Here is a 279,772-nt window from a genome sequence, read left to right on the forward strand (position 1 = left end):
AGGATTCAACCAGAAGCATCTATTTCTATATTCAACATTTGTGAGATACACTTACACTCATTCTCATTCTCTCTCTTTCTCTCTCTTACACACACACACACACACACACACACTGATTAGAGTGAGCACTATTCTTTTGTCAAACAACAATTATGCCTTTAATAAGGTAAGAACAAGTGATACATTATCTTAATCGTGTTAAGAATTTCAACTCTGACACAAGAAACAAGTTATTGTCTGTGTCTTATTTAAATTCTGCTTCGCCTGCACATACTACTTGAAAAACTAGAGGAATGTCGTTTGTTAAATGCTGGCGTCCTGAAATTTCATAATCCATTAGAAAATGATTAAAAAATTGTTTCTAATTTAGGTAATGATAGATGTTGTAATTGTGTGTTCCCATTGTGCCACTTTTTTAAAAAATAAATAAGGTGGTGATTAACGAAGTGAAGTTCTGTGGATCTTTCATGAAAAGAAAAAGAGGGAAATGGGAAGAAGAGCTTTTTCCAAGTGGGATCCATTCAACCTTTTTCAAGATTTCTTGAAAAATGATGCTTTAGAGTCAACATAGTAATGGGCTGGGCCACCTTCTCACCATCTTCCTTTGGTAATTTCTAAGTTTAAAGAGTAATTTCAGAGTTTTAGAAGTCAATAAAGCTGGAAGAAAGTATTTTACCAATAGAATGGTTCCTCCCCCCCCTCCTCTTCCTTGTCCCCTTGCTCTGCTAATAGAAAAAATTTCCTCCACTCACAATAGAATTCCCTATGTCTCCAGGCTCAAAATGTTGGGCAATCTAGAACTGCATTGCCTGTGGTCTGATATAAGCATAGTTCACAAAATTGCCCGCTATAATATCTTGCCTGTCATTGACTTCTTCAGCCTCAACCACAATAATACACAGGCCAACAATCGATGCAGACTCAAGGTGAACCTCTTCAAACTCGATTGCAGAAAATACCACAGCAGCAACAGAGTGGTCAACACCTGGAACGCCCTACACAACTCCATTGTTACAGCCTCAACCCCTCACAGCTTCAACCTCAAACTGTCTACCATGGACCTCACCCCATTCCTAAGAGGTCCTTAAAGGGGATGTGCATAAACACGACCAGCGTGCCTACCGTCCCTGTCTTGCTGTCCCCATTTATCTGTATTTATTCCCTTTGTTCTTGTTTATGTTCATACTTACACTTGTTATCTTGTACATGTCTGACAAATAAATAAATAAATAAATAAATAATAGGTCTTGATCTGGATTCACTATGATCAGTAGTGATCATAAAATCAAGATGAGCATAAAAACTACTGCTGAAGTTCTAAGAAATTGAAACTTACCCTATCTGAAAGGCATCAACTTGCAGATTGTTCTACAGAACTTTGGAAGATACGGAAATTGTGGGCCCCAAATCCAGGACAGGAATATCTGTATTCCTGTATTCCCAAGTAAGCAGATAAGCAACAAAAAAGTCTAACTTACGTCATGGGAAGCAAGGATTTTAATAATCCAACCCTAACATGTTGTCTCAGAAGATCTCATTCTAAGAAATACTCAAGAGTTTTCTTATTTATTTATTCTTTTGTTTGTTCATTTATACTATGCCTTTCCAATAAGGATAAGACATAAAAATACCTTACAATAAAGTTTTCGTTTAAAAAAAAAAAAAGAAATTAGAAAAGAGGAGTGGAAAGAGCAGCCAACTAAAAAATAAACAATGAAAAGCATAATGAAAACATCATTAAAAACACATTAATAAAACAAACAGCCCAACTCATCCAGCAATGCGGCATCTAGATATTAAGGTACTATCAAAATAATAACTGGGAGAGGGGCGATCTCATGACTGCAAAATGAGTGAGAGGGAGCCATCTTAAAACCACCCATTTTTCCTTGATCTGATTTTAAGAGAAGGACCCAAATAAACATTCACCACATAATAGACTTCAAGTCCATGTCTCAGATCAGAGTAAAACACCAGGTAAGAACATCTTAACTCTGAGAGAAAAGAAATACGGGTAGTCCTTAACTTGCCACCTCAACGGAGCTCAAAAATTTTGTTGCTAAGCAAGACGCTTGTTAAGTGAATTTTGACCCCCTCCTTACGACCCTTTTCTTGCCACTGCTGTTCAGTGAATATGGCTTCCCTGTTGACTTTGCTTGTCACAAAAGGGGATCGCATGACTCTGGGATGTTGCAACCGTCATACATGTGAGTCAGTTGCCAAGCAACATCTGAATTCTTTTAAAAAAAATTTTTTTATAAAATTTTATTTAGTTTACAAAATTTAAAAACATAAAATAAAACTTTATACATCATTATACCAACATCAAGACATCTTTTATATTTCCTTATCATCTTTCTATATACATGTTTCTTTCATTATACAATTTCAAGTCAATATATAAATAAATATAGATAGATATGAATATAGATATAAGTATTTATATTGTTTATTATTCTTTACCTAATTGTCATTTTGATTTCTATTTATTCTTAAACCATTCATACCAGGCATACCAGGCATTATAATATATCGACTCTTCTTTGTCTCTTAATTTCATTGTTAGTCTGTCCATCTCTGCAGTCTAAATTTTTTTTTATAACAACACCCTCTGATGGTACATTTTCCTGCTTCCAAAATTGTGCGTAGGAAATCCTAGCAACTGTTAAGATATGTAACATAATGTATTTATCTTTTTTATTATATTTTTCTGTTATTATGCCTAATAGAAATAGTTCTGGTTTGGGTTCAATTTTCTGTTTTGTTATTTCTTCTAGCCACAATCGAATTATATTCCAATATTTCTTGACCTTTAGACAGCTCCACCACATATGAAAATATGTACCTATTTCCTTTTTACACTTCCAACAGCTTGGGCTTAGGTTGAACATTTTTGCTAGTCTAGCAGGAGGGAGATGCCACCTGTAAAACATTTTATATAGAATTCTTGATCACGTGACCATGGGGATGCTACAGTATAGTGGGCATAAGTGTGAAAAATGATCATAAGCCCCTTTTCTCAGTGCCGTTGTAACTTTGAATGGTCCCTAAATGAACTAAGTCGAGGTGTATTGTAAAAGTGACTTCAGTTATGATCATTTAGAAAACCAAATAGAAAGAATGTTTTCTTATTGGGTTGAAAGATTGTTTCCTAATTTCCTTATTTTGCAAAACTATGCACAGAAGGCTTATATTATATGCCATCCTAGAAATGTTAAATCAGCCTCCACCAATGTTCAAAACAAGTGCAATTCATATGCAGGAAGGTGTTGTGTGCTTCTTTGATGCCTCTCAACTCTCATAGCATATGCACACCTTTGCTGTGCCCACACACGCTTGATGTGGGACTCCTATAAAACCCAGACACACACACACACACATTATGTATATGTGCATACATGCACAGGCATATATTTAATCACCGGCCTCTTGCTTTGCTCACTTTATATCTTCGCAACACTAATTGGCTCTGTGTAAATGAAACAACCCACAAATTGCTGTGGCGCCAATAAATATTAATAAGTTATTGTTTGTTTTCTTTACCTTGCTTATGAATTCATACAAAGGCTAGGCAAAGACATTAACTCCAGTCTATTAATTGCCACCTGATAATTGCCACCTGATACTTTTCTCCTGCATAATTAGGTACCCATTAGTTCTAATCAAGTAGTTACTTAATTATTGCAGTAATTAGTCTAATGGACTAGCAAATTGAAGCTTTATCACTTTTGGAGACTTAATGTTCCTGACAGACTACTGTGAAAGTGTCAAAGTTCTTGATTCGAAAAACCTGCCCTTGGTGAACTTCAACTCTCATCTCCGCTCTGCCCTATCATCGCCCGCAGATGCTGGTGGAGGTAAATTTGACAGTTCAACTGTGACAGAACATAAATCTCAGCCTCCCTCTCCCGCTCTCCTCCTTATCAGTTTCTCGGTTTCTCATTGCCCTCCATCCAAGCAAAAATATTGCTAAGAAATGGAATATCACAGCTTCCAAATCATACGTGACTTCTCGGCAGCTTCCCTTTCCTAGAGTTTCCCGGCGAGTCCTTCCTTGGCTCACCAATTTTTTATTATTATTATTTTGGGCCCCCGATTCAAAAAATGTCCATGCTGCCTTACGTTGCCTTACAATTTATCCCACACTGTCCTCTGCTAAAAAAGGCCCACTCAAGGTTTGCTTAGGAAAGCAGTATAAATAGGATCCAACCCTAAACCAATAACCGTAACATCGGCAGAGACAGATAACCGGCCAACCCACAGACGTGACAGACTTCATCAACAAAAGCTGACCGAGCGATGTTATCTGTAATAAGCTAAATAATGATGTTGCCCCCAAGGGTAGTAACTCTTGTAAAGTTTTATAGGAAGATTAGACATTGCCCTCCATGGTTAACAAGGTGTCTAGTGAGAAGTGAGGGTTTGTCAGGCTGTCCGTTCAGTTTCCCCAAATTATTATTTATTGGCATTTAGTGATCTGCTTCACTCACTTCCAAATGGAAGGTTGCTAGATATAGAGAATGTGGGAAATGAAAACGGTGCTCTGAAGCAGACTCCTCACCCCGATAAAACCCCTTTTATTTAGGTTAAAGTGAAGCAAAGTCCTGCCAAACAGTCTTTCATGAGATTTCACAAACAACAGACCTTTATCAGGCTAGGAGAGTTGCCAGGCTGATATCTTCCAAACACCAGGCTGTAGCAGAATTTACTCGGCAAGAAATCAGGAACAGATCTTCACCCTAATGAATTGAACTAATTGTCTCCTGCAAACCACACTCCCCTTTTGCTCCTCTTTATTCCCTATGGGAGGTGCCATTCACCATCCACCTGTGCCTTTACTCCTGAGTTGACCCTTGTTCCTTAACTGTTCCCTTCTCCTGGCAGCTCTGTGCATGCGCACTCTGGGAACAGGCTCCAGCTGTTCTTCTGCCCCACTGATCTCTGACTCTGAAGGCAGCTGATAACTGTCAAATGGCCCTGGCCCCGTCTCTTCCTCTGATGCAGAGCATTCATTACAGCCTTCCCCAGACTCCAGGACTGGCCCATGTTCCTCCCCAAGCTCCTCACTGTCTGAGTCGGCTGCCAGCTTCACCGGCCACTGGCGGGCCACAACAAATGGCAACCATAACCCAAACAACCTTATGGTTATTTGTGGGGGAGTCTAAGGAACATCAATGTAAGAAGTATCACAATTAAGGAGGTAATATTTATAGGGTCTCATTTCGGGGTTGAAATGAAGGGTCCTTGATGCTCTCTGAGCTTGGTTGTAGTCTTGCAGACGTTTCATTTCCTAACTAGGTAACATTGTCAGTGCTAGAGTGTTCACTGATGAAGTTACCTTGTTTGGGTAATGAAACGTTTTCAAGAAAACAACCAAGCTCAGAGAGCACCAAACCCCTTCCCCCCAAAAGCAATTTCCGGAACCTAACAAAAACCTTCCTTTCCTCCCAGAATGTGCAACAACTCAACAGAATAATGGAAATAGCCATTTTAAAATATCTTTGGGACCTTGGAGGCATCAGAGACAGTGTCAGCTGTTCATGTACTTATGCTATTTCTGCCTTAATTAGTGAGACATGCTATTCGAAAATTTAAAAGCCACTAATCTTTATCTATACTGTTGAATTAACTGCAAATTAAGACAGCTGTTCCACCCTCATCCCACACGGAAATCTGCATTTTAGACTATCTCTGGTAGACAGATGAAACAATACTTCCTTTGGTATCGTCTGTCCTTCCTACTACAACCAAGAACTAGTAAAAGTAAGTTAGAACTTCAAAACTAGATGAGCTACCACATTCGCTGGTGGGCTGCTGATTTGATTGTCGATATGTGCTTATGTCCTAAAAGGAATTCTACTAATGAGAGAAAGAATGAGGCTAAATGCCATCGATAAATCTGGCACCATTTTTGGTCATCTTCATCCAATTTGCTTTCAAAATGTATTTCAAAGGAATGAGGTATGGCATTCTTAGACTAACTTCATTTTGAAGTGGCTGGGATGATAAGAGTCTATATCTACAATCATCTCGGCATCTCAGAGCTGAAGAAGCTTCTTGGATGAGAAGCAAAATGTCTTCAAAAAAAAAAACAAAGTCCAGTTACCTCCTGAAAAAGTACCTTTTGGGACAACCATGATTTGGATGACTAAGAAGCTCCATTAAACAATCATCTCTACAGCAATGTCCAGTCATCCCCCTGCTGAGTCTTCCCACACTTTTAGTTATATCCCAAAAGATGTCCATTCTATTGATGAGGTCATCTGGGCAACAGTACACATGGTTTTTTTTAAAGATTGGGAAGTGTGAGCAGCTGAGAGGAGGTCTCAATAGGTCTCTACAAACAAGCTTTTCACTCTATTGCCTGAATCTCCAATCGTGTTGGTTCTAGTATTCTAAAAGAAGAAAACACTTCGGTTGTGTAAGAACACAACCACTGCATTTTGCTAACATGGTCTCAGGTTTTCACCTGTTGAGTAAACCCAGCCTGTGATTCAAATGATGGTTCTATCTAGTTCCACATTATCAGGTTTGGCCACCATCCATTGACTAGGTTTCGGATCAGCACTCTTCCCAGACTTATCTGGAAAAATGAAGAATTGAAGTCTCCGAGGCATTTGCCCAAGCTACTGAATCATAATGTCTTCTGAAATTTTTATTTCTTCCAAGATGTGAAGAGAAAGACACAGGCTCGTGGATAAAGATCTGCTGAAACCTCTTTTGCAATTCCAGTAACAGAATAACAGAGTTGGAAGGGACCGTGGAGGTCTTCTAGTCCAAACCCCTGCTCAAGCAGGAGACCTTGGCCTCAACCATTCCAGACAAGAGACTGGCTGTCTGGTCTCTTTTAAAAGCCTTCAGTGATGGAGCATCCACAACTTCTGGAGGCAAGATGTTCCACTGGTTACCTGTTCTCACTTAAGTTTCTCCTTCATTCCAGGTTGCTTCTCTCCTTGTTTAGTTTCCACCCGTTGTTTCTTGTCTTGCTTCCTGGTGCTTTGGGAAAATGGTTGACCCTCTCTTCTTTGTTGGCAAGTTCTCCAAAGTTATCTTGCCCCACAGTACAGGTTTCATTTTTCTACATCATCTGAAGGGGGTTTGAGAGTTTCTTTCAACTTAGGCTGGGTTCTAAGCTGGCTTCAGTAGTGGAAAAGGCATGGGAGGCTAATGCTGGCGCTGCTTCCTATGACTCATCATTGCATTGTTCTGAAGCCAAAGTGATTACTTCCATTTCCCTGAATGTGAATCTGAAATTGAAATCTGAAAAACCCAGGGGTGGACCTCCCTCTTGATGTCTTCCTTTGGGATTAACTAGAAGCATGGAAAAGCAGAGAAACTTCAGAAGGGCGTAGAAGTGACTGTGCCAAGAAAGACTGCACCCCGAACCCACAACTGTGTAACGAAGTGTAAGAAAGCTATACTTCTGCCATAAGAATCACTCCCAAAATTCCCTCTGCAGTGAAAGCAATTTGGGAACCAAATTCTCTTTCATCAAACAGAATTAAAACTCTGTGCGACACGAAACACGGTCATTAAGCATCTCCAGCCAACCAGAATGACCAATTTTCTTCTCCTCCGCTACTCTCCCATCTTGATCAATTTCTGAGACTAAGATAAAAAGTGTAGCTGCACTTTCACATTAAACCTTGACGTTATCTCCGGCGTTGATCTGAGCTGGAGATGTTTTCTACCCCTTTCTTCCAAGCCTCCGCATGTCAGATTAGTATCTCGATTGATCATTAAGCCTTTTGACAAGCGTCAGTAGCCAAACTTATTGTGATTCATAACATTCAAAGGACTTTTGACTGGGGAAGGTGATGGGGGCCGGAGAAAGAGAGCCACCTTTATCCCATAAGTATCAGAAAAAAAACATAAATATCAGTCAGTTGCCAAGCATCTGAATTTCGATCGTGTGTCCAAAGGGATGCTGCAATTGTCGTAAGTGTGAAAACTGGTCCTAAGTCACTTTTTTCAGTGCCGCTGTAGCTTCAAGTGATCACTAAATGAATTGTTGTAAGTTGAGGGCTACTGTATGCAGTCTCAAGACACAACAATCTGAACACAACACCTTAAAAACAGAAACCAAAAAAGGAGAAGGGCATTCTAATATTAAGATGTGGGGTTCAGAATGCTGATTTCTAAAAGTTCCTTTCTGAATGCTCTTGTGGCATTTAACCTTACAGAAGATGCGCCATCTTTAAGGCTATTAAATGGTCAAGGAAATGGGTGCGGCGCTAACAGGGAGAGATGCTGAAATGCTGCGTTTTCTTCAAATACATGAGGGGCTGCCACAAAGAAAAGGGGGTCACCCGAAGGACGAACAAGAAATAATGGATGGAAACTAACCAAAGAGAGAAGCAACCTGGAATTAAGGAGAAACTTTCTAACAGAGAGAACAATGAACCAAAAGAACATCTGGCCTCCAGAAGTTGTGGGTGCTTCATCACTGAAGGCTTTTAAGAAGAGACTGGACAGACACTTGTCTGAGATGGTATAGGGTTCTCCTGCATCAGCAGGGGGCTGGACTAGAAGACCTCCAAGTTTAGTGCCAAATTTAGTGGCAAGCTACCAAGGAAAAAGGGGGAACTATCCTTTCTAAGAAATTTTGGGCACTTCTTTCATGTCACCATCTTACGGTTTCATCTTGTGAAGCCTTTGGTCACTCCCCAAAATCAGTGCAAAAGATTGATCAATCAATCAATCAATCAATCAATCAATAAAAGAGATAAATATTGATTTTATTGCTCCAAATCAATAAAGCCTGTTGCCTCTGACAATCTAGAGACACATAGTACAGATTATTACCACTAGCAATAGCACTCAGACTTACATACTGCTTTATAGTCATCTTTCAGCGGTTTACAGAGTCAGCATATTGCCCCCAACAATCTGGCTCCTCGTTTTAGAAGGATAGAAGGCTGAGTCAACCTTGAGCCAGTGAGATTCGACCTGCTGGCAGTCAGCAGAATTAGCCTGCAATACTGCATTCTAAACACTGCATCACCGTGGCTCTTAACAGAGTTGGAAGGTACCCTGGAGGTCTTCTAGTCAAATTCCCTGCTCAAGCAGGAGACCCTATAACATTTCAGACAAATGCTTGTCCAATCTCTTCTTTAAAAGTTCCAGTGTTGGAGCATCCACACCTTCTGGAGGCAAGTTGTTCCACTGATGAATTGTTCTACTGGTCAAGAAATGTCTCCTTAGTTCTAGGTTGCTTCTCTCCTCGATGAGTTTCCATCCATTGCCTCTTGTCCTGCCTTTCAGTGCTTTCAATGCTTTGGATTGAGTCTCTCTCCCCCGTCTTCTTTGTGGCAGCCCATGAGATATTGAAACTCTGCTATCGTGTCACCCCCTAGTCCTTCTTTTCATTAAACTGGAGACAGAGAAGAGGGACAGCCACAGAAGAGGCCCTCACGGCCAAGAGCCATGACAAGCAAAGCTGCCCAAGACAAAGATTGACTGATCTCACTACAGATCAGATGGATGGCTCTAAATGACCTGGAAAGTGGCTCCCTGAACTCTTCGGCTTCAGCCTTAAGAGCAGCTGCAACTTCTCGGACTTTTGAAGCAGTTATTAGCGGCTGAAGTAGCACTTGTCAAACAATGCTTCCGTTGCCAGTAATGATTTAACAGCGTCCTCAGGAGGAAAGGTGACTGCGCTTTCAGCACCTGGCTTGCCACTGACACTCAAAGGATGTAATTGGTGGATTCAGAGCAGAGGTAGGTGGCAGGGGAAGAGCAGGGGGAAGAGGTCAGTGGCAGGGAATAGAGGCTCCCGTATGAAGCCGAGGGCCTTGGGGAGCCAGGCTGAAATCAGTGGCGCGATGTGCAAAGAACCTGCATTGCAATCAGTTGCAAAACATCCAGCTACTCCTTCTACTTTACTGGTCCGTCTCTAAAGTTGACAGTTTGTGTAAAATAGGAAAGAGGACAAGAAACGTGTGTTATGGTTATAAGCAGGGCTGGGCTGCTGGGGGTTCGCAGGCATTAGGGAGAGCCCCTAGTTAAGATTCTGTGCAATTCGGAGAACCCCTAAATCTCACTCCCGGCTGGCCACACCCACCTTGCCCCTCCCCTCCCAGGAGTCCCCACGTGGCCTGTTTTGGATGCAGGTAAGGGCAGGGCGTGCACGGACGCTCGGGGAGGGTGAAAAATGGGCCTCTTGGAAGTTCGGGAAGGCCGGAAATGGGCCCGTTTCCAGCTTCCAGAGACCCTCTGGAGCAGAGGTGGGATTCAAATTATTTTACTACCAGTTCTGTGGGCGTGGCTTGGTGGGCGTGGCAGGGGAAGGATACTGTAAAATCTCCAGTCAGAGGTGGGATTTGCCAGTTCTTCAAACTACTCAAAATTTCCACTACTGGTTCTCCAGGAATTGTCAGAACTTGCTGAATACCACCTCTGCTCTGGAGCATGGGGAGGCAGTTTTCATCCTCCTGGAGGCTCCACCCTTTTCACCCTCCAACTAGGCCATACCCACCATGACCACACCCACCCAGCAACCAGGCAGAGAACCCTTTGCTAAAAATTTTGTAGCCCAACCCTGGTTATAAGTTGGCAATAAGGAAGTCTTCTCCCACCCTCGGCCCTTTTGGGGGATAAAATGCATTGCAGTGAGGTCTCCCTTGGGCCATCCTCTGTTGTTAAATCAAAGCCAACAATGGCACAAAATGGAAAGCTATGTTCGTATTACCTGTTGTCCGGTTGTGTGACCTCTGAGCAGCCAACTTAGTGCATTCGTTCAGCTGCCAGTGAGCTGTCAGTGCTCTCCAATTAACCGTGTTTAATCTGGGTGGGCATGGAGGAATCATGTCAGCAGGCAAAGTGAATTCTCTAAAAGCAGTTTTGACTACAACAGCGAGGAAGGAAGAACAGGTGAACTGTGTTTGTTGGGCTTTTGCTTCCGGAGAGACTGTCTTGAAAATAAAATGTAAAAAACAAAAACAAAAAAACAACCTTCTCTTTGGTTCAACAGATGACTTTTAAAAAAACACATAGCATTGTTAAAGAGTTTGGAATTGGAAAATACATACCCCTTGGGGCGAAATTCAGGAATATTGTAGGATGAATGTGGATATTCACCTGCTAAGCAAGTTCACATGGAAATCCAATTAAATGAATTGGTTTTCTGACCTTATGAATGTGGGAATCTCTCTCCCAGCATTTTGAATCATCATGGATTTGAAATTTATCTCATGCATGTTTCCACAATCTGTGGTCTTTCAAATATATTGGACTACAATTTTCAGAATTTGTCAGACATACCGGTAAGTTCAACTCAGCTGAAGAACACCAGAATTGGAAAACTTGATTCCTTTATATCAATATAAATTTTCAGGGAGCATCCTAATTCTTCAGCTGGATCTGGTCTTATTTCTTGGTTATCCCACGACAGAATAATACACTGATGATACCCCTTGATAATTCCTTAATTTTTTTTATTGATTATATGCCATCATGTCATTCTTAATGTCCACATAAGAATTCTCCATGACAAATTGTCCCTAATTTGATCTTTCAGATTCTCTCTTAATAGAGCAATCCTCTTATAAATTCCTTGGAATATTCCATTAAAATAAAGGAGGAAGTTTCCATTCTTTTTTTAAAAAAAATGTGTTTGGTTGCATATGTAGACTGCTTGAATTTTATACCTTAGTAAGTTAGGACAACTCCTTTAATAATGAAATTGAGTGAAATGTTTTCCCACTTCTCACAACTCGGACAATCCCAGCTGTTGCCTCAAGAATGACAACTAGTTGGCACTTAGAAGTTTATTTATTTCATTAATGCATGGAAGTATTTTATATCACATCGAAAGGTCTAACAAAACACCATCAAACCAAGGAAATTGGGCACATTGTATAAGAAGCACAATAAAAATACTTTCTGTGTCGGTCTACGCACCACCAAGGATGGATCATCTCCTTCAAAAGACAATTCATAACTGTCAGTTGGGTCCATTCTACTGTCCTAATATCCAACAAGCTTCCTCTAGAAGTTGTGGTTGCTCCATCACTGGAGGTTTTTAAGAAGAGATTAGACAGCTATTTGTCTGGAATGGTGTAAGGTTTCCTGCTTGAGTAGAGGGTTAGACTAGAAGACCTCCAAGGTCCCTTCCAACTCTGTAAGTCTATATTCTAACCACTTCTGATACAGTTGTCACCCAATACAGTAGGAAGATTAAGGACTTGATTTATCAGATCTCAATTTAGGAGAAAAAAATGGATCTGGACATCCACCTGAAATAAGAAATAAATCCATTGATTCTGAAGTAGATGTAGCACTTTATCCATAGTATTTGCATCAATATACATCATCTGTGTAATGATATAATGATACAGTTTGTTATTTGCTTGGTGATGCTATTATGCAAATGACACAAATGGATACAAATGAGATAAATTGACGTATATTATGAAAATTGCTATGACTTATATACTTTCAGATTTAATGAATATTTAAGAATAATAAGCACCCCCTTCCCTCTCAATGGTCTATTAAGTCAATGTTTTATTGACTATTCATATCAGAGGGATACATTTATGGCTTCCCAATGGTGACTTTACAAGTATTCTGACACACTGTGTTAGTTGGGTGATCCTAGGGAGGAGTGTATTTCTGGTAAGACAACCCAAGGTGTAAAAACATATCTTAGCTGCCCAGCTAAAGTCAAGGATCCATGTGTTTAGGGCCGCAGTTATTCAAACATATAGAATAGATGATACCTGGCTCAATAGTAGCAACTGTAAAAGGGATCTTGGACTCCTAGTGGACAATCACTTAAATATGAGCCAGCAGTGTGCTGCAGCTGCCAAAAAACCCCAATGTAATCCTAGGTTGCGTTGACAGAGAAATAGAATCAGGATCCTGTGGAGTATTAGTAATGCTTTATAAAGCCTTAGAATATTGCATCTACTTTTGGTCGTCATATTATAGAAAAGTTGTTGAGACTCTGGAAAGAATGCAGAAAAGAGCAACAAAGATGATTGGGGCACTGCAGGATAAAAGATATGAAGAATGGTTGGAGGAATTGGGTGTGTCTAGTTTAATGAAAGGAAGGACTAGGGGTGATATGATAGCAGCGTTCCAATATCTAAGGTGCTGCTACAAAGAAGAACGGCTCAACCTATCCTCCAAAGCACCAGAAGGCAGGACAAGAAGCAATGGGTGGAAATGAAACAAGGACAGAACCAGCCTAGAACTAAGGAGAAATTTCCATACAGTTAAAACAATTAATCAGTGGAACAGCTTATCTCCAGAAATTGTGAGCACTCCAACACTGGAGGTTTTTAAGAAGAGACTGGACAACCATTTGTCTGAAATGCTATAGGGTCTCCTGCCTGAGCAGGACTAGAAGACCTCCAAGGTCCCTTCCAATCAGTGGTGGGATTGTTGTTGTTTTTTACTACTGGTTCTGTGGGCATGGCTTGGTGGGCATGGCAGGGGAAGGTTACTACAAAATCCCCATTCCCTCCCCACCCCACTAACCTGCTTTCCAGCTCCATTCTCTTGTGCAGGGCAACAAAAGAAGGCACAGCCAATCAGCTGGGACTCAATGGGTGGCAGAGAATAGATGGGGTTGATTGGGCCAGTCAGAGGTGGGATTGGCCAGTTCTCCGAACTACTCAGAATTTCCACTACCGGTTCTCCAGAATTGGTCAGAACCGGCTGAATCCCACCTCTGCTTCCAACTCTGTTATACCGTATATAAAAGACAAGATCAAAGCCTAAAACACAAATAAAGTGTCTCAAATCCATCACTGGCTGCAATGCCCGAATACTTTCTCAAGGTAGCCCCAACGAGAAAATATTCCAGCCACCACCTGGGAGGTGCCTGTATACCTGCAGCACACCTTTTCCTAATGGTTCAACCAACGGTTAGCAAAGGTCACTCCTGGCCACGACAGCCAAAGAAGGGCAAAAATAAAAATGCAAGACCCAGCACTTTCCTTGACAAAAGAAAAAGGAAAGAAAAAAAAACCTTTCCTTCCTACAAAAGAGAATTCCAGCTTGCTAAAAAGGACACGCCGTGTAGCTGATCCTCCTGAGAGATGCATTCAGTCAGAGCAAACGCTCCTGGCATGGCTCCCAGATATCTCCGTCTGAAGTCTAAATACACCGTTCCCCTAAGACGCTTCTCCAGGGTGAAGGATTGGTGGAATCACAGCATCTTCCAGCTGCTCTGTAGGATAAAGGAGATCACAGGTGATTTTTCTCTAGGGGGAAATTCCTGCGGTTGGATCATTCATCTAGGAAAGGATGGATATCTGTTTCAAAAAAACAACCCCATCCCTTTACACGCTTGGTAAATAGGCTCACGCTAGACTCCATTCAGGCATTCTATAAGCCGTACAACCTACCTCGGGCTACGGCGTGCACTTACTCTCCTCCTTCTGCTTCTCCTTCTGAAAACCAGCAGTTTTGTTAGATCAAAGCCAAGTTCCTTTGATTGGATGGGGTGGCAGCAGTGCTTGTGCCTTGGGTGAAGAAAATTGCCTTAAAAATAAAGCACTGCTTTGGAAGAAATTAAGCCAGTCTAGAGTCAAGATGGTGGCACTTCTGGTTTGTCTGCCCAGTTTGTGCTTGAGTTAAGAGTATTTATGGGAATTGTTGCCATATCATTTTTTTTTAGTACTGCCTGGCTTTTCTCCTTCTCCTCCTCCTCCTCCTGCTCCTGCTCCTCCTCCTCCTCCTGCTCCTCCTCCTCCTCCTCCTCCTCCTCCTTCTGTTTTGTATTAACTATCAAGAGAAAGATCATAACATGCTGGTTTGTCCACCCCAATAGAAAAAGAAAATGGGGGCTGTTTAGGTTGTTGCTTATTGTAAAAATAATAAAGGTGGGATATAAACACTTTCTTGAGCATCGTGAACTCTGATTCTTCCTTGATGTAGAGCAATTCATCCATCACCTCCCCACATCAAAGAAGGACAAGGCAGTGGCCCACAATAACGCATCTCAGAAAAGCATACTCATCCATACATTCTTATTATTGAAATTGATTCCTAGCCCTTCTCAAACTGATAGAAAATATTTGCAACTCAGGTGGTAGATATTGGTGGTAGTTTGTTCTCCAGGCTTGTTGTTTAGCTTGTGAACATTTCATCACCAGGCTAGGTGACATCCTCAGCTGGACTTCTGTTGGAGCGTCTTGTTTTGGTTCTTCTCCAGTTTTATTGATCTTGTGTGGTCATGTGGTTGGTGGGTTGGGTGGCCAACTGGTCAGGCTGTGGGACATGCCATGTGTCTCACAGATTTGGAGCTAGCCTTCAAACCCATAAGGAGCCGTATCCATTGAGTGGTCAACCCAATGACGGCACCAACCACCTCTTCACTTGGTGACCTTCACATGACCTCACCAGTCAATCACACGACCACAGGACCACATGAGATCAATAAAAGTGGAGAAGAACTGGAAGAAGACGCTTCAACCCAAGTCCTGCTGAGAATGTCACCCAGCCTGGTAACAAAATGTTTGGAAGCTAAACAGCAAGCCCAGAGATCAAACCACCACCAGTGGTGCTATTCTACCGGTTCGGCCTGGTTCTGGTGTACCTGTAGCACCGAAAATCAGCCAAGACCAAACCGGTTCTCTCTGATGAGCTGCTGTTGGGCCCGCCTGCCCACCTGGGCTCCCAAAATGACCTTAATTCCCTGCTTTGGAAGCGCAGCTGCTTTGCATTGCACAGCCGATTGCCACGTGGCAGCTGTTGAAGCTACAGGGATTGCAGGAGCTGCGTCGGAAAGCCTCTGTGCATGCGTAAAGTGTACGTTTGGCTGGCACATCCATGCGCAAAGTGCGTGTGCATGTACAAAGCACGCCCACCAAGCCATGCCCACCGAACCGGTGGTAAACCTTCTTTGAAACCCACCCCTGACCGCCACCAACACTTCCCCAAACTTCTTAGTAGCTAAGTAGCTATTTTAGTGAACCATGTTGGTCCTGTAAAGTACATCAGAGAAGCTGAGTCAAATTTGGGGGCAGTAAGAAAAAAAAAAAATTTCTGGGTTTCTGCCAGAAATTGGAACAAGGATTGTTTTTAAAAAAAAATGCAAATTGGATCTAAAGTAATTTTCTGCTAGTGCTATAATTTCTAAATGCAATTCCCTGAATTCTCAGGCTGTAAGGGCAAGACGCTAAAAATAGTAGAACCTGCTAAAACCGGTTTGCTGCAGAACTGTAGGAATTCCTTACACAAATTTGCGATGGGGTAGAAACACTCTTAAGACACCAAAAAGAATAACTGAAAATAGAATATAGAATAGATAACCCGGTATATTCCTTCATCCCAAATTTTCTTTGACCTCTAGCTCTGTCCAGCGACATTACATTCTACCTAGCTAAATTGCTCTGATGATAATGCAGCCGGATAGACAATCCTTATTTAGATGATTATTTATTTAAGGGATGGCATTTGTTATCCCAGATGTGGGGACAGTCACCAGTTTGGATGAGTCAAACCCTAATTCTATACAGGTAGTCCTCAACTTGCAACGGTTCACTTAGTGACAGTTTAAAGTTGTAACAGCACTAAAAAAAGAGAGACTTGTGACTGTTTTTCACAGTATTGACCATTGCAGCATCCCCCTGGTCAGGTGATTTACATTTGGATGCTCAACAACTGACTCACAGTTACGACGGTTGCAGTGTCCTGGGATCAGGTCATCCCCTTTTGCAACCTACTGACAAGCAAAGTCAACAGGGAAACCCGATTCACAGCAATTTGTTTAACAAATGTGGCAAGAAAAATTATAAAATGGGGCAAAATGTCTCGCTTGGCAACGTCAATTTTGGGCTCAGTGGTGGTCATAAGTTGAGCACCACCTGTATTTTAGCACCCTGGCATGAAATACCAGATTTTGGGGGTGCAAAATAATGCTGACATTATAACCCTCCCCACCCCCCAAGAGTGGCATAAAGCTGTATAGGGTGTTAAGGTAAAGGTTCCCCCTCGCACATCCATGCTAGTTGTTTCTGGCGCTAGGGGGCGGTGCTTGTCTCCACTACAAAGCTGAAGAGCAAGCACTGTCCAAAGACGTCTCCATGGTCATGTGGCCGGCAGGACTAAACACCCAAAGGCGCATGGAACACTGTTACCTTCCCACCAAAGTGGTCCCTATTTTTCTACTTGCATTTTTACATGCGGTTGGCAGAAGCCGGGACAAGTCATGGGAGCTCACTCCGTTACATGGCGCTAGGGATTCGAACCGCTGAACTGTCGACCTTTCCGATCGACAAGCTCAGCGTCTTAGCCACTGAGCCACCGCGTCCCTATATAGGGTGGTATATGTGCCTAAATGCTATTTCTATGGCTTATATGAAGAACGGAAATGGACTAGATAAACTATCAGGAAGTTTAGTTGATTTTGGCAAGGATGCAGTGGCACCATCCCAAAGCACAGGTGACACCAACAATTGTGCTGCTCCTATGGATTGTTTCAGGGGGCTCCAGAGAGGCAGTTGGTGGCACAGGAATGAACTCACCAGCTCCAGGGAATTCTGCTGGATAGGTTTGGCCCCAGTAGTTTTCCAAGTCTATCTGGATCTATCCCCTGAGATTCCTTTCTCAGGTCTACAGAATCCCTCCTCTTTCTTTCCTTCCTTCCTTCCTTTAGCTTTTATGGAAAGATCGCTGCCTGAAGAGACATGGCACCAAGCCAGCAGTTTGTGTGTTTCGACAAGCCTTCTGAGAATAACTTTAGTTAAACATTGTTGTGCTACAGTAGATAGTTGCCAGTGATCTCGGCAGGAAAGCGATGGAGAATACTGGCTGATCTCCATGAGGCACAGCGGTGCACTCGTCTCATTCATTTCCCATGTTCACATCGAAGAGGGATAACAATTATGATAAAGCTATCGCATCTCGGGACTGCACACAAAATCAAAGGAGAGTGGTCCCAGTTAGCTATTTGTTATGTGCAGCTGTACAAATTTCAGTCGAGAGAGAGACAGAGAGACAGAAAGACAGAGAGAGAGACACACAGAGAAAAAGACAGAGAGACAGAGAGACAGAGACAGAGAGAGACAGAGAGAGACAGAGAGAGAGAGAGAGAGACAGAGAGACAGAAAGACAGAGAGAGAGACACACAGAGAAAAAGACAGAGAGACAGAGAGAGACAGAGAGACAGAGACAGAGAGAGACAGAGAGAGACAGAGAGAGAGAGAGAAAGACAGACAGAGAGAGAGAGAGACAGAAAGACAGAGAGAGAGACACACAGAGAAAAAGACAGAGAGACAGAGAGAGAGAGAGAGAGACAGAGAGAGAGAGAGAGAAAGACAGACAGAGAGAGAGAGAGAGAGACAGGGAGAGAGACAGGGAGAGAGACAGAGAGAGACACACACAGAGAGAAAGACAGAGACAGAGAGAGACAGAGAGAGACACACAGAGAGAGAGAGAGAGACAGAGAGACAGAGAGAGACACAGAGAGAGAGAGACACAGAGAGCGAAAGACAGAGACAGACAGACAGACACACACACACACACACACACACACACAGAGAGAAAGACAGAGAGAGGGACAGAGAGAGACAGAAAGAGAGACAGAGAGACAGACATAGAGAGACAGAGACAGAGAGACAGAGAGAGAGAGAGAGAGAGAGAAAGAGAGAGACATACAGAGAAAGACAGAGAAAGAGACACAGAGAGGGAGACACACAGAGAGAGACACAGAGAGAGAGAGAGACAGGAGAGAGACAGAGAGAGGGACAAAGAGAGACAGAGAGAGGGACAAAGAGTGACAGAGAGAGAGACAGAGAGAGACAGAGAGAGAGACACCCACAGAGAGAAAGACAGAGAAAGAGAGACACACAGAGACAGAGAGAGAGACAGAAAGACACACACAGAGAGAGAGAGAGACAGACAGAAAGAAAGACAGAGAGGGACAGAGAGAGACAGAGAGAGAAACAGAGAGACAGAGGCAGAGAGGGAGGAAGGGAGGGAGAGAGAGGGAGGGAGGCAGAAAAATATGTTTTTCAAAGCTCTAGATTATACCATGACAATTCTTTGCAATTCAGGGGAGATCTATTGCTTGTCAGACAATTAGAATTTGTCAACTTTTACATGCCCAAGCTGTGATTAACAAAGCATGCAAACTGACTGGATTCAGAAATTTAGCACCACCTTCTCCCAAAGGCTTCAAATTTCCCATTACAAGTTCCACTGACCTGTAAAATAAAGCTGTATGGTACCTTTAAAAAAAGAAGGAGGAGGAGGATTTAAAGATTTAAAAAAAAAAACCTCACTTCTATAATGGAATATATATTTTTTTGTTATTCAAGAAATAGGAATAAATATAAATTTCCAGAAAATTTAACATTTCTCAGAAGGATGGTTCTCTGATAGCTTTCCCTCCTTTGCAGCACCCACTTACAGTGGACATTAACTGGCAAGAGAAAATAAACTTCATTAACTCAACAATTAACTCAAGACTTTACTAAAGCTTCAAGCCTCTTCCATAGATGTAATGTTTAAAAGGTGTTAATTTGGATAGTTCTGTTGGTTCATAAAGGTCCGTCATTAAGGTCCACCTCAATATTACCATCCATGTCTTCTCCTGCAATTGGAAAGTGCATAAAAGTCAGTTCTCCAAATTAGAGTCCAGAAAGTCCCCTTTTAAGCTTGCAAATGTTACCCTATCTTCAATTTCTCCTCTTTTCCCCACCATGCCTTCTGCAATTACGCTTTTTATGAGATGCTAAGGACACTATGAAAATAGACTCCAGATTAACAAAATGGTTGCTTGCAAATACTAGGTAGAATTAGAACATTAACTAGATCGTGGAAATGGGATACTTCAGATATACATGTTCATCCTCGGATGACTGAAATATCAAGCATATATGAATGTACGCTCTCCTTATGAAAGTCTAGCAGACCACACCAACCCTTTCGACAAAATACATCAAACCTTCATCTGCCAATCCTCAAGTGCACACTAATGAAAAGAAAGTAGAAAAACTCAACAAACAGAGCATAGGTTTGTGAGCCTAATCTTCAGAAATGTTCTGCCTTAAATGGCACTGTCTTGTCCTTCCCAAAAAGAATTGACTTTGGGTCAACTGCTAGAACATAAATTATAGTCCTGCCTTAGGCATGAGAAATGGCTGAGTGACCTTGGGCCAATCACCAGGAAACAGTGAGTTCTAGTCCTGCCTTAAGTATGAAAGCTGGCTGGGTGACTTTGGGCCAATCACCAGGAGACAGTGAGTTCTAGTCTCTAGTCCTGCCTTAGGCATGAAAGTTGGGTGGGCGATTTTGAGTCAGTCATTCTCTTCAGCCCAACTCATCTCACAGAGCTGTTAGTTGGGGGTTGGGGGAGAAATAGGTAGAGAAAGGATATGTTTGCTGCCTTGGGTTATTGATTAGAATTAAAGGAAAAAATAAAATAAATAAATAGCACCAGGCTAGTGGGTCCACACTGGAAGAAAGGAAATGCAGAAAATCATCAATTTCCACAGTTCCCACCCAAACTTGCCATTGGTAGAATGCCCTCCAGAGGGTGAGGCCAGAAGGCAGTGATAGAGGCCCTTTTGGGCCCCAAGTACCCAAAGCATGCGTGTGCGCACATACCCAAAATGCAAGGTACTCCCCACACATGCACGCCCCCTGAACATGCCCCCTGCCCTTCGCATATACGTAGCAGAGAGCTGAAGGCCAGCTGGCTGGCAGGAGGCACGCATGCATGCATGATGGAGATGAGCTGGGTTGACAGTGCGCATGCCTACAGAGAGGGCTCTACATGCCCCCTGTGGCACACATGCCATAGGTTCACCACCATGGCCATAAGCAGGGGTGGGATTCTCCCGGTGTGACAACCAGTTTGCTAATCATGCGCACATGCACCTAACATACGCTTCTTGTGCATGCACAGCTATCGCAATTACTTGCCTTCAATGTTACTTCTGGGAGGTAACACAGCTGAGGTGTAGTCATCCGATCTGCTGCACAAATCAGCTGATATAGGTGAGCATAGCACAGGGGCATGTTCTGTCCCACCTGTATCCACAGATGAAACTTCAAGTTATAGAGTTCAAATACTTTACGTAAACAAAACTAGAGTCAGAAGATTGAATTGCTCTGTTATCACAGTCCTTTGGCAATCCTCCTAGAATCTGTCTGGCAATTTTGTAAAGTTCGTAAATCACAACACAGTAATCAGACGCAAGTCTTTCCAAGGCAAGATTCACTTTGTTTCCAGCAAAGATTTCAAAGCCGTGCGCTCCCTTATATCCTCTAAGAAAGGGCGTGTCAGTCTCATTAATTAATCCTTTGCTGGATGTCTCTTTTCTAATTGAGATTGACGTCTCAATCTTCTCCTAGTTCTGGCATCCAGCCAGCATCCGGCAGTTTCATCACAGCTTGAATCCTCTGATACACTTTCCTGATTAACAGTTAACACCTGAGGTGTAATTAGGGAAGTAGATTCAGTGGACTCTGAATCCTCCAATAAATCAGGTTCATCTCTCAAATCCAACTCCTCTCCCTCTACTTGACTCCCCTCTAAGTCACTTAATAATGCAGGCTCGAATCTCAGTGCCAGATCATCTTCCTCGGTCGAACCCACATCTGCTGATTGATCAGGTTCAAGTCTCGGAGTCACAACAGGGGCAGGTGGGACCACATGATCATCAGATCCAGTGGTGGGATTCTAATTTTGTTACTACTGGTTCTGTGGGTGTGGCTTGATGGGCGTGGCATGGCTTGGTGGGTGTGGCTTGGTGGGCATGGCAGGGGAACAGATACTGTAAAATCTACATTCCCTCCAAACAATGAATGGCATGGTGACCTCCTGGCGAAGAATCTTGGCTTCCACTTGAAAGGTTGAGAGTTCAGTCCTAGGTAGCAGCAGATGTTTCTTTCCTAAGGGGTAAAAAAAAAAAAGTATATTTGCTGCACACCCTGAGTGGCAACAGGAAGGGCATCCGGCCAGTAAATGCTCAACTCCATCCTGTCATCCCGACTCTATCCTGAATTAAAGGATAGAATACAAACAAAATACAAAGTCCACACAGAGCTTCAAAGTTTAATCCAAACAGAGCAAAGGTTTCCCTACCTTTGCACTTTCTTTATACCTTATGGGAAGGGCAATCACCTCCAAGCCTTACTCCCGAGTTGCCCCTTTTGTCTCAGCTGCTCTTGTCTTCTAGCAGCTCTGTGCACACGCGCACTGGGAACAGGCTCCCACTGTTCCTCTGCCTCACTGCTGCCAAACTCCAGAGGCTCCGAAGTCAGCACATAACTCCCGGATGGTCCTGGCCCCATCTCTGCATCGGACGCAGGACCATCGTCTGAGTCCTCCCCAGACTCCCGGGCTGGTCCCTGTTCTTCCCCATTGTCTGATTCTGCTGCCGTCTGTACAGGCTGCCAGCGAACCACAACAGTTATTTCTTATCTCTGCCACTTACTCACACCCGTGCTTACAGAACTCTGTATCCTGTCTACGGAGAGGACTGCAACAGATGCAAATTACAAAATTTGCAGGAGTCAATTAGCACAAAGAATATAATTTGTCTCATTTGCAGAGTGACACCGCGAGGCACCTGACATCATCAGATCTTCTCCTCGAGGCTTTTAAATACGACACACTTGGCTTCCAAAATGCTAAGCCGCAGCCCCCATGCTCCACCTGTTTCGAAAAGGGCCATCATGACCTGTCCAAAAACTGTTCATGTGGGAAGAAATTACTAAAAGGGGCAGCGAGATGCGCTAGCTGGCATTTAGCAAATTAGCTTGCATGATAAACAGTCGTTTTGGTGTGTTCAGTGGGAAAGAAAAAGAGGTTGAGTAGAGCCAGCCTTTCGGCATAAAAAGATTTCACATGAGAATTCTGTCAGCAGACAAATTGGGCTGATAGTTCTTTTTTCTTTCCCTGAGATGTAACAGGAACATTAAAAACAAATAAAAATCCAGGTCTGAGTGAAGTTACATTTCTTAAATGCACATTGATTATGGATTGAATTTTGCTTTGTGAAAAGACAGATGCTTCTGTGCTGGCATATTGAGCGAGCATGCAGTTGGGTTGTGTATATACATCTTTCAAGGATTCTGGTAAAAATTTCCACCGTGTTCCCTGTATGACACTGATGTGTGAAAATTGACATGAAGATCTGAAAATTGAGATGGGGAGAGCCCAAGCATAAAATAACTTCAATTTTGTGCTCTCTTTAACTCTCCAAGGAATGGTCTGCTGGACTGACCAACACAACACAAATGAGTAAAAGCTAGATACAGAGAGAGAAAAAGAGGGAGAGAGGGAGGGAGGAGGAGAGAGAGAGAGAGAGGGAGAGAGAGAGAGAGGAGGGAGAGAGAGAGAGAGAGAAGGGAGAGAGGGGGGAAAAAACCTACCAAGAAGGATAGGAGTTATTAAACAGAAAAACCTCTCCTCATTCACAGAGAGAAAGGATGATCAATGGATTTAGTCAGTGAGAAATTCAAGCAGAAAATTGCTCCTGTTTTTTTTTTTTTATCTGAGCGGCTGAAAGTTTAACGGAGAATAAAAAGAATTTTCTTTCAAGTTTTCTTGAAAGCCTAAATAAATAAATACGTGTTAGAAGGAAAGGGGTAGCAGAAGAAGGCAACTTTTGAGACTCCGGTTTGAGGGCTCCCAACAGATGCAAGATAAATTTTAGATCATAGCAGGAAAGCTTCGTGGTGCAGAATGACTGGTGTTCGAGAGGGGCTCTTGGTTTTTTTTAAAATGAAAAACCAGAAAGACGTGGGGGATCAGACAGCGTGTTGCAACACTCGTTGCAAGAGCAAATAAAACTCCATCAGAAACATGAGAGGCCTCTGGTTGTATTGAATGTTTTTTCTGCAAAGATGGTGGGAAGTTGAATGGGATTTCATGGAGGAAGAGAAAGAGATGAGAAACCGACAGCAGACTTCAGCGCAATTTCAATCAATCAGAATAGAGCTGTAAGAGACCTTGGAGGTCTTCTAGTCCAACCCCCTGCTCAAGCAGGAGACTATACCATTTCAGACAGGTGGCTGGTCCAGTCTTTACTTTAAAACCTCCAGTGACAGAGCTGGACAATTTCCCTTAAATCCTGAACTCACCACAAACCCCGTTTTTTTTAATATACCAATTCATGTTTTATCATTTCTCCCATCCGCTTTTCTTCTGGGTGGCTGCCTGGACTACTCACCAAGTCCATGTGGTCACTGAGAGCTCATTTCATTCCCTCTGTTGTTACGGTTTTCTTTTCCCTGCCCCTTTTCATCTCAAATCTTGGTAAGATAAATTGAGCAACGACAATAATGAAGCTTTCAGGATGTTTGAAAGTAAACAGCTGGAAGAGGTCAGCCACAGTAGAAGTCAATAAAAGAAAAGGAAGAAGTTTGAGACGGAGGAACATCGCAATTTGTAATGATGTGGAATAACCAGATCAAAAGAGGACAAGGTGACAATGGGAAGGTTTACCTCCAAAACTCTGGGAAAGGTGATTCCACCCACGGGGAAGTGGCATAGCTTTTCCCTTGTTAAGACTGTGCACTAGCAATTTTTCATTCTTGCCCATTTCCTTGTGTAGTATCAACAGAAGAGAATATCTGTAGCTCAGGGTTGAACTGTGGGGTCCTTGGTGCTCTCTGAGCATTGTGGTTTTCTTACAGACACTTCATTTTCAAACTAGATAACATCATCAGTGCTAGAAGGGAGTAGGGTTGGCTCAGAGGTGGTATTCCGCACCTTTGTTCTGGAGAACCAGTAGCGGAAATTTTGAGTAGTTGGGAGAACCGGTAAATATCACTTCTGACTGGCCCCGCCTACATCTAGTCTCTGCCTCCCTTTGAGTCCCAGTTGATTGGCTGGGTCTTTTTTTGTGGCCCTGCACAGGAGAATGGAGCTGGAAAGCAGGTTAGTGGGGTGGGGAGGGAATGTGGATTTTACAGCCTCCTTCCCCTGCCATGCCCACCAAGCCAAGCCACACCCACCAAGCCACGCCCACAGAACCGGTAGTTAAAAAATTTGAATCCCATCACATTTGCTCTTTATTTGCATATAGGCTTCCCTTATCAGAGTGGGTGGGAGTGTTCTTGAGGGTTCCTTGATTAGACACAACACTCCCACCAACATTGACAGAGCAAGCTGCTACCGTATAAAATTAGAGAAAACTCCTTTCCCTGTTAGCATTGATGGTGTTGCCTAGTTTGGCAATGAAACGTCTGCAAGAAAATCACCAAGCTCAGAGACCACTAAAGACCCACATTTCCTGATGGCTGAACAGTAGGATTTGGCAGTCAACCTGAGAGGTCATTTCCATAACTTGAGCCTTACTGTTTTGTTTATAGGAGTAACCAGTTGGGCTGTATAAATATTCCAGATGTGCTTGCTTTCATCGAGGTCAACCTACTAGAGGTGACCTTCTACCGCTTCACCATAGAGAGCATTTTAACATACTGCACCTCTGTATGGTTTGCCAATTGCACAGTGGCAGATAGGACAGCGCAGAGAGGGTTAACATCGTTGCCCAGAAGATCATTGGTTGGCCTCTCCCCTCTTCGGAAGAGCTTTATAGCTCCTGTTGCCTTAAGAAAGTTCAAAACATCCTCTAAGATCCATCTCATCCTGGGAACCCTTTTTATGAACTATTACCATCTGGCAGACGATACAGGACAATAAAAATAAGGACAAATAGGCGGAAAAACAGCTTTTATCCCAGGGCAGTAACTCTCTTGAATTCTACTGTATAGAGCAGTGTTGGTGCGGTGTCGGAGGTTTTCAATTCAATGGGTGAAGGGTGAAGGGTGTGCGTTTGTGTTTATTTTCATGGTGCACTGAAGATGGTGCTTGATTTCATTGTACGAGGTGCAATGACAATGAAGTAAACTAAAAACAAAAAAAAAAACAACTGTCCTGTTTCATTCCCTTCCTTCACTTCTTCACTATTGGCAGAGTGGAACAGCCAATCAAGCTGGATCATACACCCTCAACCATTCATCATACAGTTTAGCCTCCAGATCATTAATCTCCTTTGTTAGTCTTCTCTGAACACGTTTCAGCATCCTTTTTTGTATTGTGGTGACCAGAACTGGACATTAGTACTTCAAGGGATACTTCTTCAGGCCAAACACGGATGTTTTGCAGTTCAGGGAAGTTTGTTTTTTTTTTTCGTGCTGCCACAACCCTACGGGAATCAAAATAAGACATTAATATTGATGGTATTTGCTTCAGTTATCTCTTTATTGTGTTGTTATGAATCCTATGCACATCTTTGAAATACCCTTTCCTGCATTCTCTGACTTCAGTTTCAATCCAAATCAGTTTGTCCACTTTTATATGCAATGCGTTCACTCTTGTGCAATAAATTCACCAAAAGTTTTTTTTTCCCATTTCCCAACTTTAAAAAAAAGACAATCCAAACCACTTTACATTTTATTTCTTCATCTTAAATGACTGATCCAAGTTCTCTTTGACTTCATCTCTTGCTACTGCATATATATTTTTTCTGTTTATAAAGAAATAAAGTTCCCTTATCCTTTGCAACCACCATTCTCCTTTGAAAATCTTCCCTCATCCACTTTTTTTCCCATTTAATCTTCCCACCAAGCATCCTTTTCATACTTCACATTAGACTAAAGACCACACAATTCTATGTCACTCTGTGCAATAATTGTTTTCCTTCTTGTTCACACACGTATCCTTATCTTGCTCCCACATAGTACATCCATTCTCTATCCATTCTCTTTGGAAATTAATACTTTCCTCATCAAGAATCGCATTTTCTCTTCCAGCAGAAATTCCACTTTTATTCTTGTCTCCTTACAGGTGGTCCTCGACTTAACAATAATTCGTTTACTGACCGTTCAAAATTACAGCGGCATTGAAAAAAGTGACTTATGACCGGGTTTTTTTTTTTCACATTTACAGTCCGAGCAGCGAGATCAAAATTCAGATGCTTGGCAACTGTCTCGTACTTATGATGGTTGCAATGTCCCCGGGTCATGTGATCCCCTTTGGCAACCTTCAGGCAAGCAAAGGCAACGGGGAAGGCAGATTCACTTAACAACTGTGTTACTGACTTAAGAACTGCAGGGATTCACTTAACAACAGTGGCAAGAAAGGTCGTGAAATAGCACAAAATTCACTTAACAAATTCCTCACTTAGCCATGTAAAGTTTGGACCCAATCATGGTTGTAAGTCGAGGACTACCTGTATTTTTCCCTTTTTTTTCTACTGCCATTTTTCCCCAAATTCCACCTTGACACTGTCAAATTATGATCTCCCATTCAAAACATCTCATCATCCTTGTATCTTTGACTAATTCCTTGTGTGTCCAATCACACTTGGCCAATGAAGTATTCTATTCTATTCTATTCTATTCTATTCTATTCTATTCTATTCTATTCTATTCTATTCTATTCTATTCTATTCTATTCTATTGCCAGAGGTCTATTGTGGAACAAGAAAACATCCCAGAAATATTTTTCAAACCTTAACTTTCTTTTAATTTGGATCCATCCCTCATTCCTCATTCCTCATTCCAATATTCCTATTCTATTCTATTCTATTCTATTCTATTCTGTTCTGTTCTGTTCTGTTCTGTTCTGTTCTATTCTATTCCATTCCATTCCATTCCATTCCATTCCATTCTATACATCTATTCTCTAATTCTATTCCATTCCATTCTGTAAGTCTATTCTGTAATTCTATTCTATTCCATTCCATTCTTATTTCTATTCCATTCCATTCTCTTAATTTTTCATCATAATCAAATGCATTTTTCCATTCATTCCTGTTCCATTCACTCCTTCTCCATGTTTAATGCACGAATAGGCTTTAACTACCTATTTGGGAGTGAGGAAAACACTTTTTCTTAGCAGATATTCACCACTCACTATTCTCATTCATTCTTGCATATCTAAATCACTAAATTGCTTTTTCTCTTTTCTGTTATATCATTCCCGCCCATCTGTTCTATAGACGTTTCCCTTGCATCCCATTCATTCAGACTGTGGAACGTATTTTTCCCCAAACTCATTCCTGGTTCTGCCATTATCAGCATTCACTGGAGCATAATAACATGCAACTATCAGCAACTATGAATTTCTATTTTCATAGGCACCCGTAATAACCTAGATGACACCAATGCATACTTTCAGTCAATTTATCTCTTTCATTCATAATTAAACCTTCTCTTCTCCTTTTATATTCATCAACTGCTCTCTACCAGATCATATAGATCTGTTACAACTTTCCTCTTTCTCAACTTGGCAGACACGTTGGTATATATTTTTCTTTGCTTGTTTCTTACTTTATAATTGGTTAATAGCACTTAGACTTATATTCTGCTCCATAGTGCCTTACAACTCTCTCCAAGTGGTTTACAGAGTCAGCCTTTTGCCCCCGACAATCTGGGTCCTCATTTTACCCACCTTGGAAGGACGGAAGGCTGAGTCCATGTTGACCCAGTGAGAATCGAACTGCTGAACTGCTGCAGTTAGCAGAAATAGCTGACAGTACCGCATTCTAATCACTGCACCACCACATCTCATATCCTTTACAAGTCATATCCTTTAGATTTGTTCCAAAGTTGCAGCCTTCCGTATACTCCAGATATAATTCTCAACAAATTAGGAGACTCTATGAATTGAGTTCCGCACCTCTGGAGAGCAACTACTGAACTAGGCAGGATTTATCCAGTCCTGGGAACTGCCTCAAGGTCTCTTTTCTTGGGCTGGGAACAACTCGCAGTGTCCATCTCACCACAGCCACCTCGCCATGGAACAACTCGCCACAGGACAATTCCGCACATGATAACTCAATGTGATGTTTTCTCCCACTGTTTCTTCAACATTGTTTCCATTGACAAAAGTTGTCCTGTAGTGAATTGGCCATGGTGACATGCAGTCATGGGATTCAATGTTTTTTTACTACCGGTTCTGTAGGCGTGGCTTGGTGGGCGTGGCAGGGGAAGGATACTGTAAAATATCCAGTCAGAGGTGGGATTTGCTGGTTCTCCGAACTACTCAAAATTTCCACTACCGGTTCTCCAGAACTGGTCAGAACCTGCTGAATACCACTTCTGGCGAGATGGCCATGACAAGTTGACTGCAGTGAGTTGCCCTAGACCCCCCTTTTCTGGCCAGTAGGACTCCAATCCCTGGAGTTTCTGGTTCAAGTGCAGAAGACCATCTTGGACAGCCTCCAGTATCTGAAAAGATGAAGCTTATAATGGGAACTTTCTGAATATTGGACTAAGGTAGAACATAGAGTAATAGGGTTGGAAGAGAATTTGGAGATCTCCTAGTCCAGGGGTCAGCAACCTATAGCTCTGGAGCCACATGTGGCTCTGCTGTGGCTCCCTGTCAGCTGATCCCACCACTGGCTGGCCCCTCCCCATCACTCCTCACCTGGCCTGAGAAGGTAAGGGGGATGGAGAATCACTCCATATTCCAGAGTAGGAGGTGACTGGGTGAGAGTGAGTGACGTCGAGTTGGCCATGCCCACCCAATCACACTGGTTGTTAAATTATTGTCTCCCGGTGTTTTCTTTTCTGTGGGAAATGGGTCCAAATGGCTCTTTGAGTGTTTAAGGTTGCCGACCCCTGTCCTAGTCCAACCCCCGTTGCTTGAGGAGGAGATCTTATACCATTCCAAACAAGTGGATGTCCAGTCTGTCTTGCTATGATAAGACAGTAGATATGACAGTGTTCTTCCAATAGTACTAATTGTCTCAGAAGTCCTATTGTGTCTCCATTAGTACCCAGCGCCCTATGCCAAGGAAACAACCACATAAGGGGATTGTGAAGAATAGACCTCATAAACAAGCTGCGTCCATTTCCTACATCCTGTTATAAATTGTAATCTGCGCTGTGAGTGTACTGTATACATGTCATTAATCTTTCCTACAACATCTCAGGCATTTGATCTGATTGCATTTAAATGCCTCTGAAAGTAATTACTGGATCGAGCCTAGCAGGTTTTTAAAGGAAAGAATCACAAGGAAAGACCTGAGTAGATGGTTGCCTCCCTCACTCAGGAGTTGTAGATGAGACTCGTGAGAGGACCTCCTGGGGCCAAAGGTCACATTGGGTCAGCATCGCCAAATATGCCGCTGAGTTTCCATTCTTCCAGATCTTCTCCTACCACACACGTACATTCCAAGGTATTTTGCATAGCAAAATTTTAAGTCGGTGGGAAAATGTGGGACAGCTTACCAATCCATTATTTCACTCTTTGCCTCCTCTGAGAAGAAAATCAGCTCAAAAAGAGAGATGGAAAATCTGTGGTTCTTGAGCACCCTGAAAATAAAGGAGAATTAGATACTGTAGAAAGATGACAGACAAATGATAGATAGATAGATAGATAGATAGATAGATAGATAGATAGATAGATAGATGACGGATGAGAGAGAGAGATTATAGATAGATGGTAGGTAGGTAGCTAGGTAGCTAGGTGGGTGAACGGATGGAAGAATGGATAGATGGATGGATAGATAGATAGATGACAGATGAGAGAGGAAGATTACAGATAGATGGTAGGTAGGTGGGTGAACAGATGGAAGGTTGGATGGATAGATAGATAGATAGACAGATAGACAGATAGATAAATAAACAGATGAGAGAGGGGGCGAGAAGAGAAAGAGAAAGGTAGAACGCAGAGAGAGGGGAGGAAAGAGAGAGAGATTTTCAGGGAACTAAAATGACTGTCCTTAAGAAAGGACCTTATTGGAACCTGATGCAACAGTACAAGAAAATTTACTTCTGGATATTTTATTAACTTTTTGAAGCTGAATTTTCAGTTTACATCATTGCATTATACATTAAACAAAACACAAACACCATTCAAATGAACTAGAGAACCTCTTTTCACAATCTCATCAACACTCACTTCATTGAGTCCGACTGACATACAGTCTGATGAAAAGTGCCAAGGTTTTAATTCCATTATTATTATTCATAATGATTTGATTTTAATTATAAGCACTTCCCCAAGAAAGAGCCCAGGATAGTGTATAAAAAAAGCAATAAACTAGTCAATCAACAATAAAGCCAAGCATTCTAAACCAAATCAATAATACAATAGCGCCAGATTTTTAAAGATAATGGTAAACAAAACTTTGGAAAATTTAAAATGGTATAATTAAGAACAAAAAGAAAAAGGAAGAGAAACTATTAAACTGCAAAACAACAGCACAGTATGGGAATATACTTAAATGTATTTGCAATGATCCATTTCATGATCGTGCTGTTGTACAATTCAAAATTATAATTGTAATTTTCAATATTCCTGTCCACAAAGACATCAGTCTAGACAGAGGCATTTGATTCAGAATTACTTAGTTAATTTAACATGGAGACAAGATGCAAGCAAAACAGTCTTTAACTAAAACATTTGTTGCGATTTCCTTCCTGCTCGGTTAATTATTCAGCAAACATTCTCTTATATTTTTGTATATCGTTGATCTAAGGAAAGAGGGTTATTTTTCTTCTTTGCTTCAGTATCTGAAACCTAATCTTAAAAATTAATCTAATGTTTTGCACTTGGCCATTTTAAGTCCTGAAGAAAACGCACAATAAACTCGGAAACCACAATTAATAAATTATATAATTTGGATCACCCCATCCTAGAACCAGGATGACAAACCTATGGCACGCATGCCAGAGGTGGCACACAGAGCCCTTTCTGTGGGCACATGAGCCATCATCCCAGTTCAGCTCTACTGCACATTCATACAGGCCTCCCGCTGGCCAGCTTGTCTTTAGGTCTCTATCGTGTATGCATGGGGGCGGGGCACATGTGGGGAACATCCATGCACGCATGTGCATCCCTACACATGCACCCTGCATGGGGATACAAATGCATGCGTGGGGTGGGACGCATGAATGGGGGCAAGGCACATGTGTGGGGATGTGCGTGCATTGTATTTTGGGGGTTTGCATGCGCTTTGGGCACTCGGTGCCGAAAAGGTTAGCCATCACTGTCCCAGAATATGGAAAACTGAAACTTTCCCATTAAAATGGGGGGGAAAGGGGGGAGGGTATTTTTGCTACCACCTTATGGAGTTGGTGGGAAACCCATCAATTTTTCCTGGTTCAAGGGAGAGGCCAATCTGCAAATTACAGATAGGCCTTGAGATATAACAGTTCATTTAGCGACTGTTTAATGGCACCAAAAAAGGGACTTATGACCATTTTTCATGCTTACGACCACTGCAGCATCCCTATGGTCGTCTGATCAAAACTCAGACGCTTGGCCACTGATTCATATTGTTCTGACCCAAACCCTTTTCCAATAAAACAAACATGAACCAAAGGGAACAGAAACCTTTGAATGAGTCTTACAAATCCCCGGTTAAATGGCTGCTGCAAACTAATTAACTTTGATAAGCACAAGCCTTGCCAAAACTGTGCGAGGATGCCAGGAATAACAGATAAGAAATATTTTACAACACAAGAGTCTTCAAATACCAACTTAAGATACTGCAATGTCCACGAGGCTCGAGTTTCAAAATGCCTTTGCTTCCTGCAAAGAACGTCCTATTCACAGCTGGCTTTTTTCTTCTTGAGGGAGGGGCCATTACCTTGCAGCCTTACTCTCAAGTCATCCATGCTGTTGTAACTGCTCTTTCCTATGAGCAATCCTGCATGCAGGCACACTTGGCACAAGCTCCGTGGGAATTTTCTCATCGTTGCTGCCAGCCCCCACAATCTCTGAAGGCAGCAGTCCACTCCCTGATGGTCCTGGCCCCTCACCTGAGTCCTTGCTCTCCTCAGCCATCCGCACCTGCTGCCGGTTAACCACAACACATATTTAAGACGGTTGCAGTATCATGCGATCCCCTTTTGTGACCCCCTGACAAGCAAAGCCAATGGGGGAAGCCAAATTCCCTTAAAACCGCGTCACTGAACATTAACAACAGCAGTTGTTTCACTTCACAGCTCTGCCACACAAGGTCGTAACCTGGGACCAAACGCACTTAACAAATGACTCGATTAGGAAGAGGAATTTGGGGCTCAATTGTCCGTTTAAGTCGAGGACTGCCGGCATTTCGTATAACTGAGGAGAAGGCCTTCCACCAAAAATGGAGCTAGGAAGATCTTCCCACAGAGCTCCAAAAACTCAAAACTAAGGGCGTAACCTCTGCCAGCGTCGAAAACGAGAAAGGTCCAAGATATTGTTAAAGGTTGTTTTGTTTTTTCTTCTTTTGATCCAGAAGACAAGAACGATTTGTGTAGAGTTTTCTTCCCTTTCTCAAGAAACGGTCAGCTTCCATCTTCCTCGAAACAGGGACCGACTCGGGAGAAAGGGAACAAGGCAGCTTTAATAAACGAGAGGGAGGGGGGATGAAAGGAAGGAGGAGAAAGGTGTCTCGGTTGTCTCAGCAGCTGATCAACAAAGGAGCAGTCGGGAGCTGTAACCTCTCGAAGCTGCAGCCTGGAACATGACACACGTCAGGCTATGATAAATGGTGCGGTACGCGTGCAATTTCAAGCGCAATGCCCTTGAGATGTGTGGGACCCCAATCGCAAATGTTATTGTTAAATTAAACCTTAAAGGAAGAATTGGAAAGAGGAGGCTTGGCATAGATATATAAAGAAATGGATGGAGGTGGGAGGGAGGAGAGAGGGAGAGAGACAGAGAGAGACAGAGAAGAGGCCAAGAAGGAAGAGAGAATATAAAATACAGGGGAGGGGGGAAGAGTCAATGTTTTCCGAAGGTTTCTCTTCCACTCAGCCACTTCGCTAATTAAACTGAAAATGTTTGGAACACCTGAAGAACTTGCCTCGAGGTTTTATTTACTGGCATGCAGATATATTCTGAGAGAGATAAATAGATGATCATAGGTAAGTAGGTACAGTCGATAGGTAGGCAGGTAGGAAGATAGATGGATGGATGGGTGAAAGATAGATAGATAGATAGATAGATAGATAGATAGATAGATAGATAGATAGATAGGATATAGAAAGGTAGACAGATAGACACAGAGGGGAAAAGGGGATGGATGGATGGATGGATGGATAGATAGATAGATAGATAGATAGATAGATAGATATGATATAGAAAGGTAGACAGATAGACACAGAGGGAAAAGGGGATGGATGGATGGATGGATGGATGGATAGATAGATAGATAGATAGATAGATAGATAGATAGATAGATAGATAGATAGATATGATATAGAAAGGTAGACAGATAGACACAGAGGGGAAAAGGGGATGGATGGATGGATGGATAGATAGATAGATAGATAGATAGATAGATAGATAGATAGATAGATAGATATGATATAGAAAGGTAGACAGATAGACACAGAGGGGAAAAGGGGATGGATGGATGGATGGATGGATGGATGGATAGATAGATAGATAGATAGATAGATAGATAGATATGATATAGAAAGGTAGACAGATAGACACAGAGGGGAAAAGGGGATGGATGGATGGATGGATGGATGGATGGATGGATAGATAGATAGATAGATAGATAGATAGATAGATAGATATGATATAGAAAGGTAGACAAATAGACACAGAGGGGAAAAGGGGATGGATGGATAGATAGATAGATAGATAGATAGATAGATAGATAGATAGATAGATAGATAGATAGATAGAGGCAGGCAGGCAGACATAGATAATGATAGAGAGAAAGCGAGAGGGTTGATATAGATATGTAGGTAGACAGACAGACACACACAGAGAAAGGGGGGATGGATGGATGGATGGATGGACGGACAGACAGGTAGATATAATAAATAGATAATGATAGATAGATTATGTAGATAAATGATAGATAGATAGATAGATAGATAGATAGATAGATAGAACAATGAAAGAGAACTAAATGTCATTAGGGTTGAAACTAAGGAACTGTTAAAAGAAGAATAGGGCAGAAAGAAAATAGGATGCAAGATTCAAAAGAAAGTAAGTTATTAGAAGAAAAAGAGAAAGGAGAGAGCTGCCACTTTTCACTCATTGCTAACCCTGGCTAATATAGTTCTGGTATGTGGCCACCACTAGCATACAGACAGCAAAGGAAGGAGCCCACACACACACACACACCTGAACATAAAGCTGGGACGATTCTTCAAAACATCTGCATCTTCTTATCACCATGAGTGGCTAGTTAGAAACAAAACTGGGGAAAACAAAATGGGAAAAGATTGTCTGTCATTCTCTGTTTCAACCACAGAGTCCAGGAGCAGAATGCTGATCTAATGATGCTAAACTGCCCTTATTCCCATAATACATTATCTTCTTCATTTTCTTTCCTTAAAGTGGAAGGAAAATGAAATTTTAGTTTTTTTTCCCCCCCCAAGATATGCAATTGTGCTGAGATAACCAAGCAGAAAAGGCCATTGTATGTAAAGCTACAAGGAACAGAAAAAAGAAGGAAATTGTGTAAAAATTAGATTAGAAATACATTTATTCCTGTTTAGGCAGAGTTTAGAACCAATTTCTGATTCATTTCTGACATTAAAAGGGAGGGCAAGAGAGAAATCCTACGGATTTCTGAACAATAATATAAATGAGATCGGGGGAAGAGAGAGAGGGAGAGAGAGATAGTTTTAGAAAAAGGCTGCAAATGGTAACGGCTCAGAACTTAACTCTAAATCTTCTTATGGAAAGTGGCAAGTCATTTCATTAGCTTGGTGCTTCATACTCAAAGCTTAGCATGATAACTTAATGCAATAATCTTTTGGTTACAAGGAGAGAGGGTGGTGTGTCGCTGTTATTGTTGTTGTTGCCTTTGATCTACAAGAAAGATGTTAAAATTGAATTAGAATTATTGAGTTAGTTACTGCACAAGTGTCTGCAGCACTGTGTAGGGTAGCAAATGTGTCAAGATCCAAAACAGTCTGCAAATCAACCCTTCTGGCCCAGAGACAGGTTATTTATTTTCACTGCCTTTCTATCACTATTTTTAATGAAAGCAATGTTATAATTATATACTGGTGTAGGCTTTCGATAATTACTTCTACAGCATTAGCGACAACACATAAACAGAGAGAAACGCAAGGAGATATGCAATTTCTCGCCCTCTTTCGGTAGAGGTTGAGGTACCATGTCAATAAAATTTGCTGAATTTTAAAACATGAGCCATTCTCCAGGGGTGTGTTAAACTGCTGGCGTACGATACTACCTCATAATGGTGTGGCATTGAAAAGAAATTTGCAGCAAAGAAGAGAGGCTCAACCTATTTTCCAAAGCTCCGGAAGGCAGGACAAGAAACAATGGATGGAAACTATCAAAGAGAGAAGCAACCTATACATAAGGATAAACTTCCTAACAGTGAGAACAAATAACCAGTGGAATGGCTTGCCTTCAGAAGTTGTGAGTGCTCCAACACCGGAAGCTTTTAAAGAAGGGACTGGACAGCCACTTGTCTGAAATAGTATAGAGAAGGGGTGTCAAACTCAAGGCCTGGGGGTCATATCCAACCCACAGGGTGCTTAGATCTGGAAACAGCCAAGGACCGGCCCGCAGTGCCTCTGCCAGTGAAAACGGAACTTGGGAGAGTCGCATGCAGCCCTCCTGAGCTCTGTTTTCGCTGGCAGGGTGTTTATTTATTTTATTTATTCATTTATTTTTGTCAAGCGATTATTAGATAACAGGTATAAGTATAAACATGGTTATGAATACATGAAATGGATACGAATAAGAAGAAAAAAAGAAACAACAGGACAGGGACGGTAGGCACATTGGTGGGCTTATGCACGCCCCCTACAGGTTGCAGGAGGCCACCGCAGCCAAAAACGGAGCTTAGGAGCCCATTTTCAATGGCAGGGTGTTCAGCCCATTACTGGCACCCCCGACACGAGTGACATTCAGCTGGCCATGCCCACCCTAGCCAAATCCCACCAAGGTCGAATACAACCCTGATGCCGCCCTCAATGAAATTGAGTTTAAACACCCCTGGCAGTGGTGGGTTTCCAACATTTTTCCTACTGGTTCTGAAAGAGCGTGCTTCACACTGAGGTACTTCCAGGTTGAAAGCATTAGCTGATGACATCACCATTGCCCAGTTGGGGACTCCTTCCATGTCCCTGGATGGAGTTGGAGGGAAGGGCGGGAGCTCACCTTGTCCCACATAAGCACTTGGGTCTCCAAACGTAGGAGGGCTGACTTTCAACCCGGGATCTTATCCACATGAGCCACCAGCCTCCTTCCACTCTGTTCTTCTCTTAAGTAGCCCTTGCAGCAACCAATTGGATCCCTTGACTTGATAATCTTGTGATTAGTGAAATAGTGAACACCCAGATTAACAGGCAGTTATGTAGATGACCCTACACCAAAGGTGCCAAGCTTTGATCTTCCTCACCAGCATTGGTCAATTCTGAACAGGATCCATACCCAACATGGTATCTGCCAGTACTCCTTGTTTAAGTGGGATCTTATCTCTACCCCTCAGTGTGACTGTGGTGCTCTTCAACAAAATATCCACCCCATTGTGTCTGAATGTCTATCAAGAGCTTAAAAGATAAAGCTTCCCCTCGCACATATGTGCCAGTCATTTCTGGCTCTAGGGGGCAATGCTCATCTCTGTTACAAAGCCGAAGAGCCAGCGCTGTCCAAAAAAGTCTCCATGGTCATGTGGCCGGCATGACTAAATGCCGAAGGTGCACGGAAGGCTGTTTCCTTCCCACCAAAGTGGTCCCTATTTTTCTACTTGTGTTTTTTTTTTTTACATGCTTTCAAACTGCTAGGTTGGCAGAAGCTGGGAGAAGTAACAGGAGCTCACTTCGTTACGTGGCGCTAGGTTTCGAACGGCTGAACTGCTGGCCTTTCTGATTGACAAGCTCAGCATCTTAGCCACTGAGCCACCATGTCAAGAGCTTACACCAGCCCAATATATGATTTTATTTTTCAACATAGACCACCCTGTCCTTGGATGTCTGGGTAGACTGGGCATTCACATTTGAACCAGTATAAGTCCACGTATTTGCCATACGCTAAATAAATAAGTGAAATAGGGTAACTGAAAGCATCATTGAAGCAAGCAGACCTTATTTTAATGTTGCAGAAACCCTCCCAACCTGCCCCTTAAATAAATGGGAGGAAGTGTGTGGATTGCCGTGTCGAAACAGTGAGGACATTCAATTCTATTTTCAGCAGCCCCATAGACCCGAAGATAGATGGCACCTCCTGGGCCACATTCCTTTTTTTTGTTTTGTTTTTTATTCGGTTCCATAATATATTGGCCTCTGGAAAATAAAGGGAGAGTAAACTCCCTTTTGCCTCCTCCTAGTCTGGGAACCTCTATTGTCTTTTCCTCCATAATAAATGATAATAATTAAAGGCAAATACACAATAATTAGTCACACTAGGGTTACCCATCTGGCATACCTCTATCACATCGTTGTGTCTTTGAAACAGATGACAAGCACCATATTGCAAAATTTCCTGCTAATGGATGTGGATGAAGAGTAGCAAAGTAACATGGGATCGCTGTGTATATGCATATATATTGCACTTATACACCTCCACTCCCGCTACCCCAAAAAAGAAAGAAAGAGGGAATTGGAGCATTACCCCCATTCTGAAATCTATCTATCTATCTATCTATCTATCTATCTATCTATCTATCTATCTATCTATCTATCTATCTATCTATCTACCTATCTATCTATCTATCTATCTGCCACCTGCGGAGGATAATCAGGTTTTTAAGCAGCAGATGTGTTTCTAATCTATCATTACGGAACAATGAACAAGCACAGGGGTGCAGCTGACCTTGCAGTTACTGTGTCTATTGTTCTTGGAGGAACCTACTTAGCATTCAGACCTACAGGTAGCCCTCGACTTATGACCACAATTGAACCCAAATTTTCTATTACCAAGTGGAACATTTGCTAAGTGAGCTTTGCCCCCTTCTTCGATCTTGTTTTTCGCCACAGCGGTTAAGTGAATCGCTTCAGTTCTTAAGTGAGTAACGCGGGGTTTTAGTGCTTGGCCTGGTTTCTCCATTGACTTTGCTCATCACAAAAGAGACCCACCTGTTCCCAGGATGCCACAATATGAATCAGTTGCTAAACATCTAAATTTTGATCACGTGACCATGGGGATTGCTGCAATGGTCATAAGCATAAAAAAAATGGTTATAAGTCACTTTTTTTCACTGATGTTCTAACTTCGAACGGTCACAGTTGTAAGTCAAGGACTACCTGTATAGGTGTCCAGCAGAAGTCATCTTGCATTTGATGTCCTTTGCATCTCTTGACCTCACTCCTACTCTATGGATGCCCATATTTGCACAGGGATCTTTCAAGTAATTTGCTTTTCTTCGGGATTCTGATTTAGATTCCCATCTGGAAAACTGGAGTTGATCCTGTCTGAGTTTTTGTTTTTTTAAATCCCTTTCATCCATGGAATTGGGGTGGAGTCAGCACGACTAAATGGATTTCAGCTCTTACTTGCCAGATGCCCTCTCTGACAGGGTTTGCAGCAAATATATTCTCTTTGTGCCCAGAGAGAAAAATACCTGCCTCTACCTAGGATCAAACCCACAGCCTTCTGATTGTGAGGCGAGAGCTCCACATTTAGGCCGCCACACTGCTTGGGCTGATCCTGTCTATTAGGTAAAGGTTTCCCTTGCACATAAGTGCTAGTCGTTTCTGGCTCTAGGGGGTGGTGCTCATCTCTGTTACAAAGCTGAAGAGCCAGTGCTGTCCGAAGATGTCTCTGTGGTCATGTGTCTGGCAGGACTAAACGCCGAAGGCGCACGGAACACTGTTACCTTCCCACTCAAGTGGTCCCTATTTTTCTACTTGCATTTTTTAATGTGTTTTCGAACTGCTAGGTTGGCAGAAGCTGGGACAAGTAACAGGAGCTCACTCCGTTACACGTGCTAGGGATTTGAACCGCCGAACTGGATCCTATCTATAGTTCAACACAATTGGAAAGCCATAAGGTTCTCCCAAACCTCCAGACCTGATGAGCATCATCTCTCACAATCACCCAACCATGTGATTTTTCTTTGGATCGGTGACTCAGATTGTTAGGTCAATATTTTTGAACCCGGGGGGAGGGGAGAGAGGTCCTCAATGACATCACTTGGTAGGGTTTGGATAAGTTCAAATCTAGCATCTGACACAAATTCAAGAGTTTGTGTTGCTAAGGGCCAAAGTCTAAGCGATGACCATCTCCAACTTTAATCCCAGAAACCAGGTGGATGGGCCATTGAATGGGACCTCCCCGTTAATAACAAGATAGGGTCCAAATCATCAGCTAAATTACAAATTACAGGAAAGATTACACAGCACAGAGGGGGACCTGACAGGAACCTGTCCAGAAGGCTACAAAGAAGCAATAGGGAAACTGTTGTTGCTGTTTCCCATCATAGGTTGTCCAAGATATAATCTCCCTCTACTTAGATGAGGGCTGGCCTTGACAATATGTCAGGTGCTCCTGCCAGATCTGGGGTAGATACACTCACAGCCACAATGTGACAGCATTCGTTCTTCTGATACCTTTTCAACTGAATGTGTCAAAAGCATATCGTTGTCTCTTTCAGTTTGCGAGGGAGAGGATGATGTCTCTCGTTCTCATATATACCACATTCGCCATCGCACATCCATTTATCCAGCAAGAAATTATTGACAAGCAGTTTTGACCTTCGGTGCTACTATACGCGAGAATCTTGGATTGGTGCATCTAGAATCTTGGGGTTCTAGATGGGAATGAGTGGGATACAGAATGGAATAGGGGCTGCCACCAGTAAGAGGGGATCAACCTATTCTCCAAAGCACCAGAAGGCAAGACAAGAAGCAATGGATGGAAACTAATCAAGGAGAGAAGCAACCCTAGTCTCCTTACAGTGAGAACAATTAGCCAATGGAACGGCTTGCCTTCAGAAGTTGACTGGAGTCTTTTAGGAAGAGACTCAACAGCCAAGCATCTAAAATAGTATAGCATCCCCGGCCTGAGCAGAGGTTGGATTAGAAGACCTCTAAGTTATAACCAACCACATAAAATATTTCCATTTTTCTTTAGGTATGTAGTATAAGGAAAAGGAGAAGGGGAGAGAGACCACACAACAGCCTGTTGTTTTGGCTGCTGATTGGATTGTGTCTCAAATCACTCACTAAAGTTGGACTCGTCCTGTAGTTTAAGTCCCAAAAGGATGAGGGATATGCCTAATTAACTACACCTGCTGAAGAGGCAGGACCATCATCCCAACTCCTCTCCCAGAATATGTGAACCGCTTTAAAACTCTAGGAAAGAATAATTAAAGGTATCCCTTAGTGATGAATGATAAGAAGAATGGCTCTCAGCCCAGGATTTAAGTCAGCAGATCTGAACAAAAATTTGCTCAAAGAGACTTGACAAAACAGAAATTGGGATTAAAACACCAGAAGGGTGTAAGAAGCCGGGGCTACAGGTAGATTAGGTTAATCTCTGGTTTTAATAATCATATTAAACATGATGTATCATATTGACATGGCATACATGTCAAAAGCTAAGCTAACACCCAAGCATACGTGTCTATGGAGATTCTCAGTCATCCAGGTCATGGTTGTCCCAAAGGTGCTTTTTTCAAGAGGCAACTGGACTTTGTGGTTTTTCTTTGAAGACATTTCACTTCTCATCCAAGAAGCTTCTTCAACTCTGACTGGGGGAGGGGGGAAATGGTAGGATTTATACTCCTTGCAGACATTTTGCATCCTTTTAGGGGGTCATTGAGGCCACTTGGAGGTATGTCTGTGTCCTCAGGGTCACCTGAATGACTGAGAATCTCCATAGACATCCAAACAAGGTTCTGCTTGAAGAGTGAATTGACAAAAAGGAAAAAAAAATGCAGAATTTCTATCCCTGCTGCATCTCAGTTTCCAAAAGCTGGTTTATAGCTGTATACAGAGACTCACAATTTCCACAATGACATTTATCCCTCTATTACAGAAATTAATGTAGGAATCTAGACAAGGGAACTGTTCTATTCCATTCCTTATTATAGGCCTGAACTTCTATGCACAAGCATAGAAAATTTAGGGGAATCCCTGGAGGTTTTTAAGAAGAGACTACTAGACTTATCTGAAATAGTATAGGTTCTCCTGCTTGAGCGGAGGGATGGACTAGAAGACCTCAAATGTCCCTTCCAGCTTATTCCATTCTATTCTGTTCTGTTCTGTTCTATTCTACTTTATTCCATTCCATTCCATTCCATTCTTTCATTATTCTATTCTATTCCATTCTTTCATTATTCTATTCTATTCTATTCTATTCTATTCTATTCTATTCTGTTCTATTCTATTCTATTCTATTCTATTCTATTCTATTCTATTCTATTCTATTCTATTCCATTCCATTCCCTTCCCTTCCCTTCCATTCCATTCCATTCCATTCCATTCTCTATTCTGTTCTATTCTGTTCTATTCCCTTCCCTTCCCTTCCCTTCTCTATTCTATTCTAATCTATTCTATTCTATTCTATTCTATTCTATTCTATTCTGTTCTGTTCTGTTCTGTTCTGTTCTGTTCTGTTCTGTTCTATTCTATTCTATTCTATTCTGTTCTATTCTATTCCATTCCATTCCTTGGAGTAACAGGAGATTCTTCATTGACTCCCAACATTAAAAGTGTTTTTGCAATGTCAACTTTCCCTGAAGTCCAGCCAATATTCTGCCATCTTAACACTATTTAGAACAAGAGAGAGAGATGGAAGCTTTTTCTAAAGAGTTTCCTGGTTCTCTTCCCACCCAACACCCACTTTCAGCTCCTTCCTTTCCGATCATTTCAATGAAGGGGAAAATTTCATCAAGCAAAATCAAAGGAATGAAATGTGTTTTGAAGACCTTTGTAAAAACCTCTTGATCCACAAGTGGGGACCCATCATGGCCCTTGAGATTCTTTGGAATCGGCCTCTCCAGATGTGTTGTCACTCTAACTCCTACAATTCTCAGCCTGCATATCCTCTGCCCATATCAGTCAGAAATTATTAGAAGACACCTGGACGGCAATCCGGTGGAATAGCTACAGAATCTATGACAGATGTTGTGACAGTGGCATCCTTGGACCACTTCCTAGTGAAGTGCTATGAGAAAGTCCCAATCAGAAAATAGTGATTAACAGATGCTATCTATTAAAAGCGGGGGGAGGGAAAATATTCTCATTTTTGCTCTATGTGATTGGCAAGGGAAAGGAGAGGCCACAAATTATTGGAAAAGAAGGGAGGAAGGTATTCCTACAGGTCCATAGAAACTTCATTTCCTGACTCCAGCTTATTTTTCAAATCAGTCTTTGAAGTCCACTCTTAGTTGGACCAACAGTAACCTTTGGGGCAAAGTTTACTTGGCATAAAAGTGGATTTCTCTGCTTTCCATATTATGTACGTAACATTATGCATATATAATGGAGTGGTGAGGTGGCCCAGAGGTGGAGCTCTCACCTCACAATCAGGAGGCTGTGAGTTCGATCCTAGGTCGAGGCAGATATTTATCTCTCTGGGCACACTGAGAATGTATCTGCTGAACAAAACTCCGCCTTGGTGACAGGAAGAGCATCTGGCCATTAAAACACTCTGCTAGCTCCATTGAGTTGCCCAGACTGCACATCGCAAGGGATTATAGGGTCATTAAAAGAAAATGATGATTATGATTATGTATATATAATATTCCACATTATGTACATATTATGTGTTTTATGTACACGGAAAGCTTATGCACCAGAGACAAATTCCTTGTGTGTCCAATCACACTTGGCCAATAAAGAATTCTATGCTTCTAAGCCATTCTGTGTACTTAAATAAAGAGAACCCTGCTTGGAACTCAAATAATGGTTCCAGACCTTCTTGTGGATCTACCCCTCGTTATTCATTTCAATAAAAATATAGACAGTCCTCGACTTACAACAGTTTGCTTAAGTGACTGTTTGAAGTGACGATGGCGCTGGAAAAAAATGCCTTATGGCCATTTTTCATACTTACGACCACTGCAGCATCCCCATGATCATGTGATTTACATTCAGATGCTTGACAACGAACTCAGATTTATGATGATGGCAATGTGATCCCCTTTGATGATTTTCTAACAAGCAAAGTCAATGGGGAAAGCCAGATTCATTTAACAACTGTGTGACTAATTTAACAACGGCTCTGATTCGCTTAACCAGTGTGGCAAGAAAAGTCGTAGAATGGAGCAAGACTCACTTAATGAATTTCTCACTAAGCCACATAAATTTTGGACTCAATTGTTATCGCAAGTCGAGGATTATCTATATGGTGCTATATTGAAACACCCATTAGGTGCACTTTCTTCTAGTATTCTACAAAGTCTTAAAAAGCTGAGCCTTCCCCCTCATCCTTTGGGAGAGCCTAATGATTGTGACTGTTTATATATTGGGGAGTGTTGGTTTGGGAATGTTGGTTTATATTGCTTCTTTTATACATTTTTTTTGCTGTCATTGTGAGCTGCTCAAAGTTCGTAAGATGGAAAGCCATGTAGTATTTCTTAAGTAAAGAAATAAATATAAAGTAGAGTTACTGAAAGTCTTCAGTAAATGAACTCTTATCAAACTCTTACCGAAGTAAATTCTTACCAAAGATAAAATCTTCGGTAAGTAAAGAGAAGGGTTGACATGATAGCAATATTCCAATATTTCAAGGACTGCCACAGAGAAGAGGAGGGGGTCAAGCTATTTTCCAAAGCACCTGAAGGCCAGGCAAGGAATAATGGAAACTGATCAAGGAGAGATTCATCCTGGAAAAAAGGAGAAATTTTCTGACAGTGAGAACAATCAACCAATGGAACAGCTTTTGTCTTCAGAAGTTGTGGGATCTTTATCACTGGAAACTTTCAAGAAGAGACTTGACTGCCATCTGTCAGAAATGGTGTAGGGCCATGATGGCACGCAGAGCCATTTGTGCTGGCATGCGAACTGCAGACAAACTTGCCTCACTGCGCATGTTCATGCCTCACAGTTGATTTTTGGCCAGTTTAAGACCTTTTTCAGCCTCCCAGAGGCTTGAGAAAGGCTACTGTAGGGTTCTGCAGGACGAAAACTAGGCCCGTTTCATCACTTCCTGTTTTTCCCAAAATACCGGAAGTAATGAAACGGGCTTAGTTTTTGGCCTGCAAAGCCTGCAGAAGCCTTCCTCAAACCTCTGGGAGGCCAAAAAAGGCCTCAAATCAGATGAAAACCAGCTGTGAGGTGCAGTGCAGGTAAGGGGGCGGTGGGGGTAGGTGTGGATTATGCATGCAGGCATAGAGGGCATGGGGTGCATTGCCTTCTGGGTGCTGGCACGTGAGCGCGAACATGCAAGCGCACGCACAATTTTTGGCACAGAAGATTAGCCACCACTGGTGTAGGGTCTCTGGCTTGGGTGGAAGGGTTGGACAAGATGATCTACAAGGTCCCTTCCAACTTTGTTAATCTGTTAAATCTTCTAGGAGCAGAAACAACAGATTGGTCCTATACTCATGTTCTCATGAGCCCCAACGTATTTCGTTGCAATCATTTTTTTTGAAGCAGGAATAGCCTTCATGAAAAGATCCCAGGATCAGCTTTCAGTACAGCTAAGAAGATCTGGGGAAAGATTATGTAACCTGTAATCCCCAGTTATTGCAGCTTTGCAACTCCCTATTTCTCCTAACCAACATGACTTCTCATGAATGATCATGTATGTTGCAACTGAATAATCAAGAGTCTGATCTGAGTGCAAGATCTGTTTTAGTTTTGAAGTTTTTTGTTTTTGCTTTCCACAAAAGCATTTTTTTAAAAAAAAAAATTAAAGTGATAAAAATGGGGTACCTAAGCAGCCCTGGTTTGATTGCTTGTTCGCTGATTGCCATTTCTTGAAATCTTGAGGAGATTTCCATTTATCTTCTTAATGCAAGAGAAGGATTCAAAGCAACTGAAAATGTATCACTGGAAGCAAAATATATATTTTTGTTATCGTGTAACCTAACTGCCCTCTACTGGAAAATGGTAAAAGTAACTGTAAAGGTTGCAAATCATTAAAACAAGGATGCAAGGAGATATTTTGCTTTTTTTAATCGACTGGGATCAGTCTACTTGCAGCAAAATTGCCCTATAGGTAAGTCATAATGGCGAGCAAACCCCACCGTCTATAATCAATATGACATGTTATCCTTTGGCAAAGCAGCCAACGCCGTTCTTTCATTCATTCTTCAGACAGTAACTTTTTCCCTGCCTAGTCTATTTTTAACTATGCTTAGAAAAGCAGGACTAACTCCAGCCAAAGGAGAAATATATTACTCTGGAAGTAATCAGTTTTATGGTGGCATTTAAGGACTGAAAGCAGCTGAGGCTCCATTCGCAAACAAACTGGCTAATCAACAGCAGCCATTAATGTGTAGTGTTTTTTTGGGGGTTGGGGGTTTAACAGCAGAAGGTAGTCACGTTCTTGTGCTTATTTTTAAAGTGACTAAAATAGTCTTAGTTGATGAATCCCAACAGATAATGGGAAAGAATACTTTAGGGAGTCAGCAGTTGAAGGCTTTGGGACAAAGCCTGCAAACTAAGGACACCTTTTTAAGACTAGTCCAATATTTCTCAACCTCTACTTGAAGATATCTGGACTTCAACTCCCACAATTCCTCAGTCATGCTGGCTGAGGAATTCTGGGTGTTGCCAGTCACACGTCTTCAAGTTGCTCCGGTTGAGAAACCCTAGACTTAGAGGACAAGAATGGGAATCAGGTGAGGACCTTTGCCCAACTACTATTCTTTTAGTGTGATCCTTCTACAAAAGTTGTCAACCTGCTGAGTGCACCCTTTGCAATCCTAAAATATGGAATGGTCCTATTAAGAACTCCAGATAACAATTACCACCTGTCTGGAATTTGGTAGTAATCTTAATTTTGCAAGGCAGGAAGTGATTAGTGGGTGACTTTCCACTCGGTTATCATTATCTTCATTTAAGATTGTCCTCTTCCACAAGTCTTCTCCAGCAACTGGTATTCTTCTATGATTGAGAAAATATCGAACTATCTGTCAAAATAGTAACTGATCCTCCATGATCTCAGTTGCTTAACACTGGTGTCTCCATTTCTGCTAGCAGAAGATCATCGTCATCTTTTAAAACCCCCACAATCCCTTGGGGGGGGGGTGGAGTCTGGGAAACTGAATGGAGCTAGCAGAGAGTTTTAATGGCCGGATGCTCTCCCTGTCACCAGTGCAAAATTTTGTTCAGCAGATATATTCTCAGTGTGCCCAGAGAAAGAAATATCTGCCTCTCCCTAGGATCGAACTCACAGCCTCCTGATTGTGAGGCAAGAGCTTCACCTCTCGGCCACCGCACCACTCCTGATTTTCTACTCAGTAATGTCACAAAATGTGGCTACAATTCCATTCATGGTCAACCTTCCTTCTTAACTTTTGTTCTTCTGTAAGCAAATTGCCTCTATTGACTTGCTGGAAACACCCTTGCTGAATGTAATTCTAGACCAGGGCTCTTCAAATTTGACAGCTTTAAGACTTGTGGACTTCAACTCCCAGAATTCCTCCTCCAGTCATGTTAGCTCAGGAATTCTGGGAGTTGAAGTCTACAAGTCTTTAACTTGCCAAGTTTGAAGACCCTTGTTTTAAACTCTCAAGAGGAACCAGTGAACATTCCTGAATGAGGGGTTTCATGACTGAGCCCAACAAAACAGTTAAACCTGGTTACCCAGTGGATGGCTGTGTCTCACAAAATGCACTGAATGACAGGGTAACAAATTAGATATGGGTTGACACAACATGCAAAGCTCCTTAAAATTAATTAGTGTTAATCCAAACTAAGCATCATGTTATTTGAATGTGTTTGGGGGTATTTACCTGATCTTAGTTAAGCTTGTAATGTGAACACACACAAAAAAGGGTTACTCTTGTCTTGAACCTATCTTGATGGCAAGATGATTTTTTCCACATTAGCAATATACATTGGCATCCAGCTATCACTGAAGCACTTTATCCTCTAAGAATAGCAAAATCCTCGGGATAACCGCTGGTAAGGAAATGTTTTCTGTCCTTCCAGGAGGGTTCAGTAACTTTTCCCAAACCAGAAAATAATGTGGGCAATTTTTTCTGCTAGGAAATATTTATAGTTCAGTGAGTATATATCCTTAACGCGGATATTAGAATACATTTTAATCTATACTTCAGTTGTCCAGGAAAAGTGGCTATTTTCACATCCCTTTCCCCCTCTTCTTCTTCCTCCTCCTTTCCTCTGCAATAGCACTTAGACTTAAATACCATTTCATAGTGCTTTTATAGCTCTCTCTAAGCAGTTTACAGAGTCAGTCCCAGACAATCTGGGTTGTCATTTCACTGACCTCAGAAGGATGGAAGGCTGAGTCAACCTTGAGCTGGTGAGGCTCGAACTCCTGGCAGTGGGCAGAATTAGCTTGCAATACTTCATTCTAACCATTGGGAAGGAAGGAAGGAAGGAAGGAAGGAAGGAAGGAAGGAAGGAAGGAAGGAAGGAAGGAGAAGGAAGGAAGGAAGGAAGGAAGGAAGGAAGGAAGGAAGGAAGGAAGGAAGGAAGGAAGGAAGGAAGGAAGATAGCAATAGCACTTAGACTTACTGTATATATCATTCACAGTGCTTTACAGTCCTCTCTAAGTGGTTTACAGAGTCAGCCTATTGCCTAAATAGTTGAATTTGTGTCCTCATTTTACTGACTTTGGAAGTATGGGAGGCTGAATCAACCTTGAGCCACTCAGGATCGGGTGGGCAGAGTTAGCCTGCAATACTGCATCACCACAGCTCTTAAATCATTGCAAACGAGGAAAAATATTTTCAAGTTCACGAAACAGACACAAAGTGTGCTTCTCTCATCTTCAAAAATGAATCAATATAACACTATACTATACAATAATGTTGGATATCCTCGATGATATCTTTGCAGCGATGGAGCTTGAAAGAAGTCCTAGTACAGATCAACATCATTAACAACTAAAAGTAGTACTATTGCACTTATTATTATTTTTTCCCCTCAAGACCTTAAATTATTTCAATTCCTAGCCTGAGGCAGAAGAAACTCATTTTGAAAAAGTGAACTAAAATCATGTATGAAGGATTTCCATAAACAAGTATCTACTCACACATTCCTTCTGGGCAAACGGGACAGTTTTGCAAGTTTTCAGAAATAGCATGGCAAATTGTCAAAGGCCTGAGAAGGATGCCTGACTGAAGAAAAATGTAAATCAGACTGACATAAGTGATGGAGAACTTCATCTTGGTGGAACCCAAGATTTTCTGCTAGGACAAGATACTGGGGAGAAAATCGATGCCATAAAATGAGTCAAGATGGACACATTGAGACAAATGTCCCAAAGTTACTTTTTCAAAAGCACCTTTTGAACAACCATGGGACTCGAACTCTGGGCAGCTCACCTTTGAGCCAACCATGACTAAGAATCTCCATGTCAACTCATAAAATACTTCTATGGTCTTTTTAGAGTTGCCAACAGAAAGGGAGGGAGGAGCAGTGCAGCAGCTTGCAAACAGAAAGTGCATTCCACTTCAAAAATAGTAACTAGGTGACTATTCAAAGATAGTAACAAGGTGACTGAAGTTTCTGCCACGCAAATATCTAACTGGAGAACATGATTGATGACTCTTGGCTATGGATGTGTCCCATTGGAGAATATGAATTATGATACACCCAGGGGGTGGGAAAAATTCAAGGTCAAGGGTGACAATGAATTATGTGACTCAGAGTCGGCTATACCCAGACAGTGCCAGACAGTTTAACTCCCAATAAATCCTTTTGAAGTTCTGGAAGCTTGACTCGAGACTCGTGATTTAAATGGGGGTAACTGCTGGGATCCTGACACCTCATAAACATCAAAACAAATGGATCTTTTTGGGAGCCATGATATCGCATTGGTTAGAATGCAGTATTGTAGCCTAATTCTGCTGACTGCGGTCTGCCAGCAGTTTGGCAGTTCGATTCTGACAGGCTCAAGGTTGACTCGTCCTTCCATCCTTCCAAGGTCGGTAAAATGTGGACTCATATTGTTGGGGGCAAGAGGATGACTCTGTAAACCCCTTAGAGAGGGCTGTAGAGCATTCTGAAGCGGTATATAAGCTTAAATGCTATTGCTAGTGCTATTAGGAGCCCTGGCGGTACAGCGGTTAGAATGACAGGCAAACTCTGCCCACATACCAGGAGTTCAATCCTGACCAGCTCAAGGTTGACTCAGCCTTGCATCCTTCCAAGGTCAATAAAATGAGGACCCATATTGTTGGGGGGAAATATGCTGACTCTACAAACCATTTAGAGAGGGCTGTAAAACACTGTGAAGTTGCATATAAGTTTAAATGCAATTGCTATTGTTAACTTCCAAAAGAGTCTCTCTTTTTTTTTTTGATACATAACAGTAGTGATTTTAAAAATCAGCAATGAACTTAGGGCACATTTGGTTTAGGTATATGGAGCATAGCAATGTGTATTTTTTAAAAGACAAAGGAATCTAGTTCTGCTAAGTGATAACATGAAAGAGTCCTGAAGATTATCTTCAGAGTAAGCAAGGAAGGAGTGCATCTATGTTCAGCTTAGGCAGGACGGTTAAATTTATGTTTTACTGACAAAGAAATAAAGGGAGACTATATAGATCTATTTCACTCTCGTCAGCTAGCCATACCCTTCTGGGATTCGAACCTGGGCTACTTGCATATTAGGTAAATGTATTAACTTCTAAGCCGGAAGGGTATGGCTAGCTGATGAAAGCTAAATAGTTTGAAATAGATCTATATAGTCTCCCTTTATTTCTTTGTCAGTAGGTGTAAGTTCAACACAAAAATAGTTTGTCATGAAAGCGACTACCAGCAAAGGCCCCTGGATTGGGCCTGAAGCTAAAAGTGGAAGCAGTATGCTCTATCCCATAATTGTGGAGACCAGGTTGCCCTGATAGACCGATCCCATGGGAGAAAAAAAACATTTATGCAGGACTGTCCAATATAAACCATATGATTAGGTGTTATTCTTTTTATTTGGTAGGGTCTCACGGAATATAAATTCAGACCATTTGAGCCGTTTTGGGTTCAGTGCATTGGGCAAAGCCACGTTTGTTGGTTAAGCAGAGTTGTGTGAAGAAAGCTCTGGGCCAGTCATTATCTCCCAACCTGATCATCTCTATGGAATTATTTTTGCACAGATAAACTTGGAGGAAGGAGTTGTCCGTGTTACTGCCTTGTTAAAAATGAGTTGTTGAAACAGGCACGCTGTTTTGGTTTCTGGTTAAATTTCCATTGACACAAATCTCCTTAATACCCGTTCAGACAAAATTATCTTCCCGTTGGAGTATTCTGTTTAAAATATATAAATGGAGCTGACAGATGAGCAAAGGATGAAAATAGAATGCAGTATCATGACAATAGCAGCCACAAGGTAATATGCATTCAGAAACAATAATATATGTGATGTATAAGTCCTTACATTAATAGCAAAGGACAAAAATTAAATGTAATTTATTAAGGGAGGCTGTAGGCATGTTAATAATCTTACTCAGCTCAAATAGTTTACACACACACACACACACACACAAAAGTCAGATTCATTGGTAGCATTTATCATTTTTGTGTAATTTATTAAGCTTAGCTAAGACTGGCTTACAATGCCCACTGACGTCATGAAAAATAAATCTGGAATAAGCAAATATCTGTCCCATCATTGTCTCTTGATGGGACAGTCTGAATCCTAAATGGAAGAAATTAATTTTATCCTGGTTTATCACTTGTTGTGTGCCACCTAGAATCACGGTATGAGATAGATAGCTGTATTTGTTTTGGAAAGGGAGGGAGGAAGGAAGGAAGGAAGGCTTAAAAAATAAACTTAAATACATGTATACAAACAGTGTAATAACCTCTCACAAATTGCTGCCTGCCCACATATATTGGCTAAGCTGGGACTTTTAGGAGTTGAAGCCCAAAACATATGGACAGCTCAAAGTTGAGAAAGCTAAGTTTATTGACATTCACCCAACATGGCTTATATATTTCCTGATTTGATGGTAAGCCTCTTGAGATTTACACCACAAAACCAGGTATAAACTAATAATCAAGCAAGGATCACAAAGCGACTGACCAGGGTTATATATTTAACTTTATTTAGCTACTTTACATAACTTGCATTAATGGGTTTGGGATTTAAAAAAAAGGGGGGGGATTACACTATGCTTGTACAGGACAAGTCAAAATGACCAAAACTGATTGGGTGCTATCTTTATCTACCTGTAGTGGGAGTGCAACTAAGATTAGCAAATTGATTTAAAATCTATGTGTTGTCTGTTTTACTAAGATAGATAAATAGCTAGCTAGCTAGCTAGCTAGCTAGACAGACAGACAGACAGACAGACAGATATCAGTCGATTGATCAAAGTTAGGATACATGGCAGAGAGCAATACCTGTCAACTTATCAAGTGTTACTAACAGCATAAGAAATATTACACTGTGAAAATAAGAAAAGCAAATAGTAAACAGTGTGAATTAACATAGAAAATGAAAGCAATGAAGACAGGTGTGTGTCTTTGAAATTAAGAAAAAGGGAAACTGTACATCAATATGAATGAAGGAAACCTGATCTTACGAATGAGAGTTGATGAATACATGTAGGAAATGACTTTATGAATGGAAGGGCTAAAATGTCATAAAGTATGAATTGGTATCCTCTAAGTTGAGGGGTCCTTGGTGCTCTCTGACCTTGGTTGTTTTCTTGCAGACATTTCATTACCAAACTAGGTAACGTCATCATCTGGGCTGATGGAATGAAACTCAAATGAGGGAATATACAGTATTTGAAAGGTGCAAATTGAAGAGTTGCAGTGTGATGGCTCAGTGGTTAAAGAGGTTGAGCTTGGAGAGCTGACAACTCCAGGGTTCAAGACCCGAGTGCCACGTGACAGGTGTTGCCCCGTTAGCAGTTCGACAGCATGCAAAATGTGAGTAGATTAATTGGAACCACTTCGGTGGGAAGGTAACATGACCCTGACCCTGGAAATTGTCTTCGGACAAAGATGGCTCTCTCAGCCATTAAATGGAGATGAGCACCATGCCCGAGAGTCAGACATGACTGACAAGGAAATCTTTATTTTTACCTTTTTCTTTACCTTTTTACACTGAAAACTGGACTTCGGAAAATAAAAATATCTATACTGCATAGTACACAGGGTGCGTAGACCAGGTGTTTGCTGTTCAGAGGGTCATTTTGAAATGAGCCAGTGTGAAAAAATAAAGTTTATTTTATGCATGGGGTGTATATGTCTTCGTTTTGCTTTGCTCGGGATAGAATACAGCGGAGAGGATATGATAAAGTGAGTGGAGTTCAATTATAAAATGTTTCAGGTGACAATATATTATTGGAAATGCTTTTTATGTTGCTTCGTTCAAGAAATGAAGCTATGAGGTTCAGGTTTGGTTGCTGGATTCAGTAGAAGAGGTATATCATGGGGGAAGGGAACCATAAATGGAAATAAATGCAATGTCAAGTAAATGGTTCAACCTTGACCTAGGAACAAGAGAAGGATGAGCGAGATGCCCTTGGTTATTTAATACAGTTATTCACAAATGTATAAGGAATACTTTGGTGATTTTATAGAAATGTTTGTTCATGGCATGAATACACAGGCATGTTTGGAGAACCCAAAGGATGCACTGTGAATTTCATCTATGTTATCCTCATTTTAAATAGGAGGAAAATGCCTCCCTCCCTCCCAGTTATGAAGACGCTTCTTGGATTAGAAGCAAAATGACTTCATGGGGCTGCTTCTTCTTCTTCTTCTTCTTCTTCTTCTTCTTCTTCTTCTTCTTCTTCTTCTTCTTCTTCTTCTTCTTCTTCTTCTTCTTCTTCTTCTTCTTCTTCTTCTTCTTCTTCTTCTTCTTCTTCTTCTTCTTCTTCTTCTTCTTCTTCCTCCTCCTCCTCCTCCTCCTCTCCCTCTTCTTTTTCCTCCTCTTCTTTTTCTCTTCCTCCTCCTCCTTTTCTCCTCTTCCTCTTCTTCCTCTTCCTCTTCTTTTTCTCTTCCTCCTCTTCTTCTTCCTCCTCCTCCTTTTCTCCTCCTCTTCTCCTCTTCCCTTTCTCCTCCTCTTCCTCCTCCTCTTCCCCATGAAGAATTTTTCCATCTGCTTCTGATATACCATGAGAATTGATCCGGCTCACCATTTCAGATGGATCGGTCAGAATGTCACCGGTGAACCAACCACACACACATATCCACTCTTTACTTGCTTGTCCAAGTTTTTAGCTCCGCTGAGACTTGTAAGCCAGTTCATTCTCCGCACCACTGCCCCTCGTGATCCTGCAAGCCCTCAAAGTAGGACAGAGGGTTTTAAGGGGATGGCACAAAATACTGTTCCGAGCAGAGTGTCTCCATAGTGAGTGCCGTTGATTCATCGAACATGCCTGGGATGCTGCCCCAGGTTTCATGCCTGGGTCTCCCGGGGTGATGGTCTGGCCTGCTACAGCAGCCTCCCACCTCCTGGTCAAAGGCCAAGCACATGCAGACAGAAAGCATGGCATTCTCCCTGTTTTTGCCAGAGCAAACCTACTGAGTTGTGACAGCTGGAAGTGCAGAAATCAATAACATGTAAAGGTGTTTTTTTCTTTCGTGCCTTTCTTTTCTTTTCTTTTAAACGACAGCAATCGCTATTTCTGATTCTTCCCAGAAATAACATCGGGCTCCTATGTCCCCCTTCTGATCCCACTCCCCGCCCTACAATTCATCTCATTCTAACTCTCTCTTCAAAATTCATGGCTGGTTATCATACCAGTAGCCTCCCTCCAAACTGAAAGTCAAATAAAGCCAAAAGATTTGCAATCACAATTACTCACATCTACTCCTTCTACCCATTATTTGCATTTCCCTTCATATTCTTCTTTTTTTTTTCTCTCCTCAAATTGGGTCCTGGGTGGTGAGCCATTAGTGGCGCAGTAGTTAGAGTGCAATACTGCAGGCTACTTCTGCTGACTTGCCGGCTGACTGCAATTTGGCAGATCGAATCTCACCAGGCTCAAGGTTGACTCAGCCTTCCATCTTTCCAAGGTGGATAAAATGAGGACCCAGATTGTGGGGGGCAAGAGGCTGATTCTGTAAATCACTTAGAGAGGGCTGTAAAGCATTGTGAAACAGTATCTAAATCTAAGTGCTATTGATATTGCTAATTCTATTCTATTCTATCGCAGTAGTAGTTAGAGTACAGCATTGCAGGCTAACTCTGCCCTTGCCAGGAGTTTGATTAAGGTTGACCCATCCTTCCATCCTTCCAAGGTCAGTTAAATGACTTCTTCTCTCCCCTTCTCTCCTCTCCTCTCCTCTTTATTCTTATTCGATCCCATCCCATCCCATCAATAATGTCAAATGTTTTCAATTGTCAGGGCTTCCACTGGGACGATTTTGGCATTTTGTTCCTAAAGTGCCCATGAAACCTAGTCACAAACAAAGTCTGGCCAACTTCTATACCTCCTGAAAATATGATAAAAAGTAATTGGGGTGATTGCACGATCCCATCGTCAGTCCAAGGAGTACTTCTCTCAGGGTGGAAGAGCTTGACAGCGCTGCCTGCGTGCAGAGAATTTTAAAAGTACGAAGAAGATGAATTGGTCACATTTCCCCCCTAAATCACATCCCTAAGTAGCAGTAAAGTTGGAAAATATTGTTGAAGTCAAGAAATAATAGGTTTTACTTCCGTTTAGTGCCACACATTTTAAACTCGGATATCCATCCATCCATCCTCGTTTGTAGATCTAACTTAAAAGAAAGCAGTGTTGTTTTACTCCCCCTCTCCTTATTTATTCTTTTTGTCTGTGTGTGTGGACGGATAGCCTGTTATCTTTGCTACTGAGTTATCTTCTTGACCAGGGTAGCAGTTGTACAATGAGAAAATTACCCAAGCGTTATTGCTTATTTTCTTATATATGATAGATTGGACAGCCCCTCTTGAGAATCACACAGGTTTCACAACACACAATCCCCAAGAAGTCATTCCTGGGTGAGTTATGCTTCCTATTTTATTTTGCCTCTTCACAGTGCCTTATATCTCCCCGATTTCTCATTTATTTCATAGACACTCCTGGCTCCACTCGCCGCTTACTTAAAGAAGCCATCTCGCACTGCTTTTGTTATATCCCTGGGATTTTGCTGGGTAGCTTATGTTTTCAGCACCTAGTGAAACTTTCATGGAATAAAAGCTTGCAGGAAATGTCTTCCACTGTAGACCTTAATTTGAACAGCGCTGGCCTTCGTTCCACTGAAGTACCTGCTTGAATGTTGGCACCAAGTTCAGAGACATTTAAGAAAGGGATATGAGTGCTTTTTCCATCTGGCATTTTCTGTCCATGACATTTTTACATACTGCTATTCCTGTGGCAGGCACAGAAAAGATCTAGTTGTCCACAGGGGACACCATCATCCAACCAGCTCATTCCTGATTTCAGCCAAGTGTCTCTGCAGTCCCAGGTTCTTCTACTGGTGGATGAAAACAATATTATTAAAGAACTGTGTGGCCAATGGCATAACTGATGAGAAAGGCACGCCCATATCTTGCAAGACAATGGAAGGAAAAACCCATAACTCTTAAAACAGGGAGCCATAACATTTTCGGGAGGGAGAAATCCATACTTTGCTTTTCAAGTGTCCTGACGGGTTGCATTCCAAGAGGTTTTGGCCAAAGAAGTGGGATAGGGGAGGGCTATAAAAGCAAGATATCATTTAGTGCACTGACTATTTACATTTGGGGCAGTTAAAACTCTGGACTTAATGGCTAGAAAGCCTGGGTTCGAGACTTAAACACCATGCAATAGTGTGAGCTCCCATTCTTTCCCCAATTCCTGCCAACCTTCAACAGATCATTGGGACTGCAGAAAAAAAAAACAATTGCAACCAGGCTGCCTTCCATTGAGGACCTGTATATTGCATGGGTCAGAAGGAGAAAAGTATCTACAGATACTTCTTGTCATGCTCCTGTCAGAGTCTGAGTCCGAGGAGGAAGATGAACAGCCCACAGGGAATGGGAGTGTGGCTCCCTTGGCTGTGGAGGAAACTGGGGAAGGGCAAAGTCCAGCTGGGCAGAGCAGGGGAGAGGTAGAACAAGGGAGAGGGAGTTCAGAGGAAGACCCAGGCCCACCCCCTCTTCATCCTAGGGCATGCAGGGAGAACCAGAGAAGGGAGCAATGAGAGTTGCATGGCTTACAGGGGAGGAAAGGGCCCTGATTCCCTTCATTAGCCACACCTGGGATGAAAGTTTCTAAGAACTGAATGCTGACTGTGGCAGCTTCTGGGAGCAAATGTGACCTAATCCTGTGCTGTTGTCGCTTATCTGTGTTCCTGGCATTTTCCCAACTGTGTGAGTTTTGCCGCCCCTTCATGTGTGGAATTTTTGTTCCTGCCCTGCCAAACTAATTACCTCAGTTTGGCTTGATTGGACTTAAAGTTACAGTTTGTGTTGACCATGTTTTGGACTTAATTCTCTGCAGTCAAAGGCTGTTCCTGGGAGTTTTTCTCCAGCCAGAAGGTAACCTGGACATTGGGGGCAAAGTTGGAGCTAATAAAGAGACTCTTATTGATTATGTGACTGTGTTACCTTTGTGCCACACCCTGGGTCATCACACTTCTCCTCTCAGGATGACAAAACATCAGCATTGCATACCAAAACAACTAGACACAGAGAGTTTTTTTCCCCTGTGCCATCACTGAATTCTCACAGCACTGTCTCATGCCTAAGGATCTCTAACCATGCCGTAGGACTGTATTACTATTACCCTTCTCATCTTTCCTATTATCTTCTCCTATTGGTATCTTGTGATACCACTTGGTATCTTGTGATACCACTTGGTATCTTGTGATACCACTTTGTTGGTGGCATCTTATGATTTATGATGGGGTTGTATGATTTCTGATTGTACCGTTTGATTGTTTATCTCTTTGTTGCTTGTCACGTATACTGAGAATTTATGCACCAGAGACAAATTCCTTGTGTGTCCAATCACAGTTGGCCAATAAAGAATATTCTATTCTGTTCTTTAAATTCTGTCTGAAAACTTGAAAAAGCGGGGGTGGGGTGGAATATGCCTCCTCTCCTGATGAAAATGAATGAATTTTGAGCTTTCAACAGCTGATGCATAGGTCAAAACTTGCATGCTGAATGGGCTTCAAATGATAGCTGCTTCTTCTTCAAAGGCTACCCAACTGTTTCCCCATTGTTCCAACAATTGAAGATTTTTGCTTTCTCTCATTAAACAATCAATAAGTGCAGCTGACAGCAAGAAGCATCTAGAAATTGGCTGGCTTTAGCACTGTATTACTTAACACTGAATAAATAGATGCACTTTGTCTGAATTGTAATCTTGAACCACTGAGGGAGAAAGGAAGGCCACGGGACAGAAAATGAGGTATTCATGTAGCCATTTCAGATCCAGCCCAGTGTTATATAGCTTCACGCATTTATCCGAACATACAGACATATTGGCTCTTCTCTAACGTGGTATGGTTGCTAGATCAGAACAAGTTTTCTTTCTGTGCCTAAAGATCCGCCGAAGCCCCACTTGCAGTTCTGAAAAGTTTTCTTCCCCTGAGAAATGGGATCTGGTTTTAATACATAGAATGTAGGTTCACAGAGCTGGAAGGGACCTTGGAGATCTTCTAGTCCGACCCCTGCAGGGGTGAGGAGTCCCTGGGGCTCTCTGAGCTTTGAGTGCTTTCTTGCAGACCTTTCATTACCCAAACTAGGTAACAACACCAGTGCACGGCAGGAGTCATCGGAGTCTATGTCTGCTATAACGTCTTGCCTGTCAACGACTTCTTCAGCTTCAACCACAATAACACGCAGGCAAACAACTGATACAAACTCAAGGTAAACCACTCCAAACTCGATTGCAGAAAGTACGGTTTCAGGAACAGAGTAGTCAACGCCTGGAACGCCCTACCTGACTCCATTGTTACAGCCTCAACCCCTCACTGCTTCCACCTCAAACCGTCTACCATGGACCTCACCCCATTCCTAAGAGGCCCTTAAAGGGGGCTTGCATAAGCGCACCAGTGTGCCTACCATCCCTGTCCTACTGTTCCCATTTATCTTTTCTTAGTTCCTTTGTTCTTGTTTATGTTCATATCTGTACTTGTTATCTTGTACATGTTTGGCAAACAAACAAATGGTTTTCTAGTCTCTTTGAAAACCTCTAAGTGATGGGACACTCACAACCTCAGCAAGTCAGCTATTCCATTGATTAATTGCTCTCACTGTCAGAACATTTACTGTCCCTCCAGTTCTTCTCTTTGATAGACTAGACCAGAGGTCTCCAAACTTGGCAACTTTAAGACTTGTGGACTTCAACACCCAGAATTCTCCAAACAGGTATGCTATGCTGGCTGGAGAATTCTGGGAGTTGAAGTCCAAAAGTCTTAAAGTTGCCGAAGTTGGTTACCCCTGGACTAGACATACTTAGCTCCCTCAACTACTCATCATACAATTTAGCCTCCAGGCTCTTCTCTGCACATTTTCCAAAGTCTCTACCTCTTTTTTTAGTATTGTGGTGACCAGAACTAGATTGTAGTATTCCAAGTGTGGTCTCACCAGTGTGAAGGAAATGGGCAAATCAGGAGTATGAAATATAAATAAATAAGTAGATAAGTACCACTTATCTGTATGCTATTCCTCTGTTGATGCAACCCAGGATTGCACTGAAATCATTTAGAATTAGAAATAGAATCATAGGGCTGGAAAGGACACCTAGTCCAACCCCCTGCTCAAGGCAGGAGACCTTATGCCACCTCAGACAAATGATGATCCAATCTTTTCTTGAGAATGGAGCACCTACGAACTTCTGAAGGCAAGCCGTTCCACTGATTAATTGTTGTCCCTGTCAGGAAATTTCTCCTTCATTCTAGATGCTCAATGTTACTCCCTTAAAATTAGCAACGTATTAAGAAAGAACCCGGTGCCAATACAGCATTGGCACTGAAAAAAGTGACATGATCATTTTTCACATGAACTTCGCAGCACCCCCCACACTCATGTGGTCAAAATTTGGACGCTTGGCCACTGGCTCATATTTATGATGGTTGCCTGGTTGCCATGTGAGTTGCCCCTTTTGTGACAAGCAAAATGAACAGGGAAGGCAGATTCACTTAACAATTACGTTACTAACTTAACAGTGGCAGTTGATTCAACAAGAGAGTGGTCAATGCCTAGAACTCCCTATCTGACTCTGTTGTCGCATCCTCAAAACCCCCAAACTTTAACCTTAAACTGTCTACCGTGGACCTCACCCTAGTCCTAAGAGGCCTGTAAGGGGGCTGCATGCATAAGCGCACCATCATGTCTACCATCCCTGTCCTACTGTTCACATTTATTCATACTCATTTACTACGTAGATACTTATACCTGTTTATTTGAATTGCCATCCTCAAGAGACGATGGTATCGTGCTATGAAACCAGTATAAACTGCCACTTCCCGTCTTGTTTCAATACTGTATGCAAAGCTGGAGCGTCCTCTCCAGAGCACAAGGGCTGGGTAATTTAATATGGAGGACAAACTGTTACCCAAGCAGCAGATTCCTCCCTCTCCACATCACTGAAACAGTCTAATGGAACGGCAGAGTTGATATGATTAGTTCCAGTTGCGTCGCAGGAGTTACCAGAACGTGATTGTACACAGTCACGAACTGCTTCCGGGACCTCGGCTCCGGATTTTGCCTCGAGGTTGAACTCCTGAAGCCTTTTCCGATCATGGATATAGCCACAAGGCAGTGAAGGTTTGAATTCAGGGTTTCCCTTCTCCTAGAAGACAGTAGTTTTATCTGCCATTGGGGCACAATGCCCTCTTTTGCCTTCAAAACTGTTGACCATCTTCTCCTGTAACCCTGGAAAGGGGCCCCTACGAGGTGCTACCAGCTGGACCAGCTGGACCAAGGTCTTTTTTTTTTTTTTTGAAAACAATTTTATTGATTTTTTAAAAACAAACAAAACAAACAAAACATAAAAAGACCAAGGTCTTTTTAAGGAGGTATTATTCCTCCGGCACTCCTACTCACTCCAGGACGCCCAGCTCGGTTCCATTTGCAGCGGCCATGACCGGTTTATGTTTATATGTTATGTTCATACTTATACTTGTTTTCTTATACGTGCTTGACAAACTAAATAAAACAAAAGTAAATAAATAAATAGATTTGCTTGGGAAGTGTGGCAAGAAAGGTCATAGAATGGGATAAAGCGTAACAACTGCCTCATTCAGCAACAGAAATTTGGGGTTATAAGTCCAAGGACTAGCTGTGAACCAAAACTAAGTTGCCCCTTTGCTTACTGTGAGAACTAGACCTTGGGTAGATTGAATTTAAGGAAGGCCTACAACTTTGCACCTTCTGAGAATCTGGTGACACTTGAGCCCACGCAGACAGCTTTAATAATATCCCTGCTAATGCAAAACTAAAAATATTCAAGATTTTCCTTCTTGCACAGACATCAACGCCCGCCAAAGGTTTAATTATATAATTGAATATATAATCCCACGTTAGTTCACTGATGTTTGGTGCATGCAAAAGCGGGGAAGAGGGAGGCCAAGAAGGAAAGGAGCATCACCTAGCAACCATTTCTAACAAATGGCAAGAGGGGGAGAGAAGGAAAAAAAATAAAATAAAGAGATTATATGCTACATCACTCCACCAAGTCAAAATTGATAGCAAATTGTGTTTGCCCTTTCATCTGGGGTGGAAAAATCCATTGTGTGCAGGCAGAAAGTAAATGGGGAAAAAAATATTCGGCTCAGAAAGGAATGTCTTTGTGATCTTCCTTTTTTCCTCCTCTTCCCCAAAGAGAATATAAAAGAAAGAAAGAGACGGGCAGTTGCGGTTGGCAAAAATGACATCTGGCCCTCCCGGGAAGAGCAGGAAGGTAAAAATTTGGAGGTGGTGTTAATTTAATAGCCATCGGCGTTTGGCTCAGGAAAAGGAGAAAGGACTGGAGATGGATGTTAATCGATGGGCCAGAAAGGTCCTCAGGGAACAGGTCAGAAAATCAAGATGGTGTCCAAAACCAGACAACTTACATAGAAACAAGAGCAGCACATGGATGTCCTCCACCTTGATTTTAATTTTGACACATACACACCCAGTGGAGAGCCAACTTAGCTTCTGATTCAGTCTGAAAGACCATCTTCAAGATAATGAAAGCAGCACTGCAGTGTTGTGCCTTTAGGGGGCAAGAAAAACCAAAAGGACACACATATAGACTGGGAGAAACCAGGCTAAATAGCAGTAACTGTGAGAGGGATTTGGGAGTCTTAGCGGACAACCAGCTAAATATGAGCCAGCAGTGTGCAGCAGTAGCCAAAAAAGCTAATGCAATACTAAATTGGATGCAATCAAGATCAAGGGAGATACTAATACCACTCTATAAAGCCTTAGTAAGGCCACACCTTGAGTACTGCATCCAGTTTTGGTCACCACACTATAAAAAAGATGTTGAGACTCTAGAAAGAGTGCAGAGAAGAGCAACAAAGAAGATTAGGGGACTGGAGACTAAAACATACGAAGAAAGGTTGCAGGAACTGGGCACGGCTAGTCTAGTGAACAGAAGGACCAGGGGAGACAGGATAGCAGTCTTCCAATACTTGAGGGGCTGCCACAGGGAGGAGGAGGGGGTCAAGCTATTTTCTAAAGCGCCTGAAGGCCAGACAAGGAACAATGGGTGGAAACTGAACAAGGAGAGATTCAACCAAGCCATGTAACCGTAACGGTTGTGAAGTGAATCTGGCTTCACCATTGGACTTTGCTTGTCGGAAGGTTGCAAAAGGGGATCCTGTGACCTTGGGACACAGCAACAGTCATAAGTATGAACCAAGCATTTGAATTTTGATCTCGTGATCACGGAGATGCTGCAAGGGCCGTGATGGTGAAAAATGGTCGTAAGTCACATTTTTCAGGGCTGTTGCAACGTTGAATGGTCACTAAATGAAGTGTTGTAAGTCGAGGGCTGCCTGTATTTAAAAGTAACCCTGGAGGTAATGCCAGAGTGAGCTAAAACTGGGGAAATGGATGCTTTTAATCTTTGCTTTGCTAGACCAAAGAAGAACAAGGAGAGAAAATCCAGGAGCTTCGTCCTTTTCCAGGCAACCTTAAAATTACAGTTTTGGTATTACATACAAAGCCAAGCCATTCCTAATCTCCTGCAAGTTGGCCAACTTGCTTGAGGCTTTGGGTGTCCCCTGTCAAATGTGGACCAGAGATAAGGAACACATCTGCTGAAACTCCCAATTCTTTGCATTAAGTGTAGCAGCAGCCAGGATTTTCAATCTGCAAAAGGCAAATATTTGTCACATAAGCTGTGAGGTTAGAGTTTTATCGTGTCGTACATTTAAAAAAGCGATTCTTCCCCTTCCCCGTCAAAATTATCTCCTCTCCACACTGCCCCCATGCTCATAATAATCAAATGCAGCCGGCTGATGTACCTTCATCACTTTGCAAAGCATGTGTTTATCACCAGTTTACACTCCACCAAATAGTTTTGACCCGAGGTTACAATGTGGGCTTTGAGAGAAGCAAGAGAGGTTAAGTGGGAGACAGGCAAACGTATCATTATGGGCACCTCGGCTTGTTCTGAAGATACTCAAATGTTCCAGAAGGATTTTCAGCACATTCCTTTCATGGCACAGCGCCCATGGGGCTGGGCTTCAACTGCTCATCCGTTTGAGCTAACATCTTCAACTTACTTTGATCCAGCTCTGGGAAAATCGGTACTTTGTGTGTATGGAGCCACACACAACTTCTTTAGAAGTTTGACTACTCCCTCTTCCCAGAGTCTCTGACACAGAGTGATTAGATGAGACAATCCAGGATATAGTATACTGGTTTGTATTTACATATAGTGGTTTTATCCCTACAAAAGCATATACACGTACAAGTACTTTGTTACAGGCCTTGAACAAAGAGCAATCAGTAATCAGCTACACCGTAGAAGCATACATGGAGAGAGAGAGATTTGCCCTCACAGAGCCTCTCTTATATTACAGCCTCTTAAAGCAGTAGCAGTCAAATAACCCTGCTGACTCATTGCTACCATTGCATCATCATTACATCATTACAGTACTACAGCATTACAATCTTACAGCAGCTGGTCAGCTATTAAATCATCATCACCCTGACAAAAGTATGTATTCCCTTCCTGGATGAAAGCAAATTTCATCTTACCCGCCAGTGGGAAAACAGCCAGAAAGGAATATGCAGAAAACCAATCTTTTCATTAGATGTTCTGACAATTATTTTTTTAATGGAGGAAAGTGACATTCAAGAAACATATTTCAAAGGAGAAGAGAATGTTGGTGAGGTCTTCTTGTACTTACTAAAAAGGCTAGAAAGTGATGGCTTGTGTAAATGTGCTCCCTTGCTTTCCACAGTGGCTTTTTAGAATCATAGAATCAAAGGGCTGGAAAGGACTTTGGAGGTCTTCTAGTCCAACCCCCTGCTTAAGACAGGAGGTCTTATACCATCTCATAAATGGTTGTCCAGTCTGTTTTGATAACCTCCAGTGATGGAGCACCATAACTCTGGAATGAAAGCTATTCCACTGATGGGTTGTTCTCATTGTCAGAAAATGTCTCCTTACTTCTAGGCTGGATTTCTCTTTAACAAGCTTCCACCCGTTACTTCTCGTCCTGCCTTCAGATGCCTTGGAGAATAAGTCAACCCTCCTCTTCTCTGAGAGAGCCCCTCAAGTACTGGAAGACCGCTATCTTCTCCCCACTGGTCTTTCTCTTTGATGGGTCAGTCATACCTAGTTCCGTCAACCAGTTCATCATACAGTTTAGCCTCCAGACCTCTTATCTTCTTTGTTGCTCTTTTTCAGGGGTTCTCCAGCAGTGGTGGTGTGCTACTGGTTTGGACCGGTTCAGCCAAACTGGTAGTAAAAAAAAGCCTCCCACGATCAGCTGAGAGGATAAAGAAAAGAAAAGTGCAAGATTGGACCTCCTACCTGCCGCTGTGCTTTTCTCTTCTTTATCCTCCCAGCTGATTAGCGATGCAGGGCTCAGCTGGTTTGGGGAAAGCTGCACACATGCCTTAGGTGCACGCATGATCACTGAACCAGTAGCAGAACAGGTAGGAACAGTGGAACACATCCCACTGCCGGTCTCCAGCCTCTGTGGTTTCCCACATTTCTATTAATTCCTAGGGGAATATATTAGGAAGAGTATTTTTGGACTGGAAACCCATGTCATGGAGAACAACATCTTCGGTGACTTCCTTCCTCAGTTCTGATCATAAAAGCAACATAGACATTTATAAAATAGAACCACTTGTAATTTTTATTGTTTTAATTGCTGTATTTATTATCTATCTTTTCCCTAGGAACTCTAGGAGACTTAAGCACTCTATGAAGAAGAATAAATTGAGAATGAATGGCTGGCTCAAAGTCATCCAGGAAATCTCCATGTCTGAAGGCATTGAAATGGATTTCCCCGGACCTAGTCCAAAATCTGCTTTGGAAGTTAGTTGTACATTAGCACCCAAAACTACCCGCCCCCACTTTTTAAAGACTCTTTAATCCCTTGTTTTGGGGTGGAGCAAAGGTAACTGAGAGGAGCAGAGCTGTTACTGACTGGATGCCCTTCCCAACTCCTATATGGAGTTCACAGCAGATATTTTCTCTTTGTACTCTGATAGAGGAACATCTGCCACTGCCTGAGATTGAACTCTCAACCTTCCAAGTGGGAGGCGAGCATCTTCACCTCTAGGCCACTGCGCCGTTCCACACCCAAAACTAAACTTTAATTGAACTTTAAAAAATCCAAGAGAGCCCAGCAGATTAGTCTAAGTCATTCTCTGTGTCAATAGAAATACATATAAATGCTTTAAAAGAAAAAATCCATAAAGCTGACCGGTGGAAAATAAATGGAATGAGAACTTGGAGGTACGGGTGGAAGCTCCCTCCGTGGATTTTATCCAAAATACGCTGGAAACTGCATTTGTGCAATAAGTGTGTTTTGGCAAGAGACACCTGGACCGGCCCTTCTTCTTTCTTTGTCTGTATGATTCCAGAGAGCAGAAATGGAATTACTTTCTGCTGGCAGGACATTCTGATTTTAAATGATTCTGAAGTCGATTTGCTCAGTGCCATATCCCCTGTTAAAAATAGAACCATCAGCACCTAATGGTTTTCTTTCTTCTTTCAGATCTCCACCTCTCCACGCTGTCTCTTAGTTCACCGGCAGAACCAATAAATGGTGCTCCTTCCATTAGAATGAGCAAGAAGAATTTGTCTCTTAATTTGACTGTTGCTTGCAATTTTCAGAGTCACAGGAAGGGAGATTTCTATGGATAGAGATGTATCTTGCAACGTGAAAAAGGAAGAGGTTACCCCTGAATGGGATGGGTTACAGCCAGCTAAATTAAAGCAGGTATCATCTTTGTGATCAGAAGTGAACAAGCCTAGTTTTTTAAACATTTCTGCAGGACTTTGAGTCAACTGTATATCAGAAAAGTGTTCGATGATGTTTGATATTATCTATGTTTAGAGGCAATTGAATTAAGAATGCTGCCTAAACTGACACCCTGATTATTTCAGTCTGTCATTTCTGCCTGTGGTATGTTGCATTAACACCTTCATGTTGGAGGGGGCTTATAGATTAATATCAAATTCCACCCTCCCTCCCTGCTCATCCTATTCCCTCCCTCCCTTTTAGCTATCATATTTTGTATTTTAACTTTTTTTTATTTTATAGGGTTTTTTTTTAGCATTCTATTTCTTTAGTTTTATTTTTAATATTGTAAGCTGCCCAGTTACCCTGTGGTAAGATGGGTGGCCAATACATTTGATAGATACTGTATTTCCCTGAAAATAAGACCCAACCAGAAAATAAGTCTTAGCATGATTTTTCAAGATGTCCATAATATAAGACCTACCCCCCAAAATAAACCCAAGTTAAGATCATCGGCGAGACAGGCACATTTAGTACCATATTTTCCCCAAAATAAGACCTAACAGGAAAATAAGCCCTAATTAATATAAGACCCAGACTTATTTTGGGTAAAACTAGAGGAGAGAGAGAGGAGAGAGAGAGGGAGGGAAGGAGGGAGAGAGAGACAGATCATGCATACAAGCAAATGTTATAGGGAAGGATTTTCATGGATCAGCTCATTTTACAGGTCTTTAATATGGCACTTTTCCCATTACTCTTGCACTGGACAGGTGGCTGGACCAGAAAAAGTCCCCCAAGATCCATTCTAGCCCTGTGATTCCACCAAGAACCCACCAACAACCAACAGGATCAGAACATTGCAATCTTCTCTAAACCACCATTTCTGTCAATCTCCAACAAACCCTTATGGTTAAAGTGATGTGTCTATGTTCCCAATCACAATAATAAACCATGTGCGATTAAAGGAGAATGTTTGTAGTTTGTAGTTGAAATGAGGGGATCTCTGGTACTATGTTAGCTTGGTTGTTTTCTTACAGATGTTTCATTACCCAATTAGGACCAGCATGGATGATATCCCCTAGGTTGGGTAATGAAACATCTGCAAGAAAACAGTCAAACTCAGAGAGCACCAAGGACCTCCTCAAATCATGTGCTTCCTTGATTTGCATTGCTCATTCAGATGATTATATAATCTAAGCCCAGCCTATTTATATTCATTGCAATCCATGTAAATTACAGGTGGGACACCTGTCCCATTCTTGATACCTCCATTAATTTTTTTAACAGATCACACACATATATTTTAAACATCATAAAGTCACAGCCACATCTAACTTTTTTAACACCTTTCTATGGGAACCCTAGCCACAGCTCAGTCAAAAGAGACAGCCAGTCTTGCTAGAAAACTAACCAACTCCTAAAAAGCCCAGTATATTATGTGGGTCATTCTTTGTCATAAACATAAATCAATTTCTGGTCCTTTAGTCATGCTACATAAAATAGTAAGAAAAGCCAAAAAAAAAAAAAAACAGAGCTGTCAGATCACACAATTTTCCATTTTTTGCTTCAGCCATGCAAAATCTGTTGTGTCAGGAGAATTTTGCTATGATAGTTCCCTGCTCAAGTTCTTAAAATTAATCTCTGGCTTTGGGTGTACGTGTGGATGTATGTGCAGTTTTATTTGTTTGTGTGTGTCTCCTCTGTTCTTGGCTTTAAAGGGGATCTGTGATTTTCCTCCTACTGCCAGAGACAGATTCTGCTAGCTTCTCTATCTGTGTGTCTGCTAAGATAGATAGATAGATAGATAGATAGATAGATAGATAGATAGATAGATAGATAGATAGATAGATGGATTGGATGGACGGACAGACATAGATAGATAGTAGGTGGGTAGATTGATAGATGATAGATAAATGGTAGATAGATAGATAGATAGATAGATAGATAGATAGATAGATAGATAGATAGATAGATAGATAGATAGATAGATAGATAGATAGATAGATACAGACACAGATAGAGATAGAGACAGACAGACACGGAGATGGAGAAACAGACATGGAGATGGAGACGGAGACAGGGAGACAGGGACAGAGAGACAGAGGCAGAGAGAGACAGAGAGATGGGAGGAGGGAGAGAGGGAGACGGGGGGGATGAATAACTGGGATATGAAATTGGGAGCATCATACATACAAAACTTTCTTATCCCTTGAAGTAGTCTAACTTTGGTGCTTACTGAGAAGTGTATATTTATGTTGTTTTCTTTAGCAAGAATAAACCAATTTGACTTGTTCCAAGTTTTTTTTTAACCTCCCCAATCTAGCCTAAGGCCCTGAGATTTTTGTTGAACCCAACAAGCAGTCAACTGACCAAACTGGTCATTGAGTTCACTGCATGATGTGATGGTGATGATGATGATGATGATGATGATGATAATGATTTATTACGTCTTTTATTCATTAAACATGAAACTCAGTCAACTGAACTTTTAAAAAGGAACACAAATATTATTGACTGGCACTGATGGCTGATACGGGTTGCTGCCAGCATCCTAGGTATCAACCAAGTATCTTCTTAAATTGTATGATGTTCTGAGTAGTAAAGGTGTTGTTGTAGTTGTTGTTATTGTTATTATTTCAAGTGGTCAAGAAGCTCAATAAATTCAAAAGTAGAAGGCCATGTGATAACTCCATCTGAACATCATTAACTTCAGGAAGTGTTAGGCCACCCATTCCTTTCACGGACATGACATTGTTAGAGAACTACATTACAGATAACCCTCAGCTTATGACCACAAAAGATCCCAAAATTTCTGTTGTTAAGTAAGACACTTGTTAAGTGAGCTTTGTTGCATTCTACTACTTTTCTTGACACCGTCGTTAAGAGAATAACAGCAGTTGTTAAATTAGTCACACAGTTGTTAAGTGAATTTGGCTTCCCCATTGAGTTCACTTGTCCATTCAAAGTGGTCCATTCAAAGTTACAAAATCTCTGAGAAACTGACTTGTGACTGTTATTCATACTTATGATGATTGCAGCATCGCCATGTTCACGGGATCAAAATTCAGATGCTTGGAAACTGACTTATATTTAATGATGGTTGCAGTGTCCCGGGGGTCACGTGATCCCTTTTTTGCAACCTTTTGACAAGCAGAGTCAAGGGGGGACGTGTTATGCCCCTATTGGAGGCTGACTCCAAGGGAGAGGAGGAACAGTCAACGGGGAGTGGAAGTGTGGCTCCGAAAGTTGTGGAGGAGGCTGGAGAAGGGCAGAGGCCGGCTGAGCAGTCAGAGGAGGACCCAGGCCCATCCCCTCTCCACCCTAGGGCACGCAGGGAGGAGAGGGTAAGGAAGAGACATGGTCTACTCGGGAGGAGAGGGCCTTGATCCTCTTCATGGGCTGCAGCTGTGAGAAATGGTTAAAAGGATGGACATGCATATGGGCCAATGCTGGAAACAAAGCGTGGAAATATCTCTAGTCTGTCGTTCCTCTCTGAGTTTGGTGTCCTTCCCAGTGTGTGTTCCGATATCTGTGAACTTTTTCAAGCCCTTATCTTGCCTGGTTCCCTTAATTGCTTCAGTGTGCTTGGTGTTATTTTTGCTCTTTATAATTTATAGGCATTCTTAGTTTAAACGGCATTTCCTCCTTTTCGTAACTGCTTGTGGAGGAGTTTTTTTTATCTCCAGTCAAGGATATTTGGAGCTTTAAAGCAAAGTGAAGGAATAAAAGGGGCTTCATCTGTTTTCATGACTGTGTTTATTTTGTATCCAACCCTGGGTCATCACAGGAAGCCAGATTTCCTTAACGACCGTGCTACTAATTTACTAATTGCAGTGATTCACTTAACAACTGTGGCAAGACAGTTGGTAAAAATAGGACAAATCTCACTTAATTAAATGTTTCACTTTTAGCTACCGAAATGTTAGGCTCAATTGTGGTCATAAGTTGAGGACTACCTGTAGTTGAGACATATGTCTATTTTTTTTTAAAAAAAAGAAAAGTTATAAGGGAGGAAAGAACTATTACTTTATGTCCAGCATTGTCAACAAATCCACAGCAGCCTCCAAAATTCTTTTAGAAATTGCATCCTTGTTGAGGCAATCTGTAAAATGCAAGGAGATAAAACAACCATGGACAGTTGCCTGGAGAACTTCTGAAATTATTCTGTCTCCGTTAATTGCATTCTTCTAAGTGGTTTGTTTCAACTGACATTATACAGCCAATTGGTCTGAGAGCTTCTCCAAAGCTATTAGATGCATTTTGATGGTGCTGCAGGTTATTTACTAACATTTTAACTGCTCAGGGTGAAGGCTTCATCAACACAAGAGGCCATAAGCAAAACATTGCTTGCTGCTTTTATTAATTTGCACTTTGGAACCAAGAGATAAACTGAAACAATTGTAGTTCAGTACATGCATTTCCCCAACTGTTTCTTATGCAGTTCTTTAATCAATTTTTTTTTAAAAAAAAACAAGTCCACAACAAAATCTGTCCATTACAGAAAATGGTTTTCATGGTATGGACAATCCCACCCCATCCAATCCAACGTCACTCAAAACTAGGCACGCACGCTCCTAACTACCTCTATTCCAACCACAACTGGCCTTAAATGCAAGCTACTTAATGCAAGAAGCCTTGCAAATAAAATACTTGAATTTCTCCTCTTACTAAATACAGCTAAATTCGACATTATATTTGTCTGTGAAGCATGGCTTAACGCATCTCTCCCTGACTCCATTACCACAGTAAAAGACTATCATGTTTACCGATCAGATCGTGAAATCCATAGAGGAGGTGGTATTGCTATCTTCTATAAAAAGTCCCTACATCTAAAAAACATCCAAGTTACCCAGGAGCTTGCTCTTCCTGAGACCATTGTCTGTGAACTGTCCTTAAATATCACATTTCGGTTCTTACTATGTTACAAAGCCCCTGACATCAAACATGCAAACAAGCTAAATACACTACTAACATGGGCAGCATCCTGCCCACACACTTTTATCTTTTTTGGTGACTTCAATCTATCTCACATTAACTGGACCCTTAATGAATGTACAACTGAACCTACACATGCAACCTTCTACAATGCAGTAACAAATCTGGGACTAGACCAACTAGTAACCAACAACACTAGACTTAACAACTGCCTCAATCTCATTTTCTGCAATAGTTTGAATTCAATTTACGGAATACAAATTAAAGAACCCTTTTCCAACAGTGACCACAACATGATTGACTTTTGTCTCAACATACGTCCACACAAAAATGATCACAAAGATGGAATCCCCAATTATAATTTCAAAAAAGGTAACTATGATCTTATAAACAATGATCTCTCATCCCTTGATTGGCAATTTCTATTCACTGGATGTAATCCTGTAGAAGACCATTACAACATATTTTTACTTGAAGTCAAAAGAGTCATCAAACTATATGTACCACTAACAACTCCAAAAACCAGAAAAAAAAGATTACCCATAACAATAAGGAAGCGTCAATCCAAAAAGAAATCATTTTGGTGGAAAAACAAATCTGGTCACATTGCCAACTTCAAAAGCCAATACAAAAATGTATGCCACCAGATAAAGACAGAATGCACCAATTATCATATTAAACAAGAGGAAAACCTTCTATGCACCAATTCCACCTGCACTTTCTACAATTTTGTAAACAACAAACTAAAAGACTCAAAGGCCATCCCATCCCTGAAAGGACCTAATGGTAAAGGCTGCAATGATGACACCATTAAAGCCAACCTCTTTAACACATTCTTTGGCTCAGTATTTGTAAACACCAATGGATCGTGCCCAGTATTTCCTAGTCGAAGCACAGACAACTACAGTGATCTAATACATATCGATTTGACAGAAGACAATTTTGAAAAAGCACTACGCAATCTAAAACCATCTCTATCTATTGGACCAGATGGAATATGAGCCTACTTCTTAAAAGAGCTACCCTCTGCCATAGCCGAACCTCTAAGCATAATCTTTGGAAAATCTTTCAGGACCAGTTCCTTGCCAAAACTATGGTCACAAGCCACGGTCATCCCCATCTTCAAAAAGGGAGACCCCAGCCTAGTTGAAAATTACAGACCAGTGTCCTTATGCTGCATCACCTGTAAAGTCATGGAATCAATTATTAACCAATCCATCATCCTCCACTTAGAGACAAACAACCTACTCTCTGATAAACAATTTGGTTTTAGGAAAAAACTATCATGTAATCTGCAACTCTTACACTGCAAAAACATATCGACCACAACTCAATCAGGGCAAAGCAATAGATGCAATCTACATAGACTTCTGTAAAGCCTTTGATTCAGTGATACATGACAAACTACTCCTAAAACTAAAATCTTACAGTATCTCTGGATATCTGCATAATTGGATAGAAGCATTCCTGTCAAACAGACAACAAATGGTCAAAATTGGAAGCGTCCTATCAAATTCTGTACCTGTCAACAGTGGTGTCCCTCAAGGCAGTGTTCTAGGACCAACTCTCTTCATACCCTACATAAATGACCTCTGTGATCATATTAAGAGCAACTGTGTTCTCTTCTCTGATGATGTAAAGCTATTCAACACCACAGACAATACTGCTACCCTTCAAAAAGACCTTGACTATGTATCAGAATGGTAAAACACATGGCAACTTCAAATCTCAACAAATAAATGTTCTGTCTTACATATTGGCAAAAATATCAGAAAATAAAATACAGGCTAAATAGTTAAGACCTTGTTGATGATCCAAACTCTGTCAAGGATCTTGGAGTACTCATCTCTAATGATCTAAGTGCTAGAGCCCACTGTAACTACATAGCCAAAAAGGCATTAAGAGTTGTTAACCTAATCTTACGTAGCTTTTTCTCTGGTAATATTACACTACTAACTAGAGCATACAAAACATTTGCTAGACCAATACTCGAATACAGCTTATCAGTCTGAAACCCACATTACATATCTGATATTAACACAGTTGAGAAAGTCCAGAAATATTTCACAAGAGTTCTCCACTTCTCTACTTGTTGCAGAATACCTTATGCCACCAGACTCGAAATTTTAGACCTAGAAAACCTAGAACTACACCATCTTTGGTCCGATCTAAGTATAGTAGATACAATCATACATTGCAATGTCCTACCTGTCAATGAATACTTCAGCTTCAACCATAACAATACAAGAGCAAACAATAGATACAAACTCAAGGTTAATCGCACCAGACTTGATTGCAGGAAATACGACTTCAGCAACAGAGTGGTCAATGTCTGGAATCCTCTACCTGACTCTGTGGTTTCTTCCCAAAACCCCAAAAACTTTAACCTTAGACTGTCTACTATTGATCTCACCCCTTTCCTAAGAGGTCTGTAGGGGGCATGCATAAGTGCACCAACGTGTCTACCATCCCTGTCCTATTGTTTCTTTTATTTCTTTTATTTATTTTTTTCTTATATGTATCCATGTATTCATAACTATGCTTTTACTTATACCTATTATCTTGTAAGCAATTGACAAACCAAATAAATAAATAAAATAAATGGGACAAGAAGCTTTGCAAAAGTCCAAATATTGCAAGAAATTTGCATGGAAGCATAGATTTCAATATAAACCTTCAAGTTAACTGGAACAGACATGAAAAATGACCAATTCATCATGCTTTGGCTTGACCAAGGAGCCAAAAGTTTGGAAACCCACAAAGAATGTGGAAAAGGTTTTGAAACAACTGGTTAATCTTCGGCTACTTTATTTAGATTATATTTTAAAGATGCAACAGTTGTGTTTGGGTTGTATATAGTGCATACTCTATATATAAACATACACACATAATTGTAAAATCTTGATGGTGCAAAAATAATAAATAACACAGAATCAAAATGTAGCACCAGCAATTATAGCAATTGCAAAAGCTAAGAGCAATCCGGCAGATATTTACAGATGCAGCCAGGAACATATATAGAAAACATCTGGCAATCTGTCCCAGAAACAGAATAACGTTCAAGGTGGAATGAAGTGAGGGTACAAGGCAGACAGCTCGGTCTCCCTTTGTGTCTTAAGCCAACTTACACAAAACAACTGAGCGATTAAAAGCAATCATGTTGGGGAAGCTAATACAATATTTGGTTGTATAAACAAAGGCATAAATCAAAATCATGTATAGTATTAGTACCATTTTATAAATCCGTAGTAAGACCGCACCTGGAATGCTGCATCCTGTTTGGTCACCACATTACAAAAAAAGATGTTGAGACTTTAGAAAAAGTGCAAAAAAGAACAACTAAGATGATTAAGAGCCTGGAGACAAAAACATATGAAGAACAGTTGCAAGAATTGGGTATGACCAGTCTAGAGAAAAGGAGGACTAGGGGTGACATGATAGCAGAGTTCCAATATCTCAGGGGCTGCCCCAAAGAAGAGGGAGTCAAGCTATTCTCCAAAGCACCTGAAGGCAGGACAAGAAGCAATGGGTGGAAACTAATCAAAGAGAAACTTCCTCACAGTGAGGACAATTATCCAGTGGAACAGCTTGTCTCCAGAAGTTGTAAGTTCTTCATCACTGGAGGTTTTTAAGAAAAGAGCAGACAACCACTTATCTGAAATGGTATAGGGTCTCCTGCTTGAGCATGGGGTTGGACTAGAAGGCCTCCAAGGTCCCTTCCAGCTCTATTCTGGTCAACACAACCAAGCTCAAAGGGTATCAAGGACTCCACAGATACTGGGTTTTTGCCCCTTTGATTCATCAATGCCCTTTCTCCTTTCCTGCTATAACCTTACTCTTTTGTTTTTAGGATAATTGTTCACAAAGAAGAGACTATTTATAGCTCAGGGTTGAACTATGGGCACCAAGGACAGCCCCCCCCCCCCCAATAATGCTTCATTTTAAGTAGGTCCTACACAACTCTAGAACATTCTTTCCAATCTTTCAACCTGCTATCTTAAACAACCACCCTTGTAATCAACTCTTCTAGCATAGACATTTGTCTCCCAACGGACTGGCTTTTTAACTCAGAAGGGTTTACATACTTCTGCTTCATCTGCAGAAAATTATTCTTGATAGAAGCCAGGTTGGAAAGAGATTAGGGACCCTGATTGCATTAGCAATCATTTCAAAAAAAAATTTTTTTTCATTTTGTCCAGTTCCAAGCCTCTTTGAACTTTTCCATCCTAAAACTCAGTTCATGAAGTATAAGCGTGAGACACCTACGGAAGTGTGTTTTGTCGGTGAAGTTTAGAAAGCGGGAAGACTACAACCCAAAGAAGAGGGAGAAGAGAAAAGCAGGAGAATCCAGGAAGAAGAAGAAAATAATAATAATCGGTCAATGGGGAGAGAAAGCTTTGGAGGATTACTTTTAAAACGAATGTCCATCAACGACACAAACCCTAAGTGGGCACTGATGGGTTTGGCTGTAATGTGTGCAGCCACCACCTCCGCTAGGCCAGGCGGATGTGTCATGTCCTTTTAACATCACTAGCCTCTGGCCGAATTTCGACCCTGTAAAAAACATCCTCCCTAATAGGATCTTCCATAAGAACTGGCAAAGAAAATGGGTGGGAGGCACGGAAGGGCGGGGGCTGCAGGAGAGGCGCAACATTGCTCTTAAAAACCCAGAAGGAGTTGAGGGAAAATATTTATCTGGGATCTTCCATTTGTTTTAATTCTGGATTCTCTCTCTCTTTGCATTTGTGTGTGTGTGTGAGTGTGAGGAGGGAGGAAGTATACATAGAAGTACACACAGACAGGCAGAGAGAGGGGTCGGGAGAGGATTGGAGTTTGACTTCAGTTTGCCATTAATCTTCTTTTATGCTTCCTCATACAGAAAACGGCTACGGCTTTCCCAGTTGCCATGTCGGGCTGTGAAAGTTGGACCATAAGGAAAACTGAGCTCCAAAGAATGGAGGTCTGAATGGTGATCCAACCGGTCAGTCCTAGAGGAGATCAACCCTGACTGCTCTTGAGAAGGCCAGATCCTGAATATGAAACTCAAAGACTTTTGGCCACTTAATGAGAAGGAAGGACTCCCTGGAGAAGAGCCTCATGCTGGGAAACATTGAGGGCAATAGAAGAAGAAGGGGACGGCAGAGAAGGAGGGGGCTGGATGGAGTCCCTGAAGCAGTCGGTGTGAGCTTAAATGGACTCCGAAGGATGGTAGAGGACAGGAAGGCCTGGGGGAACATTGCCGCAACTAACAACAACAACACAGAAATCAGAATAACACTTGGAAGCAATCTTGGAGGACTTCTAGTCCAACTCCTTGCTTAAGCAGGAGACTCTATATCATTCCAGACAGATGGCTGCCCAATTTCTTCTTAAAACCTCCATTGTTCTCACTGACTGGAAATTTCTCCTCAGTTCTAGGTTGGGTCTCTTTTTAATGATCTTCCACCTGTTACTTTTTGTCCTGTCCTCAACTACTTTGGAGAACAGGGGTTTTTAGGACCAGTTATTACATTTCTCAACTTTCCTCCATCCTAAACACACACAAACACCCCCACACACACACACAGAGAGAGAGAGAGAGAGAGAGAGAGAGAGATTCCTGATTTGCATATTGATAGCTATAATGATAGCTATAAAGTTCCCCTCGCAGATACGTGCTAGTCATTTCTGGCTCTAGGGGGTGGTGCTCATCTCCGTTACAAAGCCAAAGAGCCAGCGCTGTCCGAAGACGTTTCTGTGGTCATGTGGCTGGCATGACTAAATGCCAAAGGCACATGGAATATTGTTACCTTCCCACCAAAGGGGTCCCTATTTTTCTACTTGCATTTTTTTGCTTTCGAACTGCTCGGTTGGTAGAAGCTGGGACAAAGTAACAGGAACTCACTCCGTTACACAGCGCTAGGGATTCGAACCACTGAACTGCTGGCCTTTCTGATCAACAAGCTCAGCGTCTTAGCCACTGAACCACCGCTATAGATAGCTATAGAACCTATTAAACAAGTTTCCAAATTAAGAACAAGTGATTCCAAACATACACAGCAGAACTCAAAGGAAAGACATCAAATTTGCAACACAAAAGGTGTTTTGCAATGCTGAGAATTTTAAAGTACGGTTCTAGATATTTAACCACTGAGCTTATTTTCTATCCCATTACATTTTGGATGGGCACACCAGGTTGTAAGGCTATTCTTAGAAAAAGGAACTGAGCATAAGGTGAAAGTATGTGCTGTCTAGAGGGGAATTCATGATCTAAAGAGCAGAGCTGCAGTTTTTACACCAAGGAGCTCATTTGTGATCTTGAGATATCACCATCCATCTATTGACACTCAGTAGGTAGAGGCAACAGAAGTTGTAACCCAGGGCAAATAGTTTTTTCTCCTTATCAATGTGATATTTATGTTGTACACATCTTCAGGCTTGTGCAAACTATATAAATGCATAGTTTATCTGATTGTGTACCTACTCGGTTCTACAAATTTGAAATTCTTCATTAAATGAAATTCTGCACGCTTTGATAGTTATCCCTCTCTGAAGTGGTCGGAGGTTTTAGGAAGAAAATTTCAAGAGCACCAGCCTTATTTTAATTAGGGCCAGGCACAAATATTATCCTGCAATTTGTTTTAATAGAAGTGCACACTTTTACTTCATTCAATTTTGGGTGGGGTGGGGGGGAATTGCTTTTCAAATTTCTTGCAGAGGAGATTTCCCTGAAATCATGGGAAAGACATTATGAGATGTCTTAAACATCCAGTAATATGATTTCTGAGCTTATGTTCTTGTTTCTATATAAAATGGGTGTGTAACAAACGGGTAACTTTTGTCAGATAGAGAGCTAAATTGGGCCCCTAAAGAATAATTCCCAAAAAATGGGTGGAGACATGATTTTTTTAAAAAAGTGAAAAGGGTCAAGGCTTCCAGTGACTTAATTTATTTTAAATTTAAATAAAGTTAAGATTTAATTAAACACAGTTGTGTTTACTCCCAATTGATTCAATTGAATTAATTAAATGCAATTGTATTTACTCCCTATGGATTTAATGGGTTTTTGAAATCCTTTCGTCGCATTAAATAATATAACTGAGCAGCACGTTTTAAGGGTGCTTTGGGATCTGCAATGAAGGAATGGGAGGGACGGGTTGTAGCTTTTTCTTTCTTTTTTTTTTTTTTGCCCCAGGTGGCCCGTGCAGTGGGCATCCGCAGGTTCTTGCTACCTTCACCAAAATGACAAGAGCAATCCTTTGGACCTGGGTACAACATTGTAATTTGGGCATGAAAAGGAAAGGGTTTGCCAGTGCAAACAGTGCAATAATTGATCAATCCATCTGGCCTCTCCAATAGTTAAGGGATATCCATCGTGCAGGAAGATCAATCCTCAATCAACCCATGGAACAGAAGTTGCCTTTGGAAGTTGTGGGAGCTTCATCACTGGAGGCTTTCAAGAAGAGACTGGACTCCCATCTGTCAGAAATGGTGTAAGGTCTCCTGCTTGGGTGAGGGGTTGGACTGGATGACCTAGAAGGTCCCTTCCAACTCTGTTAATCTGTAAGATCTCTTAAGGATGGTGGCGCCAAAGAAATCGACATTAGGACCATAATCTTAGAGCCACCATCTTGGCTTTTTTTAAACCCTTCCAGGTACGTCTGTACCCCATCTTACAAAGAGCCATAAACAGTTCCTGGCACTTCTTCCATTTGGTGTTTGTCCCATGGGTCATCTTCAATATATAGAGCTATGAAAAACAGAGCTATGTTTGGGTTTTTTTAGATTTAAAACCAGCAAAGTTACCATGGTATACATGTAACCACAAACCTCTGTCCTTATCAACATTTCATAAATGTAAATGTACAGATCTTTATTTTCCTTTATTGAGAAAACGAAATCTAGAAAATCTCTTTGCCTACAAATTGGGGAGGAAGATGTCAAAAGGTCACTTTTACCCAACGGTAATGCTATAGTAGCAGAAGAAAAGATTACAGGCTGAGAAACACAAATGAAAAGATAAAGTGAAGTTTACTCTTCCATTTATAAGTGTTCTTGTCATGCTACCTCAGTTTGATCAACTTTGAAACTTTTGAGAAGAAAAAGGCCACCAAAACACAAATATGTTGGACTACTTCTCAAACTTTACTATGTTCTTTTGCAATCAGACAGACAGACAGACAAACAAATCATTTCCCTTCTCGTGTGTCTACATACAACCAATTCATTTTAAAGAGAGTCAAAGATCTAAATATATATTAATTAAAACTCTGGAGGCTGCCAGCACAGAGATACAATTATCCCAAACTGATGCTATTACAGGCTCTGGTAGCTTCATTTAAATTCCTGAATAAAACATGAAATATATTTAATGAGAAATGAATATAGTTGTCAGGAGGGAATAGTTCTAATGGTATGGCTAGTCAAAGATGGAAATGATGAAGATGTAATATGATAGGGGTATGTACTAAACAGGAAAACCATTTCATTTCAGACCAGGAACAAAATTATTATATTTTGAAGGTTCTGCCAAACTGTTTCAGGTCAGCCAATGTTTAATAAAATTGAAAGCTACAATGATATTGGTTGTTTTGGGTTTTGGACAAAGCAACATCTATGGGAGTTGAGTAGATCCAGACTAATGCCCATTGTCATTCTCCTACACTTCCTCCGTTGCCTCTTCTAAAATCAAAAAAGTCTTTGGCTTTTTCCACATTCCCCATTATCTGAAGTAGTGATGTCTGCAGGGATGCGTCCAAAAAGTGAAGACGGCATCCAGAACCATGAGATCAAGCCCCATTCTTTGTCAGGTATGTGGCAAGGAAAGGAAGAGGCAAGAGGATCATTAGAAGCAGCTTGGCTGTATCAAGGTTCTTTGGAAAACTGCCAAGTCCAGGAGTTCAGTGAGAAGAAACAGTTGTAAATAGTCCAAAGATTTGGATCACCTGTTAAAGTCCCAGAAGATTCTTGATGTTTTGTAGGAGGCCTTCAGTTGCAAGCTGCAGTGAAAGCAGACAGCTATCCTGCCTAAAACTTTAGGTGGAGATGGTATTCAGCCGGTTCTGACCAGTTCTGGAGAACCAGTAGTGGAAATTTTGAGTAGTTTGGAGAACTGGCAAATCCCACCTCTGACTGGCCCCGCCCCATCTATTCTCCGCCTCCCATTGAGTCCCAGCTGATCGGCTGGGTCTTCTTTTGTTGCCCTGCACAGGAGAATGGAGCTGGAAAGCAGGTTAGTGGGGTGGGGAGGGAATGGGAATTTTGCAGTTTCCTTCTCCTGCCATGCCCCACCAAGCCACGCCCACAGAACCGGTCATAAAAAATGTTGAATCCCACCACGAGGGAATAGGCATAATTCCTTAGATAAGAATAGTCCTGCTCAACTCTTCTACTGGAAGAGTTTCTGCTCTCTGGGACCAAACTGGGATGAATCATATTTTGAGGAGAGGAGAGGGGAGGGAGGGGAGGGGCAGGGAAGGGAAGAGAAACAGACTCAAAATAACCTCGACTTAATTTTGTTTGGTATTAAATGAAGTTAGAGTGACAGGCTTTCTTTCATTACACCTTAGACCAATCAGAATCACCTTAGACCAATTCCTGAAACCTTTTGCTGCTCCCGTTTCTTCACCTTTCTTTATTTCAAAGGGCCGACAACAGCAAACATCCCCATCCTAGTCTTCAGAAGGACTCCACAGCACTTTGGGTTTAAAAGGGAAATGTGTTTCAGAGGCACATGACCTGACTACAGCTTCTTAAAACAGCCGCATCTTTTCCCGCACAGCCAATCGCCACCTCCGTAGCAGCGTGTTCTCCTTGCTTCATAAGCTGTGCAAGCAAGTTCTGTGTGTCTGTCCTTGTGTCCCCGAAGTGTCTTTTTAGCATTTTGAGTCCCACGGGCTGCAAACTCCAGCACCCCAGCATTTGCACATCGTCTTGAACCTGCCTTGCTCATACCAGGGCTCCCACATTTGCAACGTTGTAAGAAAAAGAAAAGAAAAGGGCTCGGTCTTGTTTGACAACGTCTCCTGCTCTTCTCCAAAACCATCCTGAGATCCATTCTGTACCAAACGCATCTCCATTGCTCCTTCCCTCCCCAAAGCCGGAGTCGATGTGGCTGGCTCCACTGCCTGCATCTGCTCTACCCTAATGACAGCTTCCGTCTGCCTTGGAGACCAGCAAAAAGAGTGCGGAGATTAAAAATTAAAGACCTGAGCTACAGTTTGGCTGTTACCTCTTTGGTTTTAGTCTGCAGCAAAATTCTTGACAGGTGGTGACTAAGCAAGACGTGGCCTCCGAGACACATTTCTCTTGATTTTTATTTTTTAATTAACTTTTATTCCCAGTATTTTATCCCTTTCTCCTACTCTACTTTTTTTAAAAATTCCACCTCATGCTTTGCAAAAAAAAAAAAAAAAAAAGCCATTATCGCATTCTTTCCCAAATCTGTCAGGTTTTGCAAAGCCCAAGGACATTGGGTATGTGAAGATCCAGAACTGGTTGATTTTATCAGGCAGAATTTAATCTAGCGAAATTTTCAGAATAGCAATAGCACTTATATACTGCTTTATAGTGCTTTACAGCCCCCTCTAAGCGGTTTATGCAGTCTCTTGCCCCCAACCATCTGGGTCCTAATTTTATCAACCTAGGAAGGATGGAAGGTTGATTCAACCTTGAGCCGATCAGAATCAAACTCCTGATAATGAGCAGTGAATTAGCCTGCAGTACTGCATTCTAACCACTGCGCCACCATGGGAGTAGAGTAGAATAGCACTTAGACTTACACATTGCTTCACAGTGCTTTGCAGCCCACTCTAAGCAGTTTACAGAGTCGGCCTTTTGCCCCCGACAATCTGGGTCCTCATTTTACCCACCCTGGAAGGATGGAAGGCTGAGTCAACCTTGAGCCTGGTGAGATTTGAACAACCGAACTACAGCCAGCAGTCAGCAGAAGTAGACTGCCCTCTAACCTGTCAGCTTTGGAAGCCATATTAGTACCAGAAGCTTCCACGCTGCCACATTCCTGTGCCTGGGAAAGTAGGATGGAGGGTTTTTCTGGAACCCTGACCATAACCACTGTGCCAACATGGCTCATTGAGACACTTGAGAATGGTCTCAAAGCTTCACATATATTGGTTTTCTCTTACCTGGACCATCCAAATCTATTGAGTCTTGATATTGTCTAGATAAGGCTGAGGTAAGCAGAGGTAAATAATACGTAGTACATCTGCTTCTGATTCTTTTTCCTTTTTCAACTCCAGAGTCCTCCAAGAACATGTTGCCCAATTTCTATATAGACTAATTTCCTAAGCTTTGAAATTGGGGGTTCTTGCCTATGTAGCCAGTTTTTTTTTGGGGGGGGGAGAGGGATCTGGCAAATGGAAGCTCACAAAACAGATTTTAAAAAGAATCTTATTGGCTAAGCCTTGGCCAGAGTCTGTGCTTGCAGATAATATAATCAAAACCTGTCATGTATAGCTGGATATGGAGGCCAGATCAATCTCAGATGGTGGAGGGTTCCACATTCTGGACATCACCAACAAATAAGGACCTGCTTGATGGTGATGTCTAGAGGGTGGAACTCCTCACCACCTGAGATTGAGCTAGCTTCCATATCCAGCTATACGTGGCAAGTTTTGATAATGCTGCCTGCAAACACAGACTCTGGACATAGTTTATTGCCTCACCTTTCACAGCTCACTTACTGCAGAAGCAGATGGGGCAGGTCCAGTCTTAGTCATCTATAGAATAACAGAGTTGGAAGGGACCTTGTAGGTCATCTAGTCCACCATCACCCCACCAAGCAGGAGACCCTACACCATTTCTGACAGATGGCAGTCCAATCTCTTCTTGAAAGCTTCCAGTGATGAAGCTCCCACAACTTCTGTTCCGTGCAAAAAAAATTTTTTCATCTTGCTTTGTGTTTGTGTGTGTGTGTGTGTGTGTGTTTCAAGTCCAGCAAAACTCCCAGTGACTTCATGGAGTATCCCATGTAGTTCTCTGGACAATAATATGGAAATGTTGTTTCCGTATTTTTTCTGGGATTATCTATTATCCTGCTCAAATGCAACTTAATTCCTGCTCAGTTTAGATTTGTGAATTCATTAAACCATCAAAGATATGCACAGTCAGTCTGCCAGTCCATGAGGATCCTGGAAGCTGTTATTTGCCAAAAGGTAAGGAAAGAATTATGGATATAGTGCATCAGTGATGCCCAACATGATGCCACTAAATTGGTAGTGTACTTTTTCCTCCTTGTGGCAATCCAGGGCCACAATAGAATAGAGCACCTCCAAGAGAAATTTAAAAGCATTCTTAGTGGAAGAAAAGGAAGAAGAGAAGAGGAGGAGGAGGAAGGAGGAAGGAGGAAGGAGGAAGGAGGAAGGGAAAGAGGAAGGAGAAAGAGAAAGTGGAGAAGGAAGAGAACGAAAAGGTGACAGGGAAGAGGCAACAAGGAGAAAGCAGAAAAAGAAAAATGGAAGGAGGGAAATGAAGGTGGCAAGAAGAAGAAGGATGATGATGGGAAGGGGATGGAGGAGGAGGAGGAGGAAGAGGAAGAGGAAGAGGAGGAGGAAGAGGAGGGGAAAGGGAAGGAGGAGAAAGAGGAGAAGAAGGAGGAGAAGGAGGGAGAAGGAGAAGGAGGGAGAAGAGGAGAAGAAGGGTGAAGAAAAAGGAGAAGGAGAAGGAGTAGGACGGAGAAGGAGAGGACATGTCTTTCCCATTTCAAAAAATATTTTGAAATATTGCAAATCATGTTTTAAATATGATTTAAATGTGTTAAAATAACATGGTGAGGATTTTTAAATTGGTGGAGAAGAGGAAGCCATTTGGCTTGGATATTTCCTATACTACTGGAGATTTTTTTAAAAAAATCCTTGGCTAAAAAAATAATCCTTTAGCAAAACCCTCTAGGATAAGAATTGGGGGTGTCTGAGGATTCCTCTCACCTCCCCAACTTTATAAGCAATATGTCTGGGGGGGGGGAGGGGTTGTCACAGGCAGCTTTCCGTGAACGCATGCCAGGCGAAACAAGCCACTTCCATCTTTGCTTGCTAACGAGGGCCGTCGCTCTTTTCAAGACAGTTGGCATAATGTTTCCTAACCGTTTTCTGCAAGGATTCAGCAGCCCTTTAAATTTTAAACAGCCCATTCTCCCAGCTGTGCTAAGTGGCATACCCGGGAAGTAAAGTGGTTTTAAATTTGCTAGTACACACGGCCCTGTGGCGTTAATGTCATTTATCAGCAGCGCAGGGGCTTCCAGCACAAAAGCTCACAGATGCGGAGTTTAATTACAAAAAATTAATTTTCAGCCGGGCGTATCACTACATACCTGACAACACAACGGCCTCTTTCCCAGTGCATGTGCTTTGCAAGTGCTGCATGACAAAAACATGAGAAACATCATTGCGGTGGCCGCTCAGGAAAATACCAACTCAGCTCGATGAAATTAGAATTCAAAAGGCATGAAATCAACCCAGTTCTAGGGCACACGGTTCTATCCTATTTCACTTTTTCCAAGTTTGGACAGGATCAAATGCCAACTCTTCTGAAGTTTTTGTTCCAATAAGAAGAAGAAGAACTGGAGAAGATAACAGAATGTGAAGACCTATAACTTGAAATAGAATGACTGTGGCAAAAGAAAGCAAAGCCAATAGTCGTAGGCACCTTGGGTGCAATCCTGAAACAACTAGTGCATCCCTTGAATAGCATTGGTATTCTGGTGGTGAATATCCTCACCACCAGTCAATTGCAAAAGGCAGTTCTACTTAGAACAGTTTACATCCTGCAATGATTCCTTTAATGATATCAAACACCCACCATTGCCTATCCCAGGTACTTGGGAAGGACTGGATAAGTGGATACAAAAATGCCAAATCCAGTCTGAACATCTAGCTGACGGTGCAAAAAAACCCATAATAATAATAAACAACTGGAACACCACTTGAACACCATTGGCATTGACAAATTCACCATCAGTCAATTGCAAAAGGCAGCTGGACTCAGAATAGCTGACATCCTGTGACAATACCTTTAATAACATCAAACATCAAGAACATCTGCCTCTCCCAGAGCCTTGGGAAGGACTCAGTAGGTGGATAAAAATGCCAGTCTGAATATCTGACTGACCATCACAGTGCAACTTGTACATTTCCTCTTGCTTTGTATTGGTATTGTTTGTTGGCATAATGTAGGATCCTCTTCACAGAGTCTGCTTTCAAAATAAAGTTCCAATTTCTGTCAGACAGTAAAATTACCGAATGAAAGCAAATACACGTGTCCAAGGATAATATTGCAGGATCCAATCTGGGTCAGTAGCTGTTGTCAGTCAACAAGAGTGCTGATTTATCAGGTACTTAGGAGGTGAGGACTTGGCAGCAGAAAGAAACAATAGTCAATGATTTATATGCTGACTGTCAACATCCAAATCAACCAATAAGAAGCCACACCCATCCAGACATCCCATAAATAAACCAAAGCACACATTTCGATGAGAGAGTGAAGTTTCCAGAGGATGGGCTCTAGCACAAGTCTGAAAAACAGGGAGATTAAACCTCTGCTCCCAAGGGACCGACCCAGATTGGATTCTGAGGTAAAATTAACTGTTCAGGTTATTCTATCTCATTCCTTTAGATAAATGAGCATTGGCTTTCTAGGATTGTGCCACAGTTCAGGTTGTGAAAAGGAGGAGCCTATGTGGGCACGTGCATAGCACCTGGAAAGCATTTCCTTAAATGGAAAGCCTCTTTTCCACGGGTCAATGCGAGAAAGGAAAAAGGAGTCACTTCTTCGGCCAAATTGTCCTACGTGAGAGCCCCAAGGGACCTGTTGCCTTTTGGCATCTGGACAGCGGCATTCCTTCATTCAGAGAACGGAATTTTGCCTGACTGAAGGACGATACTTATTTAATTCCTGCAATCTGCCCAGATTCATTAAAATAAATTATCTGTCTGTCTATCTATTCATCCATCCGTTCATAACTATAGACAAGCTAATGGAAATTTTTTAAAAAAGGCTTTTCTCTCTCTTTGACAATAATAAAGGCTGAACTGCTTCTTTGGGCCTCTTGGGGGATGAAATGACTTCTGGAAAGTTCTAATAGTTGCTCTCTTTCTCCTTAGCTACACCCCCCCTCCCCTTCATTGTTGACCCCAAGGAAACAAGGGAAATCCCTTATGAACTGTCTCAGGTTGCTATGGTGACAGTTCAAAAAGGATTCAAGCATCAGTTTTGAGGGGATGTACAAGAGGAGGCCAGGAATAAATCCCTCCACCCTTGTCAGGATTTCAGAACAGCTGTAACAACATTTGAGAATCCAAGCAACTATCTTGAAAAAAAAAACATACTACAAACAGCAATATTGTTCAGTGCTAAATGCTAGCAGATGCACATATGTGAAACATGCGAGCATGTATAGAAGTGGGTACAAACTCTTGATTCAAGTGCTTTGATATACAGGAGGACAGGAAATATTAAATTTCCTGTTGTGCTTCATTTTCTATAATTAGTATTAAAGCAAAAAAAAAAAAAAGGGTTAGGGTGAATTAAGTCTGGGAAAAGAGCAAAACAAATAAGAGCTTTAGAGAAAACCTCTAAAGTTAATTTTCATGTATGCTCTCTGGCCTGCATTAATTGATTCATTCATTTAATATCTATCACCTATCCTCTGGGAGTTTCAGGGGACAGTCACTGCATTCATTTCTCCAACTTTTCTGCACAACCAGCTTGCATCCAGGGGTATCTGCAAGGAGTGTGTGTCATAATTTACAAGAGGGTGTACTGTGATCCAATCCCTATTCGCTTTGTAAATCATGCAACATTGATGGGAGTATGATCCATCGTACTTCATGCAACATATGAGAGGGATCTTGGAGTCCTAGTGGATAATCACTTTAAATCTAAGTGGTCTTTGACTTACGACCTCAATGGAGCCCCAGATTTCAAATGGAAAGGAAATGCACAATTATGGTTCTACTGTTCTTTCACCTGTGGGTTTCACCAGACACATCCGCCAGCTGTTGCTTGTTTTGGTTTCTTGCTTTTATTTTTCTTACTGCTTGGATTCTGAAACGTTCTTTCATTGGAATGGCATTATTTTTTAACCCTTCTGAACGTTCCACAATGGATATGGATTTATCTATCACCATGCACTTACACCAAGCAAATCTCTGGACTTTATTTTTAGTTAGCATGTTTCTTTCCTTGTAGGGAAAGTGAAGTGTAAGCGGAAACATCACAGCCTTGTCACAGACAATATTCTCCCACATTGCTGGAGCTAACCCTTGACTTACAGACTTGTTTTCAGACAGGCAACACAATCAGTGAATGGGAAGTCTAGTTTGAAAGAGAAGAAAGATGGAAAACAACTGTTTTAAGCCTTAATCCATTTATTTCAACTTTTTTCCAATCAATTGTAGCAGCCTTTAAATGACAACCAAACATCCAGCTCCAGATTCTCTGATGACTTCACCAAATTCTGTAGCTTTCATCCAGCCTTCCTAAAATGTTTGCCCTGCCTTGTTCCATCAAATTCCTTTTAAGGGCGGAAAGAGTTTTAAAATGTTTTTCTCAAAGTATCCCAAGGTACTTTTTCTGAAAGGCAACTGGGCTTAAAAAAAAATATATGAAGAAGCTTCTTGGATGAAGTTTTCAAAGGGGAAAAAAAAAACCCAAGGAAGTCCAGTCGCCTTTTGGATAACTAGGTTTTTGGATAACTATAGTTTTTGGATAACTATGACCTGGATGACTGAGAATCTCCATAGATTTTTCTCAAAGAGGTAAAGAATGTAGTAGACAACAGAGAATTAAAACCCTATGTTTACAAACTTTGAGTCTTGCTCCATGTCATAACTGTTAATGGGGATAGGAAGGTAAAATTAGTAAACTCCTGAATGGAAAACAATGGTCTTTATTATATTTGATGTCCGTTACATTTGCATGACAATACAGTCTGTTCTAATATTTATCTCAGCAACCACTCTGTATTTTGGCTTGGCACCAAGACCAGATGCAGCCCTTATCCATGGAAGCAATATACATCTGTAGCCTTTGATCCGTGATTCATTGGCTGAGAAAAAAAAAATGAAACATCAAGTGTAAAGGTGGTTTTAGTTCTTCGTTCATCATCGGATATGATAGGAATTCAACCACCACCCAGACAAGATCTTTCTGAGCTTCTGACTAAGGGGAAAACTTTGATTTCCAGTTTGCCTCCGTGTGTACAGCTTCACTAAAAACCCATTAGATTTTTATTCTCCTCAATCTCTAAAACCTCATTGGCTTGAAGTCTCTACAGCCCCAGAGGCCTTTGTCAAAGATAATTTAGAATTCCTGTAAAAGCAGTCCCCGTGTTCTGCCTTTTGAATGTGGAAAAAATCAGCGCCCGCGAGATGTCCACAGAGGAAAGAAAAGGTGTCAGAACTTGGCTAGCAAATAAATGTTACGGTGTGAAACTCAGGATGAATGCAACTCCTCTTTTGTAAAGGCCCTACCTGGGTAACTTTGAAGGGGAGAATTGGTGACAGACACATTAAAACACCATTAGACTGTGAAATGGAACATAGTGTGAAAATAGATTTAACCTTCACAGCCTATTGATCTCTACCCTGTGCAGTGCCTAACTTCTTGGACAACTGTTTTATAATAGGGGTTTTACTCATTTTCCCATTGCTGTTCTGACTTCCTCCGAGGAGTAGAGGAGTATGTCGGATCTAAAAGATCCTGACAGCTAAAGCCAGAAACGGGGAGGGGCGGGAAGCAGAAAAAAGAAGAAACAAGAGTGTTAACGTGTGTTTGTGTGTGTTCTCCCTTCCAGTGGGAAAGTTGAAACCAATGATCATCCTTATCCAAGGCAAACAAACAGCTGAGATGGAATTGATGGGGTGCCAAACTTCCAGACATTTCCCGTGTGTTTCCTTCATTCCGTACAGAGCAAACATTTTGCCTCGAGATGACTTTGCTACACCTGTTCCAGCTAACTCAAGGTAAGAACAAATCCAGAGTTCAATTGAATTTCCAATTAAATTGATTTCCCGTCAAAATCAGTGAGACCTTAAGTTAGTTGTGTCCAGTTTTATGAGTCAAGTCAAGGCTATCTGGAATGTGGAACTATACTTCCCAGGATGTAGACTTGGTGACTAGGAATTAAAAGATCCAGTGATCCAAATATTGCTGGAGAATACTAAGTTAATTTAGGGTTAAGATCTTAGTGTATCATATGTATGAGTAACTTAGCGAGCTGATGTTTCTCAACATTTCAACTTGAAGATGTAGAATAACAGATTTGGGAAGGACCTTTGAGATCTTCTAGCCCAACCCCCTGCTCAAGTAGGAGACCCATTTCAGACAAATGGTTGTCCAATCTCTTCTTTAAAACCTCCCAATGTTGGAGCAGCCATAGCTTCTGGAGGCAACTGTTCCACTGGTTAATTGTTCTCACTGTCATGAAATTTCTCCTTATGTCTAGGTTGGTTCTTCTTTCCTTGATTAGTTTCCATCCATTCCTTCTGCCTTTGGGTGCTTTGGAGAATTAGGTTGAGCCTCTCTTCTTTGTGCCAGCCCCTTAGATATTAGAACACTGTTGCTATTCCTCCTTTTCATTGAACTAGACATACCCAGTTCCTGCAACTGCTCTTCATGTGGTTTAACCTTCAGTCTCCTAATCATCTTTGATGCTCTTCTCTGCATTCTTTGTTTAGAGTCTCAACATGTGTGGACTTCAACTCCCAGAATGCTGGCTAGGGAATTCTGGGAGCTGAAGTCCACACCTCTTCAAACTGTCAGGGTTGAGAAACCTTGCAATGAAATGAGAGAAGCTATCAATTTTTACCTTGCCTTTCTGGAGATGTAGAATGAGGCACAGACCTACGGAGTGCACCTTATCAGGGATATAAAAGAAAATGATGGTGATCAGGACTGCACACAGTATTTCAGACTACAAGAGAAAAGATTTTCACATGCTACACATAAAAAGAATTTATAACAATAACAGAGTTGGAAGGGATCTTAGAGGTCTTCTAGTCCAACCCCCTGCTCAAGCAGGAGACCCTATACCATTTGGGACAAATGCCTGTCTTCTTTAAAACCTCTAGTGACGGAGCACCCGCAATTTCTGGAGGCAAGCCATTCCAAATATTAATCAAAGGTTAAGGGTTTCTATGACAAATTAACCCTACAATAAAAATTCAATACTTCAGGGGAACAGAGCCATTCTTACTGAAACGCTCTCTTTCAAATTTCATCCACATTCAAAAGTCTTTTCCTTCCAAAGTCATTTCTAAATCCGCTTCTCTTGAATGAAATGGAAGAAGAAACAAAAGGAAAAAAAAAACATAGAGGAAAATGTTTCTGATTAGAGCACAACCCACTTGTGATCAGGATTAAAGCCAGTAAACAGAGGAAATGGAATCGAAGTGTGAAGATTAGCTTGGGGAACCCAGATTCTGAGCACTCATTTTCAAGAGACCAAAACACTGCTCACTATATTTGCATGTCATTTGATCCCTCTCTTTCCTCATCACCCTGCAAGAATAAGCCCATTATCCAGGACTTCATTGGCAAAAAATAAATAAAAAAAATAGCCGCCGACAATTAAAGAGAGGTACTTTTTTTCCCCTTTGGAAATAGATAAACAATTAAAAATGTATTGGAAATGGAACGAGGGGGAGGAGAGAGAGAGAAAGAGAGACAGAGACACACACAGAGAGACAGAGAAATAATTCCTAATTAATTCTGGTGCCCTGCTCAACCTCAGTCTATTTGTAATCCTACAGGGAACATCTTTATTGATCTGGGGGACACTGCAATGGATTCTTGCTGCTTATCTCAGCATAAAAATAGGCACTCATGATGAGCAGTGATTTAATTACATGACAATCACTGTTAACAATGCATGGCGAATACCCAAACATATGCAGAATAAGACTGGCAATGATAAATGCGAGACAGTGGTGTTGACTTTCAGTAAAGTCATCCATTGCCAGGAATGGGAGAAGGCTGAAATTCTACCTTTCTTGGGCTTTCTTTTGCTGCACACAGGCTTGGCTTTGCTTAGGATCAGCTTGGCCCCTCTGAGAAAGGTCACAGAACAGAGGAATAGATGGGTTGACAATGAGCTTGGGTAAGAGAGCAAGAAAAAGCTCCTTGCCTAAGGAGAGTCTCCATCATCCAGATCATGGCTGTCCCAAAAGGTGCTTTTCTAAAAGGCAACTGGATATTCTTGGGTTTTGTCCCTTGAAAATGTTTTGCTTTTCATCCAAGAAGCTTCTTCAGTTCTTATTTAGTTCAAAACTGAAGAAGCTTCTTGGATGAGCAAAGAGAAGCAAAACGTTTTCAAGGAAAAAAAAAATCACAAGGAAGTCTAGTTGCCTTTTGGAAAAGCACCTTTGGGACATCTTCTGATATCGCTCTGGTTTCCAACAGAGATCAATGTTTCTAAACCATCTCCTTGTCCTGTATGTTCAGCATCTAACAATGATCTTTACAACTTTCGTGTCTTTTATCTTGTAGCACAGGCAGATGTGGCCCTTTCCAAGGAACAAATAAACAAAGTTATGAAATTCTGAGGCTAATGGAGTTTCATCTAGTAACCTCAACATATAGTAACATCAACATATCTTCTTGGAAAGCTTGTGGTTGTCTTCCAAATGGTCTCCTTAGTTCTCCTTAGATCTTCTGAAGAATTGAAGAAGCTCCTTGGACGAGAAGCAAAATGTTTGCCCAAGATTTAATTTTCTTTGTACCCAGGCTCATGAATGTGTGTGAGAGAGTGTTTCAAAATTTCAAAACTCTGTGCACAAAACAGCAGACCTCAGTCTACTCCCTCCTAAAGATTAGAAAGAAAGGAACAAGAGAAGCTTCCTTGAAATGGATCTATGTGTGTTTAAAATGACACAACTCAACCACACAGGAAAACGAGTTGAATCCTTTGATGGGTGAGTATCATGTGAGTGAACCAAACAGCTTGTTGCAGCAGTCGCAGTTTTGTCCACAAAGTATTATTAACCTGAAAGTAAATCAAATCAGAGAAGGGAGACCTGGCCAAGATGGAAAGAATGACCAGAAAGGGGAGGAGAGCAAGGTCTAATATGAAAAACAGATCCAAGGCAAAGAGAAGACTACAGTGAAAGAATGAGTTCAAAGTCAGAAGGGAGAAGCATCTCTTAGTTCAACTGGAAAAAAAAGATCTGGCTTTTCCATCTTCCCAGGATGAGCACTTGTGAAGATTCTGGAGACAGGTTTTGCCTGACCTCACCTTCTACCGCTTCCCACTTTTGAGCACTGAAGAGTCTTCTTTCTTGAAAACAAATTGTTTCATGATTGCAACCAGTTATTATTATTTTTTGCCTAGTTGTCACTGTTAATACAGCTTTAAATTGATTTTCAAGGCACAAGACGCGAAACTCACTTTTAAAACAAGTGCATTCCCGTTCACACAAGAACACTGCTCCTATAAATTCACCTTTAAAGCACTGGATAGATGCATGCTCATCCATGACCTAATCATTCTGTCCTTACTCAAAATTAGGGGGTTGCAAACTGGACTACGTATAAAGGTCATCTCACTCAGCCAAGCCAGAGCTGCAAATGCTGAAATAGTGATGCCCACACATGCCTGCCCGACGTGTGGCAGAACATTCCGTGCCTATATAGGCCTTACCAACCACCTGTGGACACCCCATGGACAGCCCACAACTCATTATATGTCAAGGTCCACTTTGAAAACAATGGACGGACTTTATATGTCCTCAGCTTACAATCGCAATTGAGGCCAAAATTTCTGTTGCAAAGCAAGAGAATTGTTAAGTGAGTTTTGCCCTGTTTAATGACCTTTCTTGACACACTTGTTAAGTGAATCACTGTGATTGATCTGTTAGTAACATGATTGTTAAGTGAAACTGACTTCACTTCTCAGAACTTCACAAAGAGTGATCACGTAACCCCAAGGACATTACAATCATCAAAAATCCATGCCAGCTGCCAAGCCTCCGAAGTTGGTCACATAGCCAGAGATGCTTTAACAGTTGTGTGGAAAATAGTCATAAGCAGGGGTGGGATTCAAAAATCCCAGCAACCAGTTCGCTACCCCGTTGCTGGGTGGTTGGGGCCATGGTAGGTGGGGCCTACCAGAGCTTCCTGTTTCTGGCTTCCGGTGGGCCTCCAGAACCCAGGGGAGGCTGTTTTCGCCCTCCCAAGGGTCCAGAGGCCTCCCTCGGGCCTCTGGGAGGGCGAAAGCAGCCTCCCCTGGGCTCTGGAGGGCCCCTGGAAGTTGGAAACAGGCCCGTTTCCAGACTTCCAGAAAGCCCGTTTTCTCCCCCTCCCGGAGCCTCTGTGTGGACCCTGCAATGGGCCGCGTGGAGACTCCTAGGAGGGGAGGGGTGGGAGAGGCAGGGCCAGCAAGTCAGTTCAAATACCAGTTCAGCGAACCAGCTGTAACTTTAACATCTGGTTCGCCCAAACCTGTCCAAACTGGTAGAATCCCACCTCTGGTCATAAATCATTTTTTTCAGTGCTATTGTAACTTCGAGTGGTTACTAAACAAATGGTTGTACTTCAAGGATTACCTCTATGTAACTAAGGAACTCTCTGCCTAATAGCTAATGTTCAAATGGAGGTTTCCACCATTTGGTGCCTGCCAGTTTTCATTGGTACCTTGTAATTTCTTGGGCTGCAACCCCTGTAATTACCAGCCATAATAGAATGAAGAGAGCAAAAATCTAAGCACTCCGCGAGTGCACATTGATGTCCAGATAGGTGCCAACAGAACAGATAAAACAGCAACATTTGGCTCTCTTGTCACATCTTTGAAAAGATTGCCTTCAGAAACTGCATTTCATGAATACTTCTTCCAAAGATTACATTTCTTCTTCTTCTGGCGTCTGTTATATCAAGAATAAAAGGTACCCTTGATGCCACTAACAAAAAATCCCCATCAGGTAGTACTTATTCTTCCATTGGCTTATTGTACATATTGCAACCAGTTATAAGTGCTTTCTCCCTTCTTTCTTGCAAAGCGGAAGTTGAGCAAGGTGACTCCCCAAAACCACGGCTTCTCCCACCAGGATGGGGTCCATTCACTGGAAACAACCACGAGGTATGAGAAAAATCCAGGTTTTGCCCACACTTCTCCAAAAGGTATCACAATAAACCTGGATAAGTTGGTTCAGATGGCATCTCCCATAACATCCTTCTAGGAGGTGACTAAAGTAGAACTCTTCCAGAGGACTTTCAAGTTAAACTTTGCTGCCATTTAGACAAATTAGCACTTCAGCTGTCGTTATATATATATTTGCTAATCATTAGATGGGGGTGGGTGGTCCTTCTTGCTACCCACTTCCTTCTCTGCAAAAACATTCACCTGCAGATTTGATTTACACCATAATCAGGATTGAGGAAAGCAATCAGAATCTAGTCATACCAACCAGCCTTGAAGGAGAAAATGAACTGAAATGAGGAAGATTCTTCCTGCGTAGGAGTAGATGATTTGACAAGTGTTTATAATTATCAGTATAGGAATATTTTGATATTATTGTGTTAAATTTGTGGATGTTAAGGTCAGTTGTTTATCTGGTTCTATCTTTAGTTGTGTTTGTTTAGTTGTCAACTCTATCTATCTATCTATCTATCTATCTATCTATCTATCTATCTATCTATCCATCCATCCATCCATCTATCTTTGTATCATCTCTGTCTATCTATCTCATCTATCGTCTATCTATGTTTACACTCTATCCTCTAAATATGTCTTTGCATTAGTTATAAGGCTTTCAAATATCATCTACTCCAAACTGATCTTTATTGCATATCAAAACATATTAAAATATGTTTTTAATAATAAAATACGTTTTGATAAAATTAAAATCTCCCTCAACCTGTCAATCTAAAACCTTGCTTGAAAGTCAACAGGCATCTGAAAAAGCACAAGTTGATCTAAAGGTAAATTGATTTTTCTCAGTTCTGTTTTCATGGCATAACCCTCGCCTAGTAAGATTCGGGTAGTACCTTCTTTCTGGATACTGTTTAGTGTGAGTGATGGGTTTCAGATTTGTTGCCTTCAGTCATGGACCTTCATTGTTTCAGCTATAAAGATAAGTAGAGATTGTATATGTGGACCTTCGCCAACATGTAGTAAGAGATAGTAAGAGATGTTGACTGCAAAATCTGTGAGCTGAAGTCTAACAATCTGGACTTAGTAGATCAGGGAAAAGTAAAAATCACTCTGCATAATCTTGCTGCAGGTCATCTAAATGATCTTCATGTTGGTCTTAATGGGTTGAGGTCCTTCAACTGCTCAACGCTTTTGCTAAAGGACACTTTCTGTGCTGAGCCAAGGGCTACCACGTGCCACTTTTTCTCAAAAGAAACCAGTGGTCCTGAATAGGGCCACTGAGAAGAATGAAAAAGCAACTGGCTTCTAAATCTTTCCCAAGGATCCTACTAAGGATAGCTATTTCTCTATTCCCATTTATAGCGTACTGTCCATCTGATTAAATATCAGGAATGATGGGATAAATATGGAACCCACCGATTCCTGACAGAGCGTTTCAAAGAAAGATTTCTACTTCATCAGCCAAGGGCCCTTTAGGAACTCACATCAAAGTGACTTCCTTTCCTGCCTTCCTTTCTTTGGTGCTATTTTTTAAAAATATAATGACCCCCTTGGAGGTGAAATTTATCTGGAAACTGGGCCTTAGACCAGGGTGCCAAAGAAATTGCACCCTGGTCTAAGGCCCAGTTTCCAGATAAACTTTCTTCTTTCTGGCCTACAGGCTGTAGATGACATTTGAGAGGCATACAGTGACTAAATCCTAAACAGAGAGAAGAAAGCAGGACAAAACTATGATTGATCTCATGTCATTTATCTTCAGAGTTAGGTAAAATTAACAATAACTAAGTGCAGTCTTGTCCAGCAATCTATTTATTAATGTTTTCCTTCTTTTACAAGGCAAGTGTAAAATACCAGTAGCCATCTGAAGCAGTGGTGGGATTCAAATATTTTTACCACCAGTTCGGTGAACATGGCTTGGTGGGTGCACTTTGCATGCATGCACACACTTTGCATGCACCAAATGCACACTTTGCACAGGTGCAGAGGTGTTCTAACTTGCCTCCTGCAAGCCTCCACGATCTCCCGGTTGCTTCAGCAGCTGCCGCGTCACACTCTTCTGTGCCGCACAAAGCAGCTGTGCTTCAAATTCAGTGGATAAAGGTGAGTATGGGAGCCCGAGTGGACAGGTGGGCCCAACAGCACAGTGGTGGAGAGAACCGGGTTCTCTGGCAGAACCAGGCTGAACCGGTAGAATACCACCACTGATCTAAAGACTCTGGTTCAGCATATCTGTAATCCAAGGCTCAACCACTCTGGACTTCTAGATTTTTTAAGAATACTTTTAACTGTTTTATTAATGTCATAAGCAACTCGCCTGACCAGAAATAATGGCAGTTGTCAGGGAACAATATAGTTGGGAATCACTACTCAACACTCGTTTATAAAGTTGTTGTTCAGTCGCTAAGTTGTGCCTGACCCTTCATGACCCCATGGATTGTAGCACGCCAGGGCCCTGCTATACTCCACCGTCTCCCTGAGTGTACACAAATTTATTACCACTGCATCAATGACACTATCTAACCATCTCATCTTCTGCTGTCTCTTTCTCCTTTCGCCTTCCATCTTTCCCAACATCAGGGTCTTCTCCAAGGAATCGTCTCTTCTCATTTGGTGGCCAAAGGATTTGATCTTCAGCTTCGGGATTTGTCCTTCCAAAGAACAGTCAGGATTGATTTCCTTTAGGATTGACCGATTGGCTCTCCTTGGAGTCTGAGCGACCCTCAAGTGTCTTCTCCAACATTTCAAGAATGTTCTCTAACATCATTTATAGCAGGGGTCTTCAAACTTGACAGCTTTAAGAGTTGTGGTCTTCAACTCCCAGAATTCCTCCTCCAGTCATGTTAGCTCAGGAATTCTAAAAGTTGAAGTCCACAAGTCTTAAACTTGCCAAGTTTGAAGACCCTTGATTTATAGTAACAATACCTAAACATCAGTGGATTCAACAGCCAGTTTCTTTGTCCCTTCTGAATATTCTAGCTTTTTAGAGGTTTGCCTTCAATGGCACAAGACAGGCGAGATCTTAATAACCATTGTGCTTGCTCTAAATCCATGTAAACAATACTGCAAACTCAACCTGGATTGCACAATTTAAATACAACAGCTTCTTTTAAAAATACATAAAAACAAAGATGCCATTCCATTGTTGCCATGTACTTTTCACCTGTCTATACAGTTATAAAAGTATTTTATATATGCATGATCAACATATTATTTGGGTTACGACCTACACTCAGGATGAGAATATGAAGACTCCAACAAGATGGAGCTCGAGAAGGAAATCAAAATTGAGCAACAGAAGAGATCAGCGAGAGATTCAAATGACACAATATAGTTAAATGATGGCTTGAAGGAAGTCTACTGCCAGCAATAGTCTCCTTCTAAGCACAATCCCTCTGCCAAATGGTAGGAACTATGGGGGTGGGAGGGAGGGAGAGAGGAAAGGAAAGAAGGAAGATGGAGGGAGGGAGAGAGAGCGAAGGAAGGAGCGAAGGAGGAAGAAAAGGAGAAGGGGAAGGAGGAGAGGGAGGGAGGAAGGAAGGAAGGAAGGAAGGAAGGAAGGAAGGAAGGAAGGAAGGGAAAGGAAAGAGTGAAGGAGGAAGAAAAGGGAAGGAGAGGGAGGGAGGGAGGGAGGGAGGAAGGAAGGAAGGAAGGAAGGAAGGAAGGAAGGAAGGAAGGAAAGAGTGAAGGAGGAAGAAAAGGAGAAGGGAAGGAGAGGGAGGGAGGGAGGGAGGAAGGGAGGGAGGAAGGAAGGAAGGAAGGAAGGAAGGAAGGAAGGAAGGAAGGAAGGGGAAGAGAGAGAGATGTTGATCATTCCTCTCCAATTCTGAGAATTTTTAAATTGAACAGTGCTTTAAAATAGAAAACAGGTTTCAAAAATCTGTTAATCTGCAGTTCAAAATCATCTACACAGTCATTGTCCAAGCACTGAAAGCATTTATACCTTGATGTGTTTCTGTCAGGTGAGAAAAGCCCAGAATGCAAAAAAAAATAAAAAATAAATGATGCAAAAGGGAAAAAACACCCTCACAATTTCATCATTTCTCACCTTGAAAGCATTCCGACATTTTAAGAGCAAATTGGTATTGCTCTTAAGAATGGTGGAGAGAAAGAAGTCCTTCCCATTATAGGAAAAAAAAAAATGCCTTCCATATGATTCTGACTCTGGGTTCCATGCTAAGAAATTCCACTCAAACTATGAAAAATTCCACTCAAGCTATGAAAAGCACGCAAAACAAAAACTGTTTGTTTTTTTAAAAAAGAGGCACTTTTCTATTTTACATAACAAGACAAATTCAACCTTGTTTTGACTCTGCCACCCAGGATGAGAGTCAATCTGGCTTTATGGTTTTTTGAACTGTTACTATGTCAGGGACAAATTGGCAGCCAAAAATGGGAACTTAAAAATGGCTTTTCTATCATACAGAATAAAAGGAAGGAAGGAAGGAAGGAAGGAAGGAAGGAAGGAAGGAAGGAAGGAAGGAAGGAAGGAAGGAAGGAAGGAAAGAAAGAAAGAAAGAAAGAAAGAAAGAAAGAAAGAAAGAAAGAAAGAAAGAAAGAAAGAAAGAAAGAAAGAAAGAAAGAAAACGTCTCATCCGTCTTTGGTTCTCCAATCTGCTCTCAATGCCGTGCTGGATTTGGACAGTCCTCTTTTTCTGTCTTCCAGAGACAAATAAGCCGGGTCAAATAAGTCATTCCTATGAACGACTTTGATTTTTTTTTGTTGTTGTTTGAAGTCCAAATATGACTTCCAGACAACCCTGGATGGAGTGAATGCAGCACTGATCGGATCTGCAAGGCGAAGTGGGAGGGTGGCGCGGAGAGGCAGCCCGTGTACGCAGCGTTCCCGGAAGGGGCACCTTGCATTCCAAGGTTCATATCCTACTAGGCGCTCCTTTTCTTCCTAAGGGGACTGGAACTGCTGTATGGTTTCAATTCAGCCTGTTGCACCTGTAAAAATAAACAGACGCCACGTTGGAGAAAGGTAAGCCCAACTCGCTCCTCCGTGTGTTAATGGCTCCCTGGAGAGGAATCAAAGAAAAACTAAGAAAGGTTCAATCGCCATGAATCATTTTCTAAACACAGGAACATGGGGGATTAATTGCAGGAAGGATCGCAAGAGTCACGGATCATTTCTAGAACACCAAAATATTAAAAACAGATTTTTTTCCCCCCCCCTCCTGGTCCTAATGAAATGCGCCAGAATTTGGGCGGGGAATAGAAAAGCATTCTACTTGGTTGGGGCATTTTGCAGAAAATATCTTTTTTTCCTCTTTTTGGAGTTCTTTCTCTGAGGGTTGGATTTAAAGGAACCAGATTTCTCTGCTAGACATTCAAGGGTGCTTTTTTCTTTAAGAGGCAACTGGACAGTTTTTTTCCAGGAGGAGGAGGAGGAGAAGGAGGGGAAGGGCAAGAGGAAGAGGAGGAAGAAGAGGAGGAGGAGGCAGTGGAGGAGGAGGAGGGGGAGGAGGAGGAGGAGGAGGAGGAGGAGGAAGAAGAAGAAGAAGAAGAAGAAGAAGAAGAAGAAGAAGAAGAAGAAGAAGAAGAAGAAGAAGAAGAAGAAGAAGAAGAAGAAGAAGAAGAAGAAGAAGAAGAAGAAGAAGAAGAAGAAGAAGAAGAAGAAGAAGAAGAAGAAGAAGAAGAAGAAGAAGAAGAAGAAGAAGAAGACGACGTTGTTGTTTTGCTTCTCTCCCAAGAAGCTTCATTGGTACTGGTGGTGGAGAACTGATGAAAACTTCTTGGATGAGAAGCGAAACCTTCTCAAGGGAAAAAACAGTCGTTGCCTCTTGAAGAAAAAGGTGCCTTTGAAACAAATATGGCCTGGATGACTGAGAATCTCCATAGACATCTTGCTAGGCACTGTTTCTTGAAGTTCGGGAAGATGTCAAGATGCCTAAGTTTGCAAATCAGATACTAGACATCCAAAGTTAAAACCTAGGAAAAACCCTCTTTTTCCCCCCTTCAATCAACTGACTTAGAGTTGGAAGCAATCATGTTCTGTCATATGTTCCATGATACTTTAAATCTATTTGATCTAAACCAATACATTCGTCTTTATGTACCTGATGAAGTTGTTTCTGGTATATGCATGCCACCACAAAATATCTCACCTTTAAGGAGTCGGTAGACACTGGTACTTCTTTGACAAATGTACTTAGACAGTTCGGGTTTATTCAAACTGAAAATCAATTTTGTCCTCCATGACCCCATTGCTTTTAAAACCAACAGTGCCGAGCAAAGCTCTTCTATTTTATTTTATTCCATTTGCAGCAGGATTATTAAGCATAAACAACAGTTCTAGAATGCAGTTGTCTCTTGTTGAGTCCTTCTGTGAATCTTACTAATGACTTGAGCTGCTGGCACTCATTTTCACACGCCTTTTCACTTCCCTAGCTATTTTTCACCAACTCCCCTTCTTTCACCTCTCTGTATTTCAGAGGAAGGGGGTTTGTTATAGATGCAACTCAAAATTCCAAGTCTTTATCGAACACCTTCACTCCAAGCAAAAGGTCACAGCACATGATAAAATAATTAAGAGATGATCCAATGCAATATTTTTTATTTTATTTTATTTTTTTTAAAGTGAAAATTCTTTTCAGTTGATCATGATTTTGCAGTCTGGGAATTGGACATTTCTGGTCAAAAGCTATATATATAGTTCTAGGTTAGGAAACATCTCTCTCTCTCTCTCTCTCTCCCTTTCCCTCTCTTTCCCTCCCTCCTTCCCTCCTAACTTAGAACTCCCGCTTTCTAGCATGGTGCCTTAACTACTAGACCAAACTGGCTTTCTGGTTAATGGTTAATCTCTCTCTCTCCTCCCCCCACTTCCTTTCTGTCCCTCCCTCCCTCCATCCCTCTGTCTCCTTTCCTCTCTCTCTCTCTCTCTCTCTCTTTCTCCCTCCCTCCCTCCCTCCTTCCCTTTCCTGGAATGTAAAATTGGGCAAATGTTACTTTACCCATTTTTTTAAAAAAAAGGGTTATTGTGCTTTGCTTATTTAAAAAAAAGGGGGGGTGGGTGTGTTTAAATTCCTATAAGTTCTCATGAAAATACAAATCCCGGGGCAGCCTTTTTCCGTACCTGCCCCCACTTCCAGAACCCTGTTTCAAGGTTCAGATGGCCTTCCCCTCCCCCGTGCCTGCCCTTGCTCTTCTCACCCCTCCTGGTTAATGATCCTGTCCCCGTGCTTGTGTACTGCTAGCCAACGTGGCCCTCCAGCATCACACCTGCTGGTCTTTGGCCGCAGCTCCACTTCTCTCTGCTGGAGACCCCATCCCATACTTACCCTCTGAACATCAGATGGGACCCTGGAGAGGAAGTCCAGCAACTCATTATTGTCAATGGAATAAGGATTCCTTAGCTTCTTGGTAAATTTATGTATGCCTGGAAAAGACAGGAGGGAAAAGGAGTTTTTAAAAAAGGCTTGGCGGGGAAGGGGGGGGGGCAGGAAAACACACACAAACACGCGCGCGCACATGCACGCACCCCACAGCATGGAACTGCCTGACATGCTCAGACAGGAAGGTGGGCGGGTGGCTGAGCGAGTTTTGCAAAGGAAAAGAATGAGTGTGAAAACACCGAGAAGCCGGACACATGTTGCTCTCACGCGGAATCGTGCACAAACATTTCTTCCTTGAAGAAACCAGTGGGAGGTTTATTACGAAAGTCAGCCAGCCGTTCGGCTCAGGAATCAAAAATCCCATTGTTCACACAAGAAGGGGCAGGGGAAGTGCGAGCTGCCACTGGCAAGATGGCTAGCACATTTCTGAAGAGCCTGAGAACCTGTCCGAACAAGATCTGGGGGCTCTCAAGATGTCTCCTACGAAAGTTGTCCTCTTAAAAGCTTCTGCATTTGGGAAGAGGAGTGTATTCACCGGATGCCTCTTTCTTGAGAGTAGCTGGATCCTTCCGCAAAAGTAATTCAAGAGTCAGGAAAAACTACCCAGCCAGCCAGTCTATCATGGTCTATCTTCCCTGTTCTCAAAAGGAGACTGACGGCAGGGTAGAGTCATCAAAACGTGCTACTCGTTTCCTGCTCTAGGGGGCGGTGCTCATCTCCGTTACAAAGCTGAAGAGCCAGCGCTGTCCAAAGACGTCTCCGTGGTCATGTGGCTGGCAGGACTGAACACCGAAGGCCCACGGAACGCTGTTACCTTCCCACCAAAGTGGTCCCTGTTTTCCTACTTGCATTTTTACGCGCTTTCAAACTGCTCGGTTGGCAGAAGCTGGGACAAGGAACGGGAGCTCACTCCGTTACGCGGTGCTAGGGATTCGAACCGCTGAACTGCCGACCTTTCTGATAGACAAGCTCAGCATCTTAGCCACTGAGCCACCGCGTCCCTCAACTTGGAGGTACAGGGTGCACAGAACTGTTGACCTGCAAAAGTCTGCAGAGATGTTGAACACTTCCAAAATCTGCTTCCGCTATCATTTAACACACATGCACAAAAGACACGAGCATAACAAAAGGAAGGAATGTGCAAAGCTGGGTGAAAGATCTCTCAGGAAAGATGGGGGAACTCTACACATGCTCAGACACAGATACTCTTAGTCCACGACTTACAAATATTTGTTTAGTGATCAAAGTTACATCCTTTCACTTACAGCCAATGCACCATCCCCACGGCCACGTGATCAAAACTGAAATGCTTGGCAACTGGCCGGTATTTATGGTGGTTTCACTGTGATCACCTTTTGCAACCTTGCCAGCAAGCAAAGTCAATGGGAACCCAGATTCACATGACAAACATGTTACTCGCTTAACAATTGCAGTGATTCCCTGAATAACGATGGCAAGGAAGATTTTTAAATGAGGCAAAATTGACTTAACAACTGTCTTACTCAGCAATGGAGCTATTGGGCTCCATTGTGCTCATAAGCCAAGGGCCAAGCGAATTTGAAACATCCCTCGTAAAGGTAGCTGAACAATCACCCACTTCCAAGGTGGGCACTGTTCTTCTACCATCACCTGGAGAGCCTTGAGGAAAATATCCCAAAGGTGCTCTTTTCAAAAGGCAGCTGGACTTTGTTTTTCCTTGAAGACCTTCGGCTTCTCATCCAAGAAGTTTCTTCAGTTCTGATGTGAATGGTGGAGGACTGAGGAAGCTCTAAACTGAAGAAGCTCCTTGGATAAGAAGTGAAACGTCTTCAAGGAAAAACAAACTCCAATTCCTCCTCCTCTTCTTCCTCCTCTTCCTCCTCTACCTCTTCCTCCTCCTCCTCCTCTCCCCTCTTTCCTCCTCTTCCTCCTCTACCACCACCTCTTCTTCTTCTTCTTCTTCTTCTTCTTCTTCTTCTTCTTCTTCTTCTTCTTCTTCTTCTTCTTCTTCTTCTTCTTCTTCTTCTTCTTCTTCTTCTTCTTCTTCTTCTTCTTCTTCTTCTTCTTCTTCTTCCTTCTTTCTTCTTCTTCTTCTTCTCTTCTAATGAAGAATCCCTGCAAGGATGTAATCTTCTCTATAATCACTTAGGGGTGGAGTCTGGGCAACTGAACGGAGCTGAGCATTTACTGGAGGGATTCCCTTCCTGCTGCCAACGCGCAGTTTTTCCCCAGCAGATATATCCCCGTTGTGCCTAGAGAGAGAAATACCTGCCTCTACCTAGGATCAAATTCACGGCCTCCAGATTGTGAGGCGAGAGCTTCACCTCTAGGCCACCGCACCACTCAAAAACAAAGTCCAGTTGCTCTTTGAAAAAGTACCTCTGGTGTCAACCATGACCTGCATGACTGAGAATCTCCACAGACACTGAAGGAAGTGTCTTTCCAGAGGTGGCAGCTTGACTTTAAAACGTTCTCCCCAGCCACCCCCACCAAGCCACCCCCCTCCCCCCCAAAAAAAGATTACCTGGAGCTCACTTTTACAGTATGTTTTGGCAGCAGCAAACAAATCCTTTCTGAATATTTCTACACCGTTATTCTGTTTTGGTCTGTTTTGCTTCATCGCTGCTGTTGGAGTGGGCAGGCTTGCCTTGCTTATGTTAAGTATTAAATTCAATTATTGTCCTTGCTTGTATTAAACTGCTTTGCAATCTTTTCTAGGCTATATCGTAGGATACTTCGTGACCAGCTATGATTGAAGCAATCGCTGGAAATCTAAGGAACTAAACAGATTGTAAAAATTGTGACCAAATTGATTTTTTTTTTTATTTTACTGCATAGATAAATGATTAAATACCTCCTAAGGGTAATTATATTAACCAGAAATGTGCAAAGAGGCAATCTGGAATTGCCGTGTGTAATTTTTGCCCTGGAATGAGTCAATTAATATCTTAAGGATGGCGTGCACAATTTTGGCAGAACAGTGGCTGGTACAAGAAATGATCAGAGTATTAGAACTGCATGAATTTCTATCTGCCTGCCTGCCTGCCTATCATCTGCCTGCCTGTCTATCTACCTCTATCAAATACCTGTGCCTGTCTATCTATCTATTGTCTGTCTCTCTATATCTATCTAACTCCCCCTCTCCGTCTATATTTTGCTCTCTCTCACTCTCTCTCTCCATCCATCCATCCATCCATCCATCTATCGATCGATCGATCGATCTGTATCATCTCTCTATCTCTATCATCTACCTGTGGCTCTGTCTATCTATTGTCTGTCTTTCTGTTTGTATCTATCTATCTATCTATCTTTCTATCTATCTATCTATCTATCTATCTATCTATCTATCTATCTCTATCATCTATCTGTGTCTGTCTGTCTATCTATCTATTGTCTATATGTCTATATCTATTTACCTGTGTCTGTCTGTCTATCTATCTATCTATCTATCTATCTATCTATCTATCTATCTATCTATCTATCTATCATATCTATGTCTATCATCTATCTATCCATCCATCCAATACCTATCTTATTTTTTATCCCATCTTTATTATATAGAATAGTTTTATTATATAATACAATATAAGTGAATCAAGGCAGTGACGGACTTAATATTGCTCTCTTCCTACTGTCAGAACTGCCGCCTCACTGCCAGCCTGCCATGAATTCTGTGGGGAGGCTGGAAAGGAAGGCAAAAGCTTGGGGAAAGGAAAACTGAACTGCAAGAACCAATGGAGTCTTCAGGGCCACTTCCCTGGCAGAAGATTGCCAACATGTAGACTTAGTGTTTCCAAAACATCTCTCTTAAAATTGATTGGACAATGAGAGACAAGCAATGAGAAGGAAGGGAAATTAACTGGGAAAATTTGGCGGCGAACCCTTACTCCAGTCTTTACTGAACTAAGGGTAATTGCTGCAATTCTATTTTATGATCTTTTTGGCCACTGTTAAGCGAATCATTGCTGTTCACTGATTCACACATATTAAGTGAGCTTTTCCCCCCTGTAGATTTTGCTGCAAAAGTCAAAAATGGCAATCACATGACCCGAGACATTGCAGTTATTGTAAATACATACTGGCTGCCAAGCGCCCAAATTTTTGATTAGGGGACAGTGGGGCTGCTACGACAGTCGTAAAATGCAAGGACCGGTCATAAGTCTCTTTTTATTTTCCAGTGTAACTCTGAATGGTTGCTAAACAAATGATTGTAAGTCAAGGACTACCAGTACGGCTCCACAGACTGTTATAGAAATGCACATAGTAGAATCGGTCAAAGGAAACGGCATAAGGAACAGACTTACCCCATATTAAAATGATGTACCGCAATGGTATGTAATACAGCACAAACATTGCTACTGTGAGCACCAAGCAAGCCAGTGCAGAGAGGAAAGGAACAGTCCAGTTGAACGTACTGAAACCAACATGAAAAAATATATTTTTAAAATTAATTTTCTATCTATTACATTTCTTAGTGCTTAATAAACATGGTGCTATCTGAGTATTTAAATGGCTTAACAATACAGATTCCATTCTTCCTCTCCACCCCTTTTTCCCAGCCATTGGTAAAATAAGTTCCATGTTTGATAATATTCTCTGTCCCTGCAAGCCTGGAAACATCAAAGGACTGGCCCGTGGTGCCTCCGGTGGCTAAAACGGGCTGTGTGTGACCTCCCCCCCACAAACACACCTCGTTTTCACCCTCCGTGGCCCCCCTGCAGCACTCAGCCAGCCAAAAATGGGCCAGAAAATGTGAAAACGGGCTGAAAAATGGGCCGAAATATGGCTAGCAGAGTACTGCAGGAGGACATGAAGGGAGAAAACAAGGTGTGGAGGCTCATAGGTAGACTCCCCCACACCCCATTTTGGCCGGCAGGATGCTGCAGGAGGTATCCGTCATGCTGCCGCACGCCCCCCACAGCCCATGAAGGAGAACTGCAGTGCTGGTCTGGCCCTCAAAGAAATCCAGTTTGACACCCCTGCTCTAGTGCAACAGCCCTCAACATTTTGGGCACCAGGGACCGGTTCCACGGAGAGACGTTTTTCCACGGACCTGGTTTCGTGTGCGGCCTGTATCCCGTGGATGGGGGCTTTGCTTGTTTGCACAGCCCAGTTTCTGGGATGCTGCGGCCCAGTGCTGGTTCACGGACTGGGAGTTGGGGACCCTTGCCTGGGGAATACTGCCAGAAATACTTCAGAAAAACTGAACTGCACAAGAATCATGGTTATGGGAACTTGAGCATTCTTGTTCTTTGTTGATTCAAAACTTATTGTCTACATTTTTCAGGAGTTGGCAATTTTGGAAGCCCTTGTCTTTTCATCAACACTGCTTGGTCCCTCAATTATAATGGGACAATTTAATGTTAAGTAACATACTTAATTTAGGGATTAAGGATGGCATAATTAAGGATTGCAGATACAGCAGTCTCAATGGTGCTTTCCCAATAAGGCAATTGGACTTTCTTGGTTTTTTTTTTCCCCCTTGAAAACGTTTCACTTCTCATCCAAGAAGCTTCTTCAATTTCAGTGAACTGAAGATGCTTCCTGGATAAGAAGCGGAATGTTTTCAAGGGGGGAAAAAACAAGGAAAGTCCAGTTGCCTATTGGAAAAACATCTTTGGGACAACCATGATCTGGATGATTGAGAATCTCCACAGACATTGTTGCAGAAAGTTGGTAGTCCAATGGTACCATCAGGTGCCTTGCCAAACAGGAAGAAGTCTTCTCATCTGTCTTCCATGTAGAGCGATTCTGATGGTTAATTGGGCACGAGGGAGATAGAAAGCTTTGCTTTCTTCCCCTCCAAGGACATCTTTTTTAAAAAAAAAACTAATGGAGATCAATGGAAACCTAGTTTTCAACTATCTTCATATCTAAAGGGTGCAAAAATGACATCAAAGGAGATAATATCAATTCCGCTTCCATCTAGTCAATCACACGGTCAAAGAGTTGAGTATCTCTGCTTCCAATTCTTCACCCGTCTCTACATGTTATGAATTGCTTTGCTCCCCAGAGCGGCTGTGTGAATTGCACCCAGTCTTCAGAGGTCAAGCAGACACCCTTTGGCTTTGGAACAGAAGTAGATCAACTCCCTCTTTCTGCCCTTTACAAGATACTAAGGAATAACTCAGTTGGGTCATGAAGAATGCTTTCTCTTAATTGATGAGGGTGGTTTTTTTTTTTTAATGAATAGAGGACATAATGTATCTCTCAGCTTCAATGGAGACCTTCCCATTTAAATTAGAGTGAGGGTGAACCCAGGCCAATAAATATATGAAGTGTATTTTTAAATCCTTGGAGTGCGAGAGACACAAGCTAGCTATTTAAAAGGTTCTTTGATACCAAGGGTTATGCTGATGGAAAGGCTTGTGTAAACCATTGTGACGCTTGTTCAAACTACTTCAGCGGACTTCCCCTCCTTCTTCTTCGTCCACAGTAACATTACAATTGAGACACAATTGGATTCTTGAGGGATTAGGCAGGGCAACCATATTAACGTCCCACTGGGATCTTAAGGGATCATTGTCACAGCGTTGAATGCTAGAAGGAAGTCACCCAACGTTCACAATCTCATTGCCATCCAGCTGTACATAGAACAGTGCTCTGTTCAGACTCAAAAGCCATTCTTACGTATTCCCGGCCAGCTGGGACAGATGTGGCACAATCACAACACATGGGTTTCTAGTATTTTTAGACCCCCACGCGGCTGCACTTTGAAAGAGGGGGAACTGTTGACAAGGCTCTGTTTGTGAGCACATGGAAGTGTTTGGAAGGAGGAGACAAAAACAGGGGTCACACGGTTATGCCAAAAAAAAAAAAACCCTCTTTGCTTCGTGGGGCCTATTCTCCACTGGCTGTGGCCCCAGAAAAGAGCCTGAAATTTTCAGATGAAACAAAGAAAGGGTAGACCTGTCCAATGTAGGAATAGCAGATTGCTTGGTGATCAGAGCAAAAACGCTGGGTGGAAAACATGTGGGGTATAAGTCCAATGAATTAAAAAAACAAATTTTGTGGCAAAAAGAATTGAAATGGAACTCATGATTTTTGTTGTTCAGTTGCTAAGTCATGCCCGACTCTTTGTGACCCCATGGACCATAGCACACCAGGTCCTCCTGTCCTCCACTGTCTCCTGGAGTTTGCCCAAATTCATGATCATTGTGATCTAACCATCTCATCCTCTGCCGTCCCCTTCTTTTGCTTTCCATCTTTCCTAACATCAGGGTCTTCTCCAATGAGACCTCTCTTCTCATCTGGTGGCCAAAGTATCTGAGCTTCAGCTTCAAGATCCGTCCTTCCATAGAACAATCAGGGTTGATTTCCTTTAGGATCGACTGATTTGATAACAAATGAGAAGTGGCTGGAATTTTTTTTAACTCCTTAGAAGCTTTTAGAACTGTGTCTATTTTTTCAGCATTATGTAGCCAAGAAATCTGAGGCATACCAATAAAAGGGGGAACTGAGGAAGAGGATCACTTGGACAATGAACAAACCTGGACAATGATCACTTGGACAATCAACCCAGCAGAATATCTAATGTCTCAGTTGATCCAGATTATTTTGAAATCATGGCCTAAAGCCATCGAAATTAAATTGTGGGAATGAATTTAAGCGTGTGTAATGTGGCACCCTTGCTCTGAAAAGACCAATATTGTTCCGTTTGACACATGGGGAAATAATGACTTTTTGTTCCATGGAGAGAAATTCACTTGTATGAATCTTGGATTTTTAATGCAGAGTTCAAAATTCCTATAGATTTCCTTCCTTCCTTCCTTCCTTCCTTCCTTCCTTCCTTCCTTCCTTCCTTCCTTCCTTCCTTCCTTCCTTCCTTCCTTCCTTCCTTCCTTCCTTCCTTCCTCTCTAGAGTTGGGAAAAAGTGACTGGCCCAAGGATATCAACCTGGCTCCATACTTAACATGGAACTAGAATTACTGGTTTCTGGTTCTCCATAAATTTCCAGTCATAATTAAATGTATAAGAAATTCAGAAAGAAGAATTCTAGAGTGATAGATTATCACCACTGAGTTGACATTCAGGTGAAGGAAACAACCTTTATTCCATTTTGTATTGGATTTTAGAAATTTCCAGTTAAAGGTTTTTTTTTTTTCCAATTGTTTCCAGCCGTGGTGTTCAGAGGTTTTTCAGAGCACGGGAACAAAACTTTGACTTACTTTTTTATCCTTTCTGCAAAAGATGCTATTTCCTCCAAAAGTGTTTGGACTGTTATAACAATGTCTTGGACCATGTGAATTCTTTCTATTAAACCCTTTTTGTCAGACTCCTGCAATGAGGGAGGAATGAGAAGAAAAAGAAGAAAAAAATATATTTATTTCCTTTTTTAAAAGGTGGCCTAGACAATAAAAGGTTATAAGAAGGTTATCAGAAGTAACAGCATTCAGGATAGTTACATTTCAGATCCACATGTCTGCTTATTGCTGTATTGTAGTTTGGAAAATAGTTGTGTTTTCTCCAAATTACTAACCCCTTTTTTTTAAGACTTACAAACCAGCAAACAAACAACCAGATGCATTTCTTGTTCCAGCATTCTGTGAACATTTCAATCAAACCAGCCAGAATTTTTTTTTAAAAAAACAACAGGGCTGCTTAAGAAAGAAGACAAGAGACAAAAGCAAAAAGAAATAGAGGGAAGCCCCAAAATTATATTACTCAGAACCAGCACAGCACCCATCACTAACTATAATTGTTATATTTCTTGCCAATCATACCACTAATTGAATTATTTCTTCATGAACTATACATTCAGACAATATTGGAAAAGGGGCTACTCTTTTTATAAATGAAGATTCCAAAACTTATGACATTACTCCAAAAAGTGCTTTTTCAAGAGGCAACTGAACTTTCTGGTTTTTCTTTGAAGACGTTTCTCTTCTCATCCAAGAAGCTTCTTTAGCTCTTCTCCATCATCCAGTCAGAGCTGAAGAAGCTTCTTGGATGGGAAGAGAAACGTCTTCAAAGAAAAACCAGAAAGTCCAGCTGCCTCTTGAAAAAGCATCTTTGGGGCATCCATGGCCTGGATGGCTGAGAACCTCCAGAGACATATGATGTAACTATACATCCAAGTTGAACAGGTTTGTTACAGGCAGGAAAGCATTTTCAAGAATGGTGATGATGATGGATATGGTGAACATTAGTGGTGGAATGGGACAGGTATAAAGTACAGGTAGCCCTCAACTTACAATCGTTCATTTACTGACTGCTCAAAGTTACAACGGCACTGAAAAAAGTGACCTATGACCATTTTTCACACTTACGACCTGCATAGCTGTCCCATGCTCGTGTGATCAAAAGGCTTGGCAACTGACTCATACTTATGACCTGTGTCCCAAGGTCATGGGATCCCCTTTTGCAATTTTTCGACAAGCAAAGTCAATGGGGAAGCCAGGTTCACTTAACAACTGGGTTACTAACTTATCAACCGCGAGGGATTCACCTAATAACTGTGGCAAGAAAGTTCGTAAAATAGAGCAAAACTCACTTAACAAATGTCTCACTTAAGAACAGAAAATTTGGGCTCAATTGTGTTGTAACTTGAGGAACAACTTAGACTTAGATTTTGAATAACTTTATTGTCACTTTGAATTAGCATACATTAAAATGAAATTTCGTTGCATAGAGCTCTCCAAGGGTTACCACCCCCCGTAGATCTATGGAAATTAGATGCTGTCTTCTCAGTGTTTTAAGCCCTAACTCTAGCTCAGGGTTCAAAACGAAGTGTTGGAGGTGACACTCGGTCTTACCTAGTGGCGTCATAATGAGTGGGTTGCTCCCAAGACCACTGAAAGTCCAGGATAGAGGCATGACATAGTCTATGCAAAGGCAACAGGCTAACCCACTGCTTACTCCGGGAATTCGTTCCTGAAGGGCTCAAGGTTGAGAATAATTTGTAGCAGAGTTCTCTAAACATGGCAATTCTAGTTGGGTGAGGAATTCTGGAAGTTGGTCTACAAGTCTTAAAGCTGCCATGTTTGGAGACCCCCTATTTTATAGTAAAACAATATCTAGAAGTCTCCCTCACATCCTGGGTTTCAACACTTCCCCTCGGGATGGTGCTATAGGGCACTGCATGCCAAAACATCTAAACATAAGGACATTTTCCCCCTTATGCCATCACTCTGCTAAAGACCTAATTCCCACAGCATTGTGTTATGTCTAAGAATATTTACTCATGTATTATGGCTGAATTTACTACTATCCTTCTCATCTTTTCCACTACCTTCTCCTATTGGTACTTTATGATTATACTACTTCGTTTTTTGTATCTTCAGTGATAGCTTTTGATAAATTCCTTGTGTGTCTAATCATACTTGGCCAATATTCTTTTCTTTTTTCTTCTCTTCATTCCTCTTTACCATACCCTACCCACCCTACATTCTATTCTATTCTATTCTATTCTATTCTATTCTATTCTATTCTATTCTATTCTATTCTATTCTATTCTATCCTATCCTATTCCTAGGTTGACTCAGCCTTCCATCCTTCCGAGATCAGTAAAATAAGGACCCAGACTGTTGGGGGCAATAGGCTGACCTATTGTAAACCACTTTAGAGAGGGCTGTAAAGCACCATGAAGCAGTATATAAGTCTAAGTGCTGTTGCTATTGCTTTTAGAATCTGTACTGAAGGTATTCAATCAAAGTACCTTCAAACGAATTGACCCCCATTAAAGCTTCACACCACCTGATTATAAGGTTTTTATTTTAACCAAGTGTTGGGTGAACATTAGTATGGAAATAAAGACATATTATTGGATTTGCAAAATGAAAAACCCTGATAAACACTGCGCAAGTTAGTGATATGACTATATAAAACATACAAGAATCTTTCTCAACTGCTTCACCTTGGACTCTGGTTTTTAAAATCCTGCTTTTATTTGCAAATAAGAATGCACTTAGAAACATTTTAAAAGCATACTCGGCTTTTCTTCCATAAAGGACCCATTTCAGTCCTCTGTTAAAATTCCATCTCTTCTTTTTTTTCTCCCAAAAGTGTACGCAATTCACTTAGCTTTAATCATTCTACCTCATTCTAAATTGTGCTTCAAACTTCTCAAACCCTTCTGTCCACAATGGCTCTACAATGAGGGTGTGGGCAAGGAAAGACAGGCATTTCTGCAGTCACTCCATGTTGTATCTCTGTATGTGAACTACACCAAGGGTTGCCCATACTTTGCTCTGGGTCATGAGACCTAGAATGGAGGAGCTGGCAACCTTCCAACCCACTTCCTTCCCTTCCATAGGGATGTTTTGGGATAAATATTCTGGATCTTTTCCCCTCTGTTCTCTGCAGCCCATTTTTTATTTGATCTTTTTTCCGCCAACTTCTCCCTCAACCCCAAAAGTTGGTCCCAATCTCCATATTTTTGGCAAGTTCTGCTGAAAGACAGAAAGAGTTCTCAGTCTCCTTCTATCCTTTCTTTACAATATTCTGCTGAGTTGGAAAGCATGTTTCTTTTTAAAGAAAAAGATGCAACAGTCAACCAGAGCTAAATGTTGTTGGGCAGTTCCAAGTATCCCTTGGGTACTCCACCCCATAAAATGTCCACCAAGTCTTCACATGTAGCCAGCTCATTTGTTTGAATGCCTTACATTACATTAACGCAATAAAAGCAATCTTATCGATATTGAGAGCTCTGATGGTGCAGTGATTGGAATGCAGTACTGTAGGCTAACTCTGTCCACAATCTGGAGTTCGATCCTGACCAGCTCAAAGTTGACTTGGTCTTCCATCCTTCTGAGGTCGGTAAAATGAGGATTCTTTCTTCTCTTCTCTAGACTAGTCATACCCAGTTCCTGCAACCGTTCTTTGTTGGTTTTAGTCTCTAGGCCTTTATGGTTCCTAAGTTCCAGCGCGTTGCTTCCAAGCATGAATGGGTGAGGCCGATTCGAAATCGAGGGACTGCGTGCCATGTTTTTCCTAGTTCGAGCTAACTTCTGACCAGTTCTTAACAGCAGTGAAATAAACATTTGCAAGTGAGATCTTTCAAAGCAAGCCTGTTCTTGCAGCATGGAACTGTGAAGAACCGTTACGTGGCAGCTGGATAGCTATCCTGCTGGCTTTGTTTACACATCTCAGATTGCGCTACAAAAATGTGGCGATCACGCAATTTAGCCACACAATATTACATCTTCTCTTGTCAGCTTGCTGGACTGCCTGGGACTGAGAGATTGAAATAAGTGGGAATCAGGGGGTTTATTCTGACGTCCAAAGAGTCCCAAGGACCTTGCTTCATAGACAGATGTCTACATGTCTTGCCATCAAGGTAGGAACAGTCTGTAGATGCAAAGGCAGGGCCTTTTCTGTAACCCATCTCAATTGCAGAATACCTTCCCAAGGAAACACAGTCCCGGATCCATTCTTAACAGGTTCTAGAAGGGCAGTACTCTTTTCTACTTTTATTGAATATAATATTTGTTTTAAACAGAACCTTGGTTTTATCCACGGTTATGATTTTTAAGCATTACTGTATTAATATTGTAAATTAATCTAAGTTTTCGTTCTGATAGCCTGTAGCCTCCATGTTTTCCTGTTCTGTTTATGCACAGTGAAAGCTTTGATTTTCTATTTTACGTTTTCTAATTTTTCTTATTAGTCTTTCATTTAAGGGTTAATAAAAGTACTATTTAAAAAGATGAAAAATACGACTTTGGAAATAAATTCACAGTTAAGAATTGATTAAATAACACTTGTGTTACTTAATATCTCCCCCTCATACTTCTGAACAGAGAAAGAATTACTAGGCTTAAACAAGACCACAAAAGGGTAAGTTCAATCTTGCGGGGAAAAGAGTTTTTTAAAAGGAAAAAATTGTTGAACAGAATAAGAATTTTTACTCTTTTGCCACAAAAATAATCAGCCTGTTTTCTGGAAAATGAGCTCCATGGACATGGTCCAAGGGAGGCTGAAATATTCAAACATTTAACATTTATCATGCAGTCTTGAATAATGAGGCTGTTGAGAATTTATTCCAAAGAAGGATATATTTTTAACATATCAAGTAGTCCTGCTATTGTCTTGGCCAATCTGACCTTTGGGATAGGAGGTTCCGAGCCCCTTTCAGGAATTAACCATGGGGAAATCAGCAAGCAGAGAATGTTTAAGGAATCCCCTTAAGAATGATACAAAGTGGGCAAGACCATTCTTTTTTAGGGGGAAGGGATCCTTGTTTTCTGGGGTGGGGATATAGGTAGGATTTTCATGTCTTTCCCTCCACATAACAGAATGAAGCCCACTGTAGGAGAAGCAACGACAGAAACTGGGGGTGAAATGAAAGCGGGAACTATCCTAGCATCGGTACATAGCCACAAGCGAAATAAATCCAACCCTGCCCCCTTGTGTGTCACTGGCCCTTATCTAACTATAACCAGGTATCCATCATTAGTTAAGAAGATTCCTGTATGCAGGCTTTTAGCAATAAAGCAGTCTAACTGAACCTTCATAGGTGGACCTAGTCTTTCACCCTGACACCTACATCCACCAGGTCACATTGAAAAAGCACTACTACAGCCTACCTTAAGGGAAAGTTGCCCACTCTCGCTCTAAGTCTACAGGAAAAAGTTTTCACAATAATGTCAGAAATGTAACCGGGCGTCCAAGACCTGAACGAAAAGCTGAGAAACAACAGAAATGGGGTTTTCTCATTAAGTAAGCCTATTTCAGTATACGGTCAGATCCCTGGAAAACCTGGCACGGCCTCCTTTAATGACAAAATAAGCTTTTTTTTTTTTTCCAGGAAAAAAAAAAGAAAGAAAATCCTTTTTTTAAAAACCTTCACTTAGTACACAATGGTATGAAACCTATATAACTCTGGAAGCAGGGGAGAGAAAAGTGACGTTTTAGCTGTCTTACAATTTCATGGAAGAAGTCAGACTCTGTGGTTAAAGGCCATCACTAAGGAGAAACCTTTAATGGTAGCTTGCTTGGGAAACCAACCATTATTATTTTCCACCAAAGTTGGTATTTGGAATAAGAGGGGGAGGGGGAATTACAAAAAAAAAAAAAAGATCCAGCAGCCCAACATTTTTTTAGTTTAAAGTTTGATCATTCATATGGAAAGGAATTAATTGGTTCCTCTGTTTTTTAATTAACTGTCTAAGGGGTTTCTAAGCTGTAAACAGTTATGTCTCCAAAGACACATTACAATTCCCAGAAGTTCTCTCTGTTATGGTCAAGAAAGGTCTCTGTATATTTTGACAAGAACACAACCATTCACTTGATAGAAACCATGTTCCTCTGGGTTACATCCCAGCCAACTGCAATCCCTAGAAGTTGTTATGTTGTGTGGGGAGTGGAGAATGTACTTCATTACAATTTTTTAAAAAATAAAAAAGTCGGCTTTTGTATATTTTAGTAACCTGATGCAAAAAAGAAAAAGTAATAATAAACGCTTGAAATCCATAATTGGTTTTCTACAATGCATTATTTTCTAATGTATAGGAATTACCCTTCTTATACTAATGTTCCCAATATGTGTGAATCTATGCTTGTAGAATCTTTATTTCCAGTTTAAGATCTCGGATTCCATTATTCCCTCTTACCTTGTCATCATCATCCTCGTCCTCTTCTACAATAATGTATTCCTTTAAAATCAAAAAGAAGAAAAATATTAGACCATTTGAAAAAGTCCACGCAATGTATAAGCACTCCTTTTGAAAAATACATGCTTCTTTTTATTCAAAAAGGAGAATAAAACAAACCAGCTCTCTTGTATATTATTCAGATCTTATCTATTTATCATCTATCTGTCTGTCTGTCTATCTATCATCTATATCTATCTATCTATCTATCTATCTATCTATCTATCTATCTATCTATCTTCCGTTTATCTATCATCTATCTATCATCTATCATCTCTATCGTCTATCTGATTGTCTGTCTATCTATCTATCTATCTATCTATCTATCTATCTATCTATCTATCTATCTATCATCTATCTATCTTATCTATCTGTTTTGCTCACAGGATGGGACCATGAAGTCCAAAGTATCCTTTTTGGAATCACAAGCTTTTAAAAAGTAAAACAACTAAGAATGTTTTCACCTTCCCTATGCTTTGCACAAAACTGCTTATCCCAGAAAGGACCAGTGTGATAGGTATGTCCACAATGCCAATTTAAAATCACTAATTTATTTTTCCTTTAACAATCATTTCTTTCTTTAACTCTCAAGGACGAGAAAGCTTAAAAAATAATAATAACAGAAAAACAGCGATAACCCTTATCCAAGAAAACATGTTAACAAAACATATGAGGTCTAATTGTTCTGAAGGCCACAAGGATTTGAGAGACCTTATTTTATGTTATTTTAATTCATTGCCAAGTTTCTCTCCTGGTAAGGGGGTTTTGTTCATCATTTGACAAATGAACCAGTTGGAATGTCAAGGCTGAGATCCCGAACACTCAGTTTGTTCTCCCATTGTCACTTATTTCAATGATTGTTCCCTCCCTTTAGGGCTATTACAAAAACATTAGGAGGCAGAAAACACATTAGCACACACATAATCAATCTTAAGAATCAGATACAAAATTCTATGCAGCATTATCGTGCCAATTGTTGAAAGAGAGGGTTAACAAAGAAAGCGAGGTTATGATGAAATGTCAGGGCAACTTGAATAGCAGTAATTTTTGTTTTTATTTTTGCAGGCAATGTATAAACACATTCTTTGGATTATGCTAGTATTGGAATAGGCCTTATATGTGATAAAGATAAACAAATAGAGCAGAATGAAAGAGATGCACCAAAGCAAAATTAAAAACAGTTTTGTTGAAAAATGACAACAAAGAAGACGGCAGTTCAGGAACAACTACTTGAAAGGGAAAATTAATCGAGGACCACGTTCTATAAAGCAAAATATGAAGTTGTCTTGGCAACAAAGAGAAATGCAGCTAAAAGGTAAAAGGACCCCAATGTTATCATATGGCAAGGTATGTCCTATGGGTCAATCCAAGTGAGGCAAATAGCAAGGGAACAATTGTTGCAAACTCTTTGTCTTCACCCCATGAGGATGTAAGACGGAAAATATTTCAGTTGTGTTCTCTGCTATTCTGGGCATCTCCAGATTCTGCACAACTTTGGAGTCTTCCTTCTTCTAGTGGAGACCCAGGAGAAATAATAGAAAATGTGAAACGTTTTGGCCAATTGTCCATGGAGATTCTCAGTCATTCTGATCATAGTTGTCCCAAATATATCACAGAAATGTGGCCACAGGCCGACTATGAAATAGATCATAACCTGTTCCAGGTTAAGCTAAAACAGAAGAAGAAAGACAGTGAATTTTCAGAAACATGATCCTGAGAATATATCTGCCCATTAGGAATCTTTTTCAAGACCTAAACCTCATTGATAGGGGAACCAGAGGACCTGTGAAATGAAATGAAATCTTTATTAAGGTCACAGAAATCAAGAAAAGTTGCTATGGGTGAATGTGGAAAGAGACTGCCAAAGATGAGGAAACAGAAGAAAACAAATGATGATAGAAGAGACAGCGGAAATTGCCAAGAACAGAAGAGAAGTCCAGGCCAAGAATGACAAGGATCTCAGGCAGGAACTGAACAAAGAATGTCAGGGAGATGTTAGAAGAGATGAGAAGCAACAGGCAACATTTGTAAAGACATAGAAGCAGACATAGAAAAACAAGAATAGCTTTCCAAGGGAACTCAGACAGAGGTTCAAACTTTGAATTTGTTTCCTAAAAGTTGCCAATATATGGATGGGAACTGATTCAAATAAAATCAAACAGAGACGGGAGATGTCTACTGAACTGTAGGAGGGTGAACATCCAAAATAGTTTGGAAGATACTCCCTATTTATTGAAACTTCTAGAACAGACAAGAATATGAAGTAATTTCAATCAACAGTGGATGGAAACTGGTCAAGGAGAAAATCAAGCTAGAACTAAGCAGAAATTTCCTGACAATAAGAACCATTAATCAATGGAATGGCTTGCCTCCAGAAGTTGTAAATGCTCCAACACTGGAGATTTTAAAGAAGAGATTGGACAACGATTTGTCTGAAATGGTATAAAATTTCCTGCCTGAGCAGGGGGTTGGACTAGAAGACCTCCAAGGTCCCTTCCAACTCTGTTATTCAGTTATTCAATTCTCCTGGTCATTATCAAGGCAAAAAGCTTCAGGAATTGATGAGATATCTACAGGTATATGACACACAATAAAAAACATCAGTAATTGTTTAGCCACACTATGCCAACAAATCTGGCAAACAATGTAAGGACCAACTGATTAGTAAATGTCAATATTCACATCAGTAGTAAGACAGAAGACCTAGCAGAATTGCAAACTATCATACGATATAATTAATTTCACATGCTACAGAAATAATTGGTAGAAACATCAGACACATATTAGAGTCCTACATGAAAAGGAAATGCCAGATGTTCTGCGCTGGTTTTAAGAAAAAGTAGAGAACAAGAGACATTATTGCTGATGCATGCTAGATAATTGCTAAACTGAAAACATGCCCACAAAAAGTACGTATGTGTTTCACTAAATATAGATAGGCCTCTGATTGTGTGGACTAACATACTTAGGAAAATGGAAATTCCAGACCATCTCACTGTCCTCATGCCAAACCTATCCACAGGGAAGAAATCCAGGCAAAACAAGATGAAACAGATTGGTTCCAAGTTATTCAAAGAATAAGGTTGTATATTCTCTCTTCATTCACTCAAACTATAGACTATTAGATAAAGAGATGATAAATAGATAGAGATAGATAGATAGATAGATAGATAGATAGATAGATAGATAGATAGATAGATAGATAGATAGATAGATAGATAGATCTTTTAAACATTTCCTAGGATATTTCATTTTTTCTAGGAGAGGCTAAGTGCTAACTTCCTACACCACAAATTAAGTCCCAGGTGGATCTGAAAAAAATAGCACACACACACACACACACACACACACACACACACATACACACACATCATACCTACCTGAGGGTCTTGTGTGATTAAGGCTTTGTCAGGACTGCTAAGGGAGATGTTGTACACAAAGAGCATCAACAACGCTAAGGGCACCATGTAGGGCTCAAAATGCCACACTGTGGTCACGAACACCTGACAAAAGGGAAGAGGGAGGTTAGCTACATTATTTGCATTAAACTCCCCCCGAAGTCAAAAGATAACATTAACGGAGAACAAGAAAGATACAGAGAAGAAAGCTTTCAAGGCTTTGTATCTGAAAATGAGGCCCGTAGCTTTGTGCCTCTCTGTTAACCTCTGACGCCCGTCCTCCTGAGGTTTGCATTCATGTCAGATACGTCAGCCTGGATGCTTTTATATTTCTTGGTCCAAGTGTAATCTTGCATTACCTACTCCTTTTAAATCTTACATGCATATCAACAAGGAAAGCGGATAAATCTATACAAGGGGTTTCAAGCACCTATTATGATTTTATTGGTTTGATTTGATTTGTCAATCGCTTACAAGATGATAGGTATAAGAATAAACATGATTATGAATATAGGAAATAGGTACAATCTGCAAATAGAGACACACGCCCGCAATGTAACGGGGTAGGGAAAAGTTGCCTCCAGCAGAACTCAATTTCTTGGTAAAGGAACATCTCCAATCCTATTGTTTTGATCACGAGGGAGCTCTTGGTGGGATGAAAACCACAGGTGTAGTTATTTGTGTTGAGATGGGAAGTAAATGGAAATGACCGTGTAAGGAAACTACAGATGGAAAAGAAGAATCAGAAAGGGGCTCCCTAAAACCATCCCTTCCTTAGGATGCCTCCCCAAATGCAAAGCTTGGTCCTTGCCCATCCAAGGACCATCCAACCCTGCCAATTGACATTTGCCCATCTCATCAACATCTGTCTCCAAGTAGCTGCCCCTGAGCTGGGAGTCCTAAGTTTACTCAGATTTCACATTTTCCCTTTGTAGAGTTTTCTTTAAATAGAAAACAGATAACCCATTCCAAATTCACCTGAGATGGAAAAGTTCCACAGGGAGGGAATCTGACCATGGAAACAGCATAGGCTCAGTTGAGAAAGAAGGGATTCACTGGGGGCAGAATGGGACAACTTGCCATAGCCAACTCACTGTGGCTAACTTGCTGCAGGACAATTCATCATGAGACAACTTGCTGCGGGCCAATAATAACAATTCTATTTAATTATTTTTTTAAAAGATTTTAATTTTTGCCTTTCAAATTTCATTCTGTTTCTCCTTTTGCATCCTTTCTTTATTGATTCTGTTCCACTATTTCTTTGATATTAGTGTAACTCTTGTCCTGCAGCAAGTTAACCTGCAGCGAGTTGGCCATGGTGAGTTGGCTGTGATGAGTTGGCCATGGAAAGTTGGCTGTGATGAGTTGGTTGTGATGAGTTGGCCATGGCAAGTAGGCCATGGTGAGTTGGCCATGGTAAGTAAACTGTGGTGAGTTGGCCATGGCAAGTAGGCCATGGTAAGTTGGCCATGGCAAGTAGGCTGTGGTGAGTTGGCCATGGCATGTAGGCCATGGTAAGTTGGCTATGGTAAGTTGGCCATGGCAAGTAGGCCATGGTAAGTTGGCCATGGCAAGCAGGCTGTGGTGAGTTTACCATGGCAAATAGGCCATGGTGAGTTGGCCATGGCAAGTTGGCTGTGGTGAATTGCCACAGACCCCACTGGAGTCCTAAATGATATACACCAGTAATACAATTACATTTCTAAATTAGAACTAGTATTATTTGGACAAAAGCTGTACAAAGTATTTGAGGAAGGCATCCTTGCACAACACAATTTCTCAGAAGGCTGAAATCCTTGTGTTTTAAGGCACCCACAGACTCTGGTGGCCTGGGCATGTGCCATTTCATGTGTAAATATTTCTCCTTGGCAGCTGGGTTTCAACAGCCCAGATTAAGTGAGTGTGTGGTAAAGTCACCCTCGAGGAAAGTTCAGCTCCTAAGTACATGGATGGGAAGAGCAAGAAAAAGACACAAAAGTTCTCTTTGCAACCCTACAGGAACAGTTTCCCACCGCTTCCTAATGGGGATCCAGCCAAGGATTAACCAAGATTCTGCTTCATTTGCTCAAGTTCAAGCAACATCAGAGAGCGGCTATTACCCCTTTGATACAAGTGCGCGGCTGCTTTGATAGAAACTCCCGCTTTCACTATTAAGATAGTGTTTACTATCCTTTCAGGCTGATGGCTGAGGAGAGATTGACAACTTTTTTTGCCAAAGACCAAAAATTCCCCTAGAAATCTGTTTTGGGGAAGTGCCTAAAAGGCAGAGCTGAAGTCCAAAGTAGCAACTGCTATTCCAGAAGATTCTGGGCAGTTTACAAACTCCACCCAAAAACAGTTGTACCCCACACTAAAACAACCAGAATGAGAAAGAGTAGAGAAATACAACAGGGGCCCCGCTAATATAGAACCACCATGTTGACCTCAGAGCTCTGGAGAGAAGGAATCTGAACTGTTCTTAAGCACCAGAGTCTTAAGAGCAACTCACAGCCTAAGATGGGCTACCACTCACCTCGATTCCAGAAAAAGGACTGAATGTAAACTGAAAGAATATTATGTCTAGTTCTGGTCACCATACTGCAAAAAAAGATGTTGGGATCCTAACAGAAGTACTTTTATTTCCACACAGAAACAGCTTCTGAATTTCATGCTTGATGTGGAAAAGAATGCAATTATGACTTCAGGTTTTACCGATTAGACTGATAGATCTTTATAGAAATGACTCGTTTATATTATTATGGAAAACCAAAAAGCTGTGATTTGATGCTAATGCCTTACTTTACTGCAACAGAGAGAGTAGGAAGTCAATGTTTCTTTTTCTCTTCTTTTCCCTATCTTTCCTCACTTCTCTTCCCGCTTTCCCTTTCCTCCTCATTGTTCCTTTATTTACTTTTGTATTTTGTAATACTTAATAACCTAATACAAATATTTGGGGGACAAAGAGGTTGAGATCCTATAAAGAGTGCAGAGAAGAGCAGTAAATATGATAAGGAGACTGGAGGTTGAATGAGACAATAAATGATTGAAGGAACTAGGTATGCCTATCAAAGGGAAGGATTAGAGGGGACATGATGTCTTTCGATACTCAAGGAGCTGTCATGGAGAAGAGGGGATTGACTTATTCTCCAAAGCACCTGAGGGCAGGACAAGAAATAGTGGGTGGAAGCTTGTTAAGGAGAGATCCAACCTAGAAGGAAGAAGAAATCTTCTGACAGTGAGAATCAATGGAATGGCTTGCCTTCAGAAGTTGTAGGTGCTCCATCACTGGAGGCTTTTAAGAAGAGACTGGACAACCACTTGTGTCAAATGACCAAAGGCCAGGGGTGTCAAACTCAATTTCATTAGGGCCACATCAGGGCTGTGGTTGACCTTGGAGGGCTATGTGGGTGTGTCTGATTGGGTCAATTGGGTGGCCGTGGCTCACTCACTGGGCCGACTGGGTGGGTTCGCATTGGGTAGACAGGGCCGAGGCGATGCTGGCCTGATGTTACATTTTTCAGGACGGCCCTGAGGGTTGGATCCGACCACATCATGGGCCAGATTCACCCTGTGGGCCTTATGTTTGACACCCCTGGTATTAGGTCTCCTGCCTTGAAGCAAGAGATTACACTAGAAGATTTCCAAATCCTTCCAGCCTGATGATTCTATGAAATGACTTCCAAGCATTAATTCCCAACGGATCTCTTCCAGAGTCAATTAGTGAGGCCGACCCTTGTTCCTTGATCCAATGCTTTCCAAAGGACTGATTTTTTCCCACTGTGTGTACAATCCTTCCATTCCTGAACTGCTATTTCAACGTAAAATGGCTTGTCTGCTGCTTCCATTTTTCCTACCCTGGAGTCATTCTAAGCATGGATCATTTCCAACCCACCCCCCATTCCTGTTCAGGTTTGAGCCAAGTTGAACCACTCTTCTTCTCGTGCCATAGAAGGAAATCACTCTTTTATGGTACAACAGCACATAAAATATAAAGGGTCACAGTCAGAAAAGGGAGGGGATGAGCTTTGCATATGTGCTACTAACCCAAATCCACAGGAGATTTAAACACAGTTGCCACTTTTATTGACCCATAACGCCTGCATTACAGAATGCACTAAAATAATCAGATGGCATTTTGAATATATCTCTGTTTCTAAATTAACAGGAAGGGTGGAGAACAAGGAGAGCCCATAATATTGCCAACAGCATGACTAGGCAATAAAACTGCCCCGAATCCCTCAGGTCATTCACTTTCCAAGCACAAAACCATCTGAAAAAAGGACAGGGAAGGAAGGAATTTAAAGCAGGCATGTGTGCTTTAAAAAAAAAAAACAATAAAGCCGAACGAGAACTTAAGGCATGTGACATGCAGTTTTGAGACTAGCTGATACCTTCAAACCAACATTAGTTGCTTTGCCTAATGTTTGAAATCCAAAGTTAAATCTTACTACTGTTCCAGGGACCCCAAGGTCAAAAAGTTGACGCCCTGTGGAAAATCAGGCTGTTGAAGATGCTGTAGGCAACTCCACAGCCTCCTGACCATTTTGGAAAACATCCATGAAAGGGAACAACCGAACAACACCCATGGAAGTGTGATGTGAGGACATGTTTTCAGAGCCACAGGCAAACCCAAGCTCTAGTACAGAATGAATGTGAGTTCATGGTGCTCCATCTGGCTCAGATACTTTCCAATAAGCAGAACAACAATGCCTTCCTCACCCTTGTGAGGAACTAATTGAACATTATTTTAAACCTCGTATGTGCCAATGGTCATCTTTGGAAATTCTGAGACCATGACTGGAGACTCCCAGGAAATGGCTACCATTCAAGAATGGCTTTCCTGCTTCACAAAATGGCAGGTGTAACCTGCCCCAACCAGAATAACAGAAGGACAACAGAAGAACAACAGCATGACAGAATAACACAGTTGGAAAAGACCTTGGATGTATTCAAATCCAACCCCCTCTCAAGCAGGAAACACAGGCAGACAAATGGCTGTCCAATTTCTTCTTAAAAACTTCCAGTGATGGAGCACCCATAACTTAATAGAAATAGAGCACCAAAAGGCAAGGCAAAAAACAGTGGATGGAAACTAACCAAGGAGAGAAGCAACCTATAACTAAGGAGAAATTTCCCAATGGTAAGAACAATCAATCAATGGAATAGTTTGCCTTCAGAAGTTCTGGATGCTCCATTACTGGAAGCTTTCGAAAAAGAGACTGTACAATCTTTTATCTGAAACGGTATAGGGTCTCCTGCTCGATCAAGGGTTTGGACTAGAAGATCTCTATGGTCCCTTACAACTCTATTATTCTGTTTTCTATGTTCTGGGTTTCATCCTCTGGATATGCCCTGTCATCCCAACTTACCTTTGTCTTTTTTGCTGGACAGGTGGAATTATTCTAAACAAAGGATTGAGCTCCAGTCAGATACTACTGAATTTCTATTTTGATTTATCAAGCCCAGGTAGTAACCAGATATTATTTTGGACATAAAGTTGATGCTTAGAGCGATCAAATGTACATTTGGCATTTTTATTTAAAGGAATTCAATAGGTTCAGGCAAACTGGAACCACTGCAGACAGGAACAAGAAGGAAGATCAAGAATTAGAAATTAAATTTCTGTCAAGGAAGACTGGGGAAAAGGACACCGAGGATGGACATGTCAGCATTCTTCAAATACCTGAAATGATGCCATACTGTAGAAGGTCAAGGCTTGTCCTTTTTCATCAGAGTGAAAGGTGGTTAGAAAACAAAGGTCTCAAGGAGTAGAGTCTCCAGATGAAAAAAAAGAAGAAGAAGAAGAAGAAGTCCTAACACTACAAGCCGCTCAACGATAGAACTAATGAGTGAGAAGGGGTGGGCTTTCTTGGAGATGGTCAACTAAAGAGTCATCTTCTACGATGGCTTAGTTTGGATTCCTCCATTGAACTTGGAATGGATTTGGTGACTCCAATTTTGTCTTTCAGCTTACAAGAAACAATGGATGGAAATGAATCAAGGTGAGGAGCAACTTCTCCTTGAGCAGGAAGTCAAGGAGCAACTCCCTAACACTGAGAAGAATTAACCAGTGGAACAGCTTGCCATCAGAAGTTGTGGGTGCTTCATCACTGGAAGTTTTTAAGAAAAGAAGGAACTGTCTGAAATGGTATAGGGTCTCTTGCTTGAGCAGGGGACCTCCAAGGTTCCTTCCACCTCTGTTCCTGATTTCTGATGTCCTTGAAACAGATGGGATAAGGTTTCTGTTGGCTACATTCTTACTTAGCTTTGCTTGCATTAAATCAAAGTTCATACCTTCTTTATAATGCAGATCAACAGTGTTCTACAACACTTAATAGCTACTAATATGGTTGCTCTTTCCTGATTCTTATGAGACAAAACAGCTATTGAAGGAAAAACAAGAAAGGGAAGAAATGAGATTCAAATCATTCTGACTTGATCGAAGTGATCATCTTTAAGCCATTTTTATCCCCAAGAAGCAAAAAGATACAACCATCTATGCTACCGCCTTCTCAGAAAGTGATCCAACAGGTATGAGCAGGCAAACTCTTGAGAGGATTGCTAATCCTTCCAGAAATCAGTACAGGTAGCCTTTAACGTACCACAGTTCAAAGTTACAATGAAAAAAGTGACTACTTTATTTGTTTCAAACGATCCCTGTGAAATTAGACAAGAATTTTTTTCCAGAATTAAACAAAATAACCACAAAATTTGTGCGGGTGGCCAAAGAGTAAGAATAAAATTAAGTTCACTGCAGGATAATAGAAGCAGAGGTGGCTTTGGACTCCCAGCTTGGGAAACCTACTATAAAGCAGCAGTCCTAACATGGATTAAAGAATCGGTAAATTTAAGGAATAAAAGAATTTTATTTTTAGAAGGATATAATCTACAGGCAGGGTGGCATGCCTTCATGTGGAGTCCCAGGGGCAAGGCCCATACATATTTTTATAGACATATGCTAAGGGACTCTCTAATACAAAAATGGGAAGAAATTAAAAATAAACATTATATAAAAATCCCAGAATGAATATCTACTATAGAGGCAATGATCTACCCCAATACATTAGATCTAGGAAGAATGGCCAGATATTATGAAATTTTGGACCCCCAAGGAGCATTAAAGACCAACCAGGAACTAAAAGATCTGGGACTAAATATAGACTGGATGCCGTACCTCCAATTAAAATCAAAATATAAAAAAGACCAAGAGGAATTCAAAATAGAGATAGAACCTAATCAATTAGATAAATTAATGACAGGTACAGAGGAAAAATTGACATCAAAGATACATACTACTTATTAGAATACGATTTAGCAGAAGAAATAGTGAAAGGACCATTGAGAGTGTAGGCCAGGAATTTGGAACATAATATAGAATTGGAGGATTGGGAAAAGATTTGGTAAAAGAAACTATACAATAATAAAATCAAAATCACATAAAGAAAATCAATATAAAATGTGCTATTGGTGGTATCTAGCCCCTCGAGACTGGCTAAAATGTATCCCAATTGAAATCCAAACTGTTGGAAACGTAAGCAATTACAGGGTACCTTCTTTCACGTATAGTGGCTTTGTCCAAAAGTTAAGAAATATTGGACCAAAATACGAAAATGGTTAAAAGAAATTACGAAAGTCCAAATAGGATTTAAAGCAGAATTATTCCTTCTGGGAATTATTAAAGGGAATTACACAAAAGAAATAAAATGTTTAATCCTGCATATAATAACAGCAGCGAGATTAGCACTCGCACAATGTTGGAAAGGAGATTCTATGCTGACAGATAGTTTAATTATCCAGAAGATCTTTGACTGTGAAGAAATGGACAAACTCTCATTCGAATTAAAAGAGAAGGATGACTCAGTTTATTATAAAGTATGGGAAAATTGGTACCATTGGATAAACGTCAGAAATAAGCAATTAAATAAATAAGGAATGTATAATGTAGAAAGATAGGGAGATGTGTGTGTGTACATACATACGTACAAACAAACGGGAGTATAAAATATGCACTAGAATAAGAATTGAAATTTAAGCACTATCAAAATGGATTGTAATATATATAACACTCTCATTTTAATTATTTGTATTGTATTTTGTATTTTAATGTTTTAATTTTTCAATAAAGGTTTATTTTTTTAAAAAGTGACTGGTGACCTTTTTCACACTTACAACTTGTAGCATCCCCATAGCCATGTGATCAAAATTCAGGGGCTTGGCCACTGGTTCATATTTATGACGGTTGCGATGTCCCACAGGGCCACAGGATCAACTTTTGCAGCCCTCTGACAAGCAAAGTCCATGGGGAAGCCAGATTCACTTAACAACCGGGTTACTAACGGAACGACTGCAATGATTCACTTAACAACTTTGCCAAGAAAGGTCATTAAATGGGGCAAAACTCACTTCACCCATGTTTCCACTTAGCAACATAAATTTTGGGCTCAATGATGGTCGTACGTTGAGGACCGCCTGTATTTCCACCTGAGCACTGTGAACAAATAAGCCAATGCTGCCTAACATTTCAAGATCATGGATGACATGGCAGGGATACAGACTCTCGGGATTTGATGATTTCAGAAGACGTGAGGCATATTTTATCTCACAAGATTGGGAAGGAGAAAATTCTAGGTTCACTTGAATGGGTGTAGCCCCCAGATTACGAACAGACTAGGCACATACAATAAACATGGGAGATCTCTCTCCCATAAACTTACACTCTCCAAGATGCTTTATTAATAAATACTTACTGTTTTTTTTTAGTATTTATTAATAAATAAATACTGTCAGACTTTCACCCATCTCCTCCCACTTATGACTATATGACTATAACCTTGTTGCTTGTATCCTAATGATTTATATTGAGTGTTTCCTAGTATGATTTGATTGCTTATTGTACTCTATGTAGCCCCCAGATTACGAACAGACTAGGCACATACAATAAACATGGGAGATCTCTCTCCCATAAACTTACACTCTCCAAGATGCTTTATTAATAAATACTTACTGTTTTTTTTTTTAGTATTTATTAATAAATAAATACTGTCAGACTTTCACCCATCTCCTCCCACTTATGACTATATGACTATAACCTTGTTGCTTGTATCCTAATGATTTATATTGAGTGTTTCCTAGTATGATTTGATTGCTTATTGTACTCTATGGCTATTACTAAGTGTTGTACCTGATGATTCTTGTTTCTTGACGAATGTATTTTTTCTCTGATGTACACTGAGAGCATCTGCACCAAAGACAAATTCTTTGTGTCACACTTGACCAATAAAGAATTCTATTCTATTCTATTCTATTCTATTCTATCCTATCCTATCCTATCCTATCCTATCCTATCCTATCCTATCCTATCCTACCCTACCCTACCCTACCCTACCCTACCCTACCCTACCCTACCCTACTCTACTCTACTCTACTCTACTCTACTCTACTCTACTCCATTCCATTCCATTCTATTCTATTCTACTCTACTCTACTCCTTTTCTCCTTCTCATCTTTTCTCTGTTTCCTATTGGTACTTTATGATTATACTGCTTTGTTTTTCGTATCTACAGCGACAGCTTATGCACCAAGACAAATTCCTTGTGTGTCCAATCACACTTGGCCAATAAAGAATTCTATTCTATTATTAATAAATACTGCGACTAGATTGATGGGGGAAAAAAGCAAAGGCTCATCCCTTTCTGGCTGCTTCAAATATTCCATGCTAAATAACAGGTCTAACTCTTTCAGTTGAAATCAAGGGCAGGCAAGAGAGAGAGAGAGAGAAACATCTCAAGTGTTTTAGTAATTAAATAAATGTGCATAATGAACCGCATGCCCAGGAGGACCCTCTTTTTCCACGCAGGCCAGATTTTTGCTTGAATTTTTAATTTTTATATACAGATGAAACACTGGGCGGGGTAGAACACAATGGTGAGGTGACACACCGGACGTGTTGGCATACAAGGAAGAAGAAGCTGTTGGTGTGAGGTTGGACAGGACGTCTGTGTGTCTGTGTGTCTAGCCTTCACTACTCAGCGACAACAATCCCCCCAAAATTCTTGCAAATTTCCCTCCTTTGAGAAAGTGTTTCAGAGGAAACCGCTTCTGAATTTCATGCTTGAAGTGGAAAAGAATGTAACTTTGGCTTTGGATTTTATAGATTAGATGGATAGACTTTTGTAGAAATGACTATTATTAGATATAATCAGGGCTGGGCTGCTGGGGGTTCGTAGGGGTTCAAGAGATCCTTCCAGCTAAGATTCTGTGCAGTTTGGAGAAGCCCCAAATCCCACTCCTGTGTCTGGCCCTGCTCACCCCTCTCCTCCCAGGAGTCCCCACATGGCTCATTTTGGATGCAGGGAAGTGCAGGGCACACACGGATGCTTGGGGAGGATGAAAAATGGGCCTCCCGGAAGTTTGGGAAGGCCAGAAAGGGGCCCGTTTCTGACTTCCAGAGAGCCTCCGGAGCCCGGGAAGGGCAAAGACACCCCACCCCCACCCCCGCTGTGATGCAGGAGGCTGACTAGGCCACGCCCACCATGGCCATGCCCACCCAGCAACTGGGCAGAGAACCCATTGCTCTTCATGGGATCTTGTGAGTTGGTCTCATTGTTCCGGTGGCCTTAAGCTAAAACACTGTGCAAAGATAAGCCCGCTGATTAAACTGATGGCTTTTTTCTGCGCTCCAATCATTTACATTCTCATTTCCTGGCCTTTTCGCTAGAATAACAGGATCTACCCAGCCAAGCTTTGAAAACGCCTATCAATAACCCCCTTGAAATGAAAAAAATAAATTAGAATATTGTTACTTCACACCTGCTTAACCAGGAAAGGAAAGGGAACACAGTGGGAGAAAGGAGAAATTTCTGAGGTCATGTTAGTTTGACCCCTTACGGGAGATAAATCTCTCCATTACAGATTCTCTGAAATTTCTCCTTTTTACAAATGTGCTAATTTCAGGTGCTCAAGTTTCCCTTTCCTTAGAAACTGTCATACTCGGTTCATCAAGTTGAAGGTTTAATATTTGCACACTTTTCCCCACCCCAAAAAATATACGCAGGCTTCTTTGCAAAGTTGTTTAACGTGTTCAGTTAAGCCAAAAAATAAAATAAAAAATCCATTCTTCTGATTTCACATTTTGGAATCAGTGTGCAAACTAAAATGGAGAATTCTGAACACTCTAATTGGGGACAATGGGAGCTGTAATCCAGCAACCCCGAAGAACAAAGCAGAAAGGGGACTAGCTGTACTCAAAGGTACTGAAATATTGCTTGACAACTTGGTAAAAAAATTAAGTCTTACCACCGCCATCCTCCCAAATCGGGTTGCTTGTAACAAGTTTTTCATAAGCTTCTCCTTTCCCCCTTTTGAATTACACAAGTGGCTAACATGATAATGAAACACTTTGGCAGAATTATGATCTTTTTGGATACGATGACAATTAGCACCACCAAATAGCACTCATTTTATAAAGCCTAAAGAAACGCCTTAAGTTATTAAATTAAACGTTTCTTATTTGGGAAGGCAGACTAGAGAATGACAGAATAGAAAGGGACGTCAGAGGTCTTTCGAACCAACCGCGCAAGCATGTACGTGTGAGCCTGGCTGTGTAATTGCAATTGCTCTTTATCATATTTATATACAGCCCCAAATCTTAAAGACATTGAATAACTAAATTACTGATATGGTTCTACCCCTTTTGAGGGATGCCAAACGAAAGGAAAACTAAATCACCCTCAGAAAAATATTTACCTAGCTATCTCATCCCAAGTCAAACTATCATTTCTCTTTTCTGGAGAAGAGGGCGGAGCAAATATCAGACCTGGAATTTTGTGAATATAAAGAACTACCTTGACAGCCATCCTTCGCTACGAAACTATGTGGTCGGGTTTAATTTTGGGGGAGGAAAATAAGGGGAAAAAATTCTGCCTACCAGCATCCATCGGTATTCATCTGGCTAGCGTCCTGTCAGTGTGTGAGAGAGTTGAGGGCTGTTTGGAAAGTGAAATAGAATTTGCCGTGTCAGCAAGAAGGAGACAGCAAGAAGACTGGGCATGGCTTAGCTCAACTGTTCTGTACTGAAGCTGGTTGCTGCTGTGAAACTAAAACTGAAACTCCTCTTTGCTTGTGTTTTGCATTTGGAACAGATTTTTTTTCAGTGGGGAGAGGGAGTAAAAGTCTTTAGCATCAGAGCGTGTTAATAATAATATACGAAATACTAATGCTCTGATGGTCATTTCAAAAAATCTTTTCTTAGTGAGCCCCTAGAAGCCAAGAGGAACATAAGTGCCAAATTTCAAGTTTTAGGCTTTTATGGTTCTGGAGATTTTGTGATGATGCATGAGTGGTATTTCGCTTTTATATATATAGATTCATTCTGCTACTGAGCAAGAAAAATTGCTAAATCCCCTGCTGAATTGCTAAATAAAAATACAATGGAATCTCAAGCAGCATTGATGTAGGACTGGAAATAAGCATTAGAACCTTCTTCCTATGTCAACTCAGAAAGCTCAGACTGCCCAAGGAGTAGCTGATATAGTTCTGCAGAGGAATTATATGGACTGTCATTTCTATCTGTTAGTTAGTTTACTTTATTGTCATTGCATCTCGGACAACAAAATTAAATACCACCTTTTGTGTACATCATAAAGCTATTTTCTAAAGCCGCTGAAGGCCAGACAAGGAACAATGGATGGAAACTAAGTAAGGGGAGATTCAACCTGGAAATAAGGAGAAACTTTCTGACAGTGAGAACAATCAACCAGTGGAACAGAAGTTGCCTTCAGAAGTTGTGGGAGCTTCATCACTGGAGGCTTTCAAGAAGAGACTGGACTGCCATCTGTCCAAAATGGTGTAGGGCAGTGGTAGCTAATCTTTTTCAGCTCTTGTGCCAAAAATTGTGCGCGCGCTCATGTGCCAGCACCCAAAAGGCAATTCACGCTGGCCCCCCATGTCCCCTGCACATGCAAGCATGACCCCCCTGAGCCCCACATGTCTCTGCACATGCATGCGTGCATTCCCCCCTGCACCACGCGTCTCTGTGCATGTGCACACGATTCCCTGTGCATGCTGTGCATCTCTACGCATGCGCACAAGACTTCCCCGCACCCCATGCCTCTATGCGCACATGTCTCCCATGCACCCCGTGCATGGGCACCAGATAATAAGCTGTTGGGCGGGCGGCGCACGCAGATGAGCAGTTGGGCTCTTCCGGGTGACCTCTCACGTGCCGGCAGCTCTTCATGCCACTTCTGGCATGTGTGCCATAGGTTCGCCATCACGGGTGTAGGCTCTCCTGCTTGGATGGAGGGTTGGACTACAAGATCTACAAGGTCCCTTCCAACTATGCTAATCTGTTAAAACAATTGAATATTGCAAATAAATCCATCCATTTTCCTGCACTTAGGCGGGAAGGACCAGACGAATAGGTAGAGTACCCGATTCAACAGTAGCACCCATGAGAAGGATCCAGGAGTCCTAGTGGACCACTACTTAACTATGAATTTTGCAGCTACCAACAAAGCCAACATAGCCTACAGGATAGTATTGCTCAATACAATACCAATAAAGCCACATTTGGACTATTGCATCCAGTTCTGGTCACCACGATATAAAAAGAAAATGCTAAGGCTCTAAACAGAGTGCAGAGAAGAGTAACAAAGATAAGGGTTCTAGAGACAAAATCCTACTAAGAACGGTTAAAGGAACTAGGTATGTCTAGTTTAATGAAGAGAAGACTAAGGGGAGACATGATAATGGCCTTCTAACACTTGATGGGCAGCTGCCACAGGGAAGAGGACATCGATGTATTCACCATTAATACCTGAAGGTGAAACAAGAAGCAATGAAGGTCCTTAGAGGGAGATCCAACCTGGAAATAAGGACAAATTTCCTGACAGTGGGAATTATCAAACAGTGGAACAGCTTTGGTATGATAGCAGTGTTTCAATATTTGAGGGGCTGCCATGAAGAAGAAGGAGTCAACCTATTCGCCAAAGTGCCTGAAGGCAGGACAAGAAGCAACGGATGGAAACTATTTAAGGAGAGATCCAACCTAGAACTAAAGATTAATTTCCTGACAGAGAGAACAATTAAGCAATGGAACAGCTTGGCTCCTGGTGTTGTGGGTCCTCCATCACTGGAGGTTTTCAAAACTAGATTGGACAAATGTTTGATTGGGATAGTATAAGGACTCCTGTCTTGGGCACGGAATTGGAGTAGAAGATTTCCAATGTTCCTTCCAGCCCCATGATTCTACCTTGCCTCTTGGGAGTTTGGGGTCCTCCATCACTGGAGGTTTTCAGGAAGAGATGATTGGACAAACATTTGTTGATGATGGTATGTGGATTCCTGCCTTGGGCAAGGGGTTAGATTAGAAGACCTCCCAAGTCCCTTCCAGCCCTATGATGCTCTAATTGTCATTTCTGTATTCAGATGTTTATCTTGCTTAATGACGCCTGGCCTGCTTTCTTTTTGAATGCTACTATAATCCTTCCAATAGTCCAGGCTGAGAATTTTCTCCCCCCCCCTCCTCCCCCCCATCAATTTTCAGTAGATTGGGGAACTGATGAAGTTGAGTCAAGGTGGTGCATCTACAATTTTTAAAGTAGAAAGAAAGAGTAATGTAATTGCCAGCTGGATGGGGGAATTGAGGAATTAAGAGTCTCAAAGGTGCTTTTTTCTTCCCCCCTAAGAGGCAACTGGAGTTCCTTGTTTTTCTCTAAAGACATTTTGCTTCTCACCCAAGAAGCTTCTTCGGCTCTTCTTCCCCACCATCCAGTCAGAGCTGAAGAAGGTTCTTGGATGAGAAGTGAAATGTCTTCAAAGAAAAACAAGGAAGTCCGGTTGCCTCTTGGGGGAAAAAATATATATATCTTTGGGACAACCATGACCTGGAATCTCCACAGACATTGAGGAATTAAGTGGTTTTTCTAACTTTTAGCAAGCTCATTAATACTTGCCAATTCATCTGCTACAACATATCACAAAGACACAAGAAATTAACTCCTAAGGAGTGTATGATCTTCCAGCCTTCTGATCTTCCATTCCTGCCCACGACATTCAACCAACAGGAATCATTGCTTACGTATCCGCAAAGTAGCTGACCTCTCAACCTGCCAGAATCTGGATCACTTTTAGAAAATTGAAGGATGGGGAAGCGAAATTACATTTCGTTGTCCTTGGCGTGGCACTCAAAGCTCTGTGGATATTCCACTCCAAGATCATTTCATGGTTATTTTCTATGAATTGTAGCCAGAAGGTAGCATTTTGATGTTTAAGTTTTCTAATGCATTAGACTCTATTTTCCTCAGAATGGACTTGGCTGGAGAAAATTACAGGAAAAAGAATGGAGAATTAGCACTCTTTGTTGTCTTGATAAGAGTATATGTCTGTGAGGGAATTCCACTCCTTCCCTTTGACTCCAAACTTCCTGCACATTTTTAATAAAAGCAGTAAGAAGCAGCAATGAAAATATACAGCCTTTATTTTGTACAGTTTAAGGTAGCATGCATAATAATGCGCCTGCCTCCTATTTTTTCCCCTCCATAACAACTCAGTGAAGTGGGCTGGGCTAAAATAATATTACTAATAATAATACTAACAATCATTTGGAATAAACGAGATGAGCAAAGGATGGTATAAGCCAGACGAACGGAGGGAAACGGAAGGGTGTGGAAACTGAAGTTTTTACCATTCTTGATTGTACATTGCCACCTACAGGAACTTCTCTTTTTGGGGGAAATAAAAATAATGTAATCTAGATTTAACTATCTTCTTCTGCAAGGCCTCACATAAGGAATTCCAGGTGGGAAATTTCTAACGTCCCGCCGGATTCAGAACCAAATCTGGTTGTATCTCCCTACCCATTTACCGACAGCTGCCTGTTTGTAGTTTGTATGTTAAGACAAATGAAGTATTCTAGCATTTCAATGCACTCTGCATCACAGTTATCCATCCACAAACTGAGGGGGCATGAAAGTGAAGGCATACAAGGTGGCCCACAGCAAAAGCAAATTCACCGGGAAAATAAATCTCATCATCTAAGGGAACTAGCTGCAGCTCAGGGCGATCGTATAAGGACCACATGCCAGCGACTGAGCTAGACTTATTATCTCCATTCTGTAAAGTTAAGTTTATTTTTCTGTGTATAGAAAAGACACCTGGTCCATTGCTCTTTTATGAATACAAGTCATTTCTCAACTTACGATGGTAACTGAGTCTGGAATGAGCCATTGTTGTCGTAAGTGGAGGCATTGCATGAGTATATTTGAAATCACAACTATTTTCTACAATAATCATTCATGGATGCTATAGTTGTAAAGCTAATGGGGCAGTCATTAAGCAAACCCATTTTCCCCAATGGTTGGATTTTGTTTTGGGTGTATTGGGTGGGGGTGGGGGTGGGGGAAATACTTGAAATTTGTCACAAATCGTGATCACGTGACTGAGGAACACTGCAAATAGCTATAAGATTGCCCAATGCCCAAAATGCAATCATATGACCACAGGGTGGTGTGTTGCTGTTGTAACTCTGAAAACAGGTCATAAGTAGTTTTGGGAAAGTCTGTCCTAACTTCAAATTGTCATTAAATGACCAGTCAAGGGTTGCCTGTACAGAAAAACATCTTTTGTTAAGCTTGCTGATGAACTAGGTCAAAAAAACACAATATTCTACTGGAATATTATGCATTCAGTTTGGCTAGACTGGAACGTCAAAAACATCCTGGAAGAGTACTGATAACGTTACCTAGCTCAGTAACGAAATAGTCTGTAAGAAAACCACCAAACTCTGAGAATAACTAATACCCCATCCCAGAAGACTACAATGATAGTGTGGATATTGTGCTACCAAAGTAAGTCAGAAGTCATTCTTTTATTTTTGTTTCTTTTCTTTCCTCTTTCTTGCATTTTTACTTTTTTCTTACCTGAATTTTTCTTTTTTTAAAAAAAAAAACTTTTTCTTTTATCTTTTAATTTTGTATTTTAAAAATAATAATACTGAAGAAGTATGTAATATGTATCTGGATGGATGATAGTTGTAGAAGATAGATGACATGATAGATAGATGACAGACATATAGCAGATAGATGGATGGATTGATGGATGGATGGATGATAGCTGTCTATGATAGACAGGTAGGTAGGTAGGTAGATGATAGATAGATCAATAATAAATTGATGGATGGAAGGATGGACAGACATCATAACCCTCTGAGAGTTCAATGACTTCAACAATAATTGTGTCCACTCTAATGATGAACCAAGAAGGATGACAAAGCCATCATTCTAAAATACATCTTTCAAACCAAGATTTTTGTGTAGCGTTCTTGTCAACCCAAGAGAACCGATTTGGCCCTGCCTTTCTTCAGGAAGCTTTCCACTCAACATCCAATGCTTTCTTCTTAACTTGCCAGTCTAGCCCTTGTAGCCTTTCATCAAGAGATAACTAGGCCCTCTTAGCAAAGCCTGTGAGGAAGTGAGCAATCTAAATCTCTTTCCCCGCCATTTAGCTTCATACCACCAAAGGAGATAAGTATCTCTCAGGCCAAGAGGTGGAGAAGTCAGGGACCTGCCCTGGTTTTTTTTTTTTTTTTATGGTTCACAGGATTATTGCAAAAACTCATGGAAAGTAATGAGTTCATGTCTTCTGGCCTTCTGCTCTACCGCAGTTCCTAGAGTGCAAAGTGAGAGATGAAAACCAGGTGTGTGTGTGTGTGTGTGTGTGTGTGTGTGTGTGTAGGAGATGGGCAGGGAAAAATGGCTGGAAAGCATACAATCGCCTTTTTCCTCAGAGCCTGAAGACCTGGCTCTGCCAACTGGAGACCCAATGGGACAATTTAGGAATAGGGGTAGAATAGAACAGAATATAGAATAGAATAGAATAATAATAACAACCTTTATTGTCATTGTACATATATACAACAAAATTGATTTTGCTCCTGCTAGCGCTATCCATAATAAAAATACAATGCAACATAAATAATATAGAAAATGGTCCTATAGAATAGAGTGAAGAATGTATCTTTTCTTTTTATGTACACTGAGAGCTTGTGCACCAAAGACAAATTCCTTGTGTGTCCAGTCACACTTGGCCAATAAAGAATTCTATTCTATTCTATTCTATTCTATTCTATTCTATTCTATTCTATTCTATTCTATTCTATTCTATTCTATTCTATTCTAAATGTAAAGTAGAGTAAATAGAAATAGGAATAGAATAGAATAGAATAGAATAGAATAGAATAGAATAGAATAGAATAGAATAGAATAGAATAGATGGAGGGGACCTTGGAGGTCTTCTAGTCCAACCCCCTATACCATTTCAAACAAATGGTTGTCCAATTTCTTCTTAAAAGCTTCCGGTGTTGGAGCATTCACAACTTCTGGAAGCAAGTTGATTAATTGTTCTAACTGTCAGGAAATGTCTCCTTAGTTCTAGGTTGCTTCTCTCCTTGATTAGTTTCCATCCATTGTTTCTTGTCCTGCCCTCAGATGCTTGGAGGATAGATTGACAAGGAATGCAGGAGGTTAGCTTTAATTCCTGCTTGCAGTATTCCTTGGAAAACATTCTGATGGGCTTTTCCAGGAAGTTAAAGAAAGGGGATAGTTGAACTTGTTCTTTAATTTCCCTCAGATTACTGTAATTGCATTAAGAAAAACTATAATTTCATTCAGTGACATAATTGTCATTAATTCACCAGGAACTCTTGATAGAAGGGATAATTATTTGGGAGGTGGGGGAGTCCTAAGCAACATGTGCAGTGAAGCACAATTCCTCACAACAGCCATTCAATGTTTAAAACCAACCTTTATATTGCATTGTATGTTCTGCAATAGTAGATACTGGCTCCATAAAGCAGGATAAACCTTTCTAGGATAAGATTCTCCAGACTGTTTGTAAACATATTTTTTTTTTATGTCATCATAAGATTGGTCTCAAAAAGGTAGCTTGAAAGTTTATATTTGTATATGACTTATATTATATGCACTGATGAAGTTACCTAGTGAGGTAACGAAACGTCTGCAAGAAAACAACCAAGCTCAGAAAGCACCAAAGACTCCACAGACTTCCTCCTCTTCCTCTTTGCATACCCCACTGCCTTCTAACCCTGATGGTGTTACCTTGTGTGGTAACGAAACATCTGCAAGAAAACAACCAAGCTCAGAAAGCACCAAGGACCCCACGGTTTACCCAGATATCCCTCAATTTTCAACCATTCGTTCAGCATCCCTTCAAAGTTACAGTGGCCTTGAAAAGAAAATGACTTAGAACTTGGAATCAAATTTACCATTTCAGTACCCCCACAGTCACATGATCAACATTCAGGTGTTTAACAATTGCAATATATACATAATAATTGGCTCCTCGACTTACAACAAACATTCGTTCAAACTTACAATGGAATTGAAAAAAAAAGGGGGTCTTATGGCCATTTTTCACACTTATGACCGTTGCAGCATCCCCATGGATTTATGTTCAGATACTTGATAACTGACACACATTTATGGATTATCAAACTTTGGAGGTTTTCAAGAAAAGAGTCCCTTTATTTGCTCCAGCTTTGACCCCAATGTCCTGGTTACCTTCTGGCTGGAGAAAAACTCTCCCAGGAACAGCCTTTGGCTGCAGAGAATCAAGTCCAAAAAATGGTCAACACAAACTGTAACTATAAGTCCAATCAAGGCAAGGTAATTTGTCTGGCAGGGCAAGAGAAGGAATTTCAGACATGAAGACATGGCAGTAAATCAGCCAGGTTGGGAGGATTCCAGGAATGCAGATAAGCACAATCAACACAAGATAACTCACATTTGCTCCCAGAAACTGCCACACTCAGCATGCATCTCTTTTAAATTCTCATTCCCAGCTGTGGCTAATGAAGGGAATCAGGGCCCTTTCCTCCCGCATAAGCCACGCAACCCACATTGCTCTCTTCTCCATTGCACCCTGCGTGCTCTAGGATGAAGGGGGGGTGGGCTTGGGTCTTCCTCTAAACTGTGTGATGACCCAGGTCATGGCACAAAGGCAACACAGTCAAATAAGCAAGAAGAGTCCCTTTATTATCTCCAACTTTGCCCCCATTGTCCAAGTTACCTTCGTCTGGAGAAAATTCAGTCCAAAACGAAATACATACAGACTGCAAATAAACCAAGCTGCAGTAATTAACTTGACAGGGCAGGAGAAGGAATTTCAAACTTGAAAGCACGGCAAAACTCATACAGTTGGGAAGACGCAGGAACACAGATAAGCCACGAAGAGACCAGATCAACTCACAATTTGCTCCCAACAGTTTGCTGTGCGCAGCTTCCCTTTTTAAACATTGTGTTCCCAGCTGCAGCTAATGAAGGGAATCAGGGCCCTTTCCTCCCCCGTAAGTCACGCAACCCACGTTGCTCCCTTCTCCATTCCTCCCTGCATGCCCTAGGATGAAGAGGGGGTGGGCCTGGGTCTTCCTCTGAACTGCTTCCCTCTTATTCTACCTCTCTCCTGCTCTGCCCAGCCAGACTTTGCCCTTCCCCAGTTTCCTCATTCCCACTCCCTGTCAGCAGTTTGTCTTCCTCCTCAGATTTAGACTCCGACAGGGGCATGACAGTCTCCTGGTTGAGGCGGGGATTGGACTAGAAGACCTCCAAGGTCCCTTCCAGCTCTGTTCTTCTATTTTTCTGAAGTATAATCTCTCAACACAGCTACTGTATAAACTGTAGTTCCAGAGAGTATAATTTGGAAGATAAAAGAAATCCAGAGATGTTCCTATGGGTGGTTATTTGGCTTGCGGTAGCTAAGGGAAATAAGGGTTTGAGAACTCGAAGTGTTTCACTGTCCAGCCAAGTCTTCACAGGGTTGGCCCAAGGCTTACCTAGAACTCTGTTTTAAAGAGATGGGCAATTCATTTCAAAAAGAGAGATTTGATACAATTGCTTTATTCCATCAGCCAGTTATTGCTTGCTCCGACAAGCTCCGCGAGATCATTTAATTAGAAATGCTTGCCAACCTGCTATAAACACAGCGTGGATTTGTACACTTTTTAATCATCTTTTTCTGCAAATCGCTTCCTATTCCTTTTCAATCTTCTAAGTATTTTTCCCCCCTACTTTAAGTTTTGAAAACTCAGGGGGGAAAAAGTGCTTTGGAATTGAAAGTTCTCCAGGTATTTGCCTCTCCCGACCCTTTGTCTTATAAACGCTGAAATTTTCCAATGGACATTCCATAGGTGTTTTTTCAGGAGACAACTGGACTTTCTGTTTTTTTTTTCCTTTGAAGACATTTCGCTTCTCAACCAAGAAGCTTCTTTAGCTCTGACTAGATGGTGAGGAAGGGTTTATATTTCATGCAAACAGCTGGTCATTTGCACCCTTTTAGAGAGTAGTTGAGGCCACTTGGAGGTTCATCTGTGTCCTCTGGGTCACCTGAGTGATGCTCCTGGTTACTGTAGTCTGCAATTTTTCCCCTGGAAATCCTTTCCTACTTCCACACTATTTGAAGAGTGTCCATCCCAAATTGTATAGCTAAAAGTCTGTAGAGACTCTCAGTCATCCAAGTCATAGTTGTGCCAAAGGTGATTTTTCAGGAGGCAACTGGACTTTCTTGGATGAGCAGTGAAATGTCTTCAAAAAACAAAGAAAGTCCAGTTGCCTCCTGAAAAAGCACCTTTGGGACAACCATGACTTGGATGAATGAGAAACTCTACAGACTTCCAATGGACATGTTTTTAAAAGAAAATAATATTAAATATGCCGTACTTTAATTTTTTAAAAGCTTGAACTTATACAATTTGCTATGTTTTCAATGCAATAAATCTAAACTCTTTTCTTCCCCATGCCAGGAAAATAATTTCTAAAATAATTTTCATTTCTGGGTTGTTGTTTTTTTCAGGGAACTTTAAATTATTCATTTAGCAAGGAGAACTGTTTTTTGGCTAAAAAGTAATATGCATGGGCACACAGATACACACGTGCAAACGTATTTGGGCATTACTCCAGGTCATAACATGGTTTGTTTTGGAGGGCAGGGGACAATTCCGCTTCCACCCCAGAAAAAAGGTTCAGCAAAGGGCGAGAAGTGTTTTCATATCCACTCTTCTTCAGGTCTTTGAAATGTATACTGTAGATCTTCTTTCAAGACATATATTATCTCCTCCAGCCCCCCAAAAAGCAGCAGTTCAGTAGTTATCTAATTACAAAGTCCTCTTTAAAAAAAACACACACATTTAATTAGGTATGAGAATTAATCCCACTCACCACAAAAGCTATCAAGCTTCTTATAGGGGATTCCCAGTGAAAGCAGCTTCGGAGGAACTGTATCGTGTTCCAAATTGCCATGGAGATCCGTTTCACCCGATCCACATTTCTTGATAAGATCTGGTGGGCAGCCCAGCCAAGGGAATGAAAATAAGGGAGAGGATGGTCAGGGTGGCAGGAGAGGTTTTAACCGTAGACTGGGCAGCCAAGATACCCCCTCCCCCCGCCAAACAGAGTAATGTGTTCATATCTGTTCTGTTCTATGTATGCATTTTACAAGTTTAAATTGTTTTCATAGTTAGATGGGTGTGTTATACCAGGCTTGGAGCACATTGACAGTTCTCTACCAATGCATCATTCCTAAAATTCTGGAAAGCAACATGATGGGGGAAAAGGGGGCTTTCCTGATTAAGAAACCCAATGAATTCCTTATATTCAATTCTGAATCTTACATTCCTATTCAGCATTAAGCTTCTACTGGGGTGGGCAAGTGATGTCATGGAAGTCCAGAGGTTGCCTTGGCCATAATGCAAATGATGTGATTTGGATGATATCATAGCTGATATAATATCCTCTAATATCTATGGATATTATGGATATCTATCTATTCTCAATCATCCAGGTGGTCCCAAAGGGGCTTTTTCAAAAGGCAGCTGGACTTCCTTGTTATTTTTGTCTTTGAAAAGGTTTCGCTTCTCATCCCAGAAGCTTCTTCAGTTCTTCAGCTCAGAAGAGGAGTTGAAGAAGCTTCTTGGATTAGAAGCGAAACGTCTTCAAAGAAAAAACAAGAAAGTCCAGTTGCTTTTAGAAAAGCACCTTTGGGACATCCTCTGGTATCCCTGTAGTTTCTAATAGAGATCAATGTTTCTAAACCATCTCCTTGTCCTGTATGTTCATCGTCTAACAATGATCTTGAGAACTTCCATCCTGAAGGATGTGGAGATGTGGCACTTTCCAAAGAATGAGTAGAGTTATGGAATTCTGGGGTCCACAGGGTTTTGTCTAGGAGCCTCAGCATGGACATACCTTCTTGGAAAACTTGCGGTTGTCTTCCAAACTTCTCCTCTCGCGTGGAAAAAAGGTTCTGATGCTTGCTCTTATCTGAAATGAAGTAGCAACAACCACGTAACACCAGAATTCAGGGTTCCATTTAGCATTCAGCCACCACACTGACAAGCATAAACCTGGATGTCTTCTGCCAATATTCCTTTTATCTAAATACTCCTCTACAGTTGAAACCTCCCTTGTTGAGACTGTTCTTCAGCCTTGGAGAAAAGGTCACCCAGAAACATGCCCACATGAAGAGGTTATTCAGAATAAACCATGGTTTATGGAATGGATTGCAGCTGGTCTGGGGTTTAGGTAAACTCAGTTCTGATCTCTCTCGATAATGAAGCCAGAATCGGGAGAGAAAAACAGCAATTTCCATTTTTCAGGAAGCCATTTATTTGTTTAGGGTGGCCCAGAGGCTCTGTGGTTAAGGTGCTGAGCTTCTCAGCTGAAAAGCCAACAGTCTAGGTTAGAGACCTGAGTGTCAATTCATAAAATATTTCTATGGTCTTTTTAGAGTTGCCAACAGAAAGAAAGGGGGGAAAGGGGTTTGAAAGAGCAGAGCAGCAACTTGGAAAATGAAAGTGAATTCCATGAATAGTTTTTCAAAGATAGTAACCAGGTGACTGAAGTTTCTGCCATCTAACTGGAGAACATGACTGATGACTCTTGGCTATGGATGTGTCCCATTGGAGAATATGAATTACGATACACCCAGGGGGTGGAGGGAAAACCAGGGCCAACGGTGATAATGAATTACGTGTCTCAGAGTCAGCTACACCCAGGCAGTGTCGGACATGTTCACTCCCAATAAATCCTTTTGAAATTTTGGAAGTTTGGCTCGAGACTCATGATTTAATTGGGGTAACTGTTGGAATCCTGACACTGAGCTCCATGCGATGGGTTGAGCTCCCATCCTCACCCAGCTTCTTGCCAACCTAGCAATTCAAAGGCATGTAAATGCAAATAGATAAATAGGTACCACTACTCCTCTAAAGACCATAGACTTACAGGATTAAACAGGACTTCTATTTCCAAGTGGACCATGCCTTTCAATGGAAGTTCCAGATCTTTATTCTTTAACACGTAGCAACTTTGCTGCCCATTTTTAATCTGTAAGTAACAAAGAAAAGTGTCAAAAATAAGCTCAATAAAGCTGCTATTTATATCACCTTCAATGCATTTGCACAGCCAAAAAAGTGCAGAGAACAAGGATTAGTGGGCTGGAGGTTAAAACGTATGGGGAACCATTGCAGGAACTGGCTGATCTAATGATAAGAAGGACTAGAGGTGGCATCACAAGCTGTGTTCCAATATTTAAAGGGCTGCCACAAAAAAGATGCAGTCAACCTCTTCAAAGCACCTGAAGGCAGGACAAGAAGCAATGGATGGAAACTAGTCAAGGATAGAAGCCAAGAGGCAAGTTCATGAGATGAAGAGATAGTTAGGAAGATACTAGATTGTGCAGAAGTGGATAGTTTGACATTGAAAATTAAACGGAAAGAAGATGTAGAATATTATCAAACATGGAATCTCTTTTACCAATGGTTGTAAAAAGGGGTGGAGATTAAGAATGTAAATTTGTATTGTTAAGCACAGTAAATACCCAGACCACATGGTGTTTATTAAGCACTAAGAAATGCATTTAATAGAAAATCCTTTTTTTTAAAAAAAAAGAGGCAAGTTCATTATTTTCCTACCATGAAAGGAATGCACTCAACTTCAAGCCTAAAAACCATGTGCTATGCTCTGTTCAGGCAAGTCTAACTTTGGTTGCTTTCTCAAGGTCAAGCTCTAGTGCAGAGGTCTTCAAACTTGGCAAGTTTAAGACTTGTATACTCCAACTCCCAGAATCCTTCCTCCAGTCCTGTTAGCTCAGGAATTCTGGGAGTTGAAGTCCACAGGTCTTAAACTTGCCAAGTTTGAAGACCCTTGTTCTAGAGGTTGTGTTCTATTAAGGACCACTTCTGTTTTTGTGTGGTACATTGTGGGTCCTGTAATCCTCAAAGCACAACAGTTACCCCAAATCCAGGAGCCTTCAATTCCACCCTCCCTCCAAGTATAATCCCCATATAGATGCTGAATCTACAAAATCATAACTGGAAAAAATATTCACACCTACTTGAGAGACAAAATAAATACACATGACCAAAAATAAATGGATTCCTATAAATAGTTCGTTGTTGCCTGGAATATAAAATGTATTTCCAAGGTTCTAATTTGTTTGTTGGCTTCTGTTGTGCTAAACGGGAGGTTAGAAAAAAAAAAAAAACCAAACACCCATCTCAAACCATTTGGCTCATCAGGAAAGGTGGTTTTGGCTTTTAAAAAATACGGGCGGAAAATAGACATTATACATGGTACAATAAGGATTGATTACACATTTGGTTTCTGCTCAGTCTCCCTCCCTTTTCAACTGCAGGCCCTGCTTTTTAAGATGGGAAATAACTCGATTCAAAATAATGTAACGTGAAAGCTGTCACAGGATGGGGCGGGGGTGGGGAATTATCTCTGGCAGAACAAAATACCCAAAGATGATTTTGAAATGGCAGCCCGCATTTTAAGATGCTTTCACAAAAGCCTCCTTAAGTTTTAAGGAAGGAATATGTTAGGTTCAGCGTCACACTGAACAATTATGACTACCTGAGTTTATACAGTTTCATGACAGGTGAATCTTCAGACTGCTAATCTTCAGATCTCCCAGAATTTCCCAGCCAGCATGGCCATTGAAAACTACCTATGTGAAGGATGCTCAGATTACAGAAAGCTGTTCTAGTCTCTCCAATATGACAAATTAGAAGCTTAAGCAAGCTATTTAATAACAGAATAACAGAGTTGGAAGGGACCTGGTAGGTTATCTAGTCCAACCTCCTCCCTTCCCCCCGGTGCAAGCAGGAGTCCCTACACCAAGGGTCTTCAAATTTGGCAAGTTTAAGACTTGTGGACTTCAACTCCGAGAATTCCTGAGCTAACATGACTGGAGGAGGAATTCTGGGAGTTGTAAGTCCACAAAACTTAAAGCTGTCAAGTTTGAAGGCCCCTGGAATAATTAGAGAAAGAGAGGTAGAATAGATAGAAACAGAGATAGATAGAATAGATAGATAGAGGAAGAGAGAGAGAAAGAGAGAATAGATAGATAAAGAGAGGTAGAATAGAATAGAATAGAATAGAATAGAATAGAATAGAATAGAATAGAATAGAATAGAATAGAATAGAATAGACAGATTAAGGGTTTTCAAGCTTGGCAAGTTTAAGACTTGTGGACTACAACTCCCAGAATTCCTGAGCTAATGTGACTGGAGGAGGAATTGAAGTCCACAAGTCTTAAACTTGCCAAATTTGAAGACCCTGCCCTACACCATTTCTGACAAATGACAATCCAGTCTCTTCTTGAAAGCTTCCAGAGATGAAGCTCCCACAACTTCTGTAGGCAACTTCTGTTCTGTTGGTTGATTATTCTCAATTCTACAAGGATGTTTAGATGACTGGGGAAAAAAATGTATAAAAACCTTCTGAATATCTGGAAAAAAAACTAATATTCTTCATGTGAAGACTTGCGAACTGAATGTGTAAATGAAGATTCTATCATCCAGGCCAACAGTTATCTAAAAAAGGTTAAACCATGGCAACTGGAGCAAAGTTTATTCCAAACTGCACAAAATGCTATCCTCTAAACAGCCCTGCAAAACATCAAGCTTCAGGGCAGACTCTGCCCCAGCCTAATGGATAGATTTGCTCAGCCATTTGTACAAAACCTGCCAGGTGAAATGGATGTGTGGGAATTCAGCACTACTAAGGAGAGCCAGCGCTACATCTACCAAGCATCAACCCTATTGACCACTGGAGAATTTTAATAAAAAGGGGGAAAACGTTGGAGTCCTGATACTGAACTGGACGCTAAGAGGTCTTAAGAGGGGAATGGCAGGGTTTGTGTTGTTCTAGTTTGCAAGAAAAACGAGTTGGCAACTTTTCTCCCTTTTTACACACATACACACGCACACACACACACACAAGCATTCATTTACAGAAGTACATCTGGCTTCAGTGCAGATGCGCCCTCCGTGGTTGAAAGCATGGCACACAATAGTTCTAGCAGAACTCAGGATTTGCCATCTCCGGATAGGACAAGGGAGGAGAGTTTAACAGCTGCAAGGGATCATTGGCTGTTCTCTTATCTGAGCAGAAGAAATTCATCATTGGGCCAACCCAGGAAATTGCTGTCCAAATGTTGTGTACAAGTCCTCTCCCCACTGCCCTACCACATTCTGTTTCCCGCCCCCTGGTTTCCTTCTGTAAATTATCAGCCACAAGGAAACCTTTATGATGGTGCACGTAGATAATCACAGAAGGGTCAGCCGGTTTTTGAATGTTTCCAAACTACTTCCTTCAACATTAAGCAAAATAGAAGGGCGGGTTAGAGAAAGAGGAGAGAAATATAACTTTGCCCTTGAGAAAGAATGCAATAATTAGCATTCAGTTGTGGATTCAGTGCGGATTCTGGGATTTGTCATGTAGTTCTAGGCTTTTCTAAACTTCTACCAGTTTAGAAAAAAAAAAAATATTCAGTGGTGCTCGGTCACAGCAAATTATGGGATTATAATTGTAAGTAAATTTCTACTTGCTAGGTACAATGCAGATTTTCAGTTTGGCTTAAGCTGATTGGGACAAAGAGATACAAGAAAGTAAAGTTCAGATCCTCATTTTATTGAAAAAAAATGCCATCAAACTGGCAATGCTCAGCCTTCTCTTTTAGTCTAGTAATTACTGCTATGGTAGCACAATCTCTACCCAAATTTACTTCCTTTCCTTTCCTTTCCTTTCCTTTCCTTTCCTTTCCTTTCCTTTCCTTTCCTTTCTTTTCTTTTCCTTTCCCTTTCTTTCTTTCTTTCTTTCTTTCTTTCTTTCTTTCTTTCTTTCTTTCTTTCTTTCTTTCTTTCTTTTGTCAAGCAATTATAAGATTACAGGTATAAGTATAAACATAGTTATGAATACATGAAATGGATACATATAAGAAAAATAAAAGAAACAATAGGACAGGGACGGTAGGAACGTTGGTGCGCTTATGCACACCCCCTACTGACCTCTTAGGAAAGGGGTGAGGTCAATATTAGACAGTCTAAGGTTAAAGTTTTTGGGGTTTGGGGGAGGAAACCACGGAGTCAGGTAGAGTTTCCTTCCTTCATTTCCTTCATTCCATCCTTCCATCCATCCATTCCATCCTTCCTTCCTTCCACCCTTCCTCTTTCTTTTTCTTTCTTTCTTTTCCTCTCTTTTTCTTCTTTTTCTTTTTCCCTTCCTTCCTTCCTCCCTCCCTTTCTTTTTCTCTTTCTTTCCTTTCTCTTTTTCTCCCTTTTCTTCCTTCCTTCCTTTTTTCTTCCTTTTTTCTTTTTCTTTCCTCTTTCTCTCTTTCTTCCCTTCACCTCCCTCCCTCCTTCCTTCCTTCCTTTCCTGTCATGCTCATAAGTGATACGAAGCTCCCTTGTATAATGATGTGATTATATCATTTTCCACACTGCATCCAACCAACCTGATCTAGTTACATATGGACCAAAGCAGATCATCACCATCACTCCGTAGTCCAAAAGTAAATTCAGAAACTTCAATCCTTTCTTTTCACAAACCACCTTTTTCCTCAGTCAAGCCCCAGATGCAATAGTACAACAAACCCAGATATGCTGGGACCGCCTTTAACCAAATATGCTAAAAAAATCAACAGAATGCAGTAGCTCTCTCTCCATCACTGTAACACAAGGAAGGCCTTTTTCCTTCCTCTTGTTTCAACAACCATTTGAGCACATTGTTCACCGGGGATGTGTAAAACACACCAATTCCAGATCGTTCTGCTCTCAGATTGGTTGAGTTTTGCACATTGCTATTCTTTGCTCCATTTGCTAGGACCCACCAAAGCACAAATAAAGGAAGATGAGAATTGGATCTAGTCTCAGGCAACCAGCTGGCCGGCCTTGAAATATTAATTTATTTACTTATTTTATTTCAAACCCATCCACTATCCAGATTTCTCAAAGCAGATTACAAAGTGACTAGAATGATTAAAAGGTTTTGGAAACATTTGAAAAAAAAAAAAAGATTCAAAGATTCAAACAATGAAACCAAGGAAAAGCAATAAATAGTCCAAGTCTACTATTCCAATGTAAAAACAAAAATAGAACAACTCTGATCTTTTACAATTTATACACTAGTGTGAATGTCCTCCTCCAATATTTGAGTGTAGGACAGGAACTAAACATTAAGTTCAATTCAACTAGTAAATTGCCTAAGAAGGAGAGGAATATTTTAGCTTTGTGCTAGAACAAAAAAGTTTATTGCTAATTTTACTTTTCCACTTACTGTGTTTTAATTCTGTGTTTTTGGTTTTAAAATCATGTTAGCCACTTGGGAGTACTCCCTAGATCAGAAAAGCATCTATTAAAGAAGCAAAATAATGCAGATACTCCTCGTCTCACGACCCCAATTCGTATCAGAATTTCAGTTGATAAGCAATATGATTCTTAAGCGAGACACACCAATTTTACAAACTTTTTTTTGGTGCAGTCATCCTGCAAATCATACAATCATGAAGAAAATCCAGCTTGCCAATTGCCTAGCAACCAAATTTTGATTACATGACGTGGGGGGGGGGGGAGAATACTACAATGGTTGCAAGTGTGAGGACAGGTTGTGTGTCTCTTTTTTCAGTCCCTTCCTAACTTTGAACAATTGCAAAACGAATGGTCGTAAGTTGTAAGGACTGACTGTAATTAAATAAATGTCATCCAAAATTTTGCAGTCAGGCCCTCCTTCTCTAGATACCTCTAAGTTTCCTGGAGAAGTTCATCGGGCAGAAGGTATTCCTTGAGATAATCTAGTCTCAGGCTCTTTGGGGCTTTAGAAGAAGGACAGAATCAATATCACTTGAATTGTTAGTAGCATTTTATAAAGCCTTAACAAGACCACAGTTAGAATACTGCATCCAGCTTGGGTCACCATATTGTAAAAGAAAGATGTAGAGATTCTGGAAAGAGTGCAGAAAAGAGCAACAGAGATGATTAGGGGTCTGGAGGCTAAAACATATGAAGAACAGTAGCAGGAATTGGGTTCGTCTAGTCTAGTTGAAAAGAAGGACAAAGGCTGAATGATAGAAATGTTCCAATATTTGAGGGACTGCCGCAAAGAAGAGGGAGCCAAGCTATTCTCCAAAGCACCTGAAGGCAGGACAAGAAGAAATGGGTGGAAATTAATCAAGGAGAGAACCAACCTAGAAATAAGGAGAAATTTCCTGACAGTAAGAACAATTGACCAGTGGAATGTCTTGTCTTCAGAAGTTTTGGGTGGTCCATCAACTTTTAAGGAGAGACTGGACAAGAATGACGTAGGGTCCAAGGTCCCTTCCAACTCTGTTATTCTCTTATTCTGTTAAACCAAGACTTTCAACTAAACCAGAAATGTGCCGTGATATTATTTGTTTTTAACATATCAGCTACACGAGAGAGAGAGAGAGAGAGAGAGAGAGAGAAAGAGTCAAAATGAACATTCTCCTTCACTTTCTCCGTATCCAGCCCATGGACCATCTCCCTCCCTCTCAGAGCCCCATTCGGGAAATTGTGAGGGGCTCTTGACAAATGTCTATAAAATCAAGAGGAAAGGGGAGGGAATTGAGATCTAACATACCCCTGTCAAACTCACACAGCCGGCTGCCTCTCACACAAGCCATTTGGCAAACACTAGCTCTCCAGGAGACCAGCTGCTCATGCTGTTCCCGTCCAGCAGCATCAGGGATATGAGGATTTGGGGAGAAATTAACAGAGTCATCAAAAATTGAATAAAAGATGTTAAGGAGTTGTTCCTTCCCTGTAAACATCAAACGGTTCGGCGCACGACGCGAGCTTTGATAACCATTCCAAAAAAAAAAACAATCCCAAGCAAACATTAGAGAGCTTGAAATATGAAAGAATAGGATCAAAAAGAGAATTATATCTATATATGCTTTTTTTTTTTTAAAGAAGAGATTAAACCAAGATATTTTGGGAAAGGATTGGCCTGCCTTGAAGAACAGAGTCTGAAGGGTCCTGTATTCATGGCTGAGGGGGAAAAAACTACCTCAGCAACTTTCAGACATATAAAGTACATATAAATGTATCTTCGGAGGCAGCTGTTTCTGACAATAGTGAGATATGAACAACATCTACCTGCTAGTCTTCAAAATGTGCTGTGGGATATCTCCTAATTTTAAAAGTATAAGTTGCTCTTCAAAAGAAATTTCCCCAGCCTGCCTTAGAAAAACAGTTTTAAAGGACAGTCTAAAGGAAAAGAAATGGAAAACTGGGGAACAGGCAGCTGAAAATATAGATGTGGAAAGAATAATAAGTTTAAAGTGGCTCAAAAGTCAAAAGGAGCTTTGCCATGAAGCCGCACATTTTCAGATTCCTTTGAAAGCAAACTCTCTGCAATTAAAAACGGAGAAGGTTTTAAAGCTACGTTAAAAGCTATGAAAGTTGAGAAAAGGAACTGTAACTTTCCTTCAGGCCACCTTGGGCAGCTGCTGCTATGGTTTAACTAAAGAGGAGGGCTTAATAAAGCTCTCTGGCAAAAGATGCTACAAGGGTTTTCCTCACTTAAAAAATAAATAAATTCAGAAGTAGCCTTAATTAATTAGAAAACGGAAGAAGAAATGCTGACCCAGTTTTATCCGTGTGTCTTCAGACAGGTTCTTTGGTGTCCCGAGTCTGGAAGTTGAGTCAGGGCAACTGGACTTATTAGTTTTGGTTGGTTTGAAATGTTTTGCTGTTTATCCAAGTAGATTCTTAGAACACAGAATATAGAATAACAGAGTGTGGGAGGGACCTTGGAGGTCATCTAGAACCAAGGAGAAATTCTTGGCTTCTTAGAATACACGTAGAATGTAGAATATGGAAGGGACTTGGAGGTCATTCTAGAAATTTCCTAACAGTGAAAACAGTCAAGCAGTGGAACAGCTTGCGTTTAGAAGTTGCAGGGGCTCCATCACTGGAGGTTTTAAAGAGGGGACTGGACAACCACTTGTCTGGAATGCTATAGGGTTCCCTGACTAAGCAGGGGGTTGTCTTCCAAAGTCCCTTCCAACTCTGTTATTCTGTGTTCTTCACAGGGAAAAGTACTCCAGAAGAGTTTTGCAGCTGTATTAAACTATGCAATTACCAGAAGGACAATAGGGTTCCCATATGAAATTAAGCTTAAGTTGCAAGTACAGAAAGCCAAGCAAACACCCCTTCCAAAACCTAATCAAGAAGCACAAATGACCCAGTTTTGACTCACAGAACACAGTGCATACGAATTGCCTTTGGTCCCCTCGAAATGCTACATCTGCTTTGAATCCGAACAAATACTGAAAGTTCCTAGAAAATAAGCTCTACTAATTAAGGCTTACCCTGGAGAAAAGAGTGTGCCTGTTTGCACACCCCTGCACACACCCAACAGTGAAGTAGGCAAGAGAGTAAACAAACAAGATAGAGAAATATGTTCTCAAGGAAATGCTTCATAGATGAATCGAAAGCTGCGGCCAGGATTCCTGCCTTCCTGTACACACAGAGAAAGAACATGATTGCAGAATGTGCAGAATGATTGAAAGAGAATCGTGCCTACAAGGTAAAGGATTATTGCAATGCCAACATCCAGACAGGGCTATTTTTCTTTCTGCACACATCGTTGCAGGAGGAGAAGGCAGCAGCCCCGTCCCACGGAGGCCATTAAGGCTGAGCTGATGTATGGAGCCAAAGCAGAGAGGAAAAAAATAACTTACAGACAGCAAAGGGATGGCAACTTTTCCAAGAAAGTCAGGCGGCTTATCTCCATCTTCATCAAACACCATGACTTCGAGAATGTCGTGAATGTCTTTAATAGGGCTGGAAAGAGATGGGCAGAATTAGCCATAGAAAGAAAGAGCTAAGCATTCGGTAATTCAGTCGCGATGGCTTTGAGGTGTTAAAACGTGGGTTTAGAGCAGATGTAATCCCTCAACATACAAGTTGAACATGGATCCAATCACATTAGTTTTACTGCAAATCGTGGGGATGAAGGCGACTTGAGAGATGGTCTAACAACTCACTTGCCTGCTCGCTGTTAAATCTTACCCTCCAGCAAGCCTTCCAAACTGGTGGCCTTTCAAGATAACTCAGGACTATCGCTCCCATAATCCACACACACCCCCACCCCACTGTGGGGGAACTCAGGAAATCATAGTCCCAACATAGGTGGAAGGTATGTTTAAGAAAGCAACGTGACCATAAACCCTGCTGTCATCTACCCAACATTGGTTTTAGTGCTTTCAATCAGCAGTCCCCAAGCTTGGTGGCTTGGAGGCCCAGCGTGGAGGGAAGAGGGGAAACCAAACCGTGTGAACAGCGGGCCGACACACACACACAGCTCAAGTTGTGCGAGCAGCAGGCTGGCAGTCACATGCATGTGGATGCAGCTTGTGCAAGTTGAGCTGCATGCATGGGTACCCACCACTCAAGGGGCCCAGTTACAACTAGACCACGCCCCAGTAATGAACCATGGCTCAGGGGTTTGGGGACCCCTGCTTTAAATGAAGTCAAGTTCATTTTATTTGACATGATCTGCACTATTCCCAGGTTCCTAATATCCCATGAACTCCACCACTGCTTACAGCCTCTCTACTCTTTGGGTTTATGCTGTTTCTTGCAAACCTTCTCCTTTGAGTCTTCTTTCAAGAGGGCCGCCTAGTACTCAACTAAATACTTCAATTTTTTTCCTTGTAACTTGAAGTATACTATAGCATTCTTTTTTCCAACGTTTCTTCCAGCAGGGATACGAGCATGAACTTGCCATCGGTCATGATGGAATCAATGAGTTGGAAGAACTGCCATTTAGCCATCAAGTTCTGCCTCTTCTCAGTGGACCATGTTCCTAGCAGCCAACAGGTCACTGAGAATGTACTACCTGTCTAGATTATTCTACCATCTCCTCTGCTAAAGGTTTCCCTGACTACCTTGCTAATTGTTCGTATTTATGTTATCTGGATTCAAAGCTGAGTGTGCAAAGAAGCATCTTGAGGTAATTAACCCATTTAGTTTAAGACTAATTAAGAGAAAAACTATTAAGATGATAAACATATAAATTCTAGACTGATAAAGCAGAATATTTTTAACTGAGGGTTGAAATGAGGGGTGCTTGTTGCTCTTTGAGCTCGGTGGTTTTCTTTCAGATGTTTTACGATCCAACTAGGTAACATCATCAGTTTGAGTTGACTGACGTTACCTGGTTTGGGTAATGAAAAATCTGCAAGAAAACAACCAAGCTGAGAGAGCACCAAGGACCCCTCAAATTCTAGACTGTGGGTAAATGTCATAATTCTTTTCAAAATAAAATTTAACACACTGCTTCTGGATTTAAAGTACAGATGCTCTAGAGAAGGTATGCCTTAAACTCAATAATAAAATCTCTTATATTTTGAAAGTACCTACATGTCCCTCCAGGACCTTTTCCAAGACTGGTTCCTACTAGGTAGGTTACCTCTCTCTTGGCAAATCTAAGAAATATGCCAGTTATCCCTCAAATCCAGAATTTCAGTTGCAAATCTACTTACAAAGTAAAGACCTGATTCCATTCTGGGTTGAGGTTTTTGTAAACAGTGTAACTCTGAAGTCTGCTGTTCCCTAATTCCAAGACGCAGAAGGGATCGCTTTTGCCTACAGAAACAAACCCAAAAAATATTACGTTCAAGATTTTTTTTTTTCAATGAAAAGAAGCTTGCTGATATTCTAGCTTCTTGAGAGATTCTCCTCTTTGTTTCAGACCCTCCTTTATAGAATTGCATTTATGGGAGATTTAAGCCATGCTGAAGAGAGTGAAAGAGAAATAAAACAATATATACCTGAAAAATCTGCAGCTAACAGATCAACCGCTTTTAAAAGTTTGACTTGCAAAAAACCAATATCCTTCATGTTTTGGAAAGAGTTCCTAAAACTCTGAAAAGAAAATAATGGTTAGAAAAATAATGTTTTGCAAGCTTTTAATTTATGTTTGATGTGTCAGCTTTGAAGAGCACATTTTTCTCAAGTCCAAATAACCAGTTCATTAAGGAAGCCTCATATTAAGTCCTTTTGATTCTTCTGATACTTTTTTTGTAACACACTTAAATAAGAAACTCATGTCTGATTTCCTACTGGTGCACGGTACCATTAAATACTTATAACTACGTTTAAATATAATGTACTGTTTGCAAACATTGTAAATCCAAATGAGAAATGTACACATATGTATATATCCATGTGTATGTGTTTGCATATACATTTTATTTGTGCGTGTTTGTGTGAGCGCATATGGATGAATGGATAGATGAGATAGATCGATAGATATAAATGGATGGAAAGAAGGAGGAGGACAAGGAGGGGGGAGGAGGAGGAGGAGGAGGAGGAGGAGGAGGAGGAGGAGGAGGAGGAGGAGGAGGAGGAGGGGAGGAGGAGGAGGAAGCATAGGATTGATGGATGGATGGATGGATAGATAGATAGATAGATAGATAGATAGATAGATAGATAGATAGATAGATGATAGATAGATAGATAGATAGATAGATAGATAGATAGATAGATAGATAGATAGACAGATAGATAATCCTAACTCTATACGCACTGGAACAGAAATTATAGACCTATCTTTTAGCTGAAAGCAATAATCTGTGTTCACAGAACTCTGTGCTCTTTTGTTTTTTCATTTTCCCCTTTCCTCTACTCTAAAAAAGTGACTAAACACTAAAGTAACTTTTGAGTAAGGTTCCATTCTTTTATTATATAACTTGTAGCAATGACACAGAAGTGCTTGCCCACTATCCTTGGTCCTGCTTGACTCTTGAGAACATTCAAGATGAGTTGGAGGTTGCATTTGGATTGGCAAAAATGGCTGTCAGATTTTTCTATGCCATTTTTATTTATTTATATATTGGAATTTGCCAAACAAAAACTAGAACGAGAATAAGAGAATAAAAATACAATGACAGGGATGATAGGCACGTTAGTACACTAATGCATGCCCCCATTACTGACCCCTTAGTTTTCCCATGAACCTTTGACTCAAGAGGTAGAATCCAAAGCTGCAAGACGATGGATGGAGCACCAAAATGCCCCTTTTGTACCCGCTAAGGGAGGTAAGGCCTTGATCACAGTGCCATGTCTGCCAGACTGCCTCTGTTTCTGTGGATATCCCTGCTTCAGAAGAAAGGAGGATGGGGGAATAACCATCCAGAGACTCACATAACGCTGGACGATCTGCTTTCTTTCACTGGGGTCTCCCAGAGGGCACACGCACAAATCAGAGATGGACACCCCTAAGCAAGGTGCCACAGAGATCACCATCATCAGGAAACCAGGCTGTTTCTCCAGAGGCAATTCCAAAAAGTTGGCTTGTTTTTCAGAGAGTCCTCCAACATCAACTTTGCATCTAAACCATTGGAAGGCAAAAGAAAACACAGTCAGTTCGTACCTGACATCATTATGGTCATCCCTCCATACAAGGCGCTGGGTGCTATACAATGTTCAACATCGGATGGAGGGATAAGAATTTTATATATATTTTTAATATATATATATATTACTGAACTTTTCCACATTAAAAAAAAACTTATATACAATCTTCACAGTATAGTGACATCAAAATTTCCTTTTGGGTCAATATACATATTTACGTTAATTTTTATTCCTACTCTCTAACCAGTTATACCATTTCTCCCAGACCGTATAGTATTCCTTATCTTCTCTATCTTGCAATTTGAATGTGAGTTTGACTGTTTCTGTGCAATCCATTGTTTTCTTTATTATCATACTATCAGGTGGAATGCTATCGAATTTACAACTCTGTGTGTAAGTGATTCTTGCCGCTGTCACTATGTGTATTATAATATATTTCATTTCTTTCGTATATACTCCTGTAATTATTCCAAGGAGAGACATTTCAGGTTTGAGTTCAGTTTGGGAACCAGTGATTTCCAGCAGCCATTTTCTTATTTTATTCCAATATTTTCTTGCTTTGGGGCAAGACCACCACATATGAAAGAAGGTGCCTTGTTTGTATTTGCATTTCCAGCATTCTGGACTCATGTTTCTGTAAATTTTGGGCAATCTTGCCGGTGCTAGATGCCAACAGTAATGGAGGATAAGAATTTATAATGTTCGCTGAAGCCCTCCAAGAAATAGTTACAACTTTTCCACTTCAAAGGACGCAACTAATTTTGCCTTTCTGTCCCAAAATTGGTAGTTCCTTTAATGTCTATGAAGACTCTCAATCATCCAGGTCATGGTTGTCCCAACGGTGCTTTTACCAAAAGGCAACTGGACTTTATTGTGGGAGGGGGGGGGTCCCTTGAAAAGATTTCGCTTCTCATCCAAGAAGCTTCTTCAGTTCTGAAGAGCAGAACAGAACTGAAGAAGCTTCTTGGAGGAGAAGCAAAACTTTTTCAAGGAAAAGAAGAAGAAAGTCCAGCTGCCTTTTGGAAAAAGTACTGTTGGGATAGTTTCTTTAATCCATGTACCCAAAACATTTCTTGCAGAAAAACGCACCCCTGAATAAACTCTGTTTAAGAAAGGAGTGCTCAAAAAGAATTCTTTAATCAGGAACATTATAAGAATCAAATTAGGGAAGATTCCTGTGCAAAGAACAATATTTTTTTTTAATATTAAGAACAAATAACCAAATCAAGAGAACTGACATTCAATGTTACACCTCTGCAGATAAGAAACATCATGGCTGAAAAATGGATGCATTGTGTTTGAATAAACTCTTTAAAAACTTTTAAGAATGGATGGGTCCTTATTTTGAGGCAGATCATCAAGCGGGACCTAATTTGTCTAGTTTAATGAAAAGGAGGACTCAGGGTGACATGATAGCAGTGTTCCGATATCTCAGGGGCTGCCCCAAAGAAGAGGGGAGTCAAGCTATTCCCCAAAGCACCTGAAGGCAGAATAAGAAGCAATAGGTGGAAACTAATGAAGGAGAGAAGCAACCTGGAACTAAAGGGACATTTCCAGACAATTAAAACAATAATCAGTGGAACAACTTGTGTTCAGAATTTATGGGTACTCTCTTTTAAGAAGAGACTGAACACCCATTTGTCTGAAATCACATAGAGCAGTGGTCGCCAACCAGTGAGCACTAGTGGTCTGTGAGAAAATTTTGGAGATCCATAGAGAAATGACACTCTCAAAGCAATTAATCCAGGCTGTGGGAACACAAGGCTGTGCTGAACACATGGCCCGCGGGAACACAAGGCTTGCACCCCTTGCACTGCAAACATGAGGTAGTGAGGGGAGGGGGTAAAGAGCGGAGGGGGGAACTTGCCCCACTCACCCCACGCGCCTGGCCTGGCCACTGGGCTGCTTCTTTCCACTTCTTTCTTCTGCTTTTGGCTGCATGGAAGGAAAGCAGCAAAGGTCTTTCTTTCTCTCCCCCAAACTCCACTAGAAATGAGTCTTTGGGACCCTGCAAGGCATCCTACTCTAAGAGACTGCGCCAGCGTGACAAGTCTCACAAAGACTCATTTCTGGTGGAATTTGGGGGAGAGAAAGAAAGACTTCTGCTGCTTTCCTTGCATGAAGTCAAAAGTCTCTCCCTCTCTCTCCCCCCGAGAATGGAGCTGGAGACGGTATCCTGTGATCCCAAATAAAGAACAATCGATTGGTAGGAAAACAGGGTGGGGAATTTTCCTGCAGCCTTTTTGGGGGGTTTTCCCAGGGTTTCTGGTCTGCGGGACTTAAAATTATGAGTTTGGTGGTCCCTGAGATCCAAAAGGTTGGCGACCCCTGACATACAGTCTATGTCATATATGCTCATCTTTCCACCCCAACACCATTTCTTCCTCCCGAGGAAGACTCCAGGGAACAAACATATGGTGTTGTGGAAAGTTGGATCTGATCACTTGCAGAAAGATTATGAAATTGCAGAACGGATCTAAAATAAGGCTTGTGAGGCTCACAATAGTTCTGGCTATTTGATTCCCAAAAAGAAATTCATCTCTAGCCACTGTCGAGATGCACTGTGGGCTAGTGGCTGCTATACCTTCTCTGTCCCTGACTTCTTCAAAGCACCTGAAGGCAGGACAGGAAGCAACAGAAGGAAACTAATCAAGGAAAGACGCAACCTAGAACTAAGGAGAAATTTCCTGACAGTTAGAACAGTTAATCAGCAGAACTGCTTGCCTCCAGAAATTGTAAATGCTCCAACACTGGAAGTTTTTAAGAAGAGATTGGGCAACCATTTGTCTGAAATGCTATAGGGTTCCCTGCCTAAGCAGTGGGTTGGACTAGAAGACCTCCAAGGCCCCTTCCAAATCTGTTATTCTATTTTAGAAATGGGACAGCCCGCCCTTCCAAAAAAGGGCTCTAAATGGGTCACCACCTTATCTCAGTTTTCATGACGATGCACTCCAGACGATTGCTTCCAGAAAGCAGCATTTGCCATTTTAGGGGGAGGAAAAATGCATTTCTTTTAAAGATACACACACACACACACACACACACACACACACACACACACACACACACCATTGAAGTCTTCAAAAGTGGATGAAAAGGGAGGAAGGGGAGGAAATTCTTCTCAGATTTGTAGCAGTGAGAAGACCAGTGGTGTGAGCATTCAAAGCTCTTTTGTTTGGAAGCAAATGGAGCACAACTTCCAGGGAACTCTGCAGATTTCAGCTCTTACAGAAGATAAATACTTGAAGCTTCAGAACCCTGCCGGGTATTTGCAGGAGTCAAGTTTTTGGATGGTGAGAGAGAAATTGGAACAGATTTTGACAGAGGAAGGCCTGTGCAAAGGGTTTTGTTTAAAGCAAGGACTTGTTAAGGTGTTTCCGGAGGAGGAGGAGGAGGAGGAGGAGGAGGAGGAGGAGGAGGAGGAGGAGGAGGAGGAGGAGGAGGAGGAGGAGGAGGAGGAGGAGGAGGAGGAGGAGGAGGAGGAGGAGGAGAAAAGGAAGAGCATCTCCTGGGGGCTTCTGCTTGGGAAATGGAACATGCCTCCATCCCGAGGAGACTCTAGAGCCTGAACCCTTGCTGTCCATCTGCCATGACGTACAAAAACTTTTCATTTCTAAATAGCTGGTTTTGAAGAAGAAAGGAAGGCACAAAACCCCGGAGGTTTCAGCAATCTCCTGGCAAAATCTTCTGAATGCTTCCTTTTTAATAGGGTTTCAGTCAAGAGAATGAAAGCATCTCAAAATGTCTGTGGAGATTCTCAGTCATCGATGTCTCAAAGGTGTTCCTTTTTTTCTTCTTCAAAAGACAACTGAACTGGTTTTTTTCCTTTGAGGAGGAGGAGGAGGAGGAGGAGGAGGAGGAGGAGGAGGAGGAGGAGGAGGAGGAGGAGGAGGAGGAGGAGAAGAAGAAGAAGAAGAAGAAGAAGAAGAAGAAGAAGAAGAAGAAGAAGAAGAAGAAGAAGAAGAAGAAGAAGAAGAAGAAGAAGAAGAAGAAGAAGAAGAAGAAGAAGAAGAAGAAGAAGAAGAAGAAGAAGATGTTTGACTTCTCATCCAAGAAGAGGGAAGGATTAGTTCTGTCAGGAGAGAGGGAGTGGGTTGGAAGGATCTTGTTTCTTACGTTCTGGTCATTAGCACTCTCCCTGAAAGCTCTTGAGGCCACTTGAGAATTTAGCTGTGCCCTCAGGGTCACCTGTATGTGCAAATGGGGAGAAAAATCTTCTTGGAACTGCTGAAAGGACAGCATTATGGACAGGAAACCGTGTTGTAGACAGAACACCTCAACATGAGAATGACTTCTTCATGGACAACCATGTCCATTCCACCTTCATCTCTTGAAACCTTGCACTCAACTGCACAGTCTGTTAGAGACAAACTAAGTATATTCGAACTGAACTGATTCATATTGGTGAAATGTTGCTCCTTACATAGTTGATAATTTGAACCAAAGGTGTTTTTTCAGGAGGCAATTGGATTTTCTTTTCTTTTTTTTTTCTTTTGAAGATGTTTTGCTTCTCATCCATCTATTCCTGAAGACGCTTCTCGGGTGAGAAGTGAAACATCTTCAAAAGAAACAACAAGAAAGTCCAGTTGCCTCCTGAAAAAGCACCTCTAGACAACCATGACCTGGATGATGGAGAACCTCTACAGACTCATACTTTGAAGGGAGCATGACGAAGAAGGAATGAAAGAACCAAAGTGTGCATGAGGAACTGATATTATGAGATTCTTCTGGGTGGATATGAAAGTAGCTCCTTGGTTGTGACACTTGAACATTGCACCGCAGCGCACAAGGATAGTGAAACAAGCCGGAAGGATGGGGAGAGGTAAAAATGTACACTTTATAAATGCTTGTTCAGTTGGAGCTTGTACTTATCATTTATAATAAGATAAAATGTAATAAGATGATTATTATTGTTTTGTCATAAGACTGTTATCTTCCAGGGAATCTTAAGCTCCTCAGAAAATTGTCCTGACAATTTCATCTGAACAGATAAAGATCAGCTCCAAAGTTCCTATGTTATGGAACTTTCTATCCAATTTTAATTATAGAATAACACAGTTGGAAGGGACCTTGGAGGTCTTCCTAGTCCAAGCCTGTATCATTCTGGACAAAGGGCTGTCCAGTCTCTTCTTAAAAAACCTCCAGTGATGGAACACCCACAACTTTTGGAGGCAACTTGTTCCACTGATTAAGCGCTCCCACTGACGGGAAATTTCTCCTTATTTCTAGGTTGCATTTCTCCTTGATTAGTTTTCACATTTTACTTCTTGCCCTGCCCTCGGGTGCTTTGGAAAATAGCTTGACTCCCTCTTCTTTGTGACAGCCCTTCAAAATTTGGAACACTGCCATCACGTCACCACTAGTCCTTCTCTTCAATTAGACTACCCAGTTCCTACAATCTTTCATCATATGTTTTAGTCTCCATTCTCCTAATCATCACTGTTGCTCTTCTCTGCACTCTTTGTAGGGTCTCAGCAACTTTTGGGGATCACGGTGACCAAACTGGACACAGTATTTCAAGTGTGGTCATACCAGTGCAGGGTAAGGCATTAAACCTCACTAGGACAAAGGTCTTCTGATGTGAAAAGGAGATTAGGTTAGAAACGGTTAGGAGTGGTGAAAGACCTACAACAGAGGCTGTCAGTTTCAATATTTAATTTTTATTTCTGGTGTGACTTGGCCAATAAAGAATTCTATTCTATTTATATTCTTATTTGCTTGATTGTACCGCTTAGCTAAGGAACTGTAACTACAGTCCACATTGGTCGCCAAACAATTCCAGGGCACGGATCCATGGAAAACATATCAAGACATGGTCATATTTAAAACCGCGGACTAATTGAATTGAACTGATTCAGAAAGAGGAGGAGGCGGCAAGGGGAGAAGGACTTTGCTAAGAGCCAAACGCATCTTGAGTTTAATGTACAATCAAGCTGTTTAATTACTTGGGAGTCTAATTGTTTGCACAGTAATTATTTCTCCCTGTCTAAGCAATAGAACCATCCTTTCCCTGTCTTGCAATAGAAGGCAAGGGAAGCCAGCAGCAGCTGTTCCAAACAAGGACCAGAGCACAACATAAACCCGCCATGGTCATGCTTTCAAAACGGTTTCCCCATGGCGAGAGACTCCCACCTCCGTTCTAACTGCTTGCAACTATTTAACACCAGAATGGCTGCAACCATATTGCCTTTTGCCAGTCCTCTGCTGGTAATAAGCCAGCCGTATAGAACTGGCGGGTGGGGAGTCGGGGAGAGTGGGAAGAAGTAGAATCTCGTAAAGCTTAAAGAGGCAATCCGTTCGGGAACCCGCAGGAGACATCATAGAGAAGTCAAAGGGAGGAACCCTTCACGGTGGGAGTAGCCACTTGCCAAGAAGCGGAGGGGGCTAAGAAGTTTGTGGCACCGCCATCTTCATGGGGCCTGCGCAAAGGAAAAGTCCCAGGCTCAGAAATGTTTGCGTTTGTTATCACTTCCTGTTCTATTTAATGAAAGAGACACGGCTCTTAACGTTTCAGTAAAATTCTCTTGGGCAGTGACAGAAGTGAAAGGCCTTTGATCTTATCTCCCCTCCTTTTTAGCACCTGACTGGTTCCAGGGAGAGGCAGGAATTTACCCCCCCACACACACACACACAGGATAAAGGGAGATGCCAGAGGTGGGATGTACATATCTGAGGGTGATCTTCCTTTCTGGATTTCACAGGAACCTCAGCATCAAAGCTCAGGGCAGAAGCATCACAACCTGCATATCTGCACTGGAAGGACACATGCTAAAACCAACACAGATGAAAACCACACCTCTGAGCTCACACTAAGGGTCAGTCCCCTTATAAAATCAAGCCTCTGAACTCCACTTTCTCTGTAAAAAGGTAAAGGTTCCCCTCGCACATCCCTGCTAGTCGTTTCCAGCTCCAGGGAGCGGTGCTCATCTCTGTTACAAAGCCAAAGAGCCAGCACTGTCCAAAGACACGTCCGTGGTCCTGTGGCTGGCAGGACCAAATGCTGAAGGCGCAAGGGAACGCTGTTCCCTTCCCACCAAAGTGGTCCCTATTTTTCTACTTGCATTTTTTACGTGCTTTTGAACTGCTAGGTTGGCAGAAGCTGGGACAGGTCACAGGAGCTCACTCCGTTATGCAGTGCTAGGGATTCTAACTGCCAAACTACCGACTTTTTTGATCGACAAGCTCTGCGTCTTGGCCACTGAGCCTCTGTAGCTACCCCGAAAAGAAATCTCTTTGTTCTTGGGAATAAAATGAATCTCCTTTCTCTACAGCGTGTCTGCATTTCATTTTGGATTTCTTCTTCGGTTCCACCTCGGTTCATGGAACCCTCAAATTATTCTTCTAGCAGCAGGTTGCAATAGCCCCATGCGTATTTTGTGACAGGGTTGTTGAAGGATTTGCATGAATACCCTTCCTTTCAGGGTGTCCTTCTCTCTCCTGGAATTTGCAGCCTGCTTGGCTTCCTACATTAAACCTCAAAGATTTTTACACAGGGAACACCTCCCATGGATAAACACTCTGCTCCATTCAGTTGCCCAGACTCCACCCCGCAAGGGATTATGGGGTTGTTAAAAGATTATGACGATCTTCCACTAGCACACATGGAGACACCAGTGTTAAGTGACTGAAGATGATCACGGAGGATCAATGACTATTTTGACAGAAAGTTCCATATTTTCTCCATCATAGAAGAATACCAAAAGGGCAGTTGACTTGTGGAGAGGACAACCATGTTTCTGCCCAAACTGAGAAGCTCTTTAGTTGCAGCTGGACTGTACCACTACAACTCACAGAATTACCTTGGATAGTTCTTCCAAAATAGAGGGTTCTGTACAATTAGAAACCCTGTGAGCTCAGTCCTGTTGTTGACCTACACAAGGCTTGAGTGAGATTTTGAGAAGCTTCAGTTCTCAGGTTCTTGATGGAAAAACCACAACAGAGAGAGATATCCAGAGACTTATCTAGAGAGCCACATTTTACTGTACACTGTCTTCCAAAGCTTTGCAAAACACGTTTAATGGCAATAAAAGAAGACAACTTACATTCCCAAAATTTCTTCGTGCTTTTTGTTATCTTTTCCCCAGATCTCAATTTCCAATACATCTTTCCTGTCAGAGAAGTAATGAAAATCAAACTGTTCCCTCCACTGTGGATTTGCACTCTTACACAGCGTCTGGAAAACACAGAGTGATAAGATTTATCGTTCTTTAAAAAAAAAGATTGCAGCTTTCATATATATATATTTTTAAATGTACCCACCGAAAAAGGGAGGCAAACTTTTAAGACCAACAAGTACGAAGAGGGAACAGCTGTCTTCTACAACACAGCAGGGAAATGGGGGTGGGTGGGTGAAACCCCTTTTTATACTACGCGTGGGAGAATTTAAACTTCTGACATCGAAACCAAAGGGCCATGCATACTTGCCTATCCGAGGAAACAGTTAAGTTGCTTCAGAAGGCAGAGAGAGCTGGGGCAGACATTGTACTTGTTTTCATTCCATTAAATCCAAATGTATTTAATACGGTTAATGTAATCACCCTATTAAACACAAAAAGGCTTTTTGGGGGAGTGGGGGGGGCTTGAAGCATGATGGGTGTTATAGCCAGTGGGGACTGTCTATTTGGATTAGAAAGGCTGGAGAAGGGATAGGAGCTCTCCAAAGCTTATTTGTCAGTAAACAAAAGTGTTGGTAATTCTCGGTTTTGCTCCTTTTCTTTATTTCAGCATTTTGGCCAGGTTGGTATCCTCCAAGTGCTGGGACTTCAAAGCCCAGAATTCTTAGCTGGGAATATGCTGGATGGGGGATTCTGGGAATTGAAATGAACTCATCTGGAGGGTGATTCAGGTGATGTAGAGAAAGATCCTTGTCTATGAGCCACGGTGGCACAGTGGTTAGAGAGTGTGGTACTGCAGGCTACTTCTGCTGACTGCCGGCTGACTGCAATTTGGCAGTACAAATTTCACCAGGCTCAAGGTTGATTCAGCCTTCCCTCCTTCCAAGATGGGTAAAATGAGGACCCAGATTGTTGGGGGCAAGAGGCTGACTCTGGAAACTGCTTAGAAAGGGCTATAAGAGCACTGTAAAGCTGTATATAAGTCTAACAACTGAATGAAAAACTGCTGAAAAACTGAATGAAAAACTTCTACTGCTGCACCATAGAGAGTATTTTAACTTACTGCACCTCTGTATGGTTTGCCAATTGCACAAGGGCAGATAGGAAAGCACTCCAGAGGGTGAACATCATTGCCCAGAGGATCATGGGTTACCCTCTCCCCTCTTTGGAAGAGCTTTATAGCTCCTGTTGCCTTAAGAAAGTTCAAAACATCCTCAAAGATCCATCTCATCCTGGGAACCCCCTTTTTTGAAGTATTACCATCTGGCAGACAGTACAGGATAATAAAAACAAGGACAAACAGGCTGAAAAACAGCTTCTATCCCAGGGCAGTAACTCTGTTGAATTCTACTATATAGTGCAGTGTTGGTGCGGTGTGGCGGGTTTTCGGTTCAGTGTGTGGAGGTTGAAGGATGTGTGTTTGTGTTTATTTTCATGGTCATGATGTGCACTGAAGAAGGTGTTTGATTTCATGGTATGAGGTGCAATGACAATTAAGTAAACAAAACTAAACTAAAGCGCTATTGCTACATCAGAGTTTTCCAATCTTTCCGAGTTGGCGGCCCTGAGTGGATGGCAGGGGGAAAGGTTTTGTGGGAGGGGTAGGAGCGGGCACATACCTATGCATCTATACAAATACCCGCCACTCGTGCGACTGGGGGCATGAGTGCCCCCGCCCACAACACTTCCAGTGACAGTTGCACGAATGGCTGCGAGCACCCATGTGACGCTCACACGAGTGAGACTGTGCGCATACACATATGTGCGTGCACCAGCCAGCTGCTCACATGGCCCAGTGGCCAATAGCCTGTGGCCCAGTAGTTGGCTGTGGCCCACAGGTTGGGGATCTCTGGTCTACATAGAAAGTAGCATGATCTCGTATGATACAAATCCATACATTAAATTATAGTTCAGGTCTGACTGACTTTCCGTTGGATGGACTTGCTTCAGATCACACCTGTTGGCAGCACACCTGTCTCAAGCATGCTTACCCGACTTTTGAATTTTTCCTGGCCCATTTTCAACAAAACGAAGATGCAGGTCATGCCCGCCATGGGGATATTCCTTCCTTCCAGTAAAGCCACAGTAACTGTGCCATTCCACAACTGGTTTTTTTGCAGCGTGTCGACCAGCCTGCTGGTTCTCATGAAACTTGCCTAAAATTGGGGGAAAAAAATAAAAATACAATTTGAGAAGCTGAAAGGAGGAGTATGTCACTGAAGGCTCAAGGCGGGATTGCACAACCATTTGTCTGAAACGGTACAGGGTTTCCTGCCTAAGCAGGGGGTTGGGCTAGAAGACCTCCAAGGTCCCTTCCAACTCTGTTATTTACATTTGATCGACTGGGCCAAAGGTGTTTAAAGGTTGTTCATGGCAACTGGACTAAATGAAAAGAAGGAATATACAACCTCACCAAGAGGAACAACCAAATTATTCTGTTTGTACCATGTAGATATTCCTCCATTCACTCATCTACAAACTGTTCCATCTAGTTTCTGTGCTTATTGATATACAGTATTTAAAGAGGAAAAAAAAAACATTAAAAGGTACGTTTATTTTGTCTCCGAATGTGACTTTTCTCCTGGACGCTCCCTCAGGCATGAGGTTTAGAGGTCAGCGGTGCCCATCATTGTGAGTTTGCGCTTCCTGATTTGTCCTCAACTGTCATTACTCTTATTACCCTTGGTTGGTTTGGTTTAAATGCTATGTACGCTACAGCTCACGATTGTGAGATAGGTGACTGCATCAACTGATTACATAAATATATAGATTTTTTAAAAAATGTTCTGAATTCCTTAAGTATTCCACAGCATCTTTCCAACATCTCAAAGTTGACTTTTTAAGGTTTTTTTTATCATCTCTTTTGAACATTGCCCTTAGAGAGGGCCGTAAAAGCACTGTAAAGCAGTGTATAAGTCTAACAACTGAATGAAAAACTGCTGGTGACCTTCTACTGCTGTACCATGTAGAGCAGGGGTGTCCAACCTTGGCAACTTTAAGACTTGTGGACTTCAACTCCCAGAATTCCTCAGCCAGCAAAGCTTTCGGCAAAGCTGGCTGAGGAATTCTGGGAGTTGAAGTCCACAAGTCTTAAAGTTGCCAAGGTTGGACAGCCCTGATGTAGAGTATCTTAACTTACTTGAATTCTACCGTATAGCGCAATATTAATGCAGTATCAGGGGGTTTTTCAATTCAATTGCATGGAATACGAAAGATATGCGTTTATTTTCATAGTCATAACGTACACTGAAGATGGTATTAAATTTTGTTGTATGAGGTGCAATGACAATAAAGTAAACTAAAAACAAAACAAAACTGGTATGTAGACCAGAGGTGGTATGTTCAGCAGGTTCTGACCAGTTCTGGAGAACCGGTAGCGGAAATTTTGAGTAGTTTGGAGAACCGGCAAATATTACCTGACTTGAGAGTTCACAATATCTTTCCCCTGCCACGCTCACCAAGCCACACAGCCCACAGAAACGGTAGTAAAAAAAATTTGAATGCCACCACTGATGTAGTCATTGTTTATCTCTACGTGCCTGTTGGCGGCCAATATGTTTGAGTGCCAGGCTTTCAGAAATTCTCTTAGCGTTTTTGGACTTCGTTTGGTCCAGAAGGGAGTTTGTTGCTAAGTTCCCTAGCAACCCCTCCCTTCTAAAGCATCCTTCCTTGTTTTCAGATCTCCACTAAGCTTTTTATAAAACCACATTAGCTTCTTCTACTACCTTTTCCCCCCCCCACCTTAGAATCGTTTGCCAAACACTTCCACTTCAAGCTCCTTTTTGCAGTAGCTTCTCCTGCCCTGCAATTCCGCTTATCGCTGCTCTGAGATTAAAACCCTTCTTATTAACAGGGAGGATACTCGGAGGAATAGCTGCAAATAGAGGCTGGACCATTTATTTATTTACAGAGCTGGTAGGCCACACCAATCTCCCAACACCGAACAGCCTACAAGCCTCTGATGTATAATTAGTTTTAAGCCATATAGTCAGTGAAAAAAAACAAACAAACCAACCAACCAGCTACCACATAATGTTCTTATGGAACTGGGAATCCTGAATGGAAGCGTTAACAATAACAATAAAAGACTCAATCTCGTGACCCAAGAGGAAGTGACAACAAAGCAATTCACCCGGATTTGATGGAACAACCAGGTTGTCCCCAATTTCCTAAAAGGCAGAGGAGGGAAAAGTGTGATCACATATGGGGGAGGAAGAGCACAATTTCAGAGGAACTGAGGAGGTACACTTGTGGCAATTCCCCAGTCGAGGTAAACTTGCTGGACAGACAGATGATACCGGGAGAAAGTGGTCGCTGAGATACCCAAAAGACGAAAAAGCTTAAAAGTGACAAGCAATACCTTGAATTGCACCTAGAAGCCAATTGGCCACCAACAGCAGCTGTTGATACAGACGTGATATGCAAGAGCCTTGAGATGCACCCACCGTGGCTTGAGCCCCTGCGCTCTAATCAGTTGTAGCTTTTGAACAATCTTCCAAGGCAGCCCCTTGAAGAGCGTATTGCAATAGTCCAACTGGGAAATGGCTAAGAGAGATGACCAAACAACAAAGACTGGGAGCTAAACTTACGATGAACCTTAAGGAGTTCATCGAGGAGACAAGCAACCTGGAATTCAGGAGAAACTTCCTAACAGGGAGGACAATTGACCAGTGGAACAGAAGTTGCCTTCAGAAGTTGAGGGTGCTTCATCATCACTGGAGGTTTCTAAGAAGAGCCTGGAAAGTCTCTTGTCTGAAATGGGACAGGATCTCCTCCTTGACCAGGGGGCTGGTCCCTTCCAGGTCCCTTCCAGCTCTATTCTGGTTCTAAGGAACTAGCCTATTGAAGAAAAGGATGACATGATAGCTGTCTTCCAGTACCTGAGGGGGTGTCACAGAGAAGAGAGGACTGACTTATTTTCTGAGGCACCAGAAGTAGGACAAGAAGCAATGGGTCGGAAGCTCGTTCGAGGGAGATCTGTCTAGAGGAGAACTAAAGAGAAGTTCCCTGACAGTGAAAACAAGGAATCGGTGGACTAGCTTACCTTCAGAAGTTGTGCGTGCTCCATCACAGGAGGTTTTCCAGAAGAGATTGCACAACCATTGGTGCATGATGGAATTAGGTCTCCTGCCTTGAGGGTTGAACTAGAAAACCTTCAAGGTCCCTTCCAGCCCTATAACTCAATGAGTGACCGTGAGCAATCTCAGCTGTTCCAAGACAGGTCACATTGGATGCAGAAGAGGGAACAGGGCAAAGGCCCCCTTGGCCCCCAGGAGCAGGAGGGACGAGTCTAAGAGCATCTCGAAACATGACCCAGCTCTCTCCGGAGGAAGTCGTAGCCCGGTTCGGAGGGAATAAAGGGCATCTCCCTGGAATTGACAAACCTGTAACTTTGAATGGTCATCAAACAAACTGTTGTAAGTCAAGGACTACCTGTCCTTCAGCGCTCGGACAGATCTTTTTCCTCCCTTACAGCAGAAAACTCTGCCCTCCCTCCCATTTTCCTGTTTCACTATCCTTTGAGGTGGGAGAGGAAGGAAGGAAGGAAGGAGGGAGGGTAAGGGAGAGAGGGAGGGTAAGGGAGGGAGGGAGGATGAAAGAAAGGAAGGAAGGAGTGAGAGATGATGGAAGGAAGGAAGGAAAAGGGAGGGAAGGAGGAACGAAGAAAGAAGAAAGGGAGGAAGAGTAAGGGAGGGAGGAAGAATGAAAGAAAGAAGAAAGAAAGAGCGAGGGAGGAAGGAAGAAAGAAAAGGAAGAAAGAGGGAGGGAGGGAGGGAGGGAGGGAGGGAGGAGGAAGGAAGGAAGGAAGGAAGGAAGGAAGGAAGGAAGGAAGGAAGGAAGGAAGGAGTGAGATGATGGAAGGAAGGAAGGAAGGGTAAGGGAGGGAGGAAGAAAGAAAGAAAGAAAAAAAGGAAGGACGGAAGGAAGGAGTGAGAGGTGATGGAAGCAAGGAAGGAAAAGGGAGGGAAGGAGGGAAGGAGGAAGGAAGGAAGGAAGGAAGGAAGGAAGGAAGGAAGGAAGAAAGAAAGAAAGAAAGAAAGAAAGAAAGAAAGAAAGAAAGAAAGAAAGAAAGAAAGAAAGAAAGAGGAAGGGAGGAAGGAAGGAAGGAAGAAAGAAAGAAAGAAAGAAAGAAAGAAAGAAAGAAAGAAAGAAAGAAAGAAAGAAAGGGAGGGAGGGAGGGAGGAAGAAAGAAAAGGAAGAAAGAAAGAAATAGGGAGGGAGGGAAGAAGAAAAGGAAGAAAGGAAGAAAGAAGGAGGAAGAGAGGGGGAGGGAGGGGAATGGAGGGAAGGAGGGGGGAGAGAGAGAGAGAGGGAGAGAGGGAGGGAGAGGGAGAGGAAGAGAGATGAGAGAAATGTCAGCCAAAGATCAAAGCTGCAATCGGCCAATTGCCTAACGGAAAAGCAGCCTGCACTTCCCCGAAATATGTTCTACAGTAAAATAACTGTGTGGCTCCCAATCTTCCCCCCCCCCCTCTGGCTTTTTCAAGCGGAGTGTTTGTCTTGGAAAGGGCTCTTCCTCGCTTCTCCATAAAAAGCAAGTCCCACTCAAGCTCTGGGAGGGTCCACGGAAACGGAGTCTAAGGCTGGCCATTAAAAAAAAAGAGAAAGAAAGAAAGAAAGAAAGAAAAAGAAAAAGAAAAGGGACCAGGAGATGGCTTCCATATGGCCGGACAGCAGGGGAGTGAAAGGGCCAAAGTCTACAGCCGGCTACATTTGGCGAGGAGCTCCTCGGTCTTCCCATGGACACTCGTTGCATTACGGAAGAACATCTGGATTATTGCTTGCAATGTCCCTGGGAAATATCCATTCCCCCATCAAAGGGCTTTATCTATCGGCGCTGCACTTTGAACATTTCAGCGCATAAGGCAGCCTGGTTTGAAGCGGCACTTGCCGCCTTCCCATCCAAAGCCATTCCTCCCACTGTTTTTGGAACACACACACACACACACACACACACACACACACACACACACATGCAAGGCCTCCCTTGGTTTTTCTTTCCCCCTCCCCTCCTTGTCCTGGGTTGCGGGGGAGGGGAGAGGAAAGGAGGGGGTTTTTTTGAAGAGAGTTCCCAAAAAGGCATCATTTTGGAATTACTTTTTTATTTTTTTCCCCTCCCTTGAAAGACTCCATGGGTTCCTGGAATGAAACGCTTGGAGAGGGGAGGAAAAGGGGAAGGGAGAAAACGAAGAGCGCGGGGAAGGGAAGAGGGGGAAGAAAAGAATAATATTTGGGGTTTTAAATCAGAAGGCGGCATCACTAGCCAGAAAGGAGGCTCCAAAAACGGGCCGTAGAGGACGGCCTTTATTTAGGAAGCTGACGCAAACTCGTGGGATAGCAGGCAGACTTTGGAAGGGAACCAGATTTTATGAGGAAAGAAGCTGGTAAAAGCAAAAAATGGATCTTCCCATCTCACACGCAAGACTGATTGATCGATTGATTGCTTATAGAATAGAATAGAATAGAATAGAATAGAATGGAATGGAATGGAATGGAATGGAATGGAATGGAATGGAATAGAATAGAATAGAATATTGGAATGGGAATGGAATGGAATGGAATGGAATGGAATGGAATGGAATGGAATGGAATGGAATAGAAGGATAGAGTAGAAGAGTAGAGTAGAGTACAGTAGAATAGAATAGAATTAGAATAGAATAGAATAGAATAGAATAGAATAGAATAGAATAGAATAGAATAGAATAGAATAGAATAGAATAGAATAGAATAGAATAGAATAGAATAGAATAGGAATAGGAATAGGAATAGAACAGAACAGAATAGAATATTGGAATGAGAAATGAGGAATGGAATGGAATGGAATGGAATAGAATAGAATAGAATAGAATAGAATAGAATAGAATAGAATAGAATAGAATAGAATAGAAAAAAGCTGGAAGGGACCTTGGAGGTCTTCTAGTCCAGCCCCCTGCTCAAGCAGAAGAACCTATACCATTTCAGACAAATAGCTACCCAATCTCTTCTTAAAAGCATCCAGTGTTGGGAGCACCCATGATTTCTGAAGGCAAAGGTTAATTTTCTTCACTGTTAGGACGTTTCTCCTTAACTCCAGGTTGCTTCTCTCCTTGGTTAGTTACCATCCATTGCTTCTCGCTCTGCCTTCAGGTGTTTTGGAGAATAGCTTGATTCCCTCTTCTTTGGGGCAGCCCCTCAAATACTGGAATACCACTATCATGTCACCCTTATTCTCCTTTTCTTTAGACTTAACCAAACCCAAATCCTGCAGTTCGATGATTGATGTTTCGTATTTCTAAACTGCCCCAAAGAGGGACTCTGGGTGGTATAAAACACAATATAATCCATAAATAAAACAATGAGCAGATAATCCTCGACTTGCAACAGTTTGTTTAGTGACTGCTTGAAGTTACAAAGGTTCTGAAAAAGTGACTTATTACTGCTTCTAATGCTTACGACTGTCGTGGCGTCTCCAGGGTCATGTATTCAAAATCCAGACACTTGGCAACGGACATTTTTTATGACGGTTGCAGTGTCCTGGGGGTCGTGTGATCCCCTTTTGCGACTTTCTGACAAGCAGTAGGGAAGCCACGCGAGACTTATCCAAGCTAATCTTTTGACCAAGCCCTCATTTATTGGAGAGCAGTAAGTTCGGAACAAATAAGAGCATTCTGCTGGAATTCAAGCTTAAATTTCGGAAGAAGGTCGTGCCTTTTTCAGTGCGTCCTAACAGAACTCGCAAATAGCCAGAACGCTTGATCCAGGGGTGGGATTCAAAAAATCTCAGCAACGGGTTTGCTGCCTGGTTGCTGGGAGGGCGTGGCCATGGTGGGCAGGGCCGACTGGAACTTCCTATTTCCAGCTTCCGGTGGGGTCCAGAGCCTGGGGGAGGCCATTTTCACCCTCCCAAGGGTCCAGAGGCCTTCCCAGGACCTCTAGGAGGGAGAAAAACAACCTCCCCTGGAAGTGGTGGGGTTCAAATATTGTTGCCACCGGTTCGGTGGGCGTGGCTTGGTGGGTTAGGCCTTCGCGGGCGTGCACGCACTTTGCACAGGCGCAGAGGTGTTCTAACTCGCCTCCTGCAACCCTGCACGATCTCCCGGTCGCTTCAGCAGCTGCCGCGTCGCACTCTTCTGTGCCGCGCAAAGCAGCTGCGCTTCAAATTCAGCGGATCAAAGTGAGTCTGGGAGTCCAGGCGGATGGGTGGGCCCAACAGCACAGTGGTGGAGAGAACTGGTTTGGTCTCCGCTGCTCATCGCTCCTACCGGCTCACCAGAACCGGGCCGAACCAATCGAATACCACCACTGTCCCCCGAACCAGCTGCAACTTTAACCTCCGGTTCGCCCAAACTGGTCCAAACCGGTAGAATCCCACTCTTGGCTTGATCCACAAGTTGGGTTATCTGTGATTGTGCTTTGCTTTAGATGTTTTCACAAACACTCAAAACGCAAAACTTCTGATGTGTTGAGACCGCCGCGACGGTGGAAGCTGCCCCAACCGAGAGGAAGACGCCTTTCAAACGCCTGTCCTTTCAAAGATGTGACAGGGGGACAAAAAGAGACCCGCGAAGAGGTCAAAGCAGCAACCCAACTCAAAAGGGAAAATGGTTTGCGGCTCTTGTTGGATGCCTCGGTCCTCCCCCCCCTCCCCTCCCCTAGCTCTGCTCATTAGGCAGGATAACCATTCCGGAGAAGTATTTTTTTTTCCCCCATAGGAGGGTTGGGGAGGAATTAGACAAATGAAAGGAGGCAGGTGAACACTCATGCAGTAGAATTCCATAGTTGTTTAAAATGCTTCAACAGGATGATAGCCCAAAGCGGAATTCTGGAGATGGACAAATAAAAATAAGAAAGCCAGTGAGGTGGGACGGGATGCAACACCAGGGGGAGACGGGCTTTCTTCTTTGGCCTTGCTTCAACTCCTTATCCGTTTCTCTGGCCAATTTATCCAATTATTTGGACACCAAGGTGGCAATCAATTTGGTTTGGCTCCTGCACACGTGGCCCAGGAAGGGGGAAAGGCCAGGAGTTCACATCCCTAGAGCGAAAAAGCCTTCGCCCGCTTGGTGCCCACTGAGTGTGCAAAGCGCGCCCCGTCCTGCAAAGGTTTCCAGCACTTTACACAAAGCAAACCTGAGATTAGAGGCTCTAATGAGGCTGTTCGCAACTGCCTCTTGCATGCAAAATCTCCCAAGGAAACCACTGGCTCAGAAAGGAGCAAATCTGTTTCTACTTCCTTTCCTTCCATCATTCCACGGATTTCATAAAGGGCTTATTCCAGTTATTACCGTCTCACCCCGCAGTCAAAATACAGCTAAAACTCACATGGGGATGGCGAAAACTGAAAATTAATTAAATGTTTACCCATTATCGTCACTTATGCAATGATAAGAGAAACTAGGTCCTATCAATGGGGGTAGGCTGGCAGAGTCACTTGATTTGAGAAAGAGGCAGTGCAAAATAAATTAATGATCCAAAAGATAATTATGGATTGCTTAACAGATGAACAATCACACACAAAAAAAAACCCAAACATTTCCTGAGCGTTAATAGATTCAATAAGAAAAACTTTGGCTGCTAGAATAGGGAATTCCCTTTTTTTTCCTACATATATTTCATGGTTTGGGAGGATATCCAGAGCATGCAAAGATAAAAAATTGCCATGGGAAGGAAAGTTATCAAGTTTTGGTATTCTCTTAAATCTCTCAAGACAATCCTATACTAAGTGTTTACAATTATGATTTTCTAAAAGGGTAGACACACTTCCAGGCAAATTTATAAACTTCAGGCATAGACCAATTTCCATTTTCTGTGCGGTCACACAAAACGTAAGGCTATTTTGGGGGAATAAAGGAATGAGCCTAGAGACAGAGGCTGAACCTTTGCAGATTTAACATCCCTTTTTCCATGTTTAACATTTTTTAAATATTTATTTCTGTATAATTGTTTCCCATTTTACCGAAGAAAAGTCTTAGGATAACCCAAGAATTTTTAAAGTAAGCAGCAGATGAATCCACATTCTGGGTAAACAGAACTGCTTACAACGTTATGAATTTTGTATCTGTTTAATTCCGAAGAAGTGTTTCAATATCAATGTATTAAATTTAAATAAATATAATTATATATTAAAATCAATATCAATGGCAGAAGTGTTCCAAAATCTAAGAAGAGCGGGTCAAGCTATTCTCCAAAGCATCGGAAGACAATGGATAGAAACTAACCAAGGAGAGAAGCAACTTAGAACTAAGGGAGAAATTTTCTGTCAGTGAGAACAATTAAACAGCGGAACAACTTGCCTCCAGAAGTTGTAAATGCTCCAACACTGGAAGTTTTAAAGAAGAGATTGGATAACCATTTGTCTGAAATGGTATTAGGTTTCCTGCCTAAGCAGGGGGTTGGACTAGAAGACCTCCAAGGTCCCTTCCAACTCTGTTAATATGTTATATCATTTTGAAAACATTTACTTCAAAAACTTTCAAGCTAATTAAAACACATTAAAAGTTAAAGTAGTATTGAGAAAATCTTTTTAAAAGAATTAAAATGGAGAAGGAAATCTTGATGAACAGAAGTTGCCTTCAGAAGTTGTGGAAGTGTCAACATTGGAGGCCTTCAAGAAGAGACTGAACTGCCACCTGTCAGAAATGGTGTAGGGTCTCCTGCTTGGGGGGCGGGGAAGGGGGCAGTCAGACTAGATGACCTACAAGGTCCCTTCCAACTCTGTTAATCTGTTTGTTAATCAACAGAGGTGTCCTAACAAACAATCTTCATGGGGACAAGATTGAAGGTCTCCTGGCTAGACAATCCAAGGAGAGTGAAAACTCCTCTTTTTTATTTTATGACTTACAGGGCTTTGATTAATATTGGTGTTGACATTCACGTATCACTTTTTATCTAAAAGCAATCTATGTTTTCAAAATGACACAATTCAGTTAGTTAAAATAACTAATGTGAATTATAACCTAGTCCCACTATGCTAAAAAATATGATTGCCTGTGAGGTTTTTAAAAATGCTACATACGCAGGAGTAAAAATGTTTTGCGGTGCCTGAACGTAGAGCCAATACCTAAACCTCAAACCAGTGAGGGAAATGCGCAGATTGGCTGAGGCTGATGGACTTTGTAGTCTAGCCTGTGAAAGATGATGCCAAATGAAGGAATAATTGCTCAGTTCGTTGCTTCCTCCATAGCCTCTCAACTACTCTCCAAAACATTCTCCCAGCTCTCTTTTATTTTTCCTTTGTTGACTTTATGATTCATTACAAAAAAGAAGAAAAAAAAAGCAAAGAGAAAAAAAATGGGAGGAAGGAAGAAAGAGAGCAAGTGCCAGCAATGTTTCCCCAGCTCGGTGTTTCCTAACTAAAGATAGTTATTGATGTACAACGCCGGCCTTTTACTGTGGCAGCAGAATCAATAAAGGAGGAAATACTGCTTTGTCAAGAGTAGCCCAAGTCCTGTGTAGGCTTGCTGGGAAATTCTTTACTGGCGCTGGGATGGGCCCCGAAGTGGGTGCTTAAAAAAATCCTTCTAGATATATCCAATGATCTAGCATGGCTACCATGGACTGAGACCTGACTGCCCTCTAGTGGCAGCAACACACAACGACAAAAGCCAGGATATATTTATTTTCTCCTTCCCTAATTCTTCTTTTCTGTTTTGTAAGAGTACAAGTAGAGTAGAGTAGAGTAGAGTAGAGTAGAGTAGAATAGAATAGAATAGAATAGAATAGAATAGAATAGAATAGAATAGAATAGAATAGAATAGAATAATGAAGGAATGGAATGGAATGGAATGGAATGGAATAGAATAGAATAGAATAGAATAGAATAGAATAGAATAGAATAGAGCAGAATAGAATAGAATAGAATAGAATAATGAATGAATGGAATGGAATGGAATGGAATGGAATAGAATAGAATAGAATAGAATAGAATAGAATAGAATAGAATAGAGCAGAATAGAACAGAACAGAATACAATAGAATAATAGAATAGAATAGAATAGAATAGAATAGAATAGAATATGAAGGAATGGAATGGAATAGAATAGAATAGAATAGAATAGAATAGAATAGAATAGAATAGAATAGAATAGAATAGAATAATGAAGGAATGGAATGGAATGGAATGGAATGGAATGGAATAGAATAGAATAGAATAGAATAGAATAGAATAGAATAGAATAGAATAGAATAGAATAGAATAGAATAGAATAGAATAATGAAGGAATGGAATGGAATGGAATAGAATAGAATAGAATAGAATAGAATAGAATAGAATAGAATAATGAAGGAATGGAATGGAATGGAATGGAATGGAATAGAATAGAATAGAATAGAATAGAATAGAATAGAATAGAATAGAATAGAATAGAATAGAATAATGAAGGAATGGAATGGAATGGAATGGAATGGAATAGAATAGAATAATGAAGGAATGGAATGGAATGGAATAGAATAGAATAGAATAGAATAGAATAGAGCAGAATAGAACAGAATACAATAGAATAATAGAGCTGGAAGGGACCTTGGAGGTCTTCTAGTCCAACCCACTGCTTAGGCAGGGAATCCTATAGCATTTCAGACAAATGGTTGTCCAATTTCTTCTTAAAAACTTCCAGTGTTGGAGCATTTACAATTTCTGGAGGCAAGCAGTTCCGCTGATTAACTGTTCTAACTGTCAGGAAATGTCTCCTTAGTTCTAGGTGGCCTCTCTCCTTGATTAGTTTCCAGCTGTTGTTTTTTGTCCTGCCTTCAGGTGCTTTGGAGAATAGTTTTGACTCCCTCTTCTTTGTGGCAATGCTAAAAGGACTTCCCAAACCTTGAGAACACGGTCAATGACTTTAAATATATGACTTTAAAGATATATTCTCATTTAAAATAACAAAACAAAGTGCCAGACCCAAGTCGCATGTGAATATCCATGCAAAAGAAAAACCCCAAAATCAAACAGTGAGGTTTTTATGCTTTCTGAGCTTGGGGGATTTTCTTGCAGATGTTTCATTAACAAACTAGTGACTGAAGGGCACTGATGAGGTTACCTAGTTGGGTCATGAAACGTCTGCAAGAAAACCACCAAGCTCAGCGAGCACCAAGGATTCCACAGTTCAATCCTGAGTAACAAATACCCTCTAAAATCACAGAACAGGGTATCTAGAACGAAAATGAGGATCAATCTATTGACGTATCGAATATTTTGATAAGAATGGCATGCGGGCAACCATTGTCTTGTTAGATCAGAAATAAATATGGCCAAAAGCTGAATTTATTTTTCTCATTTGGTGGAAGTTTAGTGGGTTAAACTGTGAAATGGGTACAGCAAGCCTTGTAAGTATCAAGCATTTTGCAGTTAATATAGAAACTGTTTTTTAAAGAGAAAGACATGGGAATAATATAAGATAATTTTATATATGAACTGTTCATAGTGAGCTTCCCAGAATTGGAAGGAGGAAAGGAAGGAAGGAAGGAAGGAAGGAAGGAAGGAAGGAAGAAGAAGAGAGAAGAGAGAGAGAGAGAGAGAGAGAGGGGAGGGAGGGAGGGAAAGAGGGAGAAGGAAGGAGAAAGAAAGAGGGAGGGAGGGAGAAGGAATAGAGAAGGAAGGAAGGAAGGAAGGAAGGAAGGAAGGAAGGAAGGAAGAAGAGAAAGAAAGAAAGAGGGAGGGAGGGAGGGAGAAGGAATAGAGAAAGAAGGAAGGAAGGATCATGTGAATCAAAGCAAAACAATTTTTGGGTCATACTAAAAATAGAAAAACCTAAGATTGACTTAATTAACTGCATAATTATTTATTAAGCTCTGTTAAATACAAGGAAGCGCACATTTTCTCCTCCTGCAACATTAAACATGTCACTTTGAGGGCAACTTTTGAAGGGGACGGTTCTTTTTCACCCGGCAAACCTTCCCAGGGGCATCCCCTTTGCCCGCAGTAGCTTCAGAGAGAAGCTAAAGAAGAACAGAAAATGGGAGACAACCTTAAAAAAAAAAACATCAAAACCCCCTCAACTCCAGTAGTTTTAAATTCCAGGAATCTCCTTGTAGGTTCTGTCCTGGCGCATTAACTGTGATATATATTATTGATAGACTGTAATCCTAAAAAAAAAGACAGAAATATAAGTCTGACATCGCAACATATGTTTTCCCGGCCCCCGAATCTGCCAGACTCACTGACAGATTTCGGTGTGCCTGCTTCCAATTTAGAACAACTTCACAAAGACACAGTATTCCTGCTACGGAAGAGCTGACAGCCGCTCCTCGCTTCGTAGTGCTGACAATGTTTTGATGCTAAAAGAAGCTTCTGGAAAAAAGACGCTCAGCAAAATGGACCTTCATCTGCATTCAACGTATACCCATCTCTGTTTTTCATTACTACAAGCAGCTGGCTGGCTTTTTCCAGCTGAAGAAAAGGAAGGGAAAAAAAAACCTCCCACAATAACACAACTATGGAGGGACAAAGAATGTGTTACCTTTGGTACAGAGCATCTCCTTCGGTTTGGCCATCGCTGTGTGCATCGTTTCCCCCCAGAGGTGCAACATGGGACATCCAAGAGAGGATCCACAAAACAAAAACGAGAGAGAGAGAAGGGTGGGGGATAGTTAGTAATCACAGGAGCTAAAAATCCAGTTTATTCTCTGAGGGTCAAGTCCCGCTTCAAATAATATTCTACTGCTGCCTGTATTTTGAGAATATAAATGGGAAACAGTACCGAGAAAGGCAAAGATTTTGAAATAGTGGGGTCTTAAGTAATTCTCTGAGTTTGGTTGTTTTCTTGCACGTGTTTCATTACCCAACTAGGTAACATCATCAGTATTAGAATGAAGTTGAGCATGCAGAAAAGAGGAGGAGGAGGAGGAGGAGGAGGAGGAGGAGGAGGAGGAGGAGGGGGAGGAGGAGGAGGAGGAGGAGGAGGAGAGGAGGAGGAGGAGGAGGAGGAGGAGGAGGAAGACGACTATGGGATCCTTGGTGCTCTCTCTGCTTGGTGGTTTTCTTGTAGGCATTTCATTATCCAACTAGCTAACTTCATCAGTGCTAGAAGGGAATGGGGTGTGTGGAGAGTAGAGGAGAAAGATTATGGAGGAAAGGAGAACAACTATGGTAAATTTTCTTGCAGATGTTTCATTACCCAGCTAGATAACATCATCAGTGCACCACCATCAGTAATGAAGCATCTGCAAGAAAACCACCAAGCTCAGAGAGCACCAAGGACCCCAACAGTTCAACCCTGACTTATAAATATTCTCTTCTATCAATTTGGAATCGACTGTACAAGTAGAGATTGAAGGAGAATTGAGGATTTTTTATCTCTGTGGAAGTAAAGAACTGAAAAGGGAATATGATTGTATCCAACAGAAAAGTCCAAGGCCGCTCGCCAGCTGTCCCATAGTGCGAGCCAATAAATATGACATTGGAGTTCCACAAAGTTAAATTCTTCACTTTGACAGTAGAATCCTACCTCAAGGGAGACCATCAACTCTCAAACATAAGACATTTGTCAGGAAAGTTTTCCTCACACTTCTACCTCATTTCGATGGCTCTCCAAGTTTGGAGTCTATTCTGGTGAGGGATAGCAGAAAATCTTTTACCTCACAGGTTGAGTTATTGACAATAACTTTACCTTTATTTGACTAGACCAGCATACAAAGGGGTGGTTGCTATCCATGTCCTGCTCCAAAACCTTTTATGAATCATGGGAAGGAGTGATTGAAGGTGAGTAATTTTCAGTGGCGACAATCTAACCTGGCTGTCTTGTGAGAGCTAGATTTTAAAAATCCCTGTTCATTTGTCCGAGCTTTTGAATTGGTTATAAATATGGGATGTTATGATGAGCGCTGACCTCTTTTCACTGGCTGCAATCATTGGAATCACCTGACTGAACCACCTCCTCCATAAATGATAGGACTACAATTCAGTGCAGATGTGTCACTGAAGAATCGGCAATTCCCACCAATCCTTTTTACTACCTCTCTCCAGCATCTGTTTCCACGCTGTTTTGGAATGTAAGAACCTTCGAAACTGCTACTCGGGGAGCTTGGAACATTATAGTAGTAGGTAAATATTAAAAATGGCTCCCCATATCCTGCAGCGGAGCAACCCACATGAGCGATATTCTGTTCCCAATAGTCTGAATCCAACTATAATGGGTTTTCTCAGAGCTTGGGAAAAAAAGACCACGGCTTACGAAATATTGCAAACATCGAACACCTGCAGTTTCTGGGCGCAGAGAGAGATACTTAGGCTAGCTCTATGCTAGGGCTGAATGCTTCCTCGCCTTACATCCACAGCCGCGTTCTTTGAATCAGAAAACCTTCCAATTGTGTTATTCGTTCACACTTTCAGTTCAGCGATATCAACTCTGTCCCAGAGCAGGATGAAGCGCCTGATGGATTTTATCTGGCATGAGAAGTTAAGCAGCATCGTATTTAGTTGGTATTTGGATGAAAAGAGCTCCAGCAAATCTCATATACAGTATTTATATCTCTTTGGGATATGCAGGGAAGTTAAAATTAGGCTGTGGAAGAAAATGTAAATGTCTTCACGCTGTTGCCAAGAAAACTACACAGATGTGTTCATGAAGCCACTAGGAAGGCAGTGACAAGCAGTGGCTTTTCCTTACTGGATCCCAATAGATGTACAATGGTACTTTGGTACTGTTCTGACAGAGGCTTCCCCAGAAAGCACTAAGCAGACTCTTTGTTCTGGCAAAATCCCTTTTATTAAATGAAGGTGAATTTCTTGCATTCACATCGAGCCAAAGGCCTGGCATACAGTCTTTTAAGGGTGTAATTAGGAGCACAGGCCTTATCTAGCTTGGAGAGCTGCCAAGTAAATATTTCCAAATACTTTATGGGAAAAATTTGTTTGGTGCTCATTGTTTTTGGTACTCATCGTAATGATGAGTACCGAGGTATGACTATAGTATGAATTTGCCTGGCAACCACAACACACAACCCCCGATGCCGGCCCCGTGTCCATCTCTTCCTTCCTACCAGGAAAGCCAGAATGGCTCTGATAGTCTTACTTACATTTCTTTTAATATCGCATGACTTCACAACAAGCCTTAAATTCAGCACAATCACACCCATATCATCCTCTAAGCTATTTGGGTCTTCCAGATTTAGGATTTTTTCAATGGTCCTGGAAGAAAGAAATGGAAATTACCCAGAGCTAACAACTAGAGTCGAGCACAAGCAGTCTTTACAGGCGTCGATGGAGATTATTATCATTACCTTTGTTGTCAGAGCACAACATGTGTACCATGAGATTGGCTGAGCCTCCCTTCGTGCGCACACACACCCAACACAACTCACAGTGAGGACAGAAGTCCCTCACCCAGTCCCAATCTTATTCCACCACGTGACCTTGTTGCACAACGCGCCAGCCCTGCAAGTCTGCCATACCATGTTGACATGAAGTTATTTTCCGTTCAGGAGTCTGACAGCCCACAGGTAGAAACTGTTCTTCAGCCTGTTGGTGTGGCTGGCTCTGCTTCTCTATCTCCTATCCGATGGTAGGAGAGTGAAGAAGTGCTGACCGGGGTGTGAGTTGTCCCTGAGGATTTCCCCCGCTCTTCTAAGGCAGCGAGCCCTAGTGAGGTCATCTAGTGGTATCGGGGAACAGCCCGCGATGTTTCGTGCTGTGCTTACCACCTTCTGTAGTGTCTTTCTTTCTGTGGCTGCCAAGCTAGCATATCACACCATCATGCAATATGTGAGAACGCTTTCTACTGTGGACCGTTAAAAAGAGATTCTCAGTCAACCAGGTCATGGTTTCCCCAAAGGGGCTTTATTCAAAAGTAACTGGACTTACTTAGTTGTTGTTTTTTTCCTTGAAGACATTTTGCTTCTCATCCAACAAACCTCCAGTTCAAACTGAAGAAGCTTCTTGGAAGAGAAGTAGGAAGTTTTCAAGGGAAAAAAAACAGCCCTAGAAAGTCTACTCGCCTTTTGACAAAGCATTTTTGAGATAGTTCCTTTAATCTATGTATCCAAATGTTTATTGGAGATAAATGTACCCATGAATAAATTGCCTAGCTGCCTTTTGACAAAGCACCTTTGGGGTTTTTTCCCCAAAAAAAAATTGGAATGGGGGGAGGCAGAAAAATGGATAGTAGGTTATTCTTTCTCCAATGAAAAGGAAAAATTCAACAGTTTTTACCATTTAGTTGCAACAGAAGTAAAACTCTCTGAGAAGAAGATAGTACAGATAGACCTCAACTTACAACCAAAATGGAGACCTGAATTTCAACCCTAAGATCCTTGCGGTCATAAATTGAGGCACCACATGACAGGACCCGCTTTTATGACTGGTTTTACAACGGTTGTACAGTGAGTTACCACGAGTCCTTAAGCAGGTCACATGATTGTTAAGTGAATCCAGCATATCGAATGGGCTTTTTTTGCCATTTTCTTGCAATTAATCTAACCTATCACCTTCTTTCTCTGTTGCCAGCTACTGTTTGAAGGGTCCTAGGGGAAACACGATACTGAACTGTGCACATTTAGAATAGAATAGTTGGAAGGGACCTTGGAGGTCTTCTAGTCCAGCCCCCTGCTCAAGCAGGAGAACCTTTGCAAACTCAGACAAGTGACTGTCCAGAGTCTCTTCTTAAAAACCTCCACTGGTTAATTGTCCTCACTGTTAGGAAGTTTCTCCTTAATTCCAGGTTGCTTCTCTCCTTGATCAGTTTCCAACCATTATTTCTTGTCCTACATTTAGAAGTAAAACTGCTTTAGCAGTGTTCAGAAATGTAGGAACAAAAAGGCTTATGTCTATGGAGATTCTCAGTCATCCAGGCCTTGGTTGTCCCAAAGGTGTTTTTTTCAAAAGGCAACTGGACTTTCTGGTTTTTCTTTGAAGACGTTTCACTTCTCATCCTGAAGAAGCTTCTTAGATGAGAAGCAAAAAGTCTTCAAAGAAAAACCAGAAAGTCCAGCACCTTTGGGACAAAAAGGCTTATATTTAATGTAAGAGCAAAACACTGAAAAAGACTCAAATATTCATCGAGCCGCATAGAATGCAACAGTACCAAGCACCTTAAGTGCTCTGAAATGGAGAACTGCATTTGGAAAGGTAAACATAAATGTTAGATTACCTGTTCAGTTCCAGTTTGTCAAGCATTAGGACAGCTGAGCCCATAAAATCGGAAGAAGTCAAGTCTCTGTCATAAACCTGATGAACACGGAACGGGAGAAGAGGGGGAGGAAGTGGGGGAAAACACAGATGTGATTATCTGAAAATAATTTCAGGTTCGTCTTATTATTTCAGTGTCTGCCAATGAAACCGAACCAACGATGAATATAACAAACAAGAATAAGTTCTCAGTCTCTGCAATCATGGCCTGTTTCTTGTTGTTGCTGTTGTGTTGCTATCACTTATTGACCTGTTCTCAAAAATATGCAACATATTTTCACAAGGCAAGGTCTTACTTCCTCGCCCTTTCCAAGTGACACCTTTTATCTGTTGCAAACCAAGCGGGGTTTGTACAAGTTACCAGTAAGCCACCACAAGCTACTAATTATTTATTTTTACAACTGTAGTTCTGGAAACTAAGCAGGTCCATGTTTTGGGACAAGAGATACTTAAAAGTCCCGAAGTTCCCAAAAGTTTCCCATGTTTGCCTCCTTCAGACAGGGAGCTCCAAACACACTAAAACAGAGAAAGTCTTCTGAATCATCATCCGTTTAATCCATTCATAATCCCTTGCGGGGTGGAGGCTTTGCAAATGAATGGAGCTGAGAGTTTACTGGCCGAATGCCCTTCCTGTCACCAATGCAGAGTTCTTTTTCAGCAGATATATTTTCATTGTGCCCAGAGAGAGAAGTATCTGCCTCTACCTAGGATTGAACGCACAACCTCCTGATTGTGGGGCGAAAGCTCCACCTCTAGGCCACAACACCACTCACCAGAAATTTTTCTGAATGTCTCCACCTAATTTAGAGTTAGAAAAAAAAAGTTCTTTGAAACAGAGTAGAGGTTTTCAGGTAGATAGTACACTGGCATTGAAAAGGTGAGATCTTTCCCTGACACTCCATGGATGTGTGGGAAGCCAAGAGGCTGCCAACCTCCACTTTGTGAAGCATTACAACTGCTGAACCCACAAAATCAGTAGAAGTCAAGTCTGATCATACACCTGATACACATGGAACAGGAGAAGAGGGAGCGGAATGTAAAATAGAGATCTGATGGTCTGAAAATAATTTCAGGTTGGTCTTTTTCAGTTCAATGTCGTGCCAATGAAACAGAACCATCTATTAACGTAATCCAAAAAGGAATCAGTTCTTGGTCTCAGGAGCAGTGTTTTGTCTCCAGTTTAGCAGGATTCTTTTGGATTCAGAGGCAATGGTCACATCAATAGGAGTATTGAAGGCAGTATAAATCCATAAACAAGTCCAAGACACCACAAGAAAAGAACACGAGTACTCAAGAATAGAAGAATACTACACAGCAAGGAAGGAAAGATCGTAAGCCCATTAGCCAATCTGGGAACCCCCAAGAGATAATGGCAGATGGTCTCCTTCAAAGCCACCACCCACTCATTTAGGTCTTCACTGAAGATGTGATATAGCCCAAGGGCCTTCAAACTTGACAGCTTTAAGACTTGTGGACTTCGACTCCCAGAATTCCTCCCCCAGGTATGTTAGCTCAAGAATTCTAGGAGTTAAAATCCACAAGTCTTAAACTTGCCAAGTGTGAAGACCCTCGATATAGCCTCTTAGCCATCTTCACTGACATCTGTTTCCCATGTTTCATCCTACTAGAATTTACCAAGGACAAGTCTAGCTTATCTTAGAGTTGGAATGCTTCCATCTGGCTTTGCCAAAAACCACCAAGGATAAGGAGGATTTGTTTATACCAGATGTTGATGAGGCCATCTCAAGGTTATGGAGCATCTGTTTCTCAAGGCTTTCGGTTTCAATATGACAAGGTCACCCTACTCTCTAGAGGTGCGTCCCACCAAGGACAGGGCAAAGCAAGCCGTGGATGAGGTTTAAGAAAGAGCTTTTGCCGGTGTATCTGGATGTCAATCAATCCTGGACATTCCGCCCCCCCCCCCCAGGTAATCCTCAACTTACAACCGTTCATTTAGTGACTGTTCAAAGTTACAACGGCACTGGAAAAAAGTGACTTACGATCATTTTTCAGAGTTACGACCATTGCAGTATCCCCCGGTCAAAATTCAAAGTGCTTGTCAGCTGATTCATACTTATGACGGTTGCAGGGTCCCCTTTTGCAACCTTCTGACAAGCAAAGTCAACAGGGAGGACAGGTTCACTTCACAACCACGTTACCAAATTAAAAACTTCAGTGGGTTCGCTTAACGAATGCGGCAAGAAAGATCGCCAAATGGGGGAAAAAAGCACTTAACGAAAGTGATTAAAATTAACAAACTTAGCAACAGAAATTTGGGGCTCCCGTGGTCGTAAGTCGAGGATTACCTGTAGTATATTCTGTATTCCTGAAAGACTACAGTGCATTAGCAACAGCAAAGGATTACATTTGCAAACACTGCATGCAGCGTTTATTTCATCTGTGGTCTATTTCTGGAACTGTTGATTCGTTCATAGGACACTGTTGTATCCCTGAATGAGTGGCTGCTTTGCCCTTGCTTTATTTTGTCCTCAGGAGAAGACATGGTACATGTGTATGTGTAGGAGATGACCAGGCTGAGTGTGAAGGGGGAGTCAAACGCATCATCAGTTTGGAATTTCTATGCCGCCATAAGAGGCCTGAGTCCAGCCTCCTTTGAAATCCACTGACTCCTATCTGGTACCAATTGCCTTGACCATTAGCAACTCAGATTCTCGTGTAAAGGTAACATGAAATAAGTTTGTAGCGCTTTCGAACTCTCTCCTGGTTCCTGACTTCTTGTACCTGACAATATGGGGTTCCACCTATGGAAAACATGGATAAGGAAACGATGGGAAATACAGGTAAGGAATCCAACGCAGTTTTTTGGAGGGAGGGAAACTGCATGGAAGGGGTTTTGTTTTGGAAAGACAGAAGGGAGGGAGCCTGCAACGTTCTGAAGACATCCTTAAAGGAAGTGAAGGGAGTTGTACAGGCTGCACTTCAAGCGGGCCATCTGGCTGTAAACATCCCCCAAGAGAATTACCTACGTTTGAAAGATTCTTTTAGGTAACAGCCCTTCCTCAAACAAAAATTAAAAATGCATGGGTGACTCCTCATGGGAATCTCCCTCCTCTTGTTCACACAGCCAAGTTGGCTTGCAGGGACAATATCACAAATGGTGACATTTGATACGGTTGGACAGACGGCTTACCTTCACCCAGAGCTTCTGCTCCAGAGATTGTATTGGAAGCACAACGGTTTCATCCCAAACTGGATTCAGGTTTTTATAGACCACTTTGCTTTTATACAGGGTTTTCCCATTCAGCTTAAACTTCACATAGGGATCACTTGTACCTTCATAGCAAAGCAAAATAAAGATTGTGTTAACATAGTTGTGGGGTTGTGGAGAATTGGGCAGCGTACACATTAAAATCATGAATATCATCATCCTAGGTTCCTGGAAAGCACTCAATAAGTGCCAGATCGTCTGAACATCTGGTTGACTGTGTGATGAAACATCATAACAACAACAAAATAATAGTAATAGCAGTAATGCCGTGTTTCCTCAAAAAATAAGACTGGGTCTTATATTATTTTTGCTTCAGAAAATGCATTAGGGCTTATTTTCTGGCTAGGTCTTATTTTCAAGGAAATACAGGACTAAATGTGTTTGTCTGGTTGACAATCTTAACTGGGGCTTATTTTTGGGGTAGGGCTTATATTACGAGCATCCTGAAAAATCATGCTAGGGCTTATTTTCCAGTTGGGTCTTATTTTCTGGGAAACACAGTAGTAGCAGTAGTTCCTCCCTGGAATCACCCTGAGGAGGTATTTCTCAATGTTTCTACCTGAAACATGAAAAAGGCTTTCAATAGTAAAAGACCTCCTACATTAGATAGCCTATCAATCCAAGCTTGTAAGTGCCAATCAAAATTATATTTACAGATTATATTTTCTAGCCAGCAAATAAAGACTCCCAGTGGCGCTCAAATTCTGATGACTTCAGAGACACAACCATGAGCTTTTCAAAGAGTTTTCCAAGGGTTTTCGTACAGTTTGGCCTCGTGGTTAAGGCCTCAGGCTAGAAATCAAGAGAACATGAGTTCTAATCCTGCCTTCGCCATGGAAGAAGGTTGGGTGACATTGGGCCACTCCTTTTCTCTCAGCCCAACTCACCTCACGGGGTTCTGGTTGTGGAGAAAATAAGAAGGCGCAGCAGTATTAGATACGTCTGTCACCTTGAGTTGTTTATCAAAATAACAAGGGTGGAATAAAAATAAAACATAAACAAACTGAAGATTACTAATGCTTATTTGGGTCCAGATTTCCTTTGGTTCTGAGGTTTCCTTCTAGAACCTCATCTGATACATTAGGCCCAAAGTCTATCAAGGCCACCTAAAGGAAGAGATAACCCACTGACTTAAAATAAATTTATGAAGCAATAAACAGCAATATGGCACTTAGGCACTTTCCAGAAATGGGAAAAATTCTCCTTTATCTCTCTCTCTCCCTCCCTCCCACCCACTCTCTCTCTCTCTCTCTCTCCCCTCCCTCTCCCTCTCTCCCTCTTTTTCTCTCCCCCATCAACTAAGGCAATAACTTTTGTAAGTTAGTTAGTCTTCTTCAAAATGAGACACCCCCCCCCCTGTATTCAACATTAGACAAAAGATCAACACATACAGCCTGATTCTGTGGACAGTGCAGAACAGCAAAACCACTGGATAAGTACCTAGCAGCAAACATTTCAAACGGAAAAAATTGGGGGGGCCAGTCAGAAACAAGAGGAGCAGAGCTGACTGGTAACTTTTCCTTAATTCCTGTTCAATATTCTGAACACTCCTCCCCTTTCTTAAGCAAAAAACGATGGAAGACAGAAATTGTATGAAAAGAGAGAGAAAGGGGACACAGAGAGAAGATACCCAGAGCCTCAGCTTAACAGAATAAGGGACCTTAGAGGTCTTCTAGTCCAAGCCCCTGTTCAGGCAGGAGGCCCGAATCCATTCCAGACAAGCGACTGCCCAGTCTTCTTCTTAAAAGCCTCCAGTGGTGAAGCACCTTCTCAAGACAAAGCCTTTCCACCAATTAATTGTTCTCACGGTTAGGAAATTTCTCCTTAGTTCTAGGTTGCTTCTCTCCTTGATTAGTTTCCATCCGTTGCTTGCACTGACAAAGGAACTCCATTAATAAAGAGAAGGTGCCAGCCCTTTTAAAAGAAGCCACAAAAATTCCCACAAGAGTTGGACCACCTGAAAGAGGCCACAGCAAGAAAAGTCAACGTCAAATTAAGGGGCCTCAATGCACAACGTATCCGTTGTTTTGTTTTCTTTTGTTTGCTTAAGTGAAATGAGAAGGATCCATGCCACAAATCTCATCTTCAAACTACAGACCAAACTAATCCCCACAATATTTCTCCTCCTGAATAGGGAAATAAAGCACCACACACACACACGCACAACAGCACCGACCACACCACAGCTTCGGCTGGGCGGGATACCCTCTTCCCCTGCTCCCTTCCTGCAAAACAAGGCTCCCTCCCAACCCCAAGGAGCCTTTTCCCTTTTCTTTTCTTTTTTTGGGGCAAGGAGGGGTGGGGGGAAAGGCGAAATATAATGAAAGAGTATTTTAATTAAATGAGATAGGTTCCCTGGGATCAAGTCTTCACGCCTGTCAGCTCCCTCTCCAAATAAACATCTCCAAAGCGGCCCTCGGTGGTGTCACTTACGGGGGGTGGGGGGTGGAGGGTGGAGGGTTGCAAAGCATGCTGGGTAATCCCTGGGCATCTTGACAGCTACCTAATGTTCAAATTGTTTCACGGGTGAGCGGCAGTCCTTGCGCGAAAGAAAATATTAATGTCTGGAATTAATAGGGAGATGGAAGGGGCGGAGAGAGGGTGGGGAAACAGTATAGCCGGAGTCAAAATTTGGCCGGGGGGGGGAGTGGGTGGAAGACGTGTCAAGTTAGGAGAATGTTAATTGTGGGGAGAGGGGGGAAAGAGAAATAATTGAGAGGTTGTTGGGGAAGAGGAGGGAGGGGTCGATGGATGGACAGGCGGATGGATGCTTTCTCCGCTCCCGCCCTTAGCCAAGCCAACCGTACAAGCCAGGCGCCACAAGGAAAGCTTGTCAAGAAAGTAACATCTCAACCAGGAGGATGACAGAGTGGGGAAGAGCAACAAATGGAGACAGGAGAAGGAGGGGAGCGGGGTCTTGAGAATGCAAGGGAGGGCGGGGGAATCCCAGGGGGGCCTCTGTCAGTGTCAACAAACAGATGGGGGTGAAGCTTCCATCTCAGCAGTTTTACAAACAACCGAGCCATGGGCGTTGACTTAAACAGCCCCAGATGACAAGAACCTGTCCGTTGAGCCCCGCAGTCCTGGACGCTGTTGTTTGAAGGATCTGTTTTACCTTTCTTCCTTTTTTTTTTTTTCCTTCTTCAAAAGGAGTAAATATTTTCTCTGAACAGCATCCTGCCGGCCCACATTAAGCCGTTGTTTTCTCGCAGGAAGCCAGAAGGGAAAGGGAATGAACTGAAAACTTTCAAACCACTCTATCCTTCGAGAGGCTTCCTAAATGGTGTTCTCGTTTTTTTTAAAAAAAGAATTCGGGACATTGAGGAGGGCGGGGGGGCGGGGTAAGACGAGAACAATTATTAGCTTTATTCCATTCAGAGACGGGATGCTTGTTTGGTGAAAATAAGCCAAGTCCATTCCAAAAAGCGGCTAAAATAATTTGCTATCCTCCCAAGTAAATAGCAGGAGCGATAGCAATAGCACTTTATACTGCTTCACAGTGCTTTCCAGCCCTCTCTAAGCGGTTTACATAGTCACCCTCGTGACCCCAACAATCTGGCTCTTCATTTTACCCACCTCCGAAGGAGGGAAGGCTGAGCCAATCTTGAGCCTGGTGAGATTTGAACTGCCAAATTGCAGGCAGCCTGCAGGCAGCAGAAGTAGCCTGCAGTACTGCATTCTGGCCACTGCGTCCCCACAGAACGAGAACAAGAGGAGATGAAATCACAGACCTGGGAAGATCTTTTTGTGCTCATGGAACAGAGAACAAGAGAACTGGAAGATACCTTGGAGGTCTTCTAGTCCAGTGGTCACCAACTGGTGGTCCACGAGAAAATCTTCATGGTCCACAGAAAAATTATATGTGTTTTTTTTATATTGCACTAAAATCAGGGGCCCTCAAACTATGGCGCCTGGGCCGGATACCTGCAATGAATGTTTGTGTCGCTGCAGAGAGTCTCCCCCTTTGGGGTCTTTTAGTGAAAGTTGGAGGGGGGCAGAAATTTCTGACTTGGGGTCTGCTTCAGCCTCCTGGTGTGGGGTTTGGGGCGAAGGCTGGAGGGCCTCGTTCCAGTGGGACTGCATCACGGCCTGGAATGGCTGACCATTTTAGCCCACTGAGCCTCTAGATGCCACCACCTGGCGTTGCACTCCCGCATGTCTTCTCTCTGCTTGGAAAGCCTATGCTCATAGTCCTCAGTGAGGTGCCTCCGCTGAGCCTCCTTCTCGGCCAGATCCAATTTGAACTGATCCAGCTGTTCGGCCAACTGTTTCTTGCGGTGACTGCTTAGCTCCCACAACGGCTTCCTGTTGGGGCCTTAAGGAGCCCAGGTGGGCAGGAGTGGCTGGGAAGGGAGGGGCGAGTAGAGGCTGGCGAGGCGCCCCCCTTGACATGAGTGACACCGAGTTGGCCACGTCCATGCAGTCACGTGACCACCTAGCCACACCCACCCAGCTAGTCATTAGGCAGATCATATTAGTAGTCCGAGGGGTTTAAAATTATGAATTTAGTGGTCCCTGAGGTCCAAAAGGTTGGTGACCCCTGTTCTGGTCCAACCGCCTTCTCAAGCAGGAGGTCGTCCAATTTCAACTCATCTGAGCATCAGCCTTTCAACTTCAGCGGTTAAAAATCAGCAGCCTGCTTTCCTTTCATTCCCAGGTTTATTCTTATCACAGAATAAAAAAGACTGACTTTGGTTCACTAGAAAAAAACAACAGCCACCGCTTTTGCCTTCCTAGCTGGTGAAGAGGACATTGCTGCAAATATTGAAGTTCGGAACGGAAGAAGCTTCTTGGATGAGAAGTGAAACGTCTTCAAGGGAAAACCAAGTCCAGTTGCCCCTTGAAAAAAAAGCACCTTTGGGACAGCCGTGACCTGGATGGCTGAGAATCTCCACAGACATTGCCACAAATAAGTATGATATTATATGATATTGTAGGCTGGTGCTTCACTTAATAAGTTGTTCTTATTACTGTGAAGATAAAAGTTTTCCTGTCCGGTCATGTCCAATTCTTGGGAATGGTGATCATCTCACTTTTGTGGCCAGCATTGTCTGAAGATAATTTCCAAGTTCATGTGGCCAGCATGGCTATATACCAAGGGTGCATGGAACATTGTTACCTTCCCACCAAAGTGGTATCTATTTTTCTACTCACATTTGCATGCTTTTGAAATGCTAGTTGTACAGGAGCCGAGGCAGGAATGGGAGCTCACTCCATCAGGCAACGCTCGGGCCTCAAATTCGGGCTGCCATCTTTCCAACTGACAAGCTCACTTCTCGTACTTCTACTTCTTCTACTATTGTTAATGCTACTATTACGAACAAGATATCCTAAAAGAGCATGCAGGGCAGGAAGATGAATGAGCTCCGAGCTAGCTCCCTACATCATGGTGATATCAATGCTCCCCACCTTGTTCTAAATAAGCTACTCCTTGTTCTAGATGGGTTACTTGAGATGGGCTACTCTTTGCTCCAAATGAGCTATCCCGTACTCTGAATGGGCTACCCTTCACTCTAAATAGACTATCCCTTTCTCTGGATGGTCTCTCCTTTATTCTGAGTAGGAGATCCTTTGCTCTCGATGGGCTACGTTGTGCTCTAGATCAGGGGTCACCAACCTTTTGGATCTCAGGGACCACCAAACTCATAATTTTAAATCCCGCAGACCAGAGACCCTGGGAAAATCCCCCCAAAAGTCTGCGGGAAAATTCCCCACCCCGTTTTCCTATGTATCAATCATTCTTTATTTGGGATCGCAGGGTACCGTCTCCAGCTCTGTTCTCGGGGGAGACAGACAGAGAGAGACTTTTGGCTTCATGCAAGGAAAGCAGCAGAAGTAGCAGAAGTCTTTCTTTCTCTACCCCAAACTCAACCAGAAGTGAGTCTTTGACAGCGCAGCCTCTTGGAACATGATGCTTTGCAGGGTCCCAAAGACTCATTTCTGGCGGAGTTTGGGGGAGAGAAAGAAAGACTTTTGCTGCTTTCCTTGTGTGCAGCCAAAAGCAGAAGAAGAAAGAAGTGGAAAGAAGCAGCCTGGTGGCCAGGCCAGGCATGTGGGGTGAGTGGGGCAAGTTCCCCCTCCTCCACCCTTTCTCCCCTCCCCTCACTCCCTGGTATTGTTTGCAATGCAATCGATGCAAGCCTTGTGTTCCCACGGGCCATGTGGGCGGCGCAACCTTGTGTTCCCGCACACCCTGGATTAATTGCTTTGGGGGTGACATTTCTCTGCAGAGCACCAACATTTTCTCATGGACCAGCAATGGTCCCCAGCCCACTGGTTGGCGACTGCTGCTCTAGATCATTTATAAACCAATTAAAGAAATGCTGGGCCCAGAACCGACTGTGCAGCAAGATAGCTAGTTACTTCCTTCGATAACAAGAAAAGTTCACTCATTCTCGCTCTCTATTTACTATTCTCTTCTACCTAGAGTCATAAAGGTGAGCAAATTTACTCAGGGGACTTAGCGAGAAACTGTCAGATGGCTTTGAACATTTAAATAAATGACAGCTACCGGGTCCATCCACCTGTTTCCTGAATTCCCCAAGAATTTTAATAGGCTAATACGTTACATTTGCAGAAGCTGTAATGTTGATTTATCTTTCCACCACGCTCGTTCTTCCGTGTGATTTATAACAATATCTACAATAAAGCCGCTATTAATTTATCCAGAAAATGCATTCAGTTAAATGAGTCTGTAATTGCTTTGATGTCCCACCCCCACTCCAATCCCACCACCCGTGAACACCTCAACCTCCCAGTTATAGGAACAGCTTGGGTTCCTTCTCAAAACCTGGCGTTACTTGGCGACTGCAGGAGTTCTCCAAATTTGCAATGACACACCTCCTAAAATCAGAAATGACCTTGATGCTGATTCCCATGAATAAGACGAAATGATAAATAAACCAATAAAACTAGAATTGTTGTGGTTGATGAGTGGTTCGATTCCTATTCTTTCTCTTACTGTCTCTCTCTCTCTCTCTCTCTTTTTTTTTAAAAAAAATCCCTTCTGGCCACTCCAGCAGCCTTCCTCAAACATCTCCATTTCCGTGGTGAGCAATTTTCACGGAGGTTTTATTGCAAGCGTCCAAAGAAACTTAGGCTATATACAAAAATGGCAAGTAAGGGGGTTTTGTTCACCTGGAGGGAACCTCTTGGGATTCTATACCATACAAAGCATGTACAAAAAGAGGAAAAGGCCAAAGAACCCGAGGAAGACCCAGAAGAAGATGGAGAGGCAAAATAAAAGAAATGACAGCATCAGATAACAATGGTTGATGCCACCAGAAGAGCAAAAACCAGAATTTTATATCTCCCTAGCCTAGATACCAGAAGCAGCAAAAGAAGGGAGGAGGAGGAGGAGGAGGAGGAGGAGGAGGAGGAGGAGGAGGAGGAGGAGGAGGAGGAGGAGGAGGAAGTAGTGCAGGAGAGGAGGAGCAAGAAAGGAGGAGCAGGAGGAGGAATGTGGTACAGGCACATGGTTACATTTAGCCTTCTTGTAAAACCTACTCGCTTTCCCACTACACACTTACTGCAGGCTTAGGTACTCAAAAGCCTTGCAATCCTGTAGTGGTGAATTTCATTCTACTTGGCATAAAGGTAAATTTAATTATTCAAATAAATTTACTAGCTGTCACCCAGCTTGTGTCCAAGGCAGGACTAGAACTCACAGTCTCCTGGTTTCTATCCCGATGCCTTAAGCACTACACCCTACAGGCTCTAAGCCCTACCCAGGTCTAATCCTGAGTTTGTTTGTTTGTTTGTTTTACTAACTTACTTACTCAGTTTGTTTTACTTACTTACTTACTTAGATTGTTTTACTTACTTACTTACTTACTTACTTACTTACTTACTTAGAAAATGTACATGGCTGTCTAATTCATTCATGGTGACTCTGGGCAGCATAGAAAAGATCATCTCTCTAGATCAGGGGTCTCCAACCTTGGCAGCTTTAAACCTGGAGGACTTCAACTCCCAGAATTCTCCAGCCAGCTTTGGAGGCCCCTGCTCTAGATCAGTAGCTCACACCTGTAATTTGGCCAATGTAGAACCAATTTTAGTTGCTGTGTACACGTGATGTATTAATGCACGTCTAAATCGACTTTCAGAGTTTTCAGCGATTAACGTGGATAAGCCAACCAAGAGTTCACCTATCGAGAAGGTGAGTCAATACAGCAGGGCTCGCAGGTAAAACAGAATGATATTACAGGGAGGGGCCACACTGCCTCTGAAGTCACACGAAATAATGGATTAGAATAACGGAAGTGGATATTTGTGGCTGAATGTGTTGTGAGAACTCAGTCTTGGTCTTAACATCTGCTATAAGCCAAGCTGACATATTGAGCAATCATAGAGTTCGTATTTAGCTTTCTGTTTCAGCCCAGCTAAGGTTTTCTTCTGAATTTCACAACAGACACAAAGCGAGCAGGTTGGAAAGAAAGTTTTGAGTGAAAATGACCATGTTTTTTGGCATTTCCTTCCCCCCGAACAAAGAGAAGTGATAGTGCAGAAATACATATGCAGGTTCCAAAACAGCAAGGAAGACCAGAAAACATAGGACTGCTTTAACAATTAAAAGGGAAAAAAGGTTAAAGTCTCTTTCAAGCAACCGTAATAGACCAACAGAGTTGGAAGGGACCTAAGAACTCTTCTGGTACAAACCCCTTCCTCAAGAAGGAGGCCCTATATCAGTCCAGGCAAATTGCTCTCAGATCTCTTCTTAAAAACCTCCAGTGATGGAGCAGCCACAACTTCTGGAGTCAAGTCGTTCCCCTGGTTAATTGTTCTCACTGTCAGGAAAAATATCCTTAGTTGGATCTCTCTTTGATAACTTACTTACAGATTAACAGAGTTGGAATGGACCTTGTAGGTCATCTAGTCCAACCCTACGCCCACCCAAGCAGAACACCCAAGCAGAAGGGACCTTGTAGGTCATCTAGTCTAACCCTATGCCCACCCAAGCAGAAGACCCTACACCATTTCTGACAAATGGCAGTCCAGTCTCTCCTTGAAAGCCTCCAGTGATGAAGCTCCCACAACTTCTGAAGGCAACTTCTGTTCCATGGGTTGATTATTCCCCCTGTCATGAAATTCCTCCTTATTTCCAGGTTGAATCTATCCTTGACCAGTTTCCATCCATTATTCCTTGTCTGGCCTTCAGGTGCCTTGGAAAATGGCTATTGTGTCTCCCCTGGTCTTTCTCTTCACCAGACTAGAAAGTTTCTGCAACTGTTCATCGCATGTTTTAGCCTCCACCTTTTTTTCTCTTCTCTGCACTCTTTCTAGAATATCAACATCTTTTCTATAGTGTGGTGATTTCAGGGGCTTTGAAGAATAGGTTGACCCCCTCTGCTTTGTGATAGCCGCTCAAATATTGGAAGGTTATCAAGTCACTCTAATCCTTCTCTTTGTTAGACTAAATATACCCCTTTCCTGTAACTGTTCATCATATGTTTTAGCCCCCAGTTTCTTAATGATCCAAACCCTAATAAGTGATTTTCACAACTTAGTTATGAATCCCTACACTTTAGTCTAACAATTCAGCACTGGAGCCTGGAAAGGAATCGTTCCCTTGGCAAATCTAGATTTTCTTTTCTTCTCTAAAAGAGCTTCTGCTTTTTCCAGTTTTATCCAAGATGTGACTTGGGTGAAGTTGCTATCATAACAACATAGCCATGAAGCAAGAAGATAATGATTTACAGACTTGAATAAAGCATGGATTTTTCTTTCCCTGGTCTGGGTTATACACACGGTGTGTGTGAGAGAGAGAGAGAGAGCGCTCCATGTCTTGCTGTGCAATCTACAACCTCCCTTGCTTCCCACGCCTAAATTAATATCGAAGTAGGAAGATGTGAATAGGAACATCACATCCACAGGGTGAAAGAAAAAGAGAGAATGGGGAAGAGAGGACTCCAGCATCTTCCACACCTCATAGCCATAAGGCTAACTGAAAATGCAACCCCAAAAAGTTTGAAATAAATTCTAAAGAATATTGACTACAAGGAAATAAAATATAACAATAACCGCCGCCTTTTTGTGGGAGAAAGCTTTAGCAAAAGGAGAAGTCAGATTTGGCTCTGTATCCAAACAATGTGCTCCTGAATTTAGAGGCTGATTTAAGAAGCTTGAAATAGGGGAAATAAACAGTCTTTATTTTGCTAAAGAGATCAACAGAGTGCAGTCGGCAAAACACTGGAGGTACCGGTACATATTTACTCAATTCTTCTATCTAATACATTGCAATGCTACAAAATATCCAGCAGAGGGAGCCACTAAAACACAAATGAAATGTTTTTCCTAACATTAAGGGACTGAATAAGATCTGTTTATAAATAAGATATGAGATATGGGATGAAAAGATTGTTGCTTTCAGCGAGAAGGTGATAAGTTATTAAAATTGTTTTTCCTTGTGATGAAAGGGGAAGTTATTTATACATTTCCTTTGCTTTGCATTTCCTTTGCTTTACATTTTCTTTGCTTTGTTCTTATTCTTTCTCTATTTTTCTGATTTCCTTTTATTCTTTTATTTCTTGCAAGTTTGCATTGATTTTTGTATGTTATATGTGTACTGAAGCCTGCTTAACAAACCACAGTTAAAAGAAACCAGGACTTAGCACGATGGATGAAATCAGCCACTTTTCTTTTCTCTGTGATGAAATGACTTTTTTATTGAAACAAAAACTTCTTTGGAAAAAAAAAGAAAAGAACCAGATCTAACCCATATCAGGTATTTTGCATTGTGGCACCTAATACAATAAAATCTTTTTCGTTCTTTTTTGGGAGGTTAATTTTTATTTTCAAAGAATTCAAAGGTAGCGGGGGCAGTGAGGCCTTTGAGTCTAAAGACTTGCTAAATAACCTTTAAACCAAAATACCACCAAAAGGAAACAGGAGTGACGTCACATTCTCACTAAAATCAACTGGCCTCATCAAAAAACACAGAATAATCTCAGATCTTTCATTAAGGGGAATCGCTGCCCACTTCCTATGGAAAGCTATTTAGCTTTCTTTTAGTAAGAATCTGCATTCCCACGTGAAGCAGGAGGAAGTGGTAGCCCTCCACTGGCCTCCATCGGTGGTTGGAGCAGATATATGATTGGGGGCTCCCAGAAAATTCAAGGCACGTAGGCTAAACTGGATGTCATTCTATTCTGACACTTAATTTGGTTTGTTTGACCTTTTTTTTTCAAATTAAGAGAAAGCTACAAAGTCCAAACCTTAATGGTGTTTCTGTTTACATATGAGTCCAGGGCAACTAATCGCATCATAAGGACCTCTGGAGGTTCTGGATCTGCAACTTAAACAATTCCCAGCAATTTATGTTAAATCAGACCTCTAGAAAACCCACAGGTCTACATGAAATGTAGTTCTCTAGCAAGAAAAAAAGAAAGGGAAGGGAAAGGAAAGGGGAAGGAGAAAGGGAAAAGAAGGGAAGAGAAGGAGAAGGAAAGGAAAGGAGAAAGGGAAGAGGAAAGGAAAAAGAAAGGAAGGGAAGTGAAAAGGGGGTGAAAGGAGAAAGGGAAAGGGAAAGGGAAAAGAAAGGAAGGGAAGTGAAAGGAAATGAAACAGAAAGGGAAAGGAAAGAGAAAAAAAGAATCATGTGTACATTGTTCTTTAACAGGAGAAAGAATTAAGAGCTTTTTACTCAAACCTGTGATTATTTCCTTCCTTCCCTCCCTCCCTCTTTCTGCATTTATTCCATAATTCTTTCCCTCTTGTGCTCACTTCACTCTGTTTTTGTTCTTTTAAACTTTGCTGATCACTGACCATTATTACCAATCTATCAACTTGGAAGTCTCAGACGGTTCTACGGAGAACCACAATTCGAGTCAGTAGCATAATTTCTCACAGAAACATAAACGTACACAGACTTAAATGGATATCTGCATTTATGTGCCTCAGAACTCAGAAACGATTTAGAAAGTGACTCACCACAGCGATCCCGGATGACCAGGTTCCTGCCTTCCTTCAGGTGTATCATCAGCAGATATGCAAAGGAACTGGGTTTATTCAAACCATCACCAGCTCCCTCAAGAGTCTAGAAAAAGGTTTTGAAAAAAAGAAAGTCAGCTATCAGTTTCATTTCCCCTGAAGAGCCAACACAGACAATGCTCAATCAACTTCTAGATGTTCTGACTAAGGCTTCCAAGACCGTAAACACACACACACACTTATTTTAAAAACAAGTCTTATTTCATTGCAATGCTGGGAATTATTTTCATTCCCAGCCTGTAATGAATCTCAAACAGTATCTCGAGATAATCACCCACCTTTCTTTCCTGTGAAGTGCTGCCAATAACAGAAGGGCCAAGTGAACTAGAAAAGAAACCAACCGAAGTACAAAGAGCTTCAAGAATGAATCTGAACCGAATGAACGACTTTGCTTCCTGCAAAGGTTTCATCATCTTTGCCTGTCCTTTATACCTTATGGGAGGGGCAATCACCTCCAAGCCTCCAAGAGTTGCCCCTTTTGTCTCAGCTCTCTTGCCTTCTAGCAGCTCTGCGCACACATGCACTGGGAACAGGCTCCCCTGGGTCCTCTGCCTCGCTGCTGCCAGACTCCGGAGGCTCCAGAGTCAGCATACCACTCCCAGATGGTCCTGGCCCCATCTCTGCACTGGATGCAGGACCATCATCCGAGTCCTCTCCAGACTCCTGGATTGATCCCCATTTTTCTCCACTGTCCTATTCCTCTGCCGGCTGCACCGGCTATCGGCAAACCACAACACTAGGAACTGACTTCACAAAAAGTCAAATTCCCTGCTGCAGTCAACTCTTGATTTGGCCACTATCAAATCAACCATCATCCACCCGCTTCTCCATTGCGTGTTCTGTCAGCTCCATGACTACTTAAGCAATTCTTGGTCTCCAAACCAAATATATCTGTCAGAATGTTTTATGCTTCTTCCTGGAAATCATATACAATCCCGCTCTTTAGCAAACTGGCAAATTAAACTATGGGAACCCACATCACTGTCTAAAATAAATCTGGTATAAAATTTAATTCAACTTGAAAATCTGTACAGCTCTAAATATTGACTTAGAACCCATTCAAATTTGTGAGCCTCTTTAGCTTACAGTTTTCACATATTAGCTTTTGCCTGTCTTGTTAAATAAGGTTGGAACTTTTTAGATCAGATAGAAACTTTGGTTAATTGTTTGAGTCAAGATCCATATTAAAGACGTTATCTTTGTTTAATACCGACTGATTATTTTTTTTTGTCTACTTCTATAGGCAGCACTGATCTGGCGTTGCTTCAAAAATTTCAATCAGTTTTAAAAGTTTGTAAATCACTTTCTGATTTTCTGTTTGGCTTCCTCGTTTTTCTCTTCTTTTTTTTTTCTGGACTGTACTTTGAGCAACCTATGAAGTAAATAAATACACAGAGAGTGCCTCTGATTTCGGTGAATGTTCTGTTTTTTTTATAAGCTGCGTGTTTCCACATGATGAGCCAGGCCACTCAGATCTCTCCAAAAAAAAACACGGAACTAGAACAGTGATGGGAGTCAAAAAAATTTACTCGTGGTTCTGTGGGCATAGCGTGCAAAATCCCCATTCCCTCCCCGACCCACTAACCTGCTTTCCAGCTCCATTCTCCTGTACAGGGCAACCAAAGGAGACCCAGCCAATCAGCTGGGACTCGATGGGAGGCAGAGAATAGATGGGGGCAGGGCCAGTCAGAGGTGGTATTGGCCAGTTCTCCGAACCGCTCAAAATTTCTGCTACCGGTTCTCCAGAACTGGTCAGAACTGGCTGAATACCACCTCTGAACTAGAAGAAATAATCAAATAATTTCTGTTGCAAACGTTGTCCGATGTGGCTGTTAAAAAACTCAGCCCCAATACACAGAAATCTCTCTCCACTAAAGTATGGCTGAACTGATATTTAGAACCATCCAATTAACCACTATTTCTTGAGTTTCACTCCGTTTCACTCCGTTTCAATGAGAACAACAAAATTACTCACAGGTTCAGATATCTGAGACGAATATGAAGAGTCAAGGCTGGAATCTCCGTAGGATTGCTGCAGGAAAAATAATTGTGAATTAGGGAGATTTTGTTGACACGTCATCGCGTTGCATTGATGAAGGGTTCAACCAGTGTTTACCTAAGAACAATACAGGTAGTCCTACGACCCACAATGGGATCAGAATTTCTCTTGCTAAGCAAGATGGTCATTGAGTCACACCCAGTTCTGCAATCTTTTCGCCACCGTTGCTAAGTGGATCAGGCAACCGATAAACAAATCTGGCTTCCCTCATTGACTCTGCTTGTCTGAAGTCGATCGGGAAGCTCAAAAATGGTGATCATGTGATCTCAGGACACTGCAGTTCAACGTTACAGGAGAAGCTTCTTACCCGGTAACACTGTACTGCAAACCGGGGCATACAAAACCTTCGCCAGACCAATTCTCGAATACAGCTCATCTGCCTGGAATCCTCACTGTATAACGGACATTAATACAACTGAGCGGATCAGAAGGTTATTTCACGAGGAGAGTCCTCCACTCCTCCCCTCGCAATAGAATACCTTATGCCTTCCCCAGTCTTGAAATTTTGGACTGGACAACCTAGAACTACTCCGGTCTGATCTAAGCTTAGTACACAAAATTATCTGCTACACTGACAGGCTCTACCCATCCTGATTTTGTCCTTCCCCAGTTTCCTCTACTCTTTCCCGCTGCCTGCTGGCTGTTCGTCTTCCTCCTTGGATTTGGGGCATGACAAGACAAGAGACCCTTAAAGGGTTCCCCTTCCAAATGATATCAATTATCTGAGGCCTTGTGAGATTGCAGGAATTTTTCAAGGTTTCTGGGAAAGATTATGAGGTTATTAAATCTCATGGGGATTCAGGAATAACAGAATAACTGAGATGGAAGGGGCCTTAGAGATCTTCTATTCCAACCCCCCGCTTGAGTAAGGGACCCTATTCCTTTCCAGACAAATGGCTGTCCAATCTCTTCTTATAATCCTCCAGTGATGGAGCACCCATAACTATCTGAAAGATTTCTAAGATGGGGGAGAGATTTGAACCATCTCCATCTAATCTGATGTGCAATATTTCTAGTCCCCAAAATAGTTCCTGCAAGGCAGCATGTTCAAAATACCCCGAGAAGAAAATTGGAGGGTTTGTTTCAGCTAAATTATATGAGTCAACTGAAAAATAGAGACAAAAGCTTTCAAGTCAAGGATGAAACATCAGAATGTCAACAGAGGTACTTAGTTCCCATATCAACAGCTGCCGCTTGCCTCAAATAGCTTTTGACTGATTTTTAAATTCAGTATTACTAGATATTTTTTTTACCCAGAGATAAAATGTGTATTTTGGTTTGTGTGCAACAGAGCTTACCCAGATGAGTATCGTTCTGTTTAATGCTAAATATTAAGCCAATTGATGTCTTTTTGAGATGCAAATGGGAAACAAACAATCCTACACACTCAATTATTTTTGATACCATCACGGAGATAAAGAAAACGAGAGCAAGAGGGAGAGCAAATCAGTCACACAGAAAGCAGAGAATCTAGGAGAGAAAATGAAGTTGCGTATAACTAGAAGACTGCCGGTAAGGTCAAGACAGAGAGACAGAGAGATAGAAAGAGATAGAGTGATAGAAAGAGATATAGAGATGGAGGTGGAGATGGAGATGGAGAAAGGCGGGGAGGAATAAGATAAGAAGAGAAGAGAAGAGAAGAGAAGAGAAGAGAAGAGAAGAGAAGAGAAGAGAAGAGAAGAGAAGAGAAGAGAAAGTTTAGACAGCATATCAGTCAAACTGAAAGCAGAGAATCTAGCAAGAGAAAATTTAATTGTCTAAACAGGAAATGGCCAATAAGATTGTAGGAGTTTGAAATTTAAAGAATCTATGATTTCCTAAAATTGTTTCTAAAGTGATTGAATATCTGCCACTTTGTTTGTCTGCCTTAAATATACTTTGGCTCAAATGGAAGAAGTTTTCACTCAATTTCCTGTAAGTAAATTCAACTTAATATGTTGTGACTACAAAACCTTAAATGTGGGGAGCGGGAATATGACAGGCTGAAGAAAGCTACAATGACAATGATTCAAAAGCTTCATTTATTTTTAAAATAGAAATACCGTTTACAATAACAATGCCTTTGAGTTGATCTTGACTTATAGACAGGTCCTTTGGCTGATCTCAGAAAAGCTGTGTAGTATTGAAATTGAGCGTCTTGGATTGTAGACTAAACTGAGTTGTTACAAACAGAACAACAAGGCAGTGTCAAATCATTCCCACCTTGTATCAAAAAGAACAACAGGGGTGTATTATGTGAAGTGACCAGCACTTAAATTTGACTCAAGAGGGACTTGACAGCTTTTAGAAATAAGCTACATGTAAGCTTGGATTATCTTCTCTAAATCAATGCCTTCTAGTTCAGTGTGATCAGCTGAAGATATGTGGACTTAAACTCCCAGAATTCCCCAGCCAGCATAGCGCTGCCTATGGAATTCTGGGAGTTGGAAGTCCACGTATCTCCAAATTGCCAAAGTTGAGAAATACCACTCTAGATGAATCTACATCAATTGCCCAGTGATATAAACCTTTTTGTACGTTTAAGCCTATCTCCTGCTACCCCAAAAAATTCATTTTGATTTGCCTTATTTTTTAAAATTGCCCAAAGCTTAGGAAACATGCTGTGAAGAACCTTATGTCAGATTTAACTGTACCCCTCCCCAAAATATATTACCTCAAGGGGGTCTTCTGTAACGTCACTGTTGAAAGTATTCCTTTGCAGAAGCTCAAAAAAATCTTCGCTGGATTTCCGCCTCTCTTCCAGATCTGATGCAGAAACCACCAACTCTTCAGTTTCCTGAACCCCAATTTCCAAGCGGACAGTCTCCTCCTTCCGCCATTGCCATTCCTCCTCTGACTGCCTGGTGGAAGAGTCACTACTGGTTTCAAGAAATATCTCCGTGGCAGAAAAACCGCTTGGGAAGTAAGTGGACATGGCTTTGGCCCTTGAGTAGTGGGTCTCTTCTTCAAGTTTTGTTTCTATGTTCAGCACGTCGGGCACCGAGGAGCTAAGTCGGCGATCTAAAGGATGAATTTTTCTTTTCTCGATGAGTTTGGTTGAGCTTTTTTTAGTCCTTCTGACGCTCAGGTTTTGTAACAAAGGCTTCGTCCTTTGTTTCAGCGATCCCCAGACAGAAGATTTCTCCAGATCCATGATTAAGCTGACAGTGTTATATAATGCTCCGAGTTGTACGCCTCTCACCAACTCCTAAAAAACAATGGGGTTAAAAAAAAGAGAGAGAAGAAGAAGCAGAAGCAAAAGAGCAGTTATTTTCTGGAAATGTACTGATTTCGATTGCATGCCAAGATGTCTCTGGCAGATACCTTGAACAGATCCCAAGATCAAAACAGATTGCATTACTAATTTCGCCCGACGTGAAAAGTCAAAACAAAACAAAACAAAAAAACCCTTCAGGAAAGTGTTATTCTTACTAGGAAGGAAATCAATTCTTGATTCCACACCAGTCATGAGGATAAAAATAGTGAAGGGTAAGCTATTTCAGTTGTCTCCCAGAAATTACACAATGGCAATTCCCAAAGGTTGTAAATTATTTAGAGCTGATTTATTTAGAGTTAACCAGAAATCGTGCATGGAAGAGATAGCTCAGTTCAGGCACCCTTGTAAGTGTGGAAGAGGAAAGACGTGACCCCTAGGAGGAAAAAAAATACAGTTGGTGTTCCAACTTATCACTTGTTGGAATTCCCACCATCCTAAATTGGCTAAAAACCAATGAGTAAATTACCTGGACTTCTGGGAACAGTGATCATAGAACATCTGGAAGCCTTAAAACAGGCTGAGGAAGGGTGGCCTAGTCCTTCTAAATGATGGGGCTATCTACTTGGACCACGAGAGAACTTTCCACAAACTGGAGACCCACAATACTAGTTTATGCCATCGTCCAATTGGCTAGCTTGCTCCCGTCCTCATAAGCCACACGTAGGAGGCCTTTGCATCCACGTCAAGAGCTTCATTGCCTTGGGAATAAGAGGAGTTGCATGTCACTGGTGAATGTGCTTAAGGACTAGGTGTATAAATTGGGCTTAACCATTCATTCTCTCTCCTGTCTCTGTTTATTGCCATCCCTTTTAGACTCGATTCTTCACCACAAGCATCAAGTCAAGGAAGATCCTTTTTCTAGAAGTTTAAACTAATGACTTCCCATGGTCTTTTGAACTTCAGATGAGCATCACATAGGACTAGATCCTTTTCTATTCTGAAAGCTTTTTTGAAATGATCAGTCAGAAATGACCTGATAGCACCTTATTCATAATAATACATTTTATCCAAAGGCAGAAGGTTACAGCTTAGTCCACCATAGATGGGCTAGACCAGAGGTAAGGAAACTTGGCTCTTTTATCACTTATGGACTTCAACTCCCAGAATTCCTGAGTGAGACATAAAAGGTTTCCCATCCCTGGCCTACTGGTTTTTCAGTTGTGGGGGAAATCAATTTTTGACTTGAATGGGACTGTTTAATATATAAATGCAGGACTTGAATGGGACTGTTTAATATACAAATGTAGGACATATATCCTACATTTGTATATTAAACAGTCCCATTCAAGTCAAAAATTGATTTCCCCCACAACTGAAAAACCAGTAGGCCAGGGATGGGGAATCTTTTATGGCTCACTCAGGAATTCTGGGAGTTGAAGTCCATAAGTGATAAAAAGAGCCAAGTTTCCCTACCCCTGGGCTAGACTCAGTATCATTAGAAATTGGCACAAAGAAGAGGGGGTCAACCTATACTCCAAAGCCACCTGAGGGCAGGACAAGAAGCAACGGATGGAAACTAATCAAGGAGAGAAGCAACCTAGAACTAAGGAGAAACTTCTTAACAGTTAGAAGAATTAATCGGTGGAACAGCTTGTTTCCAGAAGTTGTAGGTATTCCTTCCCTGGAAGTTTTTAAGAAGAGATTAGACAACCATTTTGTCCAGAATGGTATAGGATTTCCTGCTTGAGCAGGAAATTAAAATCTGGTCCTTTGGGGGTGAGAGAAGACATGTATATTTCCACTTTTATGTCAAGCAAAGAAAGAAGGTCAACCTTCAGAAGATATTTCAAAGCAGGAGAAACTTAACGCAACTTATACTTCTCAATTGCCTTTACAAATTGTTTGTGTGAGGTCTTGCTCTCACTCTCTAATTTATTATTTGAAACAGGAAAGCTGTTTTCTTTCAAGAACCAATGAGTGGAAAAATAGTTATTTTGACGTTCATTCAATCATCATTGGCTCTAGGTTGGGAAAGAGGCAGCTTTCACCACATCCTGGACAAAAAAAATATATGAAGGTATCTCCCTAAACTAAATATGTATATTTTTAGAAGGACCTTCCCTTGTCAACAAAAGGAAACTGATAGTATTTCAAGAAAGTGGAAAAGGAAAATATGAATAGATAAGATGTTGAGACAAAATGCCAAAAAAAAAAATGTTGAGATTTTGGGAAAAGTGCAGAGAACAGCAACTAAGGTAATTAACGGCCTGGAAACTAAAATGTATGAAGAACTGTTGCAGGAATTGGGTAATGGCTTGCCTAAAGAAAAGAAGGACTGGGGTGAAATGATAGCAGTTTTCCAATATTTGAGGGGTTGCCATAAAGAGGAAGGGGTCAACATATTCTCTAAAGCAGCTGAAGGCAAGACAAGAAGCAATGAATGGAAACTGAAAAAGGAGAAAGTTACCTGTATGTGTGTCGGGATTTGATTCTTATGCTGTTTAGGGACACTGAATCTTGTAGGTAGGTAGGTAGGTAGGTAGGTAGGTAGGTAGGTAGGTAGAAAGAGATAATAGATTGAGATAGATAGACAGATGGACTGACAGATAGATATATAGATAGAGAGAGAGATAATAGATGGATATAGGTAGGTAGGTAGGTAGGTAGGTAGGTAGATAGATAGATAGATAGATAGAGAGAGAGAGAGATAATAGATGGAGATAGATAGATAGATAGATAGATAGATAGATAGATAGATAGATAGATAGATAGATAGACAGAGAGCGACAGACAGACAGACAGATATGTAGAGAAAGAGAAAGAGAGAGGATAGAGAGACAGACAGACAGACAGATACAGGAAATATATATACATATGTCTCTATCTATCTATCTATCTATCTATCTATCTATCTATCTATCTATCCTTTATCATTTCTATATCTATTTCCTCCTGCTTCTCGTAGTACTTAGAAATCTTTATTTTTAGATTGTGGCTGTAAATTAATAAGTTTTAAGAGTCAGCCTCTATTTTCATTGTTTTTAAAACTGGTGGGTTTTTTTAATATGATCCGTGGTTTAATTATTACTATTTTTTGCTTCTGTATTTTTAGCTCATTTTAATGGTAATGGGAACATTTCATTGTTATGATTGTCACTGCCAAGAGTCTTTTGACTGAGGCAGGCAAAAAAAAAAGATAGCGAACAAATAAGCACATATAAATGGATGAAGAACTGCACAGAGACTTAATTCAAAGAACAAAGCGACCAGACTTGTGCAGGAATCTTTTTTACAAGAGTTTCTGGGCTCAATACACCGCTGCCTTCAATGAAAGTAAGGAGGGAGGATAACATAATCTTCCTTGAGCCATTACAATCAAGAATAAACTAGCTTTTTGCAAGTTCATAGCCTTCCGTTAGTGTTTCACTACAATTCCCATCAACCTGGGTTTCGGGGTGGGGGCGAGTAATCACCACATTGGAGAAGACAAAAAATGTTGATTAAATGCAGATGTTTATATCACAAAGCTACAGCCCTACATGGTTCACAAGCTTTCCTCATCCTGGTGATGACATTAAGGTCCAAGAAAACAAGTATTTCTAACGAACAAAGTCTTTCTTCTTTGGAGATACTGCAATTCAGTGTCAACTAAGCATCAGGTCAACTGGAAACCGGGCTTCCTCAAGTCCCGTGCCTCTAAACATTATTTTCCTGAAGCAAGACTTCTGAAAAGAGATGCATAGAATTGCATCCTTAAGGCTAAACAAGCTAGATTATATATAAAAGTGAAATACCACTCATGCATCATCACAAAATCTCCAGAACCGTAAAGCCTACACACTTGAAATTGGGCACGTATGTTCCTCCTGGCTTCTAGGGGCTCACTAAGAAAGGATTTTTCTAAAATGACCATTAGTATTTTGTATATTATTATTAATACGCTCTGATGCTAAGGAGTTCTACTCCCTCTCCCCACCTGAAAAGAAATCTGCTCCAAGTGCAAAACACAAGCAGAGGAGAGGAGTTTCAGTTTCACAGCACTAAGCAGCTTTAGTATAGAACAGTTGAGCTAAACCACGCCCAGGCTCCTTGCTGTCTCCTTCCTGCTCACACAGCAAATACTCTTTCAGTTTCTCAGCTCTCTCACACACTGACAGGACGCTAGCCAGATGAATACCGATGGATGCTGGTAGGCAGAGGCAGAATTTTTTCCCCCTTATTTTCCTCCCCCAAAACTAAGCCTGACCACATAGTTTCGTAACGAAGCACGGGTACCCTGCTAGTTACAAATATGCAACAAAAATAATAATAATTGAAAACATATAGCAATCGTGAGAAAACGAATATGTTAAAGTGGGAAAATGGCAAACTTTGCTCCAGCCCCTCCCAAAAGATGCTACTTTGTTTGTTTTTAATAATAACTATTTCTGTTCCATTTACAAGAAATGTGATCCTTTTAATCACGCTCGTCTGCAACATTCAGCATGAAAGAATCACGTTGAATCCTCCCGAAATATATAGCAATCAGAGCTCAGCTTCCTCAAGGAAAATTGCACACACAAAGATTCGGGTTTTTCAAGACGTCCATGGCAAAACGTAGCTGCACTATTTCATTTGCAAATTAAACGAACCAGGCCAGTTCCCTAGGACAGCAGAAGATAGCCAGATAACCAATCCAATGGAGATCATATTTCTCTTATTAAATTACAGAGACACCAAATCTGGTATCTTCAGTAACAAAATTATCAGGTTAATATGGGGATAAACACATCTTAATATGCGTAATCATATCTGTTCCTTCTTAAGGCAGGCTCACGATAAGTTAAAAAGGTTGAAAAATATATAATGCAGCAATTATACTAAAGAACAATGAGACCTATATTTTAAAAAAAAGGAAATTTGAGAAGTTGAAATTAGAGATTATAAAGCTGCAGAGATTGAAGAAATTGTGTTCCATTCACCAGAAAATAGCAAAATTGAGCAGGAGTGAAGAATATTGTAATTTTTAATAATTTTAGCAAGGACCCAAATTTCCTTCTTCCCTTGCAACCTTCCCTAACTTAAAAAGGTCAAGAGGTATCAGTGGAAAAGCTCTCACGTTTTGTCCTGAACAAGCTTCTCCCCTTGATTAGTGAAGAAGAGCAAGATGGAAGATTTATTATCTCTCTCTCTCCAGATAATAAAGAGTTGATACAGGCCTTTAAGCTTCAATCTACAGTTCTATGCTCAGCTCTTTTTGATTCCTCTATGTTTAAGATGAAGGATCTAGAAACAGATGTCCTGCCAAAAGATGAAGAGAAGGACATGAACAAATTCCCGTGCCTGGAACACACTCCCCGATTTTGTTGTTACATCCTTAAACCCCCAAAACTTTTAACCTTAAACTATCCACTATGGACCTCACCCCGTGTGTAAGTGCACAACTGTGCCTATTGTCCCTGTCCTATTGTCCCCATTTATTCGTACCTATCTCCTGTGTTCATACTCATGTTTATTCTTACACCTATTATCTTGTAAGCGATGGAGAAATCAAATAAATAAATAAATACATTTAATTACAGGTCTACATAAAGACAATCAAGAGAACAAAGTGCTGGATCTTCAAAACCATGCTAAACATTGGCCATGCAAGGCAGACAATCTGTTCCATCTTTTAAATTTTGGTTTTTTTACCATGGCTAAAATATAGTGAGGGGAATGGAAAATGTTCCTGTCTTCTTGACCAACTTGACTCACTCTGCGCAGATGTGCAAAGTCAACGAAGAGACTTACTCTCCTCCTAAAAGCAATTATATGGAATAGGAAAGAGATGTTCCATCAGTAAATCGGAGGATCAAAGAGAGGTGAACTTGAATCTGCTTCGTGTCATTGCAAGATGCTGTTCCTGTTAATTATCTTGCGCTCTCAAAATGTGATTTAATACACTTTTCTCAGCCTTGATAACTTTCAGGTGTCCAGACTTCAACTGACAGTGTTTGACATGGTGACCATTGCTGGTCTACTAAGTCCAGTGTAGAGAAGTTTCCAAGGTTGAAAAACACCGGTTTAATAAGATCACCCCAAATAAAATCACCAGCCAAGTTCAGTCCTTGGGGAAAACAAGTAGAATAAGGCAATGTACCAGTAGTATCTACCAAGAACTCCATACAGGGAGGTTAGAGGGGGGCAGGGGGCAGCTGGATGGGAGAGGGGAAAGCTTTAATGTTCACTGTATCTCCTGAGACATGGTTTCAAGGTCAGAGGGCTGAGAATGAAATGCAGGATGCAGAAAGGTATACATATTGGAGGGAGCAATCTTATTTCTGTAGAATTTGCTTTCAAAATGGGGCAATTACAAGCAATTACTCTTAATTTAATTGTGTAATTCTTCATGCTATCTGCAGAGGACAACTTGTGCGATGGGACAACCTCTGCTCAGTATCCATTCTTCTCATGATCTGCAATACAGGCAAGTCCATGACTTACAACAGTTCATTTAGTGACCATAACTTCAAAGTTATAATGGTACTGAAAAAAAATGACTGTTTTTCACACTTACCATCGTTGTAGTATCCCCATAGTCACGTGTTCTAAATTCACACGCTTGGCAACTGGTTCCTATTTATGACAGTTGCAGTGTCCTGAACTCACTTGATCCCCTTTGTTGTGGTTAGCCGGCAGCAGGTGTGGATGGCTGAGGAGAGCGAGGACTCAGATGAGGGGCCAGAACCATTAGAGAGTAGACTGCTGCCTTCAGAGATTGTGGGGAATGGAAGCAGCGATGAGGAGCCTGTGCTAAGTGTGCGGGTGTGCCGGATTGCTCGTAGGAAAGAGCAGTTAAAACAGCACAGGTAACTCAGGAGTAAGGCTGCAAGGTAATGGCTCCTCCTTCAAGAAGATAAAAGCCAGCTGTGAAACTAACCTTCTTTGCAGAAGGCAAAGACGTTTTGAAACTCCAGCCTCATGGACACTCTAGTATCCCGAGTTTGTATTTGAAGATTCTTATTTTGCAAATTATTTCTTGTCTGTTATCTTTTGGCAAGTCTCGCTCAGTTTGGCAAGGCTTGTGCTTATCACAACTAATTATTTTGTAAAAGCATTACAAGGTTTCTGTTCCTTTTGAATTGTGTTTGATCTGTCGGAAAAGGGCGTGGTCAGAACACCCTTTTGCGAACTTCTGACAAGCAAAGTCAGTGAAGAAGCTAGGTTCACTTAACAACCACGTTACCAACTTAACAACTTCACTTAAATACTGTGGCTAGAAAGGTTGTAAAATGGAAAAAAAATTCTCATTTAGCAACAGAAACAATGGGGTCAATCGCAGTTATAAATTAAGAAATGGGAAGGAAGCATGAACTAGAAAAAAAAGGGGTGGATTCTAGACATACTTAGAGGAGAACTAGGTATGTCTGGCCTTGCAAAGATAAGGACTAGGGGTGACATGATAGCAGTCTTCTACTACTTGAGGGGCTGTTACAGAGAGGAGGAGGGGTCAAGCTATTCTCCAAAGCCCCTGAAGGCAGAACAAGACACAACGGGTGGAAACTAATCAAGGGGAGATCCAACCTAGAACGAAGGAGAAATTTCCCAACAGGGAGGACAATTAACCAGGGGAGCAGCTTGCCTTCAGAAGTTGTAGTCACTCCATCACTGGAGGTTTTAAAGAAGAGACAGCCACTTGCCTGGAATGGTACAAGGTCTCCTGCTTGAGCTGAGGGTTGGACTAGAAGACCTCCAAGGTCCCTTCCAACCCTAAGAATCTCATTCTATGATTCATATGAGTCACATGACACAATAAGCCACTTCCCCTCCCCCTCCCCCCCAAAATGAAATGTGAAGGTAACAATTCACCAAACCTACAGCATGTTAAATTAATGAAAATACAGGCTTTTAAATGACCTGAATAATTGGAGTGTTGGGGGTTTGTTGTTATTTTTTGTTTTATACATGGCATTAAGGAAGCAGGGCGAATTGCTATTATTTCTACATTGTACTAGAAATTGAGAGTGCTAGTTTTTTTTCTCAAACTTCAGAAACGAGACAAAAATCACACAACGAAACATGCAGGTTAAAACAACACCTCTTAATATTTTCTCCCAAAAGATAGGTCTCAAATTTACTCTCGCTCACTAAGGAAAAGAGCAGGCTGGGACTTGCACCAAATGTTTCTTTTTTTTCCAGTCAAGGCTTCTTGAATTCTCCTTTGGTCAAAGAACGAGAGAAAGTCTTTGTAAATTCAGTTAAATCCCTCTTGCTAATTTTTGATTGTATAATACTGTGAACAATGCAAATATTTGCAAAAGCACCTTTTTATGTGATGAATCTGAGTCATCTCAGTCCATTATTGCTCCAGAATTGGACTGAAGAGGAAATTCATTGCCTTAAGCTTGAAAGCAAAAAAAGCTGGATAATGACCTCCATTTATTCCCCAGAGGAGGAAATCCTTCTGCATTTCAGGGATGTTTCAATTTCTCTTTAATACGTGAGGTAGTATTAAAAAACGATGCTGCAGGTGAGGATGGGGAAATGGGTCTTAAAGCAGTTCAGGCAGGCAAATTCCAACAATGCTGGCTATCAAAACCCAGGGTGTCCTTTTCATTTATTGCATCTTTCTCTTAATCCTTTCTTCATTTGGACCATGGCACAAACAAGATCAAAAAGATGGAACAAATCAGATTAATAAAACAGCATCGGGGTATCTTCCAACAAGAAACCTCATGTGTATCAGGGTTTCTTTGGGTAGATGGGCAGTCACTGAAGGAAAGAAGGAAAAGAAGAAGAAAACGAGGGAAGAAGGGAGGGAGGGAGGAAAAGGTGGCTGAAAGGATGGAAAAGGGAGAGAGGGAGGCATTTGCCTCCTATTTAAAATGAGGATCATTCCAAAGTTTCAATGTATTATGGGAAGAGGGAGGGAGGGAGGGACGGACACAGGGGAAGACAATTCTTTAAAATGTAAGTATACAACCTAAATCAACAACAAGGACTTTATTTTGAAACTTGACAGCCAGATATCCAAGAGAGGCCAAAGCATTCGTAAATTTGCATCTATGCAAGCTACATAGAAATTGTGCTCTTAATTATTCAATCACTGAAATGATTATAAAGCATACAAAGTGATACAGTAAAATAAGTATTTCTAAGCTTTAATATTTGTATCTTATCAAGCTGAGGGAAAAATATGGCCGGATGAGTGATTGCCTGTCACACCTGTTGCCCAAACTGTTGGCAATCAATGCCAAAATCCTTACTATTCCCCACTCTGGTTCTTTATCTTTAAAAGCACTTGGCTCAGGCAGTCCGTCAAATAGAGAAATTCAATTGAACAGAGGAATGTCCTCCACAAACTGAAAGTCAGGCTCTTATTATCGTAACACATGTTCTCTGGTGAAGGAGCTTCTTATCAATAAAAGTTGTTAGAAAATAAGTGGACTTTTTAGCAATGGTACAAGTAGGAGTCGGCCATCAGAGATGCCCTTCAGAGCCCCAAAGCTGCTTAGATCTTGGAATGGAAGGACGCCCAACCAGGGATTCATTCAAGGAAATTTGCAAAAATGACTTTGTCATTATCTGAGAATGATTGAAATATTTCACCTGGGGATTCCTCCTTGCTCTGAACTGAAAACAAATGTTTAAGTCAAGGACAGCTTCAGATAACAGATGCTGGTTCTCTTACATCTGTATCAAGAAACAAAACCCAACAGAAAAGTCCCATCCATGCCCCAAAACCAAACTTCATACCACTGACCTTGATAAAATAAGGCTATCTAACAAAGGGATTATAGATTATTATTATTTTTTACTTCTCAGATTTAGATCCACACCAGCTTTGAATTTTCTCTGTAGACCTCCAAAGGTCAACAATCCATTCTTCAGTGCATTTTTAAAGAAAGAACAAGTTTTAGATGGAGCTGCATTGAACCCATTGATAAATCTGCAGCTTGCTTTCTTCTTCTTCCTTCAGCTGTCAAGATCATCACACATGGCTTAATTCTGAATCCCATCATCAAAAACGTCATCAAAAAAGCACAACAAAGAAGGTTCTTCCTGTGCCAACTCAGAAAGCTCAAACTGCCTGAGAAGCTGCTGACCCAGTTCTACAGAGGAATTATTGAGTCTGTCATCTGCACCTCTATAACTGTCTGGTTTGGCTCTGCAACCCAACAGGACAGACACAGACTCCAGAGGATAATTAGGACTGCAGACAAAACAATGGTTACCCACCTCCCTTCCATGGAGGACCTGTCTACTGCCCGAATCAAAAAGAGAGCTGTGAAAATATCTACAGGCCCCTCACAACCCGGACATAAACTGTTTCAACTCTGACCCTCAAAATGACGCTATAGAGCCCTGCACACCAGAACAACTGGACACAAGGACAGTTTTTTCCTGAACGCCATCACTCTGCTAAACAAAGAATTCCCTCAACACTGTCCAACTATTTTCAAAGTCTGCCCTACTATTACTATTAATCCTTCTATCCTTCCTTTTCACCCATCTCCTCCCACTTATGACTGTATGACTGTAACTTTGTCACTTGTATCCTTACGATTTATATTGACTGTTTCCTAGTATGATTTGATTGTTTAGTGTAACCCTATGACTATCATTAAGTGTTGTTCCTTATTATTATTGACTCTTGACAAATGTACCTTTTCTTTTATGTACACTGAGAGCATTTGCATCAAGACAAATTCCTTGTGTGTCCAATCACACTTGGCCAATAAAAAAACTATTCTATTCTATTTGCCCCAAACTCCGGTCAAAAATGTTGCTTTTTTCATAGAAAACATGCATTTCCTCTTTTTTTTGTAACTTGAGATTTTATGTTCCTGCCCCACTGGAGTTCTCTACTTTGAAACTTTGCACCCAGTTTCTAGTAATCTGCAGCCATGAGGAAGTAACTGCCTATTTCCACACATCCTGTCCATTCTTCCTTGACAGTTCCCAAGTATATCAAATTACACTGTGATCCATAAAACCTCGCTGAGAGATGTGTGTGTTTCTTTGCTTCCTGATATTTTCAAAGTGCAAAGAGATGTTCCTCAACCCCTTCTTCCTCTTCTCCTCTCCAAACCACTTACAAGAAATCAAAATGCTTTCATTTGGTTTGGTTTGGTTTGATTGCACTGGACATATGCAATCAAGATTGATTATGAATGAGTAAATGATTATGAATGAGTAAAAAAATGAGTAAAGACTGCAACGATGACAACATTAAAGCCAACCTCTTTAACACATGCTTTGGCACAGTATTTGTAAACAGCAATGGATCATGCCCAGTATTTCCTAGTCGAACCACAGAAAACTACAATGAACTATTACATATTGATTTTACAGAAGACAATGTTGAAAAAGCACTACGCAATCTAAAACCATCTCTATCTATTGGACCAGATGGAACATGTGCCTACTTCTCAAAAGAGCTACCCTCTGCCATAGCCGAACCTCTAAGCATAATCTTTGGAAAATCTTTCAGGACCAGCTCCTTGCCAAACCTGTGATCACAAGCCACGGTCATCCCCATCTGGGAGACCCCAGCCTAGTTGAAAATTACAGACCAATCTCTTTACGCTGCGTCACCTGTAAAGTCATGGAATCAATTATTAACCAATCCATTATCCTCCACTTAGAGACAAACAACCTACTCTCTAATAAACAATTTGGTTTCAGAAAAAAACTATCCTGTAATCTGTAACTCTTATAATGCAAAAACATATGGACTACACAACTCAATCAGGGCAAAGCAATAGATGCAATTTACATAGACTTCTGTAAAGCCTTTGATTCAGTGGGTACATGACAAACTACTCCTAAAACTAAAATCTTATGGTATCTCTGGACACCTACATAACTGGATAGAAGCATCCCTGTCAAACAGACAACAAATGGTCAAAATTGGGAGCCTCTTAACAAATTCTGTACCTGTCAACAGTGGTGTCCCCCAAGGCAGTGTTCTAGGACCAACTCTCTTCATACTCTACATTAATGACCTCTGTGATCATATTAAGAGCAACTGCGTTCTTTTTGCTGATGATGTTAAGTTATTCAACACCACTGACAATACTGCTACCCTTCAAAAAGGCCTCGACTATGTATCAGAATGGTCAAACAAATGACTTCAAATCTCAACAAATAAATGCTCCGTCTTACATATTGGCAAAAAAAATCAGAAAATAAAATAGTCAAGACCTTGTTGATGATCTAAACTCTGTCAAGGATCTTGGAATACTCATCTCTAACAATCTAAGTGCTAGAGCCCACTGTAACTACATAGCCAAAAAGGCATTAAGAGTTGTTAACCTGAGTAACTTTTTCTCCGGCAATATCACACTACTAACTAGAGCATACAAAACATTTGCTAGACCAATACTTGAATACAGCTCATCAGTCCGGAACCCATATTACATATCTGATATTAACACAGTTGAGAAAGTCCAGAAATATTTCACAAGAAGAGTTCTCCACTCCTCTACTCGTTGCAGAACACCTTATGCCATCAGACTTGAAATTTTAGACCTAGACAACCTAGAACTATGCCACCTTCAGTCGGATCTAAGTATAGTACATAAAATTATATATTGTAATTTCCTATCTTTCAATGAATACTTTAGCTTCAACCATAACAACACAAGAGCAAACAAAAGATACAAACTCAAGGTAAACTGCACCAAACTTGATTGCAGGAAATACGGCTTCAGCAACAGAGGGGTCAATGTCTGGAATACTCTACCTGACTCTGTGGTTTCTTCCCCCAAACCCAAAAACTAACCTCAGACTGTCTAATATTGACCCAACCCCTTTCCTAAGAGGTCTGTAGGGGGCGTACATAAGCACACCAATGTGCCTACTGCCCCTGTCCTATTGTTTCTTTTTATTTTTTTAATATGTACCCATTTCATGTATTCATAACTATGTTTATACTTATGTTATCTTATAATCACTTCACAAATAAATAAATAAATAAATAAATAAATAAATAAATAAAATGCCATCCAATGGGGGTGGGGGGGAGAACTGCCCAAGCAATAGAATTGAATCAATCAGTGTCTCTTTTATTTCTAAGGTTTATCTGTGAATGTATTATTATTTTATTTATTCATTTATTTGTCAATCACTTACAAGATAATAGGTATAAGTATAAACATGAGTAAGAATATGGGAAATGGGTACAAATAAATGGGGACAATAGGACAGGGACGGTAGGCATAATGGTGCACTTATGTACGCCCCTTACAGATCTCTTAGGAATGGGGTGAGGTCAGTAGTGGTTAGTTTGAGGTTAAAGGAGTGATGTAACAACAGAGTGCATTCCAGGCCTTGACCAGTCTGTTGCTGAAGTCATACTTTCTGCAATCGAGTTTGAAGTGGTTTACATTGAGTTTGTATCTATTGTGTGCTCCTGTATTGTTGCGGTTGAAGCTGAAGTAGTCATTGACTGGTAGGACATTGTAGCAGATAATTTTATGCACTATGCTTAAGTCCAATCTTAGCCAGCATAGTTCAAGGATGTCTAAGCCTAGAATCTCAAGACTGGTGGTGTAGGGTATTGTGTTGCGAGCAGAGGAGGGTAGTACTCTTCTCATGAAATACTTCTGGACTTGCTCAATTGTGTTAATGTCTGATATACAGTGCGGATTCCAGACTGAAGAGCCGTATTTGAGTTTTGGTCGAGCAAAAGTTTTGTATGCTCTAGTTAGCAATTCGATATTTCCAGAGGAGAAGCTTCGTAAGATTAGATTTACAACTCTTAATGCCTTTTTGGCAATGCTGTTACTGTGAGTTCTGTATGAATCATGAATCTAAAAAAGAAAAAAATCAAAATGCTGCATTTCACCCCAGAACTGGTCACTGATTCCTCAAATGAGCATTACCAAGACTGGGAAAGAAGGAATTAGTTAGAAGTTGAAAACTTAAAAAGAGTTCTACCTGGTTTTCACATCGCATTTTGATTTGAGTAGTGAGCAATAAACCAGCTAGCCAACAAGTAAAACTGGACAGTGTTCCTGGAATGCAACATATTCTTAGTAACAACTTCATTTATTTTTATCATTTGTTAAGAATTATGACTTAATGGCTTTTTCTTCAGAAGCTCACATTGTATCCAGTTGCATCCCACTTCTATCTTATCCTATTTATATCCTCACATCATCCTATTTGGGAGGCGAGTGTAACTATTTGGGGGTTAGGTGCAAAAGATCAGGACCATATATATCAAGTTGCAATTCAAAATGGATTTATCGCTCAATTCAAAATGGATTTACTGCTCAAGCCTACATAAAAAATTTAATCAACTAAAATTCAGCACTAAATTGGACTTAAGACTGTGACAACATAATGATTCCAAACTGCTAATACACTTAACTCCGCCCCTAGCTCTGTTGGCTCTTCTCCTACAGACTTGGACATTAGGGAAGACATGGAGCAAGATCCCACAAATCAAAGTCAACACATGACACTAAGAAAACCTGGGGCACAGCAATCACAGCCTCCTTCGGTCTCCTTCCAAAGACACTGCTGCCCAAACTGAAATTTGCTTTCTAGCGGAAAGAGAAGTTTGTCTACTCTTCTTTCCATCAGAAAGCAATTTTCCGTTTGGCAGTGTCTTTGGAAGGAGGTCGAAGGAGTTGTGAGACAAGTTACATCTACTTCTCTTTTGCTTACAGACAAAGAAACAACGCTGCCAAGTTTCTTATGAAAAATTGACATTTGGGACTGATTGTACTCTACCTGTAACCACTATATTGTTGTGCTGCATTGGGTGTGATCTCTGCTTCTCATTGGTCAGCCAACTCTTCTCAGAACAATTGGGAGAGAAAATGAAACATCTACATAAAATGCAAACATTCCTGCTCACATAGATTTTCTCTTTCAAACATAGGATTGCTATTTGAGATATTTTTTACTACAGAATAAAAACGCACCAGGAAGGCTCATTTAGCGGTTTACAAATACCAGCATTAAGATAAACCTGTCAGTGAGCCAGAAAACACAGCACACAATGCTATGCAAAGAAGAGGGGAAAAAATTGGTGGAGGGTGGTGATGAGGAAAACATTAAAAAGGGAAGAACTGGCATCTAACACCATTAAGAATCTTAAAATGTCATGGTGCAAATCAGAGTGTTAATTTCACTCACTGGGTTATATTTTGTTTTGTATTTCTGATCCTGATCTCAGCTTAACTAGGATATTGGCAAAGAGCACACTCAATCAAGTTAACATCTGCCCACACTATGCCTTCTGCGTAAAATCAGATCCCGGTATTTCCTCCCTACAATGGTTTTTAGACCAATGTTGCAAGAAAGGCACCTAGAGGCAAGCTTTTTGAGTCATCCAGAATTTGACAACTTGAGCTATCCAAGGATAGCTTTAAACCAATAGAAGAAGGCAGGAAATATTTGAATGCCCTGATATCCCACTTTAGAAACATCCAACTTCATAGCACAAACCTTGGCCCATAGTTGGGTGATTAACTATTCAGAAGTTATACATTATGGACGGATAAAATTAACGAACCTGCTCTTTGTGGCAATTTTAATCTTTAAATCAGATTTGGACCTTCGAAAGAGTACAAGTAGTCCTTGACTTATGACAACTATTGAGCCCAAAATGTCTGTTTTTAAGTGAAACATTTGTTGAGTGGGTTTTGCCCCATTCTATGACCTGTCTCACCACAGTTGTTAAGTGAATCACTGCACTGGATAGGTTTAGTAGGTCATCTAGTCCAACCCCCCGCCCAAGAGGAGACCCTATGCCATTTCAGTCTAGTCTCTTCTTGAAAGATTCCAGTGATGAAGCTCCCACAACTTCCGAAAGCAACTTCTGTTGATAGTTGGTTGATAGTTCTCACGATTCCTCCTTATTTCTATTTTGAATCCCTCCTTGATCAATTTCTATCCATCATTCCTTGTCTGGCCTTTAGGTGTTTTGGAAAATAGCTTGACCCCCTCCTCTCTGTAGCAGCCCCTCCAATATTGGAAGACTGCTATCCTGTCTCCCCTGGTCCTTCTCTTCCCTAGACTAGCCAGGCCCAGTTCCTGCAACCATTCCTCATAAGTTTTAGTTTCTAGTCCCCAATCATCCTGGTTTCTCTTCCCTGCACTCTTTCTAGAGCCTCAAACATATTTTTTATAGTGTGGTGACCAAAACTGGATGCAGGATTCGAATATTCATCAAAAGAGCATTTTCCATCCCATTGCAGAAAAGAAGAGGATGGTTCTATTGCATTAAACCATGATTGGGTCCAGAAAACCCCACTTACAATCTTGGGCAATAAAAAGTGATGTCTTCTATTGATTGTGCTAATCTATTACTTGATCCCGGCTTTCCAAATTGTATTGCATTTGCAAATACCAAGCATTCACTTAAGAGGTTGCCAACCATTAAGAGCTGGATTCTGAGAATACATTAACCCAAAACCATATTTTTAAAAAAACCAACATTATGGCTCAAAGAAATGTGTGAACTCAGGCCAGGTTTTGCACAATCTAGTTAGTTAGAAGAAGCTTTAGGAGCCTCCTCTGTCTCAATTCCCATAATGCGCAAGATCAAACACGTTTTCCTCTTCCAGTTGAAATAATCCTATCCTGCTAAGGCAGAGAAGGTTAGCCAATATTTGTGAGTCAGAAACCTGTCAGCAAGCAGCCTTGCCTGATCGGGGTTGCAATTTACATGCCTTGAACAACAAATGGTTTTCGCAACAGTTGGCCGCATTATGGAATTAGATGGAATTGTTTATGATTTGAACTGCCCATAACTGAAAATAATTACATAACAGCATACAATTGAAGGAAGAAACTGTGCGTTATAGTATTTGGAAATTTCCTTTTCTCCCTTTGTGAGATTTCTATCTCATCTTATGATGAACGGTTGCAGGAATTGGGTATGTCTAGTTTAATGAAAAGAAGGACTAGGGCCCGTAAGGGTGGGCTTCAATTTTTTTTAATAACCGGTTCTGTGGCTGTGGCTTAGTTGGTGGGCGTGGCTTGGTGGTCATGTTATTGGCTGGGTGTGGCCAACTCAATATCACTCACATTGAGGCATGCATCTCTTCACCTGGCCTCTCATGACTGTGGGGATGCTGCAACAGTTGTAAGTGTGAAAAATGGTCATAAGTCACTTTTTTCAGTGCCATTGTAATTTTGAGCGGTCACTCCACACAAGCAAAGTACCAGCAAAGGAGGGGGAAAAAACTCCAGAGAGGTTCCTGAGACAGGAAGTCTAGAAAAAATACAGAAAAAAACAGTCTAATCCTCAGGTGACAATTCAGATTCAGATGTTTTGTCAAAATATGATCCGGTATTAACTTGGCACATCTCTTCATATTTACCTGTTCTTTTTTTGTCTTATAACAAGTGTAGTTCAGCACTTCACCTGAACAAGGCAAGCTTCTGAAGCAGGTTAGGAGATGGAGGACAGGAAGGAGCATTCATTCATTCATTCAAGCAATGATGACTAGGGTTAAGCATCACTTCTGAACCAACTCACACTTGAGCATTCTCTCTCTGATCAAGAATCACAAAATTAACAGATTAACAGAGTTGGAAGGGACCTTGTACGTCTTCTAATCCAACCCCCTGCCCAGGCAAGGAGACCCTGCACCATTTCTGACAGATGGCAGTCCAGTCTCTTCTTGAAAGCCTCCAGCGATAAAGCAGTGATGAACTTCTGAAGGCAACTTCTGTTCCACGGGTTGATTGCTTTCGCTGTCAGAAAATTCCTCCTTATTTCCAGGTTGAATCTCTCCTTGATCAGTTTCCATCCATTATTCCTTGTTTGGCCTTTGGATGCTTTCGGAAAATAGCTTGACTCTGTGGCAGCCAATTGAAAGAGGCCATGGAGTCCAAGCCTGTTCAATGCAAGAATCCAAATTAAAGCTCTCCCCCTCCGCCCAAAGGTGGGGATTTAACCCCTCTCAAAATGCAGGAGACCCCAATTTGTTCAGAAATAGATTCCCATGGGAGACAGCTTTGATCAAAGAAGCTTTTCCTAACATTCAGTCAAAATCTGCATTTGGGCAATTTCAGATTATTATTAGGTCTGAACTTCCTGACCTTCTCTTCTGTGGAAGCCTTTTAGTTTCCTTTCTCTACGTTAATCATTTTTACTTCCCTCCGTTTCTGTATTTTTTCCAATAGGGTAGTGCGTTGTTTCCTGTGGTCTAAGGGATAACAGAATAATATAATAGACTTGGGAAACATCTTGGAGGACTTCTAGTCCAACCCCTCACTCAAGCAGGAAACCCTATACCAAGAGTCCCCAAACTTGGCAACTTTAAGACTTCTGGACTTCAACTCCCAGAATTCTCCTGCCAGGTATGCTAGAGGTCTCCAAACTTGGCAACTCCAAACTATGCTGGCTGGAGAATTCTGGGAGTTGAATTCTGAAAGTTGCCAAGTTTGGAGACCTCTGCCCTATACCAATCCAGACAGGGTATTCCATTCCATACCATTGCAGACATGGAAGATATCTGTTTATATGCCCACACAAACACAATCTAAAACAACTTTTTGCCATCAAAGCACTACTACCCCACAGGCTGGCCTTCTAGTTGCTCATCAGCATTTCAGTTTTAAATGCTGGGCCCAGAACTGATATGAGCCACGGTGGCACAGTGGTTAGAGTGCGGTACTGTAGGCTACTTCTGCTGACTGCCGGCTGCCTGCAATTTGGCAATTCGAATCTCACCAGGCTCAAGGGTGACTCAGCCTTCCGTCCTTCCAAGTTGGGTAAAATGAGGACCCAGATAGTTGGGTGCAATAGGCTGACTCTGTAAACCGCTTAAAGAGGGCTGTAAAGCACTGTGAAGCGGTATATAAGTCTAAGTGCAATTGCTATGATCGAGGCAGAAGAGAGCGGAAGCACCGTTGCTGGTGATTTGGCTGTAAAACATCTAGTGACACGACTTAGAATTATTGGTAATTTTACTGACATTCACTCTATGGGGAACTGCCTTTGCATATTATCTGGAAATCACTGCTGTATAGCAAAAACTTCTTTTCAGTGGGTTTTATCTTTCGCCACTTGGTTTCCCTTGATAAATCAAAGTGCTAAGAACCTGCTATGATGTTGCGCCACTATTTTAAGACCTTCTCTTCTAACTATGGTCAATCTACTCTTCCCAGAAGCATTTGCTTTTCATTCTCAACCTACGTGAGGTTAAGAGAACGTAAAACTGGAGGCTTCTCTCTAATGGAACATCTTGTCCCCATCACTCCCTTTGCAACCACCCAATAAATAATGTTTAATTCAATGTTACCCAGCTTCAACAACTTGAAGGTATGTGGACTTCAAGTCCCAGCATTTCCCAGCCAGCAAGCTGACTAGGGGAATTGTGGGATTTAAAGTCCACACATCTTCAAGTTGTGAAGATGAGAATCACTGGTTTTGATTTATATTTGGCTTTTAACTGCTGCTATGGATTCTATTGAGCCGTGGTGGTGCAGTGGTTAGAGTGCAGTACTGCAGGCTACTTCTGCTGACTGCCGGCTGACTGCAATTTGGCAGTTCAAATCTCACCAGGCTCAAGGTTGGCTCAGCCTTCCATCCTTCCAAAGTGGGTAAAATGAGGACCCAGATGGTTGGGGGCTAGAGGCTGACTCTGTAAAGCACTTAGAGAGGGCTGTAAAGCACTGTAAAGCAGTATCTAAGTCTTAATTGCAATTGCTATTGATTGTTGTCTTCACTGTATTGTTGTTACTACAAACCACTAAATGACTTGGATAGAAGAAAAAATATGTGTAATAAATAAATTTATGCCAGGTTTCTGGTTGGGAAAAAGCTTATCTGGATAAGCATTGTTAATCCGCTCAAATAACCAGGATGTAACAGTGACTCAATCTTTCCAATAAATTACTTTTAGGAGTAGAGAGAAACGAAAGCAGAGAAATCATATTTTCCCAACCTGATTTGGATATTTCAGTGTCCCAGTTATTTTCTGCTGGTTTTCTGCACTAGCTGTCACAGAGGCAAAGCAGGAAGGCAACGGACAACAGCATCACAAAGCTTCCAAGGTGGGTAAAATAAGGACCCAAATTGTTGGGGGCAATATGCTGACTCTATAAACCACTTTTTGTTGTTGTTAGTTGCAAAGTTGTGTCTGACCCACCGCAACCCCATGGACAAAGATCCTCCAGGCCTTCCTGTCCTTACCATCTTCCGGAGTCCATTTAAGCTCACACAAAGTGCTTCCATGACTCCATCCAGCCCCCTCAGTCTCTGTCATCCCTTCTTCTATTGCCCTCAATCTTTCATAAACCGCTTAGAGAGGGCTATAAAGCACTAAAGCGGTATATAAGTCTTAAGTGCTATTGCTATTTCCACAGCTAGAAAACTAGTTCAATTGTTCTATATGCTAGCTTTGGTGAGCTGTCCACAAATCTTTTACTTTTTCAGCCCTACAATGCTACCTTCTCACTTTCCCTTTTTTTTCCCCGACCTACATTTCTACTGAAAACTGCTTCAATCACAGATTAAGACTGTTTAAAGCAGAGGTGTCCAACCTTGGCAACTTTTAAGACATGTGGATATCAACTCCCAGAATTCCCCAGCCACCCATTTTGAGAATGGACCTCCACAAGTTTTAATGCTGCTATGGTTGGACACTTCTGGTGCAGCGCATCAGATCTCTAAAGGCAGATTTATATATAACAAGCCCAACGATGTTTAGCTGAACTTCAAATTCAGACTTTCTCCAGCAATGCAACTCTTCTCCCCCAGGATGCAAGGACAATAAAACAGTGTGGTTTTTTTTTCCCAACCATGGCAGTTTTAAGCATGCTGGCTGGGGAATTCTGGGAGTTGAAGTTCACACATCTTAAAGTTGCCGCAGTTGAGAAACACCAGCCTAGAAGATTTGAATGGTGCAACCTTCCACCACAGCCGGTTTTCGAGAAAACTAATTTCCTCACAAAACACTTCACTCTAGAGGCGTAACTTGATAATAAACACATTACCCAACAGGCTGATCTGAAGGAAGTTTATCTCTCTTAAAGCAGGCAGTTTCAGTACAGTATCTGGTCAAACAAAGACGCTGAGAAGGTGGGAAGTGGAGGAAGAGGGGAAAAGAAAGATGTCTGCCCCAAGTTGGAAACTCCGGAAGAATTCAGATACGGCTTGTCTTTGCACTTGTGCATTATCTGCAATGGTGAAAATTGCCACGCCTGTGTTTGCACCATGTAGTCAACCTGGGTTAATCTTAACCATGATTTATGATTCAATGCATCAGGCAAACCCAGGAAAGATGAAGGGTGTGCAGAGAAGAGCAACAAAGATAATTAGGGGATTGGGGACTAAAACATACGAAGAACAGTTGCAGGAACTGGGTAGGTCTAAAATCTAATGAAAAGAAGGACTAGGCAGCCCTGATAGCAATCTTTCAATATGTAAGGTGCTTCCACAAAGAGGGGAGTCAATATAGTCTTCCAAACACCTGAAGGCAAGAAGAAGCAGCAATGAATGAAAACTAATCAAGGCGAGAGCCAACCCCAAAATAAGGGGAAATTTCCTGACGATGACAACAATTAACCAGTGGAATGGCTTGCCTTCGGAAATTGGGAGTGCTCCATCACTGGAGGTTTTCAAGAAGAGACTGGGCAGTCATTGAGCCACAATGGTGCGGTTGTTAAGAGTGCAGCACTGCAGGCTACTTCTGTTGACCGCCGGCTGCCTGCAATTTGGCACTTTGCATCTCACCAGGCTCAAGGTTGACTCAGCCTTCCATCCTTCCGAGGTGGGTAAAATGAGGACCCAGATTGTTGGGGGCAAGAGGCTGACTCTCTAAACCACTTAGAGAGGGCTGTAAAAGCACTGTAAAGTGGTATATAAGTCTAAGTGCTATTGCTATTGCTATTTGTCCTGCATGAGCAAGACTAGAAGACCTCCAAGGTCCCTTCCAACTCTATTATTCTGTTAACATTGTTGGCACACACCAAGGGCCCCCCAGTTCAATTCCAAGCTACAAATATTCTCTTCTATCAGTACTCGAAAATATGTCAATTCAGTAGCCAGGTGAAGCCCGTGGTTTCATCCAGGTACTTCAAAGTCTGGAATGGCACAGCACCAAGAATTCCTGTGGCCTCCCTATTTCTCAAGGAATGTTTTATTGCAATAGCAATATTGTATTATATGCACAAGCCCTTGTTGTCTGGGAGAGGCAATCAGCATTCCAAACAAACCTCCAGGATCAACAGTAGCAGACAGAAGTACCTCAGGTATGGCTCTTCATTGGGCAAAGGCTTAATATCGCAAAGAACTGTGTTGGTTGAAGCCAAGCTGTCCGTGGTCACACGAGAGTGGCATTGTTCAGACTTCCTGACCCCTCAACATTTCAAACCAAGCCTCAAATGTTCTCAGGGTTATTTTTTAAAAGACCCTTTCAGCATTTATTCTTCTGAAAACATTGAACTCTGACTCCTGGTACCTGTCAACTTGTAAAACATTCCTATGCCTGTCCCTGAGTTGCCATAAACAGGAGGGGTGGGGGGAATTCTGAAAGAAAAGTAGGGCAGTTTAAAACCAGAAGTATATTCCACGATTATCTTACAAAGATTGTAGCTGGGCTACTGGATATTCTGCCCGCAAAAATCCTTCATTGGAGAATGTGATTGATGACACACCCAGGGGGGAAAACAGGGTCAAAGGTGGCTGTAAATTATGTATGCCAGAGTTAGCTTCATTTAGGTTAATGCTAATAAATCTTTTGAATTCTTTGATTCTCGAGGCTCATGATTTAATTAGGGAAATCGCTGGAACCCTGACAGTACCTTCAAAATTTATAACAGCCCCTCTTATGGCATGGTTTTCCAGGAGTGGACAACGTGTCCCATAGTGCCCACCAGCACAGTCCTTGGGTATGATGGCCTGGGAGAGAACATGTAACCCCTCCAGGAATTGCAGGACTCTGAAAACTTTCCTGACAAAGCCTAGATGTTCCGCAAGGCTTCCAACCCAACAAGAAGGTTGCATTCTTTGGGGGAGGCGTGTTCCTACTTTCACCTCTTGCTTACAGCCAAATGTTTATTAGAATGATTAATGTAACCATCATGCTGCCAACGAGAGTTTGCAGTGTTAAAGCCCCGCCTTCCACAGGGCAATGTTTAGCTGTGGGTGTTGGACCATCAGAAAGCCTGGATGAAGAAAAATGGACTCTTTTGAAGTGTAGAGCTGCAGGAAATTGCTAAACCTCTCTTGGATCCCCTAAGAAATCCCGAGCAGTAAATGAAATAAATCCAGACTGCTGCTGAAAGCACCGATAACCGAGCTGAAGCTTAAATATTCTGGACAAATGATGCGAAGGAAAGGAAGCCCTGATGCAGGAAAAATCAAAGGCAGTCAAAGGGCAGGTGAGCTGAAGACTAGCTAGTGATAGCACTTAGACTTATATGCCACTTCACAATGCTTTTACAGCCCTCCCTAAGCGGTTTACCGAGTCGGCCTCTTGCCCCCAACAATCTGGGTCCTCGTTTTACTGACCACGGAAGGATGGAAGGCCAGGTCAACCTTGCTCCTGGTGGGATTCGAACTGCCAAACTGCAGGCAGGCGGCAGGCAGCGGAGGTAGCCTGCAGTACTGCACTCTAACCAACTGCACCACCACGGCTTCATGGCTTGATATCACCACTGATGACACGAGCAGGAGTTTCAAAGGTCTCGGAGAAGAAATTCCCAGTAGACAAAATGGATGGAAACTAATCAAGAAGAAAAGCAACCTAAAACTAAGGAGAAATTTCATAATGGTGGGAGCAATTAACCAATGGAATAACTTGCCTTCAGAAGTTTATGTTACACCAAACGTGTAACTAAAACGGGAGTAGGAACATACAAGTTCATAGGTGGCACCTATAACATCACAACAAGTAGCAGAAGTTTGTCTTTGGAATGGAAAAGTCAGATCACCAGTTATCCTGCTGGCTTACAGAGAGCCAACTGGCATGTAATTTTTGTTCACACGGGAGAAATCTCGGGTAGGGCTCAACACTAGTTGACAAATTAGTTAGGCAGTTGGCAATTTAGTTAGCTAGTTGACAAGTTAGCTGGTTTTATTTATTCCAAGTTGGATTCAATTTGGACACCACTCAACTCCAGCTCTGGGCAATTTGCAAGTTATGTAAGATAAAAGGCAATACAAACCCAAACAAAGTGAAATTTGAGTTGAATATACAAACAGAAGACAAAAATAACAAACACACCCAGGGCCCCAACTGTCCTAGCACCAAACCTGGGAGAACAGCCAGGTGTTTAAGATTTTTTTTAAAGGTGGGGATCTCGCTAATCCCCCCACTCCAAAATAAAGAACCTCTTAGGGACTGGAGGCTAATACGTACAAAGGACAGTTTCAGGAATTGTGTGTCTAGTTTAATGGCATGACATGATAGCAGTCTTCTGATATTTGAGGGGCTGCCACAAGGAACAGAACAGATTAACAGAGTTGGAAGGGACTTTGTAGGTCATTTAGTCCAACCCCCTCACCCCAGCAGGAGACCCCACACCGTTTTTGACAGATGGCAGTCCAGTCTCTTCTTGAAAGCTTCCAGTGAGGAAGCTCCCACAACTTATGAAGGCAACTTCGGCTCCATGGATTGATTGCTATCACTGTCAGAAAAATTATTTCTAGGTTGAATCTCTCTTTGACCAGTTTCCATCCATCATTCCTTGTCTGGCCTACAGATGTTTTAGAAAATAGCTTGACCCCCTCCTCCTCTCTGTGGCAGCCCCTCAAATATTGGAAGATGCTCTCATCTCTCCCCTGGTCCTTCTCTTCACTAGACTAGCCATGCCCTAAACATCCTGGCTGCTCTTTTCTGCACATCGTTTTTACATCACAGCGATCAAAATTGGATGCATATCATATATTTTAGCCTCCAATCCCCTAATCATCATGAGGAATATCTACATAATAATCATCGGTGGTCAACCATTCTCCAAAGCACAAAGCAGGACAAGAAGCAATGGATGGAAACTAACCCAGGAGAGAACCAACTCAGAAATAAAGAGAAATTTCTTGACAGTGAGAGCAATTAACCAGTGGAATGGCTTGCCTCCAGATGCTTCATCATTGGAGATTTTTAAGAAGAGCTTAGAAAGCCGTTTGCCTGGAATGGTATGGAATTTCCTGCCTGAGCAAGGGGTTGGACTAGAAGACCTCAGGGGTGGGATTCTACCAGTTCGCACCTATTTGCTAGAACCGGTTGTTAACATTCTCAGCAGTTCGAAGAACCGGTTGTTAGAAGAAATTACTGGCCTAATCCTGTCAGGAAGGCAGGAAGGAAACATTCTGGTGTTGCTTACAGAAACTGCCTCTCCATTAACCCTTATTACATTCTTGGCAGGACTAGACTTCCTGTCTCAGGAACTTCTCTGGAGTTTTTTTTCCCCCTCCTTTGCTGGTACTTTGCTTGTGTGGAGAGACCATTCAAAGTTACAATGGCACTGAAAAAAGTGACTTATGACCATTTTTCACACTTACGACTGTTGCAGCATCCTCACAGTCATGAGAGGCCAGGCGAGGAGATGCGTGCCTCGATGTGAGTGATATTGAGTTGGCCACGCCCAGCCAATAACATGACCACCAAGCCACGCCCACCCAGTCACATGACCACCAAGCCACTCCCACCACGTAAGCCATGCCCACAGAAACGGTTGTTAAAAATTGTGAATCCTACCCCTGGAAGACCTCCAATGTCCCTTTCTAACTCTCTTCTTTGATTATTTGGAAAGGTCCCAACCATGATGAGAACACGTCATCGCAACAGATATGCCCCAAAAAAACAAAAAAAAACAAGGCTCAGATCAATTTCCACCAAAGGAACACATGCTTCCTTCTCATCTCTGGCCCCATTTTTTATTGCTATGACTTAGCAATACAATATAATTGCAACATGTCGCTTTCGTCCTTCAGCCTCGAGAGCTCTTCGGTTATCACCAATTACAGAAACAAACCACACTTTTCGTTCCCACTGGCTTACGGGCCAGGGCCAACACGCGTCAAGCCCATGAAACTGCACGGCCAACCGCCACAATTTTTACAACCTTTTATGCAAACGTCAAAAGAGCAACCATAAGGGTTTTTTTGAGGGGGGTGGGGGGGTGGGGAGGATTGTCAAATTTGAACCAATCCCAAGCCTGTGGGCTTTTTGAAATAATTTCAGGAAGAGAAAGAGAGGACGCCATAGGTTTCTGTGTTACCGCAGGTTTAATTTCTGCAAATCCTACCATATATTTTTTTAAAATATTCCTTCTGGACATTTTTAAATCTCCGCTTCTGCAGCCTGCAAAGTAACATACAAACAGTCTGTCTCTCTCTCTCTCTCAGACACACACCCCCTGCCTGAACTGGAACTTTCAAAGTCATAAATTAGCTGTGTGGGGTTTTTTTTTTCTCCAAAAGCGCCTCGTAAATCCATCAACCTTGGCAGACAAAGGTTTGGAGAAAGCCTGGATGGCTACAGGAACAGGTCAACCTGACATGCTGCCAATTTGATGCAGGGTGACCTTAGCAGATACTTATTAAACCATCCCCAGGTAGTCCTTGACTTACAACGATTTGTTTAGCGACTATTCAAAGTTACCACGGCACTGGAAGAAAAGTGACGTATGGACCGTTTTTCATTCTTAGGCCCATTGTAGCATCCCTAGATCAAAATTCAGATGCTGGGCAGCTGATTCATATTTATGATGGTTGCAGTGTCCCTTTTGAGACCTTCCAACAAGCAAAATCCACGGGGAAGCCCAGATTCACTTAACAACTTTGTTAGTAACTGAACAACTGCAGCAATTCACTTAACAACAGCGGCAAGAAAATAGGGCAAAAGGTCACTTGACAGCTGTCTCACCTAGCAGTAGAAATGTTGGGCCTTCCATTGTGGTCATAAGTCAAAGACTACCCGCATTGGAGTGGGGAAAGGTGGGGAATTGGTTGGGGATTACCCTCCCCATCAAACCAGGGTCCCAATTACAGGGGGAAATCTGATATTCTCTATTCTCAGCCCAGTTGGAAAAGCAACAAACAGGAGCTGCCGTCCATGTAAAATCTGGACCTACTCTTAGTGAATTTGTCCAGCTGGACAGCAACGCCTAGCCAACTTTGAAAAACTTAAGATGGAGAAGCTAAGCAGGTTCATGACTGTTTAGGGTTTGGAAGGGAGACCGCTAGGAAAGTCCAGAGCGGGTTACACTGAGAAGTGGTGACCCTAGAAAAAGACCCCCGCTGAATGCTTCTGCATAGCTGCAAAGGTGTACTCCACGCCTCTACTAGCAATAGAATACTTTATGCCTTCACCAGGCTTGAAATTTTGGACCTAGACAACTTAGAATTACTCCACCTACGGTCTGACCTAAGCTTAGTACACAAAATTGTCTCTACAACATCCTACCTGTCAACGACTACTTCAGCTTCAACCATAAATAACACACAGGCAAACAATAGATACAAACTCAAAGTAAACTGCTCTAAATTCAATTGCAGAAAATACGACTTCAACAAGAGAGTGGTCAATGCCTGGAACTCCCTATCTGACTCTTTTGTTACATCCTCAAACCCCCAAAACTTTAACCTCAACCATGGACCTCACCCCATTCCTCAGAGATCTGTAAGGGGGTGTGCATAAGCGCACAAGCATGCCTATCGTCCCTGTCCTACTGTTCCCATTTATTCATATTCATTTATTAGGTTCCTGTTTATACTTATATGTTTATATGTTGTGCTCATACTTATACTTGCTTTCTCATACATGCTTGACAAACTAAACTAAATAAACTAAATAAAATAAAAATAATTCCATGGATGAGTGCATGAGGTTCCCAGGATCTCAACGCCAGCCAGTGTAAGGAGAGATTTTACCTTACCTTGCAAGTTCCTCTTAAGATTGCCTCTCTGTTCTGCAGATGCAGGCCGCCTGCACCCCCTCTACACCATCCAACCCACCTCAGTTACAACTACCAACAAAAGCCTGGCAAAGCTTTTTTGTACTTTCAAGCCACAGAGGTTGGACTACTTTGGCAGAAATCTGTAGGCGCACGAAAGCAACAAGGCTCTTTGCCCAAAGTTCCCTTGCATGGGACAAATAAGAGAGCGCCTTCCAAGGGTTGGAGTTAACCTGGGTGTCAGCTGATGCCTGCCCCCACCCCAACTCCAAGCGAGAGGGGGAAACGCGGCAGAGCATTTTTAGAAGTCTGCTCAGGCCCACGGAATTGAGTGGGGTCCTCCTTCCCCCCGAGGTGCCTTTCTCCGTTCGTCCACCGGATGAATTGAGAGTGGGATGATCAGAAGTGAAACTTAACGGCAACTGCAAGCTTGGAGCCCCTCCAGGCTGGGGATGGCAGACACTGGAGTCCAACATATCTTAGGGAGAGCCAGGTTGGGAAAGGCTAGATGACCTCGTGGGTTGAGATTCCTTCCCATAAGTCTTTGGAATTGCCCTTTTATTGGGGGGGGAGAAGGGAGATATGCTTTAGGGGTCTTCGAATTTGGTAAGTTTAAGACTTGTGGACTTGAACTCCCAGAATTCTTGAGCTAACATGGACTGGAGGAGAAATTCTGGGATTGAAGTCCACAAGTCTTAAAGCTGTCAAGTTTGAAGAGCCCTGGAATAGAGAAAGAGAGATTGAATAGATAGAAAGAGAGAGAGATAGAATAGTTAGAGGGAGAGAGAGAGAGAGAGATAGAATAGATAGAGAGGTAGGAGAGAGAGAGAGAGAGAAAGAGAGAGAGAGAGAGAGAATGATATGGAATGGAATGGAATGCAGAATGGGCTAGACTAGACTAGACTAGACTAGACTAGACTAAGAATGGAATGGACTGGAATGGACTGGACTGGAATGGAATGGAATGGAATGGAATGGAATGGAATAGACTAGAATAGATTGAATGAATAGATCAAGAGTCTTCAAACTTGGCAAGTTTAAGACTTGTGGACTTCAACTCCCAGAATTCCTGAGCTAACAAGACTGGAGGAGGAATTCTGGGAGTTGAAGTCCACAAGTCTTAAAGCTGTCACGTTTGAAGAGCCCTGGTCTAGGGTCTTGCTTTGAGGCTCAACCTCTGCAGCAAGACAGCCGAAGCAAGGCCAGCTTCCTCAAAAACGAGAATAAGGGGCTTCTCAGCCCCCCCCCCAAATCCCGTGCAGGAAGGTCCAACTTAGAGGTTAGACCCCCTTTGGGGGTCTCCACTATCCAACCTCAACCCCCCCCCCTTATTTTTCCCATCCTGCTTGCCAAACCCTGCACCCCTTTTCTTTTAGCCAATGTTCGCCCCCTCCCTATAACCTGCTTCTCCCATCCATCACCTGGCTTGGCACCACACACACACACACACACACAAACACACACACACACACACACACACACACACACACACACATGCCTCAACGGCCAATTCAGCCTTAGGAGTTGCCAAAAGAGCAAAAAAAACCTTTCCTTTAGCCAAACTCCTCCGTGGGACGAAAGCAGAGGGCCACTCATCAGGCCTGTAACTCAGCTAGTTAGAAAGGGGTTGTGGGAAACCAGCGGAGGGTCTTCTTCCAGGCCTTGGCTTCTCAGGGCCAGGTCGAAATGCCCCCTCCCTCTTCGCCCACCTGCCAAGAAGTCCCTTAAGTCTTACCCTTTCTTCCCTCCCTCCCCACCCCGCATCCCAGGACCCCCACACGCCTCTCCAGCCTTACCTACCGGAGCCCAGGGCTCCCTCAAGCCTAACCGCCTCCTCCCTTCTCCATCCCAGGGGAATGCATAAGGCTTCCTCTCCAGCCTTTCCTGCTGCAAACATCAGCTGGCTACAAGGGGGAGGATTGTGAGAACCCATCCAGAAGATCTTCTGGGCAGAGGGGGCTTCTTGGGGCCAGTCTAGATGCTGGCAATAATGGGGCGTTGTGAGAACCCAGCCAGAGGATCTTCTGGGCAGAGGGGCTTCTTGGGGCCAGTCTAGATGCTGGCAATAATGGGGCGTTGTGAGAACCCAGCCAGAGGATCTTCTGGGCAGAGGGGCTTCTTGGGGCCAGTCTAGATGCTGGCTATAATGGGGGCGTTGTGAGAACCCAGCCAGAGGATCTTCTGGGCAGAGGGGCTTCTTGGGGCCAGTCTTGATGCTGGCTACAATGGGGGCGTTGTGAGAACCCAGCCAGAAGATCTTCTGGGCAGAGGGGGCTTCTTGGGCAGTCTTGATGCTGGCTACAATGGGGGCATTGTGAGAACCCAGCCAGAAGATCTTCTGGGCAGAGGGGGCTTCTTGGGGCAAATCTAGATGCCATCTCCCCTCTTTGGGCACCTAAAATCATATTCCTCCTTTCTTCTCTCCCTCACCCCCATTCCCCCTCCCCCACGTGACTCCATCCTCATCTGCTGAGCCCAGCCAGGTGGGTCAGCTGGCTACAACAGGGTCGTGGGAAACCGTCAGAGAGTTTTCTGGGCAAAGGGGGCTTCTCAGAGCCAGGGTCCACATATGCCCTTGCCCCCATTTGCCCCCCCCTCCCAAGGGATGCCCCCAAACCCTAAGCCCTTTCTCCCTTCCCCATCCCAGGACCCCCACGACCTCTCCAGCCTCACCTGCCGGAGCACAGTCACGAGCGTTGGCTGGCTACAAAAGATCGTGAGAACCCACCAGAGATTTTTCTGGGCAGGCAGGGCTTCTCGGGGGGCCAGTCTAAAGTTCACCCCTCCCTCTTTGCCCACCTCAAGTCTTACCTCAAAGTCTTGCCCCTCCTCCCCCACCCTTCTACCCCCCGCATCTCCGTCCTTCTACCTGCCAGAGCTCAGCCAATGGGGTCGTGGGAACCCACCAGAGACTTTTCCGGGCAGAGGAGGCTTCTCGGGGCCAGGTCTAGATGCCCTCTCTCCCCTCTTTGCCCATCTCTTACCCCTCATTTCCCCCACCCTCATCCCAGCCAGGACCCCCACGCGCGTCTCCAGCCTCACCTGCCGGAGCCCAGCCACGAGCGACAGCTGGCTACGACGGGTCGAGACTCGTGGGAACCCAAACCAGAGATTCTTCCGGGCTTCTCGGAGCCGGGTGCGTAATATGCCCACCCGAGGGGGTCCCTAAAGCCTAACTCCCCCTCCTCCTCCCTTCCCCATCCCAGCGCCCCCCGCCCGCCCCCCGCCAAGCCTTACCTGCTCGGCTCCCTCGCGAGCTTCGCCCCCGCGCTGCTCGTCTCCTCCTTCTCAAGCGCCGTTTCCTCCCTCTCGCCGCTTTTTTCCCCGCCGCCTCCGACGGGGCGGAGCGGGCACGAGTGGGGAGGAGGAGCCGGAGCCACCTCGGGGCGGGTTGGGGGGGGGGAGCCCCGGCCGCTCCGCCGAGCCGACCGCGCGAAGGAGGAATTTCCCACGCCTCGCGCTCCTCCTTCTCCTCCTTCGCGGTTCCCGCCGGTGGGGGAAGCCCCGCCCCTTGGGATAGGCCCCGCCCCTGAAGGATGGAAAAGATGGGGAGGGGAATGGGGGGCTGAGGCCTCCCACTCACCCCCATAATTTGAGCAAGGGGGAGGGGTCCCTGTGGTCGCCTTGGACTGGAGTCTGTCAAAAGAAGCATCTTTCTTTCTTTCTTTCTTTCTTTCTTTCTTTCTTTCTTTCTTTCTTTCTTTCTTTCTTTCTTTTTTGTGTGGCACAACAGCCTTGCAAGGTAGTCCAATGCTTCTTATAGGCGACTCTGGCCATCTCTGGGAGGGGCTGGGACGGTGGGAATGGCTTCAGAAGACCTCGTGAAGTGGGACAGGCAAGGTAGGACTGTTTCCGCCCCCCCTTCCCCCCCCCCCCCACAGTTCTCATTGTTATGCACAGGGTTCAGGTGGGGGGAGACGGTGGAAGTAAAGAGTGAAAGTGAGGTGAAGTAAAAGGTGATGGGCGCTGTGAAGTCCCCCTCAACTGGAGGCAGCTACAGCCTACGACCGCAATGGACCCCAAGGTCTATGTTGGTATGTTGAGAAATGCCCCTTCAAACAGGAGCTGGCAACAGAGAAGGAAAAACAAAAGTAACAATAAGCTATTATTATTATTATTATAATACACAAAAAAACCACAGTGCACACAGCAAATGAGATAACTATGCTGGGTTTCGTATCACAAATCACTAGCCGAACGTTGTTGTTGTTGTTGTTGTTATTGTTGTTGTTGTTATTATTATTATTATGGCTTCCAGGACGCTAGCAGCAACCCATATCAACCATTAGCACCAGTCAATGGTATTTGTGATGCATTTTTGAATGTTCAGTTGACTGAGTTTCATATTTAATGAATAAAGATAATAATAAAGATGACGACAACAACAACAACAACAACAATAATAATAATAATAATAATAATAATAATAATAATAATAATTCAGACGGACACCCACTTGGCCCACAACACACCTGACATAACAATAGTTGAAAAGAAAACGGTTTGTCATTGACATTGCAATACCTGGTGTGCACGAATTGAAAACATGCAGCAAGAAAAAAAATCACAAAGTATCAGGACTTACAAACTGAAGTTGATCGACTTTGGAAAAAGAAATTCTGTGTTATCCCAATTGTCATTGGAGCCCTTGGAGCAATACCTAAAGGGCTGCCTCGCTATTTGGAAATCCTGAATTTATCAGACTTGAATAACCTGATTCTACAAAAAAAAACCATCCTACTTGGAACACTTGGAACATTATATCCTTGGACACTACCTTAACAGTCCCTAGGTCCTTGATTAGGACTTGAGCTGTTGAGCTACAAACCAGCCCCAAAGGTTATGAATGTCACTAAAGATAGAAGAAGGAGAAGGAGAAGGAGAAGGAGAAGGAGAAGGAGAAGGAGAAGGAGAAGGAGAAGGAAAGGAGAAGGAGAAGGAGAAGGAGAAGAAGAAGAAGAAGAAGAAGAAGAAGAAGAAGAAGAAGAAGAAGAAGAAGAAGAAGAAGAAGAAGAAGAAGAAGAAGAAGAAGAAGAAGAAGAAGAAGAAGAAGAAGAAGAAGAAGAAGAAGAAGAAGAAGAAGAAGAAGAAGAAGAAGAAGAAGAAGAAGAAGAAGAAGAAGAACCGGGCGGACAGCTGGTGTAACAAAGCACTGCCTGGACAGTTCCTTGAAAAGATCCAAGGAAAAGTAGACAAGGAAAAGACCTGGTTATGGCTGACCAATGGAACACTGAAGAAAAAGACAGAAGGCCTGATTCTTGCAGCCAAGAACAAGCCATCAGAAACGAATGCAATTAAATCCAGAATAGAAAAATCTGCTGATAACCCCAAATGCAGACTCTGCAAATAAGTGGACGAAACCAACGATTGCATACTGAGCTGTTGCAAGACAATCGTTCAGACTGACTACAAACAACGTCACAACACAGTCGCTCAGATGGTCCACTGGAATTTGTGTCACAACTACCATCTGCCTGTAGCAAAGACCTGGTGTGATCATAAGCCTGAAAAAGTGATCGAAAATGAGCATGCAAAACTACTGTGGGACCAGTATTGTCTACAACAGGGCAGAAGTAGAGAACCTGTCTATCTGGTGTTCACAGAACAATCTGTTACTGAATGTCCATAAAACCAAAGAACTGATTATGGACTTCAGGAAACATGGACAGGACCACGCCCCACTCATCATCAATGGAGAACGAGTGGAAACTGTCCCTACAATCAGATTCCTTGGCACCCATATTTCAGCTGATATCTCCTGGTTCCCTAACACCAAGGCCATAGTGAAGAAGGCTCAGCAGCGGCTGCACTTCCTTGTGGGTTCTCAGGAAGAACAACCTGGATAAGAAGCTGTTGCCGGCTTTCTATAAAGCCTCTGTGGAGAGCACTCTGACATATTGTCTGAGTGTGTGGTATGCAGGCTCCACAGCTGAGGACAGGAAAACTGTACAGAGGGTGATAAACACAGCTCAAAAAATCATTGGTTGCCCTCTGCCCTCCCTGGAAGACTTAGCCAGGTCCCGCTGCCAAAGCAGAATCAAAGCCATTATAGAAGACCCCTCACACCCTGGTAATTATCTTTTTGACCTGCTGCCGTCTGGACAGCATTTTAGGTCAATAAAATCCCACACCACTAGACTGACAAATAGTTTCTTTCCCTGGGCCATCCGAACCGCAAATAAACACAAAGTCACTGCCTTATTAAGATGTGAAAAGATGTGAAATCTCAATACCCCATTCAGATGTATAATAACATATTACAGTACAATCCATCTCTTGTGTATTTTACTCGGCTAAGCATTACAGTCAGTGTTGGATGTATATTTTGTGTATATTCGTAGATATTGTACTCTCAAATTGCAAATGGAGATGTGGCTACTCTATTTTTCTTATCTTCATTTTTAAGTGCTTTGGTTTTATTGTATTGCGAACAGTTGCTGGGGTGCATCCACAGTTTCGTTGTACTTGTACAATGACAATAAAGGCCTTCTTCTTCTCAGATATCACGATTGTGGAGAAGAAAAAAGTGTGGAACTTTGACATTGCCATACCTGGTGACAGCAGAATTGACGAGAAACAACTTGAAAAAAGCGCCAGATTATCAGGACTTGAAAATCAAACTGCAGAGACTCTGGCATAAACCAGTGCAGGTGGTTCCAGTGGTATTCGGCACACTGAGTGCTGTGCCTAAAGACCTAGGCAAGCACTTAAAAACAATTGGCGCTCACAAGATCACCATTGGTCAGCTGCAGAAGGCCACCTTACTGGGATCTGCTCACATAATCCGCCGATACATCACACAGTCCTAAACTGCTTGGGAAGTGGTCGACTAGTGATTTGTGATACGAAACCCAGCATAGTTACCTTGTTTGCTATGTACACTATAGTTTTTTGTATATAATAATGGTAATTGGAGAATTGTTGGGTTCAGAGCAACTTTCTTCCCCGTGGCTGGAATTGTAAATTGTATTTCCATGACCAGGTAGAATTTTTTTCTTTCAATTCTGCTGTAATAAACAAACTTTCTCTTTTGGCTGCAGATTACTGCAAAGGTTCTCCTTCCTTCCCATCCATCTTCCTTCCTTTGTTTGTTTTCTCTGATACAACTTAGCCAAATAATCTCCCAGCGAATGCAAACATCCCATTAAGTTTAACTCTGCTAGACTCTGAACAAGTTTTGCCAGGAACGGCTGGGTGTGAGTGGATTTCAGTTTTTAACAGGGCGTAAAAAAATCATTACCAATAATTATCCCCATTCTAACGGAAAAGGCTCTTTGGACTTTATGCTCGGCTAAACAATTAATTCCCACAACACAGTCTTAGGCCCTAGGATGTCAAATCATGTAGTAGGGCTGTATGATTATTATGCTTCTCGTATTTCTTATTACCTATTCCTTTAGCATTATACGAGAATAAAACTGTGTTGTTTGCATTTTAGGATTTATGTTGATTGCTTTTATTTAGTGTCCTATGACAATTACTGAGTATTGTGTTTATGATTTATGTGGATTGTGTTTTATGATTGAGGTCATGATTTATCATTTATTGCTTGCATGCACACTGAGAGTTTATGTGCAGGAGACAAATCCCTTGTGTGTCCAATCACACTTGGCCAATAAAGTTTTCTATTCTATTCCATCCAATATTTATTCTATTCTGTTCTGTTCTATTCTTATTCTACTCTATTCTATTCCATTCCATTCTATTCCATTCCTTTTTTAAAATATTTTTTATTTTATTTATACAAACATTCCATCTTTCATTTGAACCGTTTGTTGTCTGGGTATAAATATCTTCTGCAATAACCATTATAGTTTATACACATTCATTGCTTAGCTTTAATACTCTGTTCTTACTTAATACTAATCTGCATCATCTATCTAATTCTTGTAACACTGCATTCCATTCCATTTCAATTCCTATTCTATTCTATCCTATCCCATCCCATTTTCTATTCTCTATTCTATTCCATTCCATTTCAGTTTAGTTCCTATTCTATTCTATTTATTCTATTCTATTTTATTCTATTCTATTCCATCCCATCCCTTCCCATCCTCTCTTCGCTTCTCCTATTCCTATTCCTATACCTATACCTATTTCTATTCTATTCTATTCTATTCTATTCTATTCTATTCTATTCTATTCTATTCTATTCTATTCTATTCTATTCTATTCTATTCTATTCTATTCTATTCTGGAGTCTAATGCCATTTATGGAATGAGCTAGGAACCCTAATCCCAGTTGCAACTGTTAATCAACAGATTAAATAGGCCGAAAACATACACCTTCTTAAACCTGGGAATTAGCGCTGCTGAATTTAACAAGAAGCTTAATTGATCCTGGCAACATAGGGGTAAGATTCTTAATTCACCAAGCAGTTGGAAACAGGACGGTGTTAATGGACTGGACCTGTTTCCCAAAATAGACCCACCTGTTCAGTGTTGTGACAAAAGAACACAAAGGCGTCTCACAGCCAAATTTTGCAAGCTGCCCTAAAATTAGGTACAGTGGTGGAGGTGGCATCTAATGGGGATCAAAACTGGTGCCCTTCCTGGATCTGTTTGGAGTTTCTGTCTGTAATTAAAGAAGGACAACATGTCCCAGAAGCCTACGTTTCTCCAAAGCTCAATTCCTTTACCTCTATATATGAAAGCCAAGTACCACTCACTCATCAGGAAATCTCCAGGACCGTAAAGCCTACAAATTTGAAATTTGGCACATAAGTTTCTCTGGGTTTCTAGCAGAGGTATAATCAACGGGTTGTGACCAGTTCTGGAGAACCGGTAGCAGAAATTTTGAGTAGTTCGGAATATCACCTCTGACTGGCTCCCACCCCATCTATTCTCTGCCTCCCGAGTCCCAGCTGATCGGCTGGGTCTTCTTTGGTTGCCCTGCACAGGAGAACAGAGCTGGAAAGCAGGTTAGTGGGGTGGGGAGGGAATGGGGATTTTGCAGTAACTTTCCCGCAGGAGTGGGGTGGGAATGGAGATATTTTTTTATGGTATCCTTTCCCTGCCACACCTACCAAGCCATGCCATGCCCATCAAGACATGCCCACAGACCTGGTAGTAAGAAAAAATTGAATCCCATCAATGGCTGTTAGGTGGTCACTTTTCTGCCTTCCGCGCAGAGGTGGATTTGTAAACTGTACAGATGCAGATAGATAACTCAACAAGACGTCCATAACAAATTACATTTATTATTTCATCAGGTATCCTCATAACTCACGTTTGTGACAAAGTCCTTCTTTAATGACCCATCCTTTGTATATCTGCCTTGTAGTAAAAGATGGTTATCTCCTAACCCATCTCGTAGCGATAGAAAGCAGCTCCCATGAGTTAGGGAGTTCAGGCAAAAGTGAGGAAAACTCCCCCAACCCCTCGAGGGTCAATTTAGTGGCCAATCAGGAATACAGATGTGGCCATGTGACATGAACTACATTTCCCAGGATACATGATGCATTCCCTTAAGGGGACAGCTCATAATTCCTAAGTCACTATCCAATTCCCATAGACTGGCTGGGACAGCACACTCACTAAGAAAGGATTTTTCGAAAGGACCATCAGAGCATTAATATTTCCTATATTATTATTAACACGCTCTGATGCTAAGGAGTTCTGCTCCCCCTCCCCACCTGAAAAGAACTGTGTTCCAACTGCCAGTTTCCTCACGTTCCGTTACCTCAGTTCAAACTGGCAGACGTTCCACTCCTACGCCCAAGAGAGGCCTGGGATTCCTTACAGTACTAAACCTCGGTACCTCACCAAAATGTCTGTGTCTCCCACCTATAAAATTGCTTCCGAACTCAAGGTGGAGGTAGCGATATTCCCTTATGTGTTTCAAGCACCGACCACCACTGAGCCACCGGATTGTGAACCAAATTTCCCCTGCATAGCCCGATCGCATAGTTTTGTCACAAAGCACGAGTATAGTAGTTCTTATACAGCAATTAACACGCTCTGATGCTAAGGAGTTCTGCTCCCCCTCCCCACCTGAAAAGAACTCTGTTCCAACTGCCAGTTGCCTCACATTCCGTTACCTCAGTTCAAACCGCCAGACGTTTCACTCCTTCACTCAGGAGCGGCCTGGGGCTCCTTACAGTACTAAACATCGGTACCTCACCAAAATGTCTACACCTCCCACCTCTGGAACTTGGTTCTGGACTCAAGGCAGAATATTTTATAATTTTTATAGGTTTATAATTTCAGCCCCGGCAATGCAGTATCTTTATTCTGTACCCATCACCATAGCAGTCCTATTCTGGTGGCACTTCTGAAAATAAAACAGCAACATGCCATTTTCTCACATACACTGAGGAAGAAGGAATCCTGTGAAATTTATGAAGACTGGGGCGTCCTTGAATTACGGCCGTTCATTTAGTGACCGTTCAAAGTTATGACATCACTGAAAAATGTGGCTAATGACTGTTTTGCACAGTGATGACCTTTCCAGCATCCCCATAGTCATGTGATCAAAATTCAGAGGTGGGCAATCTGATTCATACTTATGACCTTGGCTGTGTCCCAGAGTCATGCGATCATCTGACAAGTCAAATCCATGGTGAAGCCAGATTCACTTAACAACCGGGTTACTAACTTAAGAACTGCAGTGAGTCACTTAGCAACTATGAAAGAAAGATTGTAAAATGGGTAAAAACTCACTTAAAATGCCTCATTTAGCAGCAGAAAGTTTGGGTTCAATTGTGGTCGTAAGTCGAGGACTAACTTAAGAACTGCAGTGATCCACTTACCAACTATAAAAGGAAGGTTGTAAAATGGGGCAAAACTCAATTAACAAATGCCTCGCTTAGCAACAGCAAATATGGGCTCCATTGTGGTCATAAGTCAAGGACTTCATAGGTATTTCGTTTAAGTCTTGCTTATCACAGGAAGTAACAAAAAACAATCGGCAGATTAATTTAGTTTAGTTTCTTGTCATTGCACCTCGTACAATGAAATCAAATGCCATCTTCAGTGCACATCATGACCATGAAAATAAACACAAACACACATCCTTCAACCTCCACACATTGAACCAAAAAACCCCGACACCACACCAATACTGCACTATACAGTAGAATTCAACAGAGCTACTGCCCTGGGATAGAAGCTGTTTTTCAGCCTATTTGTCCTTGTTTTTATTATTCTGTACCGTCTGCCAGATGGTAATAGTTCCAAAAAAAAGGGTGTTCCCAGGATGAGATGGATCTTTGAGGATGTTCTGAACTTTCTTAAGGCAACAGGAGCTATAAAGCTCTTCTAAAGAGGGGAGAGGGCAACCAATGATCCTCTGGGCAATGACATTAACTCTCTGGAGTGCTGTCCTATCTGCCACTGTGCAGTTAGCAAACCCTACAGAGGTGCAATAAGTTAAGATACTCTCTCTGGTGCAGCAGTGGAAGGTCACCAGCAGTTTTTCATTCCATTGTTGTTTCCTGAGAAGTCTCAGGTAGTATAATCTCTCCTGGGCCCTTTTGACCAGGGCTGCAATGGGAGCCCCCCAGGTCAGGTCCTCTTTTAGGGTAACACTCAGAAACTTAAAACTGGCCACTTGCTCCACTCGGTCTCCATTGATAAGCAAGGGCTGGATGTTACCTTACTCTCAGGTGTTGGCTTGGAGTAACCAGGAGAGACCCTTTTTTCAAGCCTATCTTAATAAGAACCCCCCAAATTAGGAACTTTGCTTTAAAAAAAAAAAAAAAACAGAAACAGGCCATTGCAACTTGAAAAGGAGACTTATCTGACCTCTGCGCTTAACAAAACGTCTTGATTGTTGATTTGTTTCCTGTGTTTGCATTGAGTCACACTGTGCTGGCAGGCCTAACTCTCTCTGTATCCTGGGTTCAGGTTTTCCTGGAATGGTTGCCAATCTAATCTTTCCTTGCTCCGGCCGAGCTCCTTCTTGTTAAACTTGCGTTATTGCCAGCGAAAATTACTCACACGCCATTAGCTCCCAATTTGCGATACCGTCGGCTCAATTTTTTTCTGCTTTGGGGCATCTATAGTTTCTGACAGTGCGAGGGTGTGTGGGTGTCTCTCTCTCTGTGTGTGTGTGTGTGTGTGCTCCTCAGTCCATTCCCCGCACCCTCCCCCCCAAAAGGAAAAGTCATTCTTTGCATGCACAAAGAAATAGAACAAACCGCGCTACCAGAATGCAAGAATAATTATGCAGTGACTGAAAGAGATCAAATATGCTTTTTCCTGTTATAAAGGATGTTTGCCAAAGGCAGATATCATAGAATGAACAGAATAAACAGAGGCGACTGGGACCCATAAACATGCCAAATACACACAACGAGGCAATCCATTGTCTGATAGGGTAGAGAGGGTCTCCTGCTTGAGCAGGGGGTAGACTAGAAGACCTCCAAGGTCCCTTCCAGCTCTAAGTCTGATGGATTGGAAATAGAGCTGCATTACGGGTCATCCCCGACTTACCTGCACAACTGAGCCCCAAAATTCTGTTGCTAAGCGGGACACTTGTTAAGTGAGTTTTACCCCATTTTACGACCTTTTTGGCCACCGCTGTTAAGTGAATCACCACAATTGTTGCCTGTACTGCAAACCAGAAGTGGCCTCCGTTGCTCCGTCAAGGATTGGGCGGTTGAGATGCACCTTGTGGTTACGAACTTGGCAGGAAAGTGAGCACAAAACCTCATAAAACAATACAAATGTGTGCGAGGAGGAAGATTCCTATACAGCTAGTCCTCAACTTACGACGATTCACTTTGTAACCATCGTCACTGAAAAAAAGGGACCTACGAAAGTTTTTCACACTTATGACCATTGCAGCATTCCCATGGTCAGGTGATCAAAGTTCAGATGCTTGGCAACTGACTCATACTTATGACTGTTGCAGCATCCTTGGGGGTCACATAACAAGCAAAATGACTGAGGAAGTCAGATTCACTTCACAATCGACTTAACAACTGCTGTGATTCACTTAACCACAGTGGCAAGGAAAGTCACAAAACGGGGCAAATCCCGCTTAAAGAGAACTGAAGAAGCTTCTTGGAGGAGAAGTGAAATGTCTTCAAAGAAAAAAACAGAAAGTCCAGTTGCCTCTTGGGAAAATAAAACACATTCGGGACACTTAACCAATGTTCCAACCTCACGACCTCAATGTTGGGTGTCAGATTCGGGGCGTTCCAACTAACTCCAACCCAATAAACTCTGAGACAATCATTTCCTCAAAGTTCCATTTTATGAGAGTTGTCCTATTGGCACATCTGGGAGAACCCGAATCTGAGAGTTCTGGATTTTCCTTTCCCAAAAGACAAATTAAAGATCCACCCCCTGCATTCATCAGTCCATCACAAGGCCCAATCAACTAATCATCCCAACTAGAGACATCCCTCCAGACGCTCCTTTCCAGGTGCAACATGTCCTTGACGCTCAGAGAAAGGATGTTGTTGAGTCTAATATTCTACCCAGTGGTGGGATTCAAATTTTGTTTTACTACCAGTTCTGTGGGCGTGGCTTGGTGGGCGGGGTGTGGCTTGGTAGCCATAACTTGGTGGCAGGGGAAGGATACTCCAAAATGCCCATTCCCTCCCCACCCCACTAACCTGCTTTCCAGCTCCGTTCTCCTGTGCAGGGCAACCAATGAAGACCCAGCCGATCAGCTGGGACTCAATGGGAGGCAGAGAATAGATGGGGTTGGTGGGGCCAGTCAGAGGTGGGATTGGCCGGTTCTCCAAACTACTCAAAATTTCCGCTACTGGTTCTCCAGAACTGGTCAGAACCTGCTGAAGACCACCTCTGGTTCTACTTCACTATGAAATCCCTCCTCGCAAACTCCCAGGCACTGGATGCGGCAGCCTCGAAGTTTCCAAGTAGAAAATGGCTCCCAAGGGTGACCTTGGGCTCCCTAGCGGTCATACCTCGAGGATTCCCCTGTACAATGAAGGCCATTCTGAATCAACCAGCGGTGGGGAAAAAAGGGCCGTGTGTTCTTTTTTATGGCTCAGAATTTTTCTCTGCCGGGTTCAAACCCTTCCATCATCATCTTTCTTCTTCCCGTTTTGGCCTCGAGGCTTCTGCTGGATGCCAGCCAAGTTGCATAACACATTTTACGGAAAGCAATTATTTTGGCAAGGCGGGGAACGAAGAGACAAGAAGCGAAGAAAGCATTGCAGACTCATCGGGCGCAGGTTTCCTGCGGGAGGCAGAAATCAGAAGAATGCTCTTTCCTAAGAAGTAAACCTAGTATTGTAGCCAAGCAGCAATAAATTACTCTCCCCCTGTCACTCACCCCAACACGGTGGAATTTCCAATGAAGCAAACATTACTTTCCTCCACATCCAAAAAAAAAAACAACAAAAAAAGAAAACGTGTGTTATAAAATTCAGCCTGTGATGCAGAGTTCTGGGATTTAATTTTACCATGTGTTAGGTTTGTTGAATTAATGGTTTTCTTTTATGTTTGGAGGGACTTTTCGGGACACCAGCACATAAGAGACACTTTCTCCTCTTCTCTTAAACTGTACATGATCTAGCCAGGGGTAATTCCCTATAAATACAAATAGTTCTAGACTTATGACCACAGTTGAACCCAGGGGTGGGCTGCTACTTAGTTAGCCCTGGTTTGAGTGAATCGGTAGCTAATTTTATCATTTTTAATTGCCAGTTTGGTGAACCGGTAAATCCCCCCACTGGCTGGCCCTGACCCCCACCCTGCCCCTCCCCATTTTGGATGCCATGGAAGTGCAGGGCCCATGTGGAGGCTCAGAGAGGGAGAAAAATGCACCTCCCAGAAGTTCTAGAAGGCCTCTGGAGCCCGGGGGTGCTGTTTTTGCCTTCCCAGAGGCTCGAGGAAAGCCTTCGGAGCCCAGGAAAGGGGAAAACGCCCCCCCTCATGGTGCAGGAGCCCAACTAGGCCATGCCCACCATGGCCACGCCCACCCAGCAACCGTGCAGAGAACCTGTGGCTAAAAGGTTTGAAGGCTACTTCAAAGATTGAACCCCCCAAACAGTTTCACCCCGTTTTACAACCAATCTTGCCTTGGTTGTTAAGGGAAGCACTGCCATTGATAAGTTAAGCAACCTGGTTGTTAAGTGAATCTGGCTTTCCTCATTGACTTGGCTCATCAGGTCATCACAAAAGGGGATCACAAGACTCTGGGATGCTGCGACTGTCGTAACTATGGACCAGTTTGCCAAGCTTCTGAATTTTGATCATATGAATGTGGGGGATATTGCAAAGATCATCACTGTGAAAAACGGTCCTCGATCACATTTTTCAGTGCCATTGTAACTTTGAATCACTAAACAAACTGTTGTAAGTCAAGGACTATGCAGGAGAAATCTGGTTCATGATCCGTTGGCTCAGTGATGGTCGATGATTGAAACACATAAGGGAATATGGCTCCCGCTGCCTTGAGTCTGGATAGTTTCACAGGTGGGAGGCGTAGACATTTTGGTGGGGTACCGACGTTTAGTACTGTAAGGAGCGCCAGGCCGCTCCTGAGTGAAGGAGTAGAATATCTGGCGGTTTGAACTGAGGTAACGGAATGTGAGGCAACTGGCAAATAGAACAGAGTTCTTTTCAGGTGGGGAGGGGGAGCAGAACTCCTTAGCATCAGAGCGTGTTAATTACTGTATAAGAACTACTATACTCGTGCTTCGTGACAAAACTATGTGATCAAGCTATGCAGGAGAGAAATCTGGTTCACCATCCATTGGCTCAGTGGTGATCGGTGACTGAAAGACATAAAGGAGTATAGCTTCCTCTGCCCTGAGTCCGCAAGCGGTTCCATAGGTGGAGAGGGGCAAAGAACTCCTTAGCATCAGAGCGTGTTAATTACTGCATTAAGAAATAGTACTGATCAGATGGTCATTTCGAAAAATCCTTTCTTAGTGAGCACCTAGAAGCCCAGAGAAACATATGTGCCAAATTTCAAGTTTGTAGGCTTTACGGTCCTGGAGATTTCCTGATGAGTGAGTGGTACTTGGCTTTCATATATAGAGATAAAGGAATTGAGCTTTGAAGAAACGTAGGCTTCTGGGACATGTTGTCCTTCTTTAATTACAGACAGAAACTCCAAACAGATCCAGGAAGGGCACCAGTTTTGATCCCCATTAGATGCCACCTCCACCGCTGTACCTAATTTTAGGGCAGTTTGCGAATTTTGGCTGTGAGACGCCTTTGTGTTCTTTTATCACAACACTGAACAGGCAGATCTATTTTGGGAAACAGGTCCAGTCTATAACTTTTCAGTGCCTTTGAAACTCTAAATGATCTGTTGTAAGGTGAGGACTACCTATTTTCAGGGCATCTTCGAGGAGGGGAAGGAATCTCAGATTAAAAGAATGCGGATGTTCAGGTTACAGGAACACCATTTTCAGTTGAAGCGGAAATGGTTTATTTCAGTAATGATGTAAGAACTCACAGTTAAATTATAACAGGCCAATAAAATGTGTGGGGAGATATTGATAAACAATGATAAAATGTCATAAAACACCTTATTGTGCTTGGTTGACAAGGGTTCCTACTGGAAATTCTGAGAGTTCGGGACCCTGAATATATCATTATAATTTTGATGCTGAACAATTGAAGAAGCTTCTTGGATGAGAAGCGAAATGTCTTTAAGAAAAAACAAAGGAAGTCCCTGTTGCCTCTTGAAGAAGCCCCTTTGGGACAACCCTGATCTGGTTGGCTGAGAATCTTCGCAAACATTTAGCTTCTATCACCGTTACAGAGAAATTTTTGCCTTCAGAAATGGTTGGAGAACTTCAGCTTCCATTAGCGAACTTCAGGACACTCTTCCACCCAGGTTCTTTGCTCATAAACTCAGTGGAGAATCACAAAAGGCCAGGAGCGCTCCCAACTTTTCATGTTTCTACCATAGCAAGAAGGGTAGATTTTTGGTTGCGGGAGGGGGAGAAGAAGATCTCCAGTCTTCCTTGACTAACAACCTGCTGATCATTAATCTATGGTAACCTCCCTCCTGAGAGATGCCTCAAGTTGTACCCAATCAATTATAGTGTCTAACTGGAGGCCGGCCTTGAGGAATGGCTGAAGAGAGATTGAGCAAGAACGGATGGATGGTCCCTTCACACGGAGGTCAGCCTTGAATTGATACAACGTTGAGCCTTGCCATCTGATCCCAGTCCTTTCATCCAAGGGATTTATGAAGAATCATAGTAGAACTGCAAAACAGGATGGTGGTCTTCTTTCATGAGAGAAGAGGGATAAAATGGGGGGAGGGAATGTCCCAGGCCTTCAACAGTCCAAGCTGAGTCATAATGGATCAGAATAAGAGAATAACAGAGTCGGAAGGGACTCAAGAGATCTTCTAGTCCAATTCCCTGCTCAGGAAACCTCCTATGTCACTGCTCAGGAAACCCTATACTTTTTCAGACAAATGTTACCCAATCTCTTCTTTAAAACTTCCAGTGTTGGAGCATTCACAACTTCTGGAGGCAAGTTGTTCCACTGGTTGATTGTTCTAACTATCAGGAAATTTCTCCTTAGTTCTAGGTTGGTTCTCTCCTTGCTCAGTTTCTATCCGTTGCTTCTTATCCTGCCTTCAGATGGAGAATATCTTGACTCCCTCTTCTTTGTGGCAGCCCCAGAGATATTGGAAGACTTGCTATCATGTCACCCCTAGTCCTTCTTTTCATCAAAGTAGACATACCCAATTCCAACAACCGTTTTTCATATGTTTTAGCCTCCAGGCCCCTAATCATCTCCGTTGCTCTTCTCTGCACTCTTTCCAGAGTCTCAACATCTTTTTTACATCGTGGCGACCAATACTGGATGCAGGATTCCAAGCGTAGCCTTACCAAAGCATTATAAAGTGGTATTAACACTTCAAGTGATCTTGATTCTCTCCCTCAACTATCCAGGGTCCCACCAAGTCCAGACTAAATAAAATGTTTTTTTTTTTTTTAAAAAAAAAACAAGTAGAGAAAGGAAGTGTAGACCATGACTTTCAAGAAGTGCGTGAAAAGGTGAGATTTCAATTGCATGTAGCTGTCATCTTGACTTTTTCACCCCTCCTTCAGAACATCCTTGCTCAGTTTACAACATTCTGTTGGGTAATTAGCACCATTTACAGATTAACAGAGTTGGAAGGTACCTTCTAGGCCAACTAGTCCAAACCCCCCTCCCACAAACAGGAGACCCTACACCATTATCTCTTCTTGAAAGCCTCCAGTGATGAAGCTCCCACAACTTCCCAGAGGCAACTTCTGTTCCGTTGGTTGATTGTTCTCACTGCCAGAAAATTTCTCCTTATTTCCAGGTTAAATTTCCCCTTGATGCCTCTCTCATTGTCTGTGGCGTGGCTTCTTTAGATCTTTTGACTTCTGCCAGCATGAAATGAAATTTTCAAGTTGCCCTGCCCCTTAGAATGAAATGAAGTCTGCCCTGTTAAATTTCAGATGGACTGATGCAGAAGTTTAAGGCAAGTCACAGTTTTTTCTGGGAATTTTTCAGAAGTTAAATTGTTTCTATTTGAGGACGTGAGAGAACAAATTTCTTTCAATGAGCAGATGGTTGCCTTAATTTGGGGGGAAATTAGAAAAAGGACATTTGGGGGAATTTCTGTGCCTAGGCATCTTTCATATTGTCTTGGAACAAATGAAATATATTTATTGCGCCTTCTTAAATAGTCATCTGAGTGGTACTGCCCAAATGCATTTTCCTTGTGGTGGTTATATGATGAGCGTTGACTCTTTATTTACAACAGCTTTAATTGGGTTACCTATTTGACAGCTTTTGTGGGGGGGTGCTTTGCACACAATGCTTGGAGCCACAAACAACAACAACTTTAAGTTAAAAAATCAGCCTTAGCCTCTTGTTCATATATTTCACCTGTCTTGATTAACCCAGCTACGCAAACAAATCCACGCCATAATCAAATAGTGTTTGGTTTCACATCACCTTCCAAGCCCAACCCTTTGCTTATCAGGGTTTGGAAACAGGAGAAGGAATTGAGAAATCTATTTCCTGTGAAAGGAACAAGAGTTCCCAGGAACAATGAAAGATGAGAGCTTCACCTCGATCAAAGAGGCAAAGTTCTTGTTCTTTCCATCGGTGTAGGAGGAAAGAAATAAAAGGATAGTTTGTTTAGAGCAAAGAGGAGCCTCTCAAAGAGAGCATGGCAGAACCCATCTGGGGCAGGGGACATCCTATTTAGAGTGAAGTGTGGCCCATCTGTAGTAAGGCACAGGGGTGGGATTCAAATTTTGTAACAACCGGTTCTGTGGGCATGGCTAGGTGGGCATGGCTAGGTGGGCATGGCTAGATGGGCATGGCCATGTGACAGGGTGGGCATGGCTTCTTCTTTTTCTTTCCTTTCCTTTTCTTTGGCAGCACCCCCCCCCCTAATTTTTTGGGCCTTCTGGACCTCAGGGAAGCCTCCTGGGAGGGTGTTTTTGCTCCCAGAAACCTTCTCTGGGGCCCAGGAAGGCAAAAAATGAAGGAGGTGGGGGGTGCTCTGCCCCCCCCTCCACTTTTTGCCTTCCTGGGCTTCAAGTTCTCCAAACTGTGCAGAATCATAACAACCAGTAGAATCCCACCCCTGGCAAGGTATCAAAGGAACAGGGAAATAAAACCTCATGTTCCCCAGATCATCCTTGGAGAAGGAAACATCAGAAGAATTTCAGTATGGTTCCAGGAACCTGATGGCATTCTTCTTCTTCTTCTTCTTCTTCTTCTTCTTCTTCTTCTTCTTCTTCTTCTTCTTCTTCTTCTTCTTCTTCTTCTTCTTCTTCTTCTTCTTCTTCTTCTTCTTCTTCTTCTTCTTCTTCTTCTTCTTCTTCTTCTTCTTCTCCTCCTTCTCCTCCTCCTCCTCCTCCTCCTCCTCCTTTTTCCATGTCCATCATCAGATGTTGGCGATCATAGTGGCAATCCTATTTTACCAACAGCCACACAAATAAGTGCTGCTGAGTTTTGTCCAAACCAGTCCCTTAGATTTTGAAGCCATGATGGTCTTCTTCTTCCTAAATCTCGTTTGCCTTCACATGTCCAAAATATTCTAACTTTCGTTTTTACTAAGGCCAACTTTGCATAAAAGCTGCAGTTGAAGATGACCAAAGACAAATTAAACCAACACAACAGAGTGTCTATGGAGATTCTCAATCATCCATAGTCATGGTTGTCCTAAACTGAAGAACCTTCTTGGATGAGAAGCAAATTATTTTCAAGGAGAAAACAAAGTCCACTTATCTTTTGAAAAAGCACCTTGGGGACAACCCAGCAGAGGTTCCTATGTAGCAGAGGTGGTATTCAGCCAGTTCTGACCAGTTCTGGAGAACCAGTAGCAGAAATGTTGAGCAGTTCGGAGAACCAGCAAATCCCTCCTCTGACTATCTGTTCTCATCTATTCTCTGTCTCCCGAGTCCTTGCTGATCGGCTGGGTCTTCTTTTGTTGCCCTGCACAGGGAGAATGGAGCTGGAAAGCAGGTCAGTGGGGTAGGGAGGGAATGTGGATTTTGTAGTATCCTTCCCCTGCCACGCCTACCAAGCGACACCACGCCCACCAAGCCACACCCACAGAACAGGTAGTAAAAAAAATTTTTAATCCCACCACTGCTAGGATCAGATTTTCTTGCCATTATGCCTCCACTTCTCTGCCATCTGCTCATCCCAGGGGTGTGTGTCACACACACAAAAAACCAGAGTTTCGTTTTTTTGCCCTGTCAAAGCTGTCACCTTCATATTCTGACCACATCCTGCAGACACCCACAACTCATCCTAAAAGTAAATAGCAGCTTTCAGAAGTGTAAGAGCAATAATCATCTGTCACCCTGTCCCGTGATTTTCTGTAATTAAACAAGCGAACTTCACCAACGATCTTCAGCTTTCCTGATGTCAAAATGAGACTTCTGCTTCTGTATGACCTCAACAATAGTACATTTCGTAGGGCAGGAGCATCCTGTCTGAAAGCAAAAGTTTTAATCCCCTGTGGGACTCTATTCTCTATAAACAATTGTGTATGACCGGCTTCGACCTCCAATGGATTTTTAAGATAATCCTTGGAGCTAAAGATGGAGTTGAATTGAGGACAAGGTCTATGACAACATCCTGGTAGACTTATTTGGCTTAGATTGAAAAGGTTTCCTTCCCACTGCATTCTTCCAAAGTATGTTTTGACTTCTTTACTACGAGGATAAGATATCCTATAGGTCCCATTTGCATGAATTAATATACAGTATCTACAGACCCCTCTCATCCTGGACATAAATTCTTTCAACTTCTCCCATCAGGATGCTGCCGCTATACCAAAGATGCTATACCGCCCATACCAAAACAACTTAGACACAAAGACAGGTTTTCCCACCATGCCATCACTCTGCTAAATGCATAATCCCCACGGCCCTCTCGTATGTCAAAGGATATCTAACCATGTAGTAGGACTCTATTACTATTACTCTTCTCATCTTTCCTATTACCTACTCCTGTTAGTATCTTATGACTATCACTTTATTGGTTGTACCTTATGATTTATAACTTTGTTGCATGTATGTACACTGAGAGCTTATGCACCGGAGACAAATTCCTTGTGTGTCCAATCACATTTGGCCGATAAAGAATTCTATTTTTTTCTGTTCTGTTCTGTTCCATTCCTTGGTCTGTTCTGTTCCTAGTTCTTTTCCTTGTTCCATTCCTTATTCTGTTCTTGATGTGCTCTGAGCTTGGTTGTTTTCTTGTAGGCATTTCATTACCAAACTAGGCAACATCAGTGCTCTCAAGTTCAAACCTTTTGTCAATGTGCATAACATGTGTACAATGAAATTGAATGAGCTTCCCTTGGTGCAACCCACCCAAGAACATGGAAGACATCTCAATATATCAATCAATAAAAAGAAATCCCGGAGCTTCCAGTTTGCAGGGCTTCGGCGACCAAGAGGAATCCGCGATCGTGCGCGGTTTCTGCCTGGGCTCACCTCTGGAGCAACCCAAGCCGGCTGGTTTCAGGGCTAAGCCACCCCGTAGAGGTGGTGAAGAGGGGGGAGATTGCCAGCAGGGTCAAGGAGAGCCGCATCTCTCCTCCTCAGTTGGCCAAGCTCCCTTTCCTGAAGGTGGTAGGAGTGGCGGTCAGAAATGGCCGCCTCAAAGAAGAACTCAACTGGAAAAGAAAGTGCAGGAGGAAGATAAGAAGTGAAAGTTTTGGCTGACTGGATTAAGCTGAAAAAACAACAATTAAGGTACCCTGGAACTTAAATTTTACAAAAGATAACATTGCTCCCAAAGAAGGTCAGAAGCAGCGAAAGAAAGTGAAAAGGGAAAGGTTTTTTTTTTTTCTTCTCTCTCCTTCCTTACATTGACAACTAAGAGATCGGAGTAAGAAATCGGAAAAATCCGCTTTGGCATCAATAGGCAATTAAGCTGAAAATACAACTAAATACCAAAGGGACAATAAAGATTTCTGGACATTAAAAACTTTTCCTTTTATAAGCAGGAAGGGAGAGGAAAAGAATAAGGGCAGGATCTGGAACTTAAAAAATACAAAGAAGATGCACAAGAAGGGCTCTTTTGGCTTCGTTTTTCAATTCTTAGAAATGGAGATCTGTAACTACGAGAAACAACAAGAAAAGACTGCAAAACAAGAAGACTGGGACAAAGAAGAAGCCATCTTTAATGAACAAGCAACTCTATGTGGGGAAGAAAGGGGAAAGGGTGGGGAAGAGAATGGAGAATTTAAGACTTAAAAAAACAGCCAAAGAAGGGGAAAATAATTTGAAAAGTGGATATAATGTTGGAAAACAACAGAAAAGGGGAATACAGAAGAGGGAAATGGAGGTGGAGAGACAGGGGGTAAAAAGGGAAAGAGAAGAAGAGAGGGAAGAAGGAAAGGAAGAGAAGCTACAAAGGCTTGGAGCAAGATGTAAAGAATCTCTATTTAGAGATAATGGGTGAAAATCTAACTGAATAAGGGATTCTGTGAAGGTACATAAGGTTGTATTGTTATATTTGTAATAGAAATAATGTTAGAAAATTGGAAACAACATATGATTAAAAAGAGGGATGAAGTAGTTGGTGTGGTTTGGGGAAATGTTTGTGAATAAAATAAATGAAATAAAATAAATGAGAAAATTGAATTAGGAAGGAACGGGAACATTTTAATTAGTCAATGTTTTATAAAATATAAGTGAAGAGTGGGGGGGAATTTACTATGGAAAGTTTATAATTGTTCCCATAGAAGTATGATATTTATTTGAAGAGTAATGTGCAAAATGTTAAGATTTAAATGAATATTAATATTTATGATAGAATTGAATTGGAATGGAGTGTTCTTTTAATTATATTATACATTTATATTTTTTTTTCTTTTTTCAAGAATACAGTGTGTAGTTTGAGTATGTGCCAAGCAGAATCCGAATGGAAGTTATGTATTATATTAAGTGTTATAATTTTAGGGGAAAGATATAAAGGCGTCATACTCCAATCAGTGATTACAGGAGAAATTTTGTTTAATGAGAAAAGATAGTAGACAGTTGAAACAGGACAGACAAAGAATATAAGTACAATGATTTGAATTGAGACAACATAAATAAAATAAAATTAAGAAAGTTAAAAGAGGGGAGAAGCTATGTAGAAAATGTAGAATACTAATAAGATATGGAATGGAATATAAAAATGAGCATGAATTTGAATTTGTGTCTGTACGAAGAGATGTAACCCGGGATTATGCTGCTTTCAAAAAAGATGTTTTATTGTATTTCTTTTCTTTTTGTGAAAACTCAAATAAAACTTACAAAAAATAAATAAATAAAAAGAAATCCCTAACCCCAGATAAGTAATTAACTAGCACACATTTATAGATATGCAGATACTAGCACTGTATGATGTTACTTAGCTGGATAATGAAATGTCTGCAAGAAAACAACTAAACTCAGAGAGCACTAAGGAACCCATTGTGCTCCTCCTCTCTGCACACCCCACCCCATTCTAACACTGATGATGTTACCTAGTTGGGCAATGAAACGATGGACTTTTTTGAGAATACTTACAACATGGTTCTGAAATTCTAAGGGGGAGACCCCAAGTCATATACATGTTGTGCGCTCAACAACTGGCCTGCATTTATGGCCTTTTGCAGCTTTGTGTGGTCACATGACCACATTTTACAACTGTTTTACTAAAAACCTCTGGTTGTTAGCAAATTCAGCTTTTAGCAAACCATTGGTTTACTTAACAACCTTGTTGTTTAACTTAATGAGCGCTCTCAAAAAGGTCCTAAGATCAGGTCAGCCATGGGGTTAATCCAGGGGTGGGATGCTACCGGTTCTGCCTGGTTCTAAAGAACCGGTAGCTCTGAAGAGCAGCAGACGCTGAACTGGTTCTGTGTTTGCTGCTGTTTGGCTCACCCGCCCTCCCAGGCTCTTCCCTGTCCTTTATTTCCTGCTTTTTCAACCTCAGCTGCTTTGTGCGGCACAGCTGAGGTTGAAAAAAGAGGCTTTTCAAACGTTGTGCACCTGAGCGCGGTGCTTTTCAGCTGTCCGGGCGGCAGAGCTAAAGGTTTTTTTAGGTGCACGCACAGCAAAACATTGTCACCGAACCAGTAGTAACACTGGTTAAATCCCACCCCAGGTTAATCTGATTTACAACTGTCATGACTTACAACCATGATAGGTGAGCTCCATTACGGTCATAATCAAGAACTACCCGTATCAAGTTTGAAACATCTCAACATCGGCTGTTGGAGACCTTAAACTCTAGGATTCCCCTTTTCTCCCTTTTCCTTTATCTGCCATCTGACTCGGGGAAGAGTTTGAGTCAGGGTGTCCCCACGGTTGTGAATACAGTATACAAATAGCCAAGTTGGAAGGGACCTCGAAGGTCCTCCAATCCATCCCCCTGCCCAAGCAGGTAACCTTATACCATTCGGGACAAATGGCTGTCCAATCTCTTCTTACAAATCTCCAGAGTTGGAGCAAGAGTATTGACAGCCATCTTAATGTTGTTTCCCTGGTTCCTGCAGACATACCCTTAATCCACCTCTGGCTCTAATGAGGATCTTATAAGCACCTTCCACATCTTTTCCACAAGGGGGCAGCACTGCTTCACAAATAGGTTGGATTTTTCTTCCTCAGTAAAATACTTCTCTCTCTTGTAAGCCCCATGGACACAAACAGAGGGAAGAAAATGACCCTTAAGGCGCCGAAGAATTTCCTCTGCTTCTGGACTTACTTTAATTATTATTTTTTTCTCAAAAAAGAAAACCATTGAATTACCAAAGGCTGTGGTAAACACAAACCCCTCTGCACTTCTAAAATGGGACATAAATGTGTAGAAAGAGTACTTGAATCAACCACATTTGACGCATTTTCAGCATTACGAAAACAGGTTGCCATTGTCTGACTTCAGGATGTTTTTCTGATTTTCCAATCAAGCCAACAGATTGTTTCCTGGAGCTCCCATCCAGCTATCAACTAGATCTAACCTTGCTTAGCTCCTCAAGAGCAGCCAAAGCCAACCAGATGCTGCCAATTTTTGTAGGTATGTCACATTTCCTACTCCATTTAAGCCCCCTGGTGATTTTGTGAACACATCCACGTAGATTTCTGGCTGGCTATGCAGAAACAATCCTTCCAGAGCAGTTTCCTGATTCCTGGGCTAGTTTCAGCTCTGCGGTTTCTTAGGAATCGCCCACCCCATCCAAGGGTTAGCCAGCCCCAGTCCTGCTTAGCTTCCCTGGATCAGCTGCAGGCTAGAATAACAGAGTTGGAAGGGACCTTGGAGGTCTTCTAGTCCAACCCCCTGCTTATACAGAAAACCCTATACCATTTTAAACAAATGGTTATCCAATCTCTTCTTAAAAACTTCCAGTGTTGAAGCACCCACAACTTCTGGAGGCAAGTTGTCCCACTGATTAATTGTTCTGTCAGAAAATTTCTCCTTAGTTCTAGGTTGCTTCTCTCCTTGATTAGTTTCCACCCATTGCTTCTCATCCTGCCTTCAGGTGCTTTGGAGAATAGCTTGACCCCTTCTTCTTTGGGGCAACTCCTGAGATATTGGAACACTGCTATCATGTCACCCCTCGTTGTTCTTTTCATCAGACTAAAGGTAAAGGATCCCCTCACACATACGTGCTAGTCGTTTCTGGCTCTGGGGGAGGTGCTCATCTCCATTACAAAGCCGAAGAGCCAGAGCTGTCCGAAGACGTCTCCGTGGTCATGTGGCCAGCATGACTAAATGGTGAAGGCGCACGAAACGCTGTTCCCTTCCCACCAAAGTGGCCCCTATTTTTCTACTTGCATTTTTACATGCTTTTGAACTGCTAGGTTGGCAGAAGCTGGGACAAGGAACAGGAGCTCACTCCATCATGCAGCGCTAGGGATTCGAACCGCTGAACTGCCGAACATTCTGATCGGCAAGCTCAGCATCTTAGCCACCGAGCCATCGCATCCAGACTAGTCAGACTAGACATACCCAATTCCAGCAACCGTTCTTTATATGTGATATGATATGCTATCATCTCCTTTAATTTAATTTGAGATCTGTGGATCCTTTATTTTTAAAAACTTAACCGCTAAAGAATATAAACTTTCCATCCGCCATTCAGTCAGAACCGAAGAAGCTTCTTGGATGAGAAGTAGAACATTTTCCCGTAAGGGAAAAAACATAGTCCAATTGCCTTTTGAAAAAGCATCTTTAGATGAGGTAGACTCAAAATATAGTAAAGTTTGGGGAAAAAATGGTACAATTGGATTAAGGATAAAAAACGGAATACAAAGATAAGGAATGGAAAAAATAAAGTGGCTAGTTTAAGAATATTTACTATAAAGAGGAAATAAATACTAGAAAAGTTGTTTTTGAGAGAAGAACACACTAATTGATTAGAAATACAGTATATATGTTTGATGTTTATTTGATTTGTTTTTCGCATTATTTTGTTTGCAATGAAATGTCTTATATTATGCATTGTATGTACTTTTTAAAATCTTGAATAAAGTTTATTTTTAAAATAATTAAAATTTACAGCGGCACTAAAAGTGTGACATATGACCTTTTTTCACACTTATGACCGTTGCAGCATCCCCAGGATCATGTGATCAAAATCTAAACGTTTGGCAACTGGCTCATATTTATAATGGTTGCAGTGTCTTGGGGGTCATGTGATTCCCAGTTCTGACCTTCCGATTGGTTCTCTTGCTTGAGCAAGGGGGTGGACTTGAAGACCTCTAAGGTCCCTTCCAACCCTATTATTCTTTTGTTCTTGTTAGGAAGAAACCTTAATACAGGTAAATCCTCAACTTACAAGAGTCCATTTAGTGCCTGTTCAAAGTTACAACGACAATGTAAAAAGTGACTTGTGGCCATTTTTTAGACTTACAACCTTGCAGCCTCCCCATGGCCACATGATCAAAATTCAGAGGCTTGGCAAACTGGGATGTATTTATGACTCATGCAGGGCCATATGGTCATCTTTTGGGACTGTAGAAAGTCAATGCCCACCCACCCTCCTAAAGGAGAAATGGATAAAAAATCTTAAGGGACACAGAAACTAGCCCCAGTCTCCCTGCCCCAAGCAGAAACTGAGGAGGCCAGATTTTAGAAAAGCAGATTTGGAAATAGCAATAGCCCTTAGACTTACATACTGCTTCACAGTGCTTTACAGCTCCCCCAAGCGGTTTACAGAGTCAGTATATTGCCTCCAACAATCTGGGTCCTCATTTTACCCACCCCAGAAGGTGTCATGCCCCTGTTGGAATATGATTCCAAGGGAGAGCTAGAAAAGCTAACAGGGAGTGGGATTGTGGCTCTGGTAGATGTGGAGGGAACTGGGGAAGGGCACAGATCAGCTGGGCATTCAGAGGAAGACCTAGGGCCCCTCTTCATCCTAGGGCATGCAGGGAGGAATGGATAAGGGAGCAACGTGGGTTATGGGGGAGAAAAAGGCCTTGATTCCCTTAATTAGCTGCAGCTGGGAAAACAGGATAAAGAGGGTGTTTGCGCACAGCTCCTTGCTGGAAGGAAAGCATGAATTATTTTGGGTTTGTCAAGACTTATCTGAGTTCTGGCATCCTCCCAACTGTGTGTGTTTCATTATGTGTGTGTTTCAGTTGATGTCTGCAATTCCTTATCCTGCCCTGTCTCGTTAATTGCTGCAGCGTGGTTTGTGTTGGTTTTTATTTATAATTTATATGTACTTTTGGTTCAGTTGGAATTTCTTCCCTTTAAAAACTGTTCTTGGGAGAGTTTTTTCTCCAGCCGATGATAACTGGACATTGGGAGCCAAGTTGTAGGTATTAAAGGGACTTTAATTTTCTTTTCTATTTTGGTGACTTTGTTGCTTTTGTGCCACACCCCGGGTCATCACAGAAGGAGGTAAGGCTGAGTCAACCTTGAGCCTGGTGAGAATTGAACTACCAAATTGCAGGCAGCCAGCAGGCAGCAGAAGGAGCCTGCAGTACTGCACTCTAACCACTGCACCACTGAACTAACAAACAATTATTCTGAACTAATCCATTCAGAAAGACTGGGTCAAACAGAAACTCCAGATAAGCAACACAAGTAGGCAAGTCAAAGGCTGACAAGATTAGCTCAGACAAACACCTAGGATTTGCATTTTCCCCTTTTGCCTTTAGAGCCAGCTTTGACCCCCTACATCAGGGGTCCCCAACCACCGGGCCACGGACCGGTACCAGTCCATGGAACATTTCCTACCGGGCCGCTGGTTTGCTGGGCGCCGCCATCTTGTTTGATGAGAAAGTGCTTCCGGGTGAGCTTTTCCGGTTGGAAAGCGGCGTTTGGGTCCTGAAGGAATCCTCGCACCTTAGTTTCATCGAGGGGGGGGCTTCGAATGAAACTAAGGCACGAGGATTCTTTCAGCACCCAAGGCAAGGGGAGCTGAGCGACCGTCCCAAAGCCATCCCGAAGCGAAGCCCATTGACAAAGGTACAAAGGAGGAGTTGAAGGTGGCGGGGAGAAGCAGGGGACAGATGGCTGGCCAGTCGCTCAGCTCACCTTGCCTTGTCATGCGTGCTGATGCCGGTACTGGGCCGCGGATCATTTTGTGATGCCGGTACCGGGCCGTGGCACAAAAAAGTTGGGGGCCACTGCCCTACATGACCCCATAGAAACCAAGAAGGTATTAAAAAACCCCACCCACTTTCCACTCCATTTTGTTAGCTGTCCGAGAACTGCACGCTATGTGTGTGTTGGTTCTTCTCATCAATAAACAGTCCTTTCCTTCTTAAGCAGCCTCCATTTTATTGCCAGCTTGGAACCGGAACTTCATTTTTCTTCCAACATGACCTTCTGACAAGCAAAGTCAACGCAGAAGCCAGATTCACTTCACAGCCATGTTACTGACTTAACAACTGAAGTGCTTTACTTAACAACTGTGGCAAGAAAGATTTATCTACAGTATGTATTAAATTTAGATAGCTGCCCATCTCACTGAAGGTGACACTTCAGTGACACCCTTTGATTAGTGGTATCTAAAACTCATTTCTACTCCACTAGGTTGAATTCTGAACCAGGAATGTCAAATAAATGGGGTATCCGAAACATATTTGGTTCTCTGTAGCCAGCAGTTACTAATAATGTATGAAGCTGGCTTGTTGAGTAGCCATCAAAGTATGGTAGCCTCTTGTATCCAGAAGAGGGTGCTACAACACCAAATTTCCACTATCAATGGTTTGGTTAGTCTTCTTTGTTGATCCCAACTCAGCCCAAATAATCTGCAAATTATTTTGCTTAGGCCAAAACCAAATTATTTTCCTTGATCTCTTTGGGAGCCAAAGTGGAAGTCAACACTTTAATCCAGAAGGCAGGGAAAAGCCCCTAAGATTCATCGGAGATCTCTTCATGTTGCATCCAAAGCTCTGATTATTTGCAAAAGACAACAAGAGCTGACATTTCTTTTCCTTTCTGTGTATTGATATCCAGTAATTTCACTTGTGGGTGACTGATAGTGAGCCGTGGTGGGATTATTATTTTTTTTACTACCAGTTCTGTGGGAGTGGCTTGGTGGGCATGGCTTTGTAGGGGTGGCAGGAGAAGGATACCGCAAAATCTCCATCCCCTCCCCACCCCACTAGCCTGCTTTCCGGCTCCGTTCTCCTGGGCAGGGCAACCAAAGGAAACCCAGCCAATCAGCTGGGACTCAGGAGGCAGAGAATAGATGGGGGCGGGGCCAGTCAGAGGTGGTATTTTCCGGTTCTCCAAACTACTCAAAATTCCCGCTACCGGTTCTCCAGAACTGGTCAGAACTGGCTGAACACCACCTCTGATAGCGAGGGAGGTGATTGGCTTGTCTTGGCAACTAAAGAGAAACAATGAGAATAAATGGAACCCTAGAAAGAATGCAGAGAAGAGGAACAAATAAAAATAAATAAATAAATAAACAAAGATGATTAGTGGGGTTGGAGGCTAAAACATACGATGAACGGTTAAGGGAACTAGGCATGTCTAAGAGGAAGAATAGGAGTGACATGATAGCAATCTTCCAAGGCAGAGGAGAAGGGATCCATCTATTCTCCAAAGCACCTGAGGGCAAGACATGACGTAATGGCTGGAAGCTTATCAAAGAGATATCCAGATTAGAATTAGGGAGAAATTTTCTGATAGTGAGAACAATTAATCAGCAAACAGTTCGTCTCCTGCGATTGTGGGTGCACCATCACTGGAAATTTTCAAGAAAAGATTGGACAACCCTTCGTCCAGAATGCTATAGAGACGCCTGCTTGAATAAGGGGTTGGATTAGAAGACTTCCAGGGTGCTTCCAATTCTGTTATTCTGTTATATTCTGTTAGGAATGGAAGTGTCTCCTACTGAACATGTACAGTACAAGCTATTCTCCAAAGTATCTGAGGGTAGAACAAGAAGCAATGGATGGAAACTAATCAAGGAGAGAAGCAACCTAGAACAAGGAGAATTTTCCTGAGAGGTAGAACAATTAATTAGTGGAACAACTTGCCTCCATGAGTTGTAAATGCTCCAACGCTGGAATCTTTTTAAAGAAGAGACTGGACAACCATTTGTCTGAAGCAGAGTAGGGTTTTCTGTATAAGCAGCGGGTTGGACTAGAAGACCTCCAAGGCCCCTTCCAACTCTGTTATTCTATTCTATTACATCCTAAGTCTTTCATCTCCCCTCAGTTTCTATTCTGCTCTCTATATGAACGAGCTATGTAAGTGGTAGGAAAGAAGGCCGAGAGAATAAAACCCAAAATATTGCCACAAAGAAGAGGGAGTCAACTTATTCTCCAAAGCACCTGAAGGTGGGACAATAAATTTGGAAATTTATGAAGGAGAGAATCAACTTAGAAATAAGGAGAAATTTCCTGACCGTGAGACCAATTAATCAGTGAAAAAGCTTGCTTCCTGGAGTTCTATCACTGGAAATTTTCAAGAAGAGATTGGACAGCCATTTGTCCAGAATAATAAAATGTCTCCTGCATGATCAGAGGGTGGACTAGAAGATCTCCAAGGTCCCTTCCCACCCTGTTATTCTATGTTCTATGAATCTGGGCAGGATTTTTTCTCCTTATTTTGCTTATGAAGGAGGGGTGGATTGAAATGTAAGTTTTGCCCTGACAATGCCTGTTTTCTGACTGGGGCCTCACCTATTTTTCTAATTTGTGCCCTGCTCCTCAGTATAAACAATCTAAAGACCAAATATGGTCCTTGGGTTAAAAAAAAAAAGTGCATTCTCAATTTATAAAATCCCAGACATTTGTTTACAGAAATGCTGAGAATATTATTTTATCTCATAAATTTTAGGGTGGTTTAACACTGCAATTAAATAATGATTACAATTAAGGATAATTCAAATAAATTATTATCCAGAAGGAGAGAAAAAAAAACTCTTCCGAATTATTAGGGAAAACCAGTCTCTCTTTAATTTCTTCAGCTGCGATGTGCAGTAAAAGCTTTAATTAAGGCATACAGAATTAAAATAAAGCTGGATTTTGAATTAGAGATAATAAAAAGATATTGCCCTAAAGCAGTATTGGAACAATGTATAAAATGTTATTAAAATATTAAAAGAGGATCAGCACTTTAAGGAGAAATAGAGACAATAGATCATTGAAACTGTTTTGTAGATTGAATGGGTCAGATCACAAAGTTTGGGTTGTGTGGACAGATGGTTAAAAAAGTAAAGACAGTGTCAATGATCAAACGCTTGCACAGTTTCATTTGTGTGGAAGCAGATACTATCTTGAAAGTTTCAAATGTGTATGTATATGTATGTATATATATATATGTATGCAGGTCTTGGCGTGTTCGGGTCTTTTCCCATGTAAGATTGAGAGTATCTTGGCAACGTTTCAACGAAGTCCCACACGGCATCTTCAGGCTGGTGCTTTCGGCTTCCTTTTTTTGCTCGCACAATCACGAAGCCAAAAGCACCAGCCTGAAGATGGCAAGCGGGACCTTGTCAAAACATTGCCAAGATGCTCTCAATCTTACACAAAAAAGACCCGAACATGCCAAGACCCATGAAAATCTACAAAAACAAATATGTATGTATGTGTATGTATGTATGTATGTATGTATGTATGTATGTATGGTATTCAGCTTTGTTTGGGTATTTTCCCACATCATTATAGTTGTGCTTTTAAAGTTGTAGCAATGTTTCGGCAGAATCTCATCTGCCATCATCAGGCTTCTGTATTGTGTTCGTCTGTGAGTCAGACTTTCACAGCCGTTTTTGTTTTAAATTTGGTGCTAGCCTACTGCTGTGCCAGAACGTTTTTTTCTTCATCCTGATTAGTTGGGAGTCTTGGTCTGTGTTTATTGGTCTTGGAGTTTGCTGTGTTCTGCTTGATTGGTGTTTCTAATATCTTCTGACTTTTTTTTAGCTTTTTTTTTTTGTCTTGATTGGCTGGCAACATTGTGTTCCTGTATTGGAGGCTTTTAGTGCAGCTTGGCTCCGAGTAAATGGACGGCTATCATTTATTAGGAAGCTAGATTTCATCTGGGTGCCTGGAGGGGGTGTGTTTGAGCTGGAGGTATCAGGGGGAATCTGTTTGTGCCCAGGTGTTTGCCTGGCTTGTGGTGAGGAGATTTTTTTGTTTGTGGGTGCAGGCTTCCAAATGATTGACAGTCTGGTGGAGTCATCTCTTCTATTCATGCTTTCAGGTCTTTTTTCAATCTCTATGGCTTCTCTGATGATTCTGTAGCTCGGGTTTTCTATAGTGGCTAGGGTTTTGGTGCCATTGAAGTCAATGCTATGACCTGTGGCTTTCATGTGTTGGACTAGTGAGGAAGTATGTTCCAGCTTTTTAACTGCATTTTTGTGTTCATCTCTTGATTGGCTGATGATGAAATGACAACACAGCCAACCTCCCCACCAGTATATATAGGGAAATGGCAGATCTGATCACACTTTGCTCACACAAACACAAAGCCGAAAGTATCAGCCTGAAGATGGTGAGTGGGACCTCATTGAAACGTTGCCAAGATACTCTCAATCTTACATAGGAAAAGACCCGAACACACCAAGACTTGCATACCTGTACCTGTGAAAATCTACAAAAACATATATATGTATGTATGTACGTGTGTGTGTGTGTGTATGTATGTGTGTGTGTGTGGTAGAATTCTTTATTAGTCAAGTGTGATTGGACACACAAGGAATTTGTCTTGGTGTACATAAAAGAAAAGATACATTCGTCAGAGTCAAGAATCATCAGGTACAACACTTAATAATAATCATAGGGTACAATAAGCAATCAAATCATACCAGGAAACAGTCAATAAAAATGGATACAAGCAACAAAGTTACAGTAATACAGTCATAAGTGGGAAGAGATGGGTGAAAGGAAGGATGGGAGGATTAATTGTAATAGTAATGCTGACATAGTAAAAGTGGACAGTGTTGAGGGAATTATTTGTTTAGCAGAGTGATGGCATTTGGGAAAAATCTGTCTTTGTGTCTAGTTGTTCTGGTGTGCAGTGCTTTGCAGCATCATTTTGAGGGTAGGAGTTGAAACAGTTTATGTCCGGGATGTGAGGGGTCTGTAGATATTTTCACAGCCCTCTTTTTGACTTGTGCAGTATACAGGTCCTCGATGGAAGGCAGTTTGGTAATAATTGTTTTTTCCGCATACATATATATATATGTGTGTGTGTGTGTGTGTGTGTGTGTGTGTTTTCTTAAGTTTTCACGGGTACTTACATGTATGGTATTCAGCTTTGTTCTGGTATTTTCCCATGTCATTATAGTTGTGCTTTTAAAGTTGTAGCAACGTTTCGGCAGAATCTCATCTGCCGTCATCAGGCTTCTGTATTGTGTTTGTCTGTGAGTCCCACTCACAGATGAACACAATACAGAAGCCTGATAATGGCAGATGAGATTCTGCCAGAATGTTGCTACAACTTTAAAAGCACAACTATAATGATGTGGGAAAATACCCGAACAAAACTAAATACCATACCTATAAGTACCCGCAAAAACTTAAGAAAACATACACATACACACACACATGTGTGTATATGTATATGTATGTATGTATGTTTGCATGTATGTGTATACACACACACACACACACACACACACACACCTACATGCATACACATACAGTCAATTTTCCCTGCATTGTCTCCTCTTATTTCACTTCTATGTCATCTTGCATGGCCTACGGTGAAATTAATTGGAAAAATCAGCCAATGCATGAAATGGAACAGAATGCTCTCTCCCTTTGATGTCAGGTTTCATTCCTAATATCCTGTCGAATTACAAGACTCATTATTCACTGGGCTGGGTTGCTCTTATCCGAGAGAAAAATCATAGAAGTATAGGGCTGCGTGGGACTTAGGGGATTCCCTACTCAAGTAGCAGAGAGACCCTATATATATATATACCGTTCTGGGCAAATGGCTCACCAATCTCTTCTTGAAATCCTCCATTGATGGAGGACCCACAACTCCTGGAAGCCAGCTGTTCTTCTGGTTAATTATTCTCACTGTCAGGAAATTGTAGATGTGTAAGAAGGTACAACAGAAGCCATGAACTCACTACTTAGAAAGATGTACGGTACACAAGAGGCCATAACGAGGAAATAAAAAAAATGGGATGGGGGAGATGAAGGGTGATATCTGTAAATTAGATGATAAGATAGTGGAAAGATGGTGGAAACCAAAGCTGAACAAACCGAAAAGAAAATAGAAACAATGGAACAGAAGCTCATGACGGCAAATAGAAATTTGGAAGAGGCAATTGTCCATTTGGAAATGGAAAGAGCTGCTGTCTTCCTGAGATTCCAAAATGTGTTTGAAAACAAAGATGAACATCCGATGAAGATCATGACAGAACTGTTAGCAGAGACTCTACAGAGAAGCAGATAGGAGGTTCAAGGTGAGATAGACGAGGTGTACAGAATCCACATTAACTGTGCAAGATGGCATAAGCTACCACATAAGATTTTCCAGGAAAACAACAAGAGATGAAATTTATAAGATGACAAGGGATGAGCCATTGATTTACAAGGGAAGAGAAATTCAAACTCTAAAACAAATCCCAAGAAGGGTTAGGTTACAAAGGAGACACTATTGCTTCCTGGCGTCGCAACTGGTAAAACACAATGTATTGTTTAGATGGCTTGCGCCAGAAGGAATCTTGATCTCGTGGCAAGACAAGAAATTCAAGATAGAAAGATGTACAATAACTGTGTGTTCAAGGAAGCAGAAATGAAGAAGACTAGGGCTCCTTATACCCAACTCTCTCCAGGACTAGTTTGACTGCTCATTGCTTTTTCTGATTATATCATTTACTCTCCCTTGTGAAAGCGTCATTTTAGCATTTGAATGGTTGCACACCTCCATGTGGCTCACGAGCTCTAGAATCATAAGGTTGGAAGGGACCATGGAGGTCTTCTAGTCTAACCCCTCTGCTCAGACAGAAAACCCTATACCACCAAGCAAGGCAAGTTTCCCTTTGCTCTCTGAGAGGAGAGGCTGTTTTGTATTCTGTGTTTGACGCCCTTTCTTTAAAAACACATGCGCGCGCGCACACACACACACACACACACACACACCCTTTTTGGCTCTCCTTGCTGAGCTGTTTGGATGATTAGCTTTCCCAGCACTTTCAAAGTTTCTTTCTTAGCTTTTAGTCCGTGGCAAAATAGGCAAATAAATACCAAGAGCCCTTTTGAGCTAATGCTCCTGCTTTCGTTTCTCTTTCTTCTTCTTTTTCTCCTGCCTTCCAGCCCAGTTTTTTTCTTCTTCTTCTTCTTCTTTTTTTGCTTTCCTTTTTCTCTAACAGCAGCTTGTGGCTTGCTTTTCTTTTTCTCTGATATTTTTAAAAAATCTCTCTTTTTCTCCTGCTCTGTTCCCCTCAATGCATTCTTTCAACCGCAGCTGCTATTGTTATCCAGGAAGATCCTTTCTAGCTTTAACTCTCTTTCCAGGTATTTATTTGCTGAGCGGAAATTATCTTAGCTATGTGCGAAGGATTTGGAAACTTTCTGAAAGAAAGTAAGCTGGACAGAATTCTTTGCAGTTGGTGCCCAAATGAAAAAAAGGCAACTTCCAAATGCCAATATATTTTGGGTCCAGGTAGTCCTCAACGTATGACTACAATTGAGCCCAACATTTCTGTTGTTAAATGAGACATTTGTTGAGTAGGTTTTGCCCCCTTTATGGCTTTTCTCGCCACCATTGTTAAGCGAACCACTGCAGGTGTTGAAGTGAGTAACACGGTTGTTAAGTGAATCTGGCTTCCCCATTGTCTTTGCTCGTCCAAAGGTCGCAAAAGGGGATAACAGAAGTCATAAATATGAGTCGTGACCAAGCACCTGGATTTTGATCATGGGGCCATGGGGAGGCTGCAACGGTTGTTAGGATGAAAAGCAGGAAATCCTATACCATTGAAGAGATGTCTCAAATGTGCTTTTTCAAGAGGCAACTGGACATTCTGGTTTTAATTTTTCCTTTCCTTTCCTTTCCGTTCCCTTCCCTCCTTTCTTTTTCCTTTTCCCCTTTTCCCTTTTCCTTTTCCTCTCCTCTCCTTTCCCTTTCCTTTCCTTTCCCTTTCCTTTCTTCTTTCCCCTTTCTTTTCTCCTTTCCCTTTTCCTCTCTTCTCCTCTCCCTTCCCTTCCCTTCCTTTCTTTTCCTTCCCTTTTCCTTCCTCTTTTCCCCTTTCCTTTCCACTTCCCTTCCCTTTTTCCTCTCCTTCCTTCCCTTCCTTTCCTTCCCCTTCCCATTTCTTTCTTTTCCCTTTCCTTTCCTTTCCTTTCCTTTCCTTTGCTTTCCTTTCCTTTTCCTTTCCCCTTTTCCTCTCCTCTCCTCTCCCTTTCCTTTCCCTTTCCTTTCTTATTTCCCTTTCTTTTCTCCTTTCCCTTTTCCTCTCTTCTCCTCTCCCTTCCTTTCCTTTCCTTTCCTTCCTTTTCTTTCCTCTTTTCCCCTTTCCTTCCCTTCCCTTTTCTTTCTTTTCCCTTTCCTTTCCTTTCCTTTCCTTTCCTTTCCTTTCCTTTTCCTTTCCTTTCCTCTCTTCTCCTCTCCCTTCCCTTCCTTTCCTTCCCTTCCCTTTTCTTTCCTCTTTTCCCCTTTCCTTTCCACTTCCCTTCCCTTTTCCTCTCCTTCCTTCCCTTCCTTTCCTTCCCTTCCCTTTTCTTTCTTTTCCCCTTTCCTTTCTTTTTCCTCTCCTTTTCCTTTCCTTTCTTTTCTTTTCCTTTCCTTCCCCTTCTCCTTCCCCTTCCCCCTTTCTTTCTTCTTTTCCCCTTCCTTTCTCTTCTCTCTTCAGCCAGGGACGAAAGGCTAATCCAGGCAGATGGGGCCGGCTTCTCTGCTCAGAGGCATGGGTGAGGGGGTGGGTGGAAGCAGCCCTATTGTCCTCCTGGGAATTCAGAGCCCCCTTTTCCCATCAGGCAGAGGGGGCTCCTTTGAACCACTGCCCAGGCCCTGGTGGCAGTTCCCCCACTGCACCTTGTTTGCTTTCCCACATTCTCTTCCCCGGCTCATGAATATTCAGAGGCGGCTGTCCTGTTGGGAGGCTATTGAGAGCTCCTGTTCACACTCCGCTAATGACGGCTGCCTTCAATGGCGGGGGGGAGATAAAACCTCCAGATAAGAGCTTGTTAGCAAAGAGGGGCTATTCCCCACCTAACAAGATTTCCACTGACTTGGGCACTTACAGATGCCTCATCTAAGAAGTGGAGTTTTTTTGGGGGGGAGTGTTTCTCCCTCTCTCTTGCTCCTTCTCTCTCCACGTCCAAAACCCCTTCCCCTCAAGTAGCAAGCTCATTCAGAAGAAGCCAGGCATTTCTCCGATCAAAGGGTAAAGGGGTCAGATTCAGGGGAGGTGCCACCTTAGAACCCCACACAAGATCGACTGGAAGATGATCCAACTTGGAGGTCCAAGAACGACAGTTGCTTGGGTTTTCCTTTTAAAAAGAATAGAGTAGAGTAGAGTAGAGTAGAGTAGAGTAGAGTAGAGTAGAGTAGAGTGGAGTGGAGTGGAGTGGAGTGGAGTGGAGTGGAGTGGAGTGGAGTGGAGTTGAGTGGAGTGGAGTGGAGTAGAGTGGAGTAGAGTAGAATGTAGTAGAGTAGAGTAGAGTAGAGTAGAGTAGAGTAGAGTAGAGTAGAGTAGAGTAGAATATAGAATAGCATAGCGGGTAGGATAGCATAGCATAGAGCAGTGGTCCCCAACCACCAGGCCCCAAACCAGTACCGGTCCATGGATCATTTTGTACCGGGCTGCCTATTTTGCTTGGGTGCCGCCATCTTGTTTCAACGGTGCTTGAGCAAGTGCTTCCGGGTGAGCTTGTCGGTCGTCGGTTGGAAAGTGGCGTTTGGGTGCTGAAGGAATCCTTGCGCCTTAGTTTTGTCGAAGAGTGGGGGGCGGCTTCGAACGAAGAGCCGTCCCAATGGTGGTGGAGTCTTGCGTTACTCAGGAGGAGCCCGAAAAGCCCATCGACCGCGAGAAGGTACAAAGGAGGAGTTGAAGGTGGCGGGGAGAAGCGGGGAACGGCTGGCTGGCCGGTCGTTCGGCTCGCCTTGCCTTGGTTGTGCGTGCTGATGCCGGTACCAGTCCGTGGATTGGTCCATGGATTGTACCGGTCCGTGGTACAAAAATGGTTGGGGACCACTGGCATAGAGGATAGCATAGGATAGCATAGCATAGCAGATAGGATAGAATAGAATAGAATAGAATAGAATAGAATAGAATAGAATAGAATAGAATAGAATAGAATAGAATAGAATAGAATAGAATAGAATAGAATAGAATAGAATAGAATTCTGTATTGGCCAAGTGTGATTGGATACACAAGGAATTTGTCTCCGATGCATAAGGTCTCAGTATAAATACAACCCATAAGTGATAAATCAGGATCCTTAGTCATCATAAAAATACATTCATCATAAACCTAAAGATACATCACTTAGCGTTAGAATACTAAATAAGCAATCAACATAAATCATACTAGGATACTAAACAAAACAATATAAACGGTAAAATATAAGCAACAAAATTATCATCATAAGGAGATAGGTAGTAGTGAAGTTGAGAAGAAGGATAGTAAGGATAGTATCCTTACTAGATAGCTTGACAGTGTTGTGGGGAATTAGTTGTTTAGCGGAGCGATAGTAAATCTGCCGAAGTGAGGTTTGAGTCCTCCCCCTTCCCTCCCCTATTCTCCCACCCTCCCCAGACAAGGACCATCTGTGGGAAGCCAACTGCCAGGCTGGTCTTTGTAGCGCCCAACTGTTTTACAAAGCGAAGAGGAAGAAAAAAGATGGTACCTTGGTGAAGGATGGAAAAAGAAAGAGAGGGAGTTGTAGCCTGGAAAGGGGAAAAGAGAAACCAGAGGGCACAGCGGTAGGAGTATTTCTCAGCAGCAGGATGTAGTATTTTAGGTGTGGTGCGATTAATACAAGATAAAGCAGACCGACGAAGTCTTTTGATCTGGAGACCGTATTTGAATAGAGGAACTTTAGGAGGGTACAGATACTCCTCGACTTACGACTGCAGCTGAGCCCAACATTTCTATTGCTAAGTGAAACATTTACTAAGCAGGTTTCGCCCCATTTGACCACCTTCCTTGCCGCCATTGTTAAGTGAATCAATGTAGTTATTAAGTTAGTGACACAATCTGGCTTCCCCATCATCTTTGACAAGAAGCAATCGTTGGAAATTAATCAGGGAGAGAAGCAACCTAGAATGAAGGAGAAATTCCCTGACAATGAGAACAAATAACCAGTGAAACAATTTGCCTCCAGAAGTTGTGGATGCTCCAACACTGGAGGCCTTTAAATGAGATTGGGCAACCATTTGTCTGGAACGGCAGAGGGTAGGGTCTTCTGCTTGAGTAGGTTTTTTCCAACCCTACATTGGAGTTGACCTCCAAGGTGCCTTCCATCCCTATGTTGGACTAGACCCCCCAGGTCTCTTCCATCCCTACGTTGGACTAGACCTCTAAGGTCCCTTTCATCCCTACATTGGACTAGACCCCCCAGGTCTCTTTCCATCCCTATGTTGGACTAGACCTCCAAGATCCCTTCCATCCCTACGTTGGACTCAGACCCCCAGGTCTCTTCCATCCCTACGTTGGACTAGACCTCCAAGATCCTTCCATCCCTACGTTGGACTAGACCCCCAGGTTTCTTCCATCTCTACGTTGGACTAGACCTCCAAGATCCCTTCCATCCCTACATTGGACTCCAAGATACCTTCTATCTCTACATTGGATTAGACCCCAAGGTCTCTTCCATCCCTACGTTGGACTAGGCCTCCAAGATCCCTTCCATCCCTATGTTGGACTAGACCCCAGGTCCTTCCATCCCACGTTGGACTAGACGTTGGACTAGACCCCAGGTCTCTTCCATCCCTACGTTGGACTAGACCTCCAAGATCCCTTCCATCCCTACATTGGACTAGACCTCCAAGATCCCTTCCATCCCTATGTTGGACTAGACCTCCAAGATCCCTTCCATCCCTACATTGCACTAGACCTCCAAGATCCCTTCCATCCCTATGTTGGACTAGACCTCCAAGATCCCTTCCATCCCTACGTTGGACTAGACCCCCCAGGTTTCTTCCATCTCTCTACGTTGGACTAGACCTCCAAGATCCCTTCCATCCCTACATTGGACTAGACCCCCAGGTCTCTTCCATCCCTACGTTGGACTAGACCTCCAAGATCCCTTCCATCCCTACATTGGACTAGACCCCCAGGTCTCTTCCATCCCTACGTTGGACTAGACCTCCAAGATCCCTTCCATCCCTACATTGGACTAGACCCCCCAGGTCTCTTCCATCCCTACGTTGGACTAGACCTCCAAGATCCCTTCCATCCCTACATTGGACTAGACCTCCAAGGTCCCTTCCATCCCTACGTTGGACTAGACCTCCAAGGTCTCTTCCATCCCTACGTTGGACTAGACCTCCAAGATCCCTTCCAACCCTACCTTGGACTAGACCCCCCAGGTCTCTTCCATCCCTACATTGGAGTAGACCTCCAAGGTACCTTCTATCCCTACGTTGGACTAGACCTCCAAGGTACCTTCTATCCTATGTTGGATTAGACCTCCAAGGTACCTTCTATCCTATGTTGGATTAGACCCCCAACATCCCTTCCAACTCCATTATTCTATCCTTCTGTTCTTCAGTTTCCTACCCTCTCGTGGCCATATCCAGCACTGGGAGTAATGTTCTCAGTTGTGCCGTGAGATGCTGATGATGCCCAGAATAGGACTTGTCCCCATTCCTCTGTCCCACCCTCTGGATGCTTATTCATTAGGGCAGCTGCATTTTTTTTCAGGCTGGCATCCCACCGGGATAAGAGTGGTGGGGATCAAAACGAACCAACTGGCAAATGAGCTAGTAAAATCTCTCGGATGGGCACACCTGTTTCTTGAATTCTTGGAGGGGGGGAAATGCCCGATTCACAACCATTAAATGATCGGTGATGCCACATCATCTCCAGCCCCCCAAAATGGCCCATTTCTGTTCATGATCCAATGTTCTCTGGAAAGGCAGAGGAAAGACAGCAGGCCTTGAGGGGCGGAGGGCAGGGGGAGAGCTGTGTTCAGTGTTGGACCTGGAAGGTTGGGGCCAAATTCTTGACAGCAAATGTCTCTCTGGGTGAGTTCAATGACTCTCCAAGGCTAAAATGCACTTGGCTGGTACTAGATGTGTAACTTGAGCCCTGTCCTCCTGGGGGAGTCCCTTGAGTAGACTTGATGACCTCCCTCACCAACATCAAAGCCAGGGGAAGGGAGGGGAGAGGCCAGTGCAGCTGTTCTGAGCTGGGATGCCTGCTTCCAGCAAGCAAAATTGCCACCACATTCGACCGTCTTGGAAACAGAGTTGGTGGGGGGGACCACTGAGGTAGGCTGGGGACCATCTCTCTTCTCTCTGGGGAGGTCAGTTATTTCTATTCTTGGTTATCAGTTCTGCTCTGGTGGAAGGAAAGAGATTTTGAGGAGGGGGGCTAGGGGGAAATGCCCTCTATCTTCAGATCCTCCAGTCCTTCCTTCAGTTGAACCTTATGAGTCCTTGAAGGTCATTTGAGTTTTGCAAACCGTTCTATCAGACGGGAAGTTGCACAGTAGCTGAGGAAGTGAGTTTGGGGTTTTGTTTGATAACTAAGAATGAGAGGGCTTGAGCTTCAGTATTTTGGATTGCATTGTATCCTGGGTTTCTTGCACCTAAGGCGGTCAGGGTGAACCTTTTCAACACCGAGTGCCCAAACCGGAAGACATATTTATTGCCGTTTTTTGGCTGTTTTTCAGGAAGTTCTTTGGGCTGTTTTGAGGCCATTTCCAAACCCTTTGTGGGCCCTTTTCAGGCCGTTTTTAGGGAGGTTTGGGGGGCATTTTCCAGGGCATTTTTGTGTTGTTTTTGGCCCAGAAATGGCCCAGAAAACACTCCAAAAATGGCCCTGAAAAAGGCCCCAAAATGGCTCCAAAACAGCCTGTTTGGGGGGGCATTTTCCAGTGCTCCAGTGCCCACAAAGACTAGCTGGCTGGCTTGCCAGAAACCAGAAGAGCAGCTGGCGATGGTCTGCATGCCCAGAGAGAAGGGTCTGAGTGCCACCTCTGGCACACGTGCCATCACGGACCTAAGGCAATATCCCACCAATCTGGCTTCTCCAGCTGATTACTCTCAATTGGCCAAGTGAAAGAACCAAGGTTTGTTTATGGTTGATTATTATTTATTCTTATACCTGTATCTTGTAAGCGATTGGCAAATCAAATAAATACTGAATACTAAAAAATGGTTTACTGAAAGGGGTTTTCCGCTGATTTTATTCTCCTCTGGACAAATATAACCCCCGAAATAACAATAACCTCTTTCCTTGGCTTGATTAGCTGCACAGAACACAAAAGTAAAAGAGGTTGGGAAAATAACAATGTCTCAGGCAACAATGTCTTGAGGAATTGCTCAGTTCAGTTTTTATAACAAGCAATTCTAGTACAGCAATTCGTTTTTGGGGGGCTAGCTCGTAGTATGCTGAGGTTTGACCTTTCTGCATTCCACCCAATGTTACTGCTTTTCATATTTGAAACTTATTTGTAAGAATAAGTTTTTCTTTGTAAGTCTTCTTTGTGGCAGCCCCTAAAATATTGGAAGACTATTAAGATGTCTCTCCTGGTCCTTCTTTTCATTAAACTAGACATACATTATGAGCCCCAGTTGCGCAGTGGTGAGAGTGCAGTACTGCAGGCTACTTCTGCTGACTGCCGGCTACCTGCAATTTGGCAGTTCAAATCTCACCAGGCTAAAGATTGACTCAGCCTTCCGCCCTTCTGAGTTCAGTAAAATGAGGACCTCAAAATGAGGTTGTTGGGGGAAATATACTGACTCTGTAAAACGCTTAAAGAGGGCTGTGAAGCACTGTAAAGCAGTATATAAGTCTAAGTGCTATTGCTATTGTATGTTTCAGCCTCCAATCCCCTAAGCATTGTTGCTGCTTGCTCTTTGTACTTTCTAGAATCTCAACGTCTCTAGAAATCTCAACATTTCTAGAGTCTCGATATCTAGAATATCATCCCAGTCAAAGCCTTTTTTTTTAGAAGCATAGAATTTCATAAGTCGTAAAATGAGGCAAAATTCACTTTACCAATGTCTCATTTAGCCACAGAAATGTGGGGGCTCAAAATCGTGGTCGTAAGTTGAGGACCACCTGAACGGACAATGGGACCGACCACTAGATGGCAATCATCGTCATCGTCTTCTTTTAATGACCCCATAATCCCTTGAAGGGTGGCGTCTGGGCAACTGAATGGGGCTGAGTGTTTACTGGCCAGATGCCCTTCCTGTCACCAATGCAGAGGTTTTTCTCAGCAGATACATCCTCATTGTGCTCAGAGTGAGAAATATCTGCCTCTACCTAGGATCAAACTCACAGCCTCCTGATTGTGAGGCGAGAGCTTCACCTCTAGGCCACCGCACCACTCAACCACTAGATGGCAACGAGGACAGGATTTTCTCTGTCCTTTGTTGCCCTCTGGTGTTTGTTTTAGATTTCGGCCACCTGGATATGGTAGCCGATTCTAAATTCAATCTATAATCCCTTTCAGAGGTAAATATATTTTAGTATAAAACAAATGAGCCTTTTCTGGACAGTCAGGTCTTAAGTCCTGTGAACTTGTTTGTGTTTTACAATGCAAGTCAGGTATTTTGTTTCCCTACGTAAAAACATACAATACAGCCCATAAATAAATCTTAATTGTGAAAGCCATTTCTAGCACAAGCTCCGTAGCACAATTGCTGAAATTATGCAGAGGACTTTTGTGGCAGACTTTGGAACAAATCTGCAACAGGAGTCAGAAAGCTGAAAGAATGGAAAAGCAGCCATGGGTAATCAGTCTTTCTAAAATTACGTGTCAAAGGATGGTGTCCTTTCGGAAAAGGACACAAGTTTGATGAATAGAAAAATGGAAAGATTAAAGCCAGCTGGTCCGAGCCTGAAACATTATCTCTTACACTCCACTCTCTTTCTCCACAGGGAAGCAGAGAAAGTTTTATATAAAGAGATTACCGTAGGCAGAAGCGAAGAAGGAAGAGTGTAAAGAGGGGGTTTAACTCTCTGTGGCAAGCCTCCTTTTCCTGAATCGTGATTTCATGACAGAACCACTGATGACTGGTTCATTCAGTCGGGTAGACGGATGCATTGGCAGTGCGAGAATGACAGGTGGCCACTAATATCCTGTAGTATTGAACATGACAAAGAAGAATGGGCCAGACCAGGGGTGGGATTCTACCAGTTTGCACCTATTCACTGGAACCGGTTGTTAACATTCTAAGCAGTTTGGAGAACCGGTTGTTAGAAGAAATTACTGGCCTAATCCTGTAAGGAAGGCAGGAAGGAAACATTCTGGTGTTGCTTACAGAAACTGCCTCTCCGTTAACCCTTTTTACATTCTTGGCAGGACTAGACTTCCTGTCTCAGGAACTTCTCTGGAGTTTTTTTCCCCTCCTTTGCTGGTACTTTGTTTATGTGGAGTGACCACTCAAAGTTTTAATGGCACTGAAAAAAGTGACTTATAACCATTTTTCACACTTACGACTGTTGCAGCATCCCCACAGTCATGAGAGACCAGGTGAGGAGATGCGTGTCTCGATGTGAGTGATATTGATTTGGCCATGCCAAGCCAATAACATGACCACCAAGCCACGTCCACCCAGTCAATGACCACCAAGCCACGCCCACCAACTAAGCCACACCCACAGAACAGGTCGTTTTAAAAAATGAATCTCACTCCTGGCCCAGATACAAAGATGTTCAGTTTAAAGCAAAGATTTTCTGCTTGGAACGAAAACAAATAATGAAACTTTGATTTTGTTTTTGCTGACGAGATAGGTTTATTGTTATAGAAATGGCTTGTGCATACTGTGGTGTAAAAATAAAAAGTTGCGGTTGTAATGTTGTTATCTTCTATTGCCCTTAAGAGAATAGGAAGTCATCACGTTTTTCTTTCCTTTTCCCTCTTTACACCGCATTTTTTTTCCCTCCCCTTCCTCCTAGTTTTCTATAACTTTTTTGAATTTCTCTTTGTATTTTATATTTTGATAAACTAATAAAAACCTTTTTAAAAGGAGAGAGAGAAAGAAAATTGCAAACCTTTTGAGTAATCAGATTTTCTAAGGAAGATCTCCATGAAGAAGCTAGCTAGTTTTGGGTATGATTTTTCGTGTCTCCTTTTCTTGGTTATGAGGTTGATGTAGGAGATGAACAGATTCAGATTAACAGAGTTGGAAGGGACCCTATAGGTCATCTAGTCCAACCCCCCCCACCCCCACCCAAGCAGGAGACCCTACACCATTTTTGACAGATAGCAGTCCAATCTTTTCTTGAAAGCTTCCGGTGACGAAGCTCCCACAACTTCTGAAGGCAATTTGGTTGATTGTTCTTAAGGGCAGAGTCAAACATGTCATATGTTTGGAATCATTACGTTCCCACAAGAGACCTAAACCCAGCTTTCCCCACCCTCCATGAATTCTGCTGACCCTTATATACCCAACTTGGCTTGACCCTGACTAGATCAGATACGAATACAGGTAGCAGGAAATAAACTTTCAATGCTTTGAACTCTATTCCTCTTCCTGCTTTCTCGCGCCAAACGTTCGCTTTTCTTTCCTAGCTAATTTTGATCCCCCCAATCCTGCTGCCCCAGATGGGGCTGACATATAAAAAAAGGCACCAGACAATGAAGGCTTATTAATAGCTGCATCGAGATTCAGAGCCAGGCTCTAGAAGGGGGAGCCCACTCGGTTCATGCCATCAGCAATCTATAAATAGAGACCACACCACCACTTTGTCACTTTATAAAGCGGTCACAGTCACCGAGAACACAGCTCGCAATAAGAGAGGGAAGAAAAACGGTGCAGGGCAGTTGCATTGGTTCCTTTAAGCGTACCCCCAAATGGAAAAATTGGAAGGAGTTTCTCACTGCGCTGACATTTTTTTCCCTGCTTCCCAGCTTTCTCAAAGATTTCGAGACCCTTTGCTAATTATTATTTTTTTTTGCTGGCAATTTGGACTCCTGGGGTTAAAGTTTCCAATAACAGCTAACCAAAAATGCCTAGGG

At 42.0% G+C, this 279,772-nt stretch overlaps 1 protein-coding gene across 1 annotated transcript; it reads right to left on the bottom strand.

Annotated features, from left to right (window-relative positions):
* Positions 1-98,515: 98,515 nt before the first annotated feature.
* On the bottom strand, positions 98,516-236,339 carry MCTP2 (multiple C2 and transmembrane domain containing 2). Its single transcript, XM_026709428.2, has 23 exons — positions 236,066-236,339; positions 204,449-204,982; positions 201,712-201,768; positions 199,677-199,782; positions 187,671-187,813; positions 184,482-184,558; positions 182,413-182,524; positions 179,856-179,891; positions 166,416-166,580; positions 164,353-164,483; positions 156,098-156,284; positions 154,723-154,816; positions 154,435-154,537; positions 152,629-152,731; positions 143,865-143,966; positions 142,830-142,904; positions 141,804-141,923; positions 119,578-119,700; positions 116,159-116,200; positions 109,775-109,884; positions 105,911-106,020; positions 101,574-101,671; positions 98,516-99,240 (listed from the first exon to the last, which is right to left on the bottom strand). The coding sequence occupies exons 2-23, from the start codon at positions 204,926-204,928 to the stop codon at positions 99,175-99,177; spliced, it is 2,640 nt and encodes an 879-aa protein (XP_026565213.1). The 5' UTR covers positions 204,929-204,982; positions 236,066-236,339; the 3' UTR covers positions 98,516-99,174.
* Between the last annotated feature and the right edge of the window lie 43,433 nt (positions 236,340-279,772).

Source organism: Pseudonaja textilis, chromosome 13 (genome assembly GCF_049901715.1).
Source record: "Pseudonaja textilis isolate UNSWEBS1 chromosome 13, rPseTex1.2, whole genome shotgun sequence".
Classification (NCBI taxonomy): domain Eukaryota; kingdom Metazoa; phylum Chordata; class Lepidosauria; order Squamata; family Elapidae; genus Pseudonaja; species Pseudonaja textilis.

Excerpts from the sequence above, each read along its gene's own strand:
- MCTP2 (XM_026709428.2), bottom strand. The coding sequence starts at position 204,928 with ATGGATCTGGAGAAATCTTCTGTCTGGGGATCGCTGAAACAAAGGACG. Across the intron at positions 152,732-154,434 it reads TGGAATCAGGTCTTTACTTT|CCCTATTAAAGACATTCACG; the intron begins GTAAGTAGATTT and ends ATCTCTTTCCAG. Across the intron at positions 109,885-116,158 it reads ACGAGGATGATGATGACAAG|GAGTCTGACAAAAAGGGTTT; the intron begins GTAAGAGGGAAT and ends CCCTCATTGCAG.